The sequence below is a fragment of the Rhinoraja longicauda genome, chromosome 14, assembly GCF_053455715.1.
Source record: "Rhinoraja longicauda isolate Sanriku21f chromosome 14, sRhiLon1.1, whole genome shotgun sequence".
Lineage (NCBI taxonomy): Eukaryota > Metazoa > Chordata > Chondrichthyes > Rajiformes > Arhynchobatidae > Rhinoraja > Rhinoraja longicauda.
Window position 1 is genome coordinate 47,746,099 of NC_135966.1, and position 288,358 is coordinate 48,034,456.

The following is a 288,358-nucleotide window of genomic DNA, read 5'->3' on the forward strand; positions in this document are numbered from 1 at the left end:
AAAGTGAATAACCTCACACTTATCTACATTAAACTGCATCTGCCATGTATCCGCCCACTCACACAACCTGTCCAAGTCACCCTGCAGCCTTATTGCATCTTCCTCACAATTCACACTACCCCCCAGCTTAGTATCATCTGCAAATTTGCTAATGGTACTTTTAATCCCTTCGTCTAAGTCATTAATGTATATCGTAAATAGCTGGGGTCCCAGCACCGAACCTTGCGGTACCCCACTGGTCACTGCCTGCCATTCCGAAAGGGACCCATTTATCCCCACTCTTTGCTTTCTGTCTGTCAACCAATTTTCTATCCATGTCAGTACCCTACCCCCAATACCATGTGCCCTAATTTTGCCCACTAATCTCCTATGTGGGACCTTGTCGAAGGCTTTCTGAAAGTCGAGGTACACCACATCCACTGACTCTCCCCTGTCAATTTTCCTAGTTACATCCTCAAAAAATTCCAGTAGATTTGTCAAGCATGATTTCCCCTTCGTAAATCCATGCTGACTCGGAATGATCCTGTTACTGCTATCCAAATGCTCAGCAATTTCGTCTTTTATAATTGACTCCAGCATCTTCCCCACCACTGATGTCAGACTAACTGGTCTATAATTACCCGTTTTCTCTCTCCCTCCTTTCTTAAAAAGTGGGATAACATTTGCTATCCTCCAATCCACAGGAACTGATCCTGAATCTATAGAACATTGAAAAATGATCTCCAATGCTTCCACTATTTCTAGAGCCACCTCCTTAAGTACCCTGGGATGCAGACCATCAGGCCCTGGGGATTTATCAGCCTTCAGTCCCATCAGTCTACCCAAAACCATTTCCTGCCTAATGTGGATTTCCTTCAGTTCCTCCACCACCCTAGGAGGTCTTCTTGCGTATGGAGTGCACAGCCTAAAGTTGTAGGCCAAGGGTAGACATCCAGGCCAGGGTAGCATCAGTTGCTGGGTGGATGGCCTTGATGCCACTAGGGAAAAGCCTCAGTGAGCAGTCATTCACGATGTGTGGGGTGGTCTGGTCTGGATATCCGCAGTCACAAGCAGGTCTGTCTGTCTGTCATCCCCCACTTGTGCAGGTGATGGGCTGTTCTTGCGTGGAGGGTGCGGATCCTGTTCAGGGTTAGCCGTTGCTTTCGATGGAGGTCAAATCCGGGTGGTTTCACTGTGGGGTCTGTGATGACCTCTCCGTTGTTGGTGTTGGCATCTGTCCAGGCTCCGCACCACTCAGTCTTGGGGTCAAAGTCTTCCAGGGATTTGGCTGAAGACCAGGTGAGGAGGTGAAATTCAACCGTATTCAATAGTATCATACTCTTTAAAGGCAAATCACCATTCCAATTGTGTGGGAAGGAATGGCAGATGCTGGTTTAAACCGAAGATAGACACAAAAAGCTGAAGAAACTCAGTGGGACAGGCAGCATCTCTGGAGAGAAGGAATGGGTGATGTTTCGGGTCGAGACCCTTTTTCAGACTTCGGTCTGAAGGGTCACAACTCGAAACGTCACCCATTCCTTCTCTTCAGAGATGCTGCCTGTCCCACTGAGTCACTCCAGCATTTTGTGTCAATATTCTAATTGTTAATGGGGTAGTAGTATTATCAAAATCAGGCTGGCCTATTCCATGCTTAGTTTAATTAAAGCATCATTTAGGAACTCTACAGTTGCCCTTGATGCCTTGGACTAGTGAATAGAAAAAAACAGCTGTAGTCCCTGCTGATCTGTGTCCATTAACCAGTGCTGGAAAGTACCTCTCATGTGAATCTTAAACAAATTGAGGATTGAGCACTTCTGTTGCCTTTGATGGATGACTAATTTGTTGAACCATTGCCCAAGCTCGGAGGTGAAAAATGGCAATGTAAAGAAGACGGAGGGATCTTAATCCGAGTCCTAATTTAATGGCGGCACGGTGGCGTAGCAGTAGAGCTACTGCCTTACTGCGCCAGAGACCCGGGTTCGAACGTGACTACGGGTGCTTGTCTCCATGGTGTTTGTATGTTGTCCTCGTGGCCTATGTGGGTTTTCTCTGAGATCTTCAGTTTCCTCCCACACTAAAAGACGTACAGGTTTGTAGGTTAAATGGCATGGTAAAAGTGTCCTTGATGTGTAGGGTGGTGTTAATGTGTGGGGATCACTGGTCAGTGCGGACTCGGTGGGCCGAAGGGCCTGTTTCTATGCTGTAACTCTAAACTAAATTATACTAAATGAATCCAGGAGAGATGGGAAATGCTTCCCTGCTTCAAGCATCACCATCACCAACAGCAGATGACTAACCAAACGCTGATTTCCAGTATTGAAAAAATATGCTTTACTTGAAGCTTCACCTCTGAACTAAGCTACTCTGAGATAACATTATCTTAACTGAATGGAATGAGTTGCTGGAAAGTGATAGCTGGACCTTATGTATATACTGTGAATAAAAATTGTCTTCCATAATGAGAGAATACATCAATTTATCAGTGGACATGACTATGTAGAGGTGATGGGGACAGAATCAATTGCAGACTTCCAAACTTGAATACCTTGCCAGTGATAGTGGGCCAGGCTCACACATGAAGGGGAACAATGTGAGTAAACTACAAGAAGGTCAATCAATTAAATAAAGGGAAAAATCCTAAGGAGTTACTGATGTTTCTTTTTGTTTGGTGTTAGTTGTGATTGTATGTGTTATTGCATTTTTATTGATTATTCTTATTGGTCTTATTGTTTAACTGCGGGTAATGTTTCATTTCACTACACATTTATGGGTATGTGACAAATAAACGACTATTGACTATTGACTATAACAGTGAGAAACGAATTGATAAAAGTGTCTCAGGTTCTTTTGTGGAAAATCTATCTATTTCCTAGGGAGGGAGGGGGAGGGAGGGAAAGAGGGAGGGAGGGGAGTGGTGGAGGGAGGGGGAAGGAGGGATGCGGGAGGAGGGAGGATAAGGGGGGTTGAGGGGGATGGAGTTGGTGAGAGGGGAAGTTGTGGGAGGGAGGGGGGAGGGGATGGGAGAGGGAAGGGGAGAAGGGGAGAGAGGGGAGGGAGGGGGAGGAGAAGGGAGGAGAGGGGAGGGGGAGGAGGGGAGAGAGGGGAAGGGGGGATGAGAGGGTACTGACCAACGCAGAAGAGGTTTGGGCCCAATGAGTCCACTTGGTCTAGTATATTACTAAAACTCTCATCTTGTATATTTGTTTGTTCGTAAATATATTTATACCCGAAATACAGCCAAAACGGTACAGGATAGCACGGCAATTTTATGCCCACCCTCCTCACCATTCCCCTGCGGTCTCAATTGATCATGTTTTGTTTCATTTTCAAAACAATTAACTTAATAAACTTTAATAAATGCGCCCCTCCCCCACCAGGAGTACCGGCGCCCGTCCCGGGCGTGCCCCGTGCCTGACCTTCCTCCCTTTGTGCAGTGCGGCGGCAGAGGGTCAAAGAAGATGGCCGTCACCGTCTAGCTGCCGCTGCAGGAGAGGTACCCACCCAACGGGTCCACGGCACAGGTGAGTGTCTCCCTCTCCCCGTTCCTCTCCTCCCTCGCCCGCCCACGGCCCCGGTGGACACTCCCCGGCCGGCAAGGCCGATCATCAGTTGGGGGAGGGTTGCCGGGCCCGCAGGAGAGGCTTGCACCCAACAGGGAGTTGCCGCGGCCGCAGGAGAGCTTCGGACCCGTTGTTTAGTAGTACATAAAAGTACATCCACACCCATTTAGTAGTACATAAAAGTGTCAAGGGAAACGATTTCATTTTACCAAGACCATTGTATATTTTATTTTAACATGTAAATCTCCCACAGTGACTGCATTTTTAAGTCATTTATCCTCTCTGTGATTTCATCCTCCGGTCCGTCCCCCCCCCCCCCCCCCCCCCCCCGCTTCTTTTCATTTCATGTATTTTTACTTTTTCCCATAATTATTACAATTCACGAGGCCATTCAGCCCATCAGTTCCATGCCAGTCCCAGCAGAGCAATCCCCTCAGTCCCAATTCTCCACTCCCTAATTCCCTGTTGCTCTCTCTCCCACAAGCCCAGCATTTGTTTATTGATTCTTTTCCCTCGTATATAACCGTAGGGGTAGTTTACAGCGGTCAATTAACCTCCCAGCACCCTTTGGAATGTAGGAGGAAACCAAAGCACCTGCGGTCACAGCGGGAATAAGCAGACTACACAGAGACAACACCACAAACACAAATCACTGTTGTGCCACGATGCTGCTCCTTTCCTATCTCCCCACTTCCTCTTTTTCCATTATTTATCCCTCCTTTATTTCCATTGTATTATCTTTCCATTCAAACGTTTACTTCCATTATTGCCGTGATCGTTTGTTAACCTTTGATATTTTCTGTCTGCCATCATTAAAATAAAGCTCTTACAGAAATGATACATAAATTACAAATAAGGATAACTATAGATTTTGCAAGTTGCAAATCTGGACAGTGAAGATTTATGCAACCACTTCAATAACATTGACTATGTGTACGAGTGGTGTTGGCCAATGAAAGAAGCTGCTCAAGGACCATAAACCATCAAGAACAGAAATAAAAATAGCAATTGCAGGAAACATTTTCTATTTTGTCAAAAGCTTTATTCATAGACCTAAGGTAGACACAAAATGCTGGAGTAACTCAGCGGGACAGGCAGCATCTCTGGAGAGAAGGAATGGGGGACGTTTTGGGTCGAGACCCTTCTACAATACAATACAATACAATATATCTTTATTGTCATTGTACAGGGGTACAACGAGATTGGGAATGCGACTTCCGTTCGATGCAATAAATTAATTAGCTAATCAGTATTAATTTAAACAACCCAATGAAACAAATTAGAACAGTTTTAAAACAGAATAAAGTGCAAGTAGATCTGTGTCAGTTCACTGTGCGATGTGACTATTTAGTTTGATTTAGTGAAAGAAACGTCACCTATTCCTTCTCTCCAGAGATGCTGCCTGACCCGCTGAGTTACTCCACCATTTTGTGTCTACATTCAATTTAAACCAGCATTTGCAGTTTTCTTTCCTATACATAGATTTATGTGCTCCATCTTCAAAAATGTGCAGTTAAAACTGTATTTTTTAAATTATGAATAGGTTTTGCCATCCTTCCCATCCAGAAGAAGCCAGATTCTGCAAATTTAGTTTAGTTTAGAGATACAGCGCAGAAACAGGCCCTTCGGCCCACCGAGTCCACACTGACCAGTGATCCCCGCACGTTAACACTATCAAATACACACTAGCGACAATTTACTTTTATAAACCAATTAACCTACAAACCTGTACGTCTTTGGAGTGTGCGAGGAAACCGAAGATCTCGGAGAAAACTCAGGCGGTCACGGGGAGAACGTACAAACTCCGTACAGACAGCACCCGTAGTCGGGAACAAACCCAGGTCTCTGGCGCTGTAAGTGCTGTAAGGCAGCAACTCTACCGCTGCACCACCTGATAATAGAATGGTTTCTGGAACTGAGTTACATGACGAGTCAAGAATTATACTGTTTTGTAATAAGCCCCTCGGACAACTTCAAGCCTGCATTGACTATCAAGTAGATAAAAGGACAAAGTGTTTGGAGTAACTCAACAGGTCAGGCAGCATCTCTAGAGAAGATAAATAGATAGTTGACATTTTGGGTCCGAACTAGTGTGAAGTGAAATAAGGGTGAGGAGAGATTTTTTGATTGGCCCTGTGTAGACAATAGACAATAGACAATAGGTGCAGGAGTAGGCCATTCAGCCCTTCGAGCCAGCACCGCCATTCAATGCGATCATGGCTGATCACTCTCAATCAGTACCCCGTTCCTGCCTTTCCCCATACCCCCTCACTCCGCTATCCTTAAGGAGGCTAGGCAGAGGCTAGACATGAAAAAGAGGTGACAAAAGGGTGGCTAGCCTCTGTCTACCCATGGGCCAATCAAAAAAAACCTCCTCGCCTCTATCCACCTATCACTTATCACCTATCCACCTATCACTTGCCAGAATTTGTTCCTCACCTCTATCCACCTATCACTTATCACCTATCCACCTATCACTTGCCATAATTTGTTCCTCCCCACTACCCACCCATTCCCCACTTTCTCTACCCTCGCACAATCAGTCTGAAGAAGGGTCCCGACTTGAAATAAATAAGTTGACAGAATGGTCAAATGCATGGCAGATGAAAATTAATATAGAGACGAATGAAGTGATGGACAATGGAAGAAAAAATGAAAAAGGACAAAATGTAAATTTATTATTGTCATCTGTGCTGAGATACAGTGAAAAGCATTGTTTTGCATGCTATCCAATGAAATCATAATACTACTCATAAATACAATCAAGCAAAACTCAACTGCAATAGGAAACGACAAAGGGAAAGATAGAGAGTGCAGAATATAGTTCTCCGCATTTTAGCTCACGTTCCACAGACAAAGTCCAATGTCAATTATGTCGTAGCGATGAATCGGACAATAGCCTAGCTTATGGAAGGACCATTCAGAAGCCTGATGACAGACGGTAAGAAGCTGTTCCTGATTTTAGTGGTATGTGCTTACAAGCTTCTGTATCTTCTGTCCGATGGGAGTGGGGTAAAGAAGGAATCGCCATGGTGTGACAAGTCTTTGATTATGTTGGCTGCTTCTCCAAGGGAGTGTGAAATGTAAATGAGTCAAGCGTGGGGAGTCTGGTCTGTGTGATGGACTGGGCTACATATACAACTCTCTGCAATTTCTTGTGGTCTTGGGCAGATCTGTTCCCAAGCCAATCTGTGATGCAATTCAACATTATGCCTTCCGTGGCGCATCTGTAGAAGTTTGAAAGAGTCATTGGAGACATGCCTAACTTTCTCAGTCCCTTGAGAAAGTAGAGGCACTGGTGTGCCTTCTTGACTGTTGTTTCAATGTGGTTTATCCATGACAGATCCATGGTAATATTTATGCAGCGAACAAAGCTCTCAACCACTTCCACTTCAACGCCCTTGGTGCTGATTGGGACATGTACTCCACCATGCGTCCTGAAGTCATTAACTTGTTCCTTAGTCTTGCTGACATTGAGGAAGAGGTTGCTGTCCTGATGGCATCCTCCTAAGTTCTCTATCTCCTTGCTATACCTTATCTTATTGTTTGTGATCCGGCACACCACATGGTGGCATCTACAAACATGTAGATGTAGTTAAAGTCAGATTTGGCCAAACAATTGTGAATGTAAAGGGAGTATAATAGGGGACTAAGAACGCATCCTTGCGAGAGAATTATTGTGGAGGATGTGTTGTTACCTACCCTCGTTGTGGTCTCTAGGTCATAAAATCGAGGATCCAGTGACAGAGGGGCATGCTGTCTCCTAGATCCAAGAGTTTGGAGATGAGTGTAGATGGGATTATGTTGGTGAAGATGGAGCTATAGTTGATAAACAGGAGTCTAATGTGGGTGTCCTTCTTGTTCTAATGGATGTGCAGAAAACGAAGGATCTGGTTGTATCTGCACATATTTTTTTTAAATATGGCAAGACATGTGGTGGTGAGTAAGGGTTATGGGATCATACACATCATAAATCATAACATCGAATACAAAAACAGAGAAGTTATGCATATAAATGATAAATCCTTGTTTGGATCAAAACTTGATTATTGTCTTCATTTCTAGTCATCAAGTTATAAGGGTGATGCACAGGTCCTGGAGAATGTCTGTGAACAGGTTTACCAGAAGAATGCTCGTTTGAGAGGAGATACGATAGTGGTCCATATGATCAGAACTGACTTAGACAGGGTAAACAAAATGAAGACACAAAATGCTAGAGTAACTCAGCGGGACAGGCAGCATCTCTGGAGAGAAGGAATGGGTGACGTTTTGGCTCGAGACCCTTCTTCAGACCCGAAACGTCACCCATTCCTACTCCAGCATTTTGTGTCTACCTTCGATTTAAACCAGCACCTGCAGTTCTTTCCTACTAAATAAAATAAAGTTGTTTTCTTTCATGAATGGCTCAAGGAAAGGAGCACGGGTTAAAATGAAGAGCAAAAGATTCTTGCAAAATGGAAGGAAAAACGTTTTTCTCTGCAGCAGAAAGGGTGATGGACACAGTCAATCAGAAACTTTAAAAGAGAATTGCACAGGCACTTCAGTGAACATGATTTGCAACTCTGTAAGAATGAGTAGGTGACAATATTGGACTAAAGGAATATTGGACTAAAAAATGGGGTTGATGGGCTAAAAGACTAAATGACATTTTTCCTTGCTCTGGAAGGCATGTTAAGGTGAAGAACTACATTATCTCCGATAGCCTACAGAAACAGAAATAAGGTGACGTGGGGGAAGCCTCAATGATTTGCACCTGAATTTTGTTCTCATGTCACTGTACCATTGCAACTCCCGCCCAGAATGTATGAGTGAGGTAACCAAACCAGCATGGAAAAGCCAAATCACCAGTCCTTATCAGCCTCTAGCTTTTGGCCAAGCCCTTCAATGGAGAGATGTACTGAAGAACTTATGGTCTCTTATTTCTTTGTTGCAGCTCCTGACCCTTATGGGAGTGCAGTGGCAATCATCCTGCCAACATAATCCAGTGCAGCAACAATAGGCTCCCCATTGCTGAGGGTCCTCCCATCGACATTTAGTTCGCTCTTACTGTGGAGATTGGCCTGGTGTTGGAGCAGAGAGCTCACGTTCTCTTGAACCTGCTCAGAGGACGAGGGAAACGCAATCTTAACCATGGATCGGGTGGAGAGGAAGGCTGGAAGTTGTCAGGAAATCACTGAAGCTTCCTTCCTCTGTCATCAGCTTTCCTGCCATTGCTTTGGTTCAGTAACAAATGCATTCTGGGCTTTTGAAGAGGGAAGCACAGTGGCAAGTGAGCCTAATTTAGATGGAGGTCAATGAAACTTCCCAACCTAATTTCACTTCTATTTCCGTGCACACTGTCATTCGGGCAACCTGTCACGGAGATTTGTATATCTGTTCTTGAACTTTCCTTGTGTCTTAACCTCTAGGACCCATCCAGGGGGATAAATTTAGCTTTTGACGACTGATGGATGGAATAGTCTATAAATAAAGAGTAAAGTTCACCACACAAACAGCAGATGGCAACCTTCTCCTCTTACTACCACTGGCATCAAGTTCTGGCCTCTGCGAATTAAGTGATAACGGCCCAGAATTCACACAAAGCTGCTCGCTTTCGACACTCACTGCTCTCTGACCCAGGACACTGGGCCTTGAATTGAGCAAGTACTGCTATCTCTGCAAAGAGGCACCTGCAACCTGATCAGCAATATCATGACTCCAATTGTTAATTTTTAGATTTAGAGATACAGCGCGGAAACAGGCCCTTTGGCCCACCGAGTCCGCGCCGCCCAGCGATCCCCGCACATTAACACTATCCTACACACACTAGGGACAATTTTTACATTTACCCATTCAATTAACCTACATACCTGTACGTCTTTGGAGAGTGGGAGGAAACCGAAGATCTCGGAGAAAACCCACGCAGGTCACGGGGAGAACGTACAAACTCCGTACAGACGGCGCCGGTAGTCAGGATTGAACCTGAGTCTCCGGCGCTGCATTCGCTGTAAGGCAGCAACTCTACCGCTGCGCCACCGTGCCGCACGGGGAAGTTTGAATGGCGATTAGCCATAACTCCAAACTTTAAAAATCTGATAAAAATTAAACGTGTTCAAAACATTTTCTTTTTAAATGGAGAAGCAAAACTCAAATTTTAAAAATGTATTTAATACAATAATGAGTAAATTACCTGCAATTTACCCCTCTCCCTCTAGGTCACTCCTCTCCATGGGAATAAGCTCAGGTCATCCAAGGTGTTAATGCCACGAATTTGAAGCTGCTACTCTTTCTACCGCCATGTTAGCAATATTGAATACTTGTAAGTCTTTGCTAAAAACATTGCTGCATCGACATTGGCTTTGAGACTCGCAATATCTGTCTGTACCTGGAATGTCAGCCTGCTTAACTCGATCTGTTCAAAACTTGTGTCCAGTTTTGCTGTGTTCTCATTAATTGAGAGATTCAAGTTCCTTGGTGTTAATATATCCACTGCTCTGTCATGGACCAACAACATTGATGCAACAACAAAGAAGGCACAACAAAGCCTCTACTTCCCGAGGAGACTGAGTAAAGTTGGCATGTCTCCAATGATTCTTACAAACAATAGACAATAGACAATAGACAATAGGTGCAGGAGTAGGCCATTTGGCCCTTCGAGCCAGCACCTCCATTCAATGTGATCATGGCTGATCATTCTCATTCAGTACCCCTACATACGTCTACAAATACACCATAGAAGACATTCTGTGGGGTTGCAAGACAGCTTGTTGTGGGAACTGATCTGTCCAAGACCACAGGAAATTGCAAAGAGTTGTAGATGTAGGCCAGATCCACAACACAGACTTATTTTCCCACAATTGACTCTACTCACACTCTGCACTGGCTTGGGAAAGCAGCCAACATAATCAACGACTTGTCCCACCCCGATCATTCCTTCTTCTTCTCTCTGCTCCCGTCCAGCAGAGGGCGCACCACCAGAACCAGGAACAGCTTCTGTCCCTCGGTGACCTGGCTTCTGAAGGGTCCTAACCAATATCTAGGGTACTGTCCGATTCAGCTCTATCCCCTGGGGATATTGTACTTTGTTTATAGGACTGATGCGCTTTAATGCCGAGAACTTTAATGCCGAGAACTTTAATGCCGAGAACTGCACTCTGCATCTTCTCCTTTGCTCTATTTATTGTATCTGAGTTTAACTCGATTGTACTTGTACTAGATAGAGCTCTTAAGGATAGCGGAGTCAGGGGGTATGGGGAGAAGGCAGGAACAGGGTACTGATTGAGAACCCGTGATCACGTTGAATGGTGGTGCTGGCTCGAAGGGCCGAGTGGCCTACTCCTGCACCTATTGTCTATTGTCTATTGTCTACTTGCGTATGGCATATCTGATCTGTTTGCATAGCATGCAAAACAAAGCTGTTTACAGTAATACGTAACAATAGTAAACCAAAACCTAAACCTAAATCTAAATTGAGTCAGTTTCTTACAAACTGATCAGCTAAGCTTCTTTAAAAGATAAGGTTAAGTCTCATGGCCGGCTGTTACGTCTACATCTTTCACACAAAACCACTAAATAGCTTAGGAAAAAAAACTGCAGATGCAGTCTGAAGAAGGGTCTTGACCCGAAACGTCTCCCATTCCTTCTCTCCCGAGATGCTGCCTGACCCGCTGAGTTACTCCAGCATTTTGTGTCTGCACGCCATTAAATAGCTTACTGGAGCAGTTGAGTCCCAATGGTTGTCTGTGCAACACCATCAGAGAAATCTGTGCTTTACCTTTCATTTTATGTCAGAATAGTGGGCTGTATGTAAAGATTTTAGTTTAGAGACACAGCTTGGAAACAGGCCCTTCGAGTCCTCGCCGACCAGCAATCACCCAAACACTAGTTCTACCCGACACTCTAGGGACAATTTTACTAAGCCAATTAACCGACAAACTTCTATGTCTTTGGAGTGTGGGAGGAAACCGGAGCACCCAGGGAAACCCCATGCAGTCACAGGGAGAATGTACAAACTCCGTGCAGACTGTACTCATAGTCAGGATGGAACCTGCCACTGTGCCGCCCCTAAAAAGGGAGGTGGGAATTATTCTCCTAAAACCAGACAAGATCAAACTATGAATTAATTGGTAAGTTAATTGGATACAAAAACGTGTTGAAGGGCGGTGGAAGACCAAGGGCGGAGAGCAGGGGAATCGATGACCAGAGGACAAAGGTTTAAGGTGAAGGGGAAAAGATTTAATAGGTATCTGAGGGGTAACTTTTTCCACACAAAGGGTGGTGGGTGTATGGAACAAGCTGCCAGACGAGGTAGTTGAGGCTGGAACTATCCCAACGTTTAAGAAACAGTTAGACGGGTACATGGATAGGACAGGTTTGGACCAAACGCAGGCAGGTGGGACTAGTGTGGCTGGGACATGTTGGCCGGTGTGGGCAAGTTGGGCTGAAGGGCCTGTTTCCACACTATGACTCTATGAGTTGATGTCCGTGTGAGCGAGAATAGGTTACAAGGAGATCAGTGGAGGAATGGGACAGTTAGCATAAACTCAATGGACTGAAAAGTCACCTTCGCTTTGTAAAGGAATATGGATATGGGTTGCTGTAATTCAGAATGCATTGCCCGCAAGCATATTCACTGGTATTTCTCCAGAGGAAACTTGATACAGACTTTCACTGGAAGAACTGACAGTACAGTGGAGAATGGATGAGGGAGTGGGACTAATCGCTTAGTTCCTTCCAAGAACTGGCTCAAATAGAATGGCCGGAATGGCCTTGCTCCATGTGCATGATGCTCAGAGAGGCCTTTGTCACCCGCTCTGCGGACATTACGTTCCAAATGACCAGGTGCCTTCTGGCCACAGGTGTCTTGCGATGTTCACCCCGCACATCCGACCAAGCACGTCTGCAGAGGGATGTGGGGCTCGTGAGCAGGGACTGATCAGTCCTGACAGCTGGTGTGCCAGGCTGGGAGCAGGGGCCTCCCTTCCTAAATCCATGGTATGCCATCACACAGTCGGTGTGGCTGCAGATCGCCACAGCCTTCTCATTCTTTGGATAACACGCCGTCACTCCCAGAATTCGCAGACGCCCCTCCCTGTCAAAACGTGTTTCATGACTTGTTGGTGGGGAATGTGATGAAGTTCGGTTACTCCATCTTCTTGCTGCCTGTGGGGGTGGGAGGTTGGGGGCGCAGTGAGTGGGGGGAGGGTGGGGGTGGGGGGGGGGGGGCGGTCACTGCACTCTGCGATAGATGCTGCTGCAATTACAATGCCAGACCCTCAGACAAGATCCAGGCAGAGCTGAACTGATTGCCGTTTCGAAGAATGACTGTCTATCCAGTGCTGCGTTAGTCATGGAGGGTTAGCGTTAATCAGTTGGTTTTGGTTTAGCACCAGGTCAATACTAGGTCGCAGATGCCCAGTTGCAAGTCTTCACTGTAACATTGGACTGGGGGACTGAAACGCTGAGGTCACGTCAGCACTTTCAGGTGTGTGCACAGCAAACTACTCACCCGAAGATAGAAGGTTAACAGTACAGCCCAGGATAGTACAGCTCAGGTACAGATGTCTGGCCATTCCTTGGAGTTTAGATTAATGAGAGGGAATCTAATCGGATTTATAAAATTCCAATAAGGCTAAACAGATGGACATGGGGAGAATGGTCGTCTTGTTTAGGGTGTCTAGAATGTTCGTCATGATGTCTGTGGTGAACATGGATGCCAAATTCAACTAATCTCTGCTGCCTGCATGTGATCCACACCCCTCCACTCCCTGCATATTCATGTGCCTGTCTAAAAGCCTCTGCAAATCTACTATTGTATCTGCGTCTACCACCACACCTGGCACTGCGTTCCAGGCACCCGCTACTCTCCGTAAAAAAATCTTGCCCTGCTTTAAACTTTCTCTCTCTGATCTTAAAGCTACGTCCTCTAGTATTTGACATTTCCACCCGAGGAGAACGGTTCTAACTTTCTACCCTATCAGACTTCACAAACTTCCATCGAGTCTCTCCTCAGCCTCCAGTGCTCCAGTTTGACCCAAGTTTCTCCAACCTCTCCTTCAAGCTAATACCCTCCAATCTTTCCTAGAACTTAGGTAGACACAAAATGCAGGAGTAACCCGGCGGGACAGGCAGAAGAAGGGTCTCGACCCGAAACGTCCCCCATTCCTTCTCTCCAGAGATGCTGCCTGTCCCGCTGAGTTACTCCAGCATGTTGTGTCTACCTTCGATTTAAACCAGCATCTGCAGTTCTTTCCGACAAATTTCTTAGATCTTGCTCACAAAGGCTGCACTCTTACTGGGCCGAGGGGATGCCCAGCATGAAAGTGCAGAACCAATCCTGTTATTCACATAGAAATACAGAGAAATAGGACCAGGAACAAACCTACTCCTTGTGTCTAAAGAAAGGGCCTCGACCCGAAATGTCACCCGTTCCTTCTCTCCAGAGATGCTGCCACTCTGGCTGAGTCACTCCAGCATTTTGTGACTTCCTGACCCATAGACTGCAATCAGTGGGGATGGGTGACAAAATAACCCCCATTGTAATTGTCAACACTGGTGGGATGTTGATAATACCCCACCATATTAGATAGAGATATACCGATAGAGTTGCTGCCTAGAGACCTGGGTTTGATCCCGACTACTAGTGCTGCCTGTACGGAGTTTTGGACGTTCTTCCCATATCCGTGTGGGTTTTATCCAGCTGCTCCAGTTTCGTCCCACATTCCAAATATGTACGGGTTCAGAGATTGATTGGCTTTGGTAAAAATTGTTTAATTGTTCCTAGTGTGTAGGATAGTGTTGGTGTACAGGGATCGCTGGTTGGCGTGGACTTGGTGGGTTGAAGGGGCTGTTTCCACGCTGTATGTCCAAACTAAACTACACTAAACCAGTGCCCCACAAGGATGTGTTTTCAGCTCCTGACCATACTCCCAATGCACTCATGACTACGGCCAAATTCTGCTCTAACTCCATTTATAAGTTTGTCGATAGCACCACTGTAGATCTCAAACAATGAGCAGAAGGACTAATGAAAGAATGAATGAATGAATGAATGAATGAATGAATGAATGAATGAATGAATGAATGAATGAATGAATATATAAGTTTAATGGCCAAGTATGTGCATATACAAGGAATGTGCCTTAGTGCTCTGCTCACAAATGACAGCACAAACATACAGTTAACAATTAAGAATAAAGCATAAACACATCAAAACAATAAGGATACAACATTACGGCCTAAACATGTGGGTGAAAAAGAAAGAACATATAGAGTTTAGCAAAATGGCTTCAAGTTACTCCAGCATTTTGTGTCGACCTTCCAATATGAATACAAACGGATTGACTTAGGTTTGGCTTGCATGGTAATCCCACCATCCCACAAACCAGTCTAATGAACATTAACGCATTCCCTTTTTAAAAAATCAAAAATAATTAATTCAATTACGATACAAAATAATACTTACAAAACAAAGCTGTGGTCACACACCCATCACCAGACTACAAAATCACCAAATTATCTAAGGCACTACATTTTCAAATAACTATAATACAATCCTTATCGAGGATACATTCCACCCCCCGCGGTGCCCAGCGGTCCCGGAAATTCCCCAGGGCGCCCGTGGGCAGCTCCTTTCTAGTACCACCCGGGTTCGGACGTAACCCCGGAAAAGGGGCAGGCAGCCGGCTCGGGCCCAGCATTCCCTTGATGGCAGGGATACCTGTTCTTCGGTGGGAAGACCAAAATTGCACACCAATTTGCAAGTAACCAAGGACCTGCATAACAGCAGCAAGACTTCCTTGCTTGCCCCTGTTCTTAAACCATCTCACTACAAAAGCAAAGACAGCATGTGACTTCATAGCTGGTGGCTACAGCTGCACGATTGCTTTCAGTAACTGCGTATTGAGTTCATCAACACTTTCCAATCTGATGCCATGTAAATAATCGCCCACCTATTTGGTTTTCTTACCAAAGTGGATAACTGTACATTTATCCATGTTACACACAAGAGACTGCAGACACTGGAATTCTGAGCAAAACTCAAAAGTTTTTTCACTGTATCAAATCATGAGCCTGAAGAAGGGCCCTGACCCGAGATGCCATCTGTCCATTTCCCCCCACAGATGCTGCCCGGCTTGCTGACTTCCTTCAGTATTTTGCTTTGTTTATATATTGACTGCATCGGCAATGTCCTTGCCACTTGCCACTTGTTCAATCTAATGATGTCACCATGAAGCTTCTATCTGTCCTCTTCACAAGTGACAATCTCACCCCAGGCACACTCCAATTATCCAAGGCCTCAAGGCCCTTCTTTCTGAACAGCGACCGCTGGCTTTTAGATTTCCTGGTTCTCAGGGACCGTTTGAAGGGGACAAAAGAAGCTTTTTAAGTTGCAGGGAAAGTCATGTATCTTATCGATAGGGCAAAACTAGGGTGAAACTTGGGGTACTGTCAGGAAGTGAATGGGAGCTATTAGGGAGGGAGAATAAGGACCGAAGAACATGGACACAGGGATGTAGGAGTTGTGAAATGCAGAATGGGAAGACCTGGTCAGCATGCCAGGCTGGGCATGTTGTCTATTCCCAGAGGGGAAAAAGGTGGAGACAGCTGAGCCAAAGCCACAGACGAGAAAGCGAGTTTTCTGAAATGTCGTTGCATTCCTAAGAAACCGCGTGTAATAAAAACAATTGCACCAAAGGGAAAAAAAAGCGTTCGGGACGAGAGAGTTTCAGACAATAACTTTAAAAAAAACTTTTCTTGCAGGTTTTTCCAAATAAAGATCTTTTTAGTAGCTATACCGGGTACCAATTAAGGTACAGTGAAATCTGAATAACCATACAGCCATACTAAAAAAAAGCCGCAAGACACACAACTACATAAATGTTAACATAAACACCCACCACAGCGGATTCCCCACGTTCCTCACTGTGATGGAAGGTAATAAGGTCCAATCACCTTCCTCTTTATTCTCCTGCGGGTGGGGCAGTTGAACCATCCGCAGTCGGGGCGATTGAAACTCCTGCAGCCGGTGGTCGAAGCCCCCGGCAATCGAAACTCCCATGTCGGACAATCGAAACTCCCGCGTCGGGGCGATTGAAACTCCCGCGTCGGGGCGATCGAAACTCCCGCGTCGTGGCGATCGAAACTCCCGTGTTGGGGCGTTCAAAACTCCTACGGCTTGGAGCCCCCAATGTCAGTCTCTAACCAGAGACCGCGGGCTCCGTGATGTTAAAGTCCACCGGCACCCACGGTTTGGAGCCCCAAAGACGACCCCCGACAGGGATCGCGATCTCCGTGATGGTAAGACCGCAGGCTCCCGCGATGGAGCTCCCGGTCGATCTCCAGCAGAGGCCACCAACTCCTCGACGTTAGGCCGCAGTGCGGACGGATACACGATACGGAAAAAATCGCATCTCCGTCGAGGTAAGAGATAGAAAAAGTTTCCCCCAACTCCTCCCCCCCACCCCCCCACATAAAACAAGCTAAAGAACACTAAAAAACAACCAATCAACACATACAAAAACAGACACAAGGACAGACAGACTGTTGGCGAGGCATCCATTGCTGGTGCCACTTGTATGTTTAAGTGTAAGAAAATAACTGCAGATGCTGGTACAAATCGAAGGTATTTATTCACAAAATGCTGGAGTAACTCAGCAGGTCAGGCAGCATCCCAGGAGAGAAGGAATGGGTGACGTTTCGGGTCGAGACCCTTTAAGTGATTGCTTGTCAATCTTAATGTCCACCTGCAGTGAAACTGACAGGCTGTTCTCTCAAGCAAAAATGGCATCTGATTACATGGAAACAACTTTTTTCCCCTTTACTGCTTAAATCCAAGACACCTATTTTTCTGATTGTCAATTTCCAAAGTACTTTTAAGTGATTTTCCGGTTTCCGTTTTAAATTGTGTCATAACTAATTGGGCTCACATAATGTAAACGGTGTTCTTAATTCATCAGTCAGGTTATGTCCAATTTGTTTTACGGAAACACACATCACAACAGAACCATAATATCAGGGCGGCACAGTGGCGCAGTGGTAGAAGTGTTGCCCCGACAGTGTCAGGGACCGGGGTTTGATCCTGACTATGGGTGTTATCCGCATGGAGTTTCTACGTTCTTCCTCGGACCACGTGGGTTTTCTGCGGGCGATCCGGTTTCCTCCCACGTTTCAAAGTCATGCAGGTTTGCCGGTTAATTGGCTTTTGTAAATTGTCCCTAGTGTGTATATTCGTGCTAGTGTACAGGTGATCGTGGTTGGGACTGAACTGAACTAAACTAAACTAAACTATAAACCAGAACCATATTAAACCAGAAGGCGACAATGTGCACAGAAGGAAGATGAGTTACTACTCCTCAAGCTTGTGTTGGGCCTCAATCTAATTGTGCAGGAGTTCACCGACCAATAGTTCAGAGGAGAAGTGGGATGGAGAATTAACATTGCAGGCAATGGGGCCATACCTAGTGACTGAACCATTTCCAGCATTTTCTGTTTTTATTTTAGATTTCCAGCATATGCAGTCTTTCATGATTTTCATTGACCATAATATTTATTTTCTTTGGCAGTAAGCTGTCAGCTTTCCTGATGAATTGCTTTAACTTTTTACTTCTCTCGTGTGAATCATGTGCTCTGACACTCAGTTCACTCTGCAATAATTGCTTTGTTTTCATTTTATTTCCAGTGCCAATTTCCCATGCCCTTCACCTCTCGGATAGTTTCTGTCATGACTTGTGCACGCTGATGATGACAATGGTGAGAACAATACAGGGACAAAGTCATAGAGTCACACAGTCACAGAGCGCAGACACAGGCCATTTGGCTCACGTCATCCACATGAAACACACTGTAATATGAGTCACATTTACCAGCATTTGGTCCATAGCTGGCTGTGTACTGACGAGTCTCGTGTTCATCTGGAAGCATCTTAAACATAGAGCCATAGAGCGTGGAAACAGACACTTCAGCCCAACTTGCTCACGCCGACCAACATGCCCCATCTACACTGATGCCACTTGGCCACACTTGGCAAATAAACCTCTAAACCCATCCTATCTCTGTACTTGTCCAAATATTGTGATAGTTCCTGCCTCAACTACCTCCTCCGGCAGCTTGTTCCATACACCCACCACCCTTTGTGTAAAAAAGTACCCCTCAGGTTCCTATAATATCTTTCCCCCCTCACCTTTCCCCCCTCTGGTTCTCGATTCCCCTACTCTAGGCAAAAGACTTGGATGAAGGGATTAAAAGTAACATTAGCAAATTTGCAGATGGCACAAAGCTGGGTGGCAGTGTGAACTGTGAGGAAGATGCTATGAGGTTGCAGGGTCACTTGGACAGGTTGTGTGAGTGGGCAGATGCATGGCAGATGCAGTTTAATGTAGATAAGTGTGAGGTTATCCACTTTGGTGGTAAGAATAGGAAGGCAGATTATTATCTGAATGGTGCCAAGTTAGGAAAAGGGGACGTACAATGAGATCTGGGTGTCCTAGTGCATCAGTCACTGAAAGGAAGTATGCAGGTACAGCAGGCAGTGAAGAAAGCCAATGGAATGTTGGCCTTCATAACAAGAGGAGTTGAGTATAGGAGCAAAGAGGTCCTTCTGCAGTTATACTGGGCCCTAGTGAGACCGCACCTGGAGTACTGTGTGCAGTTTTGGTCTCCAAATTTGAGGAGGGATATTCTTGCTATTGAGGGCGTGCAGCATAGGTTCACTAGGTTAATTCCCGGAATGGCGGGACTGTTGTATGTTGAAAGACTGGAGCGACTAGGCTTGTATACACTGGAATTTAGAAGAATGAGAGGGGATCTTATTGAAACATATAAGATTATTAAGGGATTGGACATGTTAGAGGCAGGAAACATGTTCCCAATGTTGGGGGAGTCCAGAACCAGGGGCCACAGTTTAAGAATAAGGGGTAGGCCATTTAGAACAGAGATGAGGAAAAGCTTTTTCAGTCAGAGAGTTGTAAATCTGTGGAATACTCTGCATCAGAAGGCAGTGGAGGCCAATTCTCTGGTTGCTGTCAAGAGAGAGCTGGATAGAGCTCTTAAAGATAGCGGAGTCAGGGGGTATGGGGAGAAGGCAGGAACGTGGTATTGATTGTGAATGATCAGCCATGATCACATTAAATGGTGGTGCTGGCTCGAAGGGCCGAATGGCCTACTTCTGCACCTATTGTCTATTGTCTATTGACTGTGCAGTTACCCTATCTATTCCTCTTATGATCTTGTACACCTCGAGAAAGTCACCCTTCATCCTCCTACGCTCCAAGGAATAAAGTCCTAGCCTGCTCAACCTCTCCCTATAGCTCAGGCCTGCGAGTCCTGGTAACACCCTCGTAAATCTTCACGGCTCCCTTTCTAGCTTTGCAACATCTTTCCTATAACAGGGTGACCAAAACTGAGTGCAATACTCAACAAAACTGTCTCATCAAAGTCTTATACAACTGTAACAAGACCTCCCAACTTCAGTTCAGTTTAATTTATTGCCACAGTGAAACATTTCTATACTCAATCCTTGGGGTGAAAATAAATATTTCTTAGATTCCCCCTAATCTTCCTCCCTCTTACCTTAAATTTATGTTCTCCAGTTTAAGATGCCCCTACCATGAGTAAACCTTTCTTCCTATTTATTTCTATCAGTTTCCCTTGGCCACTTCACTCCAAGAAAAACAACCCCAGCCTATCTATTCTTCTCAGAACTGAATCTTCACTGCACCCCCTCCAAAGCAATCACGTCTAGCTTATGGTGTAGATTACAGATCTGTACGAAGTACTCCAGATGTGGCCCAACCAATGCCACTCAAAGTTGTACTAAGACGTTGCTTTACTTTATAATGTTCCGATCCTTGATCGGACTTTGCTGGCTTTACCTTGTGCTAAACGTTATTCCCTTATCATGTATCGATACACTGGAAATAGTTCGATTGTAATCATGTATTGTCTTTCCGCTGACTGGTTAGCACGCAACAAAAGCTTTTCACTGTACCTCGGTACACGTGACAATAAAGTAACCTTCTATCATAACCAGGATTGGAGATCTTAGTGAGCTGCTGGTCAGCTGTCAATTTAATCAGTAAGGTTTCGGGATTGAGGTAGAAACAGGTAAAGAAGGAGGAAGGGGAGGAATTTAGTTTAAAGATACAGCGCGGAAACAGGCCTTTCTGCCCACCGGGTCCTCGCCGACCAGCGATCCTCGCATATTAACACTATCCTACACACACTAGGGACATTTTTTAAACATTTACCAAGCAACCTACATACCTGTACGTCTTTGGAGTGTGGGAGGAAACCGAAGATCTCAGAGAAAACCCATGCAGGTCACGGGGAGAAGGTACAAACTCCGTACAGACAGCACCCGTAGTCGGGATCTAACCCTGGTCTCTGGCGCTGCATTTGCTGTAAGGCAGCAACTCTACCGCTGCGCCACCGTACCAAATTAAAGTAAAATCAGACACGAGCAGAGAAATAAAGAACTAGAAAGAAAATGGTTTAGAGATGGAAAAAGGAAATAGAAACGAAAAATGCGATGAAAATTAAAAACTCTTTACCAGCAATTTATTAAACACAGGAAGGAAACGCAACAATTTAAAACTTTTTCTTTCTTTGCCCAAGAAACTAATTGCCAGTGTGGTAGCAATTATCAGATAATAAAGGGCATAATAACACAGCTAATTATTTATTAACTGTTATTTATTTTTGCTTTGGACAAGCAGGAATGCACGTGTCCACATCATCAACATTACGCAATGCTTGTTGAAATCCTGAACTTTACAATCATATCTCAGTCTTCTCACTCTCCATTCCAAACTTACATTTCTTGTCAAAAATCATTCTGTAATTTTTGTGTACCACCCCTCCTAAAAGTGTTTCCTCCTTTTGGAGTGAGGGTTTCTCTTTGCTACCTTCACGATTACATCTCTCTTAACAAAGAACCATTAAATCCAGCCTGCATCTGTTCATAGGAGTTTAAAAGGTGCTAGTTAGCTCCCAATATATCCTCTGTTACTGGGGGAAATACTTTGAGAGTATTTCATAAGTTTATAACTTAGGAGTAGAATTAGGCCATTCAGCCCACTCCGCCATTCAATCACGGCTGATCTATCTTTCCCTCTCAACCCCATGCTCCTGCCTTCTCCCCATAACCCCTGACACCCGCACTAATCACGAATCTATCAATCTCTGCCTTTAAAATATCCATTGATTTGGCCCCCACAGCCTTCTGTGGCAATGAATCCCACAGATTCTGGGGCTATTCTAGACTCTCCCACCAGTGGAAACATCCTCTCCACATCCACTCTATCCAGGCCTTTCACTACTAGGCAAGTTTCAATGAGTACTCAGTACTCCATTGGCTCAAGTGTCATGAGCTGCCCGAGGCTCTGAAAGATATTAGTTCAGGGTGAGAACAAGAGAATGCAGATGCTGGAAACAATAGCAAAACACAAAATGCTGGAGGAACTCATCCGTGCAGTGAATGGATGCTTGACTTTTCAGGTGGGCACCCCCCTTCAGACTCAGGAAAAGTCACGACCCAATGCGTCACCTGTCCAATCCCTCCACAGATGCTGCCTGATCCAATGAGTTCTTCCAGCACTTTGTGCTTTCCTTAAATTCGGAGTGAAATGGTCAGCAAACGCTGTGTACTCTCCATCTATATACTAAATCTCTCGTTTGTTTGTTTGTTTATTCCTGAACTACAGCCAAAACGGTACACGATAGCGTGACAATTTCAGGCCCACCTTACTCACCGTCGTCCCCCTTTGGTGCTAATGGAAGAAGTTTCATTGAAACCGGTGTTATATTTTTAAAGTTATTCACATTTTAAAGTTTAAATTTATCTCCTAGGGAGGGAGGGAGGGGGGGGGTGGAAGGAGGGGGAGGAGGGAGGGAGAGGGTGGAGGAAGGATAAAGGGGGTTGAGGGGGATGGAGCGAGGGGGTGGGGAAGGGGGAGGGGAGGGGAAAGGAGTGGGGGAGGGGGAGGGGAGAGGGAGGGAGGGGCGAGCGGGGAGGGGAGGGGGAGGGGGAGGGAGGAGGGGGAGGGAGGAGGGGATGGGGAGGGGGGAAGGGGAGAGGGGAGGGGGAGGAGAGGGTGCTGCACCAATGCAGGAGAGATTTGGGCCCAATGGGTCCACTTGGTCTAATTTTCCTTTAAAGTTATGAGGTAGCATTTGACATCTACCTGCACATTTGGTTGGGGATACTGGTTCAGTGGCTGGATTTGCCATTTATAATTTGGTGCCCTGTGTGAGCTACCATGGGGTGATGATCAACTTCCCCCCACTTGGCCATCCGATGGTCAAGCAGCTGGTCATCTGACAAAGCAACTTGATTCATACCCAACTACAGCCAAACCAAAGCTTCACTATGCACATTGGACTATCAATCACAAAGCTGATTTTCATAAGTTCATAAGTGATAGGAACTGAATTAGGCCATTCGGCTCATCAAGTCCACTTCGTCATTCAATCATGGCTGATCTATCTGTCCCTCCCTCCTCCATTCTCCTGACTTTTCCCTACACCGGTACTAATCAAGAATCTATCTATCTCTGACTTTAAAATATCCATTGACTTGGCCTCCACACCTTTCTGTGGCAATGAATTCCACAGATTCACCACCCGCGGACTAAAGAAATTCCTCCTCATCTCCGTCCTAAAGGCAAATTCCTTTAATTTTGCAGTTCTAATATTTTTGATAAAAGCAACAAAAAAAGATTAAAACAAATAATAGTGGTTCATTCAGAGCTTTTGGTAGAATTCAAACCTTAATTCCTGGAAAACATCAGAAAGTTGGATATTGGCTGACACAGAGATGACACTAGTTGATTACTTGGATTATCAGAAGGCTCCTGATAAGGTGCCACACGTGTGGCTGTTAAACAAGATAGGAGCCCCGTAGTATTAGAGGCAATGTACGAGCATGGATAGAATAAGAAAATAACTGCAGATGATGGTACAAATCGAAGGTATTTATTCGCAAAATGCTGGAGTAACTCAGCAGGTCAGGCAGCATCTCAGGAGAGAAGGAATGGGTGACGTTTCGGGTCGAGACCCTTCTTCAGACTGATGTCAGGGGGGGTGGGACAAAGGAAGGATATAGGTGGAGACAGGAAGATAGAGGGAGATCTGGGAAGGGGGAGGGGAAGAGAGGGACAGAGGAACTATCTAAAGTTGGAGAAGTCGATGTTCATACCACTGGGCTGCAAGCTGCCCAGGCGAAATATGAGGTGCTGTTCCTCCATTTTACATGGCACTGGAGGAGGCCCATGACAGAAAGGTCAGACTGGGAGTGGGAGGGGGAGTTGAAGTGCCGGGCCACCGGGAGATCAGATTGGTTAACGCGGACCGAGCGCAGGTGTTGAGCGAAGCGATCGCCGAGCCTGCGTTTGGTTTCGCCGATGTAAATAAGTTGACATCTGGAGCAGCGGATGCAATAGATGAGGTTGGAGGAGGTGCAGGTGAACCTCTGTCTCACCTGGAAAGACTGTTTGGGTCCTTGGATGGAGTTGAGGGGGGAGGTAAAGGGACAGGTGTTGCATCTCGTGCGGTTGCAGGGGAAAGTGCCCGGGGATGGGGTGGTTTGGGTAGGAAGAGACGAGTGGACCAGGGAGTTATGGAGGGAACGGTCTCTGCGGAACGCAGAAAGGGGAGGGGATGGGAAGATATGGCCAGTGTTGGGGTCCCGTTGTAGGTGACGGAAATGTTGGCGGTCCGTTGTAGGTGACGGAAATGTTGATGGATAGAAGATTGGCTGACTGGCAGAAGGCAAGGAGTGGGAATAAAGGGCATGATTTGGGCATGATTGAGTTAGCATATGAGGAAGAGTTGAAGGCTCTGGGCCTGTACCCGTTGGAGTTTAGAAGGATGAGGGGGGATCTCATTGAAACTTACCGAATAATGAAAGGCCTAGTTAGAGTGGATGTGGAGAGGATGCTTCCAGTAATGGGAGAGTCTAGAACCAGAGGGCACAGCCTCAGAATAAAATGACCTGCCTTTAGAATGGAGATGAGGAGGAATTTCTTTAGCCAGAGGGTGGTGAAAGTGTGGAATTCATTGCCATAGACAGCTGTGGTGGCCAAGACACTGGGTATTTTTAAAGCGGAGATTGATAGGATCTTGATTAGTAAAGGCATCAAAGGTTACGGGTAGAAGGCAGGAGAGTGAGTTGAGAGGGAATAATAGATCAGCCATGACGGAATAGTGAGATAGATTTAATGGGCTGAATGTGCGAATTTTCTGCTCCTTTGTTGTATGGTCTTATGGACACAAAAACACCAGAAATGTGGAGCAGGAATAGGCCAATCGGCCCCTCAAGTCTGTCTCACCACTCAGCATAATCCTAGCTGGTTAATCCTAGCTGGTTCCTCAAAACACTATTTAAAAAAATAATTAAATAGTTTTCTGTCTTAACTGTTTCAAGTGATCAACCAGAGTTTCACTAGTCTCCGAGAGCAGAAATTTCTATGCTCTTCAGTGTTAAATGAGGAATCTCTTATTTTGTATCATGGCTCCCTTGTTCGTGACCTCCCCATCAGTGAGCCCATCTCAACATCCCCCCTCTTAAACCACCTTGGGATCTAAGTGGGTCAGGCAATGTATTGTCAATGGAAATTTAAAGGCCACATTTCCACCTGAAACATTGCCCGTACATTTCCCTCCGCAGATTCTGCCCGACCCGCTGAGTTCCTCCAGCAGTTTGTTTATGCTCAAGGTTCCAGCATCTCTTGCATACCCTTAAGATCTTACATGTTTGAATAAACTCATCCCTCATTCTTCTGAACTCCGAGGAATAAAAACACAAAATGTGCCCCCTCCCTTACCAGGACAAGCATAGACAAAATCAAGAGACGAATAGATCGGGTAGATGTACAGGGTCTCTTGCCCAGAATAGGGGAATTGAGAAAACCAGAGGACATAGGTTTAAGGTGAGGGGGAAAAGATTTAATAGAAACATGAGGGGTAACTTTTTCCACACAAAGGGCGGTGGGTGTATGGAGCAAGCTGCCAGAGGAGGTAGTTGAGGCAGGGACAATCGCAACATTCAAGAAACATTTAGACAGGTACATGGATGGGATAGGTTTAGAGGGATATGGACCAAACACAGGCAGGTAGGACTAGTGTAGGTATGGCATGTTGGCCGGTGTGGGCAAGTTGCGCCGAAGGGCTTGCTTGTTTCTACGCTGCATCAGTCTTTGATTCTTAGCCTCTCAACCCAGGAAATAGCCCAGTGAAGTAACAAAGAACTGCAGATGCTGGTTTACCAAAGACAGACACAATGTAACTCAGCGGGTCGGGCAGCATCTCTGGAGAAAGACACGAAAAGCTGGAGTAACTCAGCGGGACAGGCAGCATCTCTGGAGAGAAGGAATGGGTGAGGTTTTGGGTGGAGACCCTTCTTAAGCATCTCTGGAGAACATGCTATTGCTATTGAGGGCGTGCAGCGTAGGTTTACTAGGTTAATTTCCGGAATGGCAGGACTATCATATGTTGAAAGACTGGAGCGACTAGGCTTGTATACACTGGAATTTAGAAGGATGAGAGGAGATCTTATCGAAACGTATAAGATTATTAAGGGGTTGGACACGTTAAAGGCAGGAAACATGTTCCCAATGTTGGGGGAGTCCAGAACTAGGGGCCACAGTTTAAGAATAACGGGTAGGCCATTTAGAACGGAGATGAGGAAAAACTTTTTCAGTCAGAGAGTTGTGAACCTGTGGAATTCTCTGCCTAAGAAGGCAGTGGAGGCCAATTCTCTGAATGCATTCAAGAGAGAGCTAGATAGAGCTCTTAAGGATAGTGGAGTCAGGGGGTATGGGGAGAAGGCAGGAACGGGGTACTGATTGAGAATGATCAGCCATGATCACATTGAATGGTGGTGCTGGCTCGAAGGGCCGAATGGCCTCCTCCTGCACCTATTGTCTATTGTGATCATATTGAATGGCGGTGCTAGCTCGAAGGGCTGAATGGCCTACTCCTGCACCTATTGTCCATTGTCTATTGTCTAACATGGATAGGTGACATTTCGGGTGGAGACCCCTCAGGTTGAGCTTGGTGAATCTCCTTTGAGCTGCCACCGGTGCCACTGCGTCCTCTAACAGTGTAGGGACCCATTCATCCCCCGGGGGATACCCGTGACAGGGATCATTCCCAGCGGCTGACTGCACTGCGCTGCACTGCACAGGCTTTGATTTACGGGTCGGATGTGGAAACTTAATAGGAAAGAGGAAAACCATGAACCCAAAACGGCATGAAACTGAAGTTTTTGTTGCAAATCACGTGCAGCGAATGGGAAACGCAGCACAGAGTGAGAGAGAGAGAGAGAGAGAGAGGTTATGCTGGAAGCAGTGGAGACTGAAGCACATGCCGTGTTTGTTTGTTTGTTTGTTTGTTTGTGCGAGCGAGAGGCGGGGTAAGGACAGCGAAGGGCGGGGTGTGGCTGGGATATGTATCAAGCGGCCTCACACACAGACAATAAATGCTGTCAGGCTGCGGCAGCTGGGAGCAGGAGGAGGAGGAAGAGGAAGAGGACGAGACAGAGACTGCCTAGTGCTCGGCGATGAACAATGTCCACGTTGCCCGAGCCCTGCCTGTAACTCACACACACACTGCTCGCCACTAGCCGCGGCTCCAGCCTGATGCTCTGGGTGACAGCAGCATCAGCTCCCACAAGAGGCTAGTGTGAGTGAGTGAGTGAGTGTGTGAGTGAGTGTGTGAGTGAGTGTGTGAGTGAGTGTGTGAGTGTGTGAGTGAGCGTGTGAGTGAGTGAGCAAGGGGCTTCTGGAGGCTGGCGGGGGGCACAGGCGAGGGGCACTCGCCCAGCCCGCTGCGCCCATGGCTCGGACGTACGGAGCAGCAACCCACCTCGGCCAATTCCTCTGCTGGCTGTCCCTGGCTCTGGCTTGTTCTGCACATGAAGCAGGCGAAGGTGAGGCGTGTGTATCTCTCTCTGCATGCATGTTGGCAGCCTGGCTCTTCAGTGCAGGCGGGTGTGGGGAGGAGAGAGAAAGTTTTGAAGTCGGGGCTGGAGAGTTGAAGGGAGGAGAAACCAAGCCTCTGCTTGTCTCTGCTTCCCTTCCCTTCCCTCGCCTCGGCGAGAGCCTCTGGTATTGATTCTGTCATTGCAAACTCCCCCCTGGGAGAGAGGAAAGCATTGAAACAATTAGCCCCGGGCTCTGGGGACAACCAAACCGCTGGAAGACAAGGGAATGAATGGCCGAGCAATTGTAGACATTTATCCGACGTTGGGGAAAGCAGAGGAATAATATTTTGGGAACGACAAAAATGTTGAGGAAGAGTTGTGAATCTGTGGAATTCTCTGCCTCAGAAGGCAGTGGAGGCCAATTCTCTGAATGCATTCAAGAGAGAGCTGGATAGAGCTCTTAAGGATAGCGGAGTCAGGGGGTATGGGGAGAAGGCAGGAACGGGGTACTGATTGAGAATGATCAGCCATGATCACATTGAATGGTGGTGCAGGCTCGAAGGGCCGAATGGCCTCCTCCTGCACCTATTGTCTATTGGGGTCTGTGTTTCTTTTCATTATATGAAGGCTTGTAGTACAATATTTTAAGATTGTAAAAGGTTTCCTTCATGGATCTGTTAATTTAAAAAATATATACTATTGTGAATTCACAGTAAAAATTATTGAGAAACTGAAAGAATGTGAGGAGTTTAACAATCTGGAGAAGTTAAGCCGATGAATTTATTAAAATATTGAATTAGTTAGAAAACATAGATTTGGGTTGGGAATGAATGAATGAGGAAATGAATGCAAACATTTTCTTGGGAGGTTTGAAAAGAGGAACTCTTAATATATTGGTGACAACTTGTTCCAGGTAGTTGCTGTAACATTTGTTTCTATACCATGAATTGGATATGACAAGATTGAATTAGGGAACACTATTTGTGTTAAACAGGCTGAATGGGTTACAACCTGATTTCAATCGGCAACTAGAGAACTACTTAAAAAGTTACTTTTGAAGTTGACAAGCAGGGGAAAAAAAGCTGTTGTTTGGGGAAAAAAATGTCTAGCAGGGAAAAAAATGTTTCTATGTAACCTCCGGGCAGTAATCTGACACTATTGCCTCTAAAGAACACAGTCTGTCTGTTGTATCACAGGAAACGACTGAAATTGACAAGCAATTGCTTCTATTGACATTCGTGAACTTTTTATTAAACCATTTTTAGCCTTTATATTTTTGCAGTTACAAAAAATGTCATATTGCAACTGAAAAAAACTATATTTTCTGAAAGACTGCCGGGTGAGGTGGGTGTAGTCATGTTATTGTGAGGGTGGTTATTCTCTTGGATGGCAATGAGCTCCTAGACTGATGGAGCTCGATCGAGTCGCCAGGTGGAAAATATTTGCCCCTCCCCCCCCGATTTGTCTTGAGGGGTCAGGAGGTGGGTCACTCCATCACAGTATACCCACTTTCTAACCAGAAAGGCAACTGAACCATCCTACCCCAACCAGAGGGCAGTCCTACCTCGTTGGTGACCCTTGGACTATCTTTGATTGGAATTTACTGGCTTAAACTTGCACAAAACGCTACTCCCTTATGTATCTATACACTGTCAATTGTAATCGTGTATTGTCTTTCCGCTGACTGGTTAGCATGCAACAACAGCTTTTCACTGTACCTAGGTACACCGGACAACAAACTAATCTGAACTGAACTTGCTCCATTTGTCTTCATTATTTGTGCGCTAATTGACAGTTGGACAAAGAGATGAGGGATTTGCCATTCAATATCACAGTGAAATGGTCTCTGGTTGGTGATGATCACTGCCTGGCATTTGTGTCAGATGTTGATCAGTTCAAGCCTAGCTATCTAGGATTTATTGGATTTGTTGGTGGCATAAGTGGTCTAGCTGAGGACACTACAGCAACCCAAGTTTAATCCTGACCTCTGGTGCTGCCTGTATGCAGTTTGCATGAAACATTGAAATTATTAATGTAAGGGATATTAGTATGGAGGAGCAGAATCTTTTTAGACCTTATACCCAATGTTTGTGAAAACTATTACTGGGTATGTTTAGTACAGACCTGGTGAAAATTATAATTTTCAACTGTATGGCAGCAATTTTTTTAAATGTTGTGTAAAACCAACTTCCATCTAAGTACCTTGGGGTGCAACGTGCAAAAGTTTAAGATGGAAGTGAGTAGGTTAACTGGCCACTGTGCATTGCCTCTATTGTGTGGATGGGTGGTAGAATCGGGGGAAGAGTTGAAGAGAATACGGGGAGAATAAGGTATCACAAAATGCTGGAGTAACTCAGCGGGTCAGGCAGTATCTCAGGAGCGAAGGAATGGGTGACGTTTTGAGTCGAAACCCTTCTTCAGAATAAGGTAGTGTTCTGCTTTCATCACCACTCCTGGCAGCACATTCCAGGCATCCACCAGTTTTGGTGTAAAAAGAAATAAAACTTACCCTGCCCATCTCCTTTATGCTCCCCCCCCCCCCTTCTGACCTTAAAGCTACACAGTCCAGCCTTTGGCATTTCCATTCTGGAAGAAAGGTCCTGACTGTCTACCCTGTCTATGTATCTCATAACTTTTTTTTAGCTTTAGATTTAGAAATACAGCGCAGAAACAGGCCCTTCGGCCCACCGGGTCCGCGCCGCCCAGCGAACCCCGCACATTAACACTATCCTACACACACTAGGGACAATTTTTTACATTTGCCCAGCCAATTAACCTACATACCTGTACGTCTTTGGAGTGTGGGAGGAAACCGAAGATCTCGGAGAAAACCCACGCAGGTCACGGGAAGAACGTACAAACTCCATACAGACGGCGCCCGTAGTCAGGATCGAACCTGAGTCTCCGGCGTTGCATTCGCTGTAAGGCAGCAACTCTACTGCTGCGCCACCGTGCCGCCCTTTTATTCATCTTTGCTGCATTTAATTTTTTTAATAAATTAGGTTTTATAAATTAACAGCTTATTTAATGTAATTCACTTGTATGGTATTATAGGTATAGGAAAGAACTGCTGATGCTGGTTTAAATCGAAGGTAGACACAAAATGCTGGAGTAACTCAGCGGGACAGGCAGCATCTGTGAAGAGAAGGAACGGGTGATGTTGTGGGTCAAGACCCTTCTTCAGGCCCCAAATTAAGCATTGTACCTTGTTGTGGGGTCGGGTCTTTGCTCGGCCCATGGTGTGCCCCGGTTGATGCTGCCCTCGTGTCAGAACATGTGAGGGGATTGCACTCTCAGGAATGATGCCCTACAGCATGTGGTTGCTCTGTAATCCTGGCTCCCCATACACCCCAGTCGTCAGGAGATGCATGTGACTGCTGCCTTAACGCTCATTCTATTTACAAGACTCCTGATGAGCGTGGTTGGTTGTGCGAGTGAATAAAATTTGCCCAGGCAAATCTCTCCCTCCCCTCCCCTAAATGACCTCAACATCAGCTTCCATCTGGTAATATATTCAAGCAATTGCCTAAATGGAACTTATTGGAGATTTGTTAATGGAAGCATTCATAAATCTTCCCCTCCAGACTTTGCAAGAACTGATGTGAGTATCTGCTGAGCAATTATACACAGTTTTACTCACAAGAAAATGCTTCTGCATTGTTCCTGCACTCATATTTCTGTTCTTGTAAGGGTTATTTCAAACAAGTCTCCTTACTGTTTTATTTTCTTTTCCTGAACTGAGCTGAACAGCTTGCACAGTTGGAAACAAACTCTCTTATTTTTTACATTTATTAATGTATTTTTCCCCCATAAAATAGAAGCTTACTTCCTCTTGCCCCCTGCCCCCAACATTTAAGTCAGAGTGTTACAGTCGGTATATGTTAGCTGTTGAAGTTGCTTATTGAGGGCAGCACAGTGGCTTAGGGGTAGATTTGTTGTCTTACAGTGCCAGACACCCGCGTTCGATCTTGACTTTGGGTGTTGTTTGTACGGAGTTTGTTCATTCTCCCTGTGACTGCGTGGGTTTTCTCCGGGTGCTCTGGTTTCCTCCAACGCTCCAAAGATGTGCACGATTGTAGATTAATTGGCTTTGGTAAAAAATGTTAATTGTCCCTAGTGTATGGAGGATAGTGTGAATGTGTGGGGATCTCTGGGCAGTGTGGAATCGGTGGGCCGAAGGGCCTGTTTCTGCGCTGTATCTCTAAACTAATCTTTTTTTTAAAAAGGTTTAAATCAATGTGTTGTACATCTCGGGAAACATTAAATGACTGAAGCTCCTCTGTGGAAAACTTGACCTAATGGAAGTCTTTAAGGCTTTGTCAGGCTGAAAATATCAATACGGTAGGCAGTAATAATAAAAGTTGGAATTGAGAAGAAAGGTCTTTATCTGAAATATGGGACTCACTTGTACAAAGAGTCAATATGAGCAGCAGGAATGTGTTTGAAGGGCAACAAGATGATTGCACGAGGAAGAAGGATATGGAAGGCCATGCAGTGTGTGCCCGATGAAGGGAAAAGGGAAGGTGTCGATGTATATAATAGTAACGTAGACATTTGACAAATTGCTCAAGGTTCCTGCAGTGATGTTGCAAAGGTTGACAAATGCACTCAACGTGTCCACGTTGTGCATTGTTATAAAACTCTTTGTGTCCTCGGTGGATGGGATAAAAACCAAACTTCCTCCACCTTCATCGTGACCCACTAATGGCTGGTGGGGGCACGTTGGCGGGAGTCCACGTTTCTTTTGGATGATAAGCATGTCTGAACAAAATGTAATTTGTCAGGTGTTGCTGTGGTCGGGGAATTGCTCTGTCGGGTGTGTTGTCTTTCAGTCCATCATTTACTGAGGCAGGATGATAATGATAACCAAACTTACCAGGCAAGTTGGCATGAGATCAGGAACATGTTTATTTAGGCCTTTCTCCATACTACACCCTGCTGCCTTCAAATATATTGTCCCAGTGAACAGCCCTTTGTACTGTTCTTCCTGATTGCAGCAAAGGAGGAGGCTATTCGGCCCATTAAGTCCATGCCAGTTTCCAGCAGAGCTCCCTCAGCATCTCCCATTTTCCTGTAGTGCTGCAATGTATTTTTTCTCTTGCATGTCCATTGACTATCCTCTTGGTTCTTGTGTTGCTTACCTATGTTAAGGGATAATTTATTGTGGCCAATCAAACCAACAGCATGTTCTTGAGAGGTGGGAAGAAACCCAATACTGCTCCACAGCAGTGGCACCTGAGGTCAGGTACTAGTGTCCCTGGTGCTGGGAGACACCTGAACTAACTGCAGCGTCAGCATATTGCCATGCTTAAGTTTAGATTTTTAGGTTTAGAGATACAGCGCGGAAACAGGCCCTTTTGGCCCACCGGGTCCGCGCCGACCAGCGATCCCCGCACACACTAACACTATCCTACACCCACTAGGGACAATTTTTACATTTACCAAGCCAATTAACCTAACCTAACGTCTTTGGAGTGTGGGAGGAAACCGAAGATTTCGGAGAAAACCCATGCAGGTCACGGGGAGAACGTACAAACTCCGTGCAGACAGCAACCGTAGTCGGGATCGAACCCGGGTCTCCGGCGCTGCATTCGCTGTAAGGCAACAACTCTACCGCTGTGCCACCACGCACCGAGCACTCAGTAAGGCAGTAAGTCAGCAGATTGTTTCGACGGGCAAAGGGAATCACAACCGTCCAATCACACCCAAGTCCACTTCTCCTGTTGGAGCACTGGGATCACGGATTTGTTGTCTGGAATCCAGGCTCACCTTTCTCCTTTCCTTTTACCCTGAGGGGCGTTGGCAGATTAGCTGACACAGGCTAGTTCATATGTAGTAGAATAAAAAATGGTATAGTGAAGAAAAAAAAAGACACAAAGTACTAGAATAACTCAGTGGGTCAGGCAACATCTCTGGAGAACATGGATAGGTGGGGTTACTGGTCGGGACAGTTCTTCAGACTGATCAGACTAGTACAGTGAAGTATCAGTTAAATGGTGAGTGGTAGGGTTGAGTTTATTGCCATATGCACGTGCAATGCAGAACAGGTACATTAACAATCTTTCAGCAGCATTGCAGGAACATATACTCAGACAAACAAGCTGAAATATGTATTATACATAAATGCCACAAAATTCTACAAGATGCTAAAAATAACGATGACTGCAAACCCCCCCCCCCCCCCCCCCCCCCAAAACTTTAATGCAAAGCACCGTTGGAAAAAACAAAACAAATCCATAGTGGAGGAGTAACTGAAAGATATTGATGTTCAGGTATATTCAGGTACCAAGGGTATCTGCACATGAAACACTGAACGTTAGTGTAATTATATGTAGGAAAAAAAACTGCAGCTGCTGGTTTAAATCGAAGGTGGATACAAAATGCTGGAGTAACTCAGCAGGTCAGGCAGCATCTTGGGAGAGAAGGAATGGGTGATGTTTTGGGTCGAGACCCTTCTTCAGACTTAATGTAATTATGACTAGCAATCGAGAAGACAAATGGTATGCTGACTTTTTTTTAACAGGAGGATTCAAGTGTAAAATTAATGACTCCTTGTTTCAGTTTTATAGAGCTTTGTGAGACTGGAACTGGAATATTGTGTGTAGGTCTGTCCTTGCTATCCAAGTAGGGATTTTTCAATAGAGAGAGTGCACTGAAGATTCACTAGGTTGATTCTAGGGAGGGCAATAAGTTGTTTGAACAGACTGGGCTAATATGTTTATGAATTTAAAACAAAACCTGAGACGTGATCATCCTGAAATACACAAAACTCTTACAGGACTTGACAGAGACGATGGAGTGGTGATGCTTTCCCTGACGATCACACATACCACCCTATGACTAGCATAGGCCATCATTTGGACCATGTCCTCTTCTCTTTGCTACCTTTGTGCAGGAGATTCAGAAGCTTGAAGAACCACACCATCGGGTTCAGGAACAGCTACTTTCTTGCAGCCGTCAGGTTTTTCAACTAATTTGCACATTCCTAATCTTATCTCGACAACAAAAGACGAGAGACCTCCACACTGGTAGAGTTGTTGCCTTACAATGCTAGGGACAGGGTTCAATCCTGACTATGGGTGCTGTCTGTATGGAGTTTTGTACGTTCTCCCTGTGACCACGTGGGTTTTCTCTGGGTTGCTCCGGTTTCAATAGACAATAGGTGCAGGAGGAGGCCATTCGGCCCTTCGAGCCAGCACCGCCATTCAATGTGATCATGGCTGATCATTCTCAATCAGTACCCCGTTCCTGCCTTCTCCCCATACCCCCTGACTCCGCTATCCTTAAGAGCTCTATCTAGCTCTCTCTTGAATGCATTCAGAGAATTGGCCCCCACTGTCTTCTGAGGCAGAGAATTCCACAGATTCACAACTCTCTGACTGAAAAAGTTTTTCCTCATCTCCATTCTAAATGGCCTACCCCTTATTCTTAAACTGTGGCCCCTTGTTCTGGACTCCCCCAACATTGGGAACATGTTTCCTGCCTCTAACGTGTCCAACCCCTTAATAATTCCAAAGACATGTGGGTTTGTAGGTTAATTGGCTTCCATAAATTGTGCCTATTATCTTGTATCACTTCCGAAGAGTCCACCAGGGACTATACTGGAGGTATCCTATACCCACTAGGGACAATTTAAAACAAAAACACTATCCTACCTCCACCATCCTGTGTGTAGGATGTGAAACTGTTACAGTTAAGTTTATTGTCACGCGTACTGAGGTACAGTGAAAAGCTTTTGTTGCGTGCTATCCAGTCAGCGGAAAGATATTACATGATTACAGTCAAGATATTTATTGTATTTAAGAGTATGGAGTGATTGTAGATCTGCCTCTGTGGCTAATATGCAAATGTCACCTGGGTTGGGCACCATCTGGAAGGCGATGGGTGTGAATGGGTAATCAGTGGTCAGCGTGGACTCGGTGGGCCGAAGGGCCTGTTTCCACACTGTATCTCTAAATTAAAGGAAATGCTACCATGGACATTTATTGTTTTGCTTTTAATGCAGTCTTCTTTCTTTTTGAAGTTTTTATGTAATTGATGTATCATTTGTTTTTGTGTGTTTGGCTGAGTCGATGTACATGTTATGTGAGCAAGATTTCCCGTTGTACCCTACCTCGTCATTGTTGTGCATATGACGTTAAGTTTGACCTGACTTGAGCAGGGGGCATAGTCTCAGAATAAGGGTTCAACCATTCGAGATAGAGATGACAAAACAATTCTTCACTAATGGGGAATCACTAGATCTGTGCACTCAAGAGGCGGGAAGACTAAGGCTGAGTAGCTCAAGGAAGAGAGCAGTAGATGGAGCCAGAATGAGAACTGAATCTGGAAATGTTTACAAGTTAACATCGAATTGTGATTATGGAAATCTGGGCTAAGACTATTAGGAGTACTACCTCTTCCTAAAAATACACTTTGTATTAGTGAAAAGATTGAAAAATTAATTGCTTGACGCTTAGAGTTGCTACCACTGGGAATGGAATCTCTCATGAGGTCTATAATGCACCAATTAGATTTAAACTTTAATAAGAATGCACATTGTGTATACGGGATTAGCTGGTATAGATATCTGCTTAAATGTCAAAGTCCAGATTGCACTGTAACTTGGTATGTGGTGCTTGCTTTATTCAGCTCAAAGAATATGAATGGAAGTCGCCTAAATAGTTAGCTAATTTTATATGTAGGAAAAAAACCTGCAGATGCTGGTTTAAGTTGAAGGTAGACTGAAAATGCTGAGTAACTCAGTGGGTCAGGCAGCATCTCTGGAAAGAAGGAATGGGTGACGTTTCGGGTCGAGAAGAAGGGTCTTGACCCGAAACATCACCCATTCCTTCTCTCCAGAGATGCTGCCTGTCCCGCTGAGTCGCTCCAGCATTTTGTGTCTACCTTAGCTAATTTTATAGGTCTATCATTACTACTCTACAAATATATTTTTAAACTCTGCAGGATTTTTTTTTCTTCATTGAGCGCCATTTCTAAATACAAAAAACAGCAAGAAATTCTTGCATGTATATTGTAGCTTCTTGACCTTGGAGATCTCAAGGTGCATTGTAACCAATTTAAAAACAAAGTGAATACGGCAAACTTCCACAAGCAGAGTGCCAAGATAATGTAGGCTGAATTGGATTGCTTCGTAAAATAGACACGGAGATCACGGCATACAATTAACCTGGACTTATTCCTTGCAATCCAGGCAGCACACTCATTGGGTTGGCTGTTCATGTACACTGCTGCTGTGTACAATCACAGTGAAGCGCGCGGATTAGTGGTTGCATATCACGGTTGGGCACCCAATATCATAACTGGTGTGTAGTACACAAAGATGGACACAAAATGCTGGAGTAACTCAGCGGGACAGGCAGTTTCTCTGGAGGGAAGGAATGGGTAACTTTTCGGGTCAACACCCTTCTTCAGACTGAGTCAGGGGAGCGGGAAACTAGAAATGTGCAAGAGTACCAAGTGAATTTTGTACACAGGACAGATCAAAGCAGACAATGGTCAAGGAAATGTAGAATGGTTCATTGTTGGCTGAGGGGAAGGTGACAACGAGGCATATATATATAAACAATAAAATTAATCAGGAGGACAGTGAAACTAGTCGGAAAACCAGCATTGTCTGCTTTGATCTGTCCTTTTCACACCTTAAATTCACTTTGTACTCTTCCAAGGCTTGATGGTGTAGGTGCAAAGTTGATGTTTCTCCAGCACTGGCAGGTGCAAAAGCAGTGGTGACGATCTCAAAACAAGGGGTCAGCCATTAAAGGACTGAGACGAGGAAAAGATTTTTCATGGAGAATGATTACAGAGGCTCAGTTGTGAGTAAACTCGAGGTAGAGATTGATAGATTTTGGCAGAGTCCAGACGAAAGGGGCTAATGGAGGAAGGTATCACTGTAGTAAATGATCAGCAATGAACTCATTGGCTGTACAGTGGCTGACTGACCTTGGCTTCTGTTTCTCAGTTACTATCACGGGCAGTGGCAGCTGACTGACAAGGACACGTGTGGCTGGATCACTGTGGTGGTCATTAATGGTCAGCTATGCGTATGTTACACTCACTACACTTTACGAAGAGAGGATGATAAATATTCGGCTCTTTTTACAACGAGAAAATCAGTCGTACCTTCTTGCAATAATGGGGGGGAAACTGAAATCTTGCAGACATGTTTGCCTCTAGCCTGAAAGGATTCTGTGCACGGGTGCATGAGAGGTCATGGCCTTGGTGACCTTGATGGTCTTCAGCAATATGGTGCTCATTCTGCTCAGAGACCAGGACTGTGGCTGTTCTAGGTGTTGATTTTACCGAGAACTCCCTGACAGAAATGCTGTCTTGCACATTGCTCTTCAGAGTGGCTCGGATGGGATAGTTGCTATCTGAACACCTTGGGCCTATTTGGTTTCCTCCCGCGAGACCACCCCCTCCCTCCCCCTGCTTTGCATGTCCTCTGGTCACTTTCCCTGTCACATTTCACTCCATGGGGAATGCACACTAGTGTATCGATCTGTGGGCACAAATGGTTTGTGCAGTAGCCTTGTGATCAAGACTGCTCATCAATGTTTCGAACGATACTCCCATCACACCACAGCAGCATTTCTGGAATCGTCAAAATCATCAAACACTTGTTTGATTGTGGAAATCAATCTGCCGCTAACCTGCACGTTGTAAATGATGTGAGGTTGTCTCTTCTGAATGTGTCTTCAGCTGTGTGTGGCTGCCTGGGAGCTTTGCGCTCCACAATACCAAATGATCTCCATACCAAAAGCTCAGCGGGCCAGGCAACATCTCTGGGTAGAAGGAATGGGTGACCTTTCGGGTCGAGACCCTTCTTCGGACTGAATCATTTTGACCAGAAACATCACCCGCTCCTTCTCTCCAGAGATGCTGCCTGTCCCGTTGAGTTACTCCAGCATTTTGTGTCTGTCTTTGGTTTAAAACCGCATCTGCAATTTCTTCCTACACGCCCATAACTCCAGTGTGAGATATCCAAACATGCGCGATACTCCTGAGGCCTCTGGGTATCAGTGTGTCACTGTGTCAGGTGAAACTCAATGCACACCTCAGTGCACCAACCCAATTGTTAACATTTAAAGTCACTCTGTTTTGGTGCTATTGTTTCAAGGGTAAAATCATCCCTGCTGTTCAAACATACACATCAAATCTTTTCCTGCATCTATCCATATAGCAGTCCCTCACTGTTGTACTGGAGAGCCACTAAAATGGGATGTAAACACAACTTGTTCTAACTTGAGGTACCACAGTGAAGGCTATTGTCACATGTACCGAGGTACAGTGAAAAGCTTCTGTTGCGTGCTAACCAGTCAGCAGAAAAACGATTACAATTGAGCCATTTACAGTGTATAGATACATGATAAAGGAATAACGTTTAGTGCAAGGTAAAGCCAGCAAACCCCGATCAAGGATAGTCCGAGGGTCACCAATGAGGTAGATAGTAGTTCAGCACTGCTCTCTGGAGGTGGTGGGAGGGTTCAGTTGCCTGATGACAGCAGGGGTGTCACGGTGGCGCAGCGGTAGAGTTGCTGCCTTACAGCGAATGCAGTGCCGGAGAACCGGGTTCGATCCCGACTACGGGCGCCGTCTGTACGGAGTTTGTATGTTCTCCCCGTGACCTGCGTGGGTTTTCTCCGAGATCTTCGGTTTCCTCCCACACTCCAAAGATGTGCAGGTATGTAGGTTAATTGGCTGGGTAAATGTAAAAATTGTCCCTAGTGGGTGTAGGATAGTGTTAATGTGCGGGGATCGCTGGGCGGCACGGACTCGGTGGGCCGAAGGGCCTGTTTCCGCGCTGTATCTCTAAATGAAATGACAGCTGGGGAGAAACTGTCCCCGAATCTGGAGGTGTGCGTTTTCACACTCCTGTACCTTTGCCCGATGGGAGAGGGGAGTCGAGGGTGTGGCCAGGGTGCGACCCGTCCTTGATTATGTGGTTGGCTTTGCCTAGATGTCACCCCATGAAGGAACATATGGAATGACAGTGTAAATCAAATGGACTACTTGTTGGCACCAGGCATAGCTGGCAACGATCTCTCTTCTACACCGATGCATGATGAAAGGGTAGCCCAAATCCGAAGCAGATATTTCCAAGAGAGTCTGTTATCCTTGAATCTGACTTGAGCATAGTTTGGTATTTGTCGCAAGCAAAACCAACCAAATAAAAGTTCATTTCAGATTTACAAGGTTTGTCCTTTATGGAATTTGATGACAAAAACTCTTTTGTAACAAAAGAATTGTGCTTGTTTTGGTATATTTTCTCAATCACAACAAGCAAGCAGACGTGTGCATGCTTCAGCATATGTGCCAACTCTCTCTCCCTCCTACGTACACACACACACACACACACACACATACACACACGCGTACACTTATATACACAAGCCCTCTTTGTGCACAATGCATAAATCATCTCTCTCAAATTTTCTCCCACTCCCATACTCGTGCAGAAACTCACTCTCTCTCTCTCTCTCTCTCTCTCTCTCTCTCTCTCTCTCTCTCTCTCTTCTGTCTCTTTCACATGCATGCACATAACCTCTGCCCTTCTGTCCCATTTTGAGGTCCCATTTTGAATGGTGTAGGAGTAGGTCATTGACTGCAACAATCCCACCATTCAGCACTGTGACATTATATTATTCACAGGTGGAGGGTAGTTTTGTGAAACGGTGGTGTCAGGGGGGGGCTGTAATATTTCAGTGCCTTGTCTTCCAATGCATTTTGAAACTGATTCCTGCTCCGAATCAGTCACCGACTGCAGGATGATACGACCCTTCGCATGACCCAGCTGGACCTCGTGCTGTGTCCCTTGAACTTTGTGGGGAGCACCAAAGTTGCTTTGTCGTTCTCTTCAGGTGATGTAATGCTGAGGATGATCAGTTCTGAGGAACGGGCCAAGGTCCAAAATATACTTTGTTGCTGTGCTCACAAATTGGAAGCAAATAAGGAGGCCGTGGGGCCTTATTGTTCCTTCTCTGGGTCTGGGAAACAGCGATCCATCTCGCTGTTCTGTCCTGCCTCCTTGGCCGCAGAAGACTTTTCTCTTCCTTGATGTACATCCAAGATATTAATGTTATAATTGGACAGATAAACTCAATTTTAACATTCAGATGATGCCATCAAACTATCGGCCAGATTGAGAGAGTGGGTTATTTTTCAATCACGAGTGACAAGTAAAATTATTTCTCCAGCTTTATAGTGTAAGAAAATAACTGCAGATGCTGGTACAAATCGAAGGTATTTATTTCACAAAATGCTGGAGTAACTCAGCGGGTCAGGCAGCATCTCAGGAGAGAAGGAATGGGTGACGTTTCGGGTCGAGACCCTTCTTCAGACATCTCCAGCTTTATAAATCTGGTTCGTAAATGTCCGATCGCAGGTAGAGTTTCGGGATGCGTGGCTTGGAATCCAGGTTGTCCCAATGGAATGCTGCAGATTGGCGGGAGGTGTGGAGAAAGGAAGGGGAAGGAGTACAGATTAGCTGAAGCTGTGCAGATGAGCAGCATAAACCACACGTTACGCATTGCCTCTTCATCGAGGGCTGTCCTAGTGACCACCCTCGCTAGTTGCAACTGACTGCCAAGTGCAAATCGGAGGCACATCACTGAGGTCGACGTGCAAATCATTCATCTCCATCTAATCGTCCAAGCGGATTACAGAGCGTTTTAATCCTGTGATATAAATTCATAAGTGATAGGAGCAGAATTAAGCCATTCGGCCCATCAAGTCTACTCCAACATTCCATCGTGGCTGATCTATCTCTCCCTCTCTACCCCATTTTCCTGCCTTCCCCCCCTCCCCAGAACCCGTACTAATCAAGAATCTATCTATCTCTGTCAAATATCCACTGAATTGGCCCCCACAGCCTTCTGTGGTAATGAATGTTGAGGCCGATTCTCTGGATGCTTTCAAGAGAGAGTTAGATAGAGCTCTTAATGATAGCGCAGTCAGGGGGTATGGGGAGAAGGCAGGAACGGGGTACTGATTGTGAATGATGAGCCATGATCACATTGAATGGCAGTGCTGGCTCGAAGGGCCGAATGGCCTACTCCTGCACCTTTTGTCTATTGCGTTCCACAGATTCACCACCCTCTGACTAAAGAAATCTCCCCTCATCTCCTTCCTAAAGGAAAGTCCTTTAATTCTGAGGCTCTGACCTCTGGCCAAGAGTCTCCCACTCCCTCTCCCCCCAGACACCACAAGGATTGAGTTCTCTTGGTCCTTGCCTTTCACCCCACCAGCCTCCACATCCAACATAACATTCTCCGATGTTTCCATCACCAGAAATTCCGAGAGGGGATATGATTTGCCTGCCCCATCATTTCCAATCAGACTTGTTAATCATCAACAGCAACCTGGGCTATCAATGTTGCCACCAAATTTCACCCCATTTGACTCCAGTGGGTGACAATAAACAATAGGTGCAGGAGTAGGCCATTCGGCCCTTCAAGCCAGCACCACCTGGGGGGGGGGGGGGGGTGGGGGGAAGGAGTGGGTGGGGGAGGGGAGGGAAAGAGAGAGTGGGTGGCGGGGGAGTGGGTGTGGGGGGGGGGGGGGAGGTGTTTGTAGATGTTACACTAAATTAAAGAATTCAACATTGGTAAACGAGCCAAGCAAAATGTGATTTGCTGTTCCTCCAATTAGTGTGTGGCCTCGCTCTGGCAATGGAGGAGTCCAGGATGGAAAGGTCAGGGTGGGAAGGGGAATTATCGTGGTTAACAAACGGAAAGATCCCTAATGCCGTGGGAGACCGAACGCAAGGGTTCAGTGTAATGGTCGCTGAGTCTCCACTTGGTCTCGCTGATGTACAGGAGCTCACGACAGGAACACTGCGTGCAATAGATGAGGTTAGAGGAGGTGGATGTGAACCTCTGTCTCAACTCGAAGGACTGCTGAGGTTCTTGGATGGATGTGAGGGAGGATGTACAGGGGCACGTGTTGCATCGCCTGCGGTTGCAAGGGAAAGTACCTGGGAGAAAGAGGTTTGGGTGGGAAAGGACGAGTGGACCAGGGCATTGTGGAGGGAGTGGTCTCCACCAAATGCTGAAAGAGGTGGAGATAGGAAGATGTGACTAGTGGTCGGTTCACCTTGGAGGCGGAGGAATGTTTGAGGAAATGTCAGAGAATGATGTGTTGGAGGTGGAGGCTGGTGGGGTGAAAGGTGAGATCCAAGGGAACTGTCCTAGTTGTGTCGGGGGGGGGGAAGAGGGGGTGAGAGCAAAGCTCCAGGCCACAGTAAAGATGCAGGTGAGGGGTCCATCTCTGACAGACATTCACTAACGGAGGGGTCAGTGTATCCAGTGAGCCGCGCGTGCGGCGGGTGTACCCGGTGGGCCGTGCGTGCGGTGGGTGTACCCGTTGAGCCGTGCGTGTGGCGGGTGTACCCGGTGGGCCGTGCGTGCGGCGGGTGTACCCAGTGGGCCGTGCGTGCGGCGGGTGTACCCGGTGGGCCGTGCGTGCGGCGGGTGTACCTGGTGGGCCGTGCGTGCGGCGGGTGTACCCGGTGGGCCGTGCGTGCGGCGGGTGTACCTGGTGGGCCGTGCGTGCGGCGGGTGTACCCGGTGGGAATCCCCCACGATGCCTTGCGGGCCGACCCGCGGTTGGCGGTCGATGAGGGGGTGGGGGGACCCAGCGTGGGGAAACCACCGTGAGGGGGTGGGGGGACAAAGCGTGGGGAGACCACCATGAGGGGGTGGGGGGGGGGGGGAGAACAAAGGAGGAGCTGGTGCGGGGTACTTTTAACTTTGTAAGTGCCGTTTATGTGGTGGCTATTTGCATACTCAAGCAAGTAAAGAATTTCACTGTGGCTTGTCACATCTATTTACTCAAACTCTCGTTTGTTTGTTTGTTTGTTCCTGAACTACGGCCAAAACGGTACACGATAGCGCGACAATTTTAGGCCCACCTTACACACCATCGTCCCTTTGGTGCTAATGGAAGAAATTTCATTGAAATCGGTGTTATATTTTAAAAGTTATTCACATTTTAAAGTTTAAATCTATCTCCTAGGGAGGGGGGAGGAAGGGAGGGAGGGGGGGAGGGAGGGGGGGACGAGGGAGGATCAGGGGTTGAGGGGGATGGAGTGGGGGGGAGGGGAAGGGAAGGATGGGAGAGGGGGGGAGGAGAGGGTGCTGCACCAATGCAGGAGAGGTTTGGGCCTAACGAGTCCACTTTGTCTAGTGTAACAATAAAGTATTCCATTCCATATTGATTTGATCCAAGTGACCAGTGGGATGAAGATAAGATACACTACCGGTGTCTGTTGCCTGAGTAGGGATTATCCTGATTCCTCGCCCCAGATTTCTCTCCAGTTACGTCCTTAAATCAATGTGTGTGGAGAACAGAAAGAGGGAAGCATTACACAATTGCTCTGAAGTTTCAACTTTACAATTAATGACATTTGATAGCCTATTTATAACATCTGAGTAATCTATAATTCCTGAAGCGGTTTGTGGTTTCTGTGTGCTCATAGTGATGTTCTCCTTGCTACTGTGCAGCAGTCAAGAGGAGAGTTGGTGCAGGCTCCTTGTCACCGACTGAAAACATTTCTGTGATCTCCTCAAACGGTTCATACAAGTCTAATGGGTTGGCCACTCTCTGAAAGCCAACCAGCTTCATCTTGAACTTGCTGTCGTGAGATCCAGATTTAAGTTTTCAATCACATACCTACAACATCGCGAGACCACTTGCATCTACTCCTGTGAAATAGCCTACCCCAGCTCAGCTGCTGCTCACTCTCTCAATCATGCCATGGTTATTTCCAGACATGACTATTCGAACAAACACCTGAGCAAACCACAACGTGCTGGAGGAACTCAGCGGGTTAGGCAGCGTCTGTGGAGTGAATGGACTGGTGACATTTCGTGTTGGGACCAATCTTCAGAAAGACTCCCATCATCTGCAGTTCCTTATGTTTCCAACACCTGGCCGATTTCTACCCTGTTCAATATCAATAGTCGTTTATTTGTCACATACACATAAATGTGTAGTGAAATGAAACATTATCCGCAGTTGAACAATAAGACCAATAAGAATAATCAATAAAAATGCAATAACACATACAATCACAAACTAACACCAAACAAAAAGAAACATCCATCACAGTGAGTCTCCTCCAGTCCCCTCCTCACTGTGATGGAAGGCCACAATGTATTTTCTCTTCCCCTGCCGCCTTCTCCTGCGGTCAGGCTGTTGTCATTGCCACGTCGGGGTTGTCTGTGATCTTAAACTCATCCAAAAGCCTTCCCCTATTTCAACTTGCGTTTTGACAGACAAATAATATTGGTTCCTAGTTAAGCAACATCTTGATATTGTTTTTCAAATCCGCTATGTACTCACGCCTTCCTATCTCTATGGAGATAGAGATCTCATCTATCTCCACAGAGAGATAGATGGGATCTCTACACTATAACCATATGTGATATCTGTAGTCCCTAAATTCTGCCTTCTTGGGCATCACTACATTTGATTGCTTTCCCATTGGCAGTTTGTCTTCAGCTGTCAGGACCCCGAGCTCTGGAATTCCTTCCCCCAGCCTGATGCTCTCTTTCTCCATTTAGCATGTTCCTGGAAACCGTTTTCATGGCACTGTGCTTTTGGGTGCCAACCTTACTGTTTCTTTATGTGGCGTGTGGCCTATTGTTTTTGGTTGAAGATGCTCCTGTAAAGTGCCTTGGGGCAAATTTGCTCTGTTATAGTTGGTGCTCTCTTTAAAACTTTAAATTGCATTGACAGAATGGAACGAGGACTGCAAAAGACAAGTTGTGAGTACAAAGTTTAACATGCAGACATACTATCAGGATCCGGTCCATGGTAGATGCCATCTCCTTGGCCCTACACTCATCCCTGGAAGACCTAGAGAACAAGGGCACCTAATAAGGGCCTGTCCCACTTAGGGGATTTTAAGGCGACTGCCGGTGACTAGGCTGTCGCCGACAGTTCGCCGGGTGTCGCGGGCATGATCATGAAGAGTCTTCCAAAAATCGTAGTGGATCGCGGCGCGTCGCTGAGAAATCATCCGGAGTGAAATTTCTCGGCGACAGCTGGCTTGTCGCCAGGTATCGTTGCTTATTGCGGGCGCTGTCGTATGCTGTCCCCGGGTTTGCTAGGTTCTCGTAGATGCATTTAGAAGCACATTATATTAAAATAAGTAAAGTCATTTCAAAATACCATAAAATGCTTGTGTTTAACCAATGTACCGTCAGGACATTTGACAGGTAGATTGGAGGCGACAGTTTGACGGTCAGGTAAGCATGGGAATTTTGCGATGTTTATGGCCATCAGCGATTACATTTAAAGTGGGCTCCCAACCCAGATATGCAACCCAGAAACCAGATATGCATCTCCCGTACATTTTCAAAGAATGTCCACTCACTTTTCACAAAAATCCACTTAACAACTTAATTATTTTTTATTTTTAATACAGCTATTAGTAAACTGGAAGTAAATCCAATTTATGCCTTATTACAGTGAAGCTTGGTTTTCAAGTAACCCGGGCAAGATGTTATATTTCAAAACTCTCAAGTACTTACCGAGTTGTCAGTGATTCCAGTGAAAATGAGGACGCCGGAGAAGCATTGACAGCATGGGAATTTTGCGATGTTTCTGAAGACGGTGTAATCGCGACCTGACTCGGCATTGTCGTGGTCATTGTCGTCCGGTAAAAGAAAATTTCAGCGATCTGCTATGACTTTGACAGTCGCCGGCAATCGCCAAAAAAATTGCCTAAGTGGGACAGGCCCTTAAGGTAGACGCCTATTTACTGATGTGACTTTGCCTTCAGCACCATAATTCCAATCAAACACATCTCCAGACTCCTGGACCTAGGACTGAGATGAGGAAAAGCTTTTTCACCCAGAGAGTTGTGAATCTGTGGAATTCTCTGCCACAGAAAGCAGTGGAGGCCAATTCACTGGATGTTTTCAAGAGAGAGTTAGATTTAGCTCTTGGGGCTAACGAAATCAAGGGATATGGGGGAAAAAGCAGGGACGGGGTACTGATTTTGGATGATCAGCCATGATCATATTGAATGGCAGTGCTGGCTCAAAGGGCCGAATGGCCGACTACTGCACTGTTTTCTATGTTTCTATGACTCAATACCTCCCCCTGGAAATGGATCAGTGACTTCCTGACTCATAGACTGCAATCAGTAAAGCTCGGCGACAAAACATCGCCCATGACAATTCTCATTATCAATGTTGCAAGGGGATGGAGTACCGGAAGGAGACTGATAGCTTAGTCACATCGTGTCATTAAAGCAACCTCTCCCATAATGTCAGCGAAACAAAGGAGCTGGTCCTCTAATTCAGGAAGTGGGGAGGAGGACACATCTCAGTGGAGATGTCGAGCTTCAAGTTCCTGGGTATAGATTCACCAAGGATTTGACCTGGTCCAACAATATTGCCAAGAATGCACACCGACGTCTCCACTCCCTCAGAAGACTAAGGAAATTCAGCATGTCCCAAGTGACTCTTGCCAATTCTAACAAATGCACCACTGAATGGTCTGGACTTTGTTTCCCTTTCATTACCTCTTGTACTGGTGTGACGTATGATTTGCCTGGAGCACATGCAAAGCAAGGTTTTTCATTGTGCCTTAGTGCACATGACAATAATAAACTCATACCAATACCAGGAATAGCTCATTCAACAAGATCATGGCTGACATGATTTTATTCTCAACTCTATATTCCTTTTCATACCCCCTGCTTATCAAATATTTACTATCTCTGCTTTAATAAATATTCATAGATGCTGTTTCCACTGCCTTTTCAGGTTGAGAGTTCCTTTTGGATTTAAGTCCAGCCTGTCCAGCCTTTGCTCATAAGACAACCCTCCCATTCAGACTTGAAGTGTGAGAAGGAACTGCAGATGCTGGTTAACTCTGAGCATGGACACAAAATGGTGGAGTAACTCAGTGGGTCAGGCACCATCAGTGGGACATCTCAGAGATGCTGCCTGACCTGCTGAGTTACTCCAGCATTTTTGTGACGACATTCAGATGTGAAATTCAGTTCAATAAATCTGTATGTGTGCAGATTGGGCTACCAGTCGAATTGACGCCACAAGTTTCCAACTCTCAAAGGGTTACCGCCTATCTTAACTGTGACACCCTTTCCCTCAGTGTGATTGAGCCTTCTTTTATATAGGCTCCTGTATTTAGGAGGATTAGAATATGATTGCTGGTTGTCCAAATGTAATAACTTTTCGTAAATAACATGGAACATGCTGGTGGTACTCAGTAGGTCAGTCAGCAACTGCGGGGGGTTAAACAGAATTCAGAGCAATGACCGTTCATCAGAATATTGATGAAAGGTTGTCCTGCTGAAACTCCAGCTGACCATATGCTGGGGGTTGACTATTCTGCCTGTGTCTAATTCTACCTGGAACACAGGATGGCCTCTGGGCTGAGGGGGCTGTGATCTTGGGGCTGTGAAAGATCTGTTAGAAGTGGGGATTCAATTCAAAATTTATTCGGTGAGCAAATGGCCTGCTGAAGGATAGGCTCCCTCAAGGGTTTATGAAAGGACTTCGTAAATCAGACAGGCATTTAATAAAATAACATACTGCATACAGAGTATGAGTAATTTGGGACATGAGGTGTAGCTTTAAAAAAAAAAGGTTTAATTTGCATGTGTAGGAAGGAACTGCAGATGCTGGTTTAAACCGGATAGACACAAAAAGCTGTATAAGAAAATAACTGCAGATGCTGGTACAAATCGATTTATTCACAAAATGCTGGAGTAACTCAGCAGGTCAGGCAGCATCTCGGGAGAGAAGGAAAGGAGGATGAATGGGAATCCTTCTCTCCCGAGATGCTGCCTGACCTGCTGAGTTACTCCAGCATTTTGTGAATCGATACAAAAAGCTGCAGTGACTAACTGAGAGCATTTGACCCCCACCCCCCACAGAACCACTCTCTTTGATCCAGGATGCTGAGAAGAGTTTGAATATGAGGACCTTTTTATCATCCTTGCCTTTTGGGCAAAACAATGACATTTAAGAGGAACACATGTAAAGTGCTACATGTAGGTGAGAATATTGGAACAACACACATTTTCTGAATGGCATTAATATGGCTGGAAAGGACCCAAAAATTCATCCCTGGTCAGTAATCCAATAGATCGTATACTTTCAAAGCCATTGTGTGTTCTACTCGGATTTTGAAATGTGGATCAATTGCACCAACTTTTGGAAGTGAAGTGGAATATGCAATTGATGGTGCATAGCACATTTAGTCCAAGGAGCATGGATAATCTATATGATGAAAAACAAGGTAGCCAACAACAGGCAAGATTGAGTAAATCTATTCTGACATAATAATTTGTGGGCTAAACCACTGAGGTAACTTCCCTGCCCAATGGCACCTCTTTCTTATCCAACACCATCTTGTCAAATGTGTTTTATTATAAGAGTCTCTCAAATAAAGATAATGATCAGTCTATTGCATTTAACCAAGTCACACCCCATATTTCCTGTGTAAAATGCTGCCAACAGTTGTGTTTTTTTACTAAAACTGTTTTAAAATCTTTAAAAACAAATGCTGATCTAATAAATCACAATATATTAGTTCAATATTGCATTACTCTAACAAAGATGTTTACTCATATAACTTGTGTTTACTCGTAGAAGTATGCAGTGTAACAGCTTTAAGTCTTTGTAGAAAGGAACTGCAGATGCTGGTTTATACTGAAGATAGACACAAAGCTACTTATTTATCCGTGTCATCACATAACTGTTTGGCAATAGCGAGCAAATTTTAGTGCCACGTCGTGGCCTCTGCAAGATCCTTTACAGTGCATGTGTCAGGCAGCATGTCACAGCTCAGGAGATGTTCCATAGTCTGGAGGCCCCGTCCCCACTCGCAGTCTGCCACATCTTCAGTGTATCCCCACTTCAGCACGTTCGATTTGCTCCTCCCCACGCCTGTCCGCAATCTGTTGAGACTGCGCCAGGTTATCCACGGTTGGCCGGAACCTGGTGGGAGTTTCTCAGAGGGATCGATTGCCATGTGAGTGTCTTCCAGAGATTTCTCTCGTCTCTCTTCCCAGAGTTTGATCCTTCTGGACGATGCACTGCAGTCCAGGGGATGGACAGAAGAGAGGAAACTTCTGCGTGATTTCAAACGCTGAGGTTGCAAAGGGTGGTCATGTAGGGGGTGTCTTTCATCCTCTGATTGTCTGAGGCATTTCTTTTGAGGAGAACGTACATACTCCGTACAGACAGCACCTGTGGTCAGGATTGAACCCGGGTCTCTGGTGCTGTAAACGCTGTAAGGCAGCGACTCTACCGCTGCGCCACCGTGATCTGTTGTACCTGATTTGTTTTTCTATTGAAGGAGCCTATCATGGCATGACAAATGGGTAGGGTAGTGAAGGGGGTGAATGGCATGCTTTCCTTCATTGGCAGCAGAATTGAGCATAAATATTGTCAAGTCATATTGCATCTGTATAAAACTTTGGTTGCGGCACATTTGGAGTATTACTCCATTGCAGGACATGTGGGCTTTGGAGAGGGTACGGAAGGTGTCCAGGATTGGAGAGCATCAGCTAGATTGCTTGAAGGAGATGTCGGAGAATCTTGGAATATTTTCGTTGAGGCCGATCTGATAGCTATATAAAATTATGGGATAGCCACATAAAATTATTTTCGAAAGGTGGTTGGAGTCTTTTCCCCAGCGTGGAAATATTAAATGCTCAAGGGTGTGGGATTCAGATGAGAGGGGGAAAGTATGAAGGACATTTGCAAGACCTTTCTACGGAGAGTGGTACGTGCCTGGGGCCCGCTGCAAGGGAGGTGCTAGAAGTAAACACGATTGCAACGTTTCAGAAGTGTTTAAACAGACAAACAAACAGGTGGGGCACAGCGGAACATGTATCTTGCCGGGGGCACGTTCTCTGAATGCATTCAAGAGAGAGCTAGATAGAGCTCTTAAGGATAGCGGAGTCAGGGGGTACGGGGAGAAGGCAGGAACGGGGTACTGATTGAGAATGATCACATTGAATGGTGGTGCTGGCTCGAAGGGCCGAATGGCCTACTCCAGCACCTATTGTCTATTGTCTATAGGCAGTTGGGTTTAGTTTTCAGTCGATCATTCATTGTGAGTCAAGGGACATGCTCCTTGACTTTAACGTGTGATATTCTTGGAAGAGGATGGGGAGTTCAAGTTGAAGGAGTGGTGGGGAGTGTGAAATGGGTGAGGGAGGGCAGAGTGAATTGTGTGCCATGGTACCAAGTTTATGCACAGAGACATCGATCACCGCGCCTTCATTCAGCCGCACTCTGTTAACGTGGGGGCGATGAATTGGAAGACGAATGGGAGGCACAAGTCTTGAGTCTGGAAGGAGAAACAATTACTGCAGGTTCTGGGGTGGTGTCCTGCCTGCCAAATCCCACTGACCATTTTTTTGTTTGTTTCGCAGGGCGAACCAGTAACTTGAAGACAAAAACTCCAATGTACGAGCACATCACCAAATATGAAATAATGGAACCACGGTGGCTCTCCTCAGGACCTGCGGAAAACATTCTGTCTCATAACCAGGTACAGGAAGTTAACCAGCTGGCTAGCTCATCATGCCAGTTAAGTCATTCATCATACTGCATAACCTGATAGCCAGGTGAAGTTTGTTAACTGGAGAGCCGGACAATTGTGTTGGTGTGACATTGAATATCACTTATGATGTTCCAAACCGATTTATCAATTGACAAATTCTGATTTGGAACCAGGATTTGGGTGGTTACTCAATGCCCCAAAAGTTGCAATAGGTAAACCAGTTAGTGTCTGGACTTGATAACAAGATGAACTTTATTAGTTTAGTTTATCGGTACAGCGCGGAAACAGGCCCTTCGGCCCACCGAGTCCGCACCGACCAGCGATCCCCACACATGAACACTATCTTGCACATACTAGGGACACTTTACAATTTTACCAAGCCAATTAACCTATAAACCTGTCTGTCTTTGGAGTGTGGGAAGAAACCAGAGCACCCGGTGAAAACCCACGCAAGTCACAGGGTGACAATAGACAATAGGTGCAAGAATAGGCCATTCGGTCCTTCGGGCCAGCATCGCCATTCAATGTGATCATGGCTGATCATTCACACAGTACCCCGTTCCTGCCTTTTCCCCATACCCCCTGACTCCGCTATCTTTAAGAGCTCTATCCAGCTCTCTCTTGAAAGCATCCAGAGAATTGGCCTCCACTGCCTTCTGAGGCAGAGAATTCCACAGATTTACTACTCTCTGACTGAAAAAAGTTTTTCCTCATCTCCATTCCAAATGGCCCACCCCTTATTCTTAAACTGTGGCCCCTTGTTCTGGACTCTCCCAACATTGGGAGCATGTTTCCTGCCTCTAACGTGTCCAATCCCTTAATAATCTTATATGTTTCGATAATATCCCCTCTGATCCTTCTAAATGCCAGCGTATACAAGCCTAGTCGCTCCAGTCTTTCAACATACGACAATCCCGCCATTCCGGGAATTAACCTGGTGAACCTATGCTGCACGCCCTCAATAGCAAGAATGTCCTCCTCAAATTTGGAGACCAAAACTGCACACAGTACTCCAGGTGCGGTCTCACTCGGGCCCTGTACAACTGCAGAAGGATCTCTTTGCTCCTATACTCAACTCCTCTTGTCATAAAGGCCAACATGCCATTAGCATTTTTTCACTGCGCGTTACCTGCATGCTAACTTTAAGTGACTGATGAACAAGGACACCCAGATCTCTTTGTACTTTCCCATATCCTAACTTGACACCATTCAGATAATAATCTGTCTTCCTGTTCTTACCACCAAAGTGGATAACCTCACATTTATCCACATTAAACTGCATCTGCCCACACTCACAACCTGTCCAAGTCACCTGCAACCTCATAGCATCCTCCTCACAGTTTACACTGCCACCCAGCTTTGTGTCATCCACAAATTTGCTAATGTTACTTTAATCCTTCATCTAAGTCATTCATGTATATTGTAAATAGCTGCGGTCCCAGCACCGAGCCTTGCGGTACCCCACTAGTCACTGCCTGCCATTCTGAAGGGACCCGTTAATCCAGGAAATTGGTTGTTTCCTGTCTGCTAACCAATTTTCTATCCATGTCCATACCCTACCTCCAATACCATGTGCTCTAATCTTGTCCACTAATCTCCTATGTAGGACCTTATCAAAGGCTTTCTAAAATCCAGGTACACTACATCCACTGGCTCTCCCTTGTCCATTTTCCTAGTTACATCCTCAAAAAATTCCAGAAGATTAGTCAAGCATGATTTCCCCTTCGTAAATCCATGCTGACTCGGAACGATCCAGCTACTGCTATCCAAATGTTCCGCAATTTCGTCTTTTATAATTGACTCCAGCATCTCCCCACCACTGATGTCAGGCTAGCTGGTCTATAATTTCTCGTTTTCTCTCTCCCACCTTTTTTAAAAGTGGGATACATTAGCCACCCTCCATTCCACAGGAACTGATCCTGAATCTATAGAACATTGAAAATGATCACCAATGGGTCCACGATTGGGTGGGGTGAATGCACAAACTCCATGCAGACAGCACCCGTAGTCAGGATCAAACCCGGGTTACTGGCGCTGTAAGGCAGTGACACCACCACTGTGCCACCGTGTATCTCCAAGTTACAATAGAGAACAATTGGTATCCAGTGATGACCTTGCAGAAAACTCGTGAGGGCAGGTCAGATGCATTGATCCCAACTGCTTCACCTTTATCATGAATGTCGAGTCTCTTTATACCACCATCCCCCATGGGTAATGGTCTTGGAGTCCTCTTTTACTGGAACAGAGACCCAGCAGTCCCTCCGACCAACACTGGTATGCCTGACAGAACCTGCTCTTGCCCTCAGCATATTTTCCGTTGTTTCCTCCCGCTTCCTGCAAATCAACGTTGTGACTATGGGCACTCACACAGGCCCCAGATACACCTGTCTCTTTATTAGCTATATGGAGTTGCAACATCCAAATGGGTTACTTCTCCCTAAGTCTTCCTCTGTTACACCACTTGCATTGGTGCTACTTCCTGCTCGATGCAGAATTCGTCAATTTCATCATCTTTGCTTTTTGCTCTGCACAATTCACTTGGTCCACTTTTTATATGTCTCTTCCTTTCTGCTTCTCTCTGTCCCCCCACCTCAGAAGACGAACTATCCACTGATTTCTACGATAAACCTACAGGCTTCAACCCATAGCGTTTACTACACCTCCTCCCACCCAGTCTCTGGTCAGGACATCTTCGCTTTCCCTCTGTTTCTCTGCCTCTGCTGCATCAGCTCTGCAATATCCTCCTCCCTCGGGCAATGCGACTGCACCTTGCAGTGGTTGGTGAAACCCTCTGCGTTTCCTGCACATCTGTTCTTCCCGGACAGCATTCACTCCACTCTGCTCTGCATCCAGCACATCATCCTCTGCCACTTCCACGAGCTCTAATGGGTTCCAGTCACATCTTCCCCTCTGTCCCCGTTCCTGCTTTCCACTAGGACCACTGTCTCTCTCTCTCTCTCTCTCTCTCTCTCTCTCTCTCTCTCTCTCTCTCTCTCTCTCTCTCTCCCTCTCTCCCTCTCTCCCTCTCTCCCTCTCTCCCTCTCTCCCTCTCTCCCTCTCTCCCTCTCTCCCTCTCTCCTCTCTCTCTCTCTCTCTCTCTCTCTCTCTCTCTCTCTCTCTCTCTCTCTCTCTCTCTCTCTCTCTCTCTCTCTCTCTCTCTCTCTCTCTCTCTCTCTCTCTCTCTCTCTCTCTCTCTCTCATCTCTCTCCTCTCTCTCTCTCTCTCTCTCTCTCTCTCTCTCTCTCTCTCTCTCTCTCTCTCTCTCTCTCTCTCTCTCTCTCTCCCTCTCCCTCTCTCTCTCCATTCACCCTTCCTCATCTCCTGGTCCTTGCAATTGCAGAAGGTGCCACACTTGGCCTTGCACCACCTCCTCCACCTCCATGGACTTAAACAATTCTTCCAGGTGAGGCAGAGGTTCAGGTGCTCCTGCTTCCAACTCGGTCTATTGCATTCAGAACTTGTGATGAGGCCTCCTCAACATTGGCCTGTCATAGAAAATAGGTGCAGGGGTAGGCCTTTCGGCCCTTCGAGCCAGCACTGCCATTCAATATGATCACGGCTGATCATCCAAAATCAGTACCCCATTCCTGCTTTTCCCCATAATCCTTGATTCCCTTAGCCCCAAGAGCTAAATCTAACTCTCTCTTGAAAATAGCCAGTGAATCGGCCTCCACTGCCTTCTGTGGCAGAGAATTCCACAGATTCACAACTCTCTGGGTGAAAAAGTTTTTCTTCATCTCAGTCCTAAATGGCCTACCCTTATTCTTAAACTGTGACCCCTGGTTCTGGATTCCCCCAACATTGGGATCATTGTCTCCTGTGTCTACCCTGTCCGATCCTCTAAGAATTTTATATGTTTCAATAAGATTTCCTCTCATCCTTCTAAATTCCAGCGAATACAAGGGGTAGATTGGGTGACTGATCTGCAGTGCGCATGTGCTCTGTGGGCAATGGCTGTTCTGAGTCTCCATTTGCATTGCACTTCAACTCCCTTTCCTTATCCCACACAGATTTGTCTATCTTTGGCCTTTTCCACTACTAAGGTAAGGCCAAAGACAAACTTAGCCTCGCATTTCTACTTAGGGATCCTACAAACTAGCCTCACATTCTGCTTAGGGATCCCACAGTCAAATGGTATGAACATTGAAGTTTCAAAATTCTGCTAACGAGCCCACCATATTCCTTTCCCACTGCCACAAGCCTCCCAAGGAGGTCTCTCTCTTCCTTTGTTCATGTTCTCCACCCCCACCCCTCTCCCCCTTATTCCCTAGACTCCTCTCCATCCCTGTCTCCATCAGCGCATTTTGTTCCCTTTTGTTTCCACGTGTCAGCCATTGTCTCAATGCACCGCCACACCTCAACCTAGTTACCACCAATGACCTACCAGCTCTTAGAGTGATACAGTGTGGAAACAGGCCCTTCGGCCCAACTTGCCCACACCGGCCCACATGTCCCAGCTACACTAGTCCCACCTGGCTGCACTTGGTCCAGATCCCTCCAAACCTGTCCTATCCATGTACCTGTCAAACTGTTTCTTAAACAATGGGATGGTCCCAGCCTCAACGACCTTCTCTGGCAGCTTGTTCCATGCACCCACCCTCCACCCCTTGTGTGAGCTCCTGTCTTTCTCCCCCCTTTCTCTCTCTCACTTTTATGTACTATCTTCCCTCTCCACTTTCTGTCCTGATGCAGGGTCTGAACCTGAAACGTCAGCCATTTATTTTCCTTCACAGATGCAGCTTAACCTGCTGCAGTTAATTTTTTTGCTTCAGATTATAACATCTGCAGCTTGTGTTGTTGGTTCCAAACAGTTCGCTCGCAATGATCTGCAGTATTGATGCGATGATACTGGCTGAAGTAGGGTTTCATGGGGAATTTCCCCACACTTCCATAAAATCAAGTCATTTAGTCTCTGCTATTCCCCTCTCAAGGGGAAAGAAAATACTAAATTTAATGTCTCATCTGAGCTTCATAACATTAAAGGCTGAGAGCCAGTTACATTGAATTACAAAGATAATCAGTCACTGTGCGTGAACATGATAATAAGTTAATCTTAATCCATTAACAAGTTAAAGCAATGGCACGGTGGCGCAGCGGTAGAGTTGCTGCCTTACAGCCCTTGCAGCGCCGGAGACCCGGGTTCGAACTCGATTACGGGTGCTGTTTGTACGGAGATTGTACGTTCTCCCCACGTGAGTTTTCTCCGAGATCTTCGGTTTCCTCCCACACTCCAAAGACATCCAGGTTTGTAGGTTAATTGGCTTGGTATAAATGTAAAATTGTCCCTAGTATGTGTAGGATAGTGTTAATGTGCGGGGATCGCCGGTCGGTGCGGACTCGGTGGGCTTGTTTCAGCGCTGTATCTATAAAACTAAAACAAGACGGTTCTTGGGTTGATCTGTTACTGCACCTCATATGCACCTTTTTGTGGAGTATTCAGCAGAAATATCAGGATTGATCATGAACGGATGGTCTGTCCATTTTGCAGCAATGGAGACTGGTTGATGCAGCTGACAGCATAAGACATCAACCACATGTTACAGCATAAGACATCAACCACATCCCCCACTAAATTACAGCAGGTCGTTTAATATGGTATACTGCATGATATGCTAGAGGTCTACACAGAACTGCACACACTTGATATTTGAAAACAAAACAACGCACATGCAGGGAATCTAAAATAATTACAGGAAATTATTATTTTTTAATTGGATTTCCAACACCTGCAGTTTTTAAAAAAAACAACCATTTACTGCTCTTTTTAATTAGGCTGTATTTATTTTACAACAGTGATAGATTATAAGGTCATTAGTGTAAGAAAATAACTGCAGATGATGGTACAAATCGAAGGTATTTATTTCACAAAATGCTGGAGTAACTCAGCAGGTCTGGCAGCATCTCAGGAGAGAAGGAATGGGTGACGTTTTGGGTCAAGACCCTTCCTCAGACTGATGTCCTTTCTGTCATGGGCCTCCTCCAGTGCCATAGTGAGGCCCACCGGAAATTGGAGGAACAGCACCTCATATTTCGCTTGGGCAGCTTGCAGCCCAGCAGTATGAACATTGACTTCTCCAACTTTAGATAGTTCCTCTGTCCCTCTCTTCCCCTCCCCCTTCCCAGTTCTCCCTCTATCTTCCTGTCTCCACCTATATCCTTCCTTTGTCCCGCCCCCCTGACATCAGTCTGAAGAAGGGTCTCGACCCGAAACGTCACCCATTCCTTCTCTCCTGAGATGCTGCCTGACCTGAGTTACTCCAGCATTTTGTGAAATATGGTCATGTGATAGGAACAGAATTGGGCCATTCGGCCCATCATGTCTACTGTGCCATTCAGTCATGGCTGATCTACCTCTCACTCCTAACCCCATTCCACTGCCTTCCCACCTCCCCATAACCCCTGACACCCGTACCAATCAAGAATCTATCTACCTCTGCCTTAAACATATATCCATTGACTTGGCCTCCACAGCCTTCTGTGGCAAAGAATTCCACAGATTTACCCCTTGTTACCTAGGACAAAAGGGCATAAATAAAGCAGAAGAGTGTATAATCGAGGCTAACATTGCGTGATCACCTTTTTCTGGATGAGACATTTAATTGAGCTTGTTTAGAGTGGGTGGGTTGTCTTATGAAATCCTGGAGAGGTGAGGCTTCCATTCATTGCATGTTAAAAAGAGGGAGGGTGGGAGGGAGGGAGGGAGTTGATTGATACATCATAAAATCCTGAGGGAATCCTGGCAGGGTTGAAGTGGGGTCGCTTATTGGACAATCTAGGACTGGAGGTCACTATTTAAAAAGAAGGATCACCTATATAAATTCACTGTTTCTGTGGGTGTTGAATCTTTGGGACTCTTTTCTTCAAAGGGGAGGAGTCATTGTACATTTATGATATGTAGATGGATTTTTAATAAGTAAGGAAGTGGAAGTCCTGGGGTTGAGGTTACAGTCAGTTCGGTCATGGGTGTGGTGAATCTGTGGAATTCTTTGCCACCGAAGGCAGTGGAGGCAAAGTCAGTGGATATTTTTAAGGCGGAGATAGATAGATTCTTGATTGGTACGGGTGTCCGAGGTTGTGGGGAGAAGGCTGGAGAATGGGAGGGAGAGATAGATCAGCCATGATTGAATGAATTGTAGCAGAGTAGACCTGATGGGCCGAATGGCCTAATTCGACCCCTATTCTTTATGACCTTGGTAAATGACAAGCGTGGCACAATGGTCCGGCTGGTAGAGCTGCTGCCTCATAGCGTCAGAGAATCGGGTTCGATTTTAACCTTGTGGAGTTTGCACCTTCTCCCTGTGACTGCGTGAGTTTCCTCTGGGTGCTCCGGTTTCCTCCCACATTCGAAAGATGTGTGGGTTTCTAGGTGAATTGGCCCCAATTGAAAAATTGCCCCAAATGTATAGGAAGTGGTTGCAAGCACAGAACGTGAACGGGTGAGCAATGGTTGGCATTGACACAGTGGGGCCCAATCTGGGTCTCTGGTCTCTGATGCTGTGAGGCAGCAACTCTACCACTGTACCACTGTGCTGCCCTCGGTGAGCACGCAGAGATTGACTGTGTCCACTGCACTACACCTAAGTCTGTGAAAGGTGCAGTATAAACGTGAGTTCTTATAAAAAATATTATTTTGTTAGGCAAGTTTCTTTTGGTGAGGTTTAGTTGGATTATCCCTTCACACAGCTTGCCTTGGTTTGTCTGATTCATCTCTTTCCCAGCTGACAAGGGGCAGGGGCACACTATGGAGCTGTCCTCGAAGCCTGAGACGTAGTGGGTGCAGACGAGGGACTCCTGGCTTGAAGTGATGCTAATGGCATCATTTGCAATTGGCAGCACCATGGTCTGAAAGTGGTGCAAATAAACATGAGACCAATCGCTGCGTAGGGGCGGCACACGAGCTGCTGCTCGGCTCCAGAGACCTTGGTTCAATTCTGACCTTGGGTGTTGTGTGTGTGTATGTGGAGTTTGCACGTTCTTCCTGTGACCGTGTGTAGAACATGGGTTTGCTCTGGCTGCTCCGATTTCCTCCCACATCCCATGTGTGGGTTTTGTAGGTTAATGAGCCTCTTGTAGGGGCACAGGGATTGGTCCAGACCATTGAACCCTCTGATTGGTAGAAGAGGTGAGGAGGTGCGCAGGAAAAGGTACCGGGCAGTCTGGTTTAGAACTCCGAGAGAGACAGTAAGATTTATGGTTGTCTGTCGTTTAGTGCGTTGGTTGTCACGGTTGTTAATCTTACAATAAACATCTACCTCAACGCACATCGCCTACGACTCGCCATACTCTATAAATTGCCCCTAGTGTGTGGCGAGTGGATGGGAAAGTGGGATAACGTGGAACTACTTTGAAGGGGTGATGTATGAGTGGTGTGGACTTGGTGGGCCAATGGGCCTATTTCCACACAGTGTCTCTAAACTAAACTAAACTAAACTAAACAAAACATGGAACTCGTGTGAACTGGTGATCATTGGTCAATGTGGACTCTGAGGGTTCAAGGGCTTATTTCCGTACTGTATCACTAAACTAAGTGAATGAACTAAGACTCAATCTATGAAATCTGACAGCCTTTTCTCTTTGCTCCCTCTCTCCATCCTCCCTCTCTGTGTACACAGCACCCAACTTGGGCAGAGATCCGAGTCACAGCCGAAGGAAAAGAATACGTTTTACAGATCCAGAAAAATGAGTAAGTGCAACATGAACTGCAATGGCGATGCTGTGCAGAATGAAGAGCGCTGTGGGGGGGGGGGGGGGGGGGGAGGGCAGAATGATGGTCACTCTATCTTGTAACTGAAGTCCTTCATCCCAGGAGCCATTGTTCTAAATCTTATCTGCATCTCTTCAGGATCTTCACCCATGTTGAAAGGATTGGATGTAGTCCTCCAGTTGAGACATAATGAGATGCAACGTAACTTCCCAGTGTTTGCGGCCTAGTGCCTTTACCTCTGAGAACATACCCTGCCTCTTTAAGGATTAATGCAGTGTCACCCTGTCACTCTCTACACCCTTTAGGACTGTACCTCTTAATCTATGTTGTACCTCCTTATTCACCCTACACTTCCCTGTATTATATTTCATCTGCTGATGTATTCCTGTCTTTGGGGCGTCTCGCTGTTTATTGAGTTTCCAGACTTTGTGTTAGCTGCAGATTTGGAAGCCGTACCTTGCATTCCAATTTCTAAGCCATAAATGCACTTTAGAATGATTTGGGATTGATGTACCTTTGAATTCTTGTGAAGAGATTGCCAATACACACTCTGGTTTAATGGTCTTGGTGACTGGGGGGGGGGGAAATCCGAGACTTTAATCACTGCACAATTAACAGAAATGTAGACTTGTTTGGAAGCTACTGATGAGGGGAAGAAAAAAAAAACGAGGAGTTTATGCTTCGTCCATTAGAGGAAAGAAGTTTACAGCTTGACCCATCACTTGCTTAAATTCAGTTCGGATGACTTCACTTTCAAATTACAACACTCATTTTGTGTCAGTGTAAAGATGAATGCCTACAGAAAATTGCAATGGTCAACTGTTCTATTCCAAAAGTGATATAAAACTGCTCTTGAAGTGGCCATGATACGATAAGTATAATAATAAGCAGACTCAAAATTTGCTTTATTTTATTTGAAAGATATGGATGTCAGTGATAAGGTCTGTATTTAATGCCTATTCCTAATTGCCCAGGTGAAAGTGCTGTCATTTTGAATCACTGCAGTTCTTGTAAGACTAATTTTCATATTTGTCTCATCACCCCCCTTAAAATGAGACTGTTGTTTTAGCCAACAAGGGATTAATGAGGTAACTTATGAGAGAGGAACAGGGTAGATAGGAATTGGCTGATAACAGTCTGATGGGGCAGCTTCCTCATCTGTTACCTATCTATTACTTGCTAGCTCATCGCCTGCCTCTTTACATTGATTGCTTCCTCCTTTTCAAATCTGGTTGAAGGGTCACCTGTTAACATCCCTCCACAGAAGCTATCCACCAAGCTGAGTTCCTCCCAACTGCTTTCTCTTTTGCTGTAATACTCTAATTTCAGGCAAGCTGCAGCCCCTCCGCCCCTCCCTCTCCTCCTATTTACTCTGGTCCTCTCTCACACTCCCCAACGTCTCACCTTAATCTCGCCCATTTTCACCCCCCTCCCCCATTTATTTTACCCCTCCTCCCCCTATTGCCCACTCCTCCATTCCCTGCCCTGCCCTTCCCTTCTGCCACCACCCCTCATTTAGTTCCGCTCTTAACCGTACTTCCCCATCCAATTCCACAATCTGCAGCCCTCAAGAGTGCCGGAGTAACTCCGCAGGTTAGGCAGCATCTGTGGAGAAGATGGATAGGCGACGTTTCGGGTCAAGACCCTTCCTCAGCCCTTCGTCTCCAATTATCACTCCACCCTTCCCTCCCCCACCTGACTGTTATCTGCCAATTACCTCCGCCTACCTAACCCATTGCTTGCTAGCTCTTGCCCCAACCCTTCCCCAACAGCTTTAGACTGTCTGTTTCCCTTCTCCTCTTTCAGTCTAGATGAAGGGTCTCAGCCCCAAACATCAACAGTCTATTTCCCTCCAATGTTTCCTGACCTGCTGAGTTCCTTCAGCTGCTCTGTTTTTGTGGTGACAGATTCCAATGTCCATGGTCTCTTGTGTCACCATGGGTAAATTGGGCCTTTTGGGAGGCACACATAGATGATCATAAAAGTATGTATCGGGTGATCGAATTGATGAGAGTGTGGGGAGAATAGGTTACAAGGAAAATGAGTGAGACAATAAGAGTCGTCTGAAAGCCAACATGAGCTTACTGGGCCAAGTGGAGGTAATACGCTCCAGTGAGCACTGCTTGCATTACATCCTGCTTGCATTACATCCTGCTTGCATTACATCCTGCTTGCATTACATCCTGCTTGCATTACATCCTGCTTGCATTACATCCTGCTTGCATTACATCCTGCTTGCATTACAACCTGCTTGCATTACATCCTGCTTGCATTACATTCTGCTTGCATTACATCCTGCATTGCTACACTTGGCAAATCAAGTCTGGCCCTCCCAATGTATCATGGCTTACACTTAGCGTGATAGAGTCGTCCAACATGGAAACAGACTAATTTGATTTCAAGTCCAATCCCCAATCCCCGCTAACACTAACCCAACATTACTCCAATTTCGTACTCGTAGAAACATAGAAGCATAGAAAATAGGTGCAGGAGGAGGACATTTGGCCCTTCCAGCCAGCACCGCCATTCATTGTGATCATGGCTGATCATCCACAATCAGTAACCCGTGCCTGCCTTCTCCCCTTATCCCTTGATTCCATTAGCCCCTAGAGCTCTATCTGTAGTGTTAGTGTGCGGGGATCACTGGGCGGCGCGGACCCGGTGGGCCGAAGGGCCTGTTTCCGCGCTGTATCTCTGTATCTGTATCTATCTAATTCTCTTTTAAATTCATCCAGTGAATTGGCCTCCACTGCTTTCTGTGGCAGACAATTCCACAAATTCACAACTCCCCATGCACCCATCAATTCCACCCCAGGGTTTCTTGTCAACACACCTATATGAGGGGCAATTTAGAGTGGCGAATTAATCTACCAATTCACAAGTCTTTGGGATGTGGGAGAAAACCCACGTGGTCACTAGGGAGAATGTGCAAACTCCACACAGACAGCATCCAAGGTCAGGATTGAACCCTGGAGCTGTTAGGTAGCTGCGCTTCCAGCTATGTCCATTGGACATTAAAGCCGGGATTGTCAGCACTCGTATCTAACTAAAGAAGCTTTGGAGGAAGTGTATTTAATATTAAGCAAAAAAAACAAGTGCTGGAGGAACTCAGCAGGCCAGACAGCATTAGTGGAGGGAAGTAGGTTTGGGCTGGGACTTCTTATCAGATCCATTTTCCTCCATAGATGCTGCCTGACCCACTGTTCCTCCAGCACTTTGATTTTTTTGTTTGCTCGAGATTCCAGCATCTGCAGTCTTTTGGTTCTCCTATTTATTATTGTATGCTACTAATTTAATTCTGGGTTTGAGGTTCTGCAGAACCTCCTGTGAAACAATCTTGTTCATTTTCAACCTGAAATGATCCTCTCGATAATAGAATGAACCAGTGGGATGGAAACCGTTTCTGATCCCGAGTCACAGACATACCACAAGCAGCCGCTAATCAGATATTATGGATATTTATAGATGCTCCTTTTAAAGTGTCTTTGTTTTGTTTCAGTGTGAGTATGGCAGGCCCCTGGCAATCAATAGCTCACATTGTAGCAATGCGCTAATCAATTGGTTCTACACAAGGAAGCCAGTTACCAGAAATGAATCATACAAATGTGAATGTTTTAAATCTTTAATGCATGACTCTGTATTCTTGAATATTCAGCATGACTTCACCCCAAAACTGGTTCAACAAGAGTTAAAAGTGTGGTACAGCGGTAGAGTTGTTGCCTTACAGTACTTGCAGCACCAGAGACCCGGGTTCGATCCTGGCAATGGGTACTTGTCTGTACGGAGTTTGTACGTTCTCCCCGTGACCTGCATGGGTTTACTTTGAGATCTTCGGTTTGCGTCCCACACACCAAAGACCTACAGGTTTGTTGGTTAATTGGCGTGGTATAAATGTAAAAATTGTCCCTAGTTTAGGGTAGTGTGAATGTGCGGGGTTCACTGGTCAGCACGGAAACAGTATCTCTAAAATTCTAAACCTTAGACACTAAAACTAAAAAGCCCTGATCTCATGGAAGAATCCATGGATGATGAGCTAAAAATGGTTAAAGATGAGGTATTTGTCAATTCTTCAGGGTGGTACGGTGGTGCAGCGGTAGAGTTGCTGCCTTTCAGAGCTCTCAGCGCCAGAGACCCGGGTTCAATCCTGACTACGGGTGCTGTCCGTACAGAGTTTGTACGTTCTCCCCGTGACTAGCATGGGTTTTCTCCAAGATCTTTGGTTTCCTCCCACACTCCAAAGACGTACAGGTTTGCAGGCTAATTGGCTTTCTATAAATATAAATTGTCCCTAGTGTGTGTAGGATAGTGTTAGTGCGTGGGGATCGCTGGTCGGCGCCGAGTTGGTGGGCCGAAGGGCCTGTTTCGGCACTGTGTCTCTAAACTAACAGTGAATACTTCGCTCAACACCTGAGCTCAGTCCGCGTTGGCCAATCTGATCTCCTGGTGGCCGAGCACTTCAACTCCCCATCCCACTCCCAGTCTGACCTTTCTGTCATGGGCCTCCTCCAGTGCCATAGTGAGGCCCACCGGAAATTGGAGGAACAGCACCTCATATTAGGCCTGGGCAGCTTGCAGCCCAGTGGTATGAACATCGACTTCTCCAACTTTAGATAGTTCCTCTGTCCCTCTCTTCCCCTCCCCCTTCCCAGTTCTCCCTCTATCTTCCTGTCTCCACCTATATCCTTCCTTTGTCCCGCCCCCCTGACATCAGTCTGAAGAAGGGTCTCGACCCGAAACGTCACCCATTCCTTCTCTCCTGAGATGCTGTCTGACCTGCTGAGTTACTCCAGCATTTTGTGAGTGAATACTGAGGGATGAGTTGGGCTGACAACTTCAACGCAGTGCTGAGGAACTGCTGCACTGGTGGATTTTTGATGGGTGGCAAAATCAAGATACTGTCTGCCCTCTCAGTTGGTGACTTGGTACCCTGTCTAAGAAAAGCTGGGGGTGTGCAGGGTGGGATTATCACTGATATCTTGGCTAATACCCGTCCCTCAATATATATATATATTTTAATTGACTATCTCATCCTTGTGTGTGTGAGCTTGCTCAGCACTTACGAGTTACTGTGTTTTCAGCATTGATTACACTTCAGGAGAGCAGACCATTATCCATTTTTATTTGTATCTGTCTAGTTACTCAAGGTCTGTGAGGCAGAATACCAATCAATTCTTACCCCTTCTCCTACAGATACTGATTACGTGATCTTCATTTCCAACAGGTTTTATTTCCAATTTGCGACATTCACCTTTTCTCTCTGTCTCTTACATTTGTAATGTCACAGGCAAGTTTAATATTTTATTGCAGGCGATGCCCATTTAAGATAAATCGCAAACAGAACTGGGAGTTTATTCGCTATTGAAGGATATTCACTTGTGCAGAATCTGAAGGGCTCTTGCCAAAGAACGAATTGAACAGCCCTTCGAAATATATATTGGGAAACTCCTTCATTACGTACAGGCACCTTCTCCATGGCAAAAAATGTTTTGTGTTCTCCTTCAATTCAAGGCCGCGAAATATGGTACCTTCCCCAGTCTTTCCTGAACGTGGAATAAAGTTCTGCAATTTACAATTGACACTGAGCCAGGAGTGAAATGTGAAGAGAACAAACTGTTGGCATGTCGATATTAAATCCAGATTAACACAACAAAGTGTGAGGAAATTATAATTGCGACTGGAAATCCTGGTTTAGTAGAGGTTTTCTGTTGTCAGAGATACAGCATGGAATCAGGCACTTCGCCCCACTGACTCCATGCTGAACCCAATATCTTTCCAGGTTCCCCATTTAATTTCCCCCTCTGTGTTCAAGCAATACCCATTTTCATTAGCCTTCATTTAAGCCGAGGCTGTGTCACTCATGATGGACCTTGGCACTTTGCCTCAGAATGTTAATGGAATCTAAAAGAAATCTTGCCTTCCAAGTAAAATATGCATGCACTGCAACTTAATATTTGACCGTTAATCTGGCAGTGCTTCTAAATGTGTTTCAGGCAACACTGTGAAGATGAATGAAGGGGACGCCAAGTGAGTTGGTTTAATGGGATCTTACTGAAAGCACACGATACCAACAGGCAGAGCACACTGCTTTAAACACATTCATCCAGTGCTTGCTGCTGCCTGAGTGATCTCTTAATTTCAAGGTCGTCGTCCTTGGCAATTGTTATAGTTTCTCCTTTGAACATCAGCCAATTTGCACATTGCTGAGAGTATTTTTGTTGGTCCAAGAATTATCTAATATGCAAAAACACTTCTCTTATTAACTATAAAAGGGAATATAAAAGGGTTTTCATCTCCAGTTACTGTGAGGCAGAGATTTGTCATGAATACATCACTTCTCAAAAGTAATGTAAAGTTGTAGGCAACTGTTATAGTCTAATCCCTTGTGTGGGGTGAATAAACTAAGATATAGATTTGTAATAACATGGAAAGAATCCAGCAACTCATCCCAGGGCAATTTTACAGAACAATTCCAATACTGTAAAGAGTATTCAAATTAAATTTGATCAACATGCCATCCTTCACTATAAGAAGCCATTCCCTCCACCATCCACACCGCGAAGCCCAGACACACACCAAACACTGGATGCACTGCACGAGTCACCAAAGCTTCTTTAATAAGACTTCCCAACCTCATAGAAAGGCTATCACTGCTCGCTTTTCTTCCTAGTCACATTCCATCCAAATTGGATCCAGGTTCCTTTCCTCTATCATCACTTTTTTCAAAGTCCTGGAGCAACTTACACTGGGCAAGTTAGAATTGGCTCCAGTTGTTTTTGAAGGGCAACTAGGGAAGGATGGTAAAATGTGAATCACAGTTCCTGTAAACAGACACCTTCTCCATGGCAAAAAAAATAATTGTGTTCTCCTTCAATTCAAGGCCGTGAAATATCGTACCTTCCCCAGTCTTTCCTGAACGTGGAATAAAGACACGTTCACGTTTACAATTGACACTGAGCCAGGAGCGAAATGTGAAGAGGAGAACAAACTGTTGGCATGTCGATATTAAATCCAGATTAACACAACAAAGTGTGAGGAAATTATAATTGCAACTGGAAATCCTGGTTTAGTCGAAGTTTTCTGTTGTCCGAGATACAGCATGGAAACAGGCACTTCGCCCCACTGACTCCATGCTGAATCCTCGATCACCGGTTCACACTCATTCCATGTTATCCCACTTTCTCATCCACTCCCTGTGCGTTGAAGGCAATTTTACCGAGGCCAATAAAACCCCCCACATTTTTGGGATGTGGGAGGAAACCGGCGCACCCAGAGGAAACCTGCGTGATCAGAGGGAGAACGTGCAAACTCCACATAGATGACGCCCGAGGTCAGGATTCAAACCAGGTCTTTGGTGCTGTGAGGCAGCAGCTCTCCCAGCTGTGCTGTTTTGCTGCCACAAAGTGGTGTGAATGCACCTCGTAGAATGGAATCAGCGGAGGAGAAGGCAAAAGCAATTCGACCGGTGCCATTCCCTTGCTCTTTCTCTGCTGCTCTCCAAATCTTTATCCGTGTGACAACATGAATGAGTCTCGAAGTTGGGAGGCCATGTTGCAGTTAAGTAAGACGCTGGTGGATATTGTGTTCAGTTCTGGGAAGCCTGTTCCAGGAAAGATGTTGTCGGGCTGAGGCGGGTGCAGAGAAGATTTACAAGGATGTCGCCAGGACTCGAGCTAGAGGGAGAGGTTGAGCAGGCTAGGGCTCTTTTCCTTGGAGTGCAGGAGGATGAGGGGTGATCTTATGGAGGTGGACAAAACCATGAGGGGAATCAGTCAGGGAGACGCACAGTGTGTTGGCCAGAGTGGGGAAATTGAGAGCCAGAGTACAGAGGTTTAAAGTGAAGTGGGGGGGGGGGGGGGGGGGGAGATATAATAGGAACCTGAGGGGTAACTTTTTCAATGGCAGATGCAATTTAATGTGGATAAGTGTGAGGTTATCCACTTTGGTGGTAAGAATAGGAAGGCAGATTATTATCTGAATGGTGTCAAGTTAGGAAAAGGGGACATACAACGAGATCTGGGTGTCCTAGTGCATCAGTCACTGAAAGGAAGCATGCAGGTACAGCAGGCAGTGAAGAAAGCCAATGGAATGTTGGCCTTTATAACAAGAGGAGTTGAGTATAGGAGCAAAGAGGTCCTTCTGCAGTTGTACAGGGCTCTAGTGAGACCGCACCTGGAGTACTGTGTGCAGTTTTGGTCTCCAAATTTGAGGAAGGATATTCTTGCTATTGAGGGCGTGCAGCGTAGGTTTACTAGGTTAATTCCTGGAATGGCAGGACTGTCGTATGTTGAAAGACGAGTGACTAGGCTTGTATACACTGGAATTTAGAAGGATGAGAGGGGATCTTACCGAAACATATAAGATTATTAAGGGGTTGGACACGTTAGAGGCAGGAAACATGTTCCCAATGTTGGGGGAGTCCAGAACCAGGGGCCACAGTTTAAGAATAAGGGGTAGGCCATTTAGAACGGAGATGAGGAAAAACTTTCAGTCAGAGAGTTGTGAATCTGTGGAATTCTCTGCCTTGGAAGGCAGTGGAGGCCAATTCTCTGAATGCATTCAAGAGAGAGCTAGATAGAGCTCTTAAGGATAGCGGAGTCAGGGGGAACGGGGTACTGATTGAGAATGATCTGCCATGATCACATTGAATGGCGGTGCTGGCTCGAAGGGCCAAATGACCTACTCCTGCACCTATTGTCTATTGTCTATTTTTCCACACAAAGGGTGGTGGGTGTATGGAATGAACTGCCGGAGGAAGTAGTTGAGGCAAGTACTGTTGCAATGTTGCAGAAACATTGGGGCAGATACATGGATAGGCCAGGTTTGGAGGGATATGGGCCAAACGCAGGCAGGTGGGGCGAGTGTAGATGGGACATGTTAGTCGGTGTGGGCAAGTTGGGCTGAAGGGCCTGTTTCCACACTGTATGACTCGACTCTATGAATCATTCGTTATAATTATAGCAGCTCATCCAAATTCAATACCCAGCTCCAGATTTCTTCCCATATTGCACGAGCCTTGTAGCGCTAAGAACAATATCTAATTCCTTCTTGGAAATTGTTAATGATTTAACTGCTTTCTGCGGTGGAGTATACCTTGGGTGGATAGTTCCCCATCTCCTACATTCTTCCTTTCTTAAATAGTGGACTCGCATTTGTTGTCCTTCTGTCAACTCATTCTATTCCCCACACACTCCTCCGGTCCATTACCCACCCGTGTCCCCCACTGGCTCCCCAGTCCCCACCCGCCACTGTCCCCTTCAGCTCACCGTCCCTCCCTACTTTGGTTCCACCCTTTCTCAGCAGATTCTATCATTTGCAGCTCTGGTTGCCTTCACTAATCACCTCCCAGTCTCTCTTGCTATCTTCACCGTTTCCTCCCCCACTCCCTCCACTCACCTTCATCTGTCACCCAGCCCCTCCTCATCTGGATCCACCATTTGCTTGCCACAACCTCTTTCCACTGGCACTGCCCTTTCAACCCGGGTGAAGAGTCTCGACCTGAAATGGTGGCTGTCCATTTCTCCCTACGGATGCTGCCTGACCCACTGAGTTCCTCCAGCACTTTGCTTTCTACACCAGAGTCCATGGACTTTTTGAACAAGGCAGCCATTTTGCCCATTATCCACAACATTTCCCCTTTCAAAGCTCGGGGATGTCGATCAGCAGGTCATTGGGATTGATCAGTCTTCAGGATCATTAACATCTCTAGTTTTATTTATTTACCTATATTAATTTCCACATTTGCATTGGACCTTTTCTCTCGGAGGTCTTCTGTGGACCTTGCATCTTCTTCTTGTGTATGGCGTGCACAGCCTAAAGTTGTAGGCCAAGGGTAGACATCCAGGCCAGGGCAGCATCAGTTGCTGGGTGGATGGCCTTGATGCCACCAGGGAAAAGCCTCAGTGAGCAGTCATTCACGATGTGTGGGATGGTCTGGTCTGGATATCCACAGTGGCAAGCAGAGCTGTCTGTCTGTCTGTCATCCCCCACTTGTGCAGGTGATGGGCTGTTCTTGCATGGAGGGTGCGGATCCTATTCAGGGTTAGCCATTGCTTGTGATGGAGGTGAAATCCGGGTGGTTTCACTGTGGGGCCTGTGATGACCTCTCCGTTGTTGGTGTTGGCATCTTTCCAGGCTCTGCACCACTCAGTCTCGGGGTCAAAGTCTTCCAGGAATTTGGCTGAAGTCCGGATGGGTTTGCGGGACTTCAGGTGCATGTTGGGCAGATTGTTCAAGTCAGCGTGGATGGGAAGGTCAGGGTTAGCCTTGATGGTGCACTGATCTTTCAAACCCTCTCCCTTCTGCGTATGCTGGTAGGGGCGATGTGAGAGAGGACAGGGAGTCACTGCAAAGGTGTTGACTTAAGCATCCCTGTGAGGACCCGCTTTGCAGAGTTAAGGACAGTGGACCTTGCATAATGCCCATCTGCATCATGCAGCCAGACGAAGTATTTGTTTAATGTCTCCTCTACTTGCTTCCTTTTGAACCCAACTATCTTCTGCTTGAAGGCTTTAGGTCAACTTGGGCCATGATTTCCAATTGTTTGTCACCATGTACGTGCGGCACAGTGGCGTAGCGGTAGAACTGCTGCCGTACAGCACCAGAGACCCAGGCTCGATCCTGACCACAGTCTGTACGGAGTTTGTACCTTCTCCCTGTGACCCGTGTGGGTTTTCTCTGGTATCTCCGGTTTCCTCCCACGCTCCAAAGGCGTACAGGTTTGTAGGTTAATTGGCTTTGTTAAAATTGTAAATTGTCCCTCGTGCGCGTTAGATAGTGTTAGTGTGTGGGGATCGCTGGTCGCCATGGACTCGGTGGGCCGAAGGGCCTGTTTCCATGCCGTATCTCTAAACTAAACTAAATGGTAGCCATTTGTCATGTCCATGTGCAGACAGATTTAGAATACAGATGAGAAGGAATTTCTTTAGCCAGAGGGTGGTGAATCTGTGGAATTCAATGCCACAGATGGCTGTGGAGGCAAAGTCATTGGGTATTTTTAAAACAGATTGATAGGTTCTTGATTAGTAAGGGGGGGTCAAAGGTTGCAGGCAGAAGGCAGGAGAATGGGTTGAGAGGGAAAAATAGATCAGCCATGATCAAATGGCAGACAGAGTTGATGGGCCGAATGGCCTAATTCTGCTCCTGTATCTCATGGTCTTCTGGGTTTTATAATGGGCAAGTTAATGATTTGCGTTTTGAGGGTTGTGTGGGAAATGAGGACTTACTGAAGGGCAGAGGGGCGAGGGACATTAGATGAACAAGATGTGGTGCTGATACAGATTAGGTTTTTGCAAATCTCAGGACGGTGGAGGTTGAATAATCTGCACCCTTTGACTCTCCTTGTACAAGGCCCATCTTTGTCAGCATGTGGGCGCGGAGAACGACCTGTGTTTTCCAGAACAAGGTGCAAGCTGACGTTATTTAGAAGTAAATTTTCCTTCCCTTTTTAATTTCAATTTACAGACGGATGTTGTGTGAGTGATGGGAGACCTCTGAGCACCACAGGGACGTATCATATAGCACTTAATGGGACAGGGCATTTATTATTGAGCAGTCTCTAAAGGGAGGTGATACTTTTTCTATGAACCGGCTGTCACGTCTGGTCAGGCTCCAGGATGTGAGCTGGGGATGTGACAGTTCAGGGCCCTTGGGGCTCTCCTCAACCTGATTCCATCATATGATGCAGGTGGTGGCCATTTGGCCCATTGAGCTATTCCACTCGTTCGATTGCCCCACTCATTTCCCTGCAACCTACTTTCTCCAAACTCACAGCTTCGACTTCCAGCCGTCCTGTTTAGTTTAGTTCAGTTTAGAGATACAGCGCGGAAGCAGGCCCTTCAGCCCACCGAGTCCACACCGACCAGCGATCCCCGCACATCAACACTATCCTTCACACACTAGGGACAATTTTACATTTATACCAAGTCAATTAACCCACCTATTTGGAGTGTGGGAGGAAACCGGAGCACCTGGAGAAAATGCAAGTGGTCAATGGGAGAATGTACAGACTCTGTGCAGACAACACCCGTAGTCGGGATCGAACCCGGATGCATGGCAGATGCAGCTTAATGTGGATAAGTGTGAGGTTATCCACTTTGGTGGTAAGAATAGGAAGGCAGAGTATTATCTGAATGGTGTCAAGTTAGGAAAAGGCGACATACAACGAGATCTGGGTGTCCTAGTGCATCAGTCACTGAAAGGAAGCATGCAGGTACAGCAGGCAGTGAGGAAAGCCAATGGAATGTTGGCCTTCATAACAAGAGGAGTTGAGTATAGGAGCAAAGAGGTCCTTCTGCAGTTGTACAGGGCTCTAGTGAGACCGCACCTGGAGTACTGTGTGCAGTTTTGGTCTCCAAATTTGAGGAAGGATATTCTTGCTATTGAGGGCGTGCAGCGTAGGTTTACTAGGTTAATTCCTGGAATGGCAGGACTGTCGTATGTTGAAAGACTGGAGTGACTAGGCTTGTATACACTGGAATTTAGAAGGATGAGAGGGGATCTTACCGAAACATATAAGATTATTAAGGGGTTGGACACGTTAGAGGCAGGAAACATGTTCCCAATGTTGGGGGAGTCCAGAACAAGGGGCCACAGTTTAAGAATAAGGGGTAGGCCATTTAGAACGGAGATGAGGAAAAACTTTTTCAGTCAGAGAGTTGTGAATCTGTGGAATTCTCTGCCTCAGAAGGCAGTGGTGGCCAATTCTCTGAATGCATTCAAGAGAGAGCTGGATAGAGCTCTTAAGGATAGCAGAGTCAGGGGGTATGGGGAGAAGGCAGGAACGGGGTACTGATTGAGAATGATCCGCCATGATCACATTGAATGGTGGTGCTGGCTCGATGGGCCGAATGGCCTCCTCCTGCACCTATTGTGTATATTGTCTACCGCTGTGCCGCCAGGTCTGTGAGGAGTAACTTACAGCAGCCAATTAACCTACCTGCCAGTAAGTCTTTGGATGTGGGAGGAAACCCATGTGATCACAAGGGAAACTGGTCCCCAGAGCAGTGGAGGAGTAGCACAAACCACCACACATCGAATGATATAAGTTTGTGTTTGATGCTTCAAACAGGACCAAGAAAGCAAATAATGTTGCAACATCGCTATCCATTAATAGTTTAAAACCTGGGACATCATTACAGGATTAAAAACAGGACTGGAAATGCTCAGCGGGGCCAGTGGCCCTTGTTGAGAGAAAGAAAGATACAGTTAACATTTTGGGGTCAATAACCCTCTTCAGAACAATGATATACCCCGCATGTTACGGTTGTCTTTGCTTCCACAGATGCTGATTGACTTGCTGAGTGTTTCCAGCATTTTGTATTTTACTTCAGATTCCTAGCATCTGCATGTATTTGGTCTTGAATCATTGGTGGAGTTCTGTGGAGTCAAATATACCATCTATTAGATAAAATTTTAAGTCCAGATGAGTAATGAACGGGTTAAGTATCTCTCCCAACTCAAAATGAATTTGCTCCCCCAGTTGTGGCTGGTGATGTCATCATCAAAATGCCTCCCTCTCTGAAAATCCATCCATAACTTCCAATCACGCCTTACTGAAAGTTCAGTGGCATTAGCTTCCCCTGATAAGTTTGTGGATGACACAAAGCTGGTTGGCAGTGTAAACTGTGAAGAGGATGTTAGGAGTTTGCAGGGTGACCTGGACAGTTGAGTGAGTGGGCAGATGCGTGGCAGATGCAGTATAATATAGATAAATGTGAGGTTATCCACTTTGGTGGCAGAAACAAGGAGGCAGATTATTATCTCAATGGAATTAGGTTAGGTAAGGGGGAGGTGCAGCGAGACCTGGGTGTCCTTGTACACCAGTCACTGAACGTTGGCGTGCAGGTACAGCAGGCAGTGAAGAAAGCTAATGACATGTTGGCCTTCATAACAAGAGGATTTCAGTATAGGAGTAAAGAGGTTCTTCTGCAGTTGTATAGGGCCCTGGTAAGACCACATCTGGAGTATTGTAAGAGATATATATAGTATAAGAAAATAACTGCAGATGCTGGTACAAATCGAAGGTATTTATTCACAAAATGCTGGAGTAACTCGGCAGGTCAGACAGAGAGTGGTGAATCTGTGGAATGCCCTGCCACAGAAGGTAGTTGAGGCTAGTTCATTGGCTATATTTAAGAGGGAGTTAGATGTGGCCCTTGTGGCTAAAGGGATCAGGGGGTATGGAGAGAAGGCAGGTACGGGATACTGAGTTGGATGATCAGCCATGATCATATTGAATGGCGGTGCAGGCTCCAAGGGCCGAATGGCCTCCTCCTGCACCTATTTTCTATGTTTCTATCATGGACTAAATGACTGCAGTTTGGGGCAATCCCCCTGTGTAAAGCAATGCAAGAGGTGTTTGGGGAAAAAAAAGTGTTGATCTTTTGAAGAAAGGCCAACATGTTCCAGCGGAACCAGATGATTTCGACACAATTGCGACCAGGTCTCTAAATGGCAATGTATGTAATGTGATCGAGAACCACTGTCATCAGACTGGAACAAGGCACTTACAATGAGCCTCTGAGTGATTGATCGATACAGCATGACAACAGGCCCTTCGGCCCACCTATTCCATGCTGGCCATTGATCAACCCCATCACACTAGTTAGTTTAGTTTTTAGATTAGAGATACAGCACGGAAACAGGCCCTTCGGCCCGTCGAGTCTGCACAGACCAGCGATCCCCGCACATTAACACCACCCTGCACACACTAGGGATAATTTACATTTATACCTGGCCAATTGACCTACAAACCTATATGTTTTGGGCGTGGGAGGAAACCGAAGATATCAGACAAAACCCACTCCGGTTACGGGGAGAACGTGCAAACTCCACACAGACAGCACCCGTAGTCAGGATCGAACCCGGGTCTCTGGTGATGGGTGGCAGCAGCTGTAATGCCCTGGGGCGCTGAAGTCTTCTCCTGAATGGAAACTCTGTGCTCCGAAGGTGCTCCTTCCATTTCTGAAAATGAGTCTGCTGCCAGGTGGTTGGTAACAGGACTTGTACTGGCAATGTTCACACAGAGATACAGCACAGAAATGGGTCTCTCATCCCACAAGTCCTTACTAACCATCAGTTCCCACATTTATATTAATCCTACCCAAATCTACTTTACCCTCCTTACATTCCCATCAGATGTGACCGTGTTGGTGAGTGGTATTGGACACCCAAAGGTCTGGGCCTGGTACTAACCTGGTATCCAGCACTGCTGTTGCACAACAAACTACTCCAAGTGTGTTGTTGTGGGGTAAAATTTGACGTGAATGTCAGGGGGATCAAGTGCATTCTCTCTCCAGTGGCCCTAACCATGTGCTGGTGACAGTCTGTGAACTGAGCATCTTAATTCATATCTATTTTGGACAGATATGGGTAGGAGTGTTGAGGGATATGGGGCAAATAAGATTGGCCCAGAATACCAACTGGGTTGGCAAGAACAAGTTGGACTGAAGGGCTAATTTCTGTGCCCTATAATGCCCTGTGATGACATGGCCGCCTCTTCTCCTCTGTGGAGTGGGCAGGTAGTGTTGGGGACTGGCTGGGTTGTAATCCAAATGGTTCTGCAGTGATACAGACAGAAAACACAGTAGTGGTAAGTGCATCATGTTGATAGTGGTGGTCCCAACAGCTATGCGCATAGGCAGAATATTCCTTGGTGGGCGGGGAGATGGTGGGATAAAGACCCCATAGAAACCTGTGTTCCTTCTTTGTCTGTGCCATTCCCAACTCCGGCATAGGTTACATATCATCGCGCATCAAGGAGAGACTCTTGCATCCGCTCTTATCATATCATATCATATATATACTGCCGGAAACAGGCCTTTTCGGCCCTCCAAGTCCGTGCCGCCCAGCGATCCCCGTACATTAACACTATCCTACACCCACTAGGGACAATTTTTACATTTTACATTTACCCAGCCAATTAACCTACATACCTGAAGAGTCCACTCTTCTAGGAGTGGACTCCTATATATCGGCGAGACCACAGGTGTGGTCTCCTATGTATCGGCGAGACCACAGGTGTGGACTCGTACATCGGAGAGACCAAACGCAGACTTGGCGATCATTTCACTGAACACCTCCGCTCAGTCTGCTTAGGCCAACGTGATCTCATTGCTAAACACTTTAACTCCCCCTCCCATTCCCACACTGACCTTTCTGTCCTGGGCCTACTCCACTGCCCAACGCAACTTAGAGGTTTTGCTTGGGCAGCTTACATCCCAGCAGTATGACTATTGACTTCTCTAACTTCAAGTATGTCTCAATGGCGGCACGGTGGCGCAGCGGTAGAGTTGTTGCCTTACAGCGAATGCAGCGCCGGAGACTCAGGTTTGATCCTGACTACGGGCGCCGTCTGTACGGAGTTTGTACGTTCTCCCCGTGAGCTGCGTGGGTTTTCTCCGAGATCTTCGGTTTCCTCCCACACTCCAAAGACGTACAGGTATGTAGGTTAATTGGTTGGGCAAATGTAAAAATTGTCCCCAGTGGGTGTAGGATAGTGTTGGTGTGCGGGGATCGCTGGGCGGCGCGGACCCGGTGGGCCGAAGGGCCTGTTTCTGCGCTGTATCTCTAAATGTAAAATCTTGTGTTTTCTCTCTCTCCGTCCCTCTCCTCTCATTCTCCTGCTAGTTTCACTGTCCTGATTAATTTTACTGTTTGTAAGCTTCGTTGTCACCTTCCTCTCAGCCAACAATGAACCTTTCTACATTTCCTTGATCATCGTCTGCTTTGATCTGTTCTTTTCACACCTTACATGTTCTTTGTACCCTTCCATATCTCGTTTTTCTCTCTCCCCTGACACTCAATCTGAAGAAGGGATTTGACCCGAAGCGTCACCCATTCCTTCCCACCAGAGATGCTGCCTGTCCTGCTAGGTTACTCCGGCATTTTTGTGTCTATCTTCGGTGTAAACCAGCATCTGCAGTTCCTTCCTACACATTTTGCCTTCTCCTCCAGCTGGCTGAGCCTCTGCTACTGTTATGATCCCACTTGCTTGTGTGAGTGGCTCAATCCTGCAACACAAGGGGAATAATTCATGTGGTGATTATACAAGTGCCGTTGTGAAGATGTTGAGCGCGTGATGTGAGCTGTGTAAAACTGCTGACAGTGAAGGGAACGTGAGGCAGCCAGCAACATAACTGCTGCAAGAGAGAGTGGGTTTCTGAGTGCACGCATGTTTTAATGCGTGTGCGTTTCACTGTGGATTGTGTTGGTTTCGAGGCCATATTTAGAAGTGCTTGTATTTGAGCAAATGTATAAGAATAGGAACACTCACCTGCTGTAGCATTCCTCCCTGTAAGAGGTACAGCAGGACTTTGTCAGGTGGTTCCTACCTCTGTCTCCTCGTACCTGGTGTACATTTCTTATTATCGTGCTCCCCAGCACGTCTGATGCACAAACTGTACCTCCTCCTCCTCCTCCTCCTCCCTCTTAGCTTCATACACAAGGATATGAAGCTCTGCATTCACAAGTTCACAAGTTATAGGAGTAGAATTAGGCCATTCGGCCCACTGATTCTACTCCGCCATTCAATCATGGCTGAACTCTGCCTCCCAATCCCATTTTCCTGCATTCTCCCCATAACTCTTGACACCCGTTCTTCACTCTGTTAGTGAAGTAGTCTTCCTTGCATTTCCTCACCTGTGACCATTTAAACCATGTACCTGCCAAACATGTTCGGCAGAGCTGCCGTTCTGTGAACAGGTAGACACAAAATGCTGGAGCAACTCAGCGGGACAGGCAGCATCTCTAGAGAGAAGCCCATTCCTTCTATCCAGAGATGCTGCCTTCTTCTTCTTGCGTTTGAGGCAACAGAAAGAAGCTGCTTCTGCTTATGAAGCTGCTTCTGCTTCTGCTGTCTCTGTTTGTTGTCGTCCGCCTGACTGAGGTCAGTTGACAGGGCTCACCACGGGGAGGTCGACAACGTGAGCCCCAGATGCTGCCTGTCACGCTGAGTTACTCCGGCATTTTGTGTCTATCTTCGGTGTAAACCAGCATTTTTTTTAGATTTAGGTTTAGAGATACAACGCGGAAACAGGCCCTTCGGCCCACCGAGTCCGCGCTGCCCAGCGATCCCCATACATTAACACCAGTCCTACACACACTAGGGACAATTTTTACATTTACCCAGTCAATTAACCTACAAACCTGTACGTCTTTGGAGTGTGGGAGGAAACCAAAGATCTCGGAGAAAACCCACGCAGGTCACAGGGAGAACGTACAAACTCCGTACAGACGGCACCCGTAGTCAGGATCGAACCTGAGTCTCTGGCGCTGCATTCGCTGTAAGGCAGCAACTCTACTGCTGCGCCACCGTGCCGCCCATCTTGCAGTTCCTTCCAGCACGTACAGGGAACAGGTGTTCTTCACAGGCTGGTGACTTGCTCCCTATTAGTGCATGAACGTATTGGCAGTCATCACTGATTGCTCATTAACAAAGGAAATGAGTGTGGTCTAAACATGCATTAAGATTATTTTGGAGCTGCTGCCTTACAGCACCAGAGACCACGTTTTGATCCTGATTTTGGCTGCTGTCTGCGTGGAGTTTGCATGTTCTCCCAGTGGGTTTCATCTGGGTGCTCCCGTTTCCACCCACATCCCAAAGACGCGCGGGTTTGTAGGTTGATTGGCCTCTGTAAATTGCCCTGTGTGCAGGGAATAGATACGAAAGTGAAATAACATAGAACTGGTGAGAATGGGTGATCAGTGGTCCGCCACAATGAACAGTGTTGGACTGGGTGGGCTGATGAGCCTGTTTCCAAACTGTATCTTCCAATCAATCAATCAATCAATCAATCAATTCAAGTTTACACATCGACCTGAGTGGAGCATGTGTTCATGTTGCACCAGAAGACCAGACATAGATCGACTGTGTAGCACTGGTCCAGATTATCTATTGATGGGAGGTTGAGCTTCTAGATCATTATCTCATCATTTATGTCGTTGTGTATGGCATCTTGCTGTGCACTAACGAACAGTTACATTTGCTGCATTATGTCAAAGAAAAGATGGTTCTTTGTTACTTGTGAAATATTTTGGGTGTGCTTAAGTTGTAAGTCAATAAAAGAACATTCCTTGAAACTTTATTTGTGAGCTGTAGTTAAACTGGTAGGTAGAAACAAAATGCTGGAGTAACTCAGCGAGACAGGCAGCACCTCTGGAGAGAAGGAATGGGTGAAGTTTCGGGTTGAGACCCTTCTTCAGACAGAGTCAGGGGAGAGGGAGGCACAGAGATAAAGACGGGTAAGGTGTGATAACGAGACATCAAAGGGGATGTAGCTCAAGGGAAATGTAGAATAGATCAGTGTTAGCCCGGGGAAGGTGACAACGAAGCACATAAAGATAAAAATTTAATCAAGAGAGCAGTCAGACTGGTCGGAGATCGAGGATGGTGGAGGGATGGAGAGAGAGGGAAAGCAAGGATTACTTGAAGTTAGAGAAGTCGAAATTCATATCGCTGGATTGTAAGCTGCCCAAGCGAAATATGAGGTGCTGTTCCTCCAGTTTGCGTTGGGCCTCACTCTGACAGTGGAGGAGGCCCAGGACAGAAAGGTCAGTGTGGTAGGAACTAGCTTGTGAAAGGTGCTGCCAGGACTGGTCACTTGTGGAATCATACTGGATGTTTCAGCACACCTTGTCCATGCCGACTGTGATTCCCACCGATGTTAATCGTGTTTGCCTGCAGTACACCAATATCTATCTGCTCTTTTCCTATTCAAAAATCTATCAAAGTACTTTAAACGTCATAATTTTATCTGCCTGACTACGGGCGCCGCCTGTACGGAGTTTGTACGTTCTCACCGTGACCTGCGTGGGTTTTCTCCGAGATCTTCGGTTTCCTCCCACACCCCAAAGGCGTACAGGTTTGTAGGTTAATTGGCTGGGCAGATGGAAAAATTGTCCCTAGTGGGTGTAGGATAGTGTTAATGTTTGGGGATCGCTGGGCGGCGCGGACCCGGTGGGCCGAAGGGCCTGTTTCTGCGCTGTATCCCTAAATCTAAAAAAAATCTAAAAATCTAATCCAGAACCTGTCAATCTCAACCTTAAAAATACCCATTGACTTGGCCACCACTTGGCCTCTGGCAGTGCAGGTCATATAATTAGCATCTTCTACACTATGGGAAAAACTCACCCCTCTTAAATTTCTTCCCTCTGATCTTAAAGAGATGTCTTTTTGTTTTAGACTCCCCTTCCCGGCTGTGTATACCTACCCAAGCCCCTCTCCATTTTATTGACCTCTTTTCAAGTCACCTCTCTGTCTCTTGTGTTCCAGTGAGAATAAATACAGCCCATCCAATCTCTCCTTGTAACTATAGCTCCTATTCCAGACACCGTTCTGGTAATTCCAGTATTTGCGGAAATTCACTGCGATATTTTATAACCCAATGGTATGAACAGTTAAAGCTACAATTTTAGGTAACTTCTATAAACACCTCCCTTCCCCCTCCTCTTTCTTTCTCCATCCCCCCCCCCTCCCTTCCCCTGAACCCTGGCTGACCTTGCATCGGTTTCTACCCCCAACCCCTTCCACCAAATGTCCTCTAGCTAGTTTCAGAGTTTGCAAATATAAGTCCCTTTTGGGCTTGCACCTATATCCATCTCTCGCCTTTATCCAACAATATGCTTATCATGGAGCCCCCTAGCCTGAGGTCATCTGTTGCCAGCCATGATTTCTCTCTTCCAGCTTTCTTTCCCGCCCCAAACTGCAAATAGTGTTAAACATCACCGATCCGTGTTCTCCAGAGATGCTGCCTGACCCGCTGAGTTACTCCAGCACTCTGTGGAACGTCACCGATCCATGTTCTCCAGAGATGCTGCCTGACCCGCTGAGTTACTCCAGCGCTCTGTGGAACCTCACCGATCCATGTTCTCCAGAGATGCTGCCTGACCCGCTGAGTTACTCCAGCACTCTGTGGAACGTCACCTATCTATGTTCTCCAGAGATGCTGCCTGACCTGTTGAGTTACTCCAGCACTCTGTGGAACGTCACCGATCCATGTTCTCCAGAGATGCTGCCTGACCCACTGAGTTACTCCAGCACTCTGTGTCTTCGTGGTAAATCCTGTTTGTATTCTCTCTCATCCTACCACCACCTTCCTCAATGTGGCGACCAGAACTGAAGCTAACGCTCCAAGTGGTGCAGTCTAACCAATGTTTTGTGCAGTTGCAATGTGACTTCTCGGCTGTTGCACTCGATTCCTCGATGTATGAAAGCAAGCATGACGAATGCCTTTTTCACTACCCTATGTCCTCCTTTTCAGAGAACTGTGGAGTTGCACCCAAATGTCTCTCTGAACATCAAGTGTCCATTAGGTCCCTGCCACTTACTCAATATGTTGCACCAGAATTTGATTTCCATCGGAGCTGTACGGCACATTTGGCTGGACGATGCCAAATGCTGAAAGCAGGAGGTGGACAATGTAACACTAATCACTAACTTGTTCGTAGTTCATAAGTCATCGGCCTTTCGGACCATCGAGTCTACTCTTGCCATTCAGTCATGGCTGATCTATCTCTCCCACTCAACCCCAATCTCCTGCCTTCTCCCCATAACCCTTGACATCCTTACTAGGGATGTCAAGGGTGGTGCAGCGGCAGAGTTGCTGCCTTACAGCGAATGCAGCGCCGGAGACTCGGGTTCAATCCTGACTACGGGCGCCGCCTGTACGGAGTTTGTACGTTCTCACCGTGACCTGCGTGGGTTTTCTCCAAGATCTTCGGTTTCCTCCCACACCCCAAAGGCGTACAGGTTTGTAGGTTAATTGGCTGGGCAGATGGAAAAATTGTCCCTAGTGGGTGTAGGATAGTGTTCATGTTTGGGGATCGCTGGGCGGCGCGGACCCGGTGGGCCGAAGGGCCTGTTTCTGCGCTGTATCTCTAAATCTAAAAAAAATCTAAAAATCTAATCCAGAACCTGTCAATCTCAACCTTAAAAATACCCATTGACTTGGCCACCATGGCCATCTGTGGCAATGAATTCCACAGTTTCCCCACCCTCTGACTAAAGAAATTTCTCCTCATCTCCTTTCCAAAGGTACGTCTTTTTATTCTGAGGTGTGCCCTCTGATCCTAGACTCTCCCGCTAGTGGAAACAACCACCCCAAATCCTCTCTATCCAGGCCTTTCACTATTCGGTAAGCTTCAATGAGGTCCCCCCTCATCCTCCGATGAGTACAGGCTCGGTGCCTTAAAATCCTCATCGTACCTTAACGCAATCGTCCCCGGGATCATTCTCGTAAACCTTCTCTGGACCCTCTCCAGAGCCAGCACATCCTTCCTCAGATGCGGGGCCTAAAGCTGATCACAATACTCCAAATGCGGTCTGGCCAGTGCCTCATAAACCTCAGCATTACGTCTCAGTTTTGATGAAAAGATTAACATTTACGAACAGAATATTTGATGTACTATTTTGGTTGATTTTCATTTTGAGCTTTCATTTTCGCTGCAGATATATTCGGTGTTATCAGATTAGATTTTTCAGATGTATATACTGTTGCCAACTTTCTCACTCCCAAATAAGGGACAAAAGGTGATGTCACTGCCCCGCGCCCCAAGTGACCTCACCCAGTCAGTGGCCAGGTGCTCCCGCTCCACCAATGGCGGCTGCCCGGGCCGGGAGGCAGGTTGCTGCGCAACCGCTGTTCGGTAGTGCCCAGGCCTCCGGGCCTACACTGTCCGGGCCTACACTGTCCGGGTCAACAGTGGCCCCCGGGCCTACAGTGTCCGGGCCTACAGTGTCCGGGCCTATAGCGCCCCCTGTGCCTAATACGGACAAGGACGGTCCCATATAGGACAAACCAATTTAGCCCAATATACGGGATGTCCCGGCTAATACGGGACAGTTGGCAACCCTAGATGTGTAGCATAATAGTTTTTTCAGCGCCCCCCCTTCTCACTCAAGAGCCCAGGCTCTCACTGAGGTTTGATGGCCTCAAATTTACTCGAATGATCTCCTTCACTTCAGCCCTTCATTCTGATGCTTGCAGGTGATATCAGGGCAGATCGTCAGCCCTGTATTTATTTGCCTGGCCCTTCCACAGTCCTCCATCAGCAACAATTGTGATCAAGGGCGGAACCTCTGCATTGTGTGTGGCCCAAAACCGTCCACATTATGTTGAGGTCAATTTGTGTGGTGCATCAGGATTTTGGCTGACATTGCCTGAGTAATCACAAACCAAATCCAATTACAAGCAATTCTGAGAACTTTTGTTTGTCTTTAGGATGTGGGTGGAATTGGCAAGGCCATCAACCCTGCTTGCCCTGATGAAGTGGGAACAATTCAGTTGGAATTCCCACTCTCTTTTTCGATGGTCACTCTTGGCTCTTGGAGAACCTCACGATTAGTTTAGAGTTTAGTTTAGAGATACAGCGCGGAAACAGGCCCTTCAGCCCACTGGGTCCGTGCCGGCCAGTGATCCCCGCACATTAACACTATCCAACTCCCCACAAGGGACAATTTTTACATTTACCAAGCTAATTAACCTACAAACCTGTACGTCTTTGGAGTGTGGGAGGAAACCGAAGATCTCGGAGAAAACCCACGCAGGTCACGGGGAGAACGTACAAACTCCGTACAGACAGCACCCCTAGTCGGGATCGAACCCGGGTCTCCGGCGCTTGATTCGGCAGCAACTCTACCGCTGCACCACCGTGACTGCCCTTCATGTGTGTGAGCGGTTTCACATGCATGAAGAAACGAGCTGTTTAGGCTGGATTCTTATATATAAACTCCAAATTATCAAATTGGAGATTACATATAAGTATGTACACTAAGCAGTGCAAGACTTGGACACATGTTCAGTGACTAGCCTGCTTAGGGCTTGATGCTTCTTTGTAGACATTGGTGTCTGCTTCACAGAAGGACTGCCACATATCCTCTCACACAGTGGTGCCAGCTGGTCTATGAGTTCCCCCTTGGGAATTCTGACTCTCCTGATCATGGCTAATCTAAATTACTGGCAGACTGTGTGCCTTGGGAATGTGATGTATGACACGAGAGGAACAGATACAAAGAGGCTTTAATTTCTTCTGGGTTTTAAAATCTTAGAAATGAGTGATTTTGATTCACAGGAAAAAAAACGTCAGGTCACCATTTTATTTCTTTCAGCATTGATTTAATTTGCTTGAGTGTGTAATCCACTGTAAGTGCAGGAGCACTTTGCTAGGTAGGGGGGGTGGGGAAGATTTATCGCTCACAAATGGAACTTGATGGATGGAGCGGCGATGAGGATGGAGAGGAGAGTTCAACGCTTTGGGTCGAAACTTCGCATCTGCCCTCTCTGACCCTGAGATTGGAGAGGGGATACAACCCGTATAATGAGGAGAGGGACGGGGAGAGGTGGTGAGGCAGAAGCCGGAGTCGATAGGTGGACCATGGAGAGGTGAAGGAATGACGGGTATGTGGAGGTGGGTAGCGGGGAGGGAAGGAAGGGGTTGGGATGCAGACGGATGGGTGGAGGTAGATGGGGAATTTAGATTTTAGATTTAGATTTAGAGATATGGCGCGGAAACAGGCCCTTCGGCCCACCGAGTCCGCACCGCCCAGCGATCCCCGCACATTAACACTACCCTACATACACTAGGGACAATTTTTACATATTATCCAGCCAATTAACCTACATACCTGTACGTCTTTGGAGTGTGGGAGGAAACCGAAGATCTTGGAGAAAACCCACGCAGGTCACGGGGAGAACGTACAAACTCCGTACAGACGGCGCCCGTAGTCAGGATCGAACCTGAGTCTCCGGCGCTGCATTCGCTGTAAGGCAGCAACTCTACCGCTGTGCCACCCTAAAAGAAGGCAGATAGACAATAGACAATAGGTGCAGGAGGAGGCCATTCGGCCCTTCGAGCCAGCACCACCAATAAATGTGATCATGGCTGATCATTCTCACTCAGTACCCCGTTCCTGCCCTCTCCCCATACCCCCTGACTCCGCTGTCGGGGGGGTCGGGGGGGACGGGGGGGGGGGGGGGGGGGGGGGGGGACGTCTGTGGTGAAATGTGAGGGAGTTGATGAAACTAGGAGCAATGAATGAATGATATTTTATTATCACATGTGACATTTCACAGTGAGATTCTTTGTTTTGCACACCCAATACTTTGTGTTCAAATTGAACACTTTGTAACTTTGTTGGCGCCCTTTATGTGGTGACTCTTTGCATACCTTGTTCTTGGTGATCCCCCTACACCGGGTGCCCCTTAGTTCTTGGTTATCCCCCTACACCGGGTGCCCCTTAGTTCTATAGCGGTCCCCCCACGCGGGTCCCCCCTTTTGTTCTCCCGGTGGTCCCTGCAAGCCAGGTGCTACTCTGTTCTCCTTCTCGGCCGTTCCCCTGCGCCGAGTCCCCCTTTGTTCTCGGTCGACCAACCTCTGACATCCGCCGCTGACCCGTCCTCGACCTCGACCGCCGGCCCCTGTGACGACCCCCGGCCCCCTTGGCCTCGACCGCCTCTGCCTGCCCTTGACCTCGTCTCGGGGGAAGAGAATAATTATGGAAGCCGGGGGGCAGTAACGGGGGGCTGCTATGGGAAAGGGAGTGGAGAATGAGAGGGCCAGGGGAACGGAGGGAGCACGAGGAGCTCATTTGTGTGATGGGCTGAGCCCAACCGATCTCGCCCTGCTGCAATTTTTTGATGACCATCTTCATTACCTACAATAGACCCGTTCTGGTGGCATGGTTCATGTAGTGATATCTTTGTTTATAACTTCCCTATTTTCACAAGTATGAGGCAGACAGCTGGTCTCAATTAACTTTGAGCGCACAGCTTTAGAAGCTCTCCGCCATTAGCCGGGTTATACGGCTCTCTGTGGTTGAAAGCACAGAGCTAATAAATACAAGGCTGAGAATTGTTCCTGTGCCAGACAATTTTGGAGACCAAATGGCTTCTTTCTGGGGTGAAACGGCACAGGGTCCATTTTTTTATGGCCAATAGACCTAACTTTACATTGTTGCTTTAGTTTCTTGTTGATGATTCTGCTTTAAACTTATGACAAGTTTCCTTCCGTTTAAATGTGAACTAAAGGAAGTTACCTACAGTTGAAATGTGCAGGAAGGAACTGCAGATGCTGGTTTACACTGAAGATAAACACCAAATGCTGGAGTAACTCAGTGGGTCAGGCAGCATCCCTGGAGAGAGGGAATGGGTGGCGTCCGGTTTGAGACCCTGAACAAGGGTTTTGACCTGAAACGTCACCCGTTCCTTCTCTCCAGAGATGCTGCCTTTCCTGCTGAGTTACTCCAGCATTTGATGCCTATCTTTGCTGTTGCCTGCAGCTTCCTTGATGCCCTGGGAAGTATTTTTATTGTCCCAGATCATTTTGATCAATGATCTCGGTGTAGGACCTGGTTTCTTGTGTCTTCAAGATTCACCACCCACTGCCAGAAGAGATTTCTCCTCATTTCACTGTTAAACAGCTTACTTCTTATCTTGTAGGAAAATAACTGCAGATGCTGGTACAAATCGAAGGTATTTATTCACAAAATGCTGGAGTAACTCAGCGGGTCAGGCAGCATCTTGGGAGAGAAGGAATTGGTGATGTTTCGGATCGAGACCCTTCTTCAGACTGATGTCAGGGGGGCGGGACAAAGGAAGGATATAGGCGGAGACGGGAAGATAGAGGGAGAACTTGGAAGGGGGAGGGGAAGAGAGGGACAGGGGAACTATCTAAAGTTGGAGAAGTCAATGTTCATACCGCTGGGCTGCAAGCTTCCCAAGCGAAATATGAGGTGCTGTTCCTCCAATTTCCGGTGGGCCTCACTATGGCACTGGAGGAGGCCCATGACAGAAAGGTCAGGCTGGGAATCTGGACCACTCCCAGTCTGGCCTTTCTGTCATGGGCCTCCTCCAGTGCCAGTGATGGATCAGGCTACCCTTCCTCACAGGGCTGGCACTGCAGTTAGCTGCTTCAGATCTCCAGATCTGATGAGTGAACCCACTGCTCGGGGGAGTGCACTACCAACAGAGCCAAGGTCAGGAATGGGACAAAGTGCTCGGAGAACCTTATAGGCTGAAGAAGGGTCTCGACCTATTCCTTTTTCTCCAAGGACGCTGCCTGACCCGCTGAGTTACGCCAGCTTTTTGTGTCCATTGTAGTGGGAGGTGTGTGGAGTGACTGATGGCAGGGCCATGTTTGTCTCTGTGATAAAGCATTCTGGGAAGTGTGTGAGTGAATCAGGTGATTATACAAGGCATCGATGATGCTTATAACCTAACTCCTGACTGATGTAGAGGATGGTTGAAGAATGAATGTGGGTGGGATGTAAACCTGGCATCAGGTTTGATTCGTAGAGGGGTACATCAGTCTGAAGAAAGGTCTCGACTCGAAACGTCACCCATTCCTTCTCTCCAGAGATGCTGCCTGACCCGCTGAGTTACTCCAGCATTTTGTGTCTACATCAAGTTTGATTCAGTCAGTTTCCCAATTGAAGTGTTTATTTAAAGTTACTTACAATGAAAGATACTAGAGGAGCAAGATAGACCACTCGACCCTAAAAACCGTAGTATGTCATGGCACCATTTTAGTAGGCAGAAACTTGCTGAAACATTTAAAAAGAAAAATAACAAAAATGTGTGAATTGATAGATGAGATATATTCTGCATTTTAATAGTATCATCACACATACTGTTCCCCCAAAACACTGATTACACTGTGAGAGGCATAGCGAACGGTGGGTTTTGCATACTAAAATGGCGGACGTTACGCTCCTTTGCGTACTACACTTCAGTATAGGCGATTTCAACGGAGTGGTCCACCTTGTTCCTCTTGTATCTTTGCTTACAATTCTTTCTTGACCAAAGCAGTTGGGGAATTGGACAATGGGCATGTCCCAGTGGCCCTGTCCGACACGCTGATTAGCGGCTGTTCTTCCCCAAGTCTCTCTACAGTTGACTGTAATTTAATGGTTGTGGATCTGTGCAAATTTCTGGGGAATGCAATACACTGTTCTGTTGATGTTAAGTTCCTCATTCTTGGTTATCTAGCGAAACTGATGGACACTGATAATCACACTGATGGGCACTGATAATCACAAAGATGAATCATTTATGTTTATGAAATATGATGTGTTGCAATTTGTATCATTCTCTGAATCAGATATTTCAGCCCCTTTAAAGCCATACAGCATGTAAACAGCCCTTCAGCCCAACTCGTCCATGCCGACCAACATGCCCCATTTGGCCCATACTCCTTGAAAACTTCCCTGCCCATGTACCTGTCCAAGTGTTTTAAATGTTGTTTTTATACCTGCTTCAGCTGCCTCACCTGGCAGCTCATTCCATATATCCACCACCTTCTGAGTGAAAAGGTTGCCCCTCTGGTTAAAACTTTTCCCTCTCATCTTAAAAACATTGCCCGTCTCCGTCCATCCCTCTCCTCCACAGCTGCAGAAACCCTCATCCACGCCTTCATCACCTCCCGTCTGGACTACTGCAACAGCCTCCTCTATGGCGCACCCTCAAAAATCATCAGTAAACTTCAATACATTCAAAACTCCGCTGCCCGTCTACTCACCCACACCCCGATCCGTGATCATATCACCCCCGTCCTTTACAAACTCCACTGGCTCCCCATCCCCCAGAGAATCCAGTACAAAATCCTCCTCATAACCTACAAAGCCCTCCATAACCTGGCCCCATCCTACCTGACCGACCTCCTCCACAGGCACACTCCCACCTGCACCCTCCGCTCTGCTGCTGCCAATCTCCTATCCCCCCACATCCGGACCAAACTCAGATCCTGGGGGGACAGGGCTTTCTCCATCGCTGCTCCCACCCTATGGAACTCACTACCCCAAACCGTTAGAGACTCCTCCACACTCACCACATTCAAAACATCGCTGAAGTCTCACCTGTTCAGTACTGCCTTCAACCACTGAAGGTCACCTCACCTTCTGTCTCCTTTCTCTGTTCGTTTACTTATTTACTTATTTATCTATTTATTCATTTCCCTATGTTCTCTAAATCTCTGTAAAGCGTCTTTGAGTATATGAAAAGCGCTATATAAATAAAATGCATTATTATTATTATTATTATTATTAAATCTATATCCATATCCCATGGTTCTTGACTCTACCCTGGCTAATAGAATCTGTGCATTCACCCTATCAATTCCCTTCATGATGTTATACTCTTCCTCTACAAGGTCACCTCTTAGCTTTCTGCACTTAAATGAATAAATTCCTAGCTTGCCCACTCTCTCCCAATAGCTCAGACCCTTGAGAGTCATGTCAATGTCTTCATAAAACTTCTCTGCACCTTAATCTCAGCTTCTCAGCACCTCAGCTTAATGGCATCCTTCCAATGGCAGGGTAACATGAACTGAACACAATACTCCAAATGAAGCCTCATCAACGTCTTGCACAACCGTGACATAATATCCCAACTTCCAGAGTAATTGCCCTGACTGATGAAGGCCAATGTACCCAAAGGCAACATATCTACATGTGACACCACTTTCAGGAAGCTATGTTCCAGATCCCTCTGCACGATAGCACTCTCCAGGGCCCCACCATTCACTGTGAAGATCCTGCCCTAGCCAATATTTTTCTCAGTGAATGCATTGTTAAACCCCTGTCCCACTTAGGCGATTTTTTATGTGACTACAGGCAACTAGGCTGTCGCCATACGATCATCGGGGTGTCGCCTGTATGCCCCTGATTTGCCCTCGTCTTGACTTGCTCCCAGCTCCCCTACCCCCCAATCAGTCAGTAGGAGATTCCCAGCCCAGAACGTCACCTAACCATTTCCTCCAGGGATATTGCCCGACCACTGAGGTACTGTAACATTTTGAGCCTATCTTTTGTTGAAACATGACCTCCCATCCAGATGAAACATGACCTCCCCAGCCCACACACACACAGCCCCGACTCCTAATCTTGTGAAGTCAATGTAGCCAGCCCCGTTTTTTTCTAATGCTTTTAGCTCTAGTGTTGTTCTGATGAATCTGAGTTCCACCTTAAGTCCAGTAATACCTTTCCGAGTTGTGGCGTCCAGAACTGAATACATTTCTCTGTCCGTTTATAAACTATCCACTTGTATTTCAGCAAAGCTCCATTCATATTTCAAAACTATTTTCTATACTTCATAATCATAATCATACTTTATTAGCCAAGTATGTTTTGCAACATACGAGGAAATTCATTTGCCATACAGTCATACCAATAAAAAGCAACACAAAATACATTTTAACATGAACATCCACCATTAACTCCTCCACATTCCTCACTGTGATGGAAGGCGAAAAAAAGTTCAATCTCTCCCTTCTTTGAGCTCCAGCGGTCAGGGGGCTCTCACCTTCCATTGATGGGATGATCTTGACTCCCGTAGCCGGCGACGAGCCTTCCTCATCGGGGGCGACCAAGTTCCTCATCGGGGGGGAATCTCAGCTCCCCTGCGCTGGGCAATCTGACCCCGGGTCGGGGCTAGTCGAACGTCTTGCGGCTTTTGGAGCTTTCCAATGTCGGTCTCAGCCCGAGCTGCGAACTCCTTGATGTTAAAGTCTGCAGGCCACGGTTGGAGCGTGGCAAGGATCCCAGGTAAGGAATCGGTTCTGATGGTAAGTCCACGCCCCACAGTGGGGCTCAAAGTCAGTCCCGAACAAGGCCACCAGATCCATGATGTTAGGCTGCAGAGCGACCGGAGATACTATCCGGAAAATTGCATCTCCGGTACTTGCGCTTGAAGAAACACACACCTCCTGGAATTCTTTGCTCAGCATGATCTTGTCAAGGCTAAAGCTAACATTATCTCACCAGCCTGAGTTTAAAGGTAACCCTGACTCAATTATCATCGAGACAATTGGATTTAATTTCATTCCTTCATGTTTGGGTTGTTGATATGCTGGTGTCGGGCTGTTGGGGCAAGGTGGTGGTGGGCTGTTGGGGCAAGGTGGAATTGGGCTGTGGTATTCTTAGACTGTGGCCCCTGGTTCTGGGATATAAGGGGTCTGAAGAAGGGTCTCGACCCGAAACGTTGGGGAGGTTTGCAGGCTATTGGGGGTGGTGTGATAAAGGGTGGGCATTGTGGTATTGGGTGTGGGGGACGATGGGGTGGTTTGTGTTGGGGTGGTGTGATGGTTGATGTTGGGGATGTGTGGTGTAGAGAGTGATTCTGGTGCAGGGCCTTGTTTGGTAGTGGTTTTCTAATCCCCTACCTTTTTGAAGCTGTGAATTTTAATTCCAGCTTTGCGCCCTCACACACTAACAGTTATATTAACCTAAACTCTGATATTTTTATTTTCTACCAGTGCCATAAAACATCGCTAAATTATAGTGTTTAGATTCAAATATTATTCCTGTTCTTGGCTTGCGATGTTCTTGTAGTCTGCTCAGCAAACAGACTGTCAGACTAACATATACACAGACTATTCTATTTGCTTTTGGCTTCAGAGATTGCATCCAACCATCAAAATGCCCAAAATCAGACCTTGTGTTGATGTAGACATTGTGGAAGTGCCTGAGTTCAGATTAGGCTTGTACGCTGGTTCCAGTTAAGGTAAACTGGTCCAAAATAGACATAGATTTATTGTTAGCTAACAATACAGTAGGACAGGACAGTACAGCATCAGGCCCTTTGGCCCAGCATGTCCACACTGATCATGATGCCATCTGCCTGCACATGGTCTGTATCCCTCTATTCTGTGCCTTGTCACGTGTCTATCTAATTGTCTCTTAAGCATTGCTGTAATATTGGCTTCCACTATTTCCGTGAGCAGTCTGTTCCTACTGCTCTCTTTGTTTAAAAAAAATACTCACCTCACAAATCTACTTTAAACTTTTCCCCATTCCCCCAAGAGTCTATGTCCTCTTGAATTTGACATGTCCATCCTGGGACAAATACCCTGACCATATCCCCCTCAGGTCACCCCTCAGTCTCTGATGCTGCAGAGCCTCTGATGAGGAGACGTTTGTCCAACCTCTCCTCATAGCTACAACTCTCAAGTCCAGGCAACATTCTGGAGAACCTTGTGGGTGCACTCTCCAAAGGTTCCACATCCTTTTAGTAATGCAGTGGCCGGAACTGCACACAGCACTCCAAGCTTTGGGCGGCATGGTGGCTCGGTGGTAGAGTAGCCACCTTACGGTGCCAGAAACCTGGGTTCAATCTTGACTATGGGTGCTTGTCTGTACGGGGTTTGATCGTTCTCCCCATGACCTGCGTGGGTTTTCTCCGGTATGCTCTGGTTTCCTCCCACGCTCCAAAAACGTACAGGTTTGTAGGTTAATTGGCTTGGTATTATTGTAAATTGTCCCGAGTGTGTGTTAGACAATAGACAATAGACAATGGGTGCAGGAGGAGGCCATTCGGCCCTTCGAGCCAGCACCGCTATTCAATGTGATCATGGCTGATCATTCTCAATCAGTACCCCGTTCCTGCCTTCTCCCCATACCCCCTGACTCCGCTATCCTTAAGAGCTCTATCCAGCTCTCTCTTGAATGCATTCAGAGAATTGGCCTCCACTGTCTTCTGAGGCAGAGAATTCCACAGATTCACAACTCTCTGACTGAAAAAGTTTTTCCTCATCTCAGTTCTAAATGGCCTACCCCTTATTCTTTAACTGTGGCCCCTTGTTCTGGACTCCCCCAACATTGGGAACATGTTTCCTGCCTCTAACGTGCCCAACCCCTTAATAATCTTATACGTTTCGATAAGATCTCCTCTCATCCTTCTAAATTTCAGTGTGCGGGGATCGCTGGTCAGTACGGACTCGGTGGGCCGAAGGGCCTGTTTCCGTGCTGTATCTCTAACCAAAGAAACCCTAAACATTTCATACAGCAGCCACAAGATTTTCCAACTTTGAAACTTAATGTTCTGACCAATGAAGCATGCATGCCGTACGCCTTCTTTACCTCCCTCTCTACTTGTGTTGCCTCTTCCAGGGAGCTAGTGAGTTCCACTCCATGAGGCTGTTGAGTTCTCCATTCCAATGAACATACGGTTGAACTTTGAAAAACTGTATCTGACAGCAATGGAAGTATAGACTTGACTGTCTACATGAAACTCCCCCAGATGTGATAGATATCAGTCTGAAGAAGACGTCTCGACCCGAAACGTCACCCATTCCTTCTCTCCTGAGATGCTGCCTGACCTGCTGAGTTACTCCAGCATTTTGTGAATAAATACCTTCGATTTGTACCAGCATCTGCAGTTATTTTCTTACTCAGCATTGACAAGTCTTCATATGCCAAAATATTTATGCCACAGAGGAACGTGGCCCCACAAAATTTATAAATCCACTTCCGACTTGTCATTTTGAAAGTTGGCAAACTTAAGTGATTGTGGGGGGTGGGTGGGGTGTCTGGGAGTGGCAAGTGGTGAGTAATGAGGTAAGGGGGGTGGCATCTAACTGGATAGTTCTGCTCTCAAGCTGGACTTAACAGGAACTTCGGCAATTACCGCCTCGCGTTTGAATTCAAACTGGGTTTCAGTCGTGGTTTACAGAGCCATTCGAATGGCAACAACATGATAGCAACAATCGTCGGTCAAAAACAAGAAGCACAACTATTTCGAATGAGGCAATTGATTTTTTTCCAACGTTAAGCAAACAGAAAAAAAAGTCCAAGCTTCAGTAAAAGTATTTTTGTCTTTATTTTTGGGTCTGGAATCAGTATTGGCCAATGTTTACCTCCATAAACCCTGAGTAAATCTAGGGAAACGTAAGATTATACAGCCAGCTGGATTAAAAGTGCAGATGGTGAGGCAGACCAAATGAGGCCTAAACACATTCCTCTAATGCACTTTGGTTAAAATGGAATCATTCTGATATAGGGGGAAAATGCATTCTATTCCTCTCTAGCTTTCATAGAAACATAGAAAATAGGTGCAGGAGGAGGCCATTTGGTGCTTCAAGCCAACACCGCCATCCATTGTGATCATGGCTGATCATCTACAATCAGTACCCCATGCATGCCTTCTCCACATATCCCTTGATTCCACTAGCCCCTAGAGCTCTATCTAATTCTCTTTGAAATTAATCCAATGAATTGGCCTCCACTGCCTGCTTGGCATACAATTCCACAAATTCACAACTCTCTGGGTGAAAACGTTTCTTCTCACCTCAGTTTTAAATGGTCTCCCCTTTATTCTTAGACTGTGGCCCTTAAGAATAAGGGGTAGGCCATTTAGAACGAAGATGAGGAAAACCATTTTCAGTCAGAGAGTTGTAAATCTGTGGAATTCTCTGCCTCAGTAGGCAGTGGAGGCCAATTCTCTGAATGCATTCAAGAGAGAGCAAGATAGAGCTCTTAAGGATAGCGGAGTCAGGGGGTATGGGGAGAGGGCAGGAACGGGGTACTGATTGAGAATGATCAGCCATGATCACATTGAATGGCGGTGCTGGCTCGAAGGGCCGAAGGGCCTACTCCTGCACCTATTGTCTATTGTCTATTGCCCCTGGTCCTGGACTCCCCCAACATTGGGACCATTTTCTCCAACCAATGCTGAATTATCATTCTGGGTTTCATTGTATTACCAAATCCAAATGACCCATTTGGTGCTGTTGGAGTTTGACAGAAGGCTTTTTGACAATGGATTACATCCAGACCTGAGTAGCTGGAGTGGGATATTTGCACAGACAGGAGAGAGAGCTCTGGGTTGGAAACTGTACAAACGTGGGACACCCTGGTAAATACTGTGCTGTCTGCCTCATGCTTATGAATTGAAATGCAGGTCGAGGAGGTGCAATACTGAGCATGTGTAATCATTTCCAAGTCCTGAGCTGACGCTGTGGGGAAAACCAGGCCAGCGCAGTGACAAGGCTTGATAGAAACCAGAGGCCCAAGCAGCAGGGAAAGCAAATTCGCCAGCCCCGACTTAACACAGTTTACAGAGCTGCCTGCATAAATTTTAAAGAAGTATTTTTATGGAGTCGAGCATTTGCCCCCAGAGGTCAATGGAATTGAGTTTTTCCAACACATAACCTCAAGGAAAACATTGTTCAAAATCAAGGAGGTAGTATTAAATGTTTAAATCTCAAGAGTACTGTGCACAAAGTACTCTGTGGGGAGGAACTGCCGATGCTGGTTTAAACCGAGGACAGACACACAAAGCTGGAGCAACTCAGCGGGTCAGACAGCGTCTCTGGAGAAAAGGAATAGGTGACTTTTCGGGTCGAAACTGAAGAGTCTGAAGAAGGGCCTCGACCTGAAACGTCGCCTGATCCTTTTCTCCAGAGATGCTGTCTGACCCGCTGAGTTACTCCGGCATTCTGTGTTTGTCTTCGTGCTCAGAGTACTAACTAGTTTCCGGTTAGCTGAAAGCCCAGAAGTGTTGGGCATCGTCCGGCAAGATTCTTTGGGATATCATCAGACCCAAGAGGATGTGGTTATCCGAAATGATTTGAATAACTTACTCTTTCCTCTGATGGATGTGGGGAGCAGCGTTTTGGTTTGCAAGAGTGGAAAAGCTGGATTACTGAGGAAAGAGACACCAAGAGTCCAAACAAAGAATTTCAGAGGAGGTTTTTGGCACTGTATGGAATGAGATTGTTGTTAGGATGTGAAGAGGTCCTGTGGGTGAAGGACCCAGACTGGATGGTCACACCCACTGTGTCTAAACCCTTGGAGATGGTTATCCTGCACATCAGTCCTTGTGTTTAACTGCTTTTCCATGGCAACACACTCTGAGTAACCTCACTTTTTTTTTTAGAAACAGGGGAAATGCAGACGTTGGTTTACAAAAGAAGACAAAGTGCTGGAGTAATTCAGGGGGTCGGGCAGCATCCCTGGAGCAGCAGGAATTTGAGGGGTAGCAGTAAGAGAACTCCTGTCGGAGAGAGGAGGAATTGTTCTTCGAAGTAGGCAAGGATGCTGCTGGACCTGCTGAGTTACTCCAGCACTTTGTTACTTTTTTTGATGTTAAATACTATTCACGTCTGGGTTCTATAGCAATTCTGAACTTTTGGTACGGGGGTTCTCTGAGTTGGCCACATCATATATAGAGGACTTAGGACATGCACGGTGCCATCCAATAGCATGTCTGGATATCACATCCAGGACGTCCGATCGTGTCGGACTGGCCCATGTGATGTGCAGGCTACTTGCAAGCTTGCAAACTTTCAATGTGTCGGTCTGCGCGACTTGCCTGTATTGATTCTATGGGAATGCACTGAACAGAGCCCCTTTAAGGAGCTTACTTGTTCGATTATCCTTCCCATTCTCCTCCTCCCAAATCGTGCAGCAACTTCCCCTCCACACTATCAGGGACGGCTCGGTGGTGCAACGGTAGAGTTGCTGCCTTCCAGCACCAGAGTCCTGGGTTTGATCCTGACTGTGGGTGCTGTCTGTGCAGAGTTTGTACAGGCTTCCTGTGGGATTTCCCCGGAGCTCGGGTTTCCTCCCACACTCCAAGGACGCACAGATCGGTATCAATTGTAAATTGTCCCTGGCGTGTCGGATAGCACTAGCTTGGTCCTGATTCCTTTCTTGAATGTTCTGAATCCTAACACCTTGCCACCCTTCCCTGTAACACCCCATGTCCTAGATTCACTCAATTTCCTGTTCTGCAGTGGCTGAATGAGGGAGGGGTGGAAGCACCTTATCTCAAAATAAGGCCATTTGATCATTCTTGAAGATGGGCCAGTAACAAAGCTATGGTGGTTGATTGTCCTCTCCCTGTTAACGGGCACTGAGATTTTTGGTAGCAGGCTGCCTGTCTGGTTCACACCATAATGTATTACAGAGCTATCGCTGGTCTTTCCATCTTCAACACTAATAATGTGGTGTCTTTAAACTCTGGTACAATCAATGCAAGTGCACCATGTTGGTCTTTGCAGATGCAGGATGTTCAAAGCATTCAAATATGAAATTGTATTTAGTTTTGTATATTGAATTAATTACGATGACTAAAAGATTCAGGATGAAGGTATTTATTCACAAAATGCTGGAGTAACTCAGCAGGTCAGGCAGCATCTCAGGAGAGAAGGAATGGGTGACGTTTCAGGTCGAGACCCTTCTTCAGACTGATGTCAGGGGGCGGGACAAAGGAAGGATATAGGTGGAGACAGGAAGATGGCAGGAGATCTGGGAAGGGGGTGGGGAAGAGAGGGACAGAGATTCAGGATGATCAGAAGAAGGTGTTATCTATCGCTTTTAGTGTCAGTGGATTTTCCATTTTTACTTTGGATTTCTCGTACCCATGTTTATTTTTCAACTTTCATTGGCTTTCAAAAGCTCGTGGCACGCAGTCTTGGGTGTGAAAGCCGCTTCATAAACACAAACATCTTGTAAAAGGAGAGGAAAATATAGAGAGAGAAAAAGGAGCCAGCATTGGACTCATGGAGGTGGAAGTGTGAATGAATGCCTCAGGATGTTTTGTATTGCTGGAAACAGATGAATGGATTTGGGAATCTATTGCACAAAGTCAGATCAACACTGTTCCCCCTGGAGCAGGAAGGGATAGATGAAGATCTAATGGCTGTTTTCAAAATATTTCATTATAGTTTCCTTTAACTGAAATGAGTTATGGTGGATCATCCATTAAACGTTAAACAGAAATGACAACAAAAGCTGTTTACTCTACAATACAATACAATACAATATATCTTTATTGTCATTGTACCCAAGGGTACAACGAGATTGGGAATGCGCCTCCCATACGATGCAATAATTTAAGTAATTAACAGCAACCCAACGAAACGAAACAATTGTAACAGTTTTAGACAGGGTAAAGTGCAAGTTGATCTATGCGTTGTGGCCATCCGGCTCAGCAGGACCGGTCCATAGCAGCTATGACCCTGGGGATGAAGCTGTTTCTGAGTCTGGAGGTGCGGGCGTAGAAGGCCTTGTAACAGTTAGTGTGTGTCTTCCACATGAAGTATAACTGCCATGGGCAGCAGTTATAACTAGGTCAGCACGGTGGCGCAGCGGTGGAGTTGCTGCACCAGAGACCCGGGTTCGATCCCGCCTGCAGGTGCTGTCTGTACAGAGTTTGTACGTTCTCCCCGTGACCTGCGTGGGTTTTCTCCGAGATCTTTGGTTTCCTCCCACACTCCAAAGACGTAGGTTAATTGGCTTGGTATGAATGTAAAATTGTCCCTAGTGTGTGTAGGGTAGTGTCAAGATTCAAGATTCAAGATTCAAGATAGCTTTATTTGTCATCCAATATTGGACGAAATTCAGTCACCCACAGTCCAACAATAAAAGCATTAAATAGGCATTAAAATTACACATCCCCAAAAACCCCAAAAACACAGTCCAACAATAAAAGCATTAAATAGGCATTAAAATTACACAACCCCCAAAACACACAAAAAAAGAAACATCCATCAAAGAAATATCCATCACAGTGAGTCTCCTCCAGTCCTCTCCTCACTGTGATGGAAGGCCACAATGTCTTTCCCTTCTCCTGCCGTCTTCTCCCACAGTCAGGTTGTTGTGGTTGCAGGCCGCGCCGGACGGTCCGCAGCGGCCGGAGCCTAAGGCGAGTCCCAGCCGCTCCCGCAGCCTCCGAAGACGGCCGGCTCCGCCGATGATAAGTCCGATCCGGGGCGGGCGAACACGCTGCTGCTGCCGCTGTTGCTGCACGTCGGGCTCCCGACATTGAAGCCCCCGCCCAGCAGAGAAATATCCCGCGGCATATCTTAGGCCGCGCCGGACGGTGAAATGTCCGCGACCCAAGCCCCGCGATCCGGGGCGGGCGAACACGCTGCCGCTGCCGGAGCTCCCGATGTCGGCATCCACGCGGCCCGAGCCTAAGGCGAGTCGCAGCCGCTCCCGCAGCCTCCGAGGACGGCCGGCTCCGGTGATGGTAAGTCCGATCCGCGGGCTCTGCGAACCAGAGCCCTGGAGGCAGCCAGCTCCAGGAGTTGGGCCGATGGTAGGCCGCAGCAGGAACGGAGACACGGCCCAGAAAACAAAGGTCGGGTCTCCGTTCGGAAGGGACACCTATTTACAATTTTACAGTTCCCCCCCTCCCCCCCACATACACACATAGTACACAAACACAAAAACACCACATCACAACTACAATTAAGACAAAAAAACAACAAAAACACAAAGACAAATGGACCACAGGTAAGCCGCAGCTGCTATGGCAGCGCCGCCATTTTGGATCAATGTGCGGGGATCGCTGATCGGGGCGGACTCGGTGGGCCGAAGGGCCTGTTTCTGCGCTGTATCTCTAAACTAAACTAAACTAAACTATGTGACAGTTAACCCTTTTCTTTCAATCACCTGCCTAACATGTTCTTAAAATAATGGCAGTAGATGGAAATCTAAAGATAGCTACTTTGCCAGCCGGTCGAGCAGCTTCTCTATTTCTGTTGTGCTGCTGTGGTTTAACATGACAAATGGACGGATATTGCAGACCAGCACTGTTGCTACGGTCACTAGTCAAAGCCTCGCCTCTCTGCCCTTCATTGAGTTGGGTCACAGTGAGTGAAATTCAATAGGAAATGTTTCCTCTCTGCGTGTTGGAGTACACTGATGTCTCTAAATATTCCCCCGTTACAATAGAAAGGAGTTGAATGAAGCGTTGCACATCCTTGACTTCCTTCTCTTATCTATACATTTTCAAGCTGTCATTGATTGTTCATGTTCTCAGGGCTCACTTCCCTTTTTCTAATTCTTTGTCCGAAATCCTTCGGCTTGCTTTACACAATGTAAAGATTGCAGTTGTCGTTTGAAATATCTTTCCTCCCTCTGAGTCTGTCAATCCCGCTTGGTGTCTGTGCCTTCATCTGCTCCAGACTCCTCCACTGCCTCACTTCCCAAACTCCACTCCAGTCAATATCAATAGTCAATAGTCGTTTATTTGTCACATTCACATAAATGTGTAGTGAAATGAAAAATTACCCGCAGTTCAACAATAAGACCAATAAGAATAATCAATAAAAATGTAATAACACATACAATCATAAACTAACACCAAACAAAAGAAACATCCATCACAGCGAGTCTCCTCCAGTCACCTCCTCACTGTGATGGAAGGCCAGAATGTCTTTTTCTCTTCCCCTGCCGTCTTCTCCCGCGGTCAGGCTGTTGAAGTTGCCCCGTCGGGGCGGTCATGGCTCCCGACATTGAAGCCCCCGCCGGGCAGAGAAAATCCCGCGGCCTATTTCAGGCCGCACCGGACGGTGAAAGGTCCGCGGTGGGCCGACCCAAGCCCCGCGATTCTGGGCGGGCGAAGACGCTGCCGCTGCCGGAGCTCCCGATGTCGGCCCCCACCCAGGGGGCTGCGGGCTTCCGACGTCCAGACGGCCCGCGCCGAAGCCTCCGGAGACGAGTCGCAGCCGCTCCCGCAGCATCCGAAGGCAGCCAGCGCCGCAGGTGGTGAGTCTGGGCCGCGGGCTCTGCGAACCAGAGCCCCAGGTGGTCCCAGGTGCATGGCCGGTGGTAGGCCGCAGCGGAAACGGAGACACGACACAGAAAACAAAGGTCATGGCCTCCGCTCGGGAGAGACAATGTTACAGTTCCCACCCCCCCCCCCCCCCCACATAACACACAACCACAAACACTACACCATATTTAAACTACAATTCAGACAAAAACAACAAAAAACACAAAAGACAAACGGACTGCAGGCTCCTTCATTCTGGGCACTAAGTTGGTCACCACTACATCTCACCTCTTCTCTATTCCCCTCCCTTTTGTGGATAGCTCCATTGTAAACATGTATTGTCTTTCCGCTGACGAGCTAGCACGCAATAAAACAGCTTTTCACTGTACCTCTGTTCCTGCGACAATAAATGAATGAATGAATGAATACGTTTATCGGCCAAGTATATGCATAGGCAAGGAATGTGCCTTGGTGTTCCGCTCACAAATTAACTGGCAGCACGGTGGCGCAGCGGTAGAGTTGCTGCCTTACAGCGAATGCAGCGCCAGAGACTCAGGTTCGATCCTGACTACGGGCGCCATCTGTAAGTAGTTTGTACGTTATCCCCGTGACCTGCGTGGGTTTTCTCCGAGATCTTCGGTTTCCTCCCACATTCCAAAGACGTACAGGTATGTAGGTTAATTGGCTGGGCAAATGTAAAAATTGTCCCCAGTGGGTGTAGGATAATGTTAGTGTGCGGGGATCGCTGGGCGGCGCGGACCCGGTGGGCCGAAGGGCCTGTTTCTGCGTTGTATCTCTAAATCAAAATTTAAAATCTAAATCTAAATCAAATGACAACACAAACATACAGTTAAAGCATAAACACATCAAAACAATAAGGACACAGCATTACGGTCTAAACATGTGGGTTAAAACATAAACTAAACTCCGTCTAAGTCATTACTGCCGGCTTTTCATCTCCCAGCTTTTACCAATGAATATTTAAGATTCTGTGTATATTCCAAAGATCATGATTGTACTGGGCTCAGTTCAGCCACAAATAATAATAATAATTGGAGTAGGAAGGGCCTGCAGATGCTGGTTTACAGCGAAGATAGACACAAAATGCCCAGTATCTCAGCGGAACAGGCAGCATCTCTGGATAGAAGGAATGGGTGACGTTTTGGATACACCTATTGGACCCGAAATGTTACCCATTCCTTCTATCCAGAGATGCTGCCTGTCCCGCTGAGTTACGCCAGCATTTTGTGTCTATCTTCAATGATAATAAGAGGTAGTATTATATCTACGGTGCATTTAGTAGTGTGATACATCCTAAGGACTTTATCGCTTAACAATGTTTCACACCGAGATTTGGAATTATATGAGGAAAGTTTGATCAAAGGTTTTAAGGAGCACTTTGAGATGGTGAGCATCAGGGAGAGACATCCACCTGTTGGACTGAATATTCAAAGATATGATGAACATTTGTTAATGTTCCCTTAAATACTTGTGTTTGAAACATTCTCTTAATAACAGCACCTGACAATATTTCTATTTGGCCAACAAATTTGTACAGGTACAACTATTCAATTGGAACTTTGTAGGTGGATTCTGCTTCGACTTTGTTGAAAATTAGTGCACATGTTGATAATTAATTAGATTGCTTTCACCTGCACTATTATTACAAAGAATTGCAAAATAGGTGAAATGTTACTGGGGGAATAAAAGCGAAAAAATGCAGATGCTGGAAATCCGAAAATAACGATCAAGTGCCGGAAATACTCAACGTGTCAAGCAGTGTCTTTAGTGCGAGAAACGGAGTTAACATTCTGATCTTAATCGGACCTGAAATAGTGAGATGAGAAGCATGTTTTAAGTTGGAACTCGGTTCATGCCTGCAACTCGGAACATACTTGTTTTCTCTCCCTTCCAGTTCTGATAAAAAGCCACTAAACTGAAACATTGAACCAAATGGGGTTAATGCACAAAGTCTCTTGCCCAGAGTTAGGTGAATCGAGGACCAGAGGACCAGAAGGGGAAAAGATTTAATAGGAAACTGAGGGGTAACTTTTTCACACAAAGGGTGGTGGGTGTATGGAACAAGCTGTCAGAGGAGGCAGTTGAGGCAGGGACTATCCCAACGTTTAAGAAGCAGTTAGACAGGTACATGGATAGGTCAGGTTCGGAGGGATATGGGCCAAACGCAGGCAGGTGGGACAAGTGTAGCTGGGACATGTTGGCCGGTGTGGGCAAGTTGGGCTGAAGGGCCTGTTTCCACGCTGTATCACTCTATGACTCAATTTCTCTCTACGCACATTGCCTGACCTGCTGAGTACTTCCAGCACTTTCTCACCAAATCAAATATTATGGGGCTGATCCAGGTACTCCTCAGCTTACGATGTTTCCACTTGTGTTAGTTTGACTTTGCGATGGTGCAAATGGCAGCGGCCCGTAGCGAGACGCCACTCGCTTCCGGACACGTGATCGTGTGTTTTCAATGCATTTCGACTTGGGTTTCTCGGAACAGATCCCCATTGGAAGCTGAGGATACCTGTACATTCAAGGATTTATCCGACAAGGGCAAGGGGTAGGGACTTTGTTTGATTGATATCCTGCTCAGTCTTTATTACTTCAGGGAGTCTGCCAGCTACTAACTGCCTCCTTGATGACCCTGGGACTATCCTCGATCGGACTTTGCTGGCTTTACCTTGCATGAAAGACTGGAGCGACTAGGCTTGTATACACTGGAATTTAGAAGGATGAGAGGGGATCTTATCGAAACGTATAAGATTATTAAGGGGTTGGACACATTAGAGGCAGGAAACATGTTCCCAATGTTGGGGGAGTCCAGAACCAGGGGCCACAGTTTAAGAATAAGGGGTAGGCCATTTAGAACAGAGATGAGGAAAATCTTTTTCAGTCAGAGAGTTGTGAATCTGTGGAATTCTCTGCCTCAGAGGGCAGTGGAGGCCAATTCTCTGAATACATTCAAGAGAGAGATAGATAGAACTCTTAAGGATAGCGGAGTCAGGGGGTATGGGGAGAAGGCAGGAACGGGGTACTGATTGAGAATGATCAGCCATGATCATATTGAATGGCGGTGCTGGCTCGAAGGGCCGAATGGCCTACTCCTGCACCTATTGTCTATTGTCTATTGTCTAAACGTTATTCCCTTTTCGTTTATCTATTCGCTGTGAACGGCTCGATTGTAATCGTGCATTGTCTTTCTGCTGACTGGTTAGCGTGCAACAAAAGCTTCTCACGGTACCGTGGTACTTGTGACAATAAACTAAACTGAACCTGCTGCCGGCAGCATGGCAGAGTGCAGGAAACCGCAAGGAGTGGCAGCAAACCCACATCCCACCACCTCACTGGTGCACGATCACATTCAGCGTGTGAGTAACGTCTGGAGAGGAATTCGGAGAATCTGCGCGATTGACGGCAAAAGCCTGACTCTGTTGGGAAGTGGATGGGTGCAGAACGCACTGCCCCATCACACTGCTTGCACAGATTATGGGGCCTGCTTCCTGCCGCAAGTCAGTCAGCAGAACTCCACGGGAAGCTTGTGGAATGTCTGGTTTATATTTTGAGTCAGCTGTGCTTTCCAACTGCATTCCCCCTTACTTAATGTGACACAGATGGAAACTATGTGAACTGATTGAAAGATAGAAACAGGCTCTCTGGCCCAGTGCGTCCACACTGACCATTGATCCGCCAGTCACACCAGTTTTATGTTGTCCCACATCCGCATTCACTCCCCTACACACCAGGGATATTGTACAGAAGCCAATAGACCTACAAACCACACATCTTTGGAATGTGGGAGGAAACTGGAGCACAGCACAATACCCCAGCAGTCATGGGGAGAAAGAAACTCCACACAGACAGCACCCAAGGTCAGGATCGAACCCAGGTCTCTGGCGCTGTGAGACAGCATCTTCAGAGTAAGTTTAGGTTGAGGTTTACTATTGTCACCTGTACCAAGGTGCAGTGACAATCAAATTGGATAGCACATGCAAACACAAGTTAGACACAAAATGCTGGGGTCACTCCAGCAGGAGCAACACAAACAGGCAGCATCTCTGGATGGAAGGAATGGGTGATGTTTCGGGTCATTTGGGAGTCTGAAGAAGGGTCTCGACCCATTCCAAATGTCACCCATTCCTTCAATCCAGAGATGCTGCCTGACTTGCTGAGTTACTCCAGCATTTTGTGTCCATCTTCGGTGTAAACCAGCATCTGCAGTTCCTTTCTACACATGCAAACACAATCAAGCTAATCTCGAGTACAATCGGTAGAGCAAAGGGAAAGACACACAGTACAGAATGTAGTCTCAGCATTGCGCCGCTGTGTGGCCCATCATATCCATGCTAACCCCCTCATTGTTCCTATTCCCCCCTCTCTGTTTTCCTGTACTTGTACCATTCATTCTCCCACAGGCCCATGGACTCCTTTGATTCATTTGACTCTACATTATTAGTTCATAAGTGATAGGAGCCCTTCGTAACATTGTCAGTGCCCTTTACGTGGCAATGACTGGAGATGCTGGTACAAATCGAAGGTATTTATTCACAAAATGCTGGAGTAACTCAGCAGGTCAGGCAGCATCTCAGGAGAGAGAAGGAATGGGTGACGTTTCGGGTCGAGACCCTTCTTCAATATCAATATCAGGCCATTCGGCCCATCAAGTCTACTCCGCCATTCAATCATGGCTGATCTATCTCCCCCTCTCGTATCTCGTTGGGAGACCTACAGCTAACATTGTTACCACTTTAATGCTTCCCTCAAACCAGGAGGTAGAAGCTTTAGATTCATGGAGTCGCAGAACCACACAGCACAGAAACAGGCCTTGTTGTCCCACCTCGAACATGCCTTTCCACACTAGTCCCATTTGCCTGTACTGACCCTGTGTTCCTCCATGACCTTTGCTATCCTTGAAGTCTGCTTTGGTAGGAATGGAAGGTAGACACAAATTGCTGGAGTAACTCAGCAGGTCAGGCAGCATCTCTGGAGAAAAGGGACGGGTGATGTTCGTTTTGGGTTCGAGACCCTTTGTCAGATCTTCATTCCTTCACAGGAATGGAGGTCAGTCAGCCAGAGGAAAATCTGATTACTTTTTCACACGAGTGCTTTGATTGCAATCGGCAAGACTACGTATTGTGGACCTGGAGCCTTTCAATGGTCACAGCCCAGCACAGTCCCTGCCTTGAGAAAGCTGAGAAACCTCTTGTTGGATTAACACAAGCTGTTAGTTTACGAAGGACAAAATGAGGGCAACCTTCCTCCTCCAGTGTTTGCATAGGATCCGACGATCTCTCTCACGGGTTTCAGTTCTGCTCCCATTGGTTTGGAATGAGCGGAGAGATGACATCAGTCTTGGCCTACCGTTTCACAGCGGCTATTTTTATATGCTGGAATTGACTGGAGGAAGGGCAGACCCTGCCAAAAAATGAGCAAATCGAAGACAGATTATATTGACGTGTTCAAAATTGTGGTGGGGGTTAATAGGATACGAAAGGCCATACTGATACCATGGCAGAAGATTTCATGCAGGAAGACACTGGCTAAAGGTGAAAAGGCAGCAGGGGAGATATAATAACTTTCTTCTGCATTTGTTTATGATCCGGGATGCACTGTCTGAGAGGTTCCGACGTGACCTTCGGCAGGGAAATAGTAAAGAATCAGAGGGCGATGGGGAAAGCAGGGGCTAGTTGACAGATATTTCAAAAGACCGACAAGCTCATGACCAAAAGATGGCTTCCTTCCAAGCTGTAAGATGCTTTGATTTATTTTTCCTGTCTCAGATTTACTTCCCCAAGAGACCAACACGTGGAGCTCTGCAGCTCATTGGTGGGATTTCCTGTTCTTCATGTGTCACTTCGAACAAGAGGTGGGAACATAATTGTTTTAGATTCTGATCTGGCTGGGGTCAGGGATTTGGGAAATTCAAGTGTATCTTTCAAGATAGAATAGAATGCTTCATTGTCACATGCGGCAAGTCGCAGTGAAATTCTTTGCCTGCATAGCATGCCAAGGTATGCAAATAGTCACCCATAAAGGGCCCTTACAAAGCTACAGATTCCCCCCCCTTCCCCCCCGTGCCAGTTCCTCCCTTTGTTCTTCCCCCCCTCCTCACGGCGCCCCCCCCAGAATGGTTCCTCCATTGTTCTTCCCCCCCCCCTCCTCACGGCGCGCCCCCAGGCCGGGTCCTCCATCGTTCTTCCCGCCCACTCACGGCCCCCCCCCCCCAGGCCGGGTCCTCCATTGTTCTTCCCCCCCCTCCTCACAGCACCCCCCCAGGCTGGGTCCTCCGTTGTTCTCCCCCCCCCCCCCACTCACGGTGCCCCCCCCCCCCCCCAGGCCGGGTCCTCCATTGTCCATCTCAGGTGGAATGGAGCACACCTCCGTTGTCTATAATGCACAGTTGATGTGGCCAATTGTAAAGAGATCAACTTAGGACTATCCTTCCATTTTTATATGGTGTCAGGGTTGTGAGAGAGGAGATATGGGTGTTCATTTGTACACAACAAGATGCCGCAAAGGGCAAGGCCAACAAATCTTGCTGTTGACATTAGCTGAGGGATAAGCATCGTCCAGATCACTGGGCAGATGCCTCTGGTCCCATTCAAAAGCACCTTGGGATCCTTACATCCAGCCAAGCTATAAACAGCACTGCACACACCCAGATAGGTTCATGATTTTAGTACTGGAACCGACACCGCCCGATTATGTTCTGGCAGCAATTACTCACTTGGTGGCATAAATATCTCCATCCGAGAAGCCGGTGTGTTCAACTCCCACTCCAGTGACCTGACCAGATCATCTAGGGTTCATACTTTTTATTTCAATAATAAACTTTATTCGTTATAAATTGCATGCAAAAAGTACATGGGTTTATTTACATTGGTAGCAAAACACGAAGTGATGGAGTGTCTCAGTGGGGCCAGGCAGCATCTGTGGAGGGAATGGAAAGGCGGCATTTGGATCAGGATCCTTCTACGTTCATAGTGTTGGCAGTCTCTGCATTCATAGTGTTGTTAAGTTAATACATAAAATGAGCTCAGCACCAATGCCATTCACATGGCCTCTTTGAGTCTCTGTCGGACAGTCACAGCCTCTCAATGTCCAGTGATGAAAGGACATTAGTTCATAAGTGATTGGAGCAGAATTAGGCCATTTGGCCCATCAAGTCTACTCCACCATTCAATCATGGCTGATCTATCTCTCCCCCTCAATCCCATTCGCCTGCCTTCTCTCCATAACCCATGGCACCCATAATAATCTGTCATAAAAATATCCATTGACTAGGCCTCCACAGCCCTCTGCAGTTCTGTAGATCGAGATTGCAGTGTAGGATCCTTCCCCACAAAGCCTTTAGCTCTGGGGTTAATATTTCAGTGCAGTACTGAGGCAACGTTGCACTCTCAGAGGTACTATCTGTTATATAAGACATGAAGACTCTCAGATATCCCACGGCACTATTTCAAAGACAATTATGAGCAATGCCTTTGTATCCAGCCAAGGTTCACGCGATTCATTGAGTTCATTGCTATTTGCACAAGCTCCCTGGTGCCGGAGTTAGCTGCTCTGTTCCCCTGCATCACCCCACTCTTGCCTAGTCTGTAAAGCATTTTGTTAAGAAATCTTAAACCATGTTGCACATATGCAAGTTCTCTCCGGCTAGATAAAGGTTCACATCAGAAGATAGACACAAAATGCTGGAGTAACTCAGCGGGTCAGGCAGCATCCCTGGAGAGAAGGAATGGGTGATGTTTCATGTCGAGACCCTTCTTCAGACTGAAAGTGGGAGAAGGGTCTCGATCCGAAACGTCACCCATTCCTTGTATCCAGAGCTGTTTGTTGCCTGTCCCGTTGAGTTACTGCAGCACTCTGTGTCGATCTTTGGTGCAGTTTCTTCTCACACATTTCACATCAGAAGAATTATGTTTAGTTGCAGTTAAAGTTTTTTGGAACAGTGCGAGAGGCCTTGTCTTTGAATACTGAGAATTGCACAAGATAACCTTGAAAAATAAAGCATGCAATTGGGAATTAAATTGCTCAAGCAAAGCACAGAGTACGAGAGGAACTCGACGGGTCAGGCAACATCTGTGGATGGGCTGGACAGGCGATGTTTTGGGTCGGGACAGTTCCTCAGAATGATTGTAATGGGGGGGGGGGGGGGGGGGGGGGGAGGAAGCTGGAAAAAAGAGATGGGGTGGGACTAAGCCTGGGAAGTGATAGGTGAAAGAGGTGAGGGGTGTTGCATTGGCAAATGCATGGAGTAAGTGGCAAAGGGGACACAAGGGTGTCAGATAAGGAGAGAAGATGAGTGAAATGTAAAGTCAGAGGGAGGGATACAGGTGGGAGGGGGACAGGAGGAAGAGAGAGAGAATAGGGATGAAAGAGAAATGTGGGACTTGGGGATGGGAGATGAGTGTGTGGGAGGAGAGAAAAGAAAATGCTCCTCTGGTAATCCAACACTTTAAAATTTAATGTTGATAAAGAGCCTTTCATTTTGAGGAGAGTGAAATCATTCATTTATAGACACAGACTTTATTACTGCAAACTGCACTATGCAGTCTCCAAAACTGGTCTTGTCCATTAGATTGGCAATGTTCCAATTGAGCATTCATTTATCTAGCAAAGTTCAACCAGATCTCCACCTCAGCAATCAGCGGCTTAGTGAAGTGGTCCTAGGCAGTCTGAAGAAGGGTCTCGACCCGAAACGTCACCCATTCCTTCTCTCCTGAGATGCTGCCTGACCTGCTGAGTTACTCCAGCATTTTGTGAAATAAATACCTTCGATTTGTACCAGCATCTGCAGTTATTATCTTACACTGTGGTCCTAGGCAGTTGTATTTACTTAAACTTAGGCTGTTAGTTGGATCATTCACCACCTGATCAGAACTCCAGGGTAAACTGGAGCTTGTTTCTTTAAGGTCATTGGGTAGACAATCCCCAACAAAGAAGTGGTCTGTTGAGGAAATGGAAATGGAAATGGAACTGAAACTTCCTGGAATTGATTGTCGTGGCAACAAAGGAGGTTCTAGGCACCAGATCAACTCTGCAGTTCACACACAACCATTTAAAAACTGGTTCAACAGAGTCTGGCGTAACTAAGCATGAGCCTAAACTGGCCATTACTAACTAGCTGCTCCTAAGTAAATGTCACTTCCCTTTGAGGTTTTAGCTTAAGAACAGGGATTGGTGGATGAAAATCATACCAGTTTAGCAGTTCATCTATCCTATTGCTCGAGCGTGATACAAAGATAAAGAAGATGGTGACTAACTATAGCAATCAATCCCTATTGTTTAGACAATAGACAATAGACAATAGGTGCAGGAGGAGGCCATTTGGCCCTTCAAGCCAGCACCGCCATTCAATGTGATCATGGCTGATCATTCTCAATCAGTACCCCGTTCCTGCCTTCTCCCCATACCCCCTGACTCTGCTATCCTTAAGAGCTCTATCTAGCTCTCTCTTTAATGAATTCAGAGAATTGGCTTCCACTGCCTTCTGGGGCAGAGAATTCCACAGATTCACAACTCTCTGACTGAAAAAGCTTTTCCTCATCTCTGTTCTAAATGGCCTACCCCTTATTGTTAGACTGTGGCCCCTTGTTCTGGACTCCCCCAACATTGGGAACATGTTTCCTGCCTCTAACGTGTCCAACCCCTTAATAATCTTATACGTTTCGATAAGATCTCCTCTCATCCGTCTAAATTCCAGTGTAGGAATTAGATGTGTAGGAAGGAAGTACAGATGCTCATTTACATCGAAGATGGACACAAAATGCTGGAGTAACTCAGCGGGACAGGCAGCATCTCTGGAGAGAAGGAATAGGTGACGTTTCAGGTTGAGGCCCTTCTTCAGACTGAGAGTCAGTGGAGAGGGAGACACAGAGATAGGGAAGTGTGTGTGAAAATGAGACATCAAAGGGGATGCGGGTCAAGGAAAATGTAGAATAGATCATTGTTAGCTAGGAGAAGAAGGCAACAAAGCAAACAGAGAACATTTAATCAGGGGGACTGTCAGACTGGTCGGAGAACTAGGAAGGGGGACGGATGGAGGGAGAGGGAAAGCAAGGGTTACTTGAAGTTAGAGAAGTCAACGTTCATACCGCTGGGGTGTAAGCTGCCCAAGCGAAATACGAGGTGCTGTTCCTCCAATTTGCTCTGGGCCTCACTCTGTCTAGTCCCTATTGATTAGTCTACACCAACCCCAGACATGAGAGCAAGGAAACGCCTAATGCTGGAGACATCGGTTTAAAGATAACTCTTTCCTTGCAAGGACTGTGCATCCACAGGACACGACACAGACTTGTAAAAGGCTAGATTCAAAACTAATCCTCAGAAATGATGTCTTCCTCAGGGGATGGTGGAAGCAATTATCCCTTAATTTCATTTGTCATGTCTCCTTACTTAGATTCTGCATTTCAAAGTGTTATTTTCTAAACCAAATCTATGTAAATTAGATTTGATTTAATACTAACTACTTCCTCATTGTTCAGTCACTCAGTGAAGTATTGTTTCTGCAGATTGGATTTAAATTTAACCCTTTCATACATAGATCACATCCTCTGGTTTTTACTGTTCTGGACAAGGTGAACCGGTGAGCTGCAGTCAACATTATCCAGGTTCCCTGGGAAGTAGAAATGTGAAATAAATTCCTCGTATGTTGCAAAACATACTTGGCTGATAAAGCATGATTATGACGATCATGATAAACGTGATAGTGGTCCTTCTCAACCCTCTCTCTATATCGCTGCATGCAGCTCTGGAAATGCACTGTTGATGCTTGGTTATTGCATTAGCAATCCGTTTGATTTTTATGAATGACTCACTATGCTTGTTTTGAAAAAAAACACAAACTGATTGTTATTTTTCGTGTGTGAGCGCGGACAATGTCACCAGTGATGACATTGGTTCAAGGACTGTGAACAACAGTCAGTTGTTTGCCGCCTGATCAGAGAACGATTTTTTAAAATTTTAGTGTGGGTTGCCATGATTCTACGAGCGTAATTTAAAAAAAAAAAAACTTGTTACATTTAATGCCGAAGAAGAACTTGCTTTCACGTAATGACGGTTCCAATGGGAGGCACGTGTTTCACAAAAACGAGGAACTGAAGGAGATAGAACAATGCCCCCATTGGAAGAAGGATGGGGGGGGGGGGGAGGAGGGACTTTAACTATTCCAAAGATAGACACAAAATGCTGGAGTAACTCAGCGGGTCAGGCAGCATCTCTGGAGAGAAGGAATGGGTGACGTTTCGGGTCGAGACCCTTCTTCAGACTGATGACTGGAGAGAGGGAGATATATAGATAAGGAAGTGTAAGGTGTGAAGACAGGGCAAAGGGAATGGAGATCAAGGAAAATGTAGAATATCTCCTTGTTAGCTGGGAGAAGGTTATCTCATTGTTAGCTGATGACAAAGCAAACAGATGAAATGTAGTGGGAGACAGTAAGACTGGTTGGAGAACTGGGAAGGGGTTGGGATTGGGAGTCAATCCGCTGGGGTGTAAGCTGCCCAAGCTAAATATGAGGTGATGTTCCTCCAATTTGCACTGCGCCTCACTCTGACAATGGAGCATGTGATCTATTTAACTATCCCAAAATTGAGGACTTGCTCAGTAATCAAAGGCTTATATGGGGCAGAATATGTGGGGTGTTATCAAGAGGGCTTCTTGAAACAGTATGTGGATAGTCCAACCTGAGAAGGGAACATACTGGTCCTTGTGTTGGGGAATGTGCCTGGCCAGGTGACTGGTGTTACGGTGGAAGAGTATTTGGGGGATAATGATCATAACTCCACAAGCTTTCACAGTGTTTGAAGTAGGAAGAAGGCTGGACTTTGTGGGTAGGTACTAAATTGGTGCAAGACAAACCACAATGTTATTAGGCAGGAGCTTGGGACGGTACATTGGGGACAGTTGTCATTAGGCAAGTCCATATCTGACGTGGGAGTTGGTTAAAGGCCAGTCGATTGATGTTCAGAACCGGCTTGGGAGGAGGGATAAGGATTACAAAGTAAGGGAACCTTGGATGACCTCTCCGGCATTGGTACAGCTCCCTCTCCTCCCCCACTCCCCCCTCCCCCTCCCCTTCCCCTGTCCCCCTCTCCCCTCCCCCTACCCTCCCCCTCCCCCTTCCCCTCCCCCTTCCCCTCCCCCTCCCTCCCTCCTCCCCCTCCATGCCCCCTCCCTCCTCCCCTCCCTCCCCCTCCCTACGTCCTCCCCTCCCCCTTCCCCATCCCCTTTCCCTCCCCCCCACTCCATCCCCCTCACCCCCTTCCCCATCCCCTTCCCCCCCCCCACTCCATCCCCCTCAACCCCCCTTATCCTCTCTCCCCCTCCCTCCCTAGGAAATAGATTTAAACATTAAAATGTGAATAACTTTTAAAATATAACATCGATTTCTATGAAACTTCTTCCATTAGCACCAAAGGGACGATGGTGAGTAAGGTGGGCCTAAAATTGGCGCGCTATCGTGTACCGTTTTGGCTGTAGTTCAGGAACAAACAAACAAACAAACGAGAGTTTTAGTATATGGATGTATTCATTAGTCGTGTTACATCCAATTAGCGCCATGGAAACACGCCTTATAGGAGAACTACCTGTGCTCATTGCCAGAATTGCAAATATTTCCCCAGGGAATATGGAGGCTCTCTTTCAAATGTGGACTTGGACGAGACTCTTTTCTTACTGTTTGAAGTGAATTCTGATATTCAAAAGCCTTGAAAACTGTACTGAGGTGTTAAATGTAATTCCGTCTGTCTTTCAGGCAGCTATTGGCACCGGGTTATGCCGAGACTCATTATCGCCAGGATGGAAAGCGAAGGACCAGTTCCCCTAGTCCCAAGGTGAGCCTGTGTCATGCTTGGACTGTCAGGGTATGGGTGGGATGCTGATGACTGTGAGACGCAGCTGCTGAAACTAAAGCAAAGGTCCACCATTGACCGAGGTGTGTCATGTACATATCTTTTGCACAGATGATGGTACGTAGATGGAGTGAGCTGCTAGAAGAAGTGGTTGAGGCACGTACAATAACAACTTTAAAAAAAAACACATTTGGACAGGTACATGGAAAGGAAAGGCTTAGAGGGTCAAACATGGGCAAATAGGACTACCTTAGATGGCCGGCATGGAAGAGTTGGGATGAAGTTAGACACAAAATGCTGGAGTAACTCAGTGGGACCGACAGCATCTCTGGAGAGAAGGAAGGGGCGACGTTTCGGGTCGAGACTCTTCTTCAGACTTCCGTCTCGACCCAGGACGTCACCCATTCCTTCTCTCCAGAGATGCTGCCTGTCACGCTGAGTTACTCCAGCATTTTGTGTCCAACTTCGGTTAAACCAGCATCTGCAGTTCCTTCCTACACAGTTAGGATGAAGTGTTCTACAACTCTATGACTAATAGTCTGGCCACAATGCTGCTGTGCCTAATGATAGAGATGATGAGGGAGAACAGGTTACTGGGAAATAAACTGGGGAATGGGATTGATTGGAATGCTTCGAGGGCCAGTATAGACGCGAATGGGCTGAATGGCCTTCGATATTATAAATAAGTAATGTGGCAGTCGATTGTGACCCGAACAGATGAACCCAAGCAGTTGGTGCACGTGAAGCCTTGCATGCTTTGCATTATTAATTTGTACAACTGTGTGCTTTTATTTTAGGCTCATTGTTTTTACCATGGCAATGTGATGGGCTTTGAGCATTCCAGTGTAGTACTGAGCACATGCAGCGGCCTACGGTAAGACTGACCTTGCATGCATTTGATGACCTTAAATAACTATCTATTTGACGAGAAATAAAATGACTGTTTGATTTGCAAATTATCTCATGAATCTCTCATAACGCCATAAGTGACAGCAGCAAAATTAGGTCATTTGGCACATCAAGTCTACTCCACCATTCAATCATGGCTGATCTATCTCTCCCTCCTGACTCCATTCTCCTGCCTTCTCCCCATAACCCCTGACACCCGTATTAATCAAGAATCTACCTAACTCGGCCTTAAAAATATCCATTGACAACCTCCACAGCCTTCTGTGGCAAAGAATTCCACAGATCCACCACCCTCTGACTGAAGAAATTCCTCCTCATCTCCTTCCTAAAGGAACGCCCTTTAATTCTGAAGCTATGACTTCTGGTCCTCAACATTCCCACTAGTGATAAGCACGCTGACCTGCAGTGGACGAGAAGAGAAGGAGTTGGAGGGAAAGTATGTAATGGCTGGTGTTTGTTGTCTGATTTCTAGCTCCCTTGAAAAAAGGTGGAGGTGAGTCCTCTCCCTGAACCAATATGGCCTGAGCAATGACTTTACTCCCACACGATTCTGGAAGACATGCATGTTGGTAGCATCTTTCCCAACCTCAGAACATCTTGAAGCACTTCACAGAAAATATATATATTTTTTATAGGTAATTAATTGCCTAATTAATTGCCAGGAAAATCTAGGAATTCTGGGGGGGAGGGGGTGGGGCAACTTGTTCATGTAAAGGCCCAACAAGCAGCAATGAGGCAACTCCTTTTGTGGGACTTGCCTGATTGGTGACTGGGAGAGCCTGCTGCTGTTCAGATAGTGAATGCCTAAGTGCACTCACATAGAAAGAACATTTTACTGTGGTGGTGCCTGAAGAAAACAATGAACCCAGTGGAGCACCTTTGACCCTAACAGTCTTTCCAGGTGAGACAGAGGTTCACCTGCACCTCCTCCAACCTCATCTATTGCATCCGCTGCTCCAGATGTCAACTTATTTACATCGGCGAAACCAAGCGCAGGCTCGGCGATCGCTTCGCTCAACACCTGCACTCGGTCCGCGTTGGCCAATCTGATCTCCCGGTGGCCGAGCACTTCAGCTCCCCCTCCCATTCCCAGTCTGACCTTTCTGTCATGGGCCTCCTCCAGTGCCATAGTGAGGCCCACTGGAAATTGGAGGAACAGCACCTCATATTTCGCCTGGGCAGCTTGCAGCCCAGTGGTATGAACATCGACTTCTCCAACTTTAGATAGTTCTTCTGTCCCTCTCTTCCCCTCCTCCTTCCCAGATCTCCCTCTATCTTCCTGTCTCCACCTATATCCTTCCTTTGTCCCGCCCCCCTGACATCAGTCTGAAGAAGGGTCTCGACCTGAAACGCCACCCATTCCTTCTCTCCTGAGATGCTGCCTGACCTGCTGAGTTACTCCAGCATTTTTTGAATAAATACCTTCGATTTGTACCAGCATCTGCAGTTATTTTCTTATACTACCTTTGCTTTGAGGGTCAACTTACATTGTTTATTCGTGCCTTTGAAGTATGGTTCAAATCCCAAGCCTACTGGCTATGTGGGAGAAAGCACTGACTCAGACTGGTTGACTGCTAGGTCAGGAATTTCAGGTTATTGATCCAAGGACGATGAAGGAACGGGCATAAATGTTCATGTCAGTTTAGTGCATAAGCTGGGAACCTATTTGGAGACAATGATGTTATCGTTGTCTTGTTGCTCTTGTCCTCCTCTGGGCTAGTAGTTACAGGGCATGGTTAAATTGCATTTCTTATTTTGGAAATTGCATTTCTTATTTTGGAAATTGCATTTCTTATTTCTTATTACATTTCTTATTTTGGTTAAGCTCTGACATTTATTGCTAGTTAAACTTGTACCTGTACACTGTCCTTGCTCTGGGGGCTGTTCTTTGCTAATTACCAGTACATCTCTATATTGTTTTATTGAGGCCCACAGTCTTGTTTAAGGTTTTGCTTGAAAAGAAAATCACAGGAATACATGAATGAATGGAATGAAGAAAATGAGCTCCTGATTTCCTTCCTATTTCCAACATGTGCTCTCTGAATGAGTGCCAGACATATCAGAGGGCAAAGGGGAAAGAGTATTTGCGGCAGTGGGGGGGATGGGTCTGTACTGTTTTGGCATCTTGCCCCTTTACACACTGTAAACTGCCTTTTAACAGCGTTAACATTACTTGATGTGCAAACCAACTATCTAAGGTCTTCCAGTCTCAGTTTCAGTTTAGTTTATTGTCACGTGTACCAAGGTAGAGTGAAAAGCCTTTGTTGCACGCTAACCAGTCAGCATAAAGACAAGTGGCGCAACGGTAGAGTTGCTGGCTTACAGCGCTTGCCGCGCCAGAGACCCGGGTTCGATCCTGACTATGGGTGCTGCCTGTATGGAGTTTGTGCGTTCTCCCCGTGACCGCGTGGATTTTCCCTGAGATCTTTGGTTTCCTCCCACACTCCAAAGATGTACAGGCTTGGTGTATGTGTAAATTGTCCCTAGTGTTACTGTGCGGGGATCGCTGGTCGGTGTGTACTCGATGGGCTGAAGGGCCTGTTTCTGCGCTGTGGTTCTAAGCTAAACTAAACCAACTCATGATTCCAGTTGATCCATTTACAGTGTATAGATACATGATAAGGGAATAACGTTTAGTGCAAGGTAAAGCCAGCAAAGTCCAGTCAAGGATAGTCCGAGGGTCACCAATGAGATTGATAGTAGTTCAGCACTGGTCTCTGGTTGTGGTAGGATGGTTCAGTTGCCTGATAACAGCCGGGAAGAAACTGTCCCTGAATCTAGAGATGTGTGTTTTCACACCTCTATACCTTTTCGCCCGATGGGAGAGGGAAGAAGAGGGAGTGGCCAGGGTGCGACTCGTCCTTGAATGTATTTACAGCAGTATCTGTACTGTTTTGGCGCCTTGCCCTTTAACACACTGTATGGATGTTGGGATGCAGCCTTTTAACAGTGTTAGCTTTACTTGATGTGCAAACCAACCATCCAAGATCTTCCAGTCTTAATGTTTAGCTGTTGGTAAACAGTCTGCCCTTGGAATGCCGACTTGGAATGGATCTGTCTTCTATTTAAAATAACCAGTAACTTGAGTTATGTTACTTGGAAACTTTTTGTTCCACGCAATAAGCCAAAGTCAAGTTCAAAGCAAAGATGGATCAGAAGTGGGATGTTAGCAGCGTGGTAGCAGCTGGGCGTTGTAAGAGCAGATGTTTGGCAGTTGCATGTCTGAGGTCAGTATTAAAAGAATTTCCATATTTATAACTGAGAGGAACCACAAGTCATCTTTCCGGATAAAAACAATGAACTTCCTGCTGTGGGTATTTTGTCAAGGTCAATCAGATCCGTTTATTATTGTTTATGTAGAAAAAGAGAACACGTTGTGTGCAGATGGAGGTCCTTGCTCTTTGCTTTTTCAAGGAATGTGTGCTCCACCTGGCAGACTTATTTTGTCAATAGCTTACACATCAAAACTGGACCTTTAGTTGGCATTGTCATGGTGATGAAGCCAGGCGTGAGTCGTAAAAGTTAAGGTGTAACAAAGAACTGCAGATGCTGGTTTAAATCGAAGGTCGACACAAAATGCTGGAGTGACTCAGCAGGTCAGGCAGCATCTCTGGAGAGAAGGAATGGGTGACGTTTCGGGTCGAGACCCTTCTTCAGACTGATTAAAAGTTAAGGCGATTGTTAGTTTGGCGTGGTCTTAGTGGTTGGCTTTTGAGTCTGAAAATAAGACGTTTGAAAATATCGCTAAACTATGTCCACCAAGGCCTTCGACGAGGTCCTGCATAGTAAACTGGTCTGGAAGGTTCGATCATCTGAAATCCAGGCTGATAGTCAACTGGATACAAAATTGGCTTGGTGGATTGAGTCCGAGGGTAGTATTGGAGGCTTGTGACTAGTGGTTTGCCACAGGAATCAGTGTTGGTCCACTGTTGCCTATAATCTATATTTTAATGATTTTGATGAAAGTGTAGTTGGCACGTTTTGTAGGTTTGCCAGTGACACCAAAATTGGTGGTATGCTGAACAGTGAAGAACGTTATTTAAGATTACACCAGGATCTAGATCGACTCGGAAAATGGGCCAAGGAATGGCAGATGGAATTTAACTCAGACGAGGTAACGAAAGTTACCTTTTGGTCAGTTAAACCAGGGCAGGGTCCTGGAGAGTATTGCAGAACAGAGTGACCTTGGGGAACAGGTACATAATTCCCTTAAAGTGGCGACGCAGGTAGATAGGATGGTGAAGAAGGTGTTCGGCATGCTTGCCTTCATCGGCCAGGGTATTGAGTGAAAGAGTTGGGACATCACGTCACAACTGTACTAGACGTTGGTGAGACCACACGGATTATGGTATACATTTCTGGTTGCTTGAGCTATCAGAAGGATGTCTTTAAACTGAAAAGGCTGCGGAAAAGATGCACAAGGATGTTCCTAAGATTGGAGGGCTTGAGTTATAAGGAGAGTCTAGATAGTCTGGAACTTTATTTCCTGGAGTGTGGAAAACTGAGGGGGTCACCATATAGAGGTTTATAAAATAATGAGGGGCAAAGTGAAGGCAAATGGTCTCAATCTTTTTCCCAGGGGAGGGAAGTCAAAAACTAGAGAGCATACAGTCAAGGTGAGAGGGGAAAGATGTAAAAGGGACATGAGGGACAACCTTTGTTCACACAGGGGATGGCGGTATGTGAAACGAGTTCCCAGAGGACGTATTAGAGGCAGGTACAGGTGCTCCCCGGCTCACGATGCTTCGACTTACGATATTTCGACATTGCGATGGTGCAAACGGCAGCGACCCGTAGCGAGCCGCACCTCGCTTCCAGCCACGTGATCACGTGTATTCAATGCATTTTGACTTACGATATTTTCGGTTTCCGATGGGTTTCTCGGAATGGAATCCCATCGTAAGTTGAGGAGCGCCTGGAAATGTAAAGGAAAAGTTTAGAAGGATTTGGCCTAAATGGAGGCAATTGGGACAAACTCAGGAAGGCATTTATTTGGCATCCATTTCTTGGAATGAAGGGCCTGATTCCATGCTATATAACTCTACGACTCTAATGTAATATTTAAAATCATCGCATTAATGGAGGCACAGCCTTTTATAACAAGAATTCAAATTGTCCTCTTGATGTTGAACACCCTGTGCTTTTAATTAAAGAAGCCCAGAAGATTTTTCTCTGGGTTTTGTCAGTATTCACCATTCAATCTCCAACCCCCAGCAATTATTGGAGTAGGTTACTACCTTGTCAACTGAGAATGAGCGTGAAGGGTGATGAGCTCACAAGAAAATGAACTTAACTGAACTGGGGTTCAAGATGGGCAAAGTTGTGAAGATGAATAGAAGTGAAGGGAAGGGCTTTCTTTGGTCTTCCTGACTAGAAATAGCAGCACTTTACTGTTTTATCCAGCCCATTCATCGAATAGAAAATGGACTGTGGACTTTTTTTCCATTTGGTAAAATGGATGGAAAATGCGAAGAAATATGAATAGTGCTGTCCAAGACCGCCAGAAATTGCAGAGAGTTGTGTATGTAGTCCAGTCCATCACATAGACCCTACTCCCCACCATTGACTCCATCTGCACTTCACACTGCCTCAGGAAAGCAGCCAGCTTAACGAAGGACTGTTTTCAACTCGGTTATTCCCTCTTCTCCCTGCATTCATCAGCAGAAGATACAAAAAGTTGAAAGTACTGGACAGCTTCTTCCCCTCTGTTATCTGACTTCTGAACAGTGCTTAACAGCTGAATAAGCTAAGATGTAATCCCGATCTTCCAACCTACCTCATTGCAGACATTGGACCTTTTCTCTGGAACCATTATATGACAATGCTGGAAAAACTATATTCTGCACTCTGGTATTTTTCTCTTCGCTTGTACTTGAGTTTTATTTGATTATATTCGTGTATAGAATTATATGATTTACAATAGACAATAGACAATAGATGCATGAGTAGGCCATTCGGCCCTTCGAGCCAGCACTGCCACTCAAGGTGATCATGGCTGATCATTCACAATCAGTACCCCGTTCCTGCCCTCTCCCTATACCCCCCTGACTCCGCTATCATTAATAGCTCTACCTAACTCTCTCTTGAAAGCATCCAGAGAATTGGCCTCCACTGCCTTCTGAGGCAGAGAATTCCACAGATTTACAACTCTCTGAGTGAAAAAGTCTTTCCCCATCGTTCTAAATGGCCTACCCCTTATTCTTAAACTGTGGCCCCTGGTTCTTGTCTCCCCCAACATCAGGAACATGTTTCCTGCCTCTAACGTGTCCAACCTCTTAATAATCTTATATGTTTTAATAAGATCCCCTCTCATCCTTCTAAATTCCAGCGTATACAAGCCCAGTCGCTCCAGTCTTTCAACATACGACAGTCCCGCCATTCCGGGAATTAACCTAGTGAACCTACGCTGCACTCCCCCAATAGCAAGAATGTCCTTCCTCAAATTTGGAGATCAAAACTGCACACAGGACTCCAGGTGCGGTCTCATTAGGGCCCTGTACAACTGCAGAAGGACCTTTTTGCTTCTATACTCAACTCCTCTTGTCATGAATTAATTGGAAAGCATGCAAAGGAAAGCTTTTCACTATATCTCGGTACATGTGACAATAATAAACTAATATCAGTAAACCTCCACCAATATATTAGTCAACTTTACAATAGTAAAGGCCTTCATGAGAAAAGTGCCTATGATTTAAACTTTAAATTGAGGTAATGTGACTTATTAATACATCTTCTAATTATTGTTCCTGCTAAGTTATTAACCAAACTAAAATTCACCTGTGATGGTTTCTCTCAGTTTCAACCAAGCATAAAGGTAGTAAAGGTGAGGTAGGTTGTCGTGAGGCAGCCCTACCCTGTTTTCATCCATTTGTTATCCATTTCTGTTATTCTTGAAGGAGGAGAATATCTGCTAGAATGTGCAGGCCAGCTCGTCTACATTAAATGTTTTGATCTTGTACTATGTGGTCCTCTCCATTACAACCATTCCTTACATTGACAGTTCTATCAGTGTCCTCACAGAATGAAAATATCAGTTCAAAATCAGGTCTGACTTAGTGCTAGACACAAGATGCTGGAGTAACTCAGCAGGACAGGCAGCATGACCCGCTGAGTTACTCCACCATTTTGTGTCTGTCTTCGGTGTAAAGCATAATTTGCAGTTCCTTCCTACACATCTGATTTAGTGATACCCCTCACGGGAGGTAGGCAAAAACTACCAATATTGTTTCTCATTGGTTCCTTACACTGGCCCAACATATTGGTTTGAAATTAGATCACTGAGTTTAAAGACCATTTTCTAACTTGTTGTACGGTCTAATTCTGCGGCCCATTAATCTTGAAGGCGTAAGATGTCGAACAGTGAACGGTTGCTCTCCAATAATGGAAAGTAAATTGTCTGAATGCTTTCTTTGTGGTAGAGGACTGATCACTCTGAACACCAACGTCAGTTACCTGGTGCAGCCGCACGACGATGGTCTCGGCCAACATCTCATCTACAGGGCTGAGTATCTAAAGCTGAAGAGTGGGACCTGTGGCCACCAACAGAATGAGCACAAGGAAAACTGGGTCAAAGATTTCACCAGCCATTTTCATCCAACTCATCACCGGGTAAGATTAGAAGAAATGCAGGCTTTGGCAAAAAGTCATACACAGAATCTTAACCTATTCATTGTGCTGTGAGTCACTATTGTCTACTGTCTGGCACTGAGTTGGTTAGGTAGTAACATTTATGTGTAGGAAAAAAACTGCAGATGCTGGTTTAAATCGAGGGTAGACACAAAATGCTGGAGTAACAGCGTGTCAGGCAGCATCTCTGGAGAGAAGGAATGGGTCTTCTTCAGTCTGAAGAAGGGTGTCGACCTGAAACGTTACCCATTCCTTCTCTCCCAAGATGCTGCCTGACCCGCTGAGTTACTCCAGCATTTTGTGTCTACCTTTTATGTCTTTTCCCCAGGGTAGGGGAATCAAAACAAGAGGGCATATGTTTAAAGTGAGAGGGGCAAGTTTTAGTACAAACCTGAGGAGTCAAATTTTCACTTGGAGGGTGGCGGGATATGGAACAAGCTGCCAGAGGAGGTAAGAGAGGCATTTAAAAGAGCTTTGGACGGGTACATGGATAGGAAAGGTTTAGAGGGACATGGGCCAAACATGGGCAAATGGATCTAACTTGAGGGCCTGTCCCAGTTACGCGATTTTTAAGGCGACTGCCGGCGACTGTCAAAGTCGTAGCAGATCGCCAAAATGTTCTTTTACCCCACGACAATGACCACGACAATGCCGTGTCAGGTCGATACAGGTTACTATTTTGGCTAAGAGATTACACCGTCTTCGGAAACATCGCGAAATTCCCACGCTTACCCGACCATCAAACTGTCGCCTCCAATCTACCTGTCAAATGTCCTGACGGTAAATATACTCTAAAGACTAAATATGGAATAAGGGGTGCCTGATCTAGGGACTGCTAACTGAATGCCTAAGAGTACACATACTACACAGTTACACTTGAATGTCTGAATAGTTACAATGTGTTTGTTTGTGCAATAACTCCCATATATCCCCCCTTTGAGACCTACATGGTCTCACAGAAAAAGAAAACTAACAGTCGCCCATACGACAATCTAGCAAACCTGGGGACAGCGTGCGACACTTGGCGACAAGCAACGATACTTGGCGACAAGCCAGCTGTCGCCGAGAAATTCCTATCTGGAAAGTTTTTCCGCGACGCGCCGAGATCCGCTACAATTCATTGAAGACTCCTCACGATCATGCCCGTGACACCCCAGCGAACGTTCGGCAACAGCCTAGTCACTGGCAGTCGCCTTAAAATCGCCCAAGTGGGACAGGCCCTTTGGATGTGGCATCTTGGTTGGTGGGGACAAGTCGGGCCTAAGTGCCACTTTCCTTGCAGTGTGACTCTGTGCCTCTGTACCATGTCCACTGCAACCTCTGATAATGCCATCCTAACTTAAAGTGTGCAATCACCACTTTAGAGAAGAAGAAGAAAGTAAAGCCCTTGCATATTACGACAACCACGTGGCAAAAATAGTACACCAGGTGTCATGGTAAACCAAAGGGGGTGGAAAAATAATGAATGATCAATGTTTCAAAACCCCCTCTCTTCTATTTTAGTTTATTGGTTAGTGTGTAAATAGGAGGTTCTGCTATAACTGAAGAGTTGCGTTCCTAAGAAACCTTGCATTGGAAAAGTAGATTGAGGGCGTGCAGCGTAGGTTTACTAGGTTAATTCCCGGAATGGCGGGACTGTCATATGTTGAAAGACTGGAGCGACTAGGCTTGTATACACTGGAATTTAGAAGGATGAGAGGAGATCTTATCGAAACGTATAAGATTATTAAGGGGTTGGACACGTTAGAGGCAGGAAACATGTTCCCAATGTTGGGGAAGTCCAGAACAAGGGGCCACAGTTTAAGAATAAGGGGTAGGCCATTTAGAACTGAGATGAGGAAAAACTTTTTCAGTCAGAGAGTTGTAAATCTGTGGAATTCTCTGCCTCAGAAGGCAGTGGAGGCCAATTCTCTGAATGCATTCAAGAGAGAGCTAGATAGAGCTCTTAAGGATAGCGGAGTCAGGAGGTATGGGGAGAAGGCTGGAACGGGGTACTGATTGTGAATGATCAGCCATGATCACATTGAATGGCGGTGCTGGCTCGAAGGGCCGAATGGCCTCCTCCTGCACCTATTGTCTATTGTCTATGAAGGTTTGAATGGGGAAAATTGTGTTACGGGTGAGGGAATTTCAGACACGCAATGACTACTTTTTTTCCCCGCAGGATTTTCAAAAATAAAGGTCTTAATAGTTTTAAATGTATTGTTGTTATGCTAGCTAAAACTAGTAAAGACTGTACGTCACATTGTTTAATAGAGTATTGTTGCCCAAGTAATAAGAGAATAAAATGCTTGTAAATTTCAGTGGCCACTTGTGGTGAAACTGAGAGGCTATGTTCCTCGGAGACTGATTGCTGTGGAAAGGTTACACAGAAACATTTTGTTTGCAAGGCAGCTTTTTTTCTGTATGTCAATTTCCAAGGCAACTTTTAAGTAGATTTTTCAATTTCTGATCAAAATTGTATTTTAACCAATTCGGTTACACAAATAGTGTAATACAAATACTGTGCCCTAATTCATCAATCGTGTTGACTGCAATTCATGATATCGAAATAGGCATTATTTCCTGTACTTTAGTAGAACTACCTGGACTTGAAACAAGCTGATGCATTAAAAATGCAGGGCGTAACTTCAAATCAACATATCACATAGTTGTAAGCAGGATTCATCTGCATGAATTGGGGAACCTAAATTTTGAGACTTTGTCACTTTAGAGAATTGGCTGATTTCGTTGGAGAATTGATTAATTCACTTGTTTCATAAGAATAATGATACACAGATGTACATGCAGACTGTCATGTTACTACATGTTTATTCTACTTTACACAGAACAAGAGAGATGTGGTGAGGGACATGAAGTATGTGGAACTGTTTTTAGTGGCTGATTATGCTGAGGTAAGGCTCTTAATGTTCCTTGACATTTTTCATTTGCTTGCTTTACACTGGCTTTACACTGGCTTTTACTGGCTTTATCCCTTATCATGTATCTATACTCTGTGAATGGCTCGATTGTGATCATGTATTGTATTTCCTCTGACTGGTCAGCACACAACGTAAGCTTTTCACTGTACCTCGGTACACGTGACCATAAATACCAATTTCAATGGCCACTTGTGGTCATTAATAAGTGACAATAAACTTATTAGTCTGAAGAAGGGTCTCGACCTGAAACGTCGCCCATTCCTTCTCTCCTGAGATGCTGCCTGACCTGCTGAATTACTCCAGCATTTTGTGAGTAAATACCTTCGATTTGTACCAGCATCTGCAGTTATTTTCTTATATAAACTAAACTGAAACTTTATATGACAGTATCTAAAGATAAATCGTGGAAGTCAGAGGGAAGGTTGTAGTTTATAACTTTGCAAAAAGAAATCCACATTACACTGTGGATGTTGACTAGTCCATTACACAAACCAGCCTCGCAAAAGCAGTCAACGTAATTAACGACATTTTCGCCCTGGTCTCTTTCTCTTCTCGTCTCTTCTGTCGGGCAGAAGATATAAAAGCTTGAAGGTGCGCACCGCAAGTTTCAAGAACAACTTCTTCCCTGCTATTATCAGTCTCCTGAATGGTCCTCCCATAAGAAAGGGTGCAGTCCCAACCTTCCAACCTATCTCATCTAGGCCTTGGGAATTGAAAACAAATCTGCACTTTGTCCAATTGTAAAGCTGCAATACTATTTCCTGCACTCTGGTACTTTTCTTCTCGCACTACCTGTTGTCTTGTGTTCGGCTTGGTGGATACGTGGCGGCGCCTAACGGCAGCGGCTGACTAGCAGTCTGTCCGTCTTTTTTTTGTTGAGTGTCGGTGTTGGGATGATTTTTATATATATTTTTTTGGTTGTGTATGTGTGGGAGGGGGTGGTGGTGTGTGGGGGGTGGGTGTGGGTGTGGGTGGGTGGGTGTGGGGAACTTTTCTCTTCCTCACGGCGTGGGGTGCGGCTCGGCTGCGGGGCCTAACATCCCCCGGTGCGGCTTGGCCGCTGGACTTACATCGCCCGGTGCAGCTCGGCTGCGGGGCTTAACACCGCCCGGTGCAACTCGGCTGCGGGACTTAACACCGCCCGGTGCAACTCGGCTGCGGGGCTTAACACCGCCCGGTGCAACTCGGCTGCGGGACTTAACACCGCCCGGTGCAACTCGGCTGCGGGACTTTACTTTACATCGCCCGGTGCAGCTCGGCTGCGGGGCTTAACACCGCCCGGTGCAGCTCGGCTGCGGGGCTTAACACCGCCCGGTGCGGCTCAGCTGCGGGACTTAACACCGCCCGGTGCAACTCGGCTGCGGGACTTTACTTTACATCGCCCGGTGCAGCTCGGCTGCGGGGCTTAACACCGCCCGGTGCAACTCGGCTGCGGGACTTTACTTTACATCGCCCGGTGCAGCTCGGCTGCGGGGCTTAACACCGCCCGGTGCAGCTTGGCTGCGGGACTTAACACCGCCCGGTGCAACTCGGCTGCGGGACTTAACACCGCCCGGTGCGGCTCGGCTGCGGGACTTTTCACCGCTGGTGCGGCTCGGCTGCGGGACTTAACACCGCCTGGTGCGGCTCAGCTGCGGGACTTTTCACCGCTGGTGCGGCTCGGCTGCGGGACTTAGCTGCGCAAGGCTTGGTCGCGGGTCTTTCATCGCCCGGTTCGGCCGCGAGACGTTTCAGCGCCCGGTGCGGGGACTGTGCGGGTCGGTCGGGGACGAGCTGTCTGTCCGTGGGCGTGGGGAAGAGAGGGGATGTTTTGTTGCCTCCATCACAGTGAGGGGGTGTTTGGAGTCACTGTGATGGACGTTTGTGTTAGGGTCATGTGTCTTGTGTTCTTTTTTTTCCTCTATGACTGCTATGTAGTTTCGTTCGGATTTATAGTATGATTTGACCGCATAGCACATAAACAAAGTTTTTCACTACACCTTGGTGTATGACAATAATAAACCAATCCCAATGCCAAAAAAGACAAGATGGTGTTGGAGAGCATTCGCTGGCATCGATGTTGACTTTCTGCAATGGTGTAAAATGAAAAAACAGGAGCCATTTTCTTCCTCACTGATTTCAATATAAATGAAAAAAATTAGAAGAACGTAACACTCTCTGGCCGTTCCTGTCTTTCCGTTGCCCATTATACACTGACGCAAGTAGTCAAGACTCACTTTAGTGGTCTTAAGAGTATAGTGAAGGGGATGAATTCTTAACTTGGTTTTCCCAGACAACTCTCCAGAATTTTAAGTTATCATTTCGGATTTCCTACAGCAGTTGGAGTGATTGAAAGACCGGGTATACTTTATATGTTAGAGTGCTTATGAAAGTCTTCTGCCATGCCTAAGACCATCCTCACCTGAACTTCATGTACTTCCGATCAGGGGTTCACTGAACTGCAAACTGGGCGAAGGATGAGGACACAGATTAGAGTTGCAGTGCCTGGTCACTTGCCTTGGTTCAAAGATTCTGCATCAACCACATGTAAAGTCCATCAACGCCATAGCCAGCACCGCTGTATTGTTAACCCTATTACATAGTTTCCCTTCCCATTGATGCGTCTGGTTTGGCAGAGATATTATGGACCACGGGGCCATTAATCTGCAGTCGGAACATGATCCATCATTTTGTTCTTCCTCTTGGATTCAGCGGCAGATACTCCCATGGCAGCAGTTTCACCAACTACTGAAGGATAACACTGTGTTCTCGGCATGAACCATCTGGTTTGAATGTCTGTAAGATTCACTGAGAGGTAGCCTCCTGGGCCTGGGGAGCTGTTTAAAGGCTGGCCAAACTAACTTTATTTCGCATCCTTCCGTGTTAAAGGATTCAAAAAGGTAACTACAGACAGCATTTGCAGGTTTCTCGGAAGAGAGACCTAAAATGACAAAAAGGAGTACAGGAAATTAAAATCAATACAACGGCAGATGCTGGAAATTTGAAGTGATGATATAAAATTATGAGAACATTCAGTATGTTAGGCAGCTGTTTTTCTTCCTTTCTGATAAACTCGTTAACCTGAAATGCTACCTCTGTTGTTCTTTCTCTAGGTGCTGCCTAACCTGTTGAGGGTTTGTAGCATTTTTCTGTTTTTTGTTTCAAACTCAAGGAGCAGGTGTTCCTTTGTGCAAAGAGTGATGCTTTTATTATTGGACTGTGGGTGACTAAATTTCGTCCAAAAAACTTGTTTTTTGGATGACAAATAAAGATATCTTGAATCTTGAATCCCTTGAATCTTGAATTTTGAATGAGGGAGAAGTGAAGCTTGACCTGAAAGATGACCAAGGCCAGGAGTGGTTTGGTTGAAATTGATGTCCACAGTTAGTCAACAACTCATGAGGTCATAAGTGATAGGAACAGAATTAGGCCATTCGTCCCGTCAAGTCTACTCCGCCATTCAATCATGGCTGATCTATCTCTTCCTTCTAACCCCATTCTCCTGCCTCTTCTCACAACCCCTGGCACCCATACTAATCAAGAAATTATCTATCTCTGCCTTAAAACTATCCATTGACTTGGCCTCCATAGCATTCAGTGGCAAAGAATTCCACAAATTCAACACCCTCTGACTAAAGAAATTCCTCCTCATCTCCTTCCTAAAGGAGCGTTCTTTAATTCTGAGGCTACCTCTGGCCCTAGACTAGTGGAAACATCCTCTCCAACAACTCCACTGTTGTTGTGCCATGGGACCACAGGAGAGGGGTGTGGGGGAGAGAGGACCTTTTTTCATCTTACAATTCTCTTGTTCCTCTGCCTTCAGAATAATTTTGGAAGAGTAGTTACCTGCAATAGATAATCGGAGAGCTTGCATCCAGAAAGGATTGGATGAAATGGACCACACAGTGCTCCCAACTCCGGCCCAGTGTGATTGCCAAAGTTAAATTTGGAATTTAATCAATATTAAGCCACTTTGCTGAATGATCTATATCTTTATCTAAGTTTATCACCTTTTTAGTTTCAGAAACATCAGTTGGATCTCGAGAAAACAAAACTGAAATTGAAGGAAACTGCCAACTTTGTCGATAAGGTGAGAACATATGTGAGAGGTCTTTGTATGTTGTATTGTAGTACAAATTCTATTAATGTGTGAGTCTAAGGAAAGTGTGGTGTGTGTGTGTGTGTGTGTGTGCGTGCGCGTGCGCGTGCGCGTTCCACATGGCAGAACTTGGCCTCGAATTGTCCTCTGCATCCTTGCTGTGTTTGCTTTGAAATTGGCTGTTGCCTTTGCTCTGTTTTGTTTAGAGATACAATGCGGAAACAGGCCCTCAGGCCCACCTAGTCTGCTCCGACCAGCGACCTCCATACACTAACAATATCCTACACACTCTAGGGACAATTTACACTTATACCAAGTCAATTAACCTACGTCTTTGGAGTGGGGGAGGAAACCGAAGATCTCGGAGAAAACCCACGCAGGTCACGGGGAGAACGTACAAACTCCGTACAGACAAGCACCCGTAGTCAGGATCGAACCCGGGTCTCTGGCTCTGTAAGGCAGTAGCTCTACCGCTGCACCACCGTGCCGCCCTTCCTAATCATGACTACATTTTAACACAACTTCATTATAGAGCTCTTAAGGATAGCGGAGTCAGGGGGTATGGGGAGAAGGCAGGAACGGGGTACTGATTGAGAATGATCAGCCATGATCACATTGAATGGCGGTGCTGGCTCGAAGGGCCGAATGGCCTCCTCCTGCACCTATTGTCTATTGTCTATTGTAAAGCATTTCAGAATGTCCAGAGATGGCAATGGGTATTTTAGAAATCCTTTATTACTATTGACTGGAATTGTTTTATAATGTGGAATCTGGAGGGCTTGTAAATGTGCATCAGATTTGGCGACAGAATAACCGCTACGGGCCATGAAGTGCTTTTTGGGATAACTGATGCTGGGCATCTGCACAGAGCAAAGCTCCTGGGCTTTGATTTACGTTTCAAGTCTGTCCCTTTACTGGAATGTTTACTGGAATGTTTCTCTCAGAAGAACAACGGAGGACCCAGCGTGTGGGGGGGGGGGGGGGAGGACCACAGTGAGGGGGGAGAGGGAAGGGGGGGAGAACAAAGATGAACCTGGAGCGGGATACTTTGTAACTTTGTCAGCACCCTTTACGTGGCAACTACTGCGTACCTTGGGTGTGCAAGCAAAGAATTTCACTGTGCCTTGTCACATGTGACAATAAAGAATTAATTCATTCATTCATTCATTCATTCATTCATTCATTCGTTCAGTATTACAGGTCAATCAACATCAGGATTGCCCTGGTTCAGCTGGAGGTGTGGAATCATGGAAACATGTGTGAAGTGAAGGAGAACCCCTACAGCACCCTCTGGTCCTTCCTGAAATGGAGACGGCAGGCACTGGCCCGGAAGAAGCATGATAATGCGCAGCTGATCACGTAAGTGCCAAAGATATCTTCCCTTCACAAAATGCTGGAGTAACTCAGCGGGTCAGGCAGCATCTCAGGAGAGAAGGAATGGGTGACGTTTCGGGTCGAGACCCTTCTTCAGACATAGTGATCTGTGAACAATATAATAAACAAAAAAATGTTAAGTGTATATGTAACAAACAATAATAGTACAAAAGGATAAAAGCAATGCCTCCAAATCTATGTAGTTCAGAGCTTATTTGGAGGTTGTAATATTTAATAGCCTGATGGTTGTAAGGAAGAAGCTGTTTCTGAACCTGGACGTTAGTTTTTAGGCTCCTATATTTTCTTCCCAATGGCAGGGGTGAAATGAGAGCGTGGCCAGGGTGGTGTGGGTCTCTGATGATGCTGACTACTATGTTGAGGCAGTATCTCCTGTAAATCCCTTGTACAGTGGGGAGCCCAGTACCTGTGATGGACTGGGCAGTGTTCACCACTGCATTTTTCTTTGCTCCTGGGCGTTCAAGTTGCTGAACCGGGCCGTGAAGCAACCAGTCAATGTGCTCTCTACTGTACACCGGTAGAAGTCCAAGAGAGTCCTCTCTGACGTATGAAATCTCCGCAATCCACTCATGAAGCAGAGGTGCCGATGTGCTTTCTTTATAATTGCATCAGTGTGCAGGGTCCAGGAAAGATCTCCAGAAATTGGCACGCCCAGGAATTCGAAGCTTTTGACTCTCTCCACCATCGTCCCATCGATATAGACAGGCTTGTGGGTCCTCACCCTATCTCATCCAAAGTCCACAATCCGACCCTTGGCCTTGCTGACATTGAGAGCCAGGTTGTTGTGCGGGCACCATTTGGTCAGTTGGTCGATCTCACTTTTATACCCTGACTCATCATCATCTGTAATTTGTCCAACAACGGTGGGGTCATTGGCGAATGTGAAGATGGAGTTTCCACTGTGTCCGGCTGCACAATCGTGAGTTTAGAGTGAGCAGGGCAGCCTTATGGTGCTCCCGTACTGATGGTCATCGAGGAAGAAGTGTTGCTGCCAATTCGTACACATTGTGGTCCATTGAAGACAGCTGGCCACCGTCTTCCGAAGGGAGTTAAATGCTGGCTCAACTTGCAAAGCATGAGGTATAGGTTCAGGTTTATTATTGTCATGTGTACTGAGGTACAATGAAGAGCTTTATTTTGCCTGCTATCAGAATCAGAATCAGAATAACCTTTATTGTCATCCAAAAAAACAAGTCTTTTGGACGGGATTTCGTCACCCACAGTCCAACAATAAGAGCAATAAAAATAAGCAATAACACACACAATCGCAAACCAGCACAAAACAAAACAAAGAAACATCCATCACAGTGAGTCTCCTCCAGTCCCCTCCTCACTGTGATGGAAGGCCAGAATGTCTTTTTTCTTCCCCTGCCGTCTTCTCCCGCGGTCAGGCTGTTGAAGTTGCCACGTTCCAGGCCGCGCCGGACGGTGAAAGGTCCGCAGCGGGCCGACCCAAGCCCCGTGATCCGGGGCGGGCGAAGACACTGTCACTGCAAGTTGGGGCGGTTGGGGCTCCCGACATTGAAGCCCCCGCCGGGCGGAAGAAAATCCCGCGGCCTATTCCAGGCCGTGCCGGACGGTGAAAAATCAGTGGTGGGCCGACCCAAGCCCAGCGGTTCGGCGCGGGCGAAGACGCTGATGCTGCCGGAGCTCCCGTTGTCGGCCCCCACCCAGGGCAGGGACTGCGGGCTTCCGATATCCACGCGGCCCACGCCGAAGAAGCCTTCGGAGCCTCCGAAGGCGAGTCGCAGCCGCTCCCGCAGCCTCCGAAGGCAGCCAGCTCCGCAGATGGTGAGTCCGGTCTGCGGGCTCTGCAAACCAGTGCCCCAGGTAGAGGCTGCCAGCTCCAGGTGTTTGGCCGATGGTAGGCCGCAGCGAGAACGGAGACACCACCCAGAAACAAAGGTCGGGTCTCCGTTCGGAAGAGACAATTTTACAGTTTTACAGTTCCCCCCCATAGTACACAACCACAAAAAACACTACATCACATCTAAACACTACAATTAAGACAAAAAACAACAACAAAACACAAAAACAAACGGACTGCAGGTGAGCCGCAGCTGCTGGGGCAGCGCCGCCATTTTGCGATTTCAATCAAATCAAATAATGTGATACATAAACATAATCAAATCAAACTCAAGTACTCTAGATAGAGCAAAGGGGAAGATATAGAGTGCAGACTAGAGTTATCAGCATTGTACACACCAGTTTCATAGACAAACTCCAACGTCTGCAGTGTGCTGGAGGTGAATCGGACAGTACCCCAGTTTATAGGTGACTTCTCATCTTGAGATAAAGACGAGTTATTTTGCAAAAGGCGACTTCTTCTATTATCATTGTGATGCATGACCCTGCAGATGAACTGCACTCATCACTAGTCTCCAGATGTTTAAATAGCTGCATTGCAAAATAAGACCAGCTGCTCCCACACCCAACTTCCTGTGCCAGGAAGGGGAAGAATCAGTAGGTGTCCGATCCCAATCAGTCACAAATGATCCCAGCTGGATAGTGTGTATGTGCGACCATGTTTATACGCAGTTTGCAAACAAAGATAGCTATTACAGTCGGTGAAGTAGGAAGTTACAGTAAAACGTCGGCGATGTATAATATACCGAATGACTTTAAATTAGGTGAACTTTCAGCCAACGTAATCCTGGATAGAATGATAGATTAATGAGGATATGAATCAGATTTTATCATATCATATCATATCATATCATATCATGTATATACAGCCGGAAACAGGCCTTTTCGGCCCACCAAGTCCGTGCCGCCCAGCGATCCCCGTACATTAACATTATCCTACACCCACTAGGGACAATTTTTACATTTACCCAGCCAATTAACCTACATACCTGTACGTCTTTGGAGTGTGGGAGGAAACCGAAGATCTCGGAGAAAACCCACGCAGGTCACGGGGAGAACGTACAAACTCCTTACAGTGCAGCACCCGTAGTCAGGATCGAACCTGAGTCTCCGGTGCTGCATTCGCTGTAAAGCAGCAACTCTACCGCTGCGCTACCGTGCCGCATAAGTGGCTTCTTCCTGGAAAGGATGACAGGTAATCTGTCAGGCTGGCTGATAGAAATGGGGGAAATGGTGAAGGCAGTTGGATGAATTTTCTGAAGGAGTATTGCCCACAGTTATTAGCACAAGGCCTTGGCCCCCAATTATCCACTGTGATCTTGCCTTGTTTGCTTTCAAAATGGCTGTAGTGCTTGCTCTGCTCTGAAGCAACAATGTCACTTAACGGAATGCAAAGCAATTCAGCTGGCAATAGACGTTTTATAAATCCTTTCATTCTATTGACTGGGATGAAGAATTGCTTTACAATGTCGACACAAAATGCTGGAGTAACTCAGCGGGACAGGCAACATCTCTGGAGAGAAGAAAATGGTGACATTTCTGGTCGAGACCCTTCTTCAGACTCGGGTCTCGACCTGAAACATCCGGAGACGCTGCCTGTCCCGCTGAGTTACTCCAGCATTTTGTGTCTATCTTCGGTTTAAACCAGCATCTGAAGTTTCCTTCCTGCACGTTTTACAATACAATACAATACAATACAATACAATATATCTTTATTGTCATTGTACCCAGGGGTACAACGAGATTGGGAATGCGTCTCCCATACGATGCAATAATTTAAGTAATTAACAGCAACCCAACGAAACGAAACAATTATAACAGTTTTTAGACAGGGTAAAGTGCAAGTTGATCTATGCGTTGTGGCCATCCGGCTCAGCAGGACCGGTTCTTAGCAGCTATGGCCCTGGGGATGAAGCTGTTCCTGAGTCTGGAGGTGCGGGCGTAGAAGGCCTTGTATCGTCTGCCCGATGGAAGGAGTTCGAACAGACTGTTGCAGTTACAATGTTACAATGTGGATATGAATGTAAATGTCCATCAAGTTCGCTGGTAGTCTGAAGAAAGTACTAGACCCGAATCGTCACCTATTCTTTTTCTCCAGAGATGCTGCCTGACCCACCAAAATACTCCAGCGTTTTGTGTCTATCTTTGAGTTAAACCAGCATCTGCAGTTCCTTCCTGCACTCACTGACAGTAATGAGTGCTGTTTGAGATGAGCAATGCTGGGCAAAACTAGCTTCTCTTCAAGACTGTCTCGGTATTGGAGTGTCTCTCTGGTCACTCAATGTCACCACCAGTCCAAGGGTAAAGTTCTGCCTTGCGCCTCTGGCAGGCAAGGCTGCTGGCTAAGTTCTTTTTTGTGTTTTCCAAAGGGATATATCACTTTGGGCAGCATCTCATTGGATTCATGGGAGGTGGTCTTGGGGGGGAGGTGGGGGAGGGGGAGGTGGGGGGGGGGGGGGGAGGAGGAGGGGAGGATGCTCCTCAAACTGCAGAGCATCTTGGACAATACAGCTCACCCCCTCCATGACACACTGGTCAACCTGAGGAGCACCTTCAGCAACAGACTGGTTCCACCGAGATGTAGCACAGAACGCCACAGGAGATCCCTGTGGCTATCAAACTGTACAACTCTACAACTCCTCCACCTTCTGTCATCGGGTAGACTGACTCCCCTACCCCCAAAATCTTTGCACATCCCCAATCCTTTCCACTCATCACTTTAATTTCATGTTTCATGTGTCTTGCGTTTTGTGACTGTTGGCAGTTCAATTTCCCTACTGGGATAATTAAAGTTCTATCGTTGTGTATCAGGTCAAAAGTCACTTGTAGCACATTCTTAGAAAACTGTCCTCAGTTAAAGGCAACAGGTTGGGTGCTTTAAACATTGAAGGAGCTGAGGTAAGAAGTGGCCTCTTCTCCTCCTTGGCTTTATTCCTGTCCTATAACACTGAATGTTTTTGCACTTAGGGGGATCACCTTCAACGGCACGACCATTGGCTTGGCTTCGTTGATGGGCATGTGTTCAGATTATCAGTCAGGAGGTGTGAATATGGTGAGTGATTGCAATGGCAGATCTGGCACAATTAGGGTTGCCAACTGTCCCGTATTAGCTGGGGCATCCCGTAGTTTGGCCTAAATTGGTTTGGCCCGTACGGGACCGCCCTTGTCCCGTATTAGGCCCGGACGGCGCTGTAGGCCCGGACACTGTAGGCCCGGATACTGTTTGCCCGGACACTGTTTGCCCGGGCACTGTTTGCCCGGGCACTGTAGGCCCGGGCACTGTAGGCCCGGACACTGTAGGCCCGGACACTGTAGGCCCGGACACTGTAGGCCCGGACACTGTAGGCCCGGACGCTGTAGGCCCGGACGCTGTAGGCCCGGACGCTGTAGGCCCGGACGCTGTAGGCCCGGACGCTGTAGGCCCGGACGCTGTAGGCCCGGACGCTGTAGGCCCGGACGCTGTATGCCTGGACACTGTAGGCCCGGGGGCCGCTGCAGTCCCAGACAGTGTAGGCCTGGGTGCTGCCTAACGGAGGTTACGTTGCAACCCGCATCCTGGCCCGGGGCTGCCGCCATTGGTGGAGAGGGAGCACATGGCCACTGGCTGGGTGAGGTCACGTGGGGTAGTTGCGTCAACCTTTGTCCCTTATTTGGGAGTGAGCAAGTTGGCAACCCTAGGCACAATGGAATTCAGATTTATTTTACACCAGTCCGTTTTGGAATGATTAATAAAACTGAATGGTAGATTGCATCTTCAACAGCATAAACTTTCTACTTAGTGAGTTCCCTTTTGTGCTTCCTTGTACTGTTTTCACTTCTCTTTGAAGTTCACTGGTAGGGGAATTTGTAATGCTAATGTCTCCAGTGGTTCAATTTTTTGAAATATATCATTTGGTGTGTGCGCGCGCGGGTGTGTGCGTTCGCACGTGTATGTGTGGGTGTGCGCGCGTGTATGTTTGTGGGCGCTCGTGTGTGTGTGTGTGCATGTATGTGTGCGCGCGCGTGTATGTGTGTGTGCGCGTGTTTGTGTGCGCACGCGTGTGTGTGTGCGCTCGTATGTGTGCCTGCATGTGTGTGTGCACTCGTGCGTGCGCGCTCGTGTGTGTGTGTGCACTCGCGTGTGTGTGTGCACTCGCGTGTGTGCACACTCGTGTGCGTGCGCTTCTCGTGCGTGCGCGCTCGTGTGTGTGTGTGCACTCGCGTGTGTGTGTGCACTCGCGTGTGTGCACACTCGTGTGCGTGCGCTTCTCGTGTGTGTGCACTTGTGTTTGTGTGCGTTCGTGTGTGTGTGCACTCGTGTGTGGTGCATATGTGTGCGTGCGCACTCGTGTGTGTGTGCGCTCATGTGTGCGTGCACTCATGTGTGTGCGCTCTTGCGTGTGCACACGTGTGTGCCAAGTTGCTCCTCCATGTCCAACAACTGTTCCATCCGAACCAGTGCATGAGGAGTGCAGGAGGAGAGGTGTTGATACCCTGTAACAAAGCTGCAGCTCAAGGAGAGAATGGATGAGAAGTTGCCTTCAAATCCTCTTTGTCATGAATGTGAGGGGAATTATTTCATTGGCATTGGCCTTGGCTCAGGTGTTAGCTCTTACTCGGACTGGAGAACATTCACCTCCGTCAGAAGACCATGGTTTCAGGTTCCAATCCAGAGCCTTGAGCACAGAATTCATCCTGACATTTCAGTGTTGCACTGTCAGAGGTGCTGCCTGTCCCATGAGGTTGTGGACAAACACCCTGTCCGCCCTCTCAACGGAGTGAGAGCAGTTGCTTATCACTTTTTGCAGATGAATAATACAGATTTATCCCTTAATCAGCACCAATAAAAGAAAAGCCTAGTCATTGTACCTTTGCTGTGTGTAGGACCTTCATATGTTCATAGGTTCTAGGAGCAGAATTAGTCCATTTGGCCCATTAGGTCTTCTCCATCATTCAATCATGGCTGATCTATCTTTCCCTCTCAACCCCATTCTCCTGTCTTGTTCTGCACAGTGGCGGCATGCTTCCCTACAGTGTCTGGAGCTCAGAACAATTTCATGGATGATATTGCAACTTTGAACATCCTGAAGCACTTTTCAAAAGCAAGTTATTTCATTCCTCCCATTGCAATTTTTGGCATCTCCCAGCTGTTCCAATATTAGAATGACTCTAGTATTGAAGATATTTAACATGTTGATCGTGGATAAGAGTGAACTCGTCACCAGTGATAGTTCTTGAATGCAACTATTTTCCTTTCACGGTTGATCTCTTCCCCCTCCAGGATCACTCTGACAGTGCGGTTGGTGTTGCTGCCACAATGGCCCATGAGATGGGGCACAACTTTGGGATGAGCCATGACGCTGATGGCTGCTGTGCAGCCCGCCCGGAGGACGGAGGGTGTATCATGGCCGCAGCTACAGGGTAAGGACCTGGCCTGGCTGAGATGGCGTCTGAGATGTTGTTGTTGTGTGTCGCTTATCCTTGACAAATAACCCTTGAAGCACACCACGTTATTGTGTATAAACGGGACACCTTTCCCATGAGTTCCAGAAGAAAAAAAAAATTCCTTTTGTGCCCATAAATTCTTTGATGGAAGATCTAGTCCCTGAAATATTTTGGTGTCCACTGACACTGTTTGGTCTGATATGTGTTTCAGTATTTACTGATCTACAGGGCAGGAGATGCTGGAGGAGGTTCCAGAGATAGGAGGAGCAAGGCCATGGAATAATTGGATTATGAGGAGGAGACATGTGGCCAGATGGGTACCAGTCAACACAGCGTGATGGGTGAATGAGACCTGGAGGGAGATAAAATATATACTGCAGAGTCTTGGATGATCAGAAGCAGAGAGATTGGGAAGATAGCATGTCTGGAGGAAATGGAAGGTCTAGCATCGTCATGTCTAGAGGGAATGGAGACATGGATGAAGGTTTCAGCAGAAGTGGGATCAGTCAGGCCACCGGAGGCACGTCCAAGTGAAAGGTCTTGGAGAGGGACATGCATGTGATCGGAAGCTCATCTCAAAATCACGTACAAAGCTGAGATTGGCTTTGCGTTGGCGATTTACAGGCATGGAAGGAGGAGTAAGGGAGTGGAGTTTGTCAAGAGAGCAAAAACAATAGCCTAGAAATGCTTCTGTGGGTCCGAACGCAAGTTCAGTTTAGTTTATTGTCGCGTGTCCCGAGGTACAATGAGAAGCTTTTGTTGCGTGCTAACCAGTTAGCAGAAAGACAATACATGATTACAATCGAGTTATTTACATTGTATAGAAACATGATAAGGGAATAACGTTTAGTGCAAGGTAAAGCCAGCAGTGTCCGATCAGGGATAGTCCAAGAGGCACCAATGAGGTAGATAGTAGTTCAGGACTGCTCTCTGGTTGTGGTAGGATGATTCAGTTGCCTGATAACAGCTGGAAATAAACCGTTCCTGAATCTGGCGGTGTGCGTTTCACACTTCTATACCTTTTGCCTGATGGGAGAGGCTAGAAGAGGGAGTGGCCAGGGTGCGACTCGTCCTTGATTATGCTGCTGGCCTTGCCGAGGCAACATGATGTATAAATGGAGTCAATGGAAGGGAGGTTGGTTGGGGGGATGGTCTGGGCTGCGTTCACAATTCGCCATGTTAACCATGGGATGCACAATGTTTTGTGTGTGTGGAACCTGCTTCAAAATTCAACTTCACAAGGCACCCAAGAAGACATGTGCAATAGAATAGGCCTTGCAAACTTTGTGCACAAACACATATTCTTCACAAACTCCGTTGGTCATAGAGTTGCTGGAGCTGGCGACGGGGGAGGGAGGTTAGTCAGGCCGGGTAATGCAAGGGACTGTCACGACAAAGCCATAACACCAAGTGTGGTGTTGGAGGACTGGAGGGATCTTCTCATGGGAGGTGGATGGGCTGGCATTGGTGAGGGGAGTTGAAGATCAGGCTGTGAAGAAGTTCTGACCTTGAAAGAAATCCACAGGAGGGGGTGGGAAGGGAAGTGTTCGGGTTGGTCAGCTCCTAATGTAGATATGAGCATGAGAATGGAGATGTCATCCTCCAAGGCCTCCTTTGATCGATGCACAATCAAGCATCGCTCACCGAGAGAGGTGGGTTTCTCTGTGGATGGCCTGCACTGTCATTGCACCAAAGATAGACACAAAAAGCTGGAGTAACTCAGCGGGTCAGACAGCGTCTCTGGAGAAAAAGAAGAGGTGACGTTTCGGGTCGAGACCCTTCTTCAGACTGAGATTCAGGGGAAAGGGAAATGAGATATATCGATGGCGATGTAGAGAAATATAGAACAAATGAATGGAAGATATGCAAAGAAGTAACGATGATAAAGGAAACAGGTTATTGTTAGCTGTGGTCTAGGTGAAAATGAGTTGCAGACAATGAGACTCAACAAGATGACTTTAAACTAGTACAAAGACCTGGGTGGGGGAGGGACGAGGAGAAAGGGGTTTCAAGGGTCACAAAGTTAGAGAAATCAATATTTCCTACCGTTGGGTTGTAAGCTGCCCAAGTGAAATATGGGGTGCTGTTCCTACACATTTTGCCTGTCCTTGCACCAAGTAAGTTCTAAAGAACTTAGGGCAAGTGACATCCAAAGGTGAGTTGTACATTTATATCCCATGCATATTAGAATACCCAGGTCCTCACCATTCTGCTAGTTTGGGCGTAATGACTATTTACCCAGTTTTGTTTTAGACAATAGACAATAGGTGCAGGAGGAGGCTATTTGGCCCTTCGAGCCAGCACCATTCAATGTGATCATGGCTGATCATTCTCAATCAGTACCCCGTTCCTGCCTTCTCCCCATACCCCCTGACTCCGCTATCCTTAAGAGCTCCATCTAGCTCTCTCTTGAATGCTTTCAGAGAATTGGCCTCCACTGCCTTCTGAGGCAGAGAATTCCACAGATTCACAACTCTCTGACTGAAAAAGTTTTTCCTCATCTCAGTTCTAAATGGCCTACCCCTTATTCTTAAACTGTGGCCCCTAGTTCTGGACTCCCCCAACATTGGGAACATGTTTCCTGCCTCTAACGTGTCCAACCCCTTAATAATTTTGGTTGACTCTGGGGGCTTTGTCAAGCAGACGAGACACATATGACAGGGTAAGTTCTTGTCTGGAGTTTAGTCTGTGATTACAGCTTCCGGCAAGAAATGTGGAGCGACATTGATTGAGTCAAATCAGAGCTCCTTGACAAATCCGAGCTCCCATGTTTCGAAGTCATTATGGGCTGTGGTAAACCAGTGCTGGCTAGTGTGGGAATCTTGCATTCAGTATATTTTAAAAATGTGCATAGATTCTGGTCAGGACTTTGAATGATACTAGTAGTTTTACTGACCGTAAACCAGCTTCACAAGCAGCAATTGTGCCTGAAGAGAGCAATTGAACTAAATACCCTTAAGGACCCTTAAGGGCAGCACGGTGGCGCAGCGGTAGAGTTGCTGCCTTACAGCGAATGCAGCGCCGGAGACTCAGGTTCGATCCAGACTATGGGTGCTGTCTGTACGGAGTTTGTATGTTCTCCCCGTGACCTGCGCGGGTTTTCTCCGAGATCTTCGGTTTCCTCCCACACTCCAAAGACGTACAGGTATGTAGGTTAATTGACTGGGTAAATGTAAAAAAATTGTCCCTAGTGTGTGTAGGATAGTGTTAATGTGCGGGGATCGCTGGGCGGCGCGGACCCGGTGGGCCGAAGGGCCTGTTTCCGCGCTGTATCTCTAAATCTAAAAATCTAAATCGCTGCAGGAAGCGTAACTGTATTTTACTAAGAACATTATTCCTCGTGCATTGCACAGGAGTGCTTTCAATAAGTGTGGGGTGTTTTTGCCTTTATTGCGAATAATGCCACACAAACCAAGTGTAACTGTTTGTTTCCAACATTTGCCCCTCAGTGCTCCATTTCCCAAAGTTTTTAACAAGTGCAATGAAAAGGAGCTTCAGAAGTATCTACATAAAGGTGGAGGGATGTGTCTGTTCAACATGCCTGATGCAAACACATTGTACGGAGGACGGAGATGTGGGAATGGTTACGTCGAGCAAGGCGAGCAGTGTGACTGTGGGGATGTGGAGGTAAGTCAGCCAGGCAGAAGTCTCTTCAACTTCCTCTATTTAACTCTTAGTTTTACTGTTCCTCCTCAGTTATTTTGGCTTTCTATTTTTTTTAGTTTAGAGATAAATCGTCTGCACCAACCGGCGATCCCCACACATTAACACTGCCCTACACACACTGGGGACAATTTTACAATTTTTATACCAAGCCAATTAACCTACAAACCTGTACGTCTTTGGAATGTGGGAGAAAACTGGATATCCCGGAGAAAACCCGTGCAGGTCACAGGGAGAACGTGCAAACTCCGTACAGACAAGCACCCGTAGTCGGGATGGAACCCGGCTCTTTGGCGCTGTAAGGCAGCAACTCTACCGCTGTGCCACCGTGTTAACAAGCAGCGCAAGCTGTTAGTCAGAAGGTCAATCCTCAATTCTTCCAGTCAGAGACTGGGTCACAGTAATGTAGGCTGATACTTGGTCCAGCGTTGGAAGACAGCACCTTTGAAGACTTTCAGAGGCACTGTCTTCCCGATAAGGTGTGGATATAAAACAAAAGTGAAAGCAATGTGCTGACAATGAGCAGGAGAATTCTCCGTGTCTAATATTTGTCATCAACCATTGCCAAAATAGGTTGGACATGATTTCATTTTCCCTTGTGAAATATTACTCAAGTAAATGGATTGATTGGTTGAAGGATGCAGCATTGAAACAGGCCCTTCGGCCACCATGTCCACGCTGACTATCAATCACCAGTTCACATGAGCTGCATGTTATCCCACTGTCGCATCCCCTACTCACACACACTGGGGGCAATTTTACAGAAGTCAATTCACCGACAAATTTGCATGTCTTTGGGATTTGGTAGGAAACTAGGGCGTCTGGAGGAAACCCACGTGGTCACAGCGAGAATGTGCAAACAGCACCCAAGGTCAGGATGGAACCCAGGTCACTAGCACTATGAGGTTGCAGATCCACCAGCTTGCACCACAGTGCCACGGCAGGTCACCATGATTCCCACATTGAAACAACAACCACACGTTAAAACATATTTAACTGAGAAATGCTTTGGTATATTCCATGACATGCAAGACATTAAATAAATAATGCCTTTCCTAGTAGGTGCCTCCAGCATCTGCCTTTTTGTGTATTTCAGCTACCATTTAATTCATGCCATTTATTTTTCAAGAATGCCCAGCCAGGCATGAAGAAGCTCAACTTTTCCCTTTGATGCTTATGTTCTGACGTTGTCAGCTCTGATGAAAGGTCACTGATCTGAAGCATTAACTCTGTTTCACTCACCACAGATGCTGCTGACCTGTTGAGTATCTCCAACATTTGTGTTTTTCATTTTATACTGCATATACGCAAGTCCTCTGTCTCTAGGAACTTCCCCGACTGTGAGTCATTGCCAGAACTTTCCCACATGGTTGAACTAACCCTCATCACCCTTCTTTGACATAATTGACTCACTGTGGGTTTTAGTTCAGATAAATGAACATTATTCAAAACTGAACTTATGCGATTAGTAGCAACATTTTATCTTGCAATTTAGTATGCCATTCATTGCTTGATTCTGGGGAATAGCAAGCTAATTTCAGACATCCAATGTCAGTACTGCAAACCAGAAGATAATTCTATTGTAAACAGCATTTTCTCTGAGTTCATCGAAAACATCTAGCTGTGGGTAGCTGTGGAGTTAGACTAAATGTGTGGGAAGGAACTGCAGATGCTGGTTTACACTGAAGATAGACGCAAAATGCTGGAGTAACTCAGCGGGATCGGCAGCATCTCTGGGTGGAAGGAATGGGTGACGTTTCGGGTCGAGAGCCTTCTTCAGACTGAGAGTCACCAGAGATGCTGCCTGTCCCGCTGAGTTACTCCAGCATTTTGTGACTATCTACAGCTGTGGAATTAGTCGTCAAGTTGAGTTTCTTGTCACATGCATGCACAGTGAGAACATAGAAACATAGAAAATAGGTGCAGGAGTAGGCCATTCACCCTTTGAGCCATTCAATATGATCATGGCTGATCATGCAAAATCAATACCCCGTTCCTGCTTTCTCCCCATTTCTCTTGATTCCATTAGCCCTGAGACTGGTGGAGGTTTAACATGCACAGTTAAATCTTGCAGTGATTGCCTCTATTGAAAAATATTTCTGATGATGCTCATCTTGGGACCGTGCCGAAACTGTTGGAAGAAATTCTCTGCAATCGGGCCATTTGTTTCACGAGTGCTTTCTGCATTGAGGAAACGGTGTTGGTTTGGCCAAAACAAGCCCTGTCCACAAAATGGATGGAATATTGAGAGCCAGCAAAGGTGTGCTCATTAGGTTAGCCAGAAGCATCCAAAACTACACATCCTTCCAAGCACTGTTGAAATTGCTAGTAATTTGACAGACACTAAATAAAGAGCTTAAACAAGGTAGAGAAACATACATGATGAAAACTCTGAAACACTTTAACACTAGCTGGAAATTCAAGCTGGAAAGGGTGCAGAGAAGAATTACGAGGATGTAGCCAGGACTCGAGGGTCTGAGCTAAAGGGACAGGTTGAGCAGGCAGGGACTCTATTCCTTAGAACGCAGGAGGATGAGGGGTGATCTTATAGAGGTGCACAAAATCATGAGAGAAATAGATCGGGTAGACGCACAGAGTCTCTTGCCCAGGGTAGGGGAATTGGGAACCAGAGCACATAGGAATTAGGTGAGGCGGGAAGATTTAATAGGAACCTGAGGGGTAACTCTTTCATACAAAGGGTGGTAGGTATATGGAACGAGCTGTCAGAGGAGGTAGTTGAGGCAGGTACTATTACTACGCTTAAGAAACAAATAGACAGGTACATGGATAGCACAGGTTTAGAGGGATACTAGACCAAGTGGACCTGTTGGGCCCATTCCTCATAGAGGGGGCTCAGGGAAGGGGAGAGGGTGTGATTGAGTGAAGCCTGGGTGATCGGGTGTTGGGAGAATTGTGGTCGAGTTGTATTTGATGGAACTGCAGATGCTGGTTTACACCGAAGAAAGACACAAAATGCTGGAGTAACGCAGCGGGACAGGCAGCATCCCTGGAGAGAAGGAATGGGTGACGTTTCGGGACGAAGCGCCTGGACTCGAAACGACACCCATTCCACCCATCCACAGATGCTGCCTGTCCCGCTGAGTTACTCCAGCATTTTGCGTCTATTGTGGTGGAGTTGATGGGGGCACGAGAGATGTTACCAGGAATGGAGTGGAAATGGCATTGTGGAGATTGCACGAGGACCTGGGACAGATTTGATTAACTGAATGGCCTCTGTCTAAAGGAAATCTGAGAACGACTCGAAGGATTTTGTTCCATTTCCTTCTGTCATGTTGAGCTCTGTGCAGAATCCAACATTTGGAAACGTCCTGCTGCCTAGTGGTGAATTGTTGTCAGCACTTTTGAAAATCTCAAAATTGCTGCCAGTTGTTGGGATAATAATATTGTATTTTCCTGTTATCATCCGACAGAATCCAGACCTCTGTGTTTTGGGTAGTTTCAATTTATATTTGTGGATTACTATTGACAAATTGGTGGCGTTTCCAATCCAAGAGCATACCGAAGTAATTCATGCACTAGAATGTATTATAAAGGATTGATCTCTAATTCATTTTACTTCTCAGTTTCTAGTTCAACAGCCATTATAAACACGAATTTATCCGAATTTGTTTCTAAATTACTAGACTCACACAGAGAGGCTCTCATAGCTGTTTTCTTTTTATTCAAATGAAAAACACCACTTCAGTCTCTTGTGTCTCCAAGAATGTGACTTGATTTATCTGAACGTGGCTGATGATACTTACATAGAAACATAGAAAATAGGTGCAGGAGGAGGCCATTCAGCCCTTTGAGCCAGCACCGCCATTCATTGTGATCATGGCTGATCATCCACAATCAGTAACCTGTGCCTGCCTTCTCCCATACCCCTTGATTCCACTAAACCCCGAGAGCTCTATCTAACTCTCTTTTAAAATCAGTGTGAAATATTGAATAGTGCAGTGGGATGATTGGGATTAGTTTATTCATGTCATATGTATGAGATAGAGCTTGCATGCTATGAAGTCAAATCATGCTATACTTGAGCACAATCAAACACACAGTGAGAGGTGCAAAGAGGAAAATAACAGAGCGTAGAATGTAGTATTATAGTGTAAGAAAATAACTGCAGATGCTGGTACAAATCGAAGGTATTTATTCACAAAATGCTGGAGTAACTCAGCAGGTCAGGCAGCATCCCAGGAGAGAAGGAATGGGTGATGTTTCGGGTCGAGACCCTTCTTCAGACTGTAGTATTATAGTGTTATCGCTACAGAGAAAGTGCAGATTAAAGAAAAGTGCAAAGGCGCAAAGAGATAGGTTGGTAGACTGGGACTTCACCCTGAGCTTATGAGAGGACCACGCACTTTTAAGCTTTTATATCTTCTGCCCAAATGGGAGAGGGGAGAAAAGGGAAAGACCCATGGGTGCAAATGGTCTTTGATTATGTTGGCTGCTTTCCCAAGACAGCATAAAGTTGAGATAGAGTTGATGAGTTGTGAGGGGGGGAGGGGGGGGGGGGGGTGGGTGGAGGGTGGAGGGTGGAGGGTGGGAGAGGGGAGGGTGGGAGAGGGGGGAGTGGTGGTGGGGGGGGGGGGCGCTATGTGATTTGGCTGGGCTACATCCACAATTCTACAATATTCTGCATTGTAAGAAATGTAGCTGCCCATTTGCAGTCGGTTAAGTTTCCAGGTACAGCTGTGAAGTGCTGGCCACATCATTTGCAGCAGGAAGCAAATGCAGCATCATATTTCAGATGAATATTCTTTGACTTACTTTTTCCTTGGAAAAAATCTATTCATGTTTTTGTTTCAGAATCCTGGGGCAATTTGCAACAGGATTATAACACCCTCTATGTTGATTGAACTTGGTTGTGTTATGTTGTCTGTCCTCTTCTGGAGATGAGAGTGGAAGAGAAGTGGTGGGCCTCTGTTTATGAGCTAAATTATTTGGTGTAACAGGAGAGCGGGGCAATTCCAGCCATAGTTCACTTCCTTTAGTTTTGCATGACGCATATGTGAATGTGGAAGACATTCAGATACCGTGTCTGAAATTGGAAACAATCTAAGTCCCATTGCAGAGACTTGAAGACAAAATCTGGGCTGCCACGCTAATGCACTACCAAGAGAATACTGCAAAGTCAAAAATGCAGCCTTAGAAATCAATGTTAAACTAAGTGGAATAATAAAGACTCCACGGCACTACTGAGAAAAGAGCAAGGTCTTCTCCCTGGTTTTTTGATCAATGTTTATTCTTCACCAATGTCAATAACAGAGAACTATCCAGTAATACCTCTTCGTGTGACCTTCCTGCGCACAAATTAAATGTTGGATTTTTGTGGCAATATTGGCCACACTTAATTGATGATGAAGTACATTAGGTTATCTCTACGCTCTGAATGTTGCACTGTAAATGGAAGTTATTTTCCTTTGTTTTGATGCAAATTTAAATACAGTTTTTTGCTGATAAATGTGTGCCTCTTATAATGCTCCTGTGATACGTTGGTTTAATCAATATTTATTTAACTTCTACAAATCAATGTTGGTGACCTTGATTGCTGGCTCTCTAACTCGCTGGAAATAGGGGGGAGTTTTTGCCTCCTTGCTCCAATACAACAATACAATACAATACAATACAATATATCTTTATTTTCATTGTACAGGGGTACAACGAGATTGGGAATGCGCCTCCCATACGATGCAATAATTTAATTAGCTAGTCAGTATTAATTTAAACAACCCAATGAAACAAATTGTAACAGTTTTAAAACAGAATAAAGTGCAAGTAGGTCTGTGCCGGATCACTGTGCGATGTGACCATCCGGCTCAGCAGGACCGGTTCATAGCAGCTATGGCCCTGGGGATGAAGCTGTTCCTGAGTCTGGAGGTGCGGGTGTAGAAGGCCTTGTATCGTCTGCCCGATGGAAGGGGTTCAAACAAACTGTTGCAGGGGTGTGAAGAGTCTTTGTGGATGCTTTGTGGTGGCTTTTCTGAGGCATCGTGTGTTGTAGATGCCCTCCAAGGCTGATACAACAAAAGAACAGGAGAAAGCAGAGCAGGAATAAGCCGATTATCTCCTTCAGGCTGCTCTGCCATTCAGTGAGATCGTGGCTGATCCAATATTGGCCTGAATCCTTTTCATTTCTTATGCATTTTAGTTCAACAATCTGTCATGCTTTGACTTGAATATATCCAAGAGTTTACATCCACACTTGCCTGGGGTAAAAAATTCCAAAGAGTCATAACCTTTTTAATCGAATTTCACTCTACCTTAATTGGTTCATGTGACAATAAACTGACCTTTAAACCTTTGAACCTTTCAAGAGAAGAGATTCTTCCTCATTACTGTCTGAAATGGATGACTTCTTTTTGTGAAAAATTGGGCCCTGGTTCTAGGTACACCACTAGGGGAAACATCATCTTGGCAACCAGCATCTGTGGAGGGAAATGGATGGGTGGCATTTCTTGCTGGACTCTTCCCAGCCTGAACGGACCTGCTGAGTTCCTCCAGCATCTTTTTTTAAACTCAAGACTCCAGCATCTGCAGTCTCCTGTCTTTCAGCATTCAACCTGAAAATCCTTTCAGAATCTTCAATGTTTCAAAAATATTATCTCTTATGCAAATAACCGCAAATGACGATAGGCCCAACCTTCTCAACCTTTCCTCATAAATCCCAGGAATCAACTTACTGAACCTACTCAGCACAAATTTCAATTCATTTTTCAAAGCAAATTTCAAGTCAAATTTGAAAGCAAATTTCAATTCATTTTTCAAAGCAAATTTCAAGTCAAATTTGAAAGCAAATTGCAATTCAAATTTTCAAATCAAATTTCAAGTCTCTCAGTTCCGAGCACCGTACAGAATCAAAAGGGGGATGAAATCAAAAAAGTATTTCTGCCAAAGCTTACAAACTCTTAAAGAGTCCCGTTATACAAAATATGCCCAAAAATGTCTTCTTTGAAAGATCGGGCGGTGGTTCCCCAGAGTTTGTGGCCAATGGAAGCACCTCTGTCCTTAAACACAAGGACTAAAGTACATAGTACCCCAGGTAGTCTCAACAGTGTCCTGAATCAAATCTTCCTGAACTTCTCTGTTCTATTTCCCATGTAATCCAGATCAACATTCTTTTTGTCTTCTTAATCACTGTGCACAGTGATCTGCATGCTGCCCCTTTGTATTTCATGCATAATGACCTCAAAATCTGTAAAGCAACATTTTGTCATTCTATTCCATTTAAGTCTAATTTGCTTTTGCATTTTGCCTTTCAAGTGGATAACCTCAAATTTCCCCATGTTATACTCCATCTGCTAACTTAGTGCTGACCCATATCCCTTTGCGGGTTTAGTTTAGTTTAGAGATACAGCGCGGAAACAGGCCCTTCGACCCACCAGGTCCGCGCCGACCAGCGATCCCCGCATATTAACACTATCCTACACACACTAGGACCATTTTTTACATTTAATAAGCCAATTATCCTACATACCCGCACGTCTTTGGAGTGTGGGAGGAAACCGAAGATCTCGGAGAAAACCCACGCAGGTCACGGGGAGAACGTACAAACTCCGTACAGACGGCACCCGTAGTCAGGATTGAACCAGGGTCTCCGGCGCTGCATTCGCTGTAAGGCAGCAACTCTACCGCTGCGCCACCATGCCGCCGCAATTGGTTCTTTGTGTCTTCCTCACAACGTGCGAGCGTGCGAGCCCATCTGTCTTTGCATGAGAAGCAGATTTGGTAGCATGACCTACAGTTTTTTTGTTTGGTTTTCAAGGGTGGGCATAGTGGCACAGCAGGTAGAGCTGATGCCTCACAGCACCAGAGTGCATGGGTTTGATCCAGACCTTGGGTCTGTTGTGGAGTTTGCACACTCTCCCTGTAGCTGCGTGGGTTTCCTCCAGCTGCTCTGGTTTTCTCCCACATCCCGAAGACGTGCGGGTTAGGAGATAAATTGGCCCTCTGTAGATTGACCCCCAGAACATCGTGAGTGGGTGAGGAAGCGGAATAACATAGAACTAGTGTGGACGGGTGATCAATGGTTGGCATGATCCTGGTGGGTCGAAGGACCGACTTCCATGCTATATCTTTCAATCAATCAATCGATCAACTCTTTGACTACAAAATACTCAGTCCCTTAGTCTGACCACCATGACACCTTACTAATTACTGATTGCCAGTTGAAAAACACAGTTAAAAATATATCTTTTTAATCAAGCTTTTAACTGATTTTACTTCGTTTGTCCTTTTACATTCTCAATTTTACATTTTACATTTAATATTTTTATATAAATCTGTGCCTTGTATGCTATTAACAGCCTATGTCTTTACTGTTTTAAATTGTATTTTTGTTTAGACATGTGTTTGTTTTTGTGGAAAGCACTTTGGGCTGCATTCAATTGCATAAAAAGTGCTATATAAATAAAAGTTATTATATCACTATAATTATAAAGGTCAATAAATTGTTCCGCTCGACTTAACGGTTCATTATTATAATGGACTATTTTCTGATCCACTATTATTATCCCAATCTCATGCACTCGTGTGTTGTATAACTCTTTCGTGTGCATTGGAGTTGTAAGTCATGTAACTGCAAGTCATGTTCACACAAAGGGTGGTGGATGTATGGAACGAGCTGCCAGAGGAGGTAGTTGATGCTGGGGCTATCCCAACATTTAAGAAGCAGTTGGACAAGTACATGGATAGGACAGGTTTGGAGGGATATGGACCAAGCGCAGGCAGGTGGGACTAGTGTAGCTGGGACATGTTGGCCAGTGTGGGCAAGTTGTGCTAAAGGGCCTGGGGAAACCCCATGCAGTCACAGGGAGAATGTACAAACTCCATGCAGACAGTACTCATAGTCAGGATAGAACCTGCCACTGTGCAGCCCCTAAAAAGGGAGATGGGAATTATTCTCCTAAAACCAGACAAGATCAAACTATGAATTAATTGGTAGGTTAATTGGATACAAAAACGTGTAGAAGTGTGGTGGAAGACCAAGGGTGGAGAATATGTGACTCGAGGACCAGAGGACAAAGGTTTAAGGTGAAGGGGAAAAGATTTAATAGGAATCTGAGGGGTAACTTTTTCACACAAAGGGTGGTGGGTGTATGGAACAAGCTGCCAGAGGAGGTAGTTGAGGCTGGAACTATCCCAACGTTTAAGAAACAGTTAGACAGGTACATGGATAGGACAGGTTTGAGGGGATATGGACCAAATGTAGGCAGGTGGGATTAGTGTAGCTGGGACATGTTGGCCGGTGTGGGCAGGTTGGGCCTAAGAGCCTGTTTCCACACTGTATCACTCTATGACTCTATTTGTCAGTGTTGCTCGTGTGGTGACACAGCTCACAACTCATGGTTGCGTGAAAAATCATTACTGGTTAAAAACATGAGGTGTGGTATTATAGCAGTAGCAAGGAGCTGAATTCTGCCTTTGAGGTTCTGTGCCATTGACATCCTCTGATTTTTTTTCTGAACGTGTTCATCAATCACATCTCTCGAATCATAATTCATCAAACAATATAATCGACCCCAAACTCTGTGAAACAAAAGTTCACATTCCAACAAAGCCCCTTCACCGTTAAGTCGAGCGGAACAATTTATTAACCTTTATAAAATGAAACATTTCATGAAAATACCATTAAAAAAAAATTCTTGGAAAAATGAGAGGGAATGGGAACAGTGGCAGAGGTGCATGTGGAGGGAGTGTAGACATTGATTTAGGGTGAGAGTATGGAGATTTTTTAATGTGTTCTTTCATGATTGATGACAAACCTCTCTAATCTATGTATAAGAAAATAACTGCAGATGCTGGTACAAATCAAAGGCATTTATTCACAAAATGCTGGAGTAACTCAGCAGGTCAGGCAGCATCTCGGGAGAGAAGGAATGGGCGACGTTTCGGGTCGAGACCCATCTTCAGTCTGAAGAAGGGTCTCGACCCGAAACGTCGCCCATTCCTTCTCTCCCGAGATGCTGCCTGACCTGCTGAGTTACTCCAGCATTTTGTGAATAAATCTCTAATCTATGTGGTTTTTGTATGCAACATATGTCCAAAGCATGCACTATTAGAGATTTTCTTCCGACCTTGTTCTGTTTTTTTCCCCAGGAATGCACGAACATTTGTTGCAATGCTAATAACTGCACTCTGAAGATGAATGCAGAATGTGCTCATGGGGTCTGCTGTCATAACTGCAAGGTTAGAGCCCATTATCGTAAATTCAATCCAATCACTTCTACTATTTTCAAATAGCCAACAACCCCCTTTAGACGGTCATTTGCAAGGTTGCTGTGAGAACGGAACAGTGTTTTTATGAGGAGAGGAATCTTCAGTGCTGGTATTGTGGGACTGAGAATCAGTGTGGCTCCCTGTGTCAGTGCAAACTCCTGCATGCATTAATTTAACACGGTTACAAAGGTGAACAGTCTCTAACGTGTTAAAGTAATGCACAGAGCAGAAAAAAAAAGTTAGTTTCCTTACATTTTAACCTTTTTGACATAGGCAGGTTGAATACTGAACTACTGTTTCCAAAACTCACTGATGGTTTCCATTTGCTAATGGGACTCGGAAATGATGTTTCTCCAGGTTTGTCAATACTGTTCAATAAGAGCACTCATAAAATGGGGCGTAAGGAGAGCGTGTAGATGAACCTTCATTGGTCAGGGCATTGAGTCTAAGAGTCGGGAAGCCATGTTTGCAGCTTTATAAAATTTGGCCAGGCCACATTTGGAATATTGTGTGCAATTTTGCTCGTCCCATTATAGCAAGGATGTGGAGGCTTTGGAGAGGGTGCAGAAGGGGATTACCGGAAAGCTGCCTGGTTTAAAGGTTGTCAGCTGTAAGGAGAAGTTGGACAAACTTGAATTGTTTTCTCTGGAGTGTTTGAGGCTGGGGAAAGACCTGATGGAAGTATGTAAAATTATGAGAGGCATAGATAGTGTGGACAGTTTAGAACTTGGCTCCAAGAGTGGAACTTCAAAGACTGGAGGGCATTGCTTTAAGTTTGAGAGAGGAAAATGTAAAGAGGTTGTGCAGTAGGGTTTTTTATACAGAGTGTGGTGGGTGCCTGGAATGTATTGCCAGTTGAGGTGGTGCAAGCATAGACAAGAGTGATATTTAAGAGGTTATTAGATAGACACCTGGATATAGAGGGCATGGAGGGGGATAGATGAAGTGCAGGCAGAGGAGATCAGTTTAATGGCACCATGTTTGGCACGGACATTGTGAACAAAAGGGCCTGTTCCTGGGCCATACTTTTTCCATGTTTTACGTACCTTCTGTTGAAATCGATCGCTGACTTCCGTTAGCTGATGCTTATGTTCTGGTGAATTTCCTCTTCCTCCAGTTGAAGAGCCCTGGCATGGTGTGCAGGAGGTCATCTGGAGCCTGCGACCTACCCGAGCACTGCTCCGGCAGTTCTGAGTTTTGTCCAGCCAACTTTTACCAGATGGATGGAGCCAGCTGCGATGGAGGTCAGGCCTATTGCTACAATGGGATGTGCCTGACGTATGAAAGCCAGTGTGTGCTGCTGTGGGGACCTGGTAAGATCGAAACGTTCTGGCAAGCCTGGAATCCGTTTTGCCAGACTGTTTGATTTTTACAATAAGCATGTTTGGGAAAGCGGGAGGTGGTGGTGTAAGATTGTTGGTTGAACAATGAGCCGCGGTCCCATGATTGGCTGTTGGCTTATGGTCCCCGTTGCAAGGGATGTGTTGTTGTTCGTCCTTCGGGTTGGGAGATGACCATGACTTCACTTTCAGTTGGAGGATTGGTGACTGTGGGTCCGGAAGTGACTGGTGAGGCCAATCCGGGCCCGGAAGGCACGCCCACACGTAGGACACAAGTGGATGGGTGCTGCAGTGGAAGTGGAGGTAGCCCGGGCCTTGCACGCAGTGCGTTTCCTCTGGGCCTCTGCAGTGCGTCTGTTCTCTGCTGCACGGGCTCCTGTGGTGAGCTTGCTACGCCAGGTTGGACGGTCCAGAACAAGAGACTCCCAAGTGCTGAGGTTGATGTCCAAGTCTTTGAGGGACACTTTGAGGCAGTCCTTAAACCGTTTCTTCTGTCCTCCTACTGAGCGCTTGCCCTGACACAGTTCTCCATACAGAAGCTGTTTTGGCAGTCGACTCTCGGGCATTCTGACGACATGGCCCGCCCATCTGGCTTGGGCTTTCCGATGGAGGGTGTGGACGCTGGGGATTCCAGCCCGTTCCAAGACCTCTGTGTTGGGAATTTTGTCCTGCCACCTGATGTGAAGGAGTCTGTGTAGGCAGCTCAAGTGAAAGTGGTTGAGTTGTTTGGCATGTCTGCTGTAGACAGTCCAGGTGTCATTGGCATAGAGAAGAGGATGTGTAGTGAATGCCTACCGTAACAATGAAAGGACTCACAGAGGCTTCTCTACAAGTAACTCTTGCTTTCCCTCTCTCTCTCTCTCCATCCCTCCCCATCCTAGTTCTCCATCTTTCTGTTCTCCTGATTAAATCTTACAGATTGTGTGCCTCATTGTCACCTTCCCCTCAACTAACAATGATCCATTCTACATGTTCTTTGAGCTATGTCCCCTTTGATCTCTCATTTTCACACCTTACCCTCCATATCTCTATGCCTCCCTCCCATGACACTCAGTCTGACGAAGGGTCTCGACCTGAAACGTCACCCATTCCTTCTCTCCAGAGATACTGCCTGTCCCGCTGAGTTACTCCAGCATTTTGTGTCTATCTTCAATGAAAGGACTTACATTTGTGAAGCCACTTTCACAGCTGCAGGATTTCCTGAAGGGCTCGACAGCCAAAAGAGTGGCATTTGTTATAAACTGGGCAACTATGGTACTTTGCACACAACAAGCTTCCAGCTGTAACAATTGCTGGCAGTTTGCTGTGCACATAACTCATGATGGGAGTTGCTGTTGACAGTACTATCAAGCAGGACCTGCCGATTATCTACACATTCCTGGTCGAGTTTGGGTATTGCCTAGACCGTGCAGCTCCTGACCTCACCATAACCTTGGTCTGAATATGGACCAAAGTGTTGAATCCCTGAAATGAGATGAGAGTGACTGGCCTTGATTCTAAGACAACATGTGACTGAGTGTAGGATTTGGACACCCAGGTAAAACTGAGGTCAATGGGAACCAAAGGCAAACAGTCCAGTGGTTCCTAGTTCTACCTTGCAGAAAGGTAGATTGTTATGGCTGTCAGAAGCCAGTTATTCTTGCCCAACAGGAGCTTCTCAGGACAATTTCTTAGTCCTAGTCATCTTCAGTCACTATCCTTCCATCATGTCAGAATTGGGAATATTTGCTGCATAGTGTTCAATTCCAGTCGCAACTCCTCAGAGAACGGAGAAAAGTTGCTTGAGCAACTCAGCGGGTCAGACAGCAACTAGGGAGATGAAGGAATGGTCGACGTTTCGAGTCAAGACCCTGCGTTGGAAATTTACCTCCATAGATGCTGCCTGACCTGCTGAGTAAACTTTGTTTTCTGCTCCATATTCCAGCATCTGTAGTATCTTGCACCTTCTGTGTGGTGAACCTGCCCAAAGCCTACAAGCAGTAAGTTTGTGGTGAGCATTTCCCAGGCTACAAATTATTGGCTCCAGCATCAAATGGTTCTCGTGGAGAAACAACTCTGACATTTATTGGTTTTGCTTCAATATTTTGGTGGATTTTATTGGTTCAAGGAAATTGTTGATTGTTGCAAATTGGATTGAAATCACTGCCATGGCAAGGCTGCTGATTGAGAGTTTGCCGGTGTTTATTGTTTCTACTTGCGAGGCAGGCTCCGGTTTCCTGATGGGCTGCGTACGTCTGACCTGATTCTCTGCTGTTTCAGGGGCTCGGGTTGCTCCGGCACAATGCTTCGAGAAGGTGAACGATGCAGGCGACACGTACGGCAACTGCGGCAAAGATCGCCAGGGAAGTTACCGCAAGTGTGAAGCCAGGTACGAAGGCCAGCTGCCAGCTCTGGGGCGGCACCGGTGGCGCAGCGGTAGAGTTGCTGCCTTACAGTGCTTGCAGCGCCAGGGACTCGGGTCCGATACTGACTACGGATGCTGTCTGTACGGAGTTTGTACGTTCTCCCCGTGACCTGCGTGGGTTTTGATTTTTTTTTTGATTTAGAGATGCAGCGCGGAAACAGGCCCACCGGGTCCGCGCCGCCCAGCGATCCCCGCACATTAACACTATCCTACACACACTAGGGACAAATTTTACATTTACCCAGTCAATTAACCTACATACCTGTACGCCTTTGGAGTGTGGGAGGAAACCGAAGATCTCGGAGAAAGCCCACGCAGGTCACGGGGAGAACGTACAAACTCCGTACAGACGGCGCCCGTAGTCAGGATCGAACCTGAGTCTCCGGCGCTGCTTTCGCTGTAAGGCAGCAACTCTACCGCTGCGCCACCGTGACTCCGGGTGCTCCGGTTTCCTCCCACACTCCAAAGACGCACAGGTTTGTAGGTTAATTGGCTTGGTAAATTATCCCGAGTGTGTGTAGGATAGTGTTAATGTGCAGGGATCGCTGGATGGTGCGGATTCGGTGGGCCGAAGGGCCTGTTTCCATGCTGTACTTTGATCAAATAGAGACGTTGTTGCTGGTTTAATTAACGAAACTAAACCAGCAACAAGTGTAGGAGAGAATTGCAGATGCTGGTTTAAATCGAAGGTAGACACAAAATGCTGGAGTAACTCAGCGGGACAGGCAGCATCTCGGGAGAGAAGGAATGGGTGACATTTCGGGTCGAGACCTTTCTTCAGACTGATGTCAGGGGAGGGGGTGGGACAAAGATAGAATATAGTCGGAGACAATAAGTCTAGTGGGAGAACTGGGAAGGGGGAGGGGATGGAGAGAGAGGGAAAGCAAGGGCTATCTGAAGTTAGAGAAGTCAATGTTCATACCGCTGGGGTGTAAGTTACCCAAGCGAAATATAAGGTGCTGTTCTTACAATTTGCGCTGGGCCTCACTCTGACAATGGAGGAGGCCCATGACAGAAAGGTCAGATTGAGAATGGGAGGGGGAGTTCAAGTGCTGAGCCACCGGGAGATCAAGTTGGTTAAGATGGACTGAGCGGAGGTGTTCAGCGAAGCGATCGCCGAGCCTGCGCTTGGTCTCGCCGATGTAGAGAAGTTGACATCTAGAGCAGTGGATGCAATAGATGAGGTTGGAGGAGGTGCAAGTGACCTCTGCCTCACCTGGAAAGACTGTTTGGGTCCTTGGATGGAGTCGTGGGGGGAGGTAAAGGGACAGGTGTTGCATCTCCTGCGGTTGCAGGGGAAAGTACCTGGGGGGGGGGGCGGTTTGGGTGGGAAGGGACGAGTTGACCAGGGAGTTTTGGAGGAAACGGTCTCTGCGGAAAGCAGAAAGGGATGGAGATGGGAAGATGTGGCCAGTAGTGGGATCCTGTTGGAGGTGGCAAAAATGTTGGAGGAATATATGCTGTATGCAACGGCTGATGGGGTGGAAGGTGAGGACAAGGGGGACTCTGTCCTTGTTACGAATGGGGGGAGGGGGAGCAAAAACAGAGCTGCAGGGCAGACCCTAGTGCGAGCCTCATCTATAATGGAAGAGGGGAACCCCCATTTCCTAAAGAATGAGGCCATCTCCGATGTCCTGGTATGAAACACCTCATCCTGGGGGCAGATGTAGCGTGGATGGTGGAATTGGGAGTAGGGGATAGAGTCTTCACAGGAAACAGGGTGGGAAGAAGTGTAGTCAAGATAGCTATGGGGGTCAGTAGGTTTGTAGTAGATGTCGGTCAATAGTCTGTTTCCTTTGATGGAGACGGTAAGGTCCCTTCCCACCCAAACCACCCCCTCCCCAGGTACTTTCACCTGCAACCGCAGGAGATGCAAACACCTGTCACCCATTCCTTCTCTCCAGAGATGCTGCCTGACCCGCTGAGTTACTCCAGCATTTTGTGTAAACCAGCAGCGACATCTCTATTTGATTCAGTTGATGCAGGGGAGTACAAAGGCTGGGTGTGAACGGAAAATAGGTTGGGGGGGTGGTGAGGAGTGTGGAAGTGGGTGGGGTGGGCGGTGGTTGTGAAATTGCCAATCAGTGACAAATAGACTAACCACAATATTTTCAACCTCTGACTTCAAAGGAAAACCAGAGATGTACAAAACAGCTTTGCTTATTTCAACTTGTTATCTGCCTGATTCACTCCACCCTTATTGTACCATTTGCAAAAGTGGAAGAAACGGTCTTTATTTACAATCTTAACATAACCCAAAAGATTCAACAGCCAATAAAGTTTGATAGTCATCATTTCCATTAAGTAAACGTGGTACACACAGCAAGCCTCCAGGGCTGGCATTAATCAGATTATCAGGACTTTGTTCGGTGATGGCTGAGAGAGAAATATTAATTAGGTGCTAAGGAGAGCAATGCTACAGGTTTTGATTATCTACGTGAGATGCCAGATATGCCTGTGGTTTAACATCTCATCTTGCAAGATAGTACTTTGACAGCGTGGCACTTTCTTGGTACGGGGTGGGACTGATTGCTGATAAATTTTTCATTATATCTTGGAGGAAGACCATCTCACGACCTTCTGACTTAAATATGAGAGAGTTACTATTAAATTACATCGACACCAGACCATATTAGTCCAGGCGACCTCCTCTTAACATGAATCTTAATTTTTGCAAAATTTACAAATCATTATCCCAAAATTTGGCATACTGACTAAAATTTGTTCGGATGTAATTTATGTGGAAATAAAAGTTAAAAAGATCAACACAATTTTGTTTACAACATGTGGCAATGCAGAGATGGCCAAGCTTGGCCTAGAAAATTGGGATATGACAATTTTTTAGGAATGCAACACTGCCCCTCCCTATAATGCCATGGTTGCCTGTATACTTAACAAGGCAGGCCCATAGGGTAATGAAACCTTTGCCTCCAATTGCTGCTCAATAATTAACCCTGCATTATGGGATCTAGCTACAGGAGTCAATGTGCACGGAAATAGGCTCCCCACTCTACCGAGCTTTCTAATCACTCATCCTTTAGTTATATATCATTCCATCCTCCCTATCTTCCCATCAATTGCTCCCAGATTTCACTACTCACCTACACAACACGATCAATCTTACAGATGCACCAGAGAAAGCATTTTATCGGGATGCATCACAGCTTGGTTTGGGAACAGCTCCATCCAGGACTGTAAGAAATTGCAGCGAATTGTGGACGTAGCCCAGACCATCAAATGTTTCAAAGGTCTTTTATTGTCACGTGTACCAATCAAGGTACAGTGATATTCGGATTACCATACAGCCATACTAAAAAAAAAAGCAACAAGACACACAACTACATAAAAGTTAACATAACTATCCACCACAGCCGATTCCTCACTGTGATGGAAAGCAATAAAGTCTAAACTTCTTCCCTCTTTGTTTTCCCGCGGTTGGGGCAGTTGACCCATCCGTTGGGGCGATCGAAGCCCCCGTGTCGGGGCGATCGAAGTTCCCGCTTCGGGTCAATCGAAGCTCCCACGCTTGGAGCTCCCGAAGTCGGTCCCTAACCAGGGACTGCGAGCTCCACGATGTTAAAGTTCACAGGCTCCTGCAGTTGGAGCTCCGAGGTCGATCCCTGGCAAAGGGATCGCCAGCTCCACGATGTTATGTCCCGCAGGCTCCTGCGGTTGGAGCTCCCAAGTCGGTCCCCAGCAAAGACCGCCAGCTCCACGATGTTAGGCCACAGTGCGGACGCAGATACGATACTGAAAAAAATCGCATCTCCGTCGAGGTAAGAGCTTTTTTAGAAGTTTCCTCCAACCCCCCACCCCCCACCCCCCACATAAAACAAGCTAAAGAACACTAAAACATACATTTAACAGACTACAAAACAACAAAGAAGAAAAGGACAGACAGACTGTTGGCGAGGCAGCCATAGCTGGCGCCACCCAGTGTTCATTCACACAAACCAACCTCTCTTCTATTGACTCCATTTATACCTGACGCTGCCTTGGCAAGGCCAGCAGCACAATCAAGGACGAGTCGCACCCTGGCCACTCCCTCTTCTCCCCTCTCTTGTCAGGCAAGAGGTATAGAAGTGTGAAATCGCACACCTCCAGATGTAGGGACAGTTTCTTCCCAGCTGTTATCAGGCAACTGAATCATCCTACCGCAACCAGAGAGCAGTGCTGAACTACTATCTACTTATTCCCTTAACATGTATCTACACACTGTAATGGGTTGATTGTAATCATGTATTGTCTTTCTGGTTAGCACGCAACAAAAAGCTTTTCACTGTACCTCGGTACCGATGAAACTAAACTGATCTTCGTATCTAAAGTGACCCTATCAACTGGCACATCTTTGGGATATGGGATGAAACCAGAGCATCAGGGAGAGACACCATGTCCATGGGGAGAATGTGCAAATTCCAGTTAAACTCCCATGGACATCTGGAGGGAAGAAACAGCAGGAGGGAAAAAGAGGAGGTGGGGAGAAAATGACAGTAAGAATGTGAAAAAAGAGAAAGAAAGAGAAAGAGAGCAGGATGGAATGGCAATGGAGAGGAGAGCAGGAGCATGAATGGATGAGGGAGATGGGGATAATGATGGGATGGAGGAAAATTGGGGACACCTTGCAGGAGAGCGTATCAGAGAAGATAAAGAAGATGCTTGACGAAATGGTAAACACCAACAGAAAGGCAGAGGAGTGAAGTCTGGCACAAATGCCCAGCTAAGAATTATGCTTTAAATGAACAGTCTTTTACCGAATGCTTCCACTTTCTCGCAGAGCTTATGAATCCAAAGGAACAGGTTGGATATTTGGCATCACACACATTCTCTTGGGTGTAACTAAGTTCAGTACCATTTTGGCTGGACAGGCTTGGTGGGCCGAAGGGCCTGTTTCCGTGTTAGAATACTCAATGACTTATCAATCCCGCACCAACGCTCCTTTGTTTTTCTATTGCACTTCAAGGAATGCCAAGTGTGGGAAAATACAGTGTCAAAGTTACGCTAAGAAGCCTCTTGAGGCAAATGCTGTCCCAATAGACACCACGATTACTGTGAATGGCAAGATGGTCCAGTGCCGGGGCACCCACGTGTACACAACCCCTGAGCTGGAAGGCGACATGCTGGATCCAGGACTCGTCATGACTGGAACAAAATGCACCGACAACAATGTGAGTCACTCTGCCCAGGAATAGGAGGTTGAGGTTGCCAAGCACTTCAACTCCCCCTCCCATTCCCACACTGACCATTCCGTCCTGGGGCCCCCTCCACTGTCAGAGTGAGGCCCAACGCAAATTGGAGGAGCAGCACCTCGTATCTCGCTTGGGCAGCTTACACCCCAGTGTTATGAATATTGCAAAGGTACCGTTGCATTCCCTCTCTCTCTCTCCATGCTTCCCCAACCCTAGTCGCCCTCCTTGTTTCACTATCATCCTGTTTAGTTTCACTGTCTCTCCTTCACTCCAGTGAAGACAGACCCAGACTAGACTTTTAAGGCGGCCATGGTGGCGCAGCGGTAGAGTTGCTCCCTTACAGTGCTTGCAGCACCAGAGATCCGGGTTCCATCCCGACTACTGGTGCCGTCTGTACGGAGTTTGTACGTTCTCCCAGTGACCTGCGTTGGTTTTCTCCGAGATCTTCAGTTTCCTCCCACACTCCAAAGACGTACAGGTATGTAGGTTAATTGGCTTGGTGTATGTGTAAATTGTCCCTAGCGTGTATAGAACAGTGTTGATGTGTGGGGATCGCTGGTCGGTGCGGGCTCGGTGGGCCGAAGGGCCTGTTTGCGCGCTGTAGCTCGAAACTAAACTAAATGAAACTATCCAATTTCTCCAAGTTAGTGGTGAGTAACTGGAATGGACACCCCAAGAGTGATGGAAGCAGAGTCACTGAAAGCATTAAACGTGTGTCTACATCAATTATCTCGGGCATAAAGAGCAACTGGCCAAGTACAGGAGGATGGACTTGATATGAATGGGCATCCAGTAGTCAGTGTGATGGGCTGAATGGCCTGTTTCCCTGCTGTGTGACTCTATGATATGCTTGGGTGGGTGGGGGGGGGGGGGGGGGGAGTTCCAAGATTTTAACCTAGTCCGTGCAACAAACAAATGGCCATTTGCGTTATGATGAATGTTTCTTTCTTCCCCAGATCTGCTTTGAGGGCCGGTGTCAGAGTGCTGCTTTCCTGTCAGCTGATGAGTGTGCTGCAAAATGTCACAGCCACGGGGTAGGTGTGAAACGCATCGAGATTTGAGCAAGGACTTTCCCCGCAAGCGGTGAATTACGTTCTATTATTGAACCTAACTGATGATTGCAACACCTGCAACAACCACATCCTTCTGTAGTGCTTCAGAACCCTGGGACTTGGAATAGGCTAATTACCTGCCCCCGACTAAGTAGTTAAACGTCCACCTTGGCGTAGTTACAGCAACATCCAAGATGGCTCCTACCCCACCCCCCCCCCCCCCCCCCCCCCGCGCATGTCATGTGGAGGCAAGAAGGGATCAGTGACAATGATTGAGTGAATGGACAATGCAGAGCAATTCCTGGGTATAATCTCGCTGGACATCAACAAGGCAATCAGCGGCCAGTGTGCTGTTCCCTCCACTGTTTAAAAGACCAACTAACGCAACCACTTCTACTCCGCGACAAACCTGCATTTTAGAGAGGAAAATTCAAAACAGGCTCTTGCAGACCATTTTTGAACTTATCACTTCCGGCTGTCTGCCCTCCACACCCTCCAACATTAGCAATTCCCAGCCCCACACAGCCCCGGGCCTACCTTCTCCCCAAAATCCATAAACACAACTGTCCTGGCAGGCCCATTGTTTCTGCCTGCTCCCGACCCACTGAAATAATTTCCATGTACAGTGCCCTCCATAATGTTTGGGACAAAGCCCCATCATTTATTTATTTGCCTCCCTACTCCACAATTTGAGATTTGTAATAGAAAAAATCATGTGGTTAAAGCGCACATTGTCAGATTTTAATAAAGGCCATTTTTATACATTTTGGTTTCACCATGTAGAAATTACAGCAGTGTTTATACATAGTCCCCCCATTTCAGGGCACCATAATGTTTGGGACACAGCAATGTCATGTAAATGAAAGTAGTCATGTTTAGTATTTTGTTGCATATCCTTTGCATGCAATGACTGCTTGAAGTCTGTGATTCATGGACATCACCAGTTGCTGGGTGTCTTCTCTGGTGATGCTCTGCCAGGCCTGTATTGCAGCCATCTTTAGCTTATGCTTGTTTTGGGGGCTAGTCCCCTTCAGTTTTTACTTCAGCATATAAAAGGCATGCTCAATTGGGTTCAGATCGGGTGATTGACTTGGACACTCAAGAATTGACCATTTTTTAGCTTTGAAAAACTCCTTTATTGCTTTAACAGTATGTTTGGGACCATTGTCTTGCTGTAGAATGAACCGCAGGCCAATGAGTTTTGAGGCATTTGTTTGAACTTGAGCAGATAGGATGTGTCTATACAGTTCGGAATTCATTATGCTACTACCCTCAGCAGTTGTATCATCAATGAAGATAAGTGAGCCAGTACCTTCAGCAGCTATACATGCCCAGACTATAACACCCCCACCACTGTGTTTCACAGATGAGGTGGTATGCTTTGGATCTTGGGCAGTTCCTTCTCTCCTCCATACTTTGCTCTTGCCATCACTCCGATATGAGTTAATCTTCGTCTCATCTGTCCACAAGAAATGTGCTTACTCTTTTAAGCACTTCTTGGCAAACTGTAACCTGGCCATCCTATTTTCGCGACTAACTAGTGGTTTGCATTTTGCAGTGTAGCCTCTGTATTTCTGTTCATGAAGTCTTCTGCGGACAGTGGTCATTGACAAATCCACACCTGATTCCTGAAGAGTGTTTCTGATCTGTCGGACAGGTGTTTGGGGATTTTTCTTTATTATAGAGAGAACTCTTCTGTCATCAGCTGTGGAAGTCTTCCTTGGTCTTCCAGTCCCTTTGCGATTAGTAAGCTCACCAGTGCTCTCTTTCTTCTTAATAATGTTCCAAACAGTTGATTTTGGTAAGCGTAAGGTTTGGCTGATGTCTCTAACAGTTTTATTCGTGTTTCTCAGTCTCATAATGGCTTCTTTGACTTTCATTGGCACAACTTTGGTCCTCATGTTGATAAACAGCAATAAAAGTTTCCAAAGGTGATGGAAAGACTGGAGGAAAGACTAGGTGCTGAGAGCTCTCTGATACCTGCATTAAGGAGGCAATTAAACACACCTGAGCAATTACAAACGCCTGTGATGTCATGTGTCCCAGACATTATGGTGCCCTGAAATGGGGGGACTATGTAGAAACACAGCTGTAATTTCTACATGGTGTAACCAAAATGTATAAAAATGGCCTTTAATAAAATCTGACAATGTGCACTTTAACCACATGTGATTTTTTTCTATTACAAATCTCAAATTGTGGAGTACAGAGGCAAATAAATAAATGATGGGTCCTTGTCCCAAACATTATGGAGGGCACTGTACCTTAACATCATATTATCTCCCTGGTCCAATCTCTCCTGACCTTTGTCCAAGTCACCTCACACGCTCTTTGTCTCTTTAATGCCTTCCGTTTTCCAGACCACATTCCCTCATCGTTACTAAGAACGTTCAGTCACTCTACACCTCCATCCCCCACCACGAAGGCCTTAAAGCCCTTTGTTTCTTCCTCGACCTCAGTACCAGCCAATATTTCCTCTACTAACACTCTCCTCCACCTAGTGGAGCTGGTCCTCGCTCTCAACAACTTCTCCTTTGACTCCTCTCACTTCCTCCAAATCAATGGCGTTGTCATGGGCGCCCGTAAGGGCCCCAGCTATGCCTGCCTTTGTGTCAAGTATGTCAAACAATCCTTGTTCCAGATGTACACTGACCCTATCCCCAAACTCCATCCGTGCTCCATTGACGACTGCATCGGGGCTACCTCATGCACCCATGCATAACTTCATTAACTTTGCTACCAATATCCAACCTACACTCAAATTCATTTGGACCATCTCCGACACCTCCCTCCCCTTTCTTGATCTCACCATCTGCATCACAGGAGATAGACTATCGACTGACGTCTATCATAAACCCACCGACTCCCACAGCTCTCTGGGCTACACTTCTTCCCACCCTGTCTCCTGCCAAGGCTCTATCCCCTACTCCCAATTCCTCCGTCTCTGCTGCATCTGTGCCCAAAAGGTGAGGCGTTCCATACTAGGACATCCGAGATGTCCTTGTTCTTTAGGGAACGGGGGTTCCTATCGTTTATCGTTTAGATGAGGCTCTCACGTGAGTTCCCTCGGTATCCCATAGCTCCGCCCTTGCCCCCCTCCACCCAGTCACAACAGAGACAGAGTCTACCTCGGCCTCACCTTTCCCCCCATCTGCCGTCACATACAGCACATAATCCTCAGACATATTCTCCACCTCTAACGGGATCCCACCACTAGTCATACCTTCCCATCTCCACCGCTTTCCGCAGAGACCGTTCCCTCCGCAACAGCCTGGTTAACTCATCCCTTCCCACCCAAACCAACCCCTCCCCAGGTACCTTCCTCTGCAACCGCAGGCGATGCAGCACCTGTCCCAATAGCTCCTCTCTCGACTGTCCAGGGATGTCGACAGTCCCTTCAGGTGATGCAGAGGATCACCGGCACCTCGTCCAACCTCATCTACTGTATCCATTGTTCTCAGTGTGGACTCCTCTACATTGGCGAGACCAAGGACAGACTGGGCGATCGTTTCACTGAACACCTTCGCTCAGTCCACCTTGGTCTGCGCAATTTCCCCGGTTGCCAAATATTTTAACTCCCTTTCCCATTCTCATATTGGCCTTTCTGTCCTGGGCTTCCTCCACTGTCAGATGGAGGGACAACACCTCATATTTCGCTTGGGCGGCTTTACAGCCTTGCAGTGTGATTATTGATTTATCTAATTTCCAGTAGCCCTTGCATCTCCTCTCTCTCTGTCCCTCCCCCACCCTAGTCACCCTGCCAGTTTAACTGTATTCTTGGTGAGTCTCTGCCTGTCTCACTGGTTATCACCTATCCACAGCCAACAATGGTTCATTGTGGGCTTCAAGGCTCTGGTTTGTTCTGTGCCTTTTCACACCTCTAGTTTCCTGACCCTCACCCAAAGAAGGGTCTCAACCCAAACCATCACCTTTTTTTTTCCTCCAGAAATGCTGAATTACTCCAGCACTTTGTATCTATCTTTAGCACAAATATTAGTTCAGCAATCTTTATCATGGGGGACTTCGAAGAGAAACATGGATGCAGTCACTAGTGATGTTTTAAATAAATGTAAATGAGGATCTCTTTATGAAAATAGCATTTTGGAATCTCGAATACGAATAAAATGTTCAACTCACATCAGTTAAACGTTCAAAATGACAGAGTAACAATGATTGAGAACTGTGTGCCACACCAAGTTAGATCGGTATTTAATCCAGAGACTCCAGTATTTAATCCAGGATTGTAGATGAAATGTTTGTGAGGGTTGGACAAGGGTATTTTCGAGAGATCGGTGAAAGACTGATGCCGGAGTTAGCTATCTGAGGGGGAGCATAAATTGTCCTGAAGCATTCTTTTAACTATGCCTATCTTCACTGTGGAGGCCAAGTCAATTGATATTTTTAAGGCAGAGATAGATACATTCCTGTTTAGCACAGGTGTCAGAGGTTATGGGGAGAGGGCAGGGGAATGGGGTTAGGAGGCAGCGATCGATCAGCCATGATTGAATGGTGGAGTAGACTTGATGGGCCGAATGGCCTAATTTGACTCCTATTCCTTATGACCTTATAACCTTATGACAAGTATCAGCTTCTTACCAAACTTTACTCTCTGATGGTTCATTTTTAAAATATTAAATACCAGATTCATAACTTCTGCCCTTTCTTCACTATCAATTTCCCATTATTAACACAGGTCGTCCAGCGAGCAAATAGCTGCAATCACCTTTTCGCACCCAGTTTGGTACTTTTAATAATGTCTTCCTTTGGTACCTGTCTGGAACGTTGCATGGTTTCCACAAGGTTAAACACTTCCATTGCATAGCTAGATGACCCTCCAACTCAAGCTCAAGTAAGGGTCTACAGTGATTCAATATTGAGAAGCGTATCTAATCACAATGATCAGTTTGCCAGGGAGGTGAATGAAGGCATAGTCAGGGAGGTAAGTGTCAAGAAGGCAGAGATAACTGGCAGGGTGGAGAAAATACCAAAGCATGACGCTATAAACTTTATAAAGACTGGAGGAGTTGAATAAACCTTGGGACACACAGGAGCCCGCCCAGCCTGAGGGGGTAGAGGTGATGGTGGAGGTGGCAGCAGAGGGAGGGGCAAACTGCAGGAAGAATGACAGGGACGTTGAATGAGACAGATGACCAGCGAAGCTCCTCTGATACAAAAACTGTGTTTAAACTGACAGCTTTTTCATCCCTTGGCCCAGGTCTGTAACAACAACCGCAATTGCCACTGTGAGCCCGGCTGGGCGCCACCCTTCTGCAACGCATCAGGCCATGGAGGCAGCGTGGATGGTGGAGTTGGAAGGCCCAACTGTAAGTAAAGTATGAGTGTTCAACGCCACAGTACTCCACGAGTTAAAACCTCCCTGTTGCTGCACAGGTTGGATGATACCTGGACTGAGAAGTGTTCAATTGACTATTGAATTCAGAATATCTCCATGCATTTAGTAGATTACTAGACCAAGTGGACCCGTTGGGCCCAAACCTCTCCTGCATTGGTGCAGCACCCTGTCCTCCCCCCCTTCCCCTCTCTCCTCAACCCCCCCTCCCCTCTCCCTTCTCCCCCACTCCCCCCCCTCCTCCCCTCCCCCTCCCCTCCTTTTAAACTTTAAAATGTGAATAACTTAAAAAATATAAGACTGATTTCAATAAAACTACTTGCATTATCACTAAAGTGACAATGGTGAGTAAGGTGGGCCTAAAATTGTTGCACTATCGTGTACCGTTTTGGCTGAAGTTCAGTCACAAACAAGACAACAAACGAGAGTTTTAGTATATAGATGGAGTGATCTATTCATAGAACATAGAACAGTGCAGTAGAGAACCAGGCCCTTATGCCCACAGTGTATGTACAGCATATGATGCCAAGACCAACACTTGCCAACCTGCACATAATCCATATCCCTCCATTCCCTGCAAATCCACATGCCATATCCAAAGTCTTTGAAATGAAATAATTGTAAAGACTAAGAGCAGAAATTCCTCGTCTCCACCTTAAGCGGTTATCCCCTTGCACTGAGACTAACCAGCCTGGCTGAAGTGGGGCTGCCGGCACGTATGTGCAGCCAGAGCTGCTGTACACGAAGGGTTAATTGCAGAAGGCTGCAGGAAATTGATGCCGGAGACATTTTGGAACCTTTGTAAGACCAGCGCCACCTGGAGTTGAAAACAAGAATTTATTTCAACTTCACCACACATGTCCATGTGCAAACTGAATGCAGGAGTGATGTGAATGAATGATACTGTATTGTCACATGTGACATGCCACAGTGGGATTCTTTGTTTTACATAGATTCTTGTTTTACAAGGCCTGATTAGAAACAGTCAACATGGATTTGTGCCTGGAAGGTCATGTTTGACTAATCTTCTTGAATTTTTTGAAGAGGTTACCAGGGAAATTGATAAGGGCAAGGCTGTGGATGTTGTCTATATGGACTTCAGTAAGGCATTTGACAAGGTTCCACATGGAAGGTTGATTAAGAAGGTTAAATCGTTGGGTATTAATAGTGAGGTTGCAAGATGGATTCAACAATGGCTGAATGGGAGATACCAGAGGGTAACGGTTGACAATTGTATGTCAGGTTGGAGGCCAGTGTCTAGTGGAGTGCCCCAAGGATCTGTGTTGGGTCCACTGTTGTTTGTCATTTACATTAATGATCTGGATGATGGTGTGGCAAATTGGATTAGTAAATATGCAGATGATACTAAGATAGGTGGAGTAGTTGATAGTGAGGTAGATTTTCAAAGTCTACAGAGAGACTTGGGCCTTTTGGAAGGGTGGGCTGAAAGATGGCAGATGGAGTTTAATGCTGATAAGTGTGAGGTGCTGCATTTTGGTAGGACAAATCAAAATAGGACGTACAGGGTAAATGGTAGGGAATTGAGGAATGCAGTGGAACAGAGGGATCTGGGAATAACTGTGCATTGTTCCCTGAAGGTGGAATCTCATGTGGATAGGGTGGTGAAGAAGGCGTTTGGTATGCTTGCCTTTATAAATCAGAGCATCGAGTATAGAAGTTGGGATGTAATGTTGAAATTGTACAGGGCATTGGTGAGGCCGAATCTGGAGTATGGTGTGCAGTTCTGGTCGCCAAATTATAGGAAGGATGTCGACAAAATGGAGAGGGTACAGAGGAGATTTACTAGAATGTTGCCTGGGTTTCAGCACTTAGGCTACAGAGAGAGGTTGAACAGGTTGGGTCTTTATTCTTTGGAGCGTAGAAGGTTGAGGGGGGACTTGATAGAGGTTTTTAAAATTTTGAGAGGGACGGACAGAGTTGACGTGGGTAGGCTTTTCCCTTTGAGAGTGGGGAAGATTCCAACAAGGGGACATAGCTTCAGAATTGAGGGACAAAGGTTTAGGGGTAACATGAGGGGGAACTTACTCAGAGGGTTGTGGCTGTATGGAATGGGCTTCCGGTGGAAGTGGTGGAGGCTGGCTCGATTTTATTATTTAAGAGTAAATTGGATAGGTATATGGATAGGAGGGGATTGGAGGGTTATGGTCTGAGTGCAGGTAGATGAGACTAGGTCAGGGAGAATGGTCGGCGTGGACTGGTAGGGCCGGACAGGCCTGTTTCCATGCTGTAGTTGTTATATGTTATGTTATATGTTATATACTCACGGTATGCAAAGAGCCACCACATAAAGGGCACCGACAATGTTACAAAGTGTTCAATTTTAACACAGATATTCCATTTGTGCTTCCCACCTCAGTTCTTGGCTTCTTCCCCCACGCTGGGTCCCATTTTGTTCGATTGTATTTTGTAGGTATTTTTTGTACTATTTTTCGTATTCTTTTGTAAATGTATTTGCAGATAATAGCCTGGTTGCAGCAGGAATCGTGGTGCTGGTGATCTTGTTGCTGTGTGGCATTGGAGTCATTTTGTATTACTGTTATCGGAGGGAATGCAACTACTGTCCCAGTGGCATCAGGAACCCAAGGCCCGATGCCAAACAATTCTGGTAACTAGAGTTTCATTTTTAACTTATCTTGCACTTTTGGAAATTTAGCATCTTCCCAGCCTCCGTGTGATGACCACCTTTCCTCAGAAGGTATTTATTCACAAAATGCTGGAGTAACTCAGCAGGCCAGGCAGCATCTCAGGAGAGAAGGAATGGGTGACATTTCGGGTCGAGACCCTTCTTCAGACTCAGTTCAGTCTTCAGTCTGAAGAAGGGTCTCGACCCGAAACATCACCCATTTCTCTCTCCTGAGATGCTGCCTGACCTGCTGAGTTACTCCAGCATTTTGTGAATAAATACCTTCGATTTGTACCAGGATCTGCAGTTATTTTCTCATACTTAATATTTTATTAAGATAAGACACAAAAAGCTGGAGTAACTCAGCAGGTCAGACAGCATCTCGAGGGAAAAGAAATAGGCGCTTTCGGGACGAGACCCTTCTTCAAACTGGAACTCGATCTGAAACGTCACCTATTCCTTTTCCCCAGAGATGCTGCCTGTCCCGCTGAGTTACTCCAGCTTTTTGTGTCTATCTTCTGTTTAAACCAGCATCAGCAGTTCCTTACTACACTTAATATTTTATGAGTTATGTTCTCCAGATTGTTGCCTGTACTGTTTGTTGTATCGCATAAAGAATGGGAAAAAGGTACAGATTGCCAATATGTGTACACTCACGTTGAAACAAAATGTCGGACGAATATCAAGAAAAAGACTTGAAATGGTCCTCACGGGATTTTCATTGTATCGTCTGCAGTGGACTACCTGGCATGCTGAAGGATTACGAACGATATGTGAGGAAGAATGTGAGCAGCGCGATTTCTTTATCCAACGCTGATAATACAGATCAAAAAATCAACAACGGCCATTCAAACCCAACCTTCCAAATCAGAAACAAAGATACAAAGGTAACATTGAGAGAAAAATGTAATGTTTAAAGATAACAGGATGTTTAGAGGTAAAAATCATTTCAGAGGGAGGTTGGTAGGGTGTTGTTGAGGGGGAGGGGTAGACTGGTCTTGAGGGGAAGGAGTGCAAGATGGGGTGGGGGGGGGATGAGTTTATTGAAACAACTCATTGTTCCAAGCCTAGAGACCCTTGATTCAATCACCAATTTGGATTGAGTGGCTGCATGCTCGACCCTAACTGTTACTCCTGACGCACTAGATGAGTCCACACTGGAGGGCGTGCAGCGTAGGTTTACTATGTTAATTCCCGGAATGGCGAGACTGTCATGTGTTGAAAGACTGGAGCGACTAGGCTTGTATACACTGGAATTTAGAAGGATGAGAGGAGATCTTATCGAAACGTATAAGATTATTAAGGGGTTGGACACGTTAGAGGCAGGAAACATGTTCCCAATGTTGGGGGAGTCCAGAACAAGGGACCACAGTTTAAGAATAAGGGGTAGGCCATTTAGAACTGAGATAAGGAAAAACCTTTTCAGTCAGAGAGTTGTGAATCTGTGGAATGATCACATTGAATGGCGGTGCTGGCTCGAAGGGCCGAATGGCCTCCTCCTGCACCTATTGTCTATTGAACTGCCAGGAGATGTGTTTTGTGAATATGGGATTCTTTCAGCGGCAATGTTTGCATGAAGACACACCAGAACCTCCAGAGACTGGCTCTGGAAGTCAGAGAACATTTGCCCAAAAATTAGTTCTCTTTTGGCAGTGCTATATGTGATATGTTGCCCCATCAGTACATTGTGCACTGCTGCTGAAATTCAGTTCCATGGTTATACCATCACAGTTGTGGCTATACTATGCTGAAACAGTACTGACTGGGATACATTTTCTAGTACAGTTTTAATTTCACCCGTTTCTTTGCCAAATAGACTTCTATAAAATGCTCTTTTGAAAGTCAAGTCAATTTTATTTGTATAGCACATTTAAAAACAACCCATGTTGACCAAAGTGCTGTACATCAGTTCAGGTACTAAGAACGAACATACAATAGCACACAAACATAACAGCACATACATAAACAGTTCACAGTGCCCCCTCAGAGGGCCTCAAACGCAAGGGAGTAGAAATAGGTTTTGAGCCTGGACTTAAAGGAGTCGATGGAGGGGGCAGTTCTGATGGGGAGAGGGATGCTGTTCCACAGTCTAGGAGCTGCAACCGCAAAAGCGCGGTCACCCCTGAGCTTAAGCCTAGACCGCGGGATAGTGAGTAGCCCCAAGTCGGCCGACCTGAGGGACCTGGAGATAGAGTGGTGGGTTAGAAGATTTTTGATATGGTGGGGGGGGGGGGGGCAAGCCTGTTTAGGGCTTTGTATGTGAATAGGAGGAGCTTGAAGTTGATTGTGTACTGTACTGGGAGCCAGTGGAGAGAGGACAGAATCGGGGTGATGTGGACCCTTTTACGGGTACCCGTCAGGAGTCTCGCTGGGGCGTTTTGGACCAATTGCAGGCGGGACAGGGATGATTGGCTGATCCCAGTGTATAGGGAGTTGCAGTAGTCTAGGCGTGAGGAAATGAATGTGTGGATAATTTTTTTCAATGTCGTCAAATTGGAGGAAAGGTTTGATTTTAGCTATGGTGCGAAGCTGGAAGAAGCTGGCTTTTACCACAGCATTGACTCCATATAACCCATGTTATTACTTTCCAGTTGCCATCTTTCCCGTTCCTGCAAAGGTTTCAATAATATGCAGGAAGGAACTGCAGATGATGGTTTAAACCGAAGATAGGCACAAAAAGTTGGAGTAACTCAGCGGGTCAGACAGCATCTCTGGAGAGAAGGAATAGGTAGTGTTTCGGGTCTGGACCCTTCTTCAGATCAGGCACAGCCTGCCTTGGAGATATTTGTTGATCGACTCTGCTTAACTTGCCCTAGACTTCCATTCCCTATTTAATAGGCTTAATCTAACAATAACTATAGTGAAACACTCTCACCTGTAATTTTCTATCTAATTCCAAATTTCTTTCAGGTGGTGATCCAGATCCAGGTAGATGACTCTCCTTTCCATACAAAGGCTGTAAACAGTAGTTGAAGCCATCACTATTTCTTCCCATAATAACCCAATGATATATAAACAACCAAATGGTATGAGTGTCGAACCCTCCAATGTTAAATACTATACCCCCCTCTCTCTTTCCAGTGATCCCCCATACTGGTGTGCACCCTTTACTCCACTCCTCCGCCCCGCTTCCCCCTCTCCCACCCTCGTCATCGTCCACCTACACCCCTCCGTCCATCTACTCCACTTACTCCACCATCTGCTCGTCAACCCCACTCACCTGTATCCACCTATCACTTGCCAGGCTTTGTTTTGCCCTCCCCTCCCTTTTCCAGCTTTCTCCCCCCCTACTACAATCAGTCTGAAGAAGGGTCTGGACCGGAAGCATCACCCACCCATTCCCTCCACAGATGCTGCTTGACCTGCTGAGTTCCTCCAGCGCCTTGTGTTTTGTTGAATATAAACACATTGGGCTCCTGGCTTTCACAGTCAGATTACTTCTTGGCACCATTGCAAATTGTATGATAACTCTTACACGATAATCTTTCCATCCTAATATACTCATCACCTTCCTCTGTGAAGAATAAAGAGATATTTACAAACTCTCACATTCCCTTCTTATGCACTCACGTCCGACATCTTCTATGAGGCCCGATTTTCAACCTTGCTTTGTTCATTCACTCTTCGAGAACCAATATTTGGGCAGAGCTGTTGCCAAAGGAATTCACCAATTCTATCCTACACCTTCTCTATAGCTAGCTGGGAGAGAGAGAGAGTGAGGGAGAGAGGGGGGGAGAGAGAGGGAGAGGGGGGGGGGAGAGAGAGGGAGAGGGGGGGGAGAGAGAGAGGGAGAGGGGGGGAGAGAGGGGGGGGTGAGAGAGAGGGAGAGGGGGGGAGAGAGAGGGAGAGGGGGGGGAGAGAGAGGGAGAGGGGGGGGAGAGAGAGAGGGAGAGGGGGGGAGAGAGGGGAGGGGGAGAGAGGGGGGAGAGAGAGGGGGGGAGGGAGGGGGGGAGGGAGGGAGGGAGGGAGGGAGGGAGGGAGGGAGGGAGGGAGGGAGGGAGGGAGGGAGGGAGGGAGGGAGGGAGGGAGGGAGGGAGGGAGGGAGGGAGGGAGGGAGGGAGGGTGGGTGGGTGCATGTGAGTGTGCTTGTTGGAGTAGGTAATGAGTGAATCTGTTGGGTAATTGGTGGGGGAAGAGCATTGGAAAGAAGAAAACAAAGGTCACTATCAATGGCACAGTAGCGGTAGAGCTGCTGCCTTACAGTGCTGGAGACCCGGGTTCGATCCTGACCCTGAGTGCTGTCTGTACAGTGTTTGTACATTCTCCCGATGACTGCGTGAGTTTTCTTGGAGTGCTCCGGTTTCCTCCCACATTCCAAAGACGTGCAAGTTAGAAAGTTAATTGGCTTTGTAAATTGCCCCTAGTGTGTAGGATAGAACTGGTGTACAGGTGATCATTGGGAAAGAAAATCAGTCTGAAGAAGGGTCTCGACCCAAAACGTCACCCATTCCTTCTCTCCAGAGATGCTGCCTGTCCCGCTGAGTTACTCCAGCTTTTTGTGTCTACCTACAGGTGATCATTGGTCGGTCAGTATGGACTCGGTGGGCCGAAGGGCCTGTTTCCGCGCTGTGTCTCTAAATTAAACTAACCAAGAATATTCAATTATTTGTTTCCTTTGCAGACTGGACAGCCACAAAGTCCTGCAGTGCCTCCGAAACCACGATTACCTCACTCTGTTCAGCGGCCTCCGCGCCCGGACTTACCCATTCGCCGGTCTACCTCTCCACCCAGCCAGAACCCGCAGGGACCGCCGCGCCCGGACTTACCCGCTCACAGTTCTACCTCCCCACCCAGCCGCAACCCGCAGGGCAGCAACGTGCCGATCCCTCGAATACCAGGATTGCAGATGTCAATAACTGTAAAGGATGTTAACGTTAAGTTTTCAAAACAAACTCCTCCAAACAAACCTCTGCCAGCAGACCCACCCCCTCGGACTCCAAAGGTACACAGCCAGGAGCTTTCCGTCAGTATTCTTGGGGGGGGGATCAAACTAAAGAGCACATTGTGAAAGAGGGTAGACACAAAGTGCTGGAGTAACTCAGCAGGTCAGGCAGCATCTCTGGAGAGAAGGAATGGGTGACATTTCGGGTCTGAAGTCTGAAGGGTCTCGACCCGAAAATGTCACCCATTCCTTCTCTCCAGAGATGCTGCCTGACCCGCTGAATTACTCCAGCATTTTGTGTCTACCTTTGATTTAAACCAGCACCTGCGGTTTTCTTTCCTACACATTGTGAAAGAAGGCATCACTCAAACTCTCTTTTTCACTAAGCCATTTACTACCAACATACTTAAGCCTTAAATAAACTGAATATGTATGGACAGGAGAGCACACAAAATGGCCATTTGGCCCAACAGGCCCATGCTGACCAAGCTGCCATCTAAGCTGGTCCAATTTGCCTGCATTTGGCCAATATCTCTCTTACGTATCCAAATGTCTTTTTAAATTCTGTTATCGCACCTGCCACAACTGGTTCTTCTGAAACCCATTCCATGCACCCACTTTGTTAAAATGTTGCCCTTCAGGTTCCTATTAATCCTTTTCCCACTTAGCTTAAACCTAAGTTCTCTCGTTCTTGATTCCATTACCCTGGGGAAAAATGTGAGTGCCCATAATCTTTCTATTCCCCTCATGATTGTATTCACTTCCATAAAGTCATCCCTCAGCTTTCTGTGATCCAAGGAATGAAGTCCCAGCCTGCCCAACTTCTCCACACAGCTGGGAGCCTCAGGTCCTGGCAACATTCTCATAAATCTTCTCAACGTTTTCCAGGTTAATGCGCATCTGCCCCACAGCAAGATCAGTACATAACTTGGACAATGACAGTGGACAGTAGGAGGACAAATGTAACAAATGGCCATTTATGTTGATACTGTGGTTGGAGGGGTTACACTATGAGGACAGACCATGTATGAGGGGCTAGATGACCTACATGATTCAAGGTTTTGTTGGGCATGGGATTGGTGTTGGTCAGCTGGGATGCAGCTGAATTGTAGGAAGGTATGAAGAGCATAATGGTTTGATGCAGCTGAGGAAGTGGTGCTCGCTACGCGTATGCACATTTGGCGGGCATACTTTTTTTGCTGAAAAGTTCAGGAGGTTAATTCCCGGAATAGCGGGACTGTCGTATGTTGAAAGACTGGAGCGACTGGGCTTGTATACTCTGGAGTTTCGAAGGATGAGAGGGGATCTTATTGAAACATATAACATTATCAAGGGATTAGACACACTAGAGGCAGGAAACATGTTCCTGATGTTGGGGGTGTCCAGAACCAGGGGCCACAGTTTAAGAATATGGGGTAGGCCATTTAGAACGTAGATGAGGAAGAACTTTTTCACTCAGAGAGTTGTGAAGCTGTGGAATTCTCTGCCTCAGAAGGCAGTGGAGGCCAATTCTTTGGATGCTTTCAAGAGAGAGTTAGATAGAGCTCTTAATGATAGCGGAGGTATTTATTTCACAAAATGCTGGAGTAACTCAGCAGGTCAGGCAGCATCTCAGGAGAGAAGGAATGGGTGACGTCTCGGGTCGAGACCCTTCTTCAGACTGATAGCGGATGATAGCAGAGTCAGGGGATATGGGGAGAAGGCAGGAACGGGGTACTGATTGTGCTTGATCAGCCATGATCACGGTGAATGGCGGTGCAGGCTCGAAGGGCCGAATGGCCTACTCCTGCACCTATTGTCTGTTGTCTATTGTTTTTACTTTCACTCAAAGTCCAAATAAGGACAGAGGTGAGTTTAGAAGCTGGCTTCACAGCCAGTAATCTTGAGTATTGACCTGAAAGACAGATGAGGACATTGGAAGATATCGTTGACAGCAAACATCCCAGACACAAACCTCATGGACTGTTTAGTTGTGGGGCCTAATTTGGGTTTTGTAAGAGAATGGAATAACAACAGAAAAATGTTGGAACCCTCCCTTAGCAGGTCAGGGATGATCTGTGAAAGATAAAGAGAGTTAACAATTATAGTGAATAGGGAAAGGAAAGTTGGGGCCAAATAATTTCAGACTCCCAATACCAAACTTTTCTTCTCCAGCGGGATTTTCAAAAACAAAGGTTATTTTTAACAGCGATATATTTACTTTTGTTACTGCAAGTTAAAAATACTGAAGGCTGAATGTTATGTTGGTTAGTGGAATATTTTCTTACAAATGTCAATAGAAGTGATTGGTTTTCAATTTCCATGGTCACCCATTGTTAAGACTCTTTTCTTTAGTGACAATGGTGTCTGATTACTGAGGGGAAGAACCTGACTTTTTGCAAAACAGCTATTTTTTCTTGTTGCCATTACCCAAAGTGACTTTTAAATGGTTTTCCAGTTCCCGATTGAAATTGCATTATAGCATTTCAACCTACTTAATTCATCAATCATGCTACATCCAATTTGCAATATGGAAGCATTTTGTAGCAGAACTACCTGTATCTCTGATGGTGTAAGAAAATAACTGGAGATGCTGGTACAAATCGAAGGTATTTATTCACAAAATGCTGGAGTAACTCAGCAGGTCAGGCAGCATCTCAGGAGAGAAGGAATGGGAGACCGACCCGAAACATCACCCATTCCTTCTCTCCTGAGATGCTGCCTGACCTGCTGAGTTATTCCAGCATTTTGTGAATATGTATCTCTGATGGAGTGAGACCAAGAATGTTAATGTGACAGAGACAAGGAACTGCAGATCCTGGTTTACCCAAAAAATACACAGAGTGCTGGAGTGACCCACTGGATCAGACAGCGTCTCTGGAGAACTTGGATAGGTGATGTTTCAGGCCGGGACACATCTTCAGACTAACCTTTCGGGTTGGAACTCTTCTTCAGACTGTGGCAGTTGGAATGGGATTATACCTATTTGTCTGTGTTATATGTTGCCAATACCAGGGTTGTGGCATGTGCCCAATAGGCCAGACTATGGTAATAGAGAGGTAAATCAGTGAATTCCACAGAATTACAACTCTCTGACTGAAAAGGTTTTTCCTCATCTCTATTCTAAATGGCCTACCCCTTATTCTTAAACTGTGGCCCCTGGTTCTGGACTCCCCTAACGTGTCCAACCTCTTAATAATCTTATATGTTTCGATAAGATCCCCTCGCATCCTTCTAAATTCCAGTGTATATAAGCGTAGTCGCTCCAGTCTTTCAACATACGACAGTCCCGCCATTCCGGGAATTAACCTAGTAAACCTACGCCATCAACAGCAAGAGTATCCTTCCTCAAATTTGGAGTCCAAAACTGCACACAGTACTCCAGGTGCGGTCTCACTAGGGCCCTGTACAACTGCAGAAGGACCTCTTTGCTTGGGACGGAGAGAGAGGGGTTGCAAGGATTACTTGAGGTCAGAGAAATCAATATTCATACCGCTGGGGTGTAAACTGCCAAAGCGAAATGCAAAAAAGTAATGATGATAAAGGAAACAGGCCATTGTTGGCTGTGGGCTAGGTGAAAACGAGTTACAGACAATAGACAATAGGTGCAGGAGTAGGCCATTTGGCCCCTCGAGCCAGCACCGCCATTCAATGCGATCATGGCTGATCATTCTCAATCAGTACCCCGTTCCTGCCTTCTTCCATACCATGTGATGTTTCTCAAATTTGCATTTGGCCTCACTCTGACAATGGAGGGGGCTCAGGACAGAAAGGTCAGGTGGGAATGGGAGGGGGAGTTAAATTGTTTGGCAATCGGGGGGGGGGGGGGGGGGGGGAGAGAGGCTATTTTAGCCCATCAAGTTTATACTGGTTCACAGAGCAATCCCAATAATTCCTCACCCCAATCTTCCCTGTAATATATTTCCATCAATTTTCCTCACCCCACCTGCCTAAACCCCTCCTTCACACCAGGGCCAGTATGGACAATTTACAGAGGCCAATTAACCTACAAACCTGCATGTTTCCGGGATGTGGGAGGATTCTGGATTCCGCGGGAAAACCATGTGGGCAGAGGGAGGTTGTGCAAACTCCACACCAGCAGCACCAGACGTCGGGATTGATCCTGAGTTGCTGTAGGTGTGAGGTAGCAGCCCTACTGGCTGTCTCACTGTGTCCCCCAAGCATAATCATCTGCTTTCCTGTCCTGGATCTGGTTTGCTGTTCCAACAATATTTGGACTGACACACATTTATGCTTCAATAGAACAAACACAATGACAAGTTGAACTCACAAATCGGCAATCACGAAAAACAATTAAGCCCATTAAACAACGTTTAAAATGCACTTGGAAAGTACATGGATAGGAAAGGTTTATAGACAATAGGCAATAGGTGCAGGAGTAGGCCATTCGGCCCTTCGAGCCAGCACCGCCATTCAATGTGATCATGGCTGATCATTCACAATCAGTACCCCGTTCCTGCCTTCTCCCTATACGCCCTGACTCCGCTATCCTTAAGAGCTCTATCTAGCTCTTACTTGAATGCATTCAGAGAATTGGCCTCCACTGCCTTCTGAGGCAGAGAATTCCACAGATTCACAACTCTCTGACTGAAAATGTTTTTCCTCATCTCAGTTCTAAATGGCCTACCCCTTATTCTTAAACTGTGGCCCCTGGTTCTGAACTCCCCCAACATTGGGAACATGTTTCCTGCCTCTAATGTGTCCAACCCCTTAATAATCTTATACGTTTCGATAAGATCCCCTCTCATCCTTCTAAATTCCAGTGTATACAAGCCTAGTCGCTCCAGTCTTTCAACATATGACAGTCCCGCCATTCCGGGAATTAACCTAGTAAACCTATGCTGCACGCCATCAATAGCAAGAATATCCTTCCTCAAATTTGGAGACTAAAACTGCACACAGTACTCCAGGTGCGGTCTCACCAGGGCCCTGTACAACTGCAGAAGGACCTCTTTGCTCCTATACTCAACTCCTCTTGTTATGAAGGCCAACATTCCATTGGCTTTCTTCACTGCCTGCTGTACCTGCATGCTTCCTTTCAGTGGCTGATGCACTAGGACACCCAGATCACGTGTGATCCCACGTTAGAGGGATATGGCCCATAAATACATGGGACAAGTTTAGATGGGGCATCTTGGTTGGCATGGACACAGTGGGCCAAAAGGCATGTTTCTGTGCTCTGTGACTCTGACATTTTTTCCCACCATCACCTCAAAATTAAAGCTTTTAGGATCAGTGGTCATAGATTAAGAGGATAATTTAGATTTTATTGTTTATTTTTGTCATTTCTATGGAGACACAGTGAAAAACATTATTTGGTGTGCTTTCCATTCAAATTATACCATGTACGAGTACATACATGGGCATCATGGTGGCGTAGCAGTAGTGCTACTGCCTTACAGTGCCACAGACCCGGGTTCGATCCTGACTACGGGTGCTGTCTGTATGGAGTTTGTTCGTTCTCCCCGTGACCTGCGTGGGTTTTTCCAGAGATCTTCGGTTTCCTCCCATACCTCAAAGACAATTACAAGTTAATTGGCTTGGTATAAACATAAATTGTCCCTAGTGTGTGTAGGATAGTGCTAGTGTGCGGGGATCGCTGGTCGGCACGAACTCGGTGGGCCGAAGGGCCTGTTTCCACTCTGTATCTCTAAACTAAAACTAAACTAAACTACAATCAAGTCATGCACAAGTTCAATAGTTAGTATAAGAAAATAACTGCAGATGCTGGTACAAATCGAAGGTATTTATTCACAAAATGCTGGAGTAACTCAGCAGGTCAGGCAGCATCTCAGGAGAGAAGGAATGGGTTCAATAGTTAGTGTTAGTTCGGGTGTCTTTCATTATCTTGCTGCTTCATTGAGGCAGTGTGAAGTGTCGATGGGGGGAGGTTGCTTTGTGTAATGGGCTGGCAGCATCCACAACTCTCTGCAATTTCTTACAGTCTTGGGTAGAGCATTTGCCAAACCATGTTGTGATGCATCCTGATAGGGTGGTATCTAGAGTGCATCTATAAAAATTGGTGAGTCATTAGAGCTACGATGAATTTCCTTCACCTTCGCATCGGTGCCCACTTGACATAGAGATGGTGGTCAGCTTCGTTCACTAATTCATGATACCCCAATTAAATCCTTGAGGTCAATGTCAGGAGGGTTTAATGCTCCTGTCCGTTGTATTGTTAATAAGCTGCCTTGCTGGTGAGTGTAGAGGAAAAAAAATACCATTCCCATTCTCAACAATCTCTACTTAGAATGATGAAAAGGAGCTTCTGTGAAAAGGAGCTGATGCGGAAAAATTGTACTTTTATGGAGTAGATGAATACACAGAACTTATTCCCGAAACTCGTAAGCAGACAAAATTGTAACAAATGTACTATTCATTAATTATGAAAAAAATGTTCAAACTAATAACATGACTGTGTTTGGGTTACAGGTTTTACAAAGGCAGGCAGAGCTGAGCCATAGTCTTAGTGTCCAGATGAATAGGAAGCCATTGTTGCCACCCAGTAGAGGCAAACTACAGGAGAACAGAGTTGGTTCCAAATCGGGCCCATTCAGGTAAGTAGAGCTGAGCCTTTTGCTGTATGCCAAGTGGAGCTCAGGAAAAGAGGAGGCAATAAGAAGATGGGCGGCAGGGTGGCAGAGCGGTAGAGTTGCTGCCTCACAGCACGTACAGCACCAGAGGCCCAGCTTCCATCCTGGCCCATGGTTGTTTGTCTGAACGGAGTTTGCACGTTCTCCCCGTGACCACATGGGTTTGTGCTTGGCACTTCGGTTTCATCCGACACTCCAAAGACGTACAGGTTTGTAGGTTAATTGGTAAAAATGTTTACATGATCTCTCGTGTAGGATAGTATTAATGCGTGGGGATCGCTGGGTCGGTGTGGACTCGGTGGTTCAAAGGGCCTGTTTCCCTAACCTAAACTAATCGCAACTAAACATGTGGAGTCCATTATTAAGTGGTAATGGGGAATTAGAAAGCAGAGTTGATGATTTATGAATGGGGCAAAGTGAGGTTTTTGAGATTGTATGTAACCAGCAGAATAGGTCAGGGAAAACCTATGAGTGTGGTGCATTTAGTATTTCGATAAGGCATCACCTTAGAAGTGATTAGGCAGAATTAGGGCACATGGTATTGGAAGCAATACACAGGTATGGATTGATACCTGGTTAATATATGGATAAAACACATAGTAATAAACATTTTTGAGTTGGGAGAATGTGACTGGTGGGGTCATTAAAGGGACAAGGCGGGAGAATGGTGTTGAGAGGGAAAAATAGATCAGCCATGATTGAATGGTGGTGTAGATTTGATAGGCTGAATGGCCTAATTATATGTACTCATAGTTTTATGGGTCTCAAAGAAGTTAGAGCTGATCACAATGTATATCAATGGTTTGGACGAGGGGACTATGTGTAATAGTGGGTGGCAGTACAGTTGTAAAGAAGATGTAGAAAAGGTAAATGGGAATGTAGAACAGATCACGCAAATGCACAAGAACAATAGACAATAGGTGCAGGAGTAGGCCATTCGGCCCCTCGAGCCAGCCCCACCATTCAATGTGATCATGGCTGATCATTCTCAATCTGCCTTCTCCCCATACCCCCTGACTCCGCTATCCTTAAGAGCTCTATCTGGCTCTCTCTTGAATGCATTCAGAGAATTGGCCTCCACTGCCTTCTGAGATCCTACGACATAATGTGATAGAACAGGGATCAGTGGAGCACAGAAACGGACCCTTCAGCTCATAATGTCCATGCCGAACATGATACCAAGTTAATATAAGAAAATAACTGCAGATGCTGGTACAAATCGATTTATTCACAAAATGCTGGAGTAACTCAGCAGGTCAGACAGCATCTCGGGAGAGAAGGAATGTAAAATGATACCAAGTTAACCTCTTCTGCCCACTCGTGATTCACATCCCTTCATTTCCTGCATATCCATCTGCATATCTGAAAGCCTCTTAAACACCGCAATCATATCTGCTTCCACCACCACCCGTGAAGCACATTCCAGGTACTCACCACTCTCTGTGTAAAACAACTTGCCCACCACGTCATCTTTAAACTCCCCCCCCCTCACATTACAGATAAACCCTTTAATTTGTGACATTTCCACCCCAGGGAAAAGGTCCTGACACCATCCATACCTCTCATAATTGCCGCTATTTGTGTACATTGGGTATGCAAGCAAAGAATCTCACTGTGCCTCGTCACGTGTGACAATAAAGTATTCCATTCCATATACTTCCATCAGATCTCCCCTCAACCTCTGACGCTCCAGTACAAACAATTCAAGTTTGTCCAGCCTCTCTTCCGAACTAATACCTTCTAAACCAGGCAGCTTTCTGATAAATCTCTTCTGTACCCTCCAAAGCTTTGCATTCTTCCTGTAATGGAGCGACCACAACTGCACATAATACTTCAAGTATGGCCAAAACTAAGTTTTATGAATTTTGATTTGATTTTAATTTTAGATACAGTGCGGAAACAGGCCCTTCGGCCCACCGAGTCCGCGCCGCCCAGTGATCCCCGCACACTAACACTATCCTACACACACTAGGGACAATTTTTACATTTACCCAGTCAATTAACCTACATACCTGTACGTCTTTGGAGTGTGGGAGGAAACCGAAGATCTCGGAGAAAACCCACGCAGGTCACGGGAAGAACGTACAAACTCCGTACAGACGGCGCCCATAGTCAGGATCGAACCTGAGTCTCCGGCGCTGCATTCGCTGTAAGGCAGCAATTCTACCGCTGCGCCACCGTGCCGCCCTTGAAGCAGCAACATGACTTCCTGACTCTTATTCTCAATGTTATGGCTGGTGAAGGCAAGCATACCATACACCTTCTTTATCACGCTTTCTACTTGTGATGCCACTTTCAGGGAGCTATTGACGTGGACCCCAAAATCCCTCTGCACATCAATGCTGTTAATGGTCCTGCCATTGACTCTACAGTTTCCGCTTATAGTTTGGATTGTTTCCTCTGGAATGTCAGAGGTTGAGGGGAGACCTGATAGAAGTATGCAAAATTATGGGAGGTATAGATAGGGTAGAGAGTCAGAACATTTCTCCTCAGGTGGAAATGTCAACGAATAGAAGGCACACATAGCTTTAAGTGGGGCAAAGTTTAAAGAAGATATGCGGGGCATGTATTTTTACACCGAGAGCGTTGGGTGCCTGGAATGTGTGGTGATGGAGGTGGATGATGCTGGCATTTGTGGGGCTTTTAGATAGGCAAAAGGATATGCAGTGGATGGAGGGACACGGATCACATGCAGGCCGATGGAGTTGGTTCAACTTGACATTATTGTAGACCAAAGGGTCCATTCACGTGCTGTTCTGTCCTATGTTTCAATGTTCTAAATGGACAACCTCCAGATTAACTGTGTTCTCACCCCATGTTTTGCAGAAGGGACCATCTGTAGCCTGTGCCAAGAAGCAATGTCTGGCTTTTGCAGAGACCTTCCTGGAACACCTCAAGAAGCACTTGCACTATCCCTATCTCTGCTGCTTTGGGATCTCATGGTTTCAATGCCAGCGGAACAATGAATGTGACCTCCAGTTCAAAGCAGCTGCAAATATAGGGGAGCCGTTCTTGCAACATGCATGGCCAAAATTACAACCCAGATCTACCTAGCTCAAGTCATTTTTTTCTGAATTGAAATTGTGGGAACATTTCCCAGGAGTATGAAAGACCACTTACTTACATTTCGTCATTCAGTCTTCCCCTTACGGGGAGAAAGCATTGATTTCTCCATCACCAAATGTCAGCTGGATGTCTCTGATACCTTGCCTTGGGGTGGCTATTCTTCGACATTGGCCGAGAATCATGAGGCTCGGAAGTTGTTAATTGGAACCCATTCCTCGCTGATTCGACCTTGTGCTGCACTCCAGCGGTGACCATGGGAAGCCTTCGGTGAATTTCCTGCCCCATTTACGACCAAAGGCTAATTGCAGCATCAAATGTGAACTGTTGCCTTTGGTGTTGTTTCACACATCTTGTGAACGAAATCAATCCTGTACAACCATCGCCGGTGATTCAAAACATAACATAAAATGTTGGGTGGATTGTAAATGTTGAGAAAGAGCAGAGAGCAGTGCCCAATCACTATGAGCCAGGCATCTTAACCGCAGAAGGGGAAACGTTTTTGAACTGTGACAGAGGTAACTTACACGTGGGATGTTATGAGTTATTAAAATAACAGCATGCTTCAACAAAACTTAGGTTTGACTAACTTGCGTTTGTTGAAGAATTACCCGAAAATTGATGAAGGTAGCGTGTTTGATGTTGTGTATGTGGTAATGCAGAAAGCATAAGATAAAGTACGACATGTAGAAATTGGCAAAATGAAAGCCTATTTGCAGGGAGATTCGGGCAGCAAAGACAAAAAATGAACAGTGGAAGAAAGTAGAGATTAATTGTGAATAATATGTTTCTTTTGCCAAATGGAAGGACAGCAAATGGTAGCATTCCCTAGTTCCCTAAAACTTAATTAATAGGAATGTTCAGTACTCTGGTGTTGCCAGACTGACAGGGTTTCTGGACATTTAGATGTTATTTCCATGAATATACCAACCAACCTTTAATTCACTTTTGTTTGGATGTTACACAGTGCAGTAATATAGCAAACTTTCAAGTGAATCAAGTGTTTTAACAGAGTGTAGGGAAATAATGTGTTTACAAGGGTGCCAGGGCACTGGGGCCCTGGTGTGTAAGAGGGTGCAGTGGAACTCGGGCCAGGGAGTGTGGGAGGGTGCTGTGGAACTAATGGGAACTAAGATCTGGAGCCGCAGTTGTTGGAAGGAGCATGAGAACTATGACCCCTGTGTGTGGGAGAGAGATTGGGAACTGGGATCTCTGTGTTGGGAGAGAGAATGGGAACCGGTGTGTTGGTGGGAGTGTTGTTGAGCCAGATGCCAAATCGTTGATATTTCCAAGCAATCAGATAGCAGATTATTGGAGTTTTACTGTACAGGATATGATTTCAAAATCTTAAATTTATCACAAATCATGGTTGTGATCTTAATTGACCAAGGGGAGTCTGGACAGACTTATGGAGTGGCAGATGAAATTTAAAGATCTTGATGTTTTCATGGGAATACTGAGGGGAAGCAATGTAATTTAAACGGTAGTGTAAGAAAATAACTGCAGATGCTGGTACAAATCGAAGGTATTTATTTCACAAAATGCTGGAGTAACTCAGCAGGTCAGGCAGCATCTCAGGAGAGAAGGAATGGGTGATGTTTCGGGTTGAGACCCTTCTTCAGACTCAGTTCAGTCTTCAGTCTGAAGAAGGGTCTCGACCCGAAACGTCACCCATTTCTCTCTCCTGAGATGCTGCCTGACCTGCTGAGTTACTCCAGCATTTTGTGAAATAAGCTAAACGGTACATTATTAATAATGGTCCTGGACAAGAAGGTGTACATATGTATGAAGGTGTCAGGCCAAGCTGACAAGGATGCTAAAACCATGTGAGAACCTTGACTATTGCAGTAAAGGTATTAGTTCAAAAGCAGGCATGTTAATGTTAAATCTGTATAGTTACTGGTTAGACAGTTCGGGATTTTAATTAGTTCTGGGGATAAAAACTTTGCACTGAGGCTAAGGCCATGAAGGAGGTGCAAAAAAAACCTCTGAGAATGGTTGGAGATTTGAGTGATTTTATTTAAACAGAGGCTTCAGTTCTTTGGAGAGTCAAGAGAAACTGAGCGTATTCTCTCCATGGTGGACAAGGTTAAAGGAGATTTGTGAAAATTTTCCGAATTCTTGAACAGTTTTGATGGACTAGCAAGTAGAAACTTTCTCTGGTGACATGACCAAACAAAACAGCGGTGCTCTAGAGGAAATGTTTTGATAAAATTGATACCATGATCTGCAATGCACTGCTTAAGAAAATGGAAGAAGTGTATTCAACAATAACTTTCAAAAGGGAACTTTAGAGATACTTGAAGAGAAGAAATCTGCGGCCTCTGAAGAAACATCAAGAGAATGGAACTAATTGTAGCTCCAGCAAGGGCCATCAGGCCTAATGGATCGAATAGCCACCTCCTGTACTGTAGTGCTGAAGTACAAATCATCATATAACTTACTTGAAGCAAAATGACTTAGTTGAAGTCTCTGGAACTAAAATCAAAAGATGAACTGTTACCTCCCGAAAACCAATGAGTTGGATTCAGATCAGAGATTTTCAAAAACATCTGACAAAGGAACCCATTGAACCTTGAACTTAGGCATACCCATGAAAGTTTAAAAAAGACTGGTTGCTTGTTATCTATTGTAATTGATATTGTGCCTTTGTGCTGACTATTATATGACCTGTGGCAAGATTTTCATGCCTCGGGAAACCCAGTGGTTGGAAAAGTGTGAGGAGGTTGAAACTAATAATGTAATTGCAAATGTCGACCAGGAGGGGCAAGTATTTCCTCCAGACTCAATATGTTTACCATTGATACACGCCTCTATCACATAGAGAACTGTACGCACTCCCCTATTATCATTGTCGCTCCAAATCTTCAGCCGCCATTGGACACCTTTGCTGACCAAGTTCATCCCCCATCCATGGACCCAGTCTTCCTCGACGACCACCATATCCATTGGACCTTCTTAACTAGCACGATCATATGGCCATGTCCTCGCAAAGTAAACTCTCAATTGAGTCACCACCTTGCCATCAAACTCTCTGCTCCCACCACAACCATTATTGGCTCCTCTTCCTAGCCAATGTTGGAACTGAATCTCTCTTACCAAGCAATCTGCTCAGCACGTTCCTCCACAATCTCTCCTACCCCCCCACCCTGCCCCACCTTGCAGTACTCCTCAGCCATGGCCTTACTGTTTCAGCTCAGCCCAAGGATCTATAACAAATGTGAAATGCTGTAACTGTGCCCCATGGTTTAAAAGCTGTGTGATATTCTCTACATCCAATCTCCCGGGTTTTCTGACCTCTAAATATCCCCATTCCCAACATAACCTCATCTTCACCTGCAAAATATTGTACATTGAGGGCTTGTCCCAAAAATAGTACTCTGTCGTCTTGAGGGAGAAGTTTGTGGCTTCAAGACTTGCTCCATAGAAGAGGCCAAACTATCAAGGCTAATATTTCATGCCACACCTAACTGGTCCTTTCAATGACTTTCTTTGGACCTGATGACCATCCTTTAAAATCACTGAAGTAAACTCATCCCCTTGCTTCCAAATTCTTCCATGGCCTCACCGACCATCCCATGGCCTCCTATCCCATACTCAATCCCCACCTCTGTACCTCCTCTAGCTCTTCATCCCTCCCTTCCCTGAAGTCCACAAATTTTGATCTCTTGTCCATCCATGATTTTAGTTTGTTGCTATCGCTGCACCATTGGCAATGGTGTCTTCAGCTGCCCAAGACTTAAAGCATGGAATTCTCTCCCTGAACATTCCTCGCCTCCATCTACCTTCAAAAATGTCAATTTCTGAGCTTTCAGCAGCCTTTCCTGATACTCCCCTTTCTGTCTCGGAATCAGCTATAATTTGGGGGATGGTGATGTTGTTTGCTAAGATGCCAGTGCCTCACCAATGCAGACTACTGCCATTGAAGTCAAGAGGATTTACATGATTATTTCCTTGTCCATCACACACAGCAGGATACATCACCGAACAAGCTCCCCAATGAACACGGTTATCCTAAGTTTCCATTCGTGCTGTTCAGCTGATCTTGGCTGGTTGGAGGAAGCCAATGTGGTCTTGGCCAGTAATTGGAATGAGTGGGGAGCGGTCCTTGTTTCCTATAATCATTCACTGGGAGGAGATTCCTTTGTAATTGTTGGTACTGAGCTGACCCGACATGGCATTGATGACCTTCTGCAAATATCCCCCACCATTGCTCATTTTGTTCACTTATACCAGCCCCGCAAGAGTCAAGAGGACAAGTCTACTCTCAAGCTTTTCAAGATCTCAGGAGCATCTCTGACCTTGTTTGCCTCACTCTACTACCTAATTGGAAAGGATTTGTGGAGAGGGAGTGGGGGTGATGGTGATGATTCTTGGCCCTCTGCTTGTTCCATTTGGATTTAAAATACAATAATAAAAGCATATGTTTACATGGAAGTGGGCCTAGATTTCAGGGAGATGAACTAAATCGCCTTTAACTGTGCATAGATAACATGTGGCTTTCATGTTGCATCGAGCAGATCCGAGGATTTATTTGTTTCATCCACATGTGCTACTTCTGAATCGTGTGTAACTGGTGAAAACAAAGGAAATACTTGAACTCCATAACTTGTGCCTTCACATTATTTATTAATTTAATAAAGTTAATGCTGTGCTGAAGCTTGTGTGTTGCCTGGACTGACTGATTCATCCTAAATATGCACCTGGTACCATCAGTCATCCTTACAAATTCTGCAGGGCAGGAGCAAGCAGAATCAACGGTTCTGCCAGGACAGTCTTGTTTGTGGATTTTGGGAAGGAGTTAGAAGCGGGAAGGGCAGGGGTGGGAATGATAAGGTTGGAGGCGACGAGATTAGAAACATTCTGGGAGATGATGGCCTGATGTTTGTGTGCAGCGTCATGGTTGAGGGGTGGGTATGATGAAATATCTCAGGCCTGGGGCCTGGCCTCAACACGATGCAGGTCAACCTGGCTCCAACCTTATTGGGGTCTTGTCTTAGTTTCGTTCAGTTTAGAGATGCAGCGTGAAAAACAGGCCCTTCGGCCCACCGAGTCCCCACTGACCAGCAACCCCTGCACATTAACACTATCCTACACACTCTAGGAACAATTTACACTTACACCAAGTATACAATCTCAAGCCAATTAACCGACAAACCTGTACGTCTTTGGAGTGTGGGTGGAAACCAATGATCTCTGAGAAGTTCCACGCGGTCACGGGGAGAATGTCCAAACTCCGTACAGACAGCACCCGCAGTCAGGATCAAACCTGGGTCTCTGGCGCTGTGAGGCAGCAACTCTACCGCTGCGCAACTCTTGTCGAATGAGACTATACAATATTTATTTCAATTTATCACTGAAGGTGACTGGCAGAATGATTTTTCCAGTGCCCATTACTTACATGACCAAAGTTAGGCCATGGGTTCTCTCCTGTGGAACTACTAATGTAATTTCCTGTGGTCACAAGACTCTTTACTCTTGATTTCTTAAGTAACATCTTGCAACACTTTTTTTCTCTCACATCTCTGGAATTATTTGGGTTTGTGCATTGCTTCATATCTTTTGACTCATTCATTATTTTAAGCAAAACCAGCAGGTTGGATATCATACATCTAGTCTTGGAACAATTTTAAATGTTTTTTTGAAGCAATCCTTCTTGTGCATTTGTGCCTGAAATTAAAAGTGTGAATCTGTCTCAAATAGCTCTCCCAAAATAATTCTATTCAACTCAGTCTTTGGCAAGCTTTCACAATGTTGGTCTGTTCAGCTCATATGATTCTTGTCATCTCATGATAAACTAATCTTTCTCCACAGGATTCGTGGTTAAGATAGACACAAAATGCTGGAGTAACTCAGTGGGACAGGCAGCATCTCTGGATAGAAGGAATGGGTGATGTTTTGGGTCGAGACCCTTCTTCTTTTTGTGGTTATTGGTACTTAAGAAATTACTACAACTTTGTACCATCTGTATTTTTCCCTCTCTGGCTTATTCTGTACTAGTAGAGTAAACTTGATTTTTCTTCTAAAATAAAAACAAAAAAAAATGCTGGGAATATTTAGTAGGTGAGGCCATTGGTGTGGGAAGAGAAACAGAGCTGGTATTTCGAGGACACTTCGACAGAACTGAGAAGGGGGACAGGAGAAGCTTGTTATGTGGCATGGTGGTGTAGCAGTAGCGCTGTAAGTGTAAAATGTATAAAAGATATCAATGTAAAATTGTCCCTAGTGTGTGTGGGTAGGGTAGTGTTAATGTGCGGGGATCGCTGGCCGGTGGATCGAAGGGCCTGTTTCCGCGCTGTTTCTCTAAACTAAAACTAATTAGCTGCAGGATGAGCGGAGAGAGAGCGACTGAGAAAGGGCAAAAGCTGGGGTCACCAAGGGGAGAGATTGTAAACAAGGTTATCTGGTCAATGAGTGAGTGGGAGCATTTATGGAGGGAGAACAAAGACGCAAGAACACAGATAAATGAAACACAAAATGCTGGAGAAAGGCGGCTCAGATAGTATCTCTGGAGGACATAGGTAGGGGACGTTTTGGGTTGGGACTTTGCTTCAGTCACCTATCTAAGTCCTCCAGAGATGCTGCCTGACCAGCTGTGTTACTCCAGCACTTTGTCTTTTTTTGTTGTTGTAAATCAGCATCTGCAGTTCCTTGCATCTCCATAGACAAAATGATGTAGGAGCCTTGAAATGCCAAGCAAGAAGTCTTATTAGGCAAATTAGGTTAGGCATGCGTCCCACTACCAGAGGAAAGAGATGGAGGGGAGAAGCTGGAAACCCTCTGACTAAAGACATTCTTCCTCATCCCCATTCTAAAGGCACATCCTTTTATTCTGAGGCTGTGCCCTCGGGTTCTAGCCCCACTATTGGAAACACAAATATACAAACCTCTGCAGCCATTTCTGTGACCTCCTGGGTTGTTACAAATTTGAAATGTTAGAGGAGGCTTTACTCCAGACATAGACCCTCAATGTCTTGCAGTAGAATGATCCTAGACGGCAGTCCTTTCAACATTCTCTACTGTCCAGACTAATCTCCAATACATCCCTCCCGTTCCCAATTTCCCAATCTGACCTTTCTGTTCTGGGCCTCCTCCATTGCAAAGGTGAGGCCATACACAAATTGGAGGAACAGCACCTCATATTTCGCTTTGGTAGTTAACAACTCAGCTGTATGAACGTCAAATTCTCTCATTTTAGGTAAATTCTACATTCACACCCCTCGCTTTTCCCCCTTTGCCCCTAACCTTCCCCCACTGAAAGTTGGTTAACAAGTTCCACATTTTGTAACAACGTATCATAGAAACATAGAAAATAGGTGCAGGAGTAGGCCATTCGGCCCTTCGAGCCTGCACCGCCATTCAATATGATCATGGCTGATCATCCAGCTCAGTAGCCTGTACCTGCCTTCTCTCCATACCCCCTGATCCCTTTAGCCACAAGGGCCACATCTAACTCCCTCTTAAATATAGCCAATGAACTGGCCTCAACTACCTTCTGTGGCAGAGAATTCCACAGGCTCACCACTCTGTGTGAAGAAATGTTTTCTCATCTCGGTCCTAAAATACTTCCCCCTTATCCTTAAGCTGTGACCCCTGGTTCTGGACTCCCCCAACATCGGGAACAATCTTCCCGCATCTAGCCTCTCCAACCCCTTAAGAATTTTATATGTTTCTATAAGATCCCCCCTCAGTCTTCTAAATTCCAGCGAGTACAAGCCCAGTCTATCCAGTCTTTCCTCATATGAAAGTCCTGTACTTCCTCTAAGGCAAGAACGTATTTCCTCAGATTAGGAGACCAAAACTGCACACAATACTCCAGGTGCGGTCTCACCAAGGCCCTGTACAACTGCAGCAGAACCTCCCTGCTCCTAAACTCAAATCCTCTTGCTATGAATGCCAACATACCATTCGCTTTCTTCACTGCCTGCTGCACCTGCATGCTTGCTTTCAATGACTGGTGCACCATGACACCCAGGTCACGTTGCATCTCCCCTTCTCCCAATTGGTCACCATTCAGGTAATACTCTGCTTTCCTGTTCTTGCCGCCAAAGTGGATAACCTCACATTTATCCACATTATATTGCATCTGCCATGCATTTGCCCACTTGCCTAATCTATCCAAGTCACTCTGCAGCCTCCTAGCATCCTCCTCGCAGCTAACACTGCCACCCAGCTTCGTGTCATCCGCAAACTTTGAGATGTTGCATTCAATTCCCTCGTCCAAATCATTAATATACACTGTAAATAACTGGGGTCCCAGCACTGAGCCTTGCGGTACCCCACTAGTCACTGCCTGCCATTCCGAAAAGGACCCGTTTATTCCTACTCTTTGCTTCCTGTCCGCCAACCAATTTTCTATCCACCTCAACACTGAACCCTCAATACCGTGTGCTTTAAGTTTGTACACCAATCTCCTATGTGGGACCTTGTCGAAGACCTTCTGAAAGTCCAGATATAACACATCGACTGGTTCTCCCTTATCCACTCTACTAGTTACATCCTCGAAAAAATCTATAAGATTCGTCAGACATGATTTGCCTTTGGTAAATCCATGCTGACTTTGTCCGATGATTTCACCACTTTCCAAATGTAATGCTATCGCATCTTTAATAACTGACCCTAGCATTTTCCCCACTACCGATGTTAGGCTAACTGGTCTATAATTCCCCGTTTTCTCTCTCCCTCCCTTTTTAAAAAGTGGGGTTACATTAGCTACCCTCCAGTCCTCAGGAACTACTCCAGAATCTAAAGAGTTTTGAAAAATTATCACTAATGCATCCACTATTTCTGAGGCTACTTCCTTAAGCACTCTGGGATGCAGCCTATCTGGCCCTGGGGATTTATCTGCCTTTAATCCATTTAATTTACCTAACACCACTTCCCGACTAACCTGGATTTCCCTCAGTTCCTCCATCTCATTAGACCCCCGGTCCCCCGCTATTTCCGGCAGACGGTTTATGTCTTTCTTAGTGAAGACAGAACCAAAGTATTTGTTCAATTGGTCTGCCATCTCCTTGTTCCCTATGATCAATTCACCTGTTTCCGACTGCAAGGGACCTACATTTGTCTTAACTAATCTTTTTCTCTTGACATATCTATAAAAGCTTTTGCAGTCAGTTTTTATGTTCCTTGCCAGTTTTCCCTCATAATCTATTTTCCCTTTCCTAATTAAGCCCTTTGTCCCTCTTGCGATCGCACTGTTCACACCAACAATTGGCCTCTCAGGGAACCACCCTGCCCGAGGTCATCTGTTGCCGGCCATGATTTTCTTGCTTCCAGTCCCCCTCCCTGCAATCAATCTGAAGAAGGCTCCTGGATGTTAACTTCACAGATGACCTGTCAAGGACCCAGCTCACAGATGTAAGGACTCGGAAGGTGTGGCAGCGACACTCATTTTTCTTAGCCGTTTAAAGAGATTCAGAATGGCACCGAATGCCCCCACAAATTTCCACAGATTTGTTGCACAGAGTATCGTGACTGGTTACCTCGTGGCCTGGCACGGTAATTTCAACACAAGGAATGCAAGAGGCTGCAGCAAATAATTGGCTTCTCCTGGTCTAACATGGGTACTGGCCTCCTCATCTTCAAAAGCTACTTAATGCCGTACTGTCTCAAGAAGGCGGCACCTAACATCAAGGATGCCCTCCGCCTGGGCCATACCCACGTTTCCAGAAATCTCAAAACAACAGGTTCACGAACAGCTATTTTACTGTACGATCAGATTCTCAAACCAACCTGCAGAATAATCCTACCTCATCCATGGAGCACAATGGACCACCTCTTGAACCCTCATGGTTTTGCTTTTGCCCACCCACCAATTGTATTTTGTACTAATGTCATGTTTTTTTCCACCATCATTTTTCTTCTCAATGTCTTGCAGAATTTAAATGAATTTTATCAATAAAATTGGTGTTTTTGTGTATCGTCTGATTCTATATGCCAGCGTTGCTGCTTGTACCTGGACCTCACCAGACGTGCATTTGACAATAAGCTTGCGTGGCTCGACTTGGCTTGAGAGTTGACAGGGACGATATCCACTATAAAGAGGACAGGAGTGAGACAGGGGCGAACAGGTGATAGGTGGACTCTGAAGGGGCAAGAGTTGGGAGGATGGAGATAGAGGCAGTTGGGTGAAGTGTGTAGAAAGGAACTGCAGATGCTGGTTTACACCGAAGATGGACACAAAATGCTGGAGTAACTGAGCCGGTGAGAAGCGGCTTCAATTCGCCCGCCGCAGAGAGACGCCCGAGGAGGATTCGCTCCACAGGAAGCTGCAGCTTGCGGGGAGGCCGGTGCGGAGCGAGAGGTCGAGGCGAGGTAGTCGAGTTGGATCCACGAGGTCGGGTTGGGCCAAGGTGAACAGGCCGCGTCACAGACAACAAAGGGGGACCTGATATAACATATAACAACTACAGCATGGAAACAGGCCTGTCCGGCCCTACCAGTCCACGCCGACCATTCTCCCTGACCTAGTCTCATCTACCTGCACTCAGACCATAACCCTCCAATCCCCTCCTATCCATATACCTATCCAATTTACTCTTAAATAATAAAATCGAGCCAGCCTCCACCACTTCCACCGGAAGCCCATTCCATACAGCCACAACCCTCTGAGTAAAGAAGTTCCCCCTCATGTTACCCCTAAACCTTTGTCCCTCAATTCTGAAGCTATGTCCCCTTGTTGGAATCTTCCCCACTCTCAAAGGGAAAAGCCTACCCACGTCAACTCTGTCCGTCCCTCTCAAAATTTAAAAAACCTCTATCAAGTCCCCCCTCAACCTTCTACGCTCCAAAGAATAAAGACCCAACCTGTTCAACCTCTCTCTGTAGCCTAAGTGCTGAAACCCAGGCAACATTCTAGTAAATCTCCTCTGTACCCTCTCCATTTTGTCGACATCCTTCCTATAATTTGGCGACCAGAACTGCACACCATACTCCAGATTCGGCCTCACCAATGCCCTGTACAATTTCAACATTACATCCCAACTTCTATACTCGATGCTCTGATTTATAAAGGCAAGCATACCAAACGCCTTCTTCACCACCCTATCCACATGCGATTCCACCTTCAGGGAACAATGCACAGTTATTCCCAGATCCCTCTGTTCCACTGCATTCCTCAATTCCCTACCATTTACCCTGTACGTCCTATTTTGATTTGTCCTACCAAAATGCAGCACCTCACACTTATCAGCATTAAACTCCATCTGCCATCTTTCAGCCCACCCTTCCAAAAGGCCCAAGTCTCTCTGTAGACTTTGAAAATCTACCTCACTATCAACTACTCCACCTATCTTAGTATCATCTGCATATTTACTAATCCAATTTGCCACACCATCATCCAGATCATTAATGTAAATGACAAACAACAGTGGACCCAACACATATCCTTGGGGCACTCCACTAGACACTGGCCTCCAACCTGACATACAATTGTCAACCGTTACCCTCTGGTATCTCCCATTCAGCCATTGTTGAATCCATCTTGCAACCTCACTATTAATACCCAACAATTTAACCTTCTTAATCAACCTTCCATGTGGAACCTTGTCAAATGCCTTACTGAAGTCCATATAGACAACATCCACAGCCTTGCCCTTATCAATTTCCCTGGTAACCTCTTCAAAAAATTCAAGAAGATTAGTCAAACATGACCTTCCAGGCACAAATCCATGTTGACTGTTTCTAATCAGGCCTTGATTATCTAAATAATTATATATATTGTCCCTAAGTATCTTTTCCATTAATTTTCCCACCACAGACGTCAAACTAATAGGTCTATAATTGCTAGGTTTACTTTTAGAACCTTTTTTAAACAAAGGCACAACATGCGCAATGCGCCAATCTTCCGGCACCATCCCTGTTTCTAATGACGTTTGAAATATTTCCGTCATAGCCCCTGCTATTTCTGCACTAACTTCCCTCAATGTCCTAGGGAATATCCTATCAGGACCTGGAGACTTATCCACTTTTATATTCTTCAAAAGTGTCCGTACCTCCTCTTCTTTAATCCTCCTAATTTCCATCACTACTCTACTTGTTTCGCTTACCTCACATAATTCAATATCCTTCTCCTCGGTAAATACCGAAGAAAAGAAATTGTTTAATATCTCCCCCATTTCTTCCGGCTCAGCACATAGCTGTCCACTCTGACTCTCTAATGGACCAATTTTATCCCTCACTATCCTTTTGCTATTGACATATCTGTAGAACCCCTTGGGGTTTACTTTTACATTACTTGCCAAAGCAGCCTCATATCTTTTTTTCGCTTTTCTAATTTCCTTTTTAAGATTCCTTTTACATTCTTTATATTCCTCAAGAACCTCATTTACTCCCTGCCGCTTATATTTATTGTATATCTCCCTCTTTTTCCGAACCAAGTGTCCAATTTCCCTGGAAAACCACGGCTCTTTCAAATTATTATTCGTTCCTTTCCACCGAACAGGGACATAAAGACTCTGTACTCTCAAAATTTCACCTTTAAATATCCTCCATTTCTCTATTATATCCTTTTCATAAAACAACAATTTCCATTTCACTCCTTTTAAATCCTTTCTCATCTCCTCAAAATTAGCCTTTCTCCAATCCAAAATCTCAACCCTTGGTCCAGATTTGACCTTCTCCATAATGATATTGAAACTAATGGCATTATGATCACTAGACCCAAAGTGCTCCTCAACACATACCTCCGTCACCTGACCCATCTCATTTCCTAACAGGAGGTCCAACACTGCCCCTTCTCTGGTAGGCACCTCTACGTATTGCTGCAAAAAACTATCCTGCACACATTTTACAAACTCCAAACCATCCAGCCCTTTAACAGAATGTGATTCCCAGTCTATATACGGAAAATTGAAATCACCCACAATCACCACTCTGTGCTTACTACTAATATCTGCTATCTCCTTACATATTTGCTCTTCCAATTCTCGTTCCCTATTTGGCGGTCTATAATACACCCCTATAAGTGTTGCTAAACCTTTCTCATTTCTGAGTTCCACCCAAACAGCCTCCTTAATCGAGCCTTCTAGTCTGTCCTGCCAAAGCACTGCTGTGATATCCTCCCTGACAAGCAATGCAACACCCCCACCTCTTGCCCCTCCGATTCTATCACATCTGAAACAATGAAATCCTGGATGTGGGGGGAGATGGGAAACGAAGAAGGCTTGAGCACTTTTTGTAACTTTGTCGAAGCCTTTGTGGTGACTGTTTTGTGTACTTTGAATGCAAAAACAAAGAATTTCACTGGACCTAGCTGGGTACAAGTGACAATAAAGTATCATCATCATCATCATCATCACCATCATCATCACCACCACCACCATCATCATCACCACCATCATCATCACCATCATCACCACCACCATCATCACCACCACCATCATCACACCACCATCATCACACCACCATCATCACCGCCACCATCACCACCACCATCATCACCACCACCATCACCACCATCATCATCATCATCACCATCATCTCAAGGAAATAAAAGGCAGGAGGAGCTGAGTGGGGGAGGGAAGTCAGGGATGAAGGTGGAGGCAGTGGTTGGAGGGTTAATAGGAGTCACACCTTAAATAGCTTTGTCATGCTCTGCTTTAAAAACAACCACAGCCAGGTGGTCAGAGTAAATTAGAATGTTTGCAGGTTGGGGCTGAGGATGATCACCCTGCGGGCGGAACCTTAGAGCGGAGCTCGGGGTGGAGGCGCCGGCGGACACTTCCGGCCACGGACCGACGGAGCAACGGAGCAACGGCGGTGGACAGACGGGACTTCCGGCCGGCGCGCAGACGGTAAAAGCCCTGGAATTAAAATGTAATAAAGATGAAGGAGGAGGCGGACAGTGGGCGGCAGGCAGGCCCGGCTCACCCACCCACCAACCAACCAACCAACCAACCGACCGGGCCCACCGACCCACCCAGCCCCGGGCTGGCAGCGCTCCCCGCCCTCCCTCCCCATCGCCGCTCCCCGCCCTCGACCCACACGGAATACGGTTTGTTACACGGCCCGGGCGGGTTACGGGAGCCGGCCCATCCCCAGCCCCTCCACTCCCCTAAACCCCTCACCCCCCCTCTCCCCCTCCACACTCCCCCCCCCCCCTAAACCCACGGCCACGCTCCCCAACCCCCCATCTCCCCCCACCCCCCCTCTCCCCCCTCCACACTCCCCCCCCCTAAACCCACGGCCATGCTCCCCACCCCCCCCCCCCACTCCCCCCACCGCCCCTCTCCCCCTCCACCCTCCCCCACTCCCCTAAACCCCTCACCCCCCCCTCTCCCCCCTCCACACTCTCCCCTAAACCCACGGCCACGCTCCCCACCCCCCTTTCTCCCCCACCCCCCTTTCTCCCCCCACCCCCCTTTCTCCCCCCACCCCCCTTCTCCCCCACCCCCCTTCTCCCCCCACCCCCCCTTCTCCCCCCTCCCCCCTTCTCCCCCCTCCCCCCTTCTCCCCCCACCCCCCCTCCCCCCACCCCCCCACCCCCCCTCTCCACACTCCCCCCTCCCCTAAACTCCTCGCCCGCCTCTCCCCCCTCCACGCTCCCCATCCCCCTTCTCCCCCACCCCCCCTCTCCCCCTTCTCCCCCACCCCCCCCTCTCCCCCTCCACACTCCCCCCCCTAAACCCACGGCCACGCTCTCCACCCCCCCTCTCCCCCCACCCCCTCTCCTTCCTCCACACTCCCCCCTCCACACTCCCCCCCTAAACCCACGGCCACGCCCCCATTCCCCCTCTCCCCCACCCCCCATCTCCCTCCACACTCCCCCCTCCACACTCCCCCCCCCTAAACCCACGGCCACGCTCCCCATCCCCCCCCTCCCCCACCCCCCCATCTCCTCCCTCCACACTCCCCCTCCCCTAAACCCACGGCCATGCTCCCCACCCCCTCTCCTCCCATCCCCCTTCTCCCTCCACACTCCCCCCCATAACCCACGGCCATGCTCCCCACCTCCCCTCTCCCCCTCCACACTCTCCCCTAAACCCACCACTCCCTCTCCTTCACTCCCCCTCCACTCTCTTTCCTCTTCCTCTTCCCCTCGATTCCCATCTGCTCCACTCTTCCCCCCTCACTCCCCCACTTTCCCCCTAAACCCTCCACTCCTGCCTAAACCCATCCTCCCCATCCCCTCCTCTCTCCCCTTCACACTCTCTCCTAAACCCTTCACTCTCCCCATCCTATTCATTCTATCCACATCCCCTCCACCTCCCCATCTTCTTCACTCCCCCTAAACCCTCTTCCTCCCACCCCCACCCCCAAGCCCCTCTACTCTCCCATCCCCCTTTCCCCCTACCGACTGGGGGTGGACATTGCGGCCAGGCCTCCTCTCCTCGCCTCTAAACTCACTCCTCGTACCCCCCCTGCTCCCCATCCCCCTCCCCATCACTCTCCGCCTTCCCATCTCCTTCACTCCGCTTAAAACATCTGCCTCCCCCCGCCTTGCCCCACGTCCATGCTACTCTCTCCCCCCCCCCCCCCCATCCCCATCCCCTTTACTCTCTCACCCCTCCGCCTCCCCCATCTCTTTCCCCCCCCCCCCCATATCTCTCCCCCCCCCCCCTCCCATGACAAATGAAGCAATTGCATTTTTTCTCATTGGAAGTTTGGAACTCTTCCTCAAAGAGTGTTGGAAACAATTTTTTAATACTGAGTCAGGTTGATTGTTGATAAACAAGGAGGCAAAATGTGACTGGGGGATGGGACAAGGTTGTAGGCAGTGGTGTGAAATTGAGTTTGAAGTCAGATCTGCCACAATCCTATTGGATTGCGAAGTAGATTTGAGGGGCCATATGTCCTGGTCCTGCTATTCATTTGTGCAAAAACTGTTTCAGCATCAAGATTTGCAAGGTATAGGATTTCTGGAGTACCAAGTGAGATGTTTAATAGGTGAAAATAAATACCTGTAGTTTTGTTTACCTGCTCCTCGTGCTGCCCCTTTTACAGATTAGAAGCAGAGCACTGGAGAAAATTCACAGGGTTTAGAGGAAAGAGGTAAGGCCACAGTGGGATGCTTCTCTTTCAAGATCAAGATCTGACACATAGTTACTTATACCTCTCCTGCAGGATGCAATGAATGTTCAAAAGAACAGCATTCTCCTGTCTCCCAGGTGCCTCATTATTCACCCTTTCTCTTTTATTTAAAAGTAGAATCAGTAAAAGCAGAAACTCAGGAGGCAGAGCATCGTTTAAAAAGAGAAAGCCGAGAAGAACAAGAATCCATGAGCTTCCCCTCGGCAACTGATTAACAGTTGCTTTAACAATAGTAAGGATGGCATGTTGTGAAGCTATTTAAAATGCTGTTATTTTTGATCAGTAGTTAGAGAACAGAAACTTGCTGCACTTTTTAAATAAAGAAAACTTGTATCCTTATCATGCCTTTTAATGCCTTTCAAGTTCCTCTCTGGATAATCCAAACTGCTTTCCAGCCTGTGAAATAATTTAGAAGTGTCGTCATTGTTTAATTAAATTAGTTTAGAGATCAGCATGGAAACAGGCCCTTTGGCCCACTGAGTACACACTGACCAGCGATCACCCGCATACTTCCATCCTAGAGACAATTTACTGAAGCCAATTAACCCGTGTCTTTGGTATGTGACATGAAACCGGAGCACCTGAGAAAAGCCACGCTGTCACAGGGAGAACATACAAACTCTGTACAGACAGCGCCTTCAGTCAGGATTGAACCCGGGTCTCTGGCACTGTGAGGCAGCAACTCTACTGCTGCATCGCTTTGCTGAATGATCCCCCTGGACTGCAGAAACCTAGGAATGAACCAGGGACCGGAGGGAGAGAGGAAGGCAATGGCATAAGTTTTGGCTGCCGGAGGCAAAGAGCTTACACCCATACAATGAGATATGACTCCCATGGTCTTTATTTGAATACAGAGCGCCAGTAATGAGTTTCTGACCAGACAGATGAACGGTCTTGTTATAGTTAAAATCTGGGAGGCAACTCATTGTGCCCAAATGTTTTTATTTCTCCCCCATATAAAATTCTACCGTGTTGTTTCTCTGCCACTGTGTGAGTTCTTCAGGTGTGAGTTGGTATTGAATGCGTTGACACATCTACCGAGAGAGGCCTTCAGAGAGAAGCTCAGTCTATCCTCGCCTTCCATCCCTAGTCATGACATTCCCAGTAGGATCACTGAACATCATTATTTTCCCTTTCCTCAACTCATCGCCATCAGGACCTGGGGTTTAAATGCAGCACCTATTGTAACCCCGATGGAAAAAAATCAACAGAAAATTAATCCGATTAAAAGTATTACAACATGTTTAACTTAAATTGACCAGATATCCAAAAATAGATGTCTCTGTATGAGGTCAGCATGAGATACTCGTTGTGGATGAGTAAGGATTGAGTGAGACTCACTAATCCAAATTGCGTTGAGTTCATGATCATGATAGAACGTTAGCTTGGGTTCAATTTCATGTTACTCCAGTTGGGATCAAGCTTCTATTTGCCTAAGAGATGTTCCAAAAGTAGCTGTACATTTATTCACCCAAGCTATAGAACACATAAATGTGGGTATAATTGATGCTCCGATTCTTTATAAAGTTCTCGATTTAACAGAGCTTTATCAGTAAAAAAAATAATGGAAATCAACACTTGTCTTCTCATCTAACCATTTATATGCAGGGATGTCGAGGAAAGTTCTGTATGATGTCAGTGTTTTTTTGTGAAATTTTGAAATATGAAAAATGGCAGCAGAATAGTAGCTAAATTGTCTTTTCCAAAATTTTGATGCATTTGAATAGTGTTTCCCAACTTCTGTTCAAATAACATACACTTTGTTGCATTGCTCATCAACATCAATTTTCTTCCTGCTGAGAGTTAACTTCAAGAAAGACATTGCTTACTTTTGATTTATCTTCAAAGACTGAAGTCACTGTATTAGGATACTCTATCAATGTAATACCTTGTATTAGGATACTCTATCAATGTAATGTTGTGTTGATTTGATTCCAATGGAAAAGCTAGCTGGCTAATGTCTGAACATAAATTGGGATCATCCACATTAGTATGGATTATCCACACCACACAGGATATTAGTGGAACGTTTCAGCCTCTAGTTAGGTTTTTAATCTAAATTCAACAACTTCATCTATCAGTGCCTTTGATATTTTTTATACTAAGATTGGATTTGAACATGCATTTCAAATCTCTCTTAGCGATCCAATCGAAAGTGTTAAAATGCACATTTTGAAACCCTCTGATCCTTAATGTCATCACTTTGAAACATCCTTCAGTTATGTGTCTGTTATATTTCAGTTTAAAATTTAAGTAAAGGCATATACTTATCCACAGTCCATGAAACTTTCTATTGTATTTAGTTTTTAAAAATCCAGGCTCTGATTTCACATTCTTCCAGGTATTTGAAATGTTTGTTTTCTTTGAGTTAAAAAACATAACTTGTATTGTAGCATTTAGAATACATTTATTAATTTTGATACTCACAAATTACTTAATTTTCTATTTAGAGCAAAACGAGGATTACCTGCAAAGATGTCTGTATCAATTATAATAAAGTGGAGTGGGCAGGAATATCCTGTGACAAAGCTGACAGAAGAAGACACAGTTCTGGACTTGAAGGAGATGATTAAGACTCTAACTGGTGTGCTGCCTGAACGACAGAAGTTACTTGGTCTGAAAATCAAAGGTAGTGTCCATTCACACAAAACTGCATGTTCCGTTGCGTGAGCTTAGAATCGGCATGGAAATAGCCCTTCGACCCAACTTGCCAATGCCGACCAAGATGGCATATCTACATAAGTCCTACCTGCCCATATTTTGCCGTTATCCCACTAAAAAAATCCTATCCATGTACCTGTCCAAATGTCTTTTAAATGTTGCAATTGTACCTTCCTCAACTACCTCCTCTGGCAGCTTGTTCCATATATCCTCTGTTTGAAATGTTGCCCTTCAGGTTTCTATTAAATCTTCCCGTCTCAACTTAAACCTATGTCCTCTGATTCTTGGTTCTGCTACTCTGGGAAAAAGACTGTGCATCTACCCTATCTATATCCCCCTCATGATCATACTCACCTCTAAACACTCCTCATCCTCCTGCACTCCAAGGAATAAAGTTCTAGCCTGGCCACCCTCTCCCAATAGCCCAGGCCCGCAAGTCATGACAACATTCACGTAAATCTTCTCTGCACTCTTTCTAGCTTAACAACATTCTTCCTAGAGCGGAGTGAGCATTCATTCTTTGCTTTTTCCCAAGCTTGTACAAATACAAAGAATGAATGCTAATGCTGTGAATCTAGCTTTTAGCCAATTATTTGATTGGATTTGTGTATGATGTGATTTGCCAGAGTACATGCAAAACAAAGTTTTCACTGTATCTCGGTAGAGGCGATGATAAACCAATACCAATAATTCCAAGGTGAGTTGGGATTAAATTGTGATGTATCTCAAACTGAAAGAGATAGTTTGGAGTCTTCCTTCATTTTAAATTATATTAATGTTTACAATGAACTTTAAAGGGCACAGTTAACTGTGTTAATTAATCTATTTCTTCAATTCATATCTATAAGTTATTTTAATATTATGATTATTGGAAATAATTAGGATGACTTGGAAAAACCCTTTGACTGCACTACAAAACCAAAACCAGCATGGTTTTGTACGTGGGAGATCATGTCTCAAGAATCTGAGTTTTTTGAAGAGTAACTAAAAAGGTTGAGGAGGGCAAAGCCATAGATGGCGTCTATCTGGATTTCAGCCCCTGTCTATCCAAATGCATGTCTATCCCCTGTCTATGGCCCCTGTCTATCCAAATGCATATATAATCTTATCCCTCAGAATCCCCTGTCTACCCAAATGCATATATAATCTTATCCTTCAGAATACTCTGCTAACTTGCCTACTCCAGACATTAGGCTCACTGCTCTATAGTTCCCCAGCTTCTCCCTGAAATACCATTCTTAAATAGAGACAACATTATCCAGTCTTCTGGCTCATCACTCTATCTAATGATGATTTGTATCCTTGGATATATCTGATCGGGCTCGGGAGGTTTAGCCACCTTCATATAGTTTGCACCGTCACATTCAGCACCTCCTTGACAGTAATATTAACGGTACGCAAGACACTTCGACTAACTGATGCAAGTTCTCCAGTCTTTACATCTTTATCCACAGTGAACACAGAGGAGAAATACTCCTGTTTAATTTCCAATTAGGTCCAGCTTTGCCCTCTCTCATGTGTACTGAGATACAGTGGAAAAATATGTGTTTGCATACAATCCAATCATGACATAGTATACAGGAGTATAATCAAGCCATACACAAGTACAACAGGTTGTGCAAGGAGAAAATTACCCAAGTGCAGAATATAGTATTGCAGACGTTACAGCCACATTTGTATATTAGGAGGAAAGTTCAGGTAACTACTTGCAGAAGTAGTGCAGACAATGTTGAGATGCTTCATTATGTCAATTTTTTCATTTGTATTAAATCTCAATTGTTTTTCTTGTTTCCAGGTAAAGCTGCAGAAGATGACATTAAGCTGGGCGTGCTGAAATTAAAACCAAATACTAAGATTATGATGATGGGCAGCAGGGAGGAGTGTCTGGTAGGAATCAAATATTCAACGTGTGATTGATCACTAAAAATCCACTTAATTTCAATTGTTTGGATTCGGTCCGGCAGATTCTGGTATAGGAAAAGATATGGTAATAGTTTAGGAAGGGACTGCAGATGCTGGTTTACACTGAAGATGGACACAAAATGCTGGAGTAACTCGGTGGGACAGGCAGCATCTCTGGAGAGAAGGAATGGGTGACATTTTGGGTTGAGACTGAAAAGGGTCTCAACCTGAAACGTCATCCATTCCTCTCCAGAGATGCTGCCTGTCCCACTGAGTTCCTCAGCATTTGTGTCTATCTTCTAAGTTAATAGTTTGATTGAATGAGATTTAGTGAAATATATTCTTGATTTAGTGTAAAATGTTAGCCTGCCTTTTCTTGACTTGATCTGCACCATAGCTTGAGAAAAGGCTAAGATTCGTTCCCTGCCCTGTAAAACAGCATCAGAAAATGCTAGAAGCAATCGACAAATTATGCAGCATTTTTGGAAACAAAACTAAATTGGGAAAAGTGCTTGCGCATGCCATGCTAACATGATGTTTAGAGAAAAGAGAGTTCATGGACCAGTTAGTTGAATTGCTGCTGCAAACTCTGCCAAATTGGAGCTCTGTACTTTGGTCAGTACTTTTTTTTTTGTTCAGCGGGAAGGAATTCCTCATTGGTACCATACATAGGAATCATAATTGCTTGAAGGATAACTGCTGATTAGTGTTGCACTCAGTGATTTCCAGTCTTTAAAGCTGATGCCTATTAGGATCGGTGTGCAGTGCTGTGGGAATTTATCAGAATTTGGTTGTGAACATTCCTCTTGGAATGCACTGTGATGAGAAGCATAAGCGGAGAGACTGGAGGACAGGACAACTCATGAAAGGATGGAGGAGGAGGTAACCTCAACCACACCTCTTCAGGCTGTCAAGTGTTTTACTTGTCATATGTACTGACAACAGAACAGTGAAACTCTTACTTTGAGCTGCTTAACAGGCCTGTAAACACTCTACAGGCAGACAAACACATCACCAGTTCTGTTGGCTCTGCCATCAATAAATATAACCCCAAACCTGTCATAGCTCAGTCTGAAGAAGCGTCTCGACCCAGAACGTCACCCATTCCCTTTATTCAGAGATGCTGCCTGTCCTGCTGAGTTACTCCAACATTTTGTCTATCTTCGATGTAAACTAGCATCTGCAGTTCCCTGCTACATATTCCTCAGCAATTCCCATCTTGCCTTTTTAAAAAGCAGCCGTCAGCAAGAGCCCAGGTCAGTTTCATTGTTGAATATGTGGTGGAGAGGAGCAACTGTTAGTGTTCTGGATGACTGCCCCTAGTGGTATGTAAAAGGAAGGCAGGCACTAGTGGAGTGGTCTACTGGGAGTGGCTGTGTTGGGAGAAGGTGTGTGTAGAGGGTGGTGCTGACACTGGCTCGTGAGGCTAAGTGCATTGTTGGGAACAAGTGCTGAGGCTTTGGCTTGTGAGGCCATGTGCTTTGTTGAAGGACGATGCTGAGGTTTTGGTGAGGGAGTTGGGTAGAGCACGATGGCAAGATTAGGCAAGGTTTTTTTTTTTGCTGTGCAACTCTAGCATGGTAATGGTGCGGTTAGAGGTGGCAGTTAGAGCTTTGGCACGCTTCTACTGCAGCATATAGCAAGTCAGAAAGACATCCAGTGTTCTGAGGAGTGCACCTTGGGAAGTGCATCCAGCTGCAGTTCCTGACTGACCACGTGGGATAGCTGGAGCTACGGCTAGACGACCTCAGGATCAACCTGGAGAATGAAAATGTCATAGACAGGAGTTATAGTGTGGTGGTCACGTCTAGGAAAAGTAGATGGGTGACCACCAGGAAAGGGAATAGGCAGAGAGTGCAGGAAGCCCCTGTGACCATTCCCCTCAAAAGCAAGTTTATATACATAGATATTGTTGGAGGGATGACCATTTGGAGGTGAGTAGCAGTCAGTTCTGTGGTAACATGCATGGCTCTGAGACACAGTGGGGTCGGGTGAAGTCGGTCAGGGCTATAGTGATAGGAGACTCATTAGTTGCGGACAGTCGAGATGGTTCTGTGACAGCAAATGGGACTCCACAAAAGTGTGCTGCCTTGCTGGTTCCAGGGTCCAGGGTGGCTTGGAGCGGCTGCAGAACATTCTCAAGGGGGAGGGTGAGCAGAGGGAAGTCATTGTGTACATTGGCATAATTGACATGGCTAAGAAAAGTGATGAAGTTCTGCAGAGTGAATGGAGGAAGTGGGTCAAACGGTTTAAAAGGAGGACCTCCAGTGTGGCGATCTCTGGATTGCTCCTAGTTTCATGTGCCAGTGAAGGTAGGAATGGGAAGATGGGGCAGGGGAATGCGTGCCTGAGGAGTTGGTGCAGGTGTAGGTATTCCTATTTTTGGATCATTGGGATCTCTTCTGGAGCAGAAATGCCCTGTACAAGAGGGATGGGTTGCACATAAACTGGAGGAGAACCAATATTCTGCAGGTGGGAGGCTGGAAGCCGGTATGGACGTCAATGACAACGAGTTTGTTGGACAGGATAGGCAGGAGCATGGCAGGTAGTGTGGAAAGACGGATGTACATTTATTTCAGTGCTAGAGGCCTGACGGTTAGGGCTGATGAACTTGGGGTGTGATAGGTAGGTGTCACTGGGATGTTACAGCTATTATGCAAAACTGGCTATGGGCTGAACAGGACTGGCAACTTAATATTCCAGCTTACAGATGTGGCACATGTGACAGAGATGGGGATAAAAGAGGAGGGGGAGTTGCTGTGTGATTAAGGAGACATCACGGCTGTTGTCCGTGATGATATTGCTGATGGCTGTTTGGGTGGAGGTGAGATATAAAAGGGGGATGATCACCTTGTTGGGATTGTACTACAGGCCCCCAAATAGTATACGGGAATTAGAGGAACAAATATGCTGGATGGTTGCAGACTGCTGCAAGATGAGTGGGGTTGTCACCCTCGGGGATTATACATTTCCCTGTGTGGACTACGACTGCCAGGGGTTTAGATGGGGTGGAATTGGGCAAACTGATTGTAGTTTGTGGGGGGGGGGGTGACAAGGCCTGGCAAGTGTTGGGTGGATACAGGGTGAGGGATCTTGATTGCTTGATGGTTGGACAAAGGCCAGAGATGAAAAGACAAAAGGCTGAGACAAGAAGCGAAGAGGAGTGAAGTGTGAAGCGAGAGGAAGGGATATGGGTGGAAAGGGGGCCATGAAAGGGAAAAGAGGGGTGAGATTGTGGGAGAAATAGTTATGCTTCCAGGTGGGTAACAAGGAAGGGAGGGGAGAAAATTTGGAGAGGGTGTATTTGTTGGTTAATTAATTAAAACTGGAATTTTCAATGTTCCTAGCGTTGGGCTGTGAGCTTCCCAACCAGAGATTGATCCTCTAGTTTGTATGTGGCCTCTCTCTGCCAATGGAGGAGCCCCCAGATAGAAAGATCAGTATGGGAAGGGAAAAGGGAGTTAAGATTAGCATTCAGGAGATCCCGCAGGTCTTGGTGGACTGAGCACAAGAGTTGAATTTTCAAATTTTAGGTAACTACCGAACAAATGTGACCTTTCCCGCTCTTCCCTGTGCCCCACCTGAATGCACACCCATTTCTGTCATGATCCTGTTGCCCTTTCCATTTCTCCCAGTACCCTTCCACCTATGTCCCTTCCTCTGGCTTCACATTTCATGTCACTGCTCTCCTTGTATCACAGCCTTTTGCCTTTCCATCTCTGGCCTTTCACCAGCTATCTGAAAATCAAATCCCCCTGACTGATATACATCTCTCGTTTGCCAGGCCTTGTCCCACCCCCACCTCTCTTTCTCTTCCCTACTGTATCAGTCTGAAGAAGGATCATGATCCAAAACTTTTGCTATCCATGTTCATCAAAGATGGTACCTGTCCCGCTGAGTTACACCTGCACTTTGTTTTATTTTGCTAGACGAAGTAGTTGAGGCTAGAAAAATAGTGACATTTAAAAGACGGGTACATGGAGAGGAAAGGTATAGAAATGGTCGGCATGGACAAGTTGGGCTGGACAGCCTGTTTCTGTGCTCTATGACTCTATACCTCTATGACTCAATCGACCGTGCCTGCTTGACTATAATACCAAAATTGAAATTGTCACAATATAAACAGGCCAAAATAAAGTTGTAAATAAAAGCACAGCAAATTCCGTACAAATATTAACAGAGCACTATTGTTAATTCATTTAATGCCTAACCTCTGCATCCCTTGCCCTTGCTGAAGCTCTGATGCGTTTTTTTTAATGTCATGGCAGATGGAAGGCTACTGATATCCATTGTGGGACACTGCAGTTGGCCATGCGCTAAGACATTGAGTGTGATGAAGTTACTGAGTCACGGAAACATGACAATCATACACCCATTTACATTAATTTCACATTTCCATCCATATCAAACTCATTCCTCCTACTCTATTCCCCCCTCTTAAAATTTGAGTATGACTCGTATCAGATTAAAATGTGTGTGGATAAGATGGGTATAGGTCTGAATTGATGGAGACCTATCTATCAATATCTGCAGATATTTGTTGCGATATCAATGTAATAACCATGTTGCTGAACTTATTACATTGCACATGGATCCTAAGGCTTGACTCCTGACATTAATGTCAACAGTTTTTACCTTGCTGAGAAGGGATAGATGACGTTTCGGATTGAGACCTGAAACGTCACCCATCCCTTCTCTCCCGAGATGCTGCCTGTCCCGCTGAGTTACTCCAGCTGTTTGTGTCTATGCCCTGTTTAAACCAGCATCCGCAGTTCCTTCCGACACAGTTTTTACCTTGCAATGTTTTCTGAATATGTTTCTGGAGGAGTTTGCGGCTCACTGCAGGGTGTGACAACTCTCTTCCTCTCCAGCTCCTTCACACAGGCTTCCAGTGCAGCAACCAAGAATCCTAGATTGTGTTTTCTCCTGAGAGTCTTTTAGCAAGTCGTAATCGCCCTCAGTGAGTTTCATCACTGCTGCACTCACGATGCACCTCCCATTGAAGGTATACAGGCTGATTTTGAGTAGTGGTGGTCAATAAAAGCTGTGGTACAAATCACTCAAGAAATTGAGTTCTAATGGAGGTTTTCAGCTACTCAATAGCATAGTTTGTCGTGCAAATATGTGTAGAAAGGAACTGCAAATGCTGGGTTTATACCGAGGATAGACTCAAAGTGCTGGAGTAACTCAGCGGGTCAGGCAGCATCTCTGGAGAAAAAGGATGGGTGATGCTTCTGGTCAGAGCACTTCTTCAGACTCGGCAAGTGTGCTTATCTACCAAATTGATTATGTGACCCCTTTCCTTGATTTTGAAGGATATCCAATTTGGCTCCACTCATGTTCACCATTATGTTCTTGTAACCGATTTATCTGATCGTTATTTTCATGGTGCGAGTTTATCATTGATCTGAGAATAATTCCCACATAGCAGTTCGTATTTCCCCATTATAGACAGCGTTACAACTGCATCTTTATCCTTTCCGCTATCCTGCCTTCTAATGTTGCGATGATCTAGTTAACAGTTGTTGCTCTTTCTTTTTCCAGTCCATATGATACCAGCTTCTTTCTTTCTGGCCAGCCCACTGGCCGTTTAATCTTCCAACCAATTCAAGCTCTTTGCTTTTGTCCTTTTGTATGCTCTCCTTTCTGTGCATTTTAAACGTCATGTACCTCTGACTTTTCTCCGTTCCAATGATATGTCGTTGACGTAGGGGGAGTTAATGATTTAAAATTTGCAAGATATTTAAATATTTGCTGAAAGGTGAAATTCAATTAAGTATTTTTGCTATCGGTTAATTTCCGCTCGCACATCAATGTTAATGACGCAGAGTTTCCAATGTGTAATTTTTCAAAATGTTTTTTTCATTTGAAATAAAAATAGAAATGCTAGAAATATTTGAATCTGGCAGCATCTATGGAGAGGTTCAAGGTTATTGACTGAGGCCTTAAATTCTTATTGGACTTAGTGATATTCCCCCTGTCTGCAGTTTCTAGGACCTGGGATATCATATCATCATATCATATATATACAGCCGGAAACAGGCCTTTTCGGCCCTCCAAGTCCGTGCCGCCCAGTGATCCCCGCACATTAACACTATCCTACACACACTAGGGACAATTTTTACATTTACCCAGCCAATTAACCTACATACCTGTACGTCTTTGGAGTGTGGGAGGAAACCGAAGATCTCGGAGAAAACCCACGCAGGTCACGGGGAGAACGTACAAACTCCTTACAGTGCAGCACCCGTAGTCAGGATCGAACCTGAGTCTCCGGCGCTGCATTCGCTGTAAAGCAGCAACTCTACCGCTGCGCTACCGTGCCGCCCAAATGACCTGATAAATGCAGATGACCTGATAAATATTTTCTGCTTTTATTTCAGATTTCCAGCATTTACAATTTTTCATTCTGGCTTTTCATTAAATAAGATGGCAATAATTTAAAATGCAGTGGTTTAGTTTAATTTAGAGGTACTGCGTGGAAATAGGTCCTTCGGCCCATACCAACTAGTGATCCCCGTACACTAACGTTACTTTACACACAAGAGGGGCAATTTACAGTTTTACCAAGCCAATTAGTCTGCAAACCTGTACGTCTTTGGAGTGGGGGGGAAAATCGGAGCACCCGGAGAAAACCAACACAGGTCACGGGGAGAACGTACAAACTCCGTACAAACAGCACCCAGACAGAATCGAACCAGGGTCTCTGGTGCTGTAAGACAGCAACTCTACCACTGCGCCACCTTGATCTCTCCCCCCCCCCCCTCACCCCGGGTATATGTCGGTTCCACTAGTCAGTCTGATTAAAGGAAAGTGAAACAACCAAATCAATATATTGATTCCAAGGACAATTTCAATCTGCATTTTCGAAAAACGGTTGTTTGGCACAAGCTGTTGTTGAAATAGTTCATAACATATTTTAGAAAGGTATTTACAATTTCTTAAATGTTGCATAATAAGAATGATGGAAAAAATGAGATTAATACAACTGTTATGTCATAGTGATACAGTGTGTAAATAGGACCTTCGGCCCAACTTGCCCACACTGGCTAACATGCCTGCCTGCGCTTGGTCTATTCCCCTCCAAACCTGTCGTTTCCATGTACCTGTCTAGCCGTTTCTTAAACGTTGGGATAGTCCCAGCCTCAACTACCTCCTCTGGCAGCTTATTCCATACACCCACTACCCTTTGTGTGAAAAAGTTACTCCTCAGATTCCTATGAAATCTTTTCCCCTTCACCTAAAACCTATGTCCTCTGGTCAATGTGTTGCAACATAATCTGTTTTTTCTGACCTTGCGGTACCCTGTCACCCTGCTCTCCAACCATTATCCATAAACTTTTGCTTTCAGGCTGGAATAGATAATGGGGTGCCAAGGGGGGAAATACTGGCTGATTCTAATCCTTTAGCATGCAAGGATGTGAAGACCACATTACTCCAAATTTTGGCAAATATCATTAGCTATTTGTTGGCTTGGGTCACTTACACTGGCGAAGATTTATGCCAGTGAGTGGCATTATCTAGAAAACCTTGGGTCAAATTGGTGAATGTTGGCAGCTTGTTTTGTCATGAGAGTCGCTGCTGGGAAGCTATTGGGGATCTTGTTTTGTACTCACAAAGCCGGCAGACGCGGGTTGTTTGGTTGTAATCGCCGCCACCTATGATCTAAGCACAGACACGGGATGGTACAGATATTGGATTTTATTTTATCATCTGATTTCCTTGTTTTGAATGGATGAGTCTTACTACTTACTGCCTGCTGCCTTACCCAATAGCACCTCATCATTTAGGACTTTCCAGGTAGAGAACTGTTGATCTGAATATCGGGTTCTGATTAATTTTCACAGCGTGTTCTAACATTCTTGCACCGGAATTTCCTTTGACGAATGGATTCTTGTTTAATTAAGCATGCATTTTTTCCTCATTCTTTCGTTTCGTTCTCTGAAGTCATTGGGCACTTTGCCCAAATCTCAGTCCTCTAACATGTCCTCAGTCCTCTAACATGAGCCTGTTCCACGTGTGATAAGATGGTCGGAGATAGAAAATGTGAAGTATTTGGAGTAAAGCGCAAAAGTATTGTTAGAAGTATTCAGCAAGAAAAGCAGCATTTCTAGCAAACAAGAGAGCCCTTTCATCAACTTAAAATATTTATTCTATTTTTCTTCTTTCACGTTGTTATGTAACCTGGTTAGTACTTTGCGGCATTTTCTGTTTTGCAGGTAAAATTGAAGCATGCTGAAAATAATTATTCAGTAGGATTTACTGTTTGTTACTCTGGATAGAGTACTGAAAGTTTTACATAGATCTCAAGAACAATGTTATTCAGCTTTTGTTGGGGGGGGGGGGGGGGGGGGGAAAGGATTTTAGGGTCTTCTGTCACAGCACAGAGCAAACTGTCACTGGTGCAGGTGAGCATGACCTTTACATTGTTCAACCTAGCTACATTGGAGGAGAGGAAATTTGAAATCATAGGTTCCTGTTGTTCTGCTTGGGGTTGCCTGTTTAATGCATTTATTTCCGACCTTGCTCAGGAGGAAGTACTGGCGCCACCCCCTGACAATGAAGACATCATCAATGACTTTGATATTGAAGAGGATGTTATAGAGGTGGAGAACAGGTACTGATTCCACTTTAAATAAACTTATGTGCACAGAACTCTTTCCCACGGCAGTATGATTAAATTGATCACAGTGAATTTTTTAATTTTAGCTTGTGAGTCATGGAGTCACACGACACAGAAACGGGCCTTTCGGCCCAACTCGTCCATGTCGACTAAGATGCTGCATCTAAGCTAGGCCCGTTTGTCCATGTTTGTCACATATCCCTCTACTCCTCTCCTGTCCATGTACCTGCCCAAGTATCTCTTTAATGCAGCTATAGTATGTGCCTCAGCTCCTCTGGGTGCCCTGGTTTCCTCCCACTTTCCAAAGACGTGCAGTTTTGTAGGTTAAATTGTCCCTAGTATGTGTATTAGTGTACAGGTGTAATTGGTTGGCTCAGACTTGGTGGGCCAAAGGGCTAGTTTCCATGCTGTATCTGATAACTCTTTAAAGAAACCTCTTCAAAAAGCACAATCAAATTCGTAAGATACGTACAAAACCATGCTGACTATCGATAATCAGCCTTTCTCTATCCAAATGCCCATATTTCTTATCTCACAGGCTCCTCTTCACTATTTTAACTACCACTGGTTTTAGGCTCACTGGTCTATAGTTCCCAGGCAATTCCTTGCAGCCCTTCTGAAATAGTGGCACAACATTTGAACACTCCAGTCATCTGGCTCCTCACCCGTGTCTAATAATGCTTGGTATATCTCATCCAGGTCTCCTGCCATTTCTTCCCTAACTTCCCACAACGTCCTTAGATATATCTGATCAGGCCTGGGAGATTTATCTATTTTCATATGCTCTAGATTGTTCAGTACCTCCTTGACCATAACATGGACTGTCCTCAAAACATCTCCATAAACTGTTCCAAGTTCCCTAGCCTTGCCCATCTTCCGCAGCTCCACACATAGATGACCACTTTGATTTCTGAGGGGTCCCATTTGCTCTCTCTCTAGTTATCCTCTGCTTTAATTTACATAAAATCTCTTTTCCTTCATATTATCTGCTAGAGCTATCTTTTTTTTTCTCTTATGATTTACTTAAGCATGCTCCTCGGTCTCCTAAACTCCTCCAGAAGGGATGCACCTGATCCCAGCCTTCTATACCTGATCCATGCCACCTTTTTCCTGAATATTAAATTCTCCTGTCATCCAGGGTTCCTTGCATCCAGGGGCCTTGCCCCACTTTAACATAAGCATGCAGGCCTTGAACTCTCACCATCGCTATTTCAAAGCCTCCCATTTTTCAGACGTCTCTTTACCTGCAAACCTCCTCCAATCAACTTTAGCAAGTTTCTGTCCAATACTATCAAAGTTGTCCCTGCCTCGATCCAGAAATTTAACTTGTGGACCTGCCCCTGTCTTTTCCATAACTATTTTAAAGCTAATAGAACTGTGGTTGTCAAAAGACTCTCCAACTGACACTTCAGTCACTTGCCCTTCCAAATTACCTTTCTCCTGTGAGGCAACACACCATCCTGGAGTCTCTTTTGCTGATACAGAAGTCCCCCTGACTTGTGGGTCTATCACTATGGCTCTGCTTGACTTCACCTTCCGTGCAGTGCCTCGGATTCAGGCTTGATGTCACGCGCCTGACAACTGTTACTCTCCCTCGACCTGTCATGGCCCCCCACAGTATCCAAAGGGGCATGGCTTTCGTCGAGGAGTATGGCCATGGGATTGCTGCATCCTCTGCCGACTCTGTTCCCTGATGGTGATTTCTCTATATTCTGCTCCTATCCTAGGGGTGACCACCTCACTCTCACTCCTATCTATGACCTCCATCTCCTGGCTGATCCGGAGGTCATCTAGCTGCTTCGGTTCCTTAATGTGACGTAGGGAGCTACAGTGGCCACAGCCCGCACTGGTGTAGTCCTCGGGGACAATGGATGTCTCCCTGACTTCCTACATCTTGCAGGGGGAGCATAGAACTGCCCTAACTCCATCTGTACCACACTGGACCAAGGATTATGCTGAGTGATGTTTCACACTAATATAGTGCACCATACTATTTATTGAAACAGTTTCTAATTAGAGTCTTACCGCAAGGAAACGGGCCCTGCAGCCTGACTCTGAGTCAACCAAGATGCCTCATCTAAGCTAGTCCCATTTGGCCCCTGTCCCTTCAAACTATTCCCATCCATCTTCCTGTCCAAATGTATATTCAGTGCTATTTCTTTATCTCTTGATCTGCTATTCAGTTGTTGAAATGTGACCACCTCACCCTAGGTGGCAAGTGAGATAGGTGGCGCCTAGGATATTTCGGGGCAGTCGAACCATCTGCAGTCAGGGCGATCTAAGCTCTCGATGCCGGCAGTCAAAGCCCCAAGTCGGGGCAATCGAAGCACCCGCGTCGCGGACGGTCGAAGCTCCTGCGGCTTGAAGTTCCCCAAGTCGGTCTCTGACCAGACGCCGCGAGCTCCGTGATGTTAAAGTCCGCAGGCCCCCGTGGTGGAGCTCAGAGGCCGATCCCTGGCCAAGGGATCGCGAGCTTCGTGATGTTAAAGTCCGCAGGCTTCCGAGGTGGAGCTCAGAGGCCGATCCCTGGCCAAGGGATCGCGAGCTCCGTGACAGTAAGTCCGCAGGCACCCATGGTGGAGCTCTCGAAATCGGTCTCCAGCAACGGCCGCCAACTCCTCGATGTTAGGCCGCAGTGCGGACGGAGATACGATATGGAAAAAAATTGCATCTCCGTCGAGGTAAGAGATTTGAAAAAGTTTCCCCCACCCCCTCCCCCCCGCCACATAAAACAAGCTAAAGAACACTAAAAACATACATTTAACCCATACAGACAGACAAACAAAAGAAGGAAAGGGACAGACAGACTGTTGGCGAGGCAGCCACTGCTGGTGCCACCCTGCGAACTTTTGCTCCAAATGCTATTCTGACAATACACAGCAGGTCATCTTGGGGTAGTGATTGAGGATGGGATTGTATGGTCAATGTGAACTATGGGGGTGGGGGAATTAACTGTTCTCTATTTGTTTGAAAACTTATTGTTTTTAAAAAAAACCCTGATTATGTTGTTGACACCTAATCTAAATATGTAAAGCAGATTTTTGGAGTGGAGTGTTAAAGGGCACAATCTCCCACTTAATTGTGGTGCATTTTATTGTGTGTGTGGTAAACTTGCAGTCCTCTGATGAATTTGGTGATTTTGCAGTAATTAATCTTAATTATTTTACACCAGGGAAGAAAACTTGGCCAAAATTGCACGCAGAGTAAAGGAATACAAAATAGAAATGCTGAACCAACCTCGGGAAGCGAAAAAGCTACTAGTTTTAGATGTCGATTACACATTATTTGGTAAGCATACTTACCAATTGTAAAGAAATAGGCTGGCTGTGAATTGAAGTACAGAAATTGCAATAATTGGTCATTAATCTGTTTTTTCAACAGCAAGCTTCTCCACCCTTCAACACACACATTCATTCTAATCTCTATAAAGTTCTCATGAGGAATGATCGGAAAATGATATCATTGTACAGTTTGGCATAATTGTATTCCTTGATCTGTAGTTTTCAATGGGTTAACAAATGAAAAGGTAGTTGACTGATTGTGGCTTTGCCCTTTGTCCCATTCCTTGGTGTTAAGCTGTGGGCAAGTATGAGAGAGAGGGAGAGAGAGCCTCAAAATCATTCCTATTTTTTTTTCATCATGTTAGCATTTTACTCAAAAAGAAAGAAGGACATGGAATTGGTCCAAGGCTGCGGATGCTGTAATCTGGAGCAAAAATCAAACTGCTGGAGCAACTCAAGGCATCAGGTGGCATCTGTGGAGCAAAGGGATAGTTGATGTTTGTGTTGGCCTGATGCATTGTATAGCTAATTTCCACATTTTACCTTTTTTTTCCATCATACCTTGATATTCATGAATTTTGTTTTTGAATACCTTCATCGAACTTTTCCATGAAAGCAGTGAATTTTGAATATCTCTCTCAGTTGGGCAAAGATGATGGACAAGGAAATTCATCCATCCATCTTGAGCATCAGTGTTTTTGGGTCCCCCCCACCCCAACCTTCACTGTGAGAGGAAAAGTGTCAAGTTAGGAAAAGGGAACATATAACGAGATCTGGGTGTCCTAGTGCATCAGTCACTAAAAGGAAGCATGCAGGTACAGCAGGCAGTGAACAAAGCCAATGGAATGTTGGCCTTCATAACGAGGAGTTGAGTATAGGAGCAAAGAGGTCCTTCTGCAGTTGTACAGAAGCCTAGTGAGACCGCACCTGGAGTACTGTGCAGTTTTGGTCTCCAAATTTGAGGAAGGATATTCTTGCTATTGAGGGCGTGCAGCGTAGGTTTACTAGGTTAATTCCCGGAATGGCGGGACCATCATATGTTGAAAGACTGGAGCAACTAGGCTTGTATACACTGGAATTTAGAAGGATGAGAGGGGATCTTATTGAAACATAAGATTATTAAGGGGTTGGACACTTTAGAGGCAGGAAACATGTTCCCAATGTTGGGGGTCCAGAACCAGGGGCCACAGTTTAAGAATAAGGGGTAGGCCATTTAGAACGGAGATGAGGAAAAACTTTTTCAGTCAGAGTTGTAAATCTGTGGAATTCTCTGCCTCAGAAGGCAGTGGAGGCCAGTTCTCTGAATGCAATCAAGGGAGAGCTAGATAGAGCTCTTAAGGATAGCGGAGTCAGGGGGTATGGGGAGAAGGGGAGAAGGCAGGAACGGGGTACTGATTGAGAATGATCAGCCGTGGTCACATTGAATGGCGGTGCTGGCTCGAAGTGCCAAATGGCCTACTCCTGCACCTATTGTCTATTGTCTATACTCGAGCTAATAAGGGAAGCAAAATGTGCTGAAATCAAAGTAATTAATTCAGGAGAGCAGATTGACCACAACTGCCTATTTTTTTCCATCCCAATAAAACGTTCAGGTTTGATACTGAAGGGGAAGACCTATTTTATCAGATATCTGCATATATATGCAAATATACACATATATGCAAATATTTTCCTAGAGCTTCAGGACCTGGTAATGTGAGGAAGGAACTAGGAGTTTTCTATAATTCCCCTTTTGCTTCTCTGGGAACTGTGTAGGCAGCTAAATGTCCCCATTGTTATCTTGCCCCAGGTCATGTAATTCATAGAAAGAATGGGTCAGCACATGGGAATGGTAAAACTGGGTCAACCATTGGGATTGTTCCCGAATGTATTGTGGGACATTATTTCAGTAATGATCTGTTATAAAATACTATGAAGAATTAAAGAGCCTTCCAACAGCCACTTGTGGTGTTGGCCCAAAGGCCGCTGCTCTTGTCATACTGTCAGTTTGGTGGCTCAAGCTGCACTCAATCCCTTGAGCCCATGTTCTGGCAGACGCAGTTCAAAGGATATTAATGCATAGGAAGCAATTCAGGGAACATTTATTTGGCTAATACCTGGAGTATGCAAGACGTAAGAGGAACATTTGGTGTTTGCATCTTCTAGAGTTTAGAAGAGAGATGGGTGACAAGATTGAAACATATCAAATGGTGGGGCATCTTGACAGAGTGGATGTGGGTGCATCTATCGCGAGGCCATTGTTTAAAAAGCACAGGATCATTTATTTAAATCAGATGAAAAGTGATAATTTTATGTTTTGAGTGTTTTGAGCCTTTGGACTCTCTTTGAAGGAGAATGGGTAACAGTTCTGAATTTGTTTTAAAGGTAGGAAAGATAGATTCTTGATAATTAAAGGGTGAATCATTGCAGGTATAAGTGGGGGTATGGAGTTGAGTTTGCAATTAGATAAGCAGCTAGCGTATTGAGTGGTGGAGCAGACTCAAGGGGTTAAATCACCTACTTGAGTTATCAGTTCATCGTTGAGATGTTATTCTATGTAGCTGTTGTGCAGTGACTTCATGGCCAAACACATCTCGGTTATGTGCTCCAGGTGATTCAAGAGACATGATAATTTTTTCACTTTGCAGGACCTTTTTGTTATGGTAAAAACTTGCATAAGCTTTGAATAGACATATTTTGCTGCTTCTAACCTTTTTCTGTAATGTTGGATGTTCTGTAATTCTTTTTGCAAAATGATTTATGATTCAAGAAAAGTTTTAACTCTCATTAGCCCCAAAAGTACTTCACAGTTTGTTGAGCCAGATGAAGCTCTATTAGCATAAATTTTTGTGTAATTTATTGTTGTGGACTCTTAATACCTGTTTGAAAATAACCAAGCTACCAAAACTCAGGATGCAATGAAGTATGGAAAGGTACATTATTATGTTCCATGAGGGTAGATTCAAACTCTGTTTACATGGGTAAAAACCCACTGTGTAGTGTGATTCACTCTCATTGGAAGTATAAGTAAAGCTGAAAGAAAATTTCACATTCTGGAAATCTGAAATAAATACAGAAAATCCGACAAAATCTCAACAAGTCAGACAGCGTCTGCAATGAGAAATAGAACAGCCCTTTGGTTAGTTCAGAGATGCAGCGCGGAAACAGGCCCTTCGGCCTACTGAGTCCGCATCGACCAACGATGCCCACACACTAACATTATCCTACACACACTAGTCACAATTTACATTTACGCCAAGCCAATTAACCTACAAACCTGTACGTCTTTGGAGTGTAGGAGGAAACCGGAGTTCCCGGACAAAACCCACGCAGGTCACGGGAAGAACGTACAAACTCTCTCCAGACAAGTACCCCATAGTCAGGATGGAACCCGGGTCTCTGGCGCTGTAAGGCTGCAACTCTACCTCCGTGCCACCACGCCGCCCAGTTGTTTCATGGCATAAGACTTGAACACCATCCTGTCCACCCTTAAATGCCACGAATTGAGCGGCACACTTCGAAGAAAGGTGGATAGACTTTCCACCATAATACAGCCAATAATTTCACCCTCAAGGTACATTGAGACTAAAGTAAATTATCTAGTCATTTCTTTAATTACTGGGTGTGGTTAAACAATTTTTATTTTTTTTTGCATTTCCACATTGCAACACTGGCTGTTCTTCAGAAATGAAGTTCTAGGATACTATAATATCAGTAGGGCACAACATAAATGCAATTTTGTTCTTGAATCTTCCTTTGAAAACCACTGATTTCGATAATCTTGATTTAAGACCATAGGTCCTGCGCTGAGAGTGGACTTGAACTGATGAGGCCGTACCTACACGAGTTCCTCACATCGGCATATGAAGATTATGACATTGTTATATGGTGTAAGTAATGAGGTAGAGTAAATCGATCTGATTAGTTTTATAATCATCCCAAGAGAAAAAGAATCATGCAATAAATAATATATTTTATATGTAAATGTGGATCAGTGGAAGCTTGAAAGAGAGGGATGAAGTATGCTTAATGGGTGAAGAATTGTCTTAGATGTACAGGCAAACCTCTCATCACGACAGTTCGGGCAAGGGAAATTTGCCCTTGCAGAATATGCTAATCTCTACTAAACGATGTAAGATGTGGCACAAAAGTTTGTTCTTTTGGAATGTATATTTGTAATTTCCCAATTGTAATCAAACGGACCCTGTTGTCTGTAAATATCACTACTGCCAATTCACGTTGTGGGTTGAGGGCACTTAAGAGATTTGCTGTGGAAATTGACAAGCATATCTCTTCCATCAATACTTTAGTTAATTTATTTAATATTACAACCCTCCGAGCTGAGGAAAAAAACCTCATTTTCTGCTCCCTCGTGCCTTGCACCCGTGAGGTAATTTACTGTTGGGAATAAAACATTTTGTAGGAGCACATCTCCAGTTATACCATGGGATTCATTAACAATGGGGGTTAGAGAAAATCGTGATGTTTAATGGCTTCCTTGGAATACAACCTGTCCTCTCCTCCCGCCCCCCCTCCATTATAATGTAGGGTAACTTGTATCTGTATTTAAGCATTCAACATCACCTTTGGAATTTGGACAATAAATAGCATTACTGCCGTTAACATAAGTAACTTTTGGGATTTATTTTCAAAGCACTATAGTTTCTGCGGCAGTAATAATCTCATGATGCTCAGGATATTTATAACATTTTTTGCCCTGTATGAGTCTTAACGTTAGAAAGCATCAAAGATGGTGAGAATTTGGTTCATTTGTTGCAGCAGTGATTGAAAAAGCAAAAAAACCTGCAGATGCTTGAAATCTGAAAAAACAACAAAGGTGCTGCAAACACTCAGCAGGTCAAGCAGCATCTGTTGCCAAAATTCCTGGTCACTGATGAAACAGTCTTACTCTCCACAGATGCAGTCGGACACGCTGAACATTCCCAGCCCGTTGTTTTTCATTTGTTAAAGCAGTTGCTAACCTTTACTCTACAAAATATTTCAGTGTAAATCTCATGAGTGGCTAATGTTAGAATTAATTAATCAGTGACACAGCAGCTATTCCTGTTTAGTGTACTTATGTTTGGCTTTGCAGTCGGTACAGCATGTCAAGACTCAATACAGTTTTTCTTTCCAATTTTATGCACAGCTGCAACTAGTATGAAGTGGATTGAAGTAAAAATGAAAGTAAGTTGTGGCTGAGTATCATTCTGTTTTATTGCTCATAAAGGTTAGAGGTGACCGTGTTGGATGATTTATCTTCTGGTTTGATTTGTAGCAGTGGTCGTATAAACCATTCCTTAAGATGATGTGGTATAAAATAGTGCCGGCGATTGGCTTCATTTTAAGTCCAGGGCAATATTTCAGCTCTTAGTGTCTGTAGTGATAACAATGTTTGAGTTTTCCCTTTTTATATTGCATTCAGTTTTCAAAGGGATGAACACTGCTTTTATTACTTTTTTAAAAATCTCTCAGTATTTCAAGCATTTTAATTTGCACGTGGTCAGTTATTGAAACAATGCCTTATGGACTGGGGCATTGTTTCAATAACTGACCGTGTTTCCTTGTGGAAGAAGTCATTTCATCTTTGTTCTGTGGTGGAAATGGCAAAGAAGAAAAACCAAATAATTGAATGGGTTATTTAGAGATACAGAGTGGAAACAGGCCCTTCGGCCCACCGGGTCCGTGCCGCCCAACGATCCCCGCACATTAACAGTGATTAATAGGGAGAGAGGGAAATTAAGGGTGATAAAGAGTTCCATCACTGTGAGCCCTGGGAAAGCATGAGATATGGAGCGGAGATGAGAACTCAGGTCAAAGGTGAGCTGTACTTTCTCAGCTTTGAAAAAAAACCCCAAGAGGAAGAGTGACCAAATAACAAGGACAAGGATGGTTTTGTTCAAAGATACTTTAGATTTAGATTTAGAGATACAGCGCGGAAACAGGCCCTTCGGCCCACCGGGTCCGCGCCGCCCAGCGATCCCCGCACATTAACACTATCCTACACACACTAGGGACATTTTTTTACATTTGCCCAGCCAATTAACCTACATACCTGTACGTCTTTGGAGTGTGGGAGGAAACCGAAGATCTCGGAGAAAACCCACGCAGGTCACGGGGAGAACATATGAACTCCATACAGACGGCGCCCGTAGTTAGGATCGAACCTGTCTCCGGCGCTGCATTCGCTGTAAGGCAGCAACTCTACCGCTGCCCCACCGTGCCGCCCTTAATGTATTCTTCAGTCTTTGCAAATGCAACTGTAGAAGCCATCTGGTGCAAATGCAGTGACATGTTCCTGATTTGCTTTCATGTGGGTTGAAGGGAGATGGTTTGTTGTGGCTGCTGTTAATAATTGTGCCGATAGTAAACATTGTTGCGTGAAGGAGACCTCCCTTGCCTCAGCCCCAGAGGATCTTGGTGCCTCCCACAGCACTGGCACACCAATTGCATCCATGAATGCATGTCCCACCAGACACACCATGAATAAACAAAGTATATTTTGGGTGATATGATATTTGCTTCTCCCCGAGATAAATTGCATGAGGTATCTTTGCCCTGTTTATAAGAGTCGTGGCTTACCTTGCTGCCTGAAACCAATACTCCCCCACTCCTGGATATTTTTCCCTGCAAGAAGTCACACTATTCTGTCTCTGTTCGGTTATTCTAGCTGGAAGAAACGACCGGGTCTTGCTGGGTTCCATGGACTGGTTCCATGGACGGCACCGGATGCCTTTTGATAGTTTGCCTTCGCTCTTTTTGTTTGTTTTTATGTAAAATGCAAAAATGAGTGTACTTCAGCCTGGAGATGATAAATAACCCCCAGCTGGCATACCTGCTTTGTAATGTTATAAACAAGCCCATTTTGACATTGGTAAATAATTCCCTTTAAATTGTGGCTCTTGAGAAATGCTTCACTTCAAGGTATGAATGAGCATCAAGGGGATCAGAAGTTGAATTGTGGTCCTTTTAAGTCGGCTCTGCTGCTGAGCAAGAGGATGGCTACCTTGCCTCTATCTGCTTGTTTGTTCTTTCTTTGCACCTCTGGATTCTGATGACATTCAAATATCCGAAGGTCTCTGACTCAAATACTTTTGTCCCCAGCCTTCATCAGTAGAGAACTCCAAACTGCTCACACTGTTCTGAATGAAGAATTCTCCTCCGCACCTGGTCTTATCTTTCCCTCCCTGAAGACGATAATGGTTCGTTTAAAACGCTGCAGCCATGGGGAAACTGCCTCAGTATAAACTTTGTCAAGCCCATTTGAAAAGGAATTTGCATTTCAATTACCTCATTCCCATCAACCTAAAGAACAGGCCTATTGCATTGTACATTGGGGAGAACAAAATGGAAATATACTCTGAATTCTATTGTTTATACTTTAATTTGTGTGGATGTACTGTTTTACATTTATTTTGCTGAACTTTGTGTGCATTCACGTTCTTTCAGGAACTGGGAGTCACAACACACGCAAACTACAAGATAACCTTCATGCTGGACAGTGCAGCTATGATCACAGTGCATACACCTAAGAGAGGAGTGGTGGAGGTGAGTGCAAAGTAGTTGTCTAGGAATAAATATTTGAATTTTGTTCAGAAGTTGCAAAGAATTAGATACGTTTACAAAACCTATTTTGGGGATTTGATCAAATAATTATGTTTTAAAGTTTCTTTTATTCTGAATTTTGTGCTTGAGGGTGAAATATTTAAAGAACGGATGCTACTCTTCGAGTTGGTGTCACTGCTTGATCCCCATGACCTCAATGCTCCAAAGACTATTGATCTTAATCTGAGCGTATAAACAGTTGAGAACATACAAGCCCTAGGAGAATGTGCAACATCCCTAAGATGGAGAATTATAACAGCCTTCTGCCAATAACAACTTCTCCGTAATCCAGTCTCTATCCTGAGACTGGTGACAGATTTAAGATTACCTCAATTACCTAGAGGAATTACCTCATGGCATTCACCTTGTTCGATCTTAAAATCTTCAACAGATCAGGTAGCACCTGTGGGAAAAATATAAGCATTTAACATTTCAAGCTGAAAGATTAACTATTTCTCCTTCCACAGATGCTGCCTGGTCTGTTGAATGCTTCCACCATTTTCGGCTCTTATTTCAGATTTTAGCATCTGTGATATTTTCTGATTATTTCCTTTGGAACTTTATGTATCTTAATAAACTGTCTCTGCATCCTTGATACATCAATTGTGTTACTTTCTTACATTGACAAAACCAGCTTGCACCTCTCTGCAATCACATTAGTTAAAGCTGGCTTTGCTGTGGACACATGGCAACAGAAAAGAGAGAGAGAGAGAGAGAGTGTTTTTTTTAACTGAGCTGATTTAGATTTTTTTTTAGATTTAGAGATACAGCGCAGAAACAGGCCCTTCGGCCCACCGGGTCCGCGCCGCCCAGCGATCCCCGCACACTAACACTATCCTACACCCACTAAGGACAATTTTTACATTTGCCCAGCCAATTAACCTACATACCTGTACGTCTTTGGATGTCGCTCATTCCTACTGTAACTGAAGGTCTGCTAGGTTTGTATCAGTAGTGATAACTCGAGCTGTGATAATTAAGTTCATTCTTCTCCCTGTTTGCCATCTTCGAACCTGTGCTACAAATGGAGTCTTGTGCTGGAGTTTAAAGAAGATATTTCACAAGTTTTTCCTCGCAGGTAAAGCCACTGGGAGTCGTATGGGATAAATTTCCTGAGTTCTACACTAGAAAAAATACAATAATGTTTGATGATATTGGGCGAAACTTTTTGATGAATCCACAAAATGGACTAAAGGTAAGGGCTATTCTCTGGTAATATGAGTTTTCCGTGCTTTTGTGGCTTAAAGTAACTTTCTTTTGTGAGCTTCCGTGGTGTCATAAGCCATTAATTATTGTTGCTGGCCTATTATATACTTGTAATGTGGTTGTACCAATAATCTGACATCTGTGAATTATATATCATGTCTGACAGGAAAGGACCAAAGTGCCCACTTGATCCGCCTCTGTATATTTTGGAAATATTGTGCTAACTCTTCTTGTGGGATGGCAAGATGTAAACTTAACCCGAGTTTTATTGCAATTTATTTCCAGATTCGACCTTTTATGAAGGCTCATCTGAATCGAGATAAAGATATGGAACTGCTGAAATTGTCACAATACCTGAAGGAGATTGGCAAATTAGAAGACTTCACGGAGCTTAATCATAAATACTGGGAAAGGTAAGCATGCCCACCCCTCCCTCTGCTCATTAGAAAGGCTAATGTTGGTACTGTACACTTTGCCACTTACCATCATGGCTCCAGAGAGTGAGCAGTGTTTATTACAAAAGGAATTCAGAAATAGGAGCAGGAGTCAGTTATGAGGCTCTCTGCCATTCACTAAGATAATAGCTTTGACCCCATTAAATCATGATCCCTATCATGATGGTCACCACTCCTATAAATTATTGTACTCCAATCCAAACATTACTCTACTTCGGCGTTGTGTAAACAGTAACTCAGCATCCATAGAAAATTCTAAAGGGTCTTCACATTCTGAGAGGAAAAAAAAATCCTCAAATCAATTTCAAGTATTTGACAAAAACAAATAACTCACCGGAGATAGACACTAAATGCTGGAGTAACTCAGCCGGACAGGCAGCATCTCGGGAGAGAAGGAATGGGTGACGTTTCGGGTCGAGACCCTTCTCAGACTGATGTCAGGGGAGTGGGCGGTGCAGAGATAAAATGTAATTGGAGACAGTAAGACTGGTGGGAGAATTGGGAAGGGGGAGGGGATGGAGAGAGAGGGAAAACACTCACAGGTCAGGTGGCATCTCTGGAGGATATGAATAGGTGATGTTTTGGGGCAGGACATTTCTCTGGAGATGCTGCCTGACCAGCATCTAGTGTTTGACTCTTTTCTTGTAGATACTTTTTGCAGACATTTGGTATCTTCTTCATACTTTCCTTGCACAGCCAGCAATATACTATCAACAAACCTGGATGAATTACACTTTGCCCCTTCATCTCAGGCATTAATTTAGAACGTAAATACATGAGGCTCATTACTGATTGCCTGGGCACTCCACCACTCAGTTTGACAATGTGAAAATGGCCTGCTTTCGCTGTTTATTTTTCGTAAAGCAAACCTCTATTCATTATAACATCTTGTGCTTTAAAGTGTTACTTTGCATCTTGTCTCTTTTGAACTGTGCTTGAATCTCTCCACCTGCTTACTTCCCTGTCCTATAAAAAGCCTTCTCAGAACTGCTCCCGGCAAGCATGGCTTTGGCTGTTCCTCATTCTGCTCCTCTGTGGGGTGTATTTGAATGTTTTCCTTTGTAAAAGTTGAAGTATGTCTACTCAGTGAAATGTGGCAATCTGAAATTTGTTGCTGGAAAGAGTGGAAATAACAGATTTAGTTGTAACTAGCCGGGCGTGGACCCGTAGGGCCCCAAACCACTCCTGCGGGCCCGGCAACCCTCCGTCTAAACACCTCCTGAAGGCCCAGCAACCCTCCCCCCACTGACGACACTCACCCACTCCACCCCCCCCCCCCCCAACCCCCCTTACAACTCCCCCGGGGACGGGTGCGGGCGGAGAAGGAAGGAGAGTGGGAGCCACTCATCCCGGCCTCCATCTCATTGGTCAGCAGCAGGAGAGCTCTCCTTCCCCCCCCCCCCCCCCCCCCCCCCTCATTTTCTGCCACTCCCGTCCGCCACTCTGGTGGGTCCTGCCCCGGTGGCCAGTTTGGGCACTCTTATGGGTCCCACCCCCAGCGCCCATCTTGGGCATCCCCCCTCCTCATTGGCCACCACTCCCGTCACTCGGGTGGGTCCCACTGTGACGTCGAACGCGGCTGATGGCCAGGGATATTGGACACGTAATTTTTAAAAAACTTTAAAATGACAATAGCTTTAAAAATATAACACCAATTTGGATGAAACTTGGGTAATACAGACCCCAGGACAATGGTGAGTAAGGTGGTTCTAAAATTGTTGCGCTATCATGTACCGTTTTGCGTTTCCGGCTCAACGGACACAAGCAAATGGCACAAACAAATGCCAAACGGCCAAACAAACAAGATGAGAGTTTTAGTGATATATATAGATTTTCAAAAAGGAGATGGATTACTGAGGCAGGAAAGTAGAGTGGGTATCAAACTTATTGCTAGCTGTATCAGGGAGCAAGGAAGGTCGAGGATCACCTGTGATGTTTCTCCTCATTGGTTGCACTGCCCATTCAGCTGGATGATCTCAATTCAAATTTTGTCAGGCCTAGTGGTATAAGCATCCCCTGCGTATTTTAAGGATTCCAAATTGTGACATGGTCCTATGTGCTAAGTAAATATCAGTCTTGGCTCAGAAACTGAAGATGGCTGATGTGAGTTATTGTGCATTGGGAGCGACTATTCCAAAGTTGGAGGTATGTCACATTCTGGAGAGAGCAGATCTAATTGTTCCATCTTTCAATACCTAAGCAAACTGCTGGAGGAACTGGACAGATGGCAATTTGGGTTAGTGCACTCTGTAGAAGGGTGATGTTTTGAATCGGGACACCTCTCCAGAATCTGAGGACGGGTCCTGACCCAAAACCTCATCTGTCCTTTCCTCCACAGATATTGCCTGTCCTGCTCATTTCCTCCAGCACCTTGTGTTTTGCTTAAGATTCCAACATCTGTAACTCCTTGTCTCCTTCGACCTAACTATGATATCTACTCTATCTAACCCCCTTCTTCTTTTATGCACTTTGAATAAATCTCTCCTCGACTCTTTCTGCTCATCATTATTTTAGTCACCTTTGGGATAATTGTCCATCCCAATTAAAATATCACCAAGAAAATGAATGCGAAACAAATTGATTCTACCCCACAGTTTGCATTTTTTGGGTCACATTAAGTTTGCAGATAGTAGGAAGATGGCAACTCTTGAGTGTTCCAGGTTTTGGAATTGGTTTTAACCATGACTGAGGAAGATGAAGTGGCTGCAGAGTGCAGAGTAGGATGGAGATGGGTTTCAAAGACTGAGAGCTGCCTCTATCCAATGAAGAATTCCAAGTTCATTTTCTTTACATCAATATCCTTTTACTTTATGCCTGTGTTCATGAAAATGATTTGTTTCAGCTTTAAAATGCAACCCTTTCTAATTGATCATGTTGCTTCTTCTGCAGGTATCTGTCCAAGAAGCAAGGGCAATGATTCCCTTGTGGATCTCCGTGCCCTAGGTTGTGTACACTTCAGAATTACGTGACAAAACTTTAACTGTGATTGAACTCTGAACAAGTGCTGAGCACTTTGACAGACAAAAACATTTAAAAAAAAACATGCCAAAGGGACTTATCAACTGACAAACTACCTGCAATTTGGTCTTTCACTGTGGACAAGCGAAATGAACAAATGACAACATGCTTCAGCAAAATCCAGTCACACTGCGTGAATTCATAGGATCGTATTCCTGCTTTGTTGCCATTAATCTGGTATATGTCTAAGTATGGCTTCCTTGCTTTGTTGTGAAGTTGGCAGATAACAGCAGTATGCTAACTGCAGGTTACTCTTGTGTAGAGTACTGTAAGTTGCTTCCATTTACTTTAAGCAGTTTGGCCCCGTGTGCTGAGGTGGATCACATAAGTGAATGGAAGGTTCAGTTTCCATATGCAGATTTTCGGATTGACCAAGGTTTTACGAGGGGGAACATTTCAAAGTAATCTCCAGTGGAATTGGCTCCAGTGTATCAGCAGTAACTGCAGGCCTGCAGTCCACTGCAAGTTCCCCACTCTGAAGCAAGGAAATACTTCCACTCAGTTAAATTTTGTATGAAAATGTGGAGTCGTCAAGTATTTGCATAGTCCCATACTGGCTCGGAAGCTTGGATTGGGCTGGGTTTTAGGTTTCAGTGTTGCTTACCATTCAGACCCAAAGGAACGGTATTGCCTTCATTATTGTTGCACCACAAACTATTTTACATTGACAATGTTGATTACCATGAGGTAGTGCAGATCTCTTGCTGAAGGTTATTCAAGTTGCACCGCACTGTAAACTGATTTTCTGGGTGCTATGCTGTGAGATCTACCTTCATGAATAATTGGCATTGGCTTTAATTCTATATCCAGCTGTCTAACGGGGAGCACTTGCAACTTGCAGTCTTTCTACACTGATAGGTACCTGAAAAAACAAGGCTAAAGTGAAAACGCTACGTTGCACATTGCAGGAACACACAAAGATCTTCTTCGAATACTAAGGAGTTGACCTTAAATACTATCCTCGCTTGGTTTCTTGTGGATAGCTTAAAGCATGAGTGGAAGTGTGGAAGAATCAGCTGTTCCAGTGTGTCGTGATGTTTGATTTGTTAAAGAAATTGCTTGCAAGGTTACAAGAACTCGAGTCTTCCATTGCTGACTGCTGCCAACAGTACAAAGAAGGTGGCTGGTGAAGGATGACCCAGGTCCCAAGGAAAGCCTTTCAGTTGAGGAAGAGCCATCACATTGCCATTGTGCCTGCAGTCACGGGGGCACCTGGCAAATTCTCAGATTGCATTTCTTTAATGGTGCTCTTCTGTCACGATGTTGCTTGGGTACGAAAGCAGCCACAAAGCCAATAAACCAGTCGGGATAAATCAAACCTTCAAACAAAATCAACCACATATCCCCCACCCCCCCCCCCCCCCCCATCCCACAGTCCCTTAGCAGTGTAGTATAGTAACAGTGTTTTATGTAGATTGACATTGGTTCCCCTGCTGGGAATTGAAGTCAAAACTAATCAGTTTACAGTTTAGTCTGACTGACAGGCCCAGAAATGTGCTGGAATTTTTCTGTTGGTTTCTACATGTTGTGTATTTCATTTGTTACTGTTGTGTGCTTATTCTCATTTAAAATAAATAAAACAGGCATTCCAGGTTAAATTCTGGTTTTTTTTTTAAGAAAGGCTTTATTTTTCGCAGTGGAGCATATGAAAGGTGTATATTCACAAAGTGCTGGAGTAACTCAGCAGGTCAGGCAGCATCTCGGGAGAGAAGGAATGGGTGACGTTTCGGGTCGAGACCCTTCTTCAGACTGATGTTGGGGGCGGGACAAAGGAAGGATATAGGTGGAGACGGGAAGACAGTGGGAGAACTGGGAAGGAGGAGGGAAAGAGAGGGACAGAGGAACTATCTAAAGTTGGAGAAGTCAATGTTCATACCACTGGGCTGCAAGCTGCCCAAGCGAAATATGAGGTGCGTTTCCTCCAATTTCCGGTGGGCCTCATTATGGCACTGGAGGAGGCCCATGACAGAAAGGTCAGACTGTGAGTGGGAGGGTAAATATGAAAGGTGTAAATATCTAGTAAAGTACCTGCTGGGGTTCTTCGTCACAACATCATTTTTATGCTTTTATTATTTGAAACTGGTGTATTATTTTCTATTTACTCTGACAGTCCAGAGCCGGGTGGTCTCATTTGTGAATATAATTGAGGAATGTGTGCATGGAAAAACAAACTTAATACAGAACTGTAAATTGAAGGCTGTACATTATCAGCCTCATAACGGTAGGAAAATAACTGCGGGTTGGAGTAACTCAGCGGGTCAGGCAGCACCTCGGGAGAGCAGGAATAGGTGACGTTTCGGGTCGAGACCCTTCTGAAGGAGGGTCTTGACCTGAAACGGCACCTATTCCTTCTCTCCTGAGATGCTGCCTGACCTGCTGAGTTACTCCAGCCTCATAACGATCTACATGGTGGTTGTTGGATTATTTCCCCTTTGTGTGTGTTTTATAAATGCCCTCCACCATCCCCATCTTTGGGTAAAATGCTGCACCTTAAAAGTTCAGGGATGTTACAGATTCTGTTGCTGTCTGTAGCAAGTTGTCCCTGACTCTTCACTCTACACTCGTATAAATATATATATATAGTCAGGTAGCCTACCACATGCAGAAGTAGCTACTTGTGCAACTTATTGGAGGGTGATTAGTGACTGTCTTGATACCCACTAGAGTCATAAAGTGATAGTGTGGAAACAGGCCCTTTGGCCCAACTTGCCCACACCGGCCAACATGTCCCAGCTACACTAGTCTCATCTGCCGGCGTTTGGTCCAAACCTGTCCCATCCATGTACCTGTCTAACTGTTTCTGAAATGTTGGGATCGTCCCTGCCTCAACTACCACCTCTGGCAGCTTGTTCCATACACCCACCACCCTATATGTGCAGAAGTTACCCCTCAGATTCCTTTAAAATCTTTTCTCCTTGCTCTTAAACCTTTGTAGGTTAATTGGCTGGGCAAATGTAAAAATTGTTCCTTGTGTGTGTAGGATAGTGTTAATGTGCGGGGATCGTTGGGCGGCACGGACCCGGTGGGCCGAAGGGCCTGTTTCCGCGCTGTATCTCTAAAAAAAATTGTCCTCTGGTCCTCAATTCACCTACTCTGGGCAAGAGACTCTGCATCTACCCGATTTATTCCTCATGATTTTGCCTAATGCCAATAAAATATTGCCCTATGACTAATGCCTCTATTACACTTATTTCCCTGCCATGTGCCATATGTCACTTATAACCCCTAAGGTCTCGCGCCGCCCAGCGATCCCCGCACACTAACACTATCCTACACACACAAGGAACAGCTTAAGGATAAGGGGGAAGGTGGGCGTGTCCAATGCTTGGCTGAGTAGACACAACTTTTCAGCACTCCCGAAAACAAAGCCCTAAACTGCTAAAAAAATACGAACTAAAGGAATCAAGTACTTTAAATTAAATCAGAAAGAATACAGAACGTGCAGATGCCTTCCAAGAAAGCAAAAGGAGGAGTACAACTGCCACAGAAGCAAGCAAAGGAATCAAGGAAAAAAATCGAAGGAAGGCCCACAGCTCTGATGGAGCAGGGGACTAGATTTGGTGACCCCTCGGCAGGCGGTGAGTCTGGGGAGGGTTCCGGTATGAAGCTGGAATCTATTACTCCCAGCAAGCGCTCTTTGACTCGGGTCAAAATACGAGGGAGTCGCCGTGAGTTACCAAAAAAGCCCACTGTTTGCCGAGAGGCTGCTGATGTTTTGTCTGGAGTTTCGGACTCGAGTGACGATGAGGTAACGGGAGACTCCACTAGCAGTGGAAATGAAGAAAAGCAAGAAGATACAGAGACTAATATGAAAACGATGCTTCAAGAAATTATTAACAGGCTCAAGAAAATTGAAGGAGATAACAAATTAATGAGGAGAGATAACAAGAAATTTCGTAAGGCTTTGAAAAAAATGGAGGAGAAAGTTCAAACAGTGACAAATAAAGTGGATAATATGCAAATGGAAAATGAAATGTTAAAATCTAGAGTGGAAAAAAATGAAGACAGTATTACTGCAGCAGCAATTGAAAGCAAAAAGACGGCGGAGAAGTTGGATGCCTTGGAAAACTATAGCAGGAGAAATAATGTTAAAATTGTCGGTTTGCCAGAGGGAGTGGAGGGGGAAGACCCAATTAACTTTTTTCAAGATTGGATAGTGACCACTCTGGGAATAGATAAACAAGGTCCGATGGAAATAGAAAGAGCACATAGGGCTCTAAGACCCAAACCATCGGCTAATCAAAAGCCAAGATCTGTGTTGATTAAATTTTTAAGATACCAAGATCGAGAATTGGTTTTCAAAACAGTCGGGAATAATATAAGAGAGGGAAAACCAATAGAACATGAAGGTACTAAAATAATCTTTTACCCAGACATCAATAATGCCTTGTTGAGCAGAAAAAAAGAATTTAATAAGGCAAAAAATATTCTATGGAAGAAAGGCTATAGGTTCATTTTACTGCATCCGGCTACTTTGAAGATTATGATCAACATTGGAGAAAATAAAATTTTTAAAGACTTTGTCAAAGCAGAAGAGTATGCGGAAGAATTGCCATCGAGAAATGCTTAAGAAGATTCATGAATGATTGATTATTAATAATATCTGTATACTATAGATGGGATTAACTGTATTAAGGATTGTTAATTTTTAGAAGTACTTGATATATCGGGGGGGTTGGAGAATGTGGATGCTCCACCATAATCACGGGCACAAGTGTGGTGCGGACCACACCTCGTATAATAGAGGGGGGTAATGTTGCTAATCTATTTATTAACAACATTAGAGGGAGGGTCTATTTCTCTATCTTATTTCTTTTCTGTTTTTATACCTGGACTATGAAGGGGAGCACACTGAAATACGGCACAATGTAAATACCGGAAGAGGTATCAAGGTAAGGAAACAAAACAAAAAAAGGAATGAATGGATAACACATTAAATTTTTTAAGCTATAATGTGAATGGGTTAAATGGACCGATAAAAAGGAAGAGAATTTTAACACAGATGAAAAAATTGGAAGTAGATATAGCTTTCTTGCAAGAAACACATCTAACGGAAAAAGAGCATCAAAAGTTAAAGAGAGATTGGGTAGGAAGTATGGTCGCATCTTCTTTTAACTCAAAAGCAAGAGGGGTTGCTATCCTATTTAAGAAAACGCTACCAATTAAGATACAAAATATTGTAAGTGACCCAGTAGGTAGATTTATAATTGTACATTGTCAAATTTTCTCAGAATTGTGGACTTTAATGAATATATATGCACCAAATACAGATGATGAGAAGTTTGTGCAGGATACTTTTCTAAATCTAGCAGAAGCACATGAAAATATATTGATAGGGGGAGATTTCAATTTTTGTTTAAATCCAGTAATGGATAGATCATCAAGGACAACGACAAGGACAAGAGCAGCGAAGACAACCTTGAATTTAATGGAAAGTTTAAATTTAATAGATGTTTGGAGGAAAAGCCATCCCAAGGAAAGAGATTACTCTTTTTATTCCAATAGACATGATACATATTCTAGAATAGATCTATTTTTGATTTCAGCTCAATTAAGCGGTAGAATAATACAAATAGATTACAAGGCTAGATTGTTATCGGATCACTCACCATTATTAATGAAAATTACGATGCCAGATAAAGAACAGTCAGTGTATAGATGGAGACTCAACTTGAAAAGACAAGACTTCTGTGATTTTATTCGAGGACAAATTGAATTATATTTGGAGACAAATTTAAATTCAGTGGATGATAAATTTATTGTATGGGATGCAATGAAGGCTTATTTGAGAGGCCAAATTATAAGCTACTCATCTAAGATAAAGAAAGACTATAGGAAGGAATCTGAAAGATTAGAAAAAGAAATCACCGTATTAGAAAAAGACTTACAGAAAACTTCTTCAGATACAAAAAAAACACAACTTGCAAATAAAAAATTTCAATACAATACTTTACATACTCACAGAACAGAAAAACTAATATTACGAACTAACCAAAGATATTATGAATTAGGAGAAAGAGCGCACAAGGTATTGGCATAGCAACTGAAAGAACAAATATCAAGAACAATAAATTCAATTAGAACAGATCAGAACATTATTATTTATAAACCTAGAGAAATCAATGAGGTATTTAAGCAATTCTACACTAATCTGTACCATTCTGAATCTGAAAAGGATGAAATTAAGATAAATAATTTTTTATCCAAGATACAATTACCAACAATCTCTAATGAGGAGCAGATGGGACTAAATGCCTCCTTTACTTTGAGAGAGGTGGAGGAAGTATTATATTCTTTACCAAGTAATAAATCTCCAGGGGAAGATGGTTTTCCGCCTGAGTTCTATAAAAAATTTAAAGATTTGTTGTTACCACTATTTATGGAAGTGATACATCAAGCGGAAAAAACTTCTACATTACCAGACTCCTTCTCATTGGCAATTATAACTGTAATTTAAAAAAAAAGGAAAAGACCCTTTAAATGCATCTTCTTATAGACCAATATCATTGTTGAATGCAGATTATAAAATAGTTGCTAAACTTTTAGCAAGGAGATTGGCAGAATATTTACCGAAGCTGGTTAAAGAGGACCAAACTGGATTTGTCAAAAAAAGGAAAATATCTGATAATGTAGCAAGATTTATAAGTATTTTACATTTAGCACAGAAAAGAAAGGAATTGAGCGTAGCAGTTGCTTTAGATGCTGAAAAGGCGTTTGACAGGTTAGAATGGAATTTTTTATTTAAAGTATTAGAGAAGTACCAATTAGGAAATGGTTTTATTAACTGGGTAAAAGCTCTTTATAAACAACCTAAAGCCAAAGTGGTGACAAATGGCCAATCTTCTCAATCATTTAATTTGGAAAGATCTAGTAGACAGGGATGTCCCTTGTCACCGGCTTTATTTGTATTGGCCATTGAACCTCTGGCAGAGCTAATAAGAGCAGATTTAGATATTAAAGGATTTAAAGTTAATCAGGAAGATCACAAAATTACTTTATTTGCTGATGATGTCTTAATTTGTCTTACTAGACCATTGGAATCCTTAAGAAAATTATATTTCAGACTGGAAGAATATGGGAAAGTATCAGGATATAAAATTAATAAAGATAAAACTGAAATAATGCCTCTTGTTGAAGGCAATTATGATCAATGTAAAAGAGAAAGTCAGTTTAAATGGCAAAAAGAAGGCATTAAGTTTTTAGGAGTTAATGTAGATAATAAGTTAAATAATTTGTATAAATTAAATTATAAACCACTAATAAAAAGAATAGATGAGGACCTGAAGAAATGGATGAATCTTCCAATTACATTGATAGGGAGAGTGAATTGTATTAAGATGAATATTTTTCCGAGGATACAGTATTTATTTTCAACACTGCCTATACCTTTGCCAAATACATTTTTTCAAGAATTGAACAAAACTGTGAGGAATTTTCTTTGGAAAGGTAAAATGCCAAGAGTGTCTCTGGAAAAATTAACATGGAAATTTGAATTAGGTGGATTGCAATTACCAAATTTTAAAAATTACTATCTGGCAGCACAAATGAGTTTTATTTCATCCTTTTATCAAGAGGGTGGAAAAACAGCATGGGTTAAAATTGAAATGGATAAAATAAAAGAATCTTGTCCAGAAGAATTTATATATAAATGGGAAGCGAAGCTATTAGTTAAGGATAAAGAGTCACCTTTGCTAAAACATTTAATTAATACATTGTTGAAAACAGTTAAGGATAAAAGATTTTTCTTAACAGCTAAAACTCCATTAGTAAAAAATGGATTATTGCCGTTTGCTTGGAATAATCAAATACTACAAATCTGGGAACAGAAGGGTATTAAAAATATAGGAGACTGCTATGAAGGGAATATCTTTTTGACATTTTCGCAATTGAGAAATAAATATCAAATTCCAGGGAATAGTATTTTTTTCTATTATCAATTACAATCTTTTTTAAGGGAAAAGTTAGGTAATTCAATGTCTCTATTTCAGATTAAAGGAATCGAATCCTTGATTCAGGGCAAGGGAATGAAAAAATTTATATCATCAATGTATAAACTACTACAGATATCTAGTCCAAAGATAGGAATTCATAAAGCAAGACAAAGATGGGAAACAGATCTTAATATTATTATTGATGAACCAAGTTGGGAAAGACTGTGTTTAGATAGTATGAAAAATACTATTAATGTGAGATACAGCTTAGTACAGTATAATTTTTTGCAGCAACTATATTTAACCCCGGAAAAAATAAATAAATTTAAACCAAACTCATCTGAAAGGTGTTTTAGATGCAACCAAGACGTGGGCACTTTTATACACTCTACATGGGCATGTCAGAAGGTAATTCCTTTTTGGCAAGACCTAAAAAAGTTTTTAGATCAATTGATGAATAAGATCATACCAATGGATTCAAGGTTGTTTTTGCTAGGAGATACAAAAGGAATAATACCAAAGCTAAGTTTGGATAAACATCAGGAAAGATTTCTCAAAATATCATTAGCAGTAGCAAAAAAATGTGTTGCGGTCACATGGAAAGAACAAAATGAAATAAGATTTGAAAGATGGCATGCAGAAATGCGGAGTTGTATCCCATTAGAAAAAGTAACGTATAATCTGAGAAATGGATATGACTTCTTTTTGAAGGAGTGGAACCCATTCATGGCAAAGCTAGGATTAAGAATAGGAAGTAGTTAAATTCAGGATTGCTTTGATACCTAATAAGAATTTTAAAAGAAATTACTCGGAAGTGACTCCCTCGGGACTCCAGGTTTTTCTTTTTCTTTCTTTCTTCTGCTTTTTCTTTTTCCTTCTTTTGAACTGGGGGGTGGGGGGGAGGGGAGAAAATACAGAACAATAAGTGTATAATCGAAGTTATAGGTCAGTGACTATTGTTTACTAAGGAATGTAAGATGTATAACGTATGGGTTCTGTTAAAACTTAAATAAAATATTTTTTAAAAAAAGAAAAAAAAAAGGATAAGGGGGAAGTCTTTTAGGACCGAGATGAGAAAACATTTCTTCACACAGAGAGTGGTGAGTCTGTGGAATTCTCTGCCACAGAAGGTAGTTGAGGCCAGTTCATTGGCTATATTTAAGAGGGAGTTAGATGTGGCCCTTTTTGCTAAAGGGATCGGGGGGTATGGAGAGAAGGCAGGTACAGGCTACTGAGCTGAATGATCAGCCATGATCATATTGAATGGCGGTGCAGACTTGAAGGGCCGAATGGCCTACTCCTGCACCTATTTTCTATGTTTCTATGTTTCTAAATACTGATCTCTGATTACAAAGATTTGCTCATTGTAAAGCAGTTCCTCTTTTAGATTTAGATTTAGATACAGATTTAGAGAAACAGGCCCTTCGGCCCACCGAGTCCGCGCCGCCCTGCGATCCCCGCACATTAACACTATCCTACACCCACTAGGGACAATTTTTACATTTGCCCAGCCAATTAACCTACATACCTGTACGTCTTTGGAGTGTGGGAGGAAGCCGAAGATCTCGGAGAGAACCCACGCATGTCTCGGGGAGAACGTACAAACTCTGTACAGACGGCGCCCGTAGTCAGGATCGAACCTGAGTCTCCGGCGCTGCATTTGCTGTAAGGCAGCAACTCTGCCGCTGTGCCACCGTGCCGCCCATAAAATGGCTGGCCCTTTATCATTAAATGTAAAACTTGATCAAATAGGCTCTCAGTACTTGTAGCCACAAGTTTTTAAAAATATTTTTGACAAAGTCCTTTTTGGTTCATTGAAATTCTGGAGAATCTTACTCGTAATCTTTTCTCTTAGTGCTGTTCGACCCAGGAGTCACTCCAGTGAGTCTTTAGTGCACTCCCATTAGGGCAAGTATATCTTCCTTAGGATCAGACCAAGGCAGCTTGTAAGAAGTATGCTCACCAATGCTCCGTACGGTTGCACAAGGCTTTCTTACTTTCATTAAAGTCCTTGCAATAAAGACTAACTGGCATTTGTATTTCTAATTGCTTACTAAATAGACTAAATAGATGTTAATCGGTTCATAATCAAGAATGTCAAAAGTTCCTCTGCATAGTCCCATATCTTTTTAAAAATTGACTTCTCTACTTTCTTTACCACATAAAATAACAATGTATTTGTACATAATATTCCGTTTTCCCTGGGTACTTGGAAGTTTCAAGACTGAGGATAAATGTTTTCAGAAGGGAAATTTTCCTGAAATTTCACCTATCTATTTTCTCCAGAGATGCTACCTGACCCACTGAGTTACTCCGGCATTTTGTGTCTCCTATTTGATAATAAAGTTTCATTTAAGTTGGATATTAAGAGCTCTGAAGAAAAGCTTGATACATTGGGGGTTATGGTGCCAATTTGTCATGATCTAAATGGATTTGAGGGAAGGTTTTGTTTGCGAATGGCCTTTTCTAGTTCTCCTCTTGTCCTCCATCAGAACAAAGACACTCTGACAACTTAGCTCATTCCTTTTGTAATGGCAACTTCAGTCCTTTCCAATAAATTCCTTTCTGACTGCTATAACTTCACAGGGAGTGGGAGTGAACTTGACACAAACTAATAAAGAGATTTTCCAAACGCTTTTTTTCGGTTTAATTAGTCGTTTATTGAAGTAGTAATACAAACAGGTCCGTATCTCTCCAAACCTTCAGCTCTTGTCATCGCAGGTCTGGTAAGAACTGTACCTTGCTGTTCCCCCTGTGTCTGACCCCACCTGTCTCTGCATCTCCAGATATACTCCTTAATTCTGGCTCCCAGTCCATGATGCCCATATATGTATTCACCTCACGACAACCCCCAAGTGTCCAAAAATAATACAGCAGGATACAAAATAAATATAATATGCTAAAACAGCTAGCACAAACACAAATGGCTCCTCCACCTTTTATCTGGAGTGCCGCAGAGTGAAACAGTGGAGAAACAGGCTCTGGACCACAGATCACCAAACATCCAGTTACATTAACACCATTTATCTTCCCGTCACCACCTCCAAGATTCTGCCCCTCTTGCTGGGGATAATTTGCGATGGAGGAGAGGAACGGTGGCAGTGAGCGGGCTGGTTTTCGCCTGCCGTGCCCTCAGAGGTTCCATGGATGCCTGCGAGATGCTCCCCTGGCACACGGAGTTGAAGTAGTGGCTGTGGGAGGCGAGGGACGGTGCATTTGTGGGTTGATGTGTGTCCACTGGAGGCCCTGCAGCAGCCGGAGAATCGACTGACTCAGGCCCCACGGAGGCTGAGCGGGTGAATCGGACACTGCAGAGGACAGCAACAGCATCATCGGGATGGGCCGGGCCGGGCTGACCCCTGCAACTCCGAGGCAGAGCTGCCGCCAGGACAACAGGCTTTTAAGACCAAGTTAAATCTACACTTTAAAAAACTTTGAGCTAGAAGCATACCAGATGGTGCTGAAAACATGCCGTCTCTTACATATGGCCTCAAGTGTAATTTACTTTTCCCTGAACTCTTGTCATTGAGCACGATTTTGCTTATGTAGGGTAATATCTTTACTGAATTGTGTGCAAAAATTGAATTTTGCTGTACGTTGTGATGTGACTAGAATGCCATTGTACACTAACCGTTCAACTTGTCAAGCACCATCTGTGGGATGTGGGAGGAAACAGGAGCTTTGGAGGTCGTGGCCCAGTGGCCCGGATTGAACCTGGGTTGCTGGAGATGTGAAGCAGCAGCTTTACCACCGATTGATGAGCTACGAAGTGTGCTGTCTCAAGAAAGTGGAATCCAACATCAAGGATAGCAACCGTACTTTAAGTACAATAGACAATAGGTGCAGGAGGAGGCCATTCAGCCCTTCGAGCCAGCACCGCCATTCAATGTGATCATGGCTAATCACTCTCAATCAGTACCCCGTTCCTGCCTTCTCCCCATACCCCCTGACTCTGCTATCCTTAAGAGCTCTATCTAGTTCTCTCTTGAATGCATTCAGATAATTGGCTTCCACTGCCTTCTGAGGCAGAGAATTCCACAGATTCACAACTCTCTGACTGAAAAAGTGTTTCCTCATCTCAGTTCTAAATGGCCTACCCCTTATTCTTAAACTGTGGCCCCTTGTTCTGGACTCCCCCAATATTGGGAACATGTTTCCTGCCTCTAACGTGTCCAACCTACGATTCACCTAACTTAATAATATAATAACAGGCCACGTCTCCTCTTGTTGCTGTCATCAGGCAGGAGGTACAGAAGGCTGAAATCCAACATCACTAGATTCTGGAACAGTTACTTCCTGACAACCATCGGATTCTTGAACAAACCAGCAGAACCCTAATTCTAGTACCTGCACTGTGCATATGACGATAAATTGACTTGACTGGTCACTGAGGATTGAATGTGGCTTTTAGACATAGGGGGGTGAAATAGGGGTGAACAAAGTGGGGATAGGAATCCACAACAGGAGATTCTCATCAACTGGATGGCAAAGAGTTAAACTCGACGAGAGTGGTCTGAGCTAACAGGTCAACAAGGGAGTTGTATCTCAGAGGGTGACAGTGCAGGTAGGAAAAGGGTGTGCAGAAGCAATGTTATCCACGGTTGTGTAAATCTCAGCACTACCACCACCAGGTGAGTCAGAGGTTCACCTGCAGCTCCTCCAACCTCACCTATTGCATCCGCTGCTCCAGATGTCAGCTTATTTACATCGGCCAGACCAAACGCAGGCTCGGCGATCGCTTCGCTCAACACCTGCGCTCGGTCCGCGTTGGCCAATCTGATCTCCCGGTAGCCGAGCACTTCAACTCCCCCTCCCATTCCCAGTCTGACCTTTCTGTCATGGGCCTCCTCCAGTGCCATAGTGAGGCCCACCGGAAATTGGAGGAACAGCACCTCATATTTCGCTCGGGCAGCTTGCAGCCCAGTGGTATGAACATCGACTTCTCCAACTTCAGATAGTTCCTCTGTCACTCTCCTCCCCTCCCCCTTCCCAGATCTCCCTCTATCTTCCTGTCTCCACCTAGATCCATCCTTTGTCCCGCCCCCCTGACATCAGTCTGAAGAAGGGTCTCGACCTGAAACGTCACCCATTCCTTCTCTCCTGAGATGCTGCCTGACCCGCTGAGTTACTCCAGCATTTTGTGAATAAATACCTTCGATTTGTACCAGCATCTGCAGTTATTTTCTTATACCACTAGATGGCAGTCAGTGCTAGCTGATTCGGTCTCATTGGTTTTTCCAGCAAAGGATCTGACAATTTACCATTCAACACTGTGTTACTGAGCCTTGTGAAACAGCATTTAATTTGCTGGGCAAGGTATACAGTGTGGGAGGAGCTCAGCGGCTCGAGGGAATGGATAGACAATGTTTTGGGATGGACTCTTCAAACTATGGAGCAGGGGGAGAAAGTTGGAGAAGAGAGGTGGGGGTGGGGCAAAGACTGACAAGTGATAGGTGGATGCAGGTTGCACGGTGGCACAACGGTAGAGTTGCTGCCTTACAGCGCAAGAGACCCGGGTTCAATCCTGACCATGGGTGCTGTCTACAGAGTTTTGTGTGTTCTCCCCGTGATCTGCGTGGGTTTTCTCCAGGATCTCTGGTTTCCTCCCACACTCCAAAAACGTACAGGTTTGTAGGTTAATTGGCTTGGTATAATTGTAAATTGTCCCTAGTGTGTGTGTGTAGTGTTGGTATGCAGGGATCGATGGTCAGCATGGACTCGGTGGGCTGAAGGGCCTGCTTCTGCACAGTATCTAAACTAAACTAAACTAAAAGGTGCAGGAGGGGTTGATAGACAGATGGGTGTAGATAGTGACAATGGCTAAAGGTGAAAAGGAGACGGTGTCAGATATGGAGAGAAGAGGAAGAGTGAAATGTAGCTGGAAGACGAAGAAAGAGGGAATACGAGGAAATATATGACTAGAGGACGGGAGCGGAGCCTACAGGCAAGGGGGGAAAGAAGCGGAGGTGACTGGGGTGGTAGGGGATGGTGTGGGAACTGGGTCTGGACAGGGGTGAGGGGGGTGGGCGGGTGGAGAGGGCAAAGAAGTATTACTTGAAATTGGAGAATTCAATGGTTATACAGATGGGTTGCAAGCTCCCCAAACGGGATTTGAGGTGCTGTTCTTCCAATTTGCGTGTGGCCTCACTCTGGCATTGGAGACCAAGGACAGAAAGGCCGGGATGGGAATGGGAGTTAAAATGGTTGGGCAACCCAGAGTTTTGGCACGCCCTGGAGGATAGCGTGCAAGTGTTTGGCGAACACTTGAAACCAAACTCGTCTTTAAATACTTAAATTCCCTCGAGGGACCATCTCCCCCGGAGCGATCATCCCTGCCATCGGGTTTCCTTTTGATTTGCAGTAGGTTGCCACTGGATCCCACACCATTGTGTGGTAAGGCCCAGGACTTGACATAATCTTCTCTGGTGAATGCGAGGTGCTGCCTGACCTTCTGAGCTCCATCAGCATTTGTTGCTTTAGAAACATAGAAACATAGAAACATAGAAAATAGGTGCAGGAGTAGGCCATTCGGCCCTTTGAGCCTGCACCGCCATTCAATATGATCATGGTTGATCATCCAGCTCAGTAACCTGTACCTGCCTTCTCTCCATACCCCCTGATCCCTTTAGCCACAAGGGCCACATCTAACTCCCTCTTAAATATAGCCAATGAACTGGCCTCAACTACCTTCTGTGGCAGAGAATTCCACAGACTCACCACTCTCTGTGTGAAGAAATGTTTTCTCATCTCGGTCCTAAAAGACTTCCCCCTTATCCTTAAACTGTGACCCCTGGTTCTGGACTTCCCCAACATCGGGAACAACCTTCCCGCATCTAGCCTGTCCAACCCCTTAAGAATTTTATATGTTTCTATAAGATCCCCCCTCAGTCTTCTAAATTCCAGCGAGTACAAGCCTAGGCTATCCAGTCTTTCTTCATATGAAAGTCCCGCCATCCCAGGTTGATTTCAGGTTTTTAGAATTTTCATATCCCATCCCCGATTGAGCTGCTTCTCAGTTCACTTGACTTTAGTTTAGTGGCACTTGTACCGAGATATAGTGAACAGATATGTTGCGTGCTGATCCAGGCAGCAGAAAGACAATACATGATTACAATCGATCCATTTAGAGTGTATAGATACATGATGAGGGAATAACGTTTAGTGCAAGCTAGAGCCAGCAGAGTCCAATCAAGGATAGTCCGAGGGTTATCAAAGAGGTATTTCTCTGAGCCATTTGATGTAATGTTCAGTCAGTCCTGGAAGAAAGAATCATGGAGGCCCTCAGCCCAGTTCCAACCCAGTAGCAAACACCTCTTGTAGGCGTGGACGATGGGGAAAGTGGAACAAAAGGATCAACATTCCCAGTCATCACACACAGGAGTATAGTTGAAACCCAGACAGGTCAGGGTATCCGATCTCCAGTGGGGCGTCACCATACCTCGGACATATGAAGCGAGTTTGCTAGCGAGCAAAGTTATGTCAAGGCATTCACTGTGTCGATGTGGTCTTTCACAAATCCCAGGTGAGTAGAGCAGTGTTCACTCACACTAATGTGGACCAGAGGCCTTCAGTCTGAAGAAGGCTCTCGACCCGAAACATCATCCATTCCTTCTCTCCCGAGATGCTGCCCGACCCGCTGAGTTACTCCAGCATTTTGTGTCCACCTTCGATTTTAACCGGCATCTGCAGTTTTTTTCCCTACCCACTGTGTGTATTGTTGAATTGAAACACGGCTTCTCTCTGGTATTGGAAGATTTGCCTATTGACATTGAACAATTCCCCTGGTGATTATATCCCACAAGTTACTGTCTTTCTCTCAAGCTCACCATGTTGCTAGTTGGTTGGAATTCCCAAATCTCTGACGTCCAAATCACTCCATGTACCTTCCAAAACAATTCCAGTGATTTATCTTAAAAGAGATTGGCATAGATTGATGATGCAGAACGCTATGCTCCAGGGATCTCATTTTATGTCTCCCCTCACTCTTCATCTTGTCAATTGTCAAAATCACTAAATATAAAACTAGTAAGACTGCTTGTGCAGAGTTTCTATCACTGTTGCTCTCAATGATAGAATACCAGCTGCAAGCTCCCTGCTTGGACATTAACTGCTCAGTGGAATCAGTTGCAGCCTCGTACAAATCCATATGGGACTGCCACACGATGTTTTGTAAAGTACTAGATATTAAGAGATATCTCAGAATTAGATATCTCAGAATTAAAAGACGTTCTTTTAGGAAGGAGACGAGGAGAAATTTCTTTAGTCAAAGGATGGTGAATCTGTGGATTTTATGGGGAGAAAGCAGGAGAATGGAGTTAGGAGGGAGAGATAGATCAGCCACGATTGAATGGCCTAATTCTACTCCCATTATGATCTTATGAGATATCTTGGGAGTCTTTAAAGAGTGCTGCCTCTCAGTAATGGATGACCTGTAGAGAGTCAGAGAGTTACAGCAGGGGAACATGTCCTTCCATCCACAGAGTCCATGGCGACCGTCATCCTAATCCCATTTTATTCTCCCCGCATTGACATCAACTCACCTCCCGCCCATCCCCAAATTCTACCACTCACATAAACACTGGGGATAATTTACAGCAGCCAATTGACTCCCAACCCATAACTTGTTGGGGTATGGGAGGAGGCCAGAGCACCTGGAGGAAACCCACTCGGTGTGGTGAGAATTTTCACACAATAGGCAGGAATTAGCATAGTCTTTTTGCAGAGAATACTATGTCTCACCAATCAAAGTATTTTTTGAGGAGATACCTAGAAAGGTTGATGAGGGCAGAGCAGTAGCCATGGTCCTTCTGTAAGGCTTTTGATAAGGTCCCTCGATACAGGCTGCCTCTAGATGGTTAAAGCACATGAGATTTGAGGAATGTTGGCAAACTGGATCCAAACTTGGCCTGGTGACAGGAGGCAGAGGGAAATGGTAGATGGGTGTTTTTCTCAATGCAAATCTGTGGTGTACCACAGGGATTGCCGCTGGGAACTTTGTTGTTTGTAATGTACATATAAATGATTTGGATGAGAAAGTGGAGGATGTGAATTGTAAGTTTGCAGACAACACAAAGATTGGTGAAGTTGTAGACAGAGAAGGAGATTGTCTTAAGGATACTGGGAAGTTGTTGTTGGTCCTTCGTGCTGGAAGATGACCATGACTTCACTTTCAGTTGGAGGATTGGTGACTGTGGGTCCGGAAGTGACTGGTGAGGCCAATCCGGGCCACACCTGGGACACAAGTGGATGGGTGCTGCAGTGGAAGTGGAGGTAGCCCGGGCCTTGCGCATGGTGCGTTTCCTCTGGGCCTCTGCAGTGCATCTATCTGCCTTGATGTTGTCCAGCAGGGGTCACACGTTCCACGTGCCGAGGTTGGGCGCCTTCAACTTGTTTTTCTTATTATTTCGACCGCTGATTGGGATCGCTGCCAGCCGCTGTACGCTGGCCAAGGTGACGTGAAGCAGGCTATGTTTGAGACACCTTTTCTAGCCCCTTCCTCCATGGAGGTGAGCAGAGCGAATCCTAAAGAGGGCTGCTCAGACACCCAGGGGGCTGCCGAACTCCACTGCTGCTTCGGTCCAGTAGAGGGCAACCCTATGCCCTGGGCCACCTGTGTGCAGGTTCGTGACTACAGTTTCCAGTGTATCCACACCTGCTGCTTCGCCACTCTCCCATCGCCACAGGACTTGAGGTTGCACGGTATGGGGTTGAAGTCACGACTTGCGCTTGACTTGGATTTAAGTGAGGGGGAGTTGCTCAGATCGTCGGCCTCACTCTCTCGTCCCGGCCTATCGGGTTCCAGCAGCAAGACATAGTCGGGACTGGGAAGTTGAGAGAGAGAGATACATCGCAGAAACAGGCCCTTTCGGCCCACCGGGTCCGCGCCGACATGCGATCCCCGCACATTAACACTATCCTACACCCACTAGGGACAATGTTTACATTTACCAAGCCAATTAACCTACATACCTGTACGTCTTTGGAGTGTGGGAGGAAACCGAAGATCTCGGAATAAACCCACGCAGGTCACGGGGAGAACGTACAAACTCCGTACAGACGGCGCCCGTAGTCAGGATCGAACCTGGGTCTCCGGCGCTGCATTCGCTGTAAGGCAGCAACTCTACCGCTGCGCCACCGTGACCGCCCAGTATTGGCTTAAGGATCAGCTGAGAAGTTGCACAAAGCGGTGGCAGATGGAATTTAATCCAACAAGTGTGTAGTAATTCTGAAGGACATAAGGTATAAATACCAGAGATCTTGGAAATGTTGATATCGAAAGAGACCTTGGAGTGCAAGTTGCCTGTTTCCTGGTAGGTAGTAAACAAGACATTTGAATGATTGCCTTCATAGCCCAAGGCATTGAGTACAAGAGTCGAGACTGTCACATTGCAACTGCATAGAACATTAGTTAGAGCACAACTATAGTATTGTGAAGAGTTCTGGTCACCACACGACAGGAAGCATGATGGCGGCCATCGAGAACGTACAAAAGGGATTCAACAGAACCTTGGCTGGAAATGGAGGGTAGTTGTTACACGGAGAGTTTGGATAGGCTAGGTTTATTCTCATTTGAACATAAGAGGCTGAGGGGTGACCTTATAGATTTTTTAGATTTTAGATTTAGAGATACAGCGCGGAAACAGGCCCTTCGGCCCACCGGGTCCGTGCCGCCCAGCGATCCCCGCACATTAACGCTATCCTACACACACTAGGGACAATTTTTTTACATTTGCCCAGCCAATTAACCTACATACCTGTACGTCTTTGGAGTCTTGGAGAGAATTATAAAATTACGAGTGGCATAAAAATAATACTTAATAAGAATCTTAATCCCAGGGCAAGGAATTCTCTAATTGAAGGGAAGTTCTGTTGATTGCAGGGGAGCTGTGGAGCAACATAGAGTCATACAGCACAACAACAGGCCCTTCTGTTCAACTCATCCATACTGACCAAGATGTCCACATTTGGCCCGTATCCCTCTAAATGTTTACTTTCCATGACCCAGTTCAAATGTATTTTTTAGGTTGTTATTTTCAAGTATTTCATATGGCTGCTCTCTACATATCCCCACTATCCGCTGAATGAAAAATGTGCACGTCTCAGGTTCCGATTAAATCTTTCCTCTCTCACCTTAAACCTTTGCCCTCTAGTTCTTGATTCTTCTATACTGGGAAAAAAGAGAATGTATATTCACCCTTTCTATTCTTCTCGTGAGTTTATACACTTCTTGAAGATGACCCCCTCAGCTTCCTGTTCTCCAAGTAATAGTGTCTCAGCCTGCCCAACCTCTCCCTTTTGCTAATATCCTCGTGTCCATTCTCATAAATTCTTTCCAGCTCAATGTCACTCATATTAGGGTGACTAAAGCTGAACACACCACTCCCAAGTGTGGCCTCAATAATGTCTTATACATCTGTAACATAACATCTTGTCTTCTATATTCAATTCGCTGACTGATGAAAGCCAACATGCCAAAAGACTTCTTCACTGCCCAATCAACTTGCAAAGCCATTTTCAGCAAACTATGTACTTGTACTCCTAGGTCCCTCTGCTTAGCTTAGTTTAGTTTAGAGATACAGCACGGAAGCAGGCCCTTCGGCCCACCGAGTCCATACCGGCCAGTGATCCCTGCACACTAACACCATCCTACGCACACCATGTACAAGTTGCACTTATACGAAGCCAATCAACCTACAAAACTGTACGTCTTTGGAGTGTGGGAGGAAACCAAAGATCTCGGAGAAAACCCACGCGGTCATGGGGAGAACGTACAAACTCCTCAAAGACAGCGCCCGTAGGCGGGATGAAACCCGAGTCTCTGGCATAGCCAGCGCTGTAAGGCAGCAACTCTACCACTGCGCCACTGTGCCGTCCCTGCTCCACAACACTCCCACGGACCTTAGCATTCATTGTGATGGTCCTGCCCTGGATTTACTTGATTAATTGATTGAAAGATGCAGCGTGGAAACAGGCTCTTTGGCCCATTGACTCCACGCTGATCATGAAAATCCAAAAATTCAGCACTTATCTGAATTAAACTCCATTTGCCATACCTTAGCCCACAGATCCCTGTGTAGTTGTTAATAACTATCTGCACTGCTTACCATGCCACCAATATCACTGTCTATAATACAAATGCAGAATAGCATGTTGCTCAACCTTACAAATGAATGGGAGCTTCTGCTGGGGGCAGAACAACAAGCAGACCCGGACCTGAGGGTCGTGAGATGAAGCCTGGAGGAGAGCAGCAGAGGAAGAGGGGCAGAGGGAAGGAGGGGAGGCTGTGGTGAGTGGGGAGGAGGTTGGGGGAAACTGGCAGCTTCCCAACTCAATGCACCCACAGCCTCATCTTCCAGCAGAAAAGAGGAACGACTGATAAATGGCCAAGAATATGTAGATTCGTGTAGGAAGGAACTGCAGATGCTGGTTTACACCGAAGATAGACACAAAAAGCTGGAGTAACTCAGCGGGTCAGCCAGCATCTCTGGAGAGAAGGAATAGGTGAAGCTCAGCTTGACCCGAAACGCCACAATAGACAATAGGTGCAGGACCATTCGGCCCTTCAAGCCAGCACTGCCATTCAATGTGATCATGGCTGATCATCCACAATCAGAAATCCGTTCCTGCCCTCTCCCCATACCCCCTGACTCCGCTATCATCAAGAGCTCTATCTAACTCTCTTGAAAGTCACCTATTCATTTTCACCAGAGATGCTGTCTGACCTGCTGTGATACTCCAGCTTTTTGTATCTATCTTCAATATGAAGATTCCCTGACACTTGAGTGCAGAGACATTTAAGGGGAGTGTAGAATATGCAAGAGGGAAAAAAAATGAAACGAGGTGTTGACAGGTTGCATTGATGCATGACAGGAGGAAACAGGAGGAGGTTTGTGTGACGTGTAAACACTCTATTAGATCAGTTAGGCCAGATAACCTGTTCCTCTTCTGTAAAATTCTCCATTATGCTTTGTAATAAATCCCACAATTTGGGTTTTATTTCTCTGCTTGATTAAAAGCGGTTTCTGATGAACCCTTGTTTACTTTTTATGCTCCTTTGGTTTAGTTCCAAAGAGTTTTTTCACCTCATTGTCTCTTTGTGTTATTCTTTTACCAAAGCTAAAATTTCCAGTTTGAGCTAATTTGACACCAGAAGGGATTAAGCTGGTGAGGCTGTGTTAATAGTTTTCTATTTTGTTTTCTTTTAGCGAGGTTTAAGATGTGGGAGGTACCAGATTTATTTGTTACATGCATCCAGAGTCAGCATCAATCAGATTTCCTGGAGTAAAGGGCTTGTCCCACTCAGGTGATTTTAAGGCGACTGCCAGTGACTAGGCTGTCACCGACAGTTTGCCGGGGTGTCGCGGGCATGATCGTGAGGAGTCTTCCAAAGATCGTAGTGGATCTCAGCACGTCGCTGAGAAATCAAACGGTTTGAAATCTCTCGGCGACAGCTGGCTTGTCGCCAGGTATCGTTGCTTATTGCGGTCGCTGTCGCATGCTGTCCCCAGGTTTGATAGGTTCTCTTAAGATGCATTTAGAAGCACATAATATTAAAATCAGTAAAGTCATTTCAAAATACCATAAAATGTTTGTGTTTAACCAGTTTATTTACCGTCAGGACATTTGACAGGTAGATTGGAGGCGACAGTTTGACGGTCAGGTAAGCGTGGGAATTTTCGCGATGTTTATGGCCATCAGCCATTACATTTAAAGTAGGCTCCCAACCCAGATATGCAACCCAGAAACCAGATATGCATCTCCCTTACATTTTCAAAGAATGCCCACACACTTTTCACAAAAATCCACTGAACCACTTTTTAATTAATTTTGTTAATACGGCTATTAGTAAACTGGAAGTAAATCCAGTTTATTCCTTGTTACAGTGAAGCTTGGTTTTCAATTAACTCATACATGATGTTATAGTTCAAAACTCTCAAGTACTTACCGACTTGTCAGTGATTTCAGCGAAAACCAGGACGCTGGAGAAGCATTGACAGCGTGGGAATTTCGCGATGTTTCAGAAGACGCTGTAATCTCGACCTGACTCGGCATTGTCGTGGTCATTGGCGTCGGGTAAAAGACTTTGACAGTCGCCGGCAGTCGCCAAAAAGATCGCCTAAGTGGGACAGGCCCTTTGCCTCCTTCATTTGAGGATATTAACATCTGAGATATTACTTTTAAACAGGTATTTGTATATAAGGTATATAAGGCCCCCCCTCGGTCATGGCTGACCATGGGTGATGCATCCTGGGTGTTGTCTGCTTGCTCCAAACCTCGGCTGGAGCAGTGTGGATGTGTGGTCGGATGCAAGCCTGGGCGATGTCATATGAAGGACAGGCTGTTGCCCATACAGCACGTCCCCCCTCTCCACGTCGCTGATCCATCCAAAGGAACAGCAGAGCCATTGCAGGAGCTGCCAGAACCAGGTTGTAGACAACGACCAACTGCCTCAAGGACTCCAACTCCGGATTTTCTTGTGGTTTACTCCTGGAGCCTTTTCCATGACTGGATATGGCCACAAGGCAGTGGAGGTTTTAGATCAGAGTTTTCCCTCTCCTAGATGGACTGCCTTCCCAGGCAGACGAGCCTCATCTGCCCGAGACTCGTGGGGGGGGGGGGGGAGCGTCTTTCTTCCCGTCTACAGCACCTGCCCACTGCAACCTTCATCCATCCGCCTTCCCAGCTGTTGTGACGCTCCACTAAAGTCAGCCGTCATCCTCCGCCTGTTCCACCGTTGAGGTCTTGGTTGGATTGCTCTTTGTCAGGGACCTCCCCCTCGACCTCACCGCCATGGGTGACACCACCAGGAGCGTGGCTCCAGATGGCATCACTCTCAGGATCTCAGGACCACACAAGCTTCTCCACCACGACAAGGTGACAATCCACGGAGAAGGTATCTGTATAATGGCTTTATTAACAGTAAAGAAAAGGCCTGAAAACAAAAATAAATACCCACAGATGCTGGAAGTCCGAGTAGGATTCTGCATATTGTCTCGAAAAGATATGGGGATAGAACTACAAGGGTGAGGACCAACATAGGGTGGCAACTGGGCATAGTCAATGAGAAGTGCACATCTGCAAAATCTGCATCACTTCAACATGATGGCCTCGTCTGCCTTGGACTCTCACCTGATCTCAATTTCCACAGGTCTGTTAGCACATGATTAGATCTCTCTGTTGTCAGTGCTGTCTGCTGTAAGTTTTGGTTTAGGTTTGTTTATTATTGTCACATGTACTGAGGTACAGTGAAAGGCTTTATTTTGCATGCTCTGCAAACAGATCAGATATACCACACACAGACACAATCAGTTCAAACTCAAGTACAATAGGAAAAAGATAGTTCTCGGCAGTGTAGGACATTGTAGCACATCAGTTTCTTGGCAAGAAAAAAAATGTACAAATGGTGCAATGTTTACAGGTAGAAAAAAGATTTAGAAAAGTAGAACAATTGTGTTGGATAGTAGATCCTTCTCTGGGAAGAGCACGCAAAGTGTCACTACATTTTGGAGCCATCTTGCAGTAGGACCTCCTCTACCTGATCTCCGTTTGATCACAGATACCCGACCATGATCTCCCATTATCCTCTCATCTCTGAAAATTCCTGAGGAGGAGGCCATTCAGCCCTGTGGGCCTGTTCCACTCATCAATAAAGGCATGGCTGTTCTTTGGTCTCCGCCACATTTTCCTGCTTTATCTTTTAACCCATTTAATATCTAGAAAACCTTCAAAGTCTGTCTTGAGTCTTCTCATTGACTGAATCTTCCTTCATACCTCCTTGGGTAGAGAGTTACAAGATTCACTCACCTCTGGGAGATGAAACCTCAGTCCTGAATGGCTGATTTATTATTTTGAAACTCTTACTCTTAGTTTTAGACAGTCTGGCTGGGAGGAGGGAAATAGAAGGCTTGTGTGGAGGAATTAGGTGATGTGTTCACGCTTTAGCGAAGCACAAGTGCATGTACCATGCTGTGTAATACTTCTGCTATTGACCTCATATACATACTCACACTCATACTTTATTACTTTATTTCTAATAATACGTTATTAGCCAAATATGTTTTGCAACATACGAGGAATTTGATTTGCCATACAGTCATACCAATAAAAAAATACATTTTAACATGAACATCCACCACAGTGACTCCTCCACATTCCTCACTGTGATGGAAGGCGAAAGTTCAACCCTTCATTGTTCTCCCGCTGTCGGGGGCCTCGAGCCTTTCATTAACGGGGCAATCTTGGCTCCCGTAGCTGATGGTCAAGCCCTCCTCATCGGGGCATCAGGGGGGAATCTCAGCTACCCCGGGCTGGGCGATCGGACCCCGGGTCGGGGCTAGTCGAACCTCTTGCGACTTTGAAGCTTCCCGACATCGGTCTCTACCCGAGACTGCGAGCTCCTCGATGTTGAATTGAAGTGTCAATCCCAGACAAGGGATGGTAAGTCCATGGCCCCACGGTGAGCCTCAAAGTCAGTCTCGAGCAAGGCCGCCAGCTCCACGATGTTAGGCCACAGAGCGACCGGAGATACGATCCAGAAAACAATCACATCTCCGGCAAGGTAAGAGATTGAAAAAAAGTTTCCCCCAACCCCCTCCTCCACCCCCCACATAAACCAGAGAACATTAACACAAACTTTTAAAACACATTAAAAATAACAAAAAAGATGGAAAGACAGACAGACGGTTGGCGAGTCTGCCATCGCTGATGGCGCCACCCGGTGGACACCGGATTCCATGTTCTAATTGCTTGTTTTTTCTAAATTCCCCATTTAATTTGCTGGAGGTCCATTGGTTCATCAGTGGAAGCATTAGGCAAAAAGTTATTGTTGGCATTGAAAGGCCTGTATTCCTCCACATCCTCCAACAAGAGGCTGGAATCTTGAGCAATTAACAAACTGCAAGAGAAGCTCAATGGACCAGGCAGCATCTGGGGAGTGAAATTGTCAGAACAACATTTCGGTTTGGACACCTCTCCACATGGGTTCACTGAGGTCTGGAGCCCTGCTGCAATTTTCTTTTGCCAGATACGTTTGACTGAGCTTCAATAGACAATAGACAATAGGTGAAGGAGGAGGCCATTCGGCCCTTCGAGCCAGCACCACCATTCAATGTGATCATGGCTGATCATTCTCAATCAGTACCCTGTTCCTGCCTTCTCCCCATACCCCCTGACTCCGCTATCATTAAGAGCTCTATCTAACTTAAGAGCGCTATCTACGGCGTGGAACGACGGGAGATACGATCCAGAAAACAATCGCATCTCCGGCAAGGTAAGAGTTCAATCCTTCTTTGTTCTCCTGCGGTCGGGGGCTTCGAACCTTTCATTATCTTGGCTCCCGTAGCTGATGGTCGGGCCCTCCTCATCGGGGCGATCATGCTCCCGCATCAGGGGGGAATCTCAGCTCCCCCAGGTCGGGCAATCGGACCCCGGGTCGGGGCTAGTCGAACCTCTTGCGACTTTGGAGCTTCCCGACATCGGTCTCTACCCGAGACTGCGAGCTCCTCAATGTTGAATTGAAGTCAATCCCAGGCAAGGGATCGCAGGCTCCGATGGTAAGTCCACGGCCCCACGGTGGGCCTCAAAGTCAGTCTCGAGCAAGGCCGCCAGCTCCATGATGTTAGGGCGTAGAGCGACCAGAGATACGATCCGGAAAACGTTGGAGATTAGCAGGGAGGATGAATTTGTTGAATTTGCTGGTGGTTACACCATTTAGACATGGGCATGGTTGTAAATGATCAGATGCAATGAGTCCATTCATTGAGTAGGTTGGGGGGGACCTGGGCAAGTGTAAACTGAGGTGAATTGATTTTTTTTTCTCCCATTATTAATACATTTTAAAGGATATCAAATGTTTCTCTTATTTTTCAAAATGTTATATTTGTCACCATTTTTTACTCTTTTATTGTATTATTAACTAATTTTGGAAGGTTTTGTTGTGCTTCTGAACGTCAAGGGGGAACCGTTAGGGATGAGCTATGAATGCAAACGTTGCCAGCAATGCTCTTTCAAAGCTACTGTAAATGATGGTGGGAACTGGCTACCACCTCCGTCATTGGTAACCGTAAACGGAAGAGTTCCGCATTGACAATGAATCTCTTTTGGGATGCACTGCCACGTTGAGAGATGTCCTTTAAACACCAATGTATTAGCTCTTTCTTGGTAATGTACCAACTGGATTCGAACCAGGTTATAAATGAGTAGATGCAATGAACTCATTCATTGAGTGGTGGAATGGCCATGAAAGAGCTGGGCAAGTATTAACTACGTTGAATTGAATTAGTTTTGTAACATTGTTTAATATCTCATCCCTAACGGTTTCCCACAGGATTCATAGCTCATCCCTAATGGTTTTCCACATTGTTTAATAGTTTTTAAGTATTTTAATGATACTTTATTTTCAAAATTTAACACTTTTGACTCTTTCATTGATAGGAAGGGATAAGAGGTATATGGGCCAAGTGCAATGAAATGGGCAGATTACCAACTTGGTCAGCAAGGGCTGGTTTCCATGCTATATGGCTCTATGACTATAGAAGCAAAGTTTTATTGTCATATATGTTCCAGAGAGAACAATGAAATTCTGCAAGTAAGAATTTCATTGTTCTATTTGGGACATATGACAATAAAACGCTCTTGACAAAAGTAGGCCACTCTCCCCCTCACACCTTCCCTGCCTTTGCCTATGATCTTGCCTGACCTGAATTTTACAAGGCCCCAACTCCTCTTTGGTGCAAATGCCCCACAGTTTGTGTGGGGGGTGTGGGGGTGTGGGGTGAGGGTTGGGGGGTGGTGGGGTGGTGGGGTGGGGGGTGGTGGGGTGGGGGGTGGTGGGGTGGGGGAAACCTTTCTTTTTTAGGTCGGGGTGAGGCTCGGCAGCGGGGCCTTCCAACGCCCGGGTCGGCTCGGCCGCAGGATTTAACATCGCCCGGGTCGGCTCGACCGCGGGGCCTTCCATCGCTCGGCGCGGCTCGGCCGCAGGACTTAACATCGCCCGGGGTGGCTTGACCGCGGGGCCTTCCATTGCCCGGCGCGGCTCGGCTGCAGGACAACATCGCCCGGGGTGGCTCGATCGTGGGGCCTTCCATTGCCCAGCGCAGCTCGGCCGCAGGACTTAACATCGCCCGGTGCGGCTCGGCCACGGGACTTAACATCGCCCGGGTCGGCTCGACCGCGGGGCCTTCCATCGCCCGGCGCGGCTTGGCCGCAGGACTTAACATCGCTCGGGGCGGCTCGGCCACAGGACTTAACATCGTCCGAGGCGGCTCGGCCGCGGGACTTAACATCGCCCAGGTCGGCTCGGCCGTGGGACTTAACATCGCCCGGCGCGGCTCGGCTGCGGGACTTAACAGCGCCCGGGGCGGCTCGGCCGCGGGGCCTTCCATCGCCCGGCGCGGCTCGGCCGCGGGACTTAACATCGCCGGTGCGGCTTGGCTGCGGGACTTTCCATCACCCGGTACGGCTCAGCCACGGGGTCCTCAGACGCCCAGTATGGCCGCGGGACGTGTCATCGCTCGGTGCGGCTCGGCCATGGGGACTTCCATCCCCTTGCGGGGGCTGTGCGGGTCAGTCGCCTCGGTAGTGGTCGAGTTGTCTGTCCGTGGGCATGGGGGTAGAGAGGGGTAGTTTTGTTGCCTCCATCACAGTGAGAGGGTGTTTGGAGTCACTGTGATGGATGTTTGTGTTGGGGTCGTGTGTCTTGTGTTCTTTTTTTTGTATGTTCTGTGACTGCTGGAAAAGTAATTTCGTTCGGTATCTCGGTACCGAATGACAATAAATGAATACAATACAATACAATACAATACAACAATGATCTAGCCTGCACTACCCTCTGGGGTAGAGGATCCTAGAGACTCACCAGTCTCCATGAAGAAACCTCTACATAGCTTAGTTTTAAATAGACTCAACATATGCTTGGTTCAGCAGAAGGGGTTGATATTGGTACACACCTTTGGATGTGTACACATCTGTTACCATATCAATAGACAATTGACAATAGGTGTAGGAGTAGGCCATTCGGCCCTTCGAGCCAGCACCACCATTCAATGTGATCATGGCTGATCATTCTCAATCAGTACCCCGTTCCTGCCTTCTCCCCATACCCCCTGACTCCGCTATCCTTAAGAGCTATATCTAGCTCTCTCTTGAATGCATTCAGAGAATTGGCCTCCACTGCCTTCTGAGGCAGTATATTCCACAGATTTACAACTCTCTGACTGAAAAAGTTTTTTCTCATCTCCGTTCTAAATGGCCTACCCCTTATTCTTAAACTGTGGCCCCTGGTTCTGGACTCCCCCAACATTGGGAACACGTTTCCTGCCACTAACGTGTCCAACCCCTTAATAATCTTATATGTTTCGATAAGATCCCCTCTCATCCTTCTAAATTCCAGTGTATACAAGCCTAGTCGCTCCAGTCTTTCAACATATGACAGTCCCGCCATTCTGGGAATTAACCTAGTAAACCTACGCTGCACGCCCTCAATATCCTTACTACTCGAGGAGAGTACGACAGATACTGGAAGTCTAGAGTAAAACCACTCGGAGAGAGAAATCGAGTTAACACTGCAAAGCGTTAGAACCATTCATCAGCCTTGCACTGCAGTGTATGAGCGGAAGAAGTTTTTGTAAACATCAGCCTGAGAAATGGCCCAAGCTAAGAATGAATATATATTGTAGCAGATAAAATACAGTCTTCAATGCAGGATGCAGGATCTATGAATAAACTGACGGCAGCTTCTCTGTGTGAAAAGTAGGTGTACTGGGACACATTTCCTGACTGAAGTGCAAATGAGTAAACAGGAGTCGTGACTGACCAACTTGCAGTTTTTCCTCATGTGCTGGATAAGAGCCAGAAGATAATTAATTTTTTATGAGAAGATTTTCTCATCCTGCACCAACCCTGCAGTTTGATTCATTCAGCACCTCCAATGGCCAGAACACGATGAAGTTTCCTTTCTCCAAGCTATGACCTGCTGAAGTTCTGGGTGCGAGAGGAAAGTTTGGAGGTGGCCCATGTGAAAATTGTTCCTTATTTACTGAGAAACCACTATAAGAAAGGCTCCATTATTCAGAAGGTTATTCCCTTTGTTTCACTCTTACCATAGAGTGAACAGGCATTGAATCGTTCCATACATTTGACTCAAGAGGACAAAACAGATTGTACATTGTGCAGAACAGTGGATGCAGCCTGTGTTTATGGGCCAGGTACTTGTTTAGAATAGTGCTGCTTTTCTTAGAAATCCTGCATTCACACAATTGAAACTGTCAAGTCAAGTTTATTGAATGGTGAAGTACTGGTGCAATGACAAATAATACATGACAAACTGGATGGTTCCCAACGCCTAATCATTTCCTTCTGCAAACCTGTGCACTTTAACCTCCTGGCACTGTGATCTGAAAGGGGGTGTCTGAGTGAAACGTTTCCTCAGCTCAATCTCTTCTGAGCGATCTGCATATGTTCTTTGCATACAATCTGCATATGTTCTTTGCATACAATCTGCATATGTTCTTTGCATACAATCTGCATATGTTCTTTGTATACAATCTGCATATGTTCTTTGCATACAATCTGCATTTGTTTGTTGCATACAATCTGCATATGTTCTTTGCATACAATCTGCATATGTTCTTTGCATACAATCTGCATATGTTCTTTGGATACAAGCTGTGGTGTGGTGCGTTATGTTGTCTGTTCTTAGAGAGATAAAACGTAATTCAGCCAGCAATGAACAGGAAGGACAAGGAGAACACCCTTTGTCCCATGATATCTGTGCTGAACATGATGCCAAGTGAACCTAATCTCTTCCACATGTATATGATCTATACCCCTCCATTCCCTGCATATTAATGTGTCTGCTTAAAAGCTTCTTAAACGCCTTTATTGTATCTGCTTTCACTATTGCCTCTGACAACATGTTCCAGGCATTCACCAAACTGAATAAAAAAATTCTTGCCCTACATATCTCCTTTACACTTTCCCTCTCTGACCTTAAAGCTATGCCCGCTAATCTTTCCCCCCTGAGAGGAAGGTCCTGACTGTCTCTCCTGTCTATGCCTCTCATAATTTTATAAACATCTATCAGGTCTCCCATCAGCTTTCGACGCACGAGAGAAAACACTCCAAGTTTGGCCAACCTTTCCTTGTACTCTCTAATCCAGGCATCACCAACTCTCTTTATTCCACCATTTCTTCTTCACTCTCTCCAAAGCCTCCACATCCTTCTTGATACATAGTCAATACTCTGACTGATGAAGGCCAATGTATCAAAAGCCTTCTTTGCCACCCTATCTACCTGTGACACCACGTTTAGAGAGCTGGATACTTGTACTTCGAGATCCCTCTGCTCTACAACACTCCCCAGAGGCTGACCATTCTCTGTGATGGTTCTGCCCTGGTTTGACTTCACAAAATGCCACACTTCACACTTATCTTCATTAAACTCCTTTACCATTCTTCAGCCCACTTGTTTTGCCGATGAAGATCCTTCTGGAACTTTTGATAATCATCTTCACTATGATACCACCTACTTTCATGTCATCTGAAAACTTACCAATGAACATTCTCATCTAAATCGTTGATATAAGCCACAAACAGCAAGGGGCCCAGCACTGATCCCTGAGGCATGCCACGAGACACAAAGATCCAGTCCAAAAAACAACCTGTCACCACCACCACCCCCTTGCTTCCTTCCACGAAGTCAATTGTGTATCCAGGCAGCTAGTTCTCCCTTGATCCCAAGCGATCCAACCTTCCAGAGCAGGATACCATGCAGAACCTTATCAAAGTTGTTTCTTAACCTTATCAGAGGCCTGCTGAAGGTTAAACCACATTGCACGAGGAAATCCCTGCATCGACAGTAGGAGTATTAATTTACAGGGATGAGTTTGACAGCTGTCCAATGTGAACAAGGGGAAAGTCCATGTTGCTGAATTGCTGGAAGTGACTGGTGGAATCATTCCACAGTGGTATTTGGGCAGCTACGGTGGCGCAGCGGTACAGTTGCTGCCTTACAATGCTTGCAGCGCCAGAGATCCGGGTTCGATCCTGACTATGGGGGCCGTCTGTACGGAGTTTGTACGTTCTCCCTGTGATCGCATGGGTTTTCTCTGAGATCTTTGGTTTCCTCCTACACTCCAAAGATGTACAGGTATGTAGGTTATTTGGCTAGGTGTACGTGTAAATTCTCCCTCGTGTATGTAGGATAGTGTTAGTGTGCGGGGATCGCTGGTCGGTGCGGACTCAGTGGGCCGAAAGGCTTGTTTCTGCGCTGTATCTCTAAGCTAAACTAAACTAAATTTGTTGCATAAAAGCTGCAAAGTCAAGGTAATGGCCAAGCCACATTTATCCATCATCTAGTATAAGAAAATAACTGCAGATGCTGGTACAAATCAAAGGTATTTATTCACAAAATGCTGGAGTAACTCAGCAGGTCAGGCAGCATCTCAGGAGAGAAGGAATGGGTGACGTTATCCATCATCTGATACTCAGCACAGATTGTATGGTCTTTAACTCATTACTGTGTAAAAACTGGCTGATCTGTTCCCTGCTTCATAAAAGCAGCTTTACCACAAATGCTATGAAGCACTTTGCAGAGTCTTGATAGATTTGACAGGCACTAACTTCATCCAGCAACTTCTTCCACTCTGTCTCGAGAACACTTTAATCCTTTGCTCAGATCATCCTCCTTAATTAGTAAGGATGTCACAGGTTACATGAAGAAGGTAGGAGAATGGGGCTGAGAGGAAAAGATAGATCATCCACGATTGAACGGCAGAGAAGACTCGACAGGTCAAATGGCATAATTTTGCTCCTATGATTTATGAACGTATGAATCCTTACAACCTGTGACAATGGAAGAAAACTTCATGCATTCTACCCCAAGATTGTAACTTTATAATGCACACGATTATTCGTCGACTCTGCTGTGTCCTCTCCAACGACTTAGATTTATAGACAATAGACAATAGACAATAGACAATAGGTGCAGGAGGAGGCCATTCGGCCCTTCGAGCCAGCACCACCATTCAATGTGATCATGGCTGATCATTCTCAATCAGTACCCCGTTCCTGCCTTCTCCCCATACCCCCTGACTCCGCTATCCTTAAGAGCTCTATCTAGCTCTCTCTTGAATGCATTCAGAGAATTGGCCTCCACTGCCTTCTGAGGCAGAGAATTCCACAGATTTACAACTCTCTGACAATAGACAATAAACAATAGACAATAGGTGCAGGAGTAGGCCATTCAGCCCTTCGAGCCAACACCGCTATTCAATGCGATCATGGCTGATCACTCTCAATCAGTACCCCATTCCTGCCTTCTCTCCATACCCCCTCACTCCGCTATCCTTAAGAGCTCTATCCAGCTCTCTCTTGAAAGCATCCAACGAACTGGCCTCCACTGCCTTCTGAGGCAGAGAATTCCACACCTTCACCACTCTCTGACTGAAAAGGTTCTTCCTCATCTCCGTTCTAAATGGCTTACCCCTTATTCTTAAACTGTGGCCCCTTGTTCTGGACTCCCCCAACATTGGGAACATGTTTCCTGCCTCTAATGTGTCCAATCCCCTAATTATCTTATATGTTTCAATAAGATCCCCCCTCATCCTTCTAAATTCCAGTGTATACAAGCCTAATTGCTCCAGCCTTTCAACATACGACAGTCCCGCCATTCCGGGAATTAACCTAGTGAACCTACGCTGCACGCCCTGAGGAAGTCCGAAGAAGGGTCTCGACCCGAAACGTCACCCATTCCTTCTCTCCAGAGATGCTGCCTGTCCCGCTGAGTTACTCCAGCATTTTGTGTCTACCTTTCTCTTCTGAGTGATGGTGCTGGAACACGATGCAGCACTCCGTTCCTGTTATTGTGTGAGCCAGCGTTACTATGCCAACAACCTTGCAGGAGAGGAAGCCTGGAAATGTGTGATAGAATTAGCAAGGAATTAGAAGCTGCCTACTCTGTATTAGCCATCTCTTCTTGTGGCAGGAGGGAGGTTTCACCACTTCAGGTGAATGAATATGAATGACAGTTTAGTTTATTGTCACGTACCGACGTACAGTGAAAAGCTTTTGGTGTGTGCTATCCTGTCAGTGGAAAGACAACACATGATTACAATTGAGCCATCTACAGTGTATAGATACATGATAAGGGAATAACGTTTAGTTTAGTGTTTAGTTTAGAGATACAGCTCGGAAACAGGCCCTTCAGCCCACTGGGTCTGCGCCGACCAGCGATCCCTGCACATTAACACTATCCTATACCCACTAAGGACAATTTTTACATTTACCAAGCCAATTAACCTACATACCTGTACGTCTTTGGAGTGTGGGAGGAAACCGAAGATCTTGGAGAAAACCCACGCAGGTCACGGGGCGAACGTACAAACTCCGTACAGACAGCACCCGTGGTCGGGATCGAACCCGGGTCTTCGGCGCTGCATTCGCTGTAAGGCGGCAACTCTACCGCTGCGCCACCGTGCCGCACTAAAGTGCAAGTTAATGCCAGCAAAGTCCGATCAAGGATAGTCCGAGGGTCTCCAATTAGGTAGATAGTAGTTCAGGACTGCACTGCGGTTGTGGTGGGATGAAGACATAACAAACTGCAGATGGTGTAATCTCGAGTAAAAGCAAACTGCTGGAGGAACTCAGCGGATCGAGTAGCAGGGAAATGGATTGATGACCTTTCAAATGGAGATCCTGCATTAGGTTTTCAACCCAGCCATTGACAATTCCTTTCCCTCCACTGATGTTGCTTGACCCACTGAGTTCCTCCGGCAACTACTTTCTGAAATAGTCTGAACGTCTGAGTATCACTTTGATTGATCACATTCTGATTCCTCACCATGTTTCAACAACACTCAATGTAATCCCATACTCCAAACAACCTCAAATCAGGCTTCCTGATTTCCTGACCTCAACATATTCAAATCATCACCACCTCCAGCATTTTAATTTTAGACTTCCAGATTTCCCTTCACGTTCCTCTGGTAATATCAGATATTCATCATACATTTACTCATGAAGCCTCTGTTTCTCCTTTATTTAACTTCTTAGTGCTCTTCCCTTTTTGACATTTGGTCTCTAACTATTGCTGGTTTCAAAGAAAAGTCATTAAACTGAAGTGTGAACTCTTCCTCCCTCTCCACGGATGCTGTCTGATTTGCTGAGCAGCTCTGGCCCGTTCTGTTTTCATTCAAGTATCTCAAGTCTTTCTTCAAGCTTGAAAGTATAAAGTACCAGAGTCAAAACAGCTTCCATATAACCATATAACCATATAACAATTACAGCACGGAAACAGGCCCATTCGGCCCTACCAGTCCACGCCGACCACTTTCTCTGACCTAGTCTCATCTACCTGCTCTCAGACCATAACCCTCCAATCCCCTCCCATCCATATACCTATCCAATTTACTCTTAAATAATAAAATCGAGCCTGCCTCCGCCACTTCCACCGGAAGCTCATTCCACACAGTCATCACCCTCTGAGTAAAGAAGTTACCCCTCATGTTACCCCTAAACTTTTGTCTCTTAATTCTGAAGTTATGTCCCCTTGTTGGAATCTTCCCCACTCTCAAAGGGAAAAGCCTACCCACGTCAACTCTGTCCGTCCCTCTTAAAATTTTAAAAACCTCTATCAAGTCCCCCCTCAACCTTCTACGCTCCAAAGAATAAAGACCCAACCTGTTCAACCTCTCTCTGTAGCTTAAGTGCTGAAACCCAGGCAACATTCTAGTAAATCTCCTCTGTACCCTCTCCTCCATGATATTTAGTTTAGAGATACAGCGTGGAAACAGGCCCTTTCAGCCCACCGGGTCCACCAAGTGCTGGCAGATGGCATTAATCCAAGTGGGTGCCCACTGGTTTGTGTGGAGGTAACGCACTGAAGGGCCTGTTTCCATGCTACACGACTCTCATGATTTGAACTCACGGTGAGTGAGATTCGCAACCTGACTGTGAAATCACAATGCTGAATGTTCTTCCGGTGTTGAATGGGTGTTGAAATCAAGGCTGATTTATTACTGCTTCCCTGGGCCAAAAGCAACTTTCATTTCTGCTGTTGCTGAACTAGTTTATTGTCGTTGCATTGTGCAACTGGATGAACGGGAGAAGGCAGACTTAATGATTTTGTGTTAAAAAAACAGTAAATGCTCTACATGTTCATCACAAAATGCTGGAGTAATTCAGTAGGTCAGGCAGCATCTCAGGAGAGAAGGAATGGTCTCGACCCGAAACGTCACCCATTCCTTCTCTCCTGAGATGCTGCCTGACCTGCTGAGTTACTCCAGCATTTTGTGAATAAATACCTTCGATTTGTACCAGCATCTGCAGTTATTTTCTTACCCTACATGTTCATCAAGTCAGGCAGCTTCCGTGAAGAGAGAGAAGAGTTCACATTCAAGGTCAAAGATCGTTCTGAATCCTAACGATGTGTTTCTAGACCTTTCTATCATTTCCTGTATTCCTAATCCAACCAGAGTTGTCACTGGACGAGCAGTCCCCATGGCTACCAGCGAAGTATACAACTAGGTGTTTTATCTACAAATTGAAAAATCGATGGTGAACTATTTTCAAGGGAGCCATTGATAAAAATCTTAAGGCGTATGGATTATTCAGTATTAACAGGGAGGCTACACTGCAGAGTGAACAAGGTTGCCCCCACTCTGGTGACTAAAACACAGCTGAATTCAATCCCACAATACCCCCCCCCCCCCCCCCCACCCCCCGATACCAAACTTGATAGGGCCCAAGTTGAAATGCCATTAGGGGTGTTTACACCAAAACATTATAAAAGAGCCCTCACAATAAGATCACACACAGCACTCCTCACACCTAATGCCATAGCAACCAAAGAAAAGCATTGGTTGCAAGGCACATTGTACATGATAGCTAAACAGCAGCAGCAGCAGGGCACACAGTGGCTGCCACAGAGGACAGAGGTCCCACACACACTCAATGGGACACACACGTTCTGCTCAATGAGATACATGATCCCACCTGGGAAGCGGAAGGGGAGGGGAGCTTTGCTGACAGGCAACAGCAGAAGGTGAGACTGCCGTGAGGTGACTGGAGGTTGAAATCCCACAGCGGACTGATGTGGAAAGGAATTTCACAATCCCACATGAAATGCCAGAGTGACCCGTGACCACTGTGGGAAGAGATTCTTGTGCAAAGGCCTGAGGTCTTTCAGCCAGAGGCCACTCATCAGCAAGCGCAGGGATGGTACGTTGGTCCCCATTAGTGCGGGCACTGAGCATAGGACTTAGGGCCGAAGATAGACACAAAATGCTGGAGCAACTCAGCGGGCCTGGCAACATCTCTGGAGAGAAGGAACGGGTGACATTTCGGGTCGAGACCCTTCTTCAGAAGTCATAGTCTGAAGGGGCTCAACCCGAAACGTCACCCATTCCAGAGATACTGCCCATCCCGCTGAGTTACTTCAGCATTTTGTGTCTACAGTATCTTTGGTTTAAACCAGCATCTGCAGTTCCTTCCTACATGTAAGAGTTAGGATGTTATGTTACAGTCGTACAGGATGTTCATGAGTCTGCAATTGGGGTATTGTGTTTAGTTTTTGCAACCCTGCTATAGGAAGAAGATTCAAGAGGATTTCGCCAGGACTGGGGGGCCTGAGCTATAGGGAGAGGTTGGGCGGGCTAGGAATTTATTACTTGGACTGCAGGAGGCAGAAGGGTGATCACATAGAGGTGTTATAACATCATGAGGTGAATAGAGAGGATAAATGCATAGTGTTTTACCCAGAGTTGGGGTATCCAGAACCAGAGGACATAAGTTTTAGGTGAGAGGGGAAAGATTTACTAAGAACCTGTGGGACAATTTTTTCACACAGAGGGTGGTGGGTGTTTGGAACAAGCTGCCAGAGGAGATAGTTGAGGTTGGTATCATAACATCATTTTATAGTTATTTGAGCAGGTATTTTGATAAGAAAGGTTTAATGTGATATGGGCCAAACATGGGAATTTGGGACTAGCATGGATGGGGCATGTTGGTTGGCATGGGCACTTGGGCTGAAGGGCCTGTTTCTCTGCTGTATGACTCTATGACTATGACTAAGAGCTTGTATCACAAAATGCTGGAGTAACTCAGTGGGTCAGGCAGCATCTCAGGAGAAAAGGAATGGGTGACGTTTTGGGTCGAGACCCTTCTTCAGACTGATGTCGGGGGAGGGGGGCGGGACAAAGAAAGGATATAGGTGGAGACAGGAGGACAGTGGGAGAACTGGGAAGGGGGAGGGGAAGAGAGGGACAGAAGAGCTATCTAAAGTTAGAGAAGTCAATGTTCATACTGCTGGGCTGTAAGCTGCCCAAGCGAAATATGAGGTGCTGTTCCTCCAATTTCTGGTGGGCCTCACTATGGCACTGGAGGAGGCCCATGACAGAAAGGTCAGACTGGGAGTGGGAAGGGGAGGTGAAATGCTCAGCCACCGGGAGATCAGGTTGGTTAAGGCGGACTGAGCGAAGGTGTTGAGCGAAACGATTGCCGAGCCTGCGTTTGGTTTCGCCGATGTAGAGAAGTTGACATCTCTAAGAGCTTGATGGGAAGAAGTTGATTTTGAATCTAAAGGTCGCAGTATTGTACATACCCAATGGTAGCATTGAGATGAGCGATTGGCCAGGGTGGTTTGGGTCTTGGATGAATATTAACTGCCTTCTTGAGGCAGTGCTAGCTGTAGATCCCTTCAAGTGTGGCTGGTCTTACCTGTGATAGACTAGGCAATATCCACCTCTTTCTGCAGCCACCTTTATTCTTAGAGTCATTGAACTAAGTTCTCGGCCCTAAATTCTTGAACATTTCGATCTCTGACCACCATCTACAGTTCTCAGAAAGGTCTCGACCCAAAACGTCCCACCTTCCTTTTAACCAGAGATGCAGCCTGTCCCGTCGAGTATTTTGTGTCTATCTTCAGGGCCATTCTTAGTTACGTGTGTGACCAAAAATGTGAATAATTGTGGAATACATCCCTTCTAATTCTGAAAGCATTGCAGGGGTATTGTTTTGTACTGTATATATATATGACTTATATGTGTTGGAGTTTATCAAGTGTGAAATTTTGAAATGTTATTGCTGACAATGTTTGTTTTGGGTCAGAAGTCAAATATGACTGGTTGCGTGTGTGACCTCAAGTGACAAAAATGGCCCCTCAGTGCAAACCAGCATCTGGAGTTCCTTCCCACAGTTTGTCGTGTGTGGGTTCTGCAGCCAGGAGTTTGCTCTCCACCGTAAACATGCAGAAACTCGATTTTCGGCGACATCTCCTCAAACATCTGGGTAAGTGAAGGCGTCAGTGAGCTTTCTCTGTGTTTGCACAAGTGCGCTGGGCTCAGGATAAATCATGAGAGATGTATACGTTCAGGAGGTTGAAGACGTTACCTCACTCCCCTGGTGTCCCGCGGATGAAGGCTGGTAGACGGTGAGACGAGAAACTGCTGATGCTGCAACCTTGTGCAAAAACACAAAATGCTGGAGGAACTCAGTGGGTCAGGCAGCGTCCGCAGAGGGAATGGACTGATGTTTCAGTTCGGGACCCATCTTCATGGGTAAGAAACTTGGAGAAGGGAGGTGGGCCGGGTCAAGGGCTGGTAAGTGATAGGTGGATACAGGTGATTGGTAGATGGGTAGAATAAGTGTCGAAGGCTAGAGGTGAAAGAGAGTCAAAAGGGTGTCAGGGGAGGAGAGTAGGAGTGGAATGAAAAGCTGGAGGGACAGATGCAGCTGGAATGTGATTGGGGGGGGAGAAAGATTGGGAGGAGGGGATAAATGGGAAATGGGGGACTTGGGAATGGGAGATCAGAGTGGGAAGGCGGGATCAGGAGCAGGGTAATTGACCGGGGTGGGGAGGGGCACAGTAAACAGAGGTGCATGGTCCCTATACACTGGGATCAGCCAATCATCCCTGTCCCACCTGCAATTAGTCCAAAACGCCGCAGCGAGACTCCTGACGGGTACCCGTAAAAGGGACCACATCACCCCGATTCTGGCCTCTCTCCACTGGCTCCCAGTACAGTACAGAATCAACTTCAAGCTCCTCCTATTCACATACAAAGCCCTAAACAGGCTTGCCCCCCTATATCAAAAATCTTCTAACCCACCACTCTATCTCCAGGTCCCTCAGGTCGGCCGACTTGGGGCTACTGACTATCCCGCGGTCTAGGCTTAAGCTCAGGGGTGACCGCGCTTTTGCGGTTGCAGCTCCTAGACTGTGGAACAGCATCCCTCTCCCCATCAGAACTGCCCCCTCCATCGACTCCTTTAAGTCCAGGCTCAAAACCTATTTCTACTCCCTAGCGTTTGAGGCCCTCTGAGGGGGCGCTGTGAACTGTTTATGTATGTGTTGTTATGTTTGTGTGCCATTGTATGTTCGTTTCTTAGTACCTGAACTGATGTACAGCACTTTGGTCAACGTGGGTTGTTTTTAAATGTGCTATACAAATAAAATTGACTTGACTTGACTTGACTAGTTTTTGCTAATGGTGAGAGTAAGATTGCTTTGTGTACATGCTCCACCAGATAAGCCATCTCCCTCCTGCACTCTGACCTGTTGTTACCAGTTATTCATCCATTGTCGGGGGTACCATCAGAACAATCTAACGATGACCTTGGAGCTGTGTCTGGTGACGCAGTCATGCGTACAGCAGAGCTGGGACAGAGCTACCTCCGTGAAGGTAGACACAAAACGCTGGAGTAACTCAGCAGGTCAGGCAGCGTCTCGGGAGAGAAGGAATGGGTGACGTTTCGGCTCGAGACCCTTCTTCAGACTGATGTCAGGGGAGGGGGCAGGACAATGATCTCTGCTCCACAGCGAATCCTCCTCAAGGTATGTCTACTTTGAAGTTCTCCTCCTCTCTTCGACGAGAGTTTAGCAACATGTTCTCTCGCTGCTCCCCCTCTGTGAGATCTTTGTCCCACCCCCTCCCCTGACATCAGTCTGAAGAGGGGTCTCGACCCGAAACGTCACCCATTCTTTCTCTCCCAATATGCTGCCTGACCCGCTGTGTTACTCCAGCATTTTGTATCTACCTTCGATTGAAACTAGCATCTGCAGTTTTTTCCCTACCTCTGTGTAGGAGTCAGTCTGAAGAAGGGTCTCGACCCGAAACGTCACCCATTCCTTCTCTCCCGAGATGCTGCCTGACCCACTGAGTTACTCCGGCATTTTGTGTCTACTGAGGTACCTCTGTTCTGATAAACAATGAGGAGGAGGAGATGTGGTTGCCAATTCGTGTTGATTGAGATCTGTCCATGATCGTGATCAGTCCAAGATCAAGTCCAATTTAATGGGAAGTCCAATCTCATTGGTGATCTCACCCCAATATGGTCCCTGCGTTTCTGAGTGTTCAATGACAGTCGGAGATTCGCAATTGAGCTCCAGGGTGAGGGCCCGTCCCACACCACAAACAAACAAATGCAAATGCTCTAAAGAAGCGAGTTTCTCCTGCTCCATAAACTGCCTTTGGGTAGCCCACGAAGGCTGGTTGTGAACAAAAACTGATTTAATCTGGGTGAGATGGTGCTACCTTTCATTTCCAGAAGATAGGATGGTCTTTGCGAAATTGCACCAGGCTCTCCTGTGTTCTGTTCACATTAATATGTTGGATATTTTTCCTGTTTCATGCAAAGTATTATTTCACCCAGATTTCACACATGACTGCGCATACAAATGGGCATTAATGGAACAAAAGTCTCGATTAATATCCTACATTCGCACATGGAAGCCACTCACTTTTCGTTAGCTGCATTTGCACTTACATTTGGTCTGCACTTTCCTTCGACTGTCAGGTAAAAGGCTTGTAACTCCAATTTGACTATTTCACTTTAGCAGATTATTTAGCAGTTGAAACCGTGTGATAGTAAGAAGAGATGGCAATGAGATCGTTGTTCTTTTGCCAGAGAAAGCTGAATCTCTGGAATGTATTGCTGGTTGGTGTGCTGTGCATGTTACCTCTGTCTGCCTTCGAGAATGAGCTCGACTGTTTGTACTTGGACAAGACTACTTGAGCAGTGTGATCACCTGGATTCATTTCAGTTGCCTGAGGACGTTAGAGAGAAATTAGCGTGGACATGTTTCCCATGTTAGAGCCTGTGTTTCAGTGCCTGTCTGTTGAGGTTGAGTGGGAGGGGCAATGAGGGGTGTTGTGAAGGAGTGGAGTGGGAGGAGGTGTGGAGAAGGGACACAAAGGAAAATGTGTTCATGATCAATCCAACCATTATGACACAGGGCAATCTTGGCAGAGACATTCAGCCTTTTCATAGAGTCACACAGCACAGAAACAGGTCTTTCCACCCACCATTTCTACATGGACCATCAGTTACCTATCAATACTAATCCCATTTACCAATGCATGGTTCATAGCCTTCTGTGCCCTGGTGATTGAAGTGGTCACCTAGTTACATCTGCTGATTCTGCCCAACATGGAAACCATTTGCTGAGGAGCTGAGCAATAATGAAGCACCAAAACCTAGCAAAGATTACTGTGGTAGATGGAGAATTTGGAGATCTTTGCCGACTCTCCACTTCATGTCAAGAATAGAAGGATCACATGGAAGAAATGGATATAGTAAACCTTGTAGCTATTGTGCCCTTCGTCTTAGCAAAGTTGGCATTCGGAGATGGTGGATGTGTTACAGAGTAATCTTTACCCACCTGGTTTACCCGAAATGTAAATTGCTATTGAAAGCATACATCTTAATAGCCAAGATGTTGCATTACTTAGACTTCTGTTCCTGTGGCCACTATTTGAAGAGTTTCTAGCACCAGTCTCTGAATATAGTTTAACATTTCATCCTTCGTATCGTAGAAACAGAAACATAGAAAAGTAGGTGCAGGAGTAGGCCATTCGGCCCTTCGAGCCAGCACCGCCATTCAATGTGATCATGGCTGATCATCTAAAATCAGTACCCCGTTCCTGCTTTTTCCCCATATCCCTTGATTCCTTTAGCCCTGAGAGCTATACCTAACTCCCTCTTGAAAACATCCAGTGAATCGACCTCTACTGCCTTCCGTGGCAGAGAATTCCAGATATTCACAACTCTCGAGGCGAAAAAGCTTTTCCTCATTTCAGTCCTAAATCCTTAAACTGTGATTCCTGGTTCTGGCCTCACCCAACATTGGGAACATTTTTCCTGCTCCTAGCCTGTCCAATCCTTTAAGAATTTTATATGTTTCTATAAGTTCTCATCCTTCTAAATTCCAGTGTACACAAGCCTAGTCGACCCAATCTTTCATCAGTCCCGCCATCCCGGGAATTAACCTGGTGAACCTACACTGCACTCCCTCAGTAACGATAATGCCCTTCTTCAAATTAGGAGACCAAAATTATGCATAATACACCAGGTGCGGTCTCACCAGGGCTCTGCTGAGTCTTCGACGGCCTTCCTAGTTCCAGATGCCCTGAACTAGATGCAATGTCCATGTGGTGACCCAAGCACTTCAGCGTTAAATCAAGAACAGCAGAGTACACACGCATTAATGTTTCCAGAGACAAATATTTATAGGATTCTACTGTACAAAAAGTCCAGAAAGCATGACCGAGTGTGTCGTTTGTCAGAGATAGAAGTACATTGCCCAAGTTCTTGAACTCAGAATCAGTTTGCAGCTTTGAATCCGGCTTAGAAACATAGAAACATAGAAAATAGGTGCAGGAGTAGGCCATTCGGCCCTTCGAGCCTGCACCGCCATTCAATATGATCATGGCTGAACATCCAACTCAGTATCCCGTACCTGCCTTCTCTCCATACCTCCTGATCCCTTTAGCCACAAGGGCCACATCTAACTCCCTCTTAAATATAGCCAATGAACTGGCCTCAACTACCTTCTGCGGCAGAGAATTCCACAGATTCACCACTCTCTGTGTGAAAAAAAACTTTCTCATCTCGGTCCTAAAAGACTTCCCCCTTATCCTTAAACTGTGACCCCTTGTTCTGGACTTCCCCAACATCGGGAACAATCTTCCTGCATCTAGCCTGTCCAACCCCTTAAGAATTTTGTAAGTTTCTATAAGATCCCCCCTCAATCTTCTAAATTCCAGCTTGGTTGTCATTAATCCTTCTACCCTTCTTAGAATAGAGGCCCAGCACTGATGAATTGATCGATGACTAATACTTCCTCCGCCATGTCTCATCCAGGTAAAACAAAGTTCCCCTGTATGATTCCCTCTCATGGGGAGGGGGTCCCTTGACAACCTGTCTTCTTTCAGTATTCTTGGTCACTGAATAAGAGGATCTCTACCCCTTGAGAAATTATGCCAATTGCCTTTTTGCTGCTCTTGTCAAGGCAGCTGAATGTGACTAACAGGCTACAATTAATTCACCGTTGCATAGCACGGCCTTTGATCAACTGAGGAAAAGGGTATTTGGAGAGCAAGACTTTGGACTTGGCACTAAACATCATCTAATGGTGATCCCTGCTCTCGCATATGTTTCTGAGACCTGGACTACCTTGAGCTGGAGCCTCAAGCACTCGACCACCACTTCTGCCTGCAAAGTCATTGAAATTCAATGGAAGTACAAGATAGTCATCATCAGTGTCCTCTTCCTGATGAACCCTCCCAGTCCTGAAGTCCTAGTTCTACTTTGTCAGCTGAGACGGGACCGACATCTCATACAGATGCCCAACAGCACCTGGAATAGACGTTAGAGTCATAGATTGATACAATGTGGGAATAGGCCCTTCTGCCCAACTTGCCCATACCGGCCAACCTGTCCCAGCTACACTAGTTCCACCTGGCCACGTTTGGTCCATATCCCTCCAAACCTGTCCGATCCATGTACCTGTCTAACTGTTTCTTAAATGTTGGGATAGTCCCAGGCTCAACTATCCTCTCTGGCAGCTTGTTCCATACATCCACCACCCTTTGTGTGAAAGGCAGAGGACGGGATTAACAGGCTGAAAGAGGGAAAACAAAATCAAGGGTGCTTGCAAAGCCTTCTTGAAGAAATACAACGTCCCCACTGAGTCGTGACTGCTCAAAGTGGAGGAGAGGATTATCAGGGTCAAGGTACAGAGAGGATTATCGGCCGTATGGTGGGAGCACATGGAGGTCTTGCATAAGGCGCAGGAGGAATGCACCACCACACACTACCCACACATCTACTTCAGCCATTTCCCAGCCTCCACTTGCCCCTTCTGTGGAATAGTCTGCCATTCCTACGTTGGCCTCATTTAGAACGGAGATGAAGGAAAACCTTTTCACTCAGAGAGTTGTGAATCTGTGGAATTCTCTGCCTCAGAAGGCAGTGGAGGCCAATTCTCTGGATGCTTTCAAGTGAGAGTTAGACAGAGCTCTTAATGATAGCGGAGTCAGGGGGTATGGGGAGAAGGCAGGAACGGGGTACTGATTATGAATGATCAGCCATGATCACATTGAATGGCGGTGCTGGCTCGAAGGGCCGAATGGCCTCCTCCTGCACCTATTGTCTATTATCATCAGCCACCTCAGAACCTAGTGGAAGCAAGTCACCATTGATCCCTAGGGATTTCGTGGGTAGGAGAATGTTGTTGAATTGTCTGAGACTTTACGTCTCGGTTACTGACAGTTTAATCCTCCCTAGCTTTCACAGAGAACATATTCATTATATAAATATGTTAAATTTTAATTGGTGTGATTAACCGGCAAGTCAGAGTAATATTTTAAAGAAGAACTATCTTCTGAAACATAACATGCCTCCCCAAATCAATAAATGGTGGTATCTGAATGAGAAAGCAGCAATCAAAGGAAGGAATATCGAACAAAGCATAAACAATGATTTAAAAAATAAATATCTTACTATCCTCAGCAATGATCAATAACTTTACATTTCAGTGAGGTCCTTGCAGAGAGCCACATAACTACTGACACTGCAAGTGATTGGCAGAAATCATTGCCATTGATCAGTCGGCCAAACCTGTGTTCAGCGAAACACTGCTGTCTTTTGTTTTGAAAGAAACAAAAGGGGAATGATTGGATATCTAATTGGAGGACAAATTCATCCTTGCAGATCATGTGTACCTGATGCATACTCCGAACCGCCTGTTTAATGTTTATTTTCCAGACTCTGGGCTTTGTGGATAAGACTGGAGTTTACACCCATCTCTGATGAGAAGGTGGTGTTGAGCTGCCTTCTTGAACTGCTGCTCACGTTCATAAGCGAGCAGAATTAGGCCATTCGGCCCACCAAGTCTACTCGCCTTTCAATCATGGCTGATCTACTTTTCCCTCTTCACCCCATTCTCCTGCCTGCTCCCCAGAACCCATGATACCTGTACTAATCAACATGGCTGCTGTCCTTTGAGTGGAAATATCCCTGCAGGGCTGCAGGGGGAAATATTCCAGGATTTAGACCTAGCGATGATGAAGGAATAGCGAAATATTTCCAAGTCACAATGGTGGGCAAGTTGCAGGGGAAGCTGCAGGGGACTGCAATACCCTACACACCTGCTCCTTGTCCTCCTTGGTGGTACAGATCATGGCATTGGGAAGTAGCCTGCATCGTGTAGATGGTGCACACTGCAGCCTTTGTGCATGGCGGTGGGAGTGATAGGATGCTTAAGGTGGCTGATAGATGCTAATCAAGTGGACTGCTTTGTGCTGATGGTGTCGAGCTTTCTGAGCTTTTTTCAAACTCCACTCATCCGGGCAAGAAAAGAGCATGCCATGACCCTCCTGATGCACCTTGTGAGTGGTGGAAAGACCCTGGGATCTCAGGAGACCGAGTCAGTCATTGTAGGATAATCAACCTCTGATCTGCTTAGAGGCAATAGAGGCCAATTCACTGGATGGAAGAGAAGAAGAATAGAATAGCCTTTATTGTTATCCAAAACATGGATGGATTTAAAAGATAGTTAGATGGAGCTCTGGGGGCTAGCAGAATCAAGGGATATGGGGAGAAGGCAGGCACGGGTTACTGATTGTGGATGATCAGCCATGATCACAATGAATGGCGGTGCTGTCTCGAAAGGCCAAATGGCCACCTCCTGCATCTATTTTCTATGTTTCTACGTTTCTATGATACGAGAATAATTTTCCTGAACGGATTCATCCCCTGCCATTAGAGAGAGAGAGAGAGACTCGATACTTAATTAATGCTTTTCACCAACTCAGGATATTCCGAAACACTTTACAATCATGAAAGTGCAATTGGTATTGTAATGTGTGAATAGTTCATAAAGTGTGGATGGATATCACAAGAAGGTTAAATGGTTGAAACGGTACATGGTAAAATGGGAGAATGGGAAGTAAGGTTCATGAAATATTTGGAATGGTCATGCAGAATCAATAAAGGTGCTCATATTTATATCAGAATTGTGCATGAAGGAACTGCAGATGCTGTTTTACACCAAAGATAGACACAAAGTGCTGTGGTAAATCAGCGGGACAGGCAGCATCTCTGCAGAGAAGGAATGGGTGACATTTTGGATGGAAACCCTACTTCTGGCTTCTTTAGAAGAAGGGCTTCGACCCAAAACATCACCCATTCGTTCTATGAGTGTGGAGTGTGGGAGGAAACCAAAGATCTCAGAGAGAACCCACGCAGGTCACGGGGAGAACGTACAAACTCCGTACAGATGGCGCCCGTAGTCAGGATCGAACCTGAGTCTCTGGCGCTGCATTTGCTGTAAGGCAGCAACTCTACCGCTGCGCCACCGTGCCGCTTTTAGTGTCTATTTTGTGTCTATCTTCTTTATATCAGAAATAACTGAGGAGGTGCATTGATGTTTAACATCAAACATAGGTCAACAACAAAGATGCAGATAGCCTACCAGAACACAGCTCTATTTGAAAGACCCCACCACTAGCAACAGCCTCCCCCTTGTCCCTCTCTGTCATCCTGGACATATGTCTAAAACATTAATATCATCAGCCCTCCAAGATTGTCCTGATGCTTGCAATAAGTAAGATTCCGGAAGAAGGTTGTGCGAGTTGGTATGCCTGGAAAAACACAAAGGGCCTTTTGTGAACCATGGGCAACAGCTCACTTGACAGAACAGGAAAGACTCAGGAAATGGATCCTGCATTCTGAATTGCATTGTGGTGGTTAACACTTGCTTATCATTGGCTTGTATACACTGGAATTTAGAAGGATGAGCGGGGATCTTATCGAAACATATAAGATTATTAAGGGGTTGGACACGTTAGAGGCAGCAAACATGTTCCCAATGTTGGGGGAGTCCAGAACCAGGGGCCACAGTTTAAGAATAAGGGGTAGGCGATTTAGAACGGAGATGAGGAAAAACTTTTTCAATCAGAGAGTTGTGAATCTGTGGAATTCTCTGCCTCAGAAGGCAGTGAAGGCCAATTCTCTGAATGCATTCAGGAGAGAGCTAGATAGAGCTCTTAAGGATAGTGGAGTCAGGGGGTATGGGGAGAAGGCAGGAACGGGGTACTGATTGAGAATGATCAGCCATGATCACATTGAATGGCGGTGCTGGCTCGAAGGGCCGAATGGCCTACTCCTGCACCTATTGTCTATTGTCTATTGTCTAACATCGTCAGTCCACTAATGTTTGGGGGTGTGGAGAGAGCACAAGATATTGATTTCTGCCGTTTGTGGCTTGTATGTGCCTGCCTGTACCATTATTTCTCTTCATTGTGTTTTTTGTTCCTTGAGCTGTAAGTCAAGAGTGAGCCCAGTTCTAAATACAGAAGAGAAATACCGTTCAGAAGCCATTTGCAATCCAAACATGCATTCCATGGCTCACCTTGAGAGGCCTCACTCACTCAGTTACTAATTGAAGTGCATGATGAGGTCAAGAACTGCCCACATCAGGACACAGTTACTTATAGGACACAAGATTGAGCACAGCGCAAAGTGGCATGTTCTGGTACATTTTTGAGGCAGCACTAAATATGTTTTTAGAGTAGAATGGACCACCAGATAATAATATGAACCCCCTCAAAGTCAGCTGTACTACTGCAAACGCATGGGAATCCATTAGAAAAGTCCTATGTTCATTTTCCTCCACAGATGCTGCCTGGTCTGTTGAGTGCCTGCACCATTTTATTTCTTGCTCAATATTTCACGAGATTTACAAGCGATGGGGATTATTCTTCTTCTAAGTGGCACAAAAGAAGATGGTGTACTCTTGACGATTGGCTCCAGCAACAAGACCTGGTAAAGACTGTTATTAGCACAGACAGGCCTACGCAAAGCCTCAAATCACATCATCTCTCCCCATCCTTAAAAGACCGGACAGTGAGACCACTGAATCGTTCAGTGCTGAGCCTGATAGGTTTTTATTGGGTAAATATCTCAAGAGATCGAGAACAAAGTCAGGTAAATGAAGTCAAGTGGGGAAGTTCAGCCATGATCTGTTTGAATAGGGGTAGCAGGCTGTTGAGGCTAATTGGAGAGGGCTATAACTGCTCCTAATGTTTCTTGATGACACAAAGCTCTCTGGGCTCCAGTTTTAAGCAATACTGCCTTATCTTGAAACGCAAAGAGAAGCAAAACCTTGGCCAGAGGCCTAATCACTATACCTCATCTGTAGATGGGCTCAGAGTGGTTGATATCAGCGGCAATGAAGTGGGTTATTTTCAATAAACTCTCGTCCTTGAACTATGCGGGAATTTTCTATACAAAAATAAAATTTATTTAAAAAAATGCAGTTAACTTTCTCTTTTCCAGTCAGTTTATTGCAACTTAAGGTCGGTCCCTGTTGTGAACTGATGCTCTTTAGAAAGCACCTCCAAGTGGTAAGTGGAAGCAATTATCTACTGTTCTATCTACACGGGCCAGTGATGTTAGTACCATCAATCTTGCTCTTGGGTAGGTGTGTTCAAGACTCAGACACCCATAGCTAAATTCGAAGGGAACAGCAAACAGGACCGCAGTAAAATGCTCTTACCTGACTGACTAAAATATATATCAACAAAGGGTACCTAGTGCTAATGCTGGAGATCATTTACAAAATGGAGGCACAGTCCATTCAGCTGCCCACCTGATGTCCCGCACCCCTGCAGCCTCCAGTGAAGGGGTAATCGAGGGCACGTAATGTTTAACCAGGCGACAGATTGAGCATTGATGAATGGACATCGCAGATATCAAACCACTGCTCAGACACGCTGGCGCGGCCATGGAGGCCCCTGGCTGGCAGGTTGGGGTTGACTTGCCGCTCCTCTTCAGTCACCACCTTCCAGGAGTGCCGGTCCTTCATGAGGAAAAGCGCACGATGAGAGTAGGAGTAGAAGGCGGCATCGAGGTTGCCCGCAGGATGGTCACCCACCACCATCGCCGGAAACATATCCACAATCCTCTTGGGAAAGCCATCCACCTTCTGATTAAGATCAATGCTGAAGGCAGTCACCTGGGAATGCAAGGATAATGTGTACAATGAATCAGGCTGGTGTTCTTATACCGAGGTCAGACACAAAAAGCTGGAGTAACTCAGCGGGAGAGGCAGCATCTTTGGAGAGAAGGAATAGGTGACATTTCGGGTCGAGACCCTTCTTCAGACTTCGACGAGAGTTCTTACACCGAGCTTGGACTCACTATATTTACCTCCTTTCCGCTTCCACTGCCATTTATAAGTTACTTCTTTCTGGAAGGAGGTGATTCAGTATCTGAAGCAACAACATTTGTAGTTTCTGGTCATGACATTTCATGTATAAGACTTACACTATAGAGTTGAGCATGTGGAGTCATTAAACGCCGTAGGGGGTCTTTGGAGACTGATGGAACTCAGTTGCAGATGGTCGGTATAGAGTCGTGCAGCACGGAAATAGGCTCTTCAGCCAGTGAGTCTACGCCAACCATCAGATGCCCATTTTTACACTCATCGTAAACTCATCCAATTTTATTTTCTTCACATTTCCATTAACTCCCTCCAAGTTCTATCATTCACCTGCGCACTCCGGACAATTTACAGGAGCCAATTATCCTACCAATCTGCATGTGCTTGGGATGTGGGAGGAAACCAGAGCACCCATGAAGTCTATGCAGTCTCAGGAAGATCGTTGCAACTCCACACTGACAGCACCCGGGGTCAGGATCAAACCTGTCTCTGGCACTGCGGGCTCTACGAGCTGCCCTACGATGCCTGTGCCATGATCATAGCTAACACCTCAGTACCAATACTGCGGACGCACTCACATTTAAACTGATCTCGGTTCTTAGTCAAGCGGGATGTAAAAGACCCAGTGCCACGACTTCTTCATCTTGTGAGTGGAGACGAGACAAGGAGAGGAAGGTGGATGGGCCATGAGGTAGTGAGTGGGGTGGCGAAACTGAGAGCTGAGAGGTGAGATGCTGAGGGAGGGGAGAGACAAAGCCCAAGTGGTGGGGGATTTAATACTGAACAGTAAGAACAGATGATGGAGAGTTTGGGAGAGGGGAGAGAGAAATCTCAGAGTAATGAATAAAAGCTGAGAGTCCAGACCAACACGTGACCAGAAGGAATGCAGTGGTCTCTCTGACGTGGGTTTCAGTAACATCTTCATCATCATCATATCATCATATATATACAGCGCGGAAACAGGCCTTTTCGGCCCACCAAGTCCGCGCCGCCCAGCGATCCCCACACATTAACACTATCCTATTAACATTAACACTATCACTTCTTCAAGGACCGTTCTGTGCTCAGGCGTCTGCTGTATTCTTGGCACCACGCGCTTTCAACTAAGTTACACCTTCAGCTGTGCATCGACGTGCATGAGTTGTAATTCTTGGACAATGATGTAAACATGACAACTTACCTCATCGCCTCTGAAGAAATAAATGTTTCGGTCATTTCTGTCAAAGTATGCCGTGTCTATTGGGCTGGGAACGCCAGGAAACCCTTCGGTGATGGGCTTGGGATAGCTGTTGCCTTGGGCATCTTGAGTAAACGCCATGTCATTGGCGGGGTCGTAGTGCCAGTACTGTGTCCCTGGAAATGAAACGGGGGAATTAAATATGGCTGTTGCTTCAAGATTCCTCCTCACCGTTGCTGCAAAACGAAGGGCTATGCCATTTTTTCTAAAATCCTCTGCATATTCCCTTCAACTCCACCCTGGATTCCATCACTTGCCTGCACACTCGGGACCAGAAGCAGTATCGATGCACCTTTTGACCTGCACAACTTTAAGATGTGGGAGGAAATTGAAGCACCCGAAGGAAGCCCACACATTCACAGGGAGAACATGCAACCTCCGCACAGACAGCACCGGAAATCAGGATCGAACCTTGGTCCTCCCATCTCTCTCATCTTGGAACTAGAACTATGTGGCAGGTATCAGCTATCAGCTACATCATTTGTCCATCTCAGAGAGGAGAGTGATGCCCAAGAACTGTATGATTTAGATTTAGATTTTTTAGATTTAGAGATACAGCGCGGAAACAGGCCCTTCGGCCCACCGAGTCCGCGCCGCCCAGCGAGCCCCGCACATTAACACTATCCTACACACACTAGGGACAATTTTTACATTTACCCAGTCAATTAACCTACATACCTGTACGTCTTTGGAGTGTGGGAGGAAACCGAAGATCTCGGAGAAAACCCACGCAGGTCACGGGGAGAACGTACAAACTCCGTACAGACGGCGCCCGTAGTCAGGATCGAACCATGAGTCTCCGGCGCTGCATTCGCTGTAAGGCAGCAACTCTACCGCAGCGCCACCGTGCCGCCCCGTATGAACACATGGTGGCCCCATTCAGTCTCACCATGTCCATTCTGCTGTTCCAGTGAATTTGTACCCCACCTATATTTTCTTGCCTTTGGCCCATATTGTCCATCAGGGTCCATCACAGTTGCTGACCACCCTACCACCAAAAGGATCTATAGGAGGTGTTGCCCCAATATGGTAGCCAGTATCATCAAGGACCAACCCAATCACCTTGGCCACACTCTCATTTCTCTTCTGCCATCGGGAAGAGCCTGAAACACCCATGTCCAGGACCAGCTTCTTCCCAACAACCATTGGGCTATTGGCGACTATGAAGTCCAACAAAACCGTGAACTATATATTGCCTTGAGCTTTGGGCTTTGTTTTAGCTTTTGCACTATATTGTATTTTTTTAAATTATTAAACTTTCCGTTGTTTTTTATGTTATCTACTGAGTACAATGCTTGTGCTGCTGCATGTAGGAATTTCGTTGTTCTGTTTTGGACAAATAACGGTAAAACACTCACGACTCTCTTGACTCTTAACTTATCACAAAATGCTGGAGTACCTCAGCGGGTCAGGCAGCATCTCTGGAGAGAAGGAATGGGTGACGTTTCGGGCCGAGACCCTTTTTCGACTTGACTCTTAACTTCCTCATATCCAGCAGTCTCATTCCTGAGGTTTCTGGATGACCACCAGCCACTGTAGGGCACTGCTCTAGATCTCCACCACTCTGTGTGACAAGATGACCCTGATGCTGTAGGAAGGAACAGCAACTCTGCTGCTGTGCTACCGGGCGGTCACGGTGGCACAGCGGTCGAGTTGCGGCCTTATAGCGAATGCAGCGCCAGAGACCCGGGTTCGATACCGACTACGGGTGCTGTCTGTACGGAGTTTGTACGTTCTCCCCGTGACCTGCATGGGTCACCTCCGAGATCTTCGCTTTCCTCCCACACTCCAAAGACGTACAGGTTTGTAGGTTAATTGGCTTGGTAAATGTAAAAAAATTGTCCCTAATGGGTGTAGGATAGTGTTAATGTGCGGGGATCGCTGGTTGGCGTGGACCCGGTGGGCCGAAAGGGCCTGTTTCCGAGCTCTAAACTAAAGATGCTGGTTCACACCGAAGATAGACACAAAACGCTGGAGTAACTCGATGGGTCAGACAGCATCACTGGAGAAAAGGAACAGGTGACGTTTCGGGTCGAGACCCTTCTTCAGAAGATGACCCGCTGACCTACTGCAGCTTTTTGTGTCTATCTGAGATGATCCTGATTTTGGTCTTCAAAGTATTTAGACTTCATTTCAAGGTAAAACGCTCTCATTCTCGTATCTTCTCTCCTCCACGAAAGCATAGGATCTTGTGCGGAGTACTTCAAAATACCTCAGAGGGCCACAAACCAAGAAATAAGGCCAAGTTGATGTAATCTGTCAGCATGAGTTGTGATGGGCACATCAAAAGAAAACTTTGGGGAAGGGATGAAAACAGGAAATGGTGGAAACACTCAGCTAGTCAGACTGCATCTGTGGAAATAATTTTCATCAGAGACTCTTCATCGGAGAGAAACCACCTGGTTAGCGTCCCAGATGCTGTCTGAACTGCAAAGTGTTTCCAACATTTTCTCTTTCTATTTCAGATTTCCAATGTCTGAATTCTTTAATTGTGATCTTTGTGGGTGAAGGGCCCAGCTCAAACAATCACAGAGGATATCGTAAAAAGAGTTTGCATTCAGGAGGCACAAGAAAGTGCAGATACTGGATTCTAGACCAATAACAAGCTGCTCGAGGACCCCCCTCCCCAACCCCACATGCCTTTACCCAGTTTCCAACCCACCATGCATTCCCTTCTTTCCACTCCACCACCCTTGTCACCCACTTTGTTTCTCATCTTTCACCTCCTCCATCCATTCATCATCCACTCCTCCCTACTCCATTTCCCCCCCCCCCCTCCTTTCCCTCGTTTGCTTCAGCCCAACATCCCTCCCTCTTTCACTCCGCACCTTCCTTCCTTATCAGATTCCATCATTTGCACCCTTTTGGTCTTTTTCACATCTCAAGGCCTTGGTTACTATCTCAACCCTTCTCTCTCTCACTTCCTTCATCTATCAACCCATCCCTTCTTACCTCAATCCACCTATTACTTGCCACCTCTTGCCCCACCCTTTCCTCTCGCCTCTTTCTACCAGCTGTGCTGCCTCTACATCAGTTTGAAGAAGGGTTCTAGCCCAAAACGTTGTCTCTCCATTTCCCTCCATAGATGCTGCCTGACCCATTCTTCCACCAGTTTGTTCTTTGCTCACTTTGCATTCAGTCCTGGACATGGTCCAGTGTTTGAAATAGTGCCTGTAGGGGATGAGTGTGCATTCAAGTTCCACTGCAGAGACCCCACCATATCATCTTGGTGAACTTCATCACAGCACTAAGGGGGTCTGACATTATTGAAAAAGCTATCGTTCAGATATGCATTAAGACAGCATTCCTTCTCTCCTGAGATGCTGCCTGACCTGCTGAGTTACTCCAGCATTTTGTGAATAAATACCTTTGATTTGTACCAGAATCTGCAGTTATTTTCTTATACTAAGACAGCAGCTCATCACAGTACAGATTCTCAGAGCGTGATTACTTTGCGAGCTGTGGGTGAAATGTCTGATTTTACAGTGCTTACAACAAATAGAAAGCCGCTTCTTTAGCACGTGTTGGGATAAGAAAAGTGTGCACTAATGATTAGGTGGTGAAACTGAAACTCCTTGTTTCAACCTCAATACGTCAGTGGCACTCTGGTCAATTGTAACAACTCTCCGAATTCAGCCCCAGCTCCAGAATTCACACGTTCCTTGGGGGAACGAGCAAATTTTACACAGGTAGCACTTGAACCATAAACAACGAGGCCACACCACCATGTTGTCCCACATAGCTGTACATCAACTAGGATAGGAGCAGTTAGTGCAGCTGCCTCAGTGTTCCAGGGACCAGGGTTTGATTCGTACCTCACGTACTGTTTGAGCAAAGTCTGCACCTTCTCTCCCAGATCAGCTTGACTTCCTCCGGGTGTTCCACTTTACTTCCCACATCCCAAATGATGTATGGGTTGGCAGGTTTATTGACTACTGTAAATTCCAACTTGTTTCAAGTGAAACGCAGAAAGAATGAAAGGAGAGCTGACCGGCATGCGTGAGGAGAAATCAGACGCAGGGGTAACAGATGACTTCCTGAGAGGTAGGTATGGGCAGGATGGGCCAAATGGAAAATTGAAGTTTCCTAGCTCAAATGTCACTCCTGGTAAACCCCCTGACTACACCACGCAAGGAAGCCATTCAGCCCATCCGATCAATTCTGGCTCCCAGCGGAGTAATCCCACCTCTCCCACTCCCCTCCCATTTCCATGAAACCCCCTCTCTCTTTCTCTCACATGCTGATCAGGTTCCTTTTAATTCTTTTAATTATTTTTTTGCCGTTGACCTACATTAAGGGGTAAATTGCTTTGGCCTATTAACCAACCTGCACGTCTCTGAGAGGGAAACCGGACAAAAACCATGCGGCCACAGGAAGAGCATGCAAACTCCACACAAGCAGCAACAGAGGTCAGCATTGAACCCAGGTTGATGGAGCAGTGAGGTTGCAGCATTAAATGCTGCACCATTTTGCTGCTCCATTTGCCCTTAAGGCAACTGGGGAAAGTTAAAATTATCCCCTTCCCTGTGAGCAGTCGGATTATATTTTACCTTTGAAGAAATACTGTACATCTCTCTTCTCCTCAAAATTCGTATTCCAGGCCCAAATATGGACAAAGGCATCTATGTCTGAATCAGGAAGATTACGCCATCCAGTGGAGACGGGAATTGGATCCCCATAGCGTGTCCTGTTGCTCCTGTTTTCATACAGCCAGTACCAGCCCTTTCTGAAGAAGTATGTGTTGAAGTGGTATGTCATAGTCCCATCAGCATTCTTACGCTGGTAGACCCAGTCAAATACCGTGTTGAACGCACCTTCACAAACACCTAGGAGGTGAGGGAGAAACCACATGTTACCATTGCCGACTACACGTGAGCCCCGCACCATTGAATGCCGATCATGTCAATCCCTGGTGAGGCATGGAGGTCAAGTGTATGAGTTCTATTAGTGCTTGTGGTACAAGGTTTTCTTTCCAGATTATTTTTACCAGTACAACCAGCATTTACAAAATAATTGCGCTTGTAAGTTATTTAGCAGGTGTACAAAATAGCACGCGAAGAACAACAACACATTACAACAAAATGTAGAACAGAAGTACAACAAAGAAAAAAAGGAAAAAAAGAAAGAAAGCAGAACAAAACCAAAAAAGTGTTATATATATATATATATATATATTGATACAAATGTTTACAGGTCAACCAGATCAGACAGTACAGTCCTTCTTAACATCCAAGACACCATGTATACAAGCTCTCGGACTTTTACACCACCACTGAGAGTATGTGTCATGTCCTCATCTCCATTCAACGAGGATTAAAAAAAAAAATTAAAATTAATATAGGTATCAGTACCATAGTGAGGCCCACTGGAAATTGGAGGAACAGCACCTCATATTTCGCCTGGGCAGCTTGCAGCCCAGTGGTATGAATATCGACTTCTCAAACTTTAGATAGTTCGTCTGTCCCTCTCTTCCCCACCCCCTTCCCAGATCTCCCACTGTCTTCCTGTCTCCACCTATATCCTTCCTTTGTCCCGCCCCCCCTGACTTCAGTCTGAAGAAGGGTCTCGACCCGAAACATCACCCATTCCTTCTCTCCTGAGATGCTGCCTGACCTGCTGAGTTACTCCAGCATTTTGTGAATAAATACCTTAATATAGGTATACATCACTCTGGAATTGCAGGGAAGCCCAGTTGTCCAACATGAAAACAAAAAGGGAGTCCACATTGCCCATAATTGTGGTACAAGTTGAGTGGAATTCCAGCAAGGCTACTCACTGCAAGCTGCAACACAAATATATTTAGACGAGAAGAATGATCTTGACCCGAAACGTCACCCATTCCTTCACTCCAGAGATGCTGCCTGGCCCGCTGAGTTACTCCACCTTTTTGTGTCTGTCTTCGGTTTAAACCAGCATCTGCAGTTCTTCCTATATATTTTGTCTAGTTTGACTGAAGGACCTGAAATCGACCTGAAATTCTAACCGTTGCTTCTCTATCCACGGGTGCTGACTGACCTGTGGAGTGACAATAGACAATAGACAATAGACAATAGACAATAGACAATAGGTACAGGAGTAGGCCATTCGGCCCTTTGAGCCAGCACCGCCATTCAATATGATCATGGCTGATCATTCTCAATCAGTACCCCGTTCCTGCTTTCTCCCCATACCCCCTGACTCCGCTATCCTTAAGAGCTCTATCTAGCTCTCTCTTGAATGTATTCAGAGAATTGGCCTCCACTGCCCTCTGAGGCAGAGAATTCCACAGATTCACAACTCTCTGACTAAAAAAGTTTTTCCTCATCTCTGTTCCAAGTTTGACGTCAGCATCTGCACTTTCTTGTTCATCAAGTTGGAGTTGGACTGCAGTCACAAGCAGACTGCAGTCGCGCGGCGCGCACGGACGCAGCGGCTCACAGCTCTCCCTTTCGGTGCGTTTTATGTGTGTTATCTGTGTTATGTCTGTTAGTCAATTTTAGTCATGCAAACCAGGAAAATCAGGCAAATCCTACCTACAACCGAAAGGATCTTCTGATCATAGGATTCCAGTGCAATCGGGACCTTGTGCGCGAATTTCCACACCCGCGAAATATACCGGAAGAGATAGCCAGGACACCGGGCGCTCCATGGATAGTTGTCGGCGCGAACAGGCGTCGCAGGCGGAGGAGAAACAGGAAGCAAAAGCGAGGATGCCGGTCCGGTATACTTGCCAAGCTAAAGAGACAGCCACACAAACCACCGCTACCCAGCATGTTTCTCACCAACGCCAGATCCATCATCAACAAAATGGACGAACTAAAACTACAGATATCAGCAAACAAACTCGTGGAGGACTGTTGCATTCTCTTAGTAACAGAGACATGGCTTCATCCACTTATCCCAGACGGAGCCATTGAGCTAGCCGGGCGTACAGCGTTTCGTTGGGACAGAAACATCGACTCCGGTAAGAGCAAGGGGGGGGGGGTTATGCATTTACGTGCACAACAGCTGGTGCACTAACATCCAAATCATAGATAGCCACTGTTCTCCTGATCTGGAGTCCCTAACAGTTAAATGCAGGCCTTTTTACCTTCCTCGCGAATTTACAGGGGTTATAGTAACAGCAGTCTACATCCCACCGAATGCTAACGCTAGCACAGCTTTAGGCTACCTGCTCGGTGCAATAAACTCACAACAGAGCACATATCCAGAAGCAGCCCACATCATAGCCGGGGACTTCAACCATGCAGACCTAAAGTCAGTTCTCCCGAAACTTGAACAACACATAAGATGTGCTACCAGGGGGAAAAACACACTAGACAAGGTTTACTCAAATATTAAGAAGGGTTTCAGGTCAGCACCACTACCACACCTGGGGCAGTCAGATCACCTGTCCATATTCCTAACTCCAGCATACACCCCACTCAGGAGGAAAGCTCCAGTCACCATAAAGACTGTTAAGACATGGCCTGAAGGAGCTTCCTCGCAGCTGCAGGATTGCTTCGAAAGGACCAACTGGGATATTTTTGAGGATCAGGACTTGGAGGAGTACACATCAACTGTACTTTGCTACATCCAAAACTGTGTTGACAATGTCACCGTCGACAAACGCATCCGGTTGTATCCCAATCAAAAACCCTGGATGACAAAGGATGTCAGGTCTCTCCTCAAGGACCGTAACACCGCCTTCAGGTCTAGTGATAGAGCTCTATACAGTGCTGCTAGAACCAACCTGAAGAGAGGCATCAAGGATGCCAAAGCGTCCTACAAGAGGAAGATTGAGGACCACTTTTCCAACAATGACCCACGGCGGGTATGGCAAGGCATCCAGCACATCACCAACTACAAGACCAGCAACCGCACGACTGCCGACGGCGACGCCTCGCTGGCAGAGGAACTTAACTGTTTCTTTGCTCGTTTCGAGGTGAAAGCTACAGTGGCAGACATAACACCCTCTCCAGCACCTGACAGCAACACCTTCACTGTGCAGGAGTATGATGTTAAGCGCGTGCTCAGAGCAGTGAATCCCAGGAAAGCTGCAGGCCCCGATGGTGTGACGGGCAGAGTGCTGAGGGAATGTGCAGACCAATTATCTGAGGTCTTCACAAAAATCTTCAACCTGTCCCTTTTAAAATCCACCATCCCTCCCTGCCTGAAGTCCGCCATAATCATCCCACTGCCGAAAAAGTCTGTCATCAGCGGTCTTAACGACTACCGTCCGGTAGCACTCACACCGGTCATCACAAAGTGCTTCGAGAGACTGGTCCTGCAGCACATCAAAGCCAGCCTCCCACCCACCTTCGACCCACACCAGTTTGCCTACAGAGCAAATAGGTCTACAGGGGATGCCATCGACACTGCTCTTCACACTGCACTGACCCACCTTGAACACCAGGGGAGCTATGTGAGGATGCTCTTCCTCGACTTCAGCTCTGCCTTTAACACGGTCATCCCGAGCAGACTGGTCACCAAACTTTCCGACCTTGGATTTTCCCAAACCATCTGCCAATGGATCAAGGACTTCCTGACCAACCGCCCCCAGACCGTCAAAATAGGCCCTCACCTCTCCTCCACCATTACACTGAGCACCGGCTCACCACAGGGCTGTGTGTTGAGCCCCATCCTTTACTCCCTCTACACTCACGACTGCGCCCCCACCCATCCCACCAACACCATCATCAAGTTCGCGGATGACACGACTGTGGTTGGACTCATCTCAGAAGGAGATGAGACAGCCTATAGGGATGAAATCCAAAGGCTGGCAGCATGGTGTTCAGTGAACAATCTGGTCCTGAACTCCTCCAAAACAAAGGAACTTATAATTGACTTTAGAAAAACCAGTGCAGATTACGACCCACTCTACATCAATGGGGTCTGTGTGGTAAGGGTACCAGCTTTCAGGTTCCTGGGTACGCACATCGCAGAGGATCTTACCTGGTCTACCAACACCATCACCACAGTAAAGAATGCACAGCAGAGACTCCACTTCCTGAGGATCCTCAGGAAAACAAACCTGCAGGAGAAGCTCATGTTGTCCTTCTATCGCTGCTCCATCGAGAGTGTGCTGGCATACTGTATAACCACATGGTATGCCAGCTGCTCAGAAAAGGACAGGAAGGCCCTTCAGAGGGTCATCACGACGGCCCAGAAGATCATCGGCTGCTCACTGCCCTCCCTGGAGCACCTGTTCAGCCTACGCTGCCTCAGTAGAGCAGGCAAAATAATAAAAGATCCATCCCACCCCGGCCACCGTCTGTTTGTTCATCTGCCCTCTGGTCGACGTTTCAGGTCGATCAAATCCCGAACAAACAGACTTAAGAACAGTTTTTACCCCAGGGCCATACGAGAACTGAACACTACCTTTGCACTAGACAACACCGTTAAAAAATCTTGTACTTAATATAATTGTATTTAATTGTATTTATGTATTTATTTGTTTTTGCATTTATTGCATATATGTTTGTACGCACCGTCAGGATTGGCTATTTTTTAATTTCGTTGTACTC

General features: G+C 45.8%; 3 protein-coding genes across 4 annotated transcripts in view; 2 read left to right on the forward strand and 1 right to left on the reverse strand.

The window, feature by feature from the left end:
* Window positions 1-27,085: 27,085 nt before the first annotated feature.
* Window positions 27,086-184,370, forward strand: adam19b (ADAM metallopeptidase domain 19b). The gene is made up of 23 exons (XM_078411234.1): window positions 27,086-27,444; window positions 50,864-50,982; window positions 59,607-59,677; window positions 112,733-112,811; window positions 113,627-113,703; window positions 121,157-121,346; window positions 124,193-124,258; window positions 128,283-128,354; window positions 129,556-129,722; window positions 134,589-134,673; window positions 136,882-137,021; window positions 140,495-140,672; window positions 150,810-150,899; window positions 152,047-152,242; window positions 154,529-154,637; window positions 159,634-159,838; window positions 160,816-160,893; window positions 166,127-166,235; window positions 168,740-168,887; window positions 169,642-169,792; window positions 173,527-173,847; window positions 180,220-180,344; window positions 183,207-184,370. The coding sequence occupies exons 1-23, from the start codon at window positions 27,351-27,353 to the stop codon at window positions 183,220-183,222; spliced, it is 2,886 nt and encodes a 961-aa protein (XP_078267360.1). The 5' UTR covers window positions 27,086-27,350; the 3' UTR covers window positions 183,223-184,370.
* A 12,701-nt stretch (window positions 184,371-197,071) lies between these two features.
* Window positions 197,072-229,966, forward strand: ublcp1 (ubiquitin-like domain containing CTD phosphatase 1). 2 transcript variants are annotated; one of them, XM_078411236.1, is made up of 11 exons: window positions 197,072-197,261; window positions 201,926-202,104; window positions 203,932-204,023; window positions 212,570-212,655; window positions 215,834-215,949; window positions 219,713-219,811; window positions 221,071-221,108; window positions 223,371-223,469; window positions 224,605-224,721; window positions 225,018-225,145; window positions 228,077-229,966. In XM_078411236.1, exons 2-11 carry the CDS (start codon window positions 201,951-201,953, stop codon window positions 228,102-228,104), a joined length of 957 nt encoding a protein of 318 aa, XP_078267362.1. In that variant the 5' UTR covers window positions 197,072-197,261; window positions 201,926-201,950; the 3' UTR covers window positions 228,105-229,966. The 2 variants fall into 2 exon arrangements, with proteins under 2 accessions (XP_078267362.1, XP_078267361.1); XM_078411235.1 differs by having other exon boundaries at window positions 197,072-197,239.
* Window positions 229,967-277,120: 47,154 nt separating this feature from the next.
* LOC144599956 (matrix metalloproteinase-21-like) overlaps window positions 277,121-288,358 on the reverse strand; it is a 34,252-nt gene continuing 23,014 nt past the window's right edge. Inside the window, exons 5-7 of the mRNA XM_078411237.1 lie at window positions 283,424-283,699; window positions 278,817-278,989; window positions 277,121-277,429 (exon numbers count right to left, since the gene is read on the reverse strand). Coding sequence (XP_078267363.1) covers window positions 277,121-277,429; window positions 278,817-278,989; window positions 283,424-283,699 — 758 coding nt within the window. The remainder of the gene's footprint in view (window positions 277,430-278,816; window positions 278,990-283,423; window positions 283,700-288,358) is intronic.

What these genes read in the sequence shown, in the direction of transcription:
- adam19b (XM_078411234.1), top strand. Translation starts at nt 27,351, where the DNA reads ATGGCTCGGACGTACGGAGCAGCAACCCACCTCGGCCAATTCCTCTGC. An exon ending in AGTCAGGAGGTGTGAATATG is followed by an intron (nt 134,674 to 136,881) that starts GTGAGTGATTGC and finishes TTCCCCCTCCAG; the next exon opens with GATCACTCTGACAGTGCGGT. An exon ending in GTGACTGTGGGGATGTGGAG is followed by an intron (nt 140,673 to 150,809) that starts GTAAGTCAGCCA and finishes TTTTTTCCCCAG; the next exon opens with GAATGCACGAACATTTGTTG.
- ublcp1 (XM_078411236.1), top strand. Translation starts at nt 201,951, where the DNA reads ATGTCTGTATCAATTATAATAAAGTGGAGTGGGCAGGAATATCCTGTG. An exon ending in TTATGACATTGTTATATGGT is followed by an intron (nt 219,812 to 221,070) that starts GTAAGTAATGAG and finishes TTTTATGCACAG; the next exon opens with CTGCAACTAGTATGAAGTGG. An exon ending in CTAAGAGAGGAGTGGTGGAG is followed by an intron (nt 223,470 to 224,604) that starts GTGAGTGCAAAG and finishes TTTTCCTCGCAG; the next exon opens with GTAAAGCCACTGGGAGTCGT.